This window comes from Drosophila eugracilis, unplaced genomic scaffold (genome assembly GCF_018153835.1).
Source record: "Drosophila eugracilis isolate 14026-0451.02 unplaced genomic scaffold, ASM1815383v1 contig_2154, whole genome shotgun sequence".
In the NCBI taxonomy this organism is placed as follows: domain Eukaryota; kingdom Metazoa; phylum Arthropoda; class Insecta; order Diptera; family Drosophilidae; genus Drosophila; species Drosophila eugracilis.
The window spans coordinates 12,485,161-12,757,267 of NW_024573038.1; the positions used below are offsets into that span (position 1 = coordinate 12,485,161).

The 272,107-nt window shown below is 38.8% G+C and overlaps 48 protein-coding genes, 1 long non-coding RNA gene and 1 pseudogene across 80 annotated transcripts; 30 read left to right on the forward strand and 20 right to left on the reverse strand.

Annotated features, from left to right (window-relative positions):
• The first annotated feature begins 1,433 nt into the window (after nt 1-1,433).
• On the forward strand, nt 1,434-4,240 carry LOC108104251 (nucleoporin nup211). The gene is made up of 3 exons (XM_017210200.1): nt 1,434-1,484; nt 1,786-3,202; nt 3,350-4,240. Exons 1-3 carry the CDS (start codon nt 1,434-1,436, stop codon nt 4,093-4,095), a joined length of 2,214 nt encoding a protein of 737 aa, XP_017065689.1. The 3' UTR covers nt 4,096-4,240.
• Nucleotides 4,241-4,317: 77 nt separating this feature from the next.
• On the forward strand, nt 4,318-5,934 carry LOC108104303 (angio-associated migratory cell protein). The gene is made up of 3 exons (XM_017210278.2): nt 4,318-5,255; nt 5,329-5,536; nt 5,661-5,934. Exons 1-3 carry the CDS (start codon nt 4,397-4,399, stop codon nt 5,872-5,874), a joined length of 1,281 nt encoding a protein of 426 aa, XP_017065767.1. The 5' UTR covers nt 4,318-4,396; the 3' UTR covers nt 5,875-5,934.
• A 668-nt stretch (nt 5,935-6,602) lies between these two features.
• On the forward strand, nt 6,603-13,313 carry LOC108104300 (Y+L amino acid transporter 2). 3 transcript variants are annotated; one of them, XM_017210276.2, is made up of 5 exons: nt 6,603-6,668; nt 9,160-9,794; nt 11,463-11,681; nt 11,744-12,339; nt 12,454-13,313. In XM_017210276.2, the coding sequence occupies exons 2-5, from the start codon at nt 9,497-9,499 to the stop codon at nt 12,838-12,840; spliced, it is 1,500 nt and encodes a 499-aa protein (XP_017065765.1). In that variant the 5' UTR covers nt 6,603-6,668; nt 9,160-9,496; the 3' UTR covers nt 12,841-13,313. The 3 variants fall into 3 exon arrangements, with proteins under 3 accessions (XP_017065765.1, XP_017065764.1, XP_017065763.1); XM_017210275.1 differs by having other exon boundaries at nt 6,651-6,715; XM_017210274.2 differs by lacking the exon at nt 6,603-6,668 and having other exon boundaries at nt 8,944-9,794.
• A 592-nt stretch (nt 13,314-13,905) lies between these two features.
• Nucleotides 13,906-19,688, forward strand: LOC108104283 (zinc transporter foi). The gene is made up of 4 exons (XM_017210253.2): nt 13,906-14,242; nt 16,343-16,610; nt 17,829-18,125; nt 18,184-19,688. Exons 1-4 carry the CDS (start codon nt 14,099-14,101, stop codon nt 19,170-19,172), a joined length of 1,698 nt encoding a protein of 565 aa, XP_017065742.1. The 5' UTR covers nt 13,906-14,098; the 3' UTR covers nt 19,173-19,688.
• Nucleotides 19,602-21,213, reverse strand: LOC108104284 (39S ribosomal protein L39, mitochondrial). Its single transcript, XM_017210254.2, has 5 exons — nt 21,081-21,213; nt 20,546-20,870; nt 20,389-20,489; nt 19,798-20,240; nt 19,602-19,739 (listed from the first exon to the last, which is right to left on the reverse strand). The coding sequence occupies exons 1-5, from the start codon at nt 21,151-21,153 to the stop codon at nt 19,680-19,682; spliced, it is 1,002 nt and encodes a 333-aa protein (XP_017065743.1). The 5' UTR covers nt 21,154-21,213; the 3' UTR covers nt 19,602-19,679.
• A 244-nt stretch (nt 21,214-21,457) lies between these two features.
• On the forward strand, nt 21,458-22,758 carry LOC108104285 (proteasome subunit beta type-7). The gene is made up of 3 exons (XM_017210255.2): nt 21,458-21,634; nt 21,704-21,883; nt 22,084-22,758. The coding sequence occupies exons 1-3, from the start codon at nt 21,573-21,575 to the stop codon at nt 22,658-22,660; spliced, it is 819 nt and encodes a 272-aa protein (XP_017065744.1). The 5' UTR covers nt 21,458-21,572; the 3' UTR covers nt 22,661-22,758.
• A 194-nt stretch (nt 22,759-22,952) lies between these two features.
• Nucleotides 22,953-35,427, reverse strand: LOC108104282 (reversion-inducing cysteine-rich protein with Kazal motifs). Of its 6 annotated transcripts, none has more exons than XM_017210252.2 (8): nt 35,203-35,427; nt 32,603-33,021; nt 29,245-29,300; nt 26,248-26,362; nt 25,979-26,184; nt 25,771-25,912; nt 24,144-25,709; nt 22,953-24,068 (listed from the first exon to the last, which is right to left on the reverse strand). In XM_017210252.2, the coding sequence occupies exons 2-8, from the start codon at nt 32,928-32,930 to the stop codon at nt 23,266-23,268; spliced, it is 3,216 nt and encodes a 1,071-aa protein (XP_017065741.1). In that variant the 5' UTR covers nt 32,931-33,021; nt 35,203-35,427; the 3' UTR covers nt 22,953-23,265. The 6 variants fall into 6 exon arrangements, with proteins under 6 accessions (XP_017065741.1, XP_017065738.1, XP_017065739.1 ...); XM_017210249.2 differs by having other exon boundaries at nt 32,603-33,151; XM_017210250.2 differs by having other exon boundaries at nt 32,603-33,161.
• Nucleotides 35,428-36,171: 744 nt separating this feature from the next.
• On the reverse strand, nt 36,172-110,532 carry LOC108104261 (synaptotagmin-5). Of its 2 annotated transcripts, none has more exons than XM_017210211.2 (8): nt 109,769-110,532; nt 90,325-90,519; nt 40,326-40,583; nt 39,778-40,267; nt 38,919-39,199; nt 38,711-38,860; nt 38,455-38,595; nt 36,172-38,247 (listed from the first exon to the last, which is right to left on the reverse strand). In XM_017210211.2, exons 2-8 carry the CDS (start codon nt 90,496-90,498, stop codon nt 38,101-38,103), a joined length of 1,641 nt encoding a protein of 546 aa, XP_017065700.1. In that variant the 5' UTR covers nt 90,499-90,519; nt 109,769-110,532; the 3' UTR covers nt 36,172-38,100. The 2 variants fall into 2 exon arrangements, with proteins under 2 accessions (XP_017065700.1, XP_017065699.1); XM_017210210.1 differs by lacking the exons at nt 90,325-90,519; nt 109,769-110,532 and adding exons at nt 40,658-41,051; nt 56,625-56,973.
• On the forward strand, nt 45,514-46,070 carry LOC108104273. Its single transcript, XM_017210224.2, has 2 exons — nt 45,514-45,783; nt 45,844-46,070. The coding sequence occupies exons 1-2, from the start codon at nt 45,603-45,605 to the stop codon at nt 45,933-45,935; spliced, it is 273 nt and encodes a 90-aa protein (XP_017065713.1). The 5' UTR covers nt 45,514-45,602; the 3' UTR covers nt 45,936-46,070.
• On the forward strand, nt 59,841-60,504 carry LOC108104250. Its single transcript, XM_017210199.1, has 3 exons — nt 59,841-59,897; nt 59,963-60,280; nt 60,340-60,504. The coding sequence occupies exons 1-3, from the start codon at nt 59,841-59,843 to the stop codon at nt 60,502-60,504; spliced, it is 540 nt and encodes a 179-aa protein (XP_017065688.1).
• LOC108104249 lies at nt 60,859-61,516 on the forward strand (annotated as a pseudogene).
• On the forward strand, nt 61,760-62,420 carry LOC108104248. Its single transcript, XM_017210197.1, has 2 exons — nt 61,760-62,196; nt 62,256-62,420. The coding sequence occupies exons 1-2, from the start codon at nt 61,879-61,881 to the stop codon at nt 62,418-62,420; spliced, it is 483 nt and encodes a 160-aa protein (XP_017065686.1). The 5' UTR covers nt 61,760-61,878.
• On the forward strand, nt 62,751-63,402 carry LOC108104247. The gene is made up of 3 exons (XM_017210196.1): nt 62,751-62,807; nt 62,861-63,178; nt 63,238-63,402. Exons 1-3 carry the CDS (start codon nt 62,751-62,753, stop codon nt 63,400-63,402), a joined length of 540 nt encoding a protein of 179 aa, XP_017065685.1.
• LOC108104271 lies at nt 63,693-64,360 on the forward strand. The gene is made up of 2 exons (XM_017210222.2): nt 63,693-64,135; nt 64,199-64,360. The coding sequence occupies exons 1-2, from the start codon at nt 63,818-63,820 to the stop codon at nt 64,286-64,288; spliced, it is 408 nt and encodes a 135-aa protein (XP_017065711.1). The 5' UTR covers nt 63,693-63,817; the 3' UTR covers nt 64,289-64,360.
• Nucleotides 65,777-67,382, forward strand: LOC108104245. The gene is made up of 4 exons (XM_017210195.1): nt 65,777-65,929; nt 65,988-66,110; nt 66,813-67,130; nt 67,190-67,382. Exons 1-4 carry the CDS (start codon nt 65,777-65,779, stop codon nt 67,352-67,354), a joined length of 759 nt encoding a protein of 252 aa, XP_017065684.1. The 3' UTR covers nt 67,355-67,382.
• LOC108104244 lies at nt 68,377-69,032 on the forward strand. The gene is made up of 3 exons (XM_017210194.1): nt 68,377-68,406; nt 68,488-68,805; nt 68,865-69,032. The coding sequence occupies exons 1-3, from the start codon at nt 68,377-68,379 to the stop codon at nt 69,030-69,032; spliced, it is 516 nt and encodes a 171-aa protein (XP_017065683.1).
• Nucleotides 69,442-70,753, forward strand: LOC108104270. The gene is made up of 3 exons (XM_017210221.1): nt 69,442-70,046; nt 70,110-70,670; nt 70,726-70,753. Exons 1-2 carry the CDS (start codon nt 69,729-69,731, stop codon nt 70,272-70,274), a joined length of 483 nt encoding a protein of 160 aa, XP_017065710.1. The 5' UTR covers nt 69,442-69,728; the 3' UTR covers nt 70,275-70,670; nt 70,726-70,753.
• On the forward strand, nt 71,933-72,835 carry LOC108104269. The gene has a single exon (XM_017210219.1). The coding sequence runs from the start codon at nt 72,131-72,133 to the stop codon at nt 72,653-72,655; it is 525 nt and encodes a 174-aa protein (XP_017065708.1). The 5' UTR covers nt 71,933-72,130; the 3' UTR covers nt 72,656-72,835.
• LOC108104243 lies at nt 73,955-74,616 on the forward strand. Its single transcript, XM_017210193.2, has 2 exons — nt 73,955-74,400; nt 74,464-74,616. Exons 1-2 carry the CDS (start codon nt 74,083-74,085, stop codon nt 74,614-74,616), a joined length of 471 nt encoding a protein of 156 aa, XP_017065682.1. The 5' UTR covers nt 73,955-74,082.
• LOC108104242 lies at nt 75,953-76,731 on the forward strand. Its single transcript, XM_017210192.1, has 3 exons — nt 75,953-76,009; nt 76,065-76,382; nt 76,442-76,731. Exons 1-3 carry the CDS (start codon nt 75,953-75,955, stop codon nt 76,616-76,618), a joined length of 552 nt encoding a protein of 183 aa, XP_017065681.1. The 3' UTR covers nt 76,619-76,731.
• LOC108104241 lies at nt 77,015-79,194 on the forward strand. Its single transcript, XM_017210191.2, has 3 exons — nt 77,015-77,071; nt 77,126-77,443; nt 77,510-79,194. The coding sequence occupies exons 1-3, from the start codon at nt 77,015-77,017 to the stop codon at nt 77,672-77,674; spliced, it is 540 nt and encodes a 179-aa protein (XP_017065680.1). The 3' UTR covers nt 77,675-79,194.
• LOC108104262 (homeobox protein lin-39) lies at nt 84,139-86,194 on the reverse strand. The gene has a single exon (XM_017210212.2). It carries the CDS (start codon nt 85,403-85,405, stop codon nt 84,329-84,331), a length of 1,077 nt encoding a protein of 358 aa, XP_017065701.1. The 5' UTR covers nt 85,406-86,194; the 3' UTR covers nt 84,139-84,328.
• Nucleotides 90,875-91,244, reverse strand: LOC108104274. The gene has a single exon (XM_017210225.2). It carries the CDS (start codon nt 91,143-91,145, stop codon nt 90,900-90,902), a length of 246 nt encoding a protein of 81 aa, XP_017065714.1. The 5' UTR covers nt 91,146-91,244; the 3' UTR covers nt 90,875-90,899.
• LOC108104266 lies at nt 91,342-92,031 on the reverse strand. Its single transcript, XM_017210216.2, has one exon. It carries the CDS (start codon nt 91,976-91,978, stop codon nt 91,403-91,405), a length of 576 nt encoding a protein of 191 aa, XP_017065705.1. The 5' UTR covers nt 91,979-92,031; the 3' UTR covers nt 91,342-91,402.
• On the reverse strand, nt 92,213-95,219 carry LOC108104268 (uncharacterized protein DDB_G0290685-like). 2 transcript variants are annotated; one of them, XM_017210218.2, is made up of 2 exons: nt 95,044-95,219; nt 92,213-92,491 (listed from the first exon to the last, which is right to left on the reverse strand). In XM_017210218.2, the coding sequence occupies exons 1-2, from the start codon at nt 95,188-95,190 to the stop codon at nt 92,282-92,284; spliced, it is 357 nt and encodes a 118-aa protein (XP_017065707.1). In that variant the 5' UTR covers nt 95,191-95,219; the 3' UTR covers nt 92,213-92,281. The 2 variants fall into 2 exon arrangements, with proteins under 2 accessions (XP_017065707.1, XP_017065706.1); XM_017210217.1 differs by lacking the exon at nt 92,213-92,491 and having other exon boundaries at nt 94,592-95,219.
• LOC108104275 lies at nt 97,540-97,938 on the reverse strand. Its single transcript, XM_017210226.2, has one exon. The coding sequence runs from the start codon at nt 97,909-97,911 to the stop codon at nt 97,762-97,764; it is 150 nt and encodes a 49-aa protein (XP_017065715.1). The 5' UTR covers nt 97,912-97,938; the 3' UTR covers nt 97,540-97,761.
• Nucleotides 98,307-98,844, reverse strand: LOC108104272 (acidic leucine-rich nuclear phosphoprotein 32 family member B). Its single transcript, XM_017210223.2, has 2 exons — nt 98,496-98,844; nt 98,307-98,425 (listed from the first exon to the last, which is right to left on the reverse strand). The coding sequence occupies exons 1-2, from the start codon at nt 98,781-98,783 to the stop codon at nt 98,399-98,401; spliced, it is 315 nt and encodes a 104-aa protein (XP_017065712.1). The 5' UTR covers nt 98,784-98,844; the 3' UTR covers nt 98,307-98,398.
• On the forward strand, nt 99,641-100,561 carry LOC108104263 (retrotransposon-like protein 1). Its single transcript, XM_017210213.2, has one exon. The coding sequence runs from the start codon at nt 99,693-99,695 to the stop codon at nt 100,401-100,403; it is 711 nt and encodes a 236-aa protein (XP_017065702.1). The 5' UTR covers nt 99,641-99,692; the 3' UTR covers nt 100,404-100,561.
• LOC108104264 lies at nt 105,213-105,927 on the reverse strand. The gene has a single exon (XM_017210214.1). It carries the CDS (start codon nt 105,881-105,883, stop codon nt 105,257-105,259), a length of 627 nt encoding a protein of 208 aa, XP_017065703.1. The 5' UTR covers nt 105,884-105,927; the 3' UTR covers nt 105,213-105,256.
• Nucleotides 110,533-111,263: 731 nt separating the features above from the next.
• On the reverse strand, nt 111,264-139,664 carry LOC108104276 (pericentrin). 12 transcript variants are annotated; one of them, XM_017210237.1, is made up of 14 exons: nt 139,631-139,664; nt 128,066-130,093; nt 127,121-128,002; nt 126,919-127,059; nt 126,534-126,749; nt 121,082-121,207; nt 119,651-120,814; nt 119,293-119,460; nt 118,249-118,272; nt 117,467-118,132; nt 114,935-115,642; nt 112,713-114,868; nt 112,537-112,647; nt 111,264-112,001 (listed from the first exon to the last, which is right to left on the reverse strand). In XM_017210237.1, the coding sequence occupies exons 2-14, from the start codon at nt 129,596-129,598 to the stop codon at nt 111,695-111,697; spliced, it is 8,202 nt and encodes a 2,733-aa protein (XP_017065726.1). In that variant the 5' UTR covers nt 129,599-130,093; nt 139,631-139,664; the 3' UTR covers nt 111,264-111,694. The 12 variants fall into 12 exon arrangements, with proteins under 12 accessions (XP_017065726.1, XP_017065717.1, XP_017065716.1 ...); XM_017210228.2 differs by lacking the exon at nt 139,631-139,664 and adding an exon at nt 135,109-135,615 and having other exon boundaries at nt 111,264-111,998; XM_017210227.2 differs by lacking the exon at nt 139,631-139,664 and adding an exon at nt 135,109-135,614.
• On the reverse strand, nt 122,103-123,610 carry LOC108104278 (putative odorant receptor 71a). 2 transcript variants are annotated; one of them, XM_017210241.1, is made up of 3 exons: nt 122,821-123,610; nt 122,450-122,716; nt 122,103-122,400 (listed from the first exon to the last, which is right to left on the reverse strand). In XM_017210241.1, the coding sequence occupies exons 1-3, from the start codon at nt 123,589-123,591 to the stop codon at nt 122,347-122,349; spliced, it is 1,092 nt and encodes a 363-aa protein (XP_017065730.1). In that variant the 5' UTR covers nt 123,592-123,610; the 3' UTR covers nt 122,103-122,346. The 2 variants fall into 2 exon arrangements, with proteins under 2 accessions (XP_017065730.1, XP_017065729.1); XM_017210240.1 differs by having other exon boundaries at nt 122,776-123,610.
• Nucleotides 136,102-139,670, reverse strand: LOC108104277 (bromodomain-containing protein DDB_G0280777). Its single transcript, XM_017210239.1, has 2 exons — nt 139,631-139,670; nt 136,102-138,663 (listed from the first exon to the last, which is right to left on the reverse strand). The coding sequence occupies exon 2, from the start codon at nt 138,588-138,590 to the stop codon at nt 136,656-136,658; it is 1,935 nt and encodes a 644-aa protein (XP_017065728.1). The 5' UTR covers nt 138,591-138,663; nt 139,631-139,670; the 3' UTR covers nt 136,102-136,655.
• An 811-nt stretch (nt 139,671-140,481) lies between these two features.
• LOC108104280 (glycine--tRNA ligase) lies at nt 140,482-142,959 on the forward strand. The gene has a single exon (XM_017210242.2). The coding sequence runs from the start codon at nt 140,547-140,549 to the stop codon at nt 142,833-142,835; it is 2,289 nt and encodes a 762-aa protein (XP_017065731.1). The 5' UTR covers nt 140,482-140,546; the 3' UTR covers nt 142,836-142,959.
• Nucleotides 142,960-143,639: 680 nt separating this feature from the next.
• Nucleotides 143,640-157,971, forward strand: LOC108104281 (CTP synthase). 3 transcript variants are annotated; one of them, XM_017210246.2, is made up of 5 exons: nt 150,492-150,652; nt 153,170-153,502; nt 155,446-155,616; nt 155,698-156,199; nt 156,268-157,971. In XM_017210246.2, exons 2-5 carry the CDS (start codon nt 153,349-153,351, stop codon nt 157,307-157,309), a joined length of 1,869 nt encoding a protein of 622 aa, XP_017065735.1. In that variant the 5' UTR covers nt 150,492-150,652; nt 153,170-153,348; the 3' UTR covers nt 157,310-157,971. The 3 variants fall into 3 exon arrangements, with proteins under 3 accessions (XP_017065732.1, XP_017065733.1, XP_017065735.1); XM_017210243.2 differs by lacking the exons at nt 150,492-150,652; nt 153,170-153,502 and adding an exon at nt 143,640-144,027; XM_017210244.2 differs by lacking the exons at nt 155,446-155,616; nt 155,698-156,199; nt 156,268-157,971 and adding exons at nt 153,958-154,107; nt 154,168-155,355 and having other exon boundaries at nt 150,487-150,652.
• Nucleotides 157,972-159,059: 1,088 nt separating this feature from the next.
• Nucleotides 159,060-161,488, forward strand: LOC108104253. The gene is made up of 7 exons (XM_017210202.2): nt 159,060-159,662; nt 159,720-159,877; nt 159,965-160,109; nt 160,172-160,579; nt 160,640-160,916; nt 160,979-161,085; nt 161,153-161,488. Exons 1-7 carry the CDS (start codon nt 159,125-159,127, stop codon nt 161,446-161,448), a joined length of 1,929 nt encoding a protein of 642 aa, XP_017065691.1. The 5' UTR covers nt 159,060-159,124; the 3' UTR covers nt 161,449-161,488.
• A 394-nt stretch (nt 161,489-161,882) lies between these two features.
• Nucleotides 161,883-173,469, forward strand: LOC108104287 (centrosomal protein of 135 kDa). 4 transcript variants are annotated; one of them, XM_041818159.1, is made up of 13 exons: nt 161,883-162,052; nt 162,118-162,192; nt 162,532-162,658; nt 162,718-162,881; nt 162,962-164,352; nt 164,412-164,622; nt 164,689-164,804; nt 171,685-171,810; nt 171,959-172,112; nt 172,168-172,292; nt 172,369-172,636; nt 172,829-173,014; nt 173,156-173,469. In XM_041818159.1, exons 1-13 carry the CDS (start codon nt 161,954-161,956, stop codon nt 173,315-173,317), a joined length of 3,204 nt encoding a protein of 1,067 aa, XP_041674093.1. In that variant the 5' UTR covers nt 161,883-161,953; the 3' UTR covers nt 173,318-173,469. The 4 variants fall into 4 exon arrangements, 3 of the variants coding, with proteins under 3 accessions (XP_041674093.1, XP_041674094.1, XP_017065747.2); XM_041818160.1 differs by having other exon boundaries at nt 172,186-172,292; nt 173,156-173,468; XM_017210258.2 differs by lacking the exons at nt 161,883-162,052; nt 162,118-162,192 and having other exon boundaries at nt 162,581-162,658; nt 162,718-162,870; nt 162,956-164,352; nt 172,186-172,292; nt 173,156-173,466.
• On the reverse strand, nt 164,984-171,158 carry LOC108104289. Of its 4 annotated transcripts, none has more exons than XM_017210261.2 (5): nt 170,732-171,158; nt 169,898-169,999; nt 167,852-168,289; nt 166,106-166,443; nt 164,984-166,044 (listed from the first exon to the last, which is right to left on the reverse strand). In XM_017210261.2, exons 3-5 carry the CDS (start codon nt 168,280-168,282, stop codon nt 165,305-165,307), a joined length of 1,509 nt encoding a protein of 502 aa, XP_017065750.1. In that variant the 5' UTR covers nt 168,283-168,289; nt 169,898-169,999; nt 170,732-171,158; the 3' UTR covers nt 164,984-165,304. The 4 variants fall into 4 exon arrangements, with proteins under 4 accessions (XP_017065750.1, XP_017065752.1, XP_017065751.1 ...); XM_017210263.2 differs by lacking the exon at nt 169,898-169,999 and having other exon boundaries at nt 164,984-165,117; nt 165,372-166,044; nt 170,732-171,153; XM_017210262.1 differs by having other exon boundaries at nt 170,898-170,922.
• LOC108104290 (E3 ubiquitin-protein ligase RNF185) lies at nt 166,567-167,437 on the forward strand. Its single transcript, XM_017210264.2, has one exon. The coding sequence runs from the start codon at nt 166,595-166,597 to the stop codon at nt 167,261-167,263; it is 669 nt and encodes a 222-aa protein (XP_017065753.1). The 5' UTR covers nt 166,567-166,594; the 3' UTR covers nt 167,264-167,437.
• LOC108104288 lies at nt 173,389-176,860 on the reverse strand. The gene is made up of 3 exons (XM_017210259.2): nt 176,699-176,860; nt 173,745-176,642; nt 173,389-173,665 (listed from the first exon to the last, which is right to left on the reverse strand). The coding sequence occupies exons 1-3, from the start codon at nt 176,718-176,720 to the stop codon at nt 173,478-173,480; spliced, it is 3,108 nt and encodes a 1,035-aa protein (XP_017065748.2). The 5' UTR covers nt 176,721-176,860; the 3' UTR covers nt 173,389-173,477.
• Nucleotides 176,861-176,938: 78 nt separating this feature from the next.
• On the reverse strand, nt 176,939-181,797 carry LOC108104286. Its single transcript, XM_017210256.2, has 6 exons — nt 181,555-181,797; nt 181,143-181,415; nt 180,713-181,078; nt 180,069-180,399; nt 178,940-179,753; nt 176,939-178,873 (listed from the first exon to the last, which is right to left on the reverse strand). Exons 2-6 carry the CDS (start codon nt 181,409-181,411, stop codon nt 177,255-177,257), a joined length of 3,399 nt encoding a protein of 1,132 aa, XP_017065745.1. The 5' UTR covers nt 181,412-181,415; nt 181,555-181,797; the 3' UTR covers nt 176,939-177,254.
• Nucleotides 181,798-182,856: 1,059 nt separating this feature from the next.
• On the reverse strand, nt 182,857-187,951 carry LOC108104296 (protein disulfide-isomerase). The gene is made up of 2 exons (XM_017210270.2): nt 187,652-187,951; nt 182,857-184,681 (listed from the first exon to the last, which is right to left on the reverse strand). The coding sequence occupies exons 1-2, from the start codon at nt 187,803-187,805 to the stop codon at nt 183,345-183,347; spliced, it is 1,491 nt and encodes a 496-aa protein (XP_017065759.1). The 5' UTR covers nt 187,806-187,951; the 3' UTR covers nt 182,857-183,344.
• A 1,103-nt stretch (nt 187,952-189,054) lies between these two features.
• LOC108104254 (pyroglutamyl-peptidase 1) lies at nt 189,055-189,883 on the reverse strand. The gene is made up of 2 exons (XM_017210203.2): nt 189,637-189,883; nt 189,055-189,582 (listed from the first exon to the last, which is right to left on the reverse strand). The coding sequence occupies exons 1-2, from the start codon at nt 189,847-189,849 to the stop codon at nt 189,124-189,126; spliced, it is 672 nt and encodes a 223-aa protein (XP_017065692.1). The 5' UTR covers nt 189,850-189,883; the 3' UTR covers nt 189,055-189,123.
• Nucleotides 189,884-190,303: 420 nt separating this feature from the next.
• LOC108104301 (peroxisomal biogenesis factor 3) lies at nt 190,304-192,286 on the forward strand. The gene is made up of 2 exons (XM_017210277.2): nt 190,304-190,480; nt 190,619-192,286. The coding sequence occupies exon 2, from the start codon at nt 190,745-190,747 to the stop codon at nt 191,897-191,899; it is 1,155 nt and encodes a 384-aa protein (XP_017065766.1). The 5' UTR covers nt 190,304-190,480; nt 190,619-190,744; the 3' UTR covers nt 191,900-192,286.
• A 505-nt stretch (nt 192,287-192,791) lies between these two features.
• LOC108104295 (glycoprotein 3-alpha-L-fucosyltransferase A) lies at nt 192,792-200,615 on the forward strand. Of its 2 annotated transcripts, none has more exons than XM_017210268.2 (5): nt 192,792-193,086; nt 197,294-197,477; nt 197,738-198,454; nt 198,536-198,719; nt 198,784-200,615. In XM_017210268.2, exons 2-5 carry the CDS (start codon nt 197,392-197,394, stop codon nt 199,306-199,308), a joined length of 1,512 nt encoding a protein of 503 aa, XP_017065757.1. In that variant the 5' UTR covers nt 192,792-193,086; nt 197,294-197,391; the 3' UTR covers nt 199,309-200,615. The 2 variants fall into 2 exon arrangements, with proteins under 2 accessions (XP_017065757.1, XP_017065756.1); XM_017210267.2 differs by lacking the exon at nt 192,792-193,086 and adding an exon at nt 196,475-196,723.
• LOC108104294 (probable DNA mismatch repair protein Msh6) lies at nt 200,387-204,853 on the reverse strand. The gene is made up of 5 exons (XM_017210266.2): nt 203,644-204,853; nt 203,256-203,585; nt 201,593-203,191; nt 201,047-201,532; nt 200,387-200,985 (listed from the first exon to the last, which is right to left on the reverse strand). Exons 1-5 carry the CDS (start codon nt 204,772-204,774, stop codon nt 200,839-200,841), a joined length of 3,693 nt encoding a protein of 1,230 aa, XP_017065755.1. The 5' UTR covers nt 204,775-204,853; the 3' UTR covers nt 200,387-200,838.
• A 139-nt stretch (nt 204,854-204,992) lies between these two features.
• On the forward strand, nt 204,993-206,885 carry LOC108104297 (U4/U6 small nuclear ribonucleoprotein Prp31). Its single transcript, XM_017210271.1, has 4 exons — nt 204,993-205,180; nt 205,241-205,692; nt 205,758-206,376; nt 206,443-206,885. Exons 1-4 carry the CDS (start codon nt 205,082-205,084, stop codon nt 206,776-206,778), a joined length of 1,506 nt encoding a protein of 501 aa, XP_017065760.1. The 5' UTR covers nt 204,993-205,081; the 3' UTR covers nt 206,779-206,885.
• On the reverse strand, nt 206,795-209,534 carry LOC108104298 (endoplasmic reticulum-Golgi intermediate compartment protein 3). Its single transcript, XM_017210272.2, has 5 exons — nt 209,327-209,534; nt 208,906-209,257; nt 208,261-208,598; nt 207,097-207,304; nt 206,795-207,033 (listed from the first exon to the last, which is right to left on the reverse strand). Exons 1-5 carry the CDS (start codon nt 209,412-209,414, stop codon nt 206,898-206,900), a joined length of 1,122 nt encoding a protein of 373 aa, XP_017065761.1. The 5' UTR covers nt 209,415-209,534; the 3' UTR covers nt 206,795-206,897.
• On the forward strand, nt 207,558-208,229 carry LOC108104299 (reactive oxygen species modulator 1). Its single transcript, XM_017210273.2, has 2 exons — nt 207,558-207,896; nt 208,019-208,229. Exons 1-2 carry the CDS (start codon nt 207,766-207,768, stop codon nt 208,125-208,127), a joined length of 240 nt encoding a protein of 79 aa, XP_017065762.1. The 5' UTR covers nt 207,558-207,765; the 3' UTR covers nt 208,128-208,229.
• Nucleotides 209,535-255,223: 45,689 nt separating the features above from the next.
• LOC108104252 (peroxiredoxin 1) lies at nt 255,224-256,541 on the forward strand. The gene has a single exon (XM_017210201.2). The coding sequence runs from the start codon at nt 255,887-255,889 to the stop codon at nt 256,475-256,477; it is 591 nt and encodes a 196-aa protein (XP_017065690.1). The 5' UTR covers nt 255,224-255,886; the 3' UTR covers nt 256,478-256,541.
• Nucleotides 256,542-267,719: 11,178 nt separating this feature from the next.
• LOC108104304 lies at nt 267,720-270,115 on the forward strand. Of its 2 annotated transcripts, XR_001772288.2 has the most exons (4): nt 267,720-268,340; nt 268,401-268,761; nt 268,866-269,431; nt 269,500-270,115. It is a non-coding gene; the product is annotated as an uncharacterized LOC108104304 (long non-coding RNA). The 2 variants fall into 2 exon arrangements; XR_001772287.2 differs by having other exon boundaries at nt 267,723-268,340; nt 268,866-270,115.
• Nucleotides 270,116-272,107: the final 1,992 nt, after the last annotated feature.

A 272,107-nucleotide genomic window follows, 5' to 3' on the forward strand; every position in this document is an offset into this window, starting at 1 on the left:
AAATCTAATTTCTTAAAAATACATTTCTATAAGTAAAATATTTACTTAAACACTATTGAATTATAAACTAATAAACTATAAAATAAGAAATTTATATTTTTAAGTATAAAATTCCTAAGCCACTTTAAAATCTATAACTATTACGTTAAATTTTTATGTTATTTTAATAGCACCGAACCAACAGTGATTTTTTTCCAACTGTACCGACCGTTGGAAACTCTTTTGACTTTTCTGTTTCCCTTTTACTGTTGGTGTGATTTGTTTTCGTTTAATCTTCTTCCACACGCACGTTCGGCAGCATCAGAATCTCTAGGGTCCGCCGCACCTCGCACTCCAAACTCACTCCACCTCACTCCACCTCACTCCAGTGATCGTCGAGAAAAGGGAGTCTTTGACTCGTTTTTAACGATCTCGCGGACCCCAAAACAAGAATCGTCCCTCGCCAATGGAGCTTATGTGCATTCCGCATATAAAATACACAGCCACTCACATGTGGATGCATTTACAGATACAGATACAGATACATATATTGAGCTCATATATAGTGTGTATGTAGATATACAAGAACGCTTTACGCCCCTCTGGAAATGCAGTTTAATGACCGTTCATGACCAAGTCAATCAGATGCGGGACTATTTACGCATAGCAAAATCATGAAAAAATAAAGATTCGACGACGAATATGGTAGACACCCTGGAATGGGGGATCCTTTGAATGATTTTCCTTATATATATACAGGGAGCGTAACAGGGGGTATTTAAATAACTATTATAATAAATAATAAAAGAAAGTTACAGATTCATGCTGGTTAATTTGATATGACTTTAATCATAAGCATGTTGTCTCCGAGGAATGTTTTCATACATAATAGATACAAATTATGAATTATTTATCAAGCAGATAAAGATCGTCATGTAGTATCACATTCTACAAACTAATATACATTTTCTAACTGTTTATATAAAAAAACACAAAATAAATATAGTAAAAATCTGACCAATTCCGAATAAAGAAAACCGAAAGAGTATCTTATCTACCCCATTTGGCATAAATCTTTTTTTCCTGTTAATGTTTACCTTAGGGCTTATCAATAAAAACCTCTACAATTACCAAGCAGGTAGGAGGATTGCTAGAATTGCTTCCCCTAATCATTTCCTTTTTTTTTCACCATGACTCCTTTTGAGGACCCTCCATATAAAATCATGGGAACGTACGTTATGCGTGCGCTCCTCACGCGCAGGACACGTACGGAAGAAACCGTGGGAAACCGTTGGAAACCGAAATGCACCTAAACAAAAATAAATGCACCAGACCCAAGAATAGGGTAACAATAGACAGGTCTCTGTCCCTCTGCACCCCGACCATTACGAATTGAATTAGAAAAGGTTGCCCAGGTAGAGTTGGGGGTAGAAGACTCTAATGGATCCCAAAGAATGAAAGCAATCAGATGTAAATCAAGCAGCCAAGTTAGCAGTCAAGTCATGGTAAATAGCCAACCCCGTCAGAAAAAAAAAGAAGAGAAGAGTGAAAAGTAATCATCCCCCCAGGCATTCACAAGATGTAACCAATAATGTATAGCAATTATTATTTTTTTCCCCTCAGTATGAATGCCTATGCCTGATATAAATTTCTAAAGAGCGAGTTGTTAAAGAAATAATTTTTAATTAAGAGTTTCAAAAGAAAATGCTGAGTTGTCTTCAAAAAACGATTACTTCCCACTATCATAATTAACTAGTAAACCATGTAGAACTCTCTCTACCAATAACAATCTTTCTTTTAATCCAGATTCGCTTGAAACTTTTTATCACATGTCTACTTATGATGACAACTTCAAATCGATCGTATGATATCAAAAAGATGCTGAAATCAACTGATAATGCCTTTAAAATTTTTCGCGACAATATAGAAAAATTCGAACTTTGTGTAAAGCTCAGAAGGATTTGCCACAAGATCTGGGACAAGCCGCAGGATTATCCCGATTTAGAGGAAGAAGCGAATGTGGAAAAAGTGTTAACAGAAGAGGATAAAGCTGAATACAGATTGGGCCATTGCGTGCCAGAAGGTCTTACGGCCCAAGGAGATGAAATGTTTTGGGAAGTTGCCGCCGAATGGCAGAAGGATATCGATGATAGATTCTTAATCCAGAATCTTTTCGTCATAATAGATACGGCCAACGAAGGACGAAACATTAAGTTGTCATTTGGAAGTTGGCAAGGTTGGTGCAATAGAACTCATGATCCGGACGAAACGACAGAATCTGCGGAAGAAGATGAAAATGAATCGAATTCACCATCAAAACTTGAACCTAAAGTTTCACCCAAAAGCTGTGATGCAAATGGGACATATGGCAAATGGATTTCTGGCGAGATTAACGGCACGCGAAAATTGGACAAAGATATCCAGAAATTTTCGGATTTTTTGCAAAAACTTAAAAAGGATATGCAGAAAATATGCTGTCCCTATGAGTCAATACGAAATCGTTTAGAAATCATAAACGATGGTATCGATTTCCTTCAGAAACTTTACGGCAATGAATCATTTACAAAACCCGAGTACACAGATATAAATTCAGATCTTTCCAGTCTCAAAACCAGATTAGAAGGCTTCCATAACAATTTAATTGGTTACAATGACTCAATGTTGAAGTGTTGCCCGAATATAACAGATGAGCTTGACGATTTTAAAAACTATTTTATGGATAATCTTAAAAATTTAAGCATGCAGAAAGCCAGTTTTGACCTTCAACCAATTATTGAAAAGAAAAAGATCCTCCAAGATATGTATTTAAGTCAAAAGAAGGAGTTTCATCTAATAGAAAGTTCTCTTGATAATCCGAGTGTTAAAGATACTTGTTGTGGCAACACCAAAGAACAAATTAAAAATATAAACAAAGTCTTAGAAGAGTTTGATAATTCGCTTAAAGAAATAACAAAACCTATAGAACCATTGAAGGAAAATCTGCAAGACACCAATAAAACGCTTTTCTTTGTGGAAAGTCAGCTTAACTCGGAAAAGGAATATCTGCAGATAATAAATTCCACCTACGGAACTGAGTGCCTACAAAAAGACAGTCTTATTAAGGATCTCCTAACTAAAGTTGTAAATTTAGAACAGCAAATTAATAATATAAATTTAATAAATTCCGTAAATTGGACTAATATTACACAATCTGAAAAGTTAGTAGACGAAATGATCAAAAATAGTTCGTCAGTAGTTACCAATATCACAGTTCTTACCACGAAAATTAAAAGCACTCTTGCGAGAACCAAAAAAGTTGATAAAGTTGATAATTCCTGTTCAGTTCAAATTTGTTTAAATGAATCAATAAATTTAAAAGCGATTTTTGAAGAAATAAATAAGGATAAAGACGAAGCAATCGCATTTTACGAGCTGCAAGAAAATATTACCAAAGAGCGCTTCAAGCAAATTCAAGATCAACAAAAAATCTTAACCGATAAGCAAAATGATGATAAAGCTAAAGAAATGGAAAATTCTTTACAACTACAGATAAATCAGTTAGAAAAAGATATAGACAACTTAACCGAAAATGGCATTAACTTATTTGAACGACAACTTCAATACACCCATTTAAAATTCGAAATAGAAATAGAAACTTTCGATAGAAAATTTAGGGAGCAACAAAAAAATATTAATCTCTTCCGAGAGAAAATGAAAAAAGAACAAGATCTTATCGAAGAGCGCCTTGCCAAATTGGAAGGTAAAACAATGGAATCACCAGAGGAATATGACGAAAAGCTAAGTAAACTTGAGGCTATTGCCATGGAGTTTCCCAAACAGATTGCCAGCTACGAAAAGGAACTTCTCGATCGCATCGATGCCCTGGAACAGCAAATAAAGGATCTGGACAAGGAGGTGGAAAATGCTGAGCACAGGGCAGACATTTGCGATGCTGAATGTGATTTTGGGGAACTGGATTCCGTGGACAATCTGATTGGAAGGGTTCAGAAGGTCAACGATAACTTAAAATTGAATTCCATGAGTAGACCAATCTCTAGGTCAAGGGTAGGGGAAAGAGAAACGGCTGTCATGCGTAGTGCAAAACGAAATCCTAGAAAAAGATATGTCAAAATTTGATATATTACACCGTAATGCAATAATCAAAAACCAAAAAACTCTATCCAAATAGTTGCAATTTTTAGGAAAAAAGTTAGTTCTTATCAGTTCAAAATAAAGTTTAAAAGACCCGCTTAAAACCTCTCTCTTTCCAACACTAAATGTCAGTTCAAAATCGCAAAATGTTATCGATAGTCTCAACAATCGATGCTTAAACTAAAACTAAACAGCTGAAAGAGCTGCCACACCGCCAAATTACTAGCACGTGTGACGCTGTTAGTTGTTATTTCAACTAAACTTTTGGACAAATAAAGGCGTAAAAATGCGCGACAACACACCGCCGCACCGGCCGGATTTTGATGATGGCGAAGATGAGCTTCAGGAGATTATTGACCTGGAAGAGCAACCGCTGGAGGATGATGATGACGATTTGGAAGAGGTGACTTTAGAGCAACTCGAAGCACGACTTGCAATGGCAGGCGGCGATGATGATGATGACGAGGAAGATTTAGAGGAGCTACGTGACCAAGAGAGAATACGCAACATTAAAGATGAAGCGGAGATCACCTTCCGGCAACACACGGCTCCCGTTTTCGCCTGCAGTCTGCATCCTACTTACAATTGGGCTGTAACTGGAAGCGAGGACGACCGAGCCATTGTTTGGGACACCACCACAGGCGAGGTACTTTACGAGATTACGGACCACAAGGACACTGTCACCGAAACACACTTCAGCCATGATGGTGTCTATTTAGCCACTGGTGACTTGGCCGGTGAACTGTTCGTTTTCAAAGTCAGCGAACAGCGCGAGGAGCGTCCGGTCCTCACCAAAGTCTGGGAGTACTCTATGAGCGACATGTCCTGGCTGTTTTGGCACCGGGCTGCCCACATCCTGCTGGCGGGAAGTGACAGCGGAGAGGTCTTTGTTTGGCGCATACCCAGCGGAGACTGCAAGATCCTACCAGGACAGTCGTCACGCTGTGAATCTGGAGAGCTTAGCGGCGATGGCAAAAAGCTATTCACGGTCTATTTGAATGGATCTGTAAAACTGTGGGATCTGAAGAGCTGCCAGGTGATCATGGAGGTCAACGAACAAAATCCTATGGGATTTGGCGAGATCACGCACGCCGTGGTGGCCTGCGAAAGGGAATCCCCCTTCTACGTCTGTGCTGAGGCCTCAGGTTTGTGGTTTTTAAACTTAACCCTTAATAACTTAAAAAATTAAAATTTATTTAAACGGAATGTTCCTTTTAGGCAAAATGCTATTCTGCACCAACAACGGACCTGTTAGCACCATTCAGTCGGAGCACGGCATCGAGTGTCTAGCCTTTGCTCCTCCTTCGGCCGACCTTAAACTCTTTGCCTGCGGATCATTGGACGGTAGAATATCCATCTGGGACTACTCCAAATCCGCCCTTCGTACGATATGTGAAAACCCAGTGCCAAATGATGGTGTCATAAGGTGAGCTCCATCTGCTAAACCGGTTATTTTTAAGCTGAATAAGTCCAGTCTAAGAATTTACAGTATTTTATAATTTAAGATATTTGTCTTACACAGTTTAATAATTGTTGTACAAATTTTCTAGGATTAAGTGGCTGAGCGACCACACAATTCTGGCAGCCACCTCACAAGGCAACCTAAATGCTTTTGACGCACGCACGGGATCTCTGAAATTCACACTGACGGGTCACTTCTATCACATCTACGAGTTCGTCTATAAGGCACAGGAAAATCTACTGTTAACTGTTTCCGAGGACAACATGGCCAAGATATTCAAGGTGCCGGCGCTGGGCGATTAGTTAGTATTGTAGAAATGTTGTACCGTGATGTATATGTAAATATTAAATACATATAATTAATTTTTGTTCATATCCAAAGCCAGGAGCAATGAACCCATGGGCGGTCCTGTTTCACTTGTCCTATATATACGGAAAAGTAGGGAGAGGCAAAAGCTGACTAAAGATAGAACAAACAAAGTAGAATACAGTTTGGGGTAATAAAATAGGACGGAAAATTGTTTGATTTTGTATAAAAAATTGAAATGGCAACGAAGAGTAGGGAGGAAGGAATCTTAATTTACACTAAATCTTCTCATTTTATTAAAATTTTATTAGTTAAAACTAGAAGAAAAGCGTAAAAGATTAAGTTTTCGAGTTTAGTAACGAACATATTCAATATTGAAATGTGTTTTACTAAGACCATCCTGCAGTGCTATTAATATTCGTAAAAGTGTATGTGAGAACTATGTAAGTGCATTCATAGTGCAGCTGCAGTGAACTCTCTTTAATCTCTAGCTCTCTTAGAAAGTGCAGAACATGCGTATTGGGAACATTTCGAAAGAGACAAACACTTGTTTATGTTTTTATTTGTTCGTTGTCGTTCACCCCCGACATCCACAGCAACACACACACAAAGGCAAACAATTGTCTCTAAAAACGAAAACAAATTTTCGGATTTACATATATTTTTTTTATCTTTTTGCTGTATTATTATATTAAAGCTTTTTTCGGAAGAGCGACCCGCCGATGCAAATCTCGGACTCAGTCTGTTTCGGGATATCAGTGCGAACGGGTTACGGTTCTCCCTCAAACGGGTAAAGAGTTGAATCGGGTTTAAAACGTAATCTCCCAGGGACTTCAAGTGCGTGCAAATATATCCAAAACACATAACTGATTGTGGTTTAAGTTATTCCAACTAAGAAATATAAAACACATAATTTCCGTGTCTAAAAATAACATATTACAAATTCATACGCAAATTTAAGTACATTTACATCACTCTATGAATGGTGATCATGAAAAGTCATGACTCGTGGCATGATTTGATGGAAGCGACACCAAAATATTAACGAAAATTGCATATGGAAGTAATCCATCATATTCCTTCCAAACGAATATATTATGTGTGACGCGGCAAACTTAAAAAATAACAAGAAGGAAAGGGTTAACTCTGAGTTCGAAGATTGGAATACCCTAGGGGAAAAGGCTATGATATCTTTGAGTCTGTTAGTAAAAAACTTTGATAGGATCATAAAAAACAAAGCAAACAATTAACTGTGTTTACTAAAGGATACGGCTAACTGATTTACCTGATCAAAAAAGGCTTTAAATACTCAAATATTTAATCTACAAATGAGATAAGAAATGATATAATCTTGATCAACTTCGAGGTTAAATTAAAGATCAACAATAGATATCCTTTTATTGTATTACAAACTCAGTCCTCTAACCATTATACCCCACGAAAATGGTATATAAGCTGATATCCCGCAGCTACGAGGCGACAATAAAAGTCACACGAAATCACAGTTAATCAACCGCAAACGGGGGCCCGAACTGATCCACCGAAACCACTGTAATTGTGACTATGGAGAGGCACCACCACACCGGCAGTACACCAGCGCCCTGTGTGTGTCTTTTACAATTAGATTACCGGAGGAGCTCCACGGATCCAAAATGATACGTTCCCGCGGGCTGAGCTACTAAACTGTATAGAGGCGCTACACTTGTTTTGTTTGTTATTTGTAGTTTTATTTTTTCTTTTTTTTTATGGCTATAGCGGGCGCGAGGGAGATATGAGATGAGGTAGCTAATCCATATAGTCAGTCGGGTACTAAAGGTTCACTATTCACAATTGAATTATCACAGTTTGAAATGTCAAATGCACGCGCCTGACGATGTCCCCCTGCCCCATGGAACTACTACATTTCATGATAATCCGCTCAAGTGTTTAACAAAAGTCGCTCGGTTCGGTGTACTATGCCGTACATTAATGAAGCACATGAAAAAACCGCCGAATCTATTGGAGTAATCGCTGTCAAATGAGCAACAAAAGAAGCCTTATATTATAGGTTGCTTTATGGATTGCCTAAGTGATCGTTTTACCTCAATCATAAATCCGTAAATCTCTGCGGTTAGCTCATAAATCATAAGCTCATAGGGCTGTAAACTTAAATGATATTTGATTCACTGATTAGCTGAAGTACGGATGTGACTTCTTATCACTTACATCCGCATATTCGAACTTTAAGTTGTACCGGAAATCAGCAAAGTCTACAGTAGGCATTGATTGTAGAGGATAGTACAGGGAAAATACAAAAAAAAAGAGTTTATTGTTGGAATGGAGAAAGAAGAATAGAAGGATAACTTAATTCGATACTATTTTAATGACATTTATTAGGAAGATTGTTTTGATTTCACTGTTTTTGAAAGCAGCAATGTTCCTTCAATAAAAATTGTTTTATACATTGTGACTTTTATAGATCCCCTAGTAACATTAATAGTTTGTGGCAAGAGTTTCACTTGCAATATTTGTCCCACATTGCCGCTAAATCAGCTGCAATTAACGATCTCTACAAATCACTGGGCTAATATCTTTTGGCATGCCATGTGCGAGTGTTTGAATAAACTGACAACAAAGTGGCTAGCTAGAGAGATTACGGCCAAAAGTCCTCAATACGTTTATGACCAACCTAAAGGTCAATGACTAAGACAACGAAAGAGAATTCAACTTAAGAGATAAACATTAAATGCCGGCAGTTTCTCTTCGCCCGATACACGTGCTTTATTTTTGGCACTCAAAACTTCTCAAACTTATTTTGGCTAGCGAAATGTTTGAGAGGTCTTGCATCATGCATTTGGCCAAACGGTTGGCGGATGTTTCCGTGGAAAGTATGAGCGCCTTTTACAGGTAACAGGTAAGACGTTTATGGTCTAAAAGAGCACGAGAGAGCAGCAGCTGCCTGCCTACCTACTACCTAAATAAAAAAGAAAACAAAAACAACAAGGCGGAATGCAAAGCCCAAGTTGAATCGGCAGCGTCGCCGGCAGAGCGACAGACACATTGCCCATAAAGGGGGGTAAAATTATATTCCAAACTTAGTTTGAACTCAGAGCGTGTGGCGAGCGGTACATTTATAAGTCCATCCGGTGTTTTTAGTTAACTTTTTATCGTTTTTAAAAAATAATAACCCCAAATAGCGAGACACGTATACTTTTGGGTTTTTTCGAATAACGATTCATTCAAAAACTCTACAAACCACGTGTATTACCATATAATACCTTATCGGTTTTGAATATATACAGCGCCCTCGACAAATGTGTGTGTTTGTGTACTGAAGAGCACTATAATAAGTGAAGCGCCGAACAAAACAGAACTGAAATCGGAAAACAACAGAAAAAACCATGTGGACTCAAACGAAGTGAACTGTATTCGAAGCTCCACGCTGGCATAAAGAGTGTGCTGATAAAAATAAAATAAGAAAAGATTAAAATTCGAGAAAAGTACAAGGAAACCCCGATAAATGCAATGGACTTGTGTACATAAAAAAACAGTCATAATAAATCGGAAAAGTTACCCTAAAAATATAAACCTCAAAGGGTTATAGCATCAACACATTTTAAAAATCATTTTTATCAAAAAATGGCGCGAGTTCAGGCTAGCGATTCTTTGATACCCCGCCAGGTGTTCGAAGTTCCCCCTGCGGAACCCAATAATTCAAATGCGGACAGCGGTAGTCAGGGTTCCGGGGTAAAGCTGAAGAAACAGATCGGTCTGCTCGATGGAGTTGCCATCATTGTCGGTGTCATCGTTGGATCCGGCATCTTCGTCAGTCCCAAGGGTGTACTTCAGTACTCCGGCTCCATCGGACAGTCCCTCATCGTTTGGGTACTCAGTGGAGTACTCAGCATGGTGGGAGCCCTATGCTATGCGGAATTGGGTGAGTAATATGCCATGGCAAGGGAATTTTTGGTTTGTTGCTTTCCCATTTGATAATGGGCCCACGCCCAGTCAAACAATGTTCTGCGGAGCTGGCAGTTATTGCTTCCAGCCGATGACAGCACTTCATGGGTCAGCATATGGTTAGCCATAAAGGTGGGGGAGTTGTTTACATAGGTGTAAGACAAGCACCTGTGGCAAGCACAGCAGAATTGATGAACTGGAGCAAGAGCACTTCTCACCGAGAATGCTTGAGTCAGGGAAACCGAAAAAAGAGGTTAGGGCTAGAGATTATCTTGAAATCTAGTACTAGTATTGCAAAGGGAAAAAATGATAAGTTTTTTGTTTTGAAATACTAAAACTTGACTTATAACTATAACTATAAGCAGTAATAACAGAAATATTCAGCTTATTTCCAAATAAAATCGGTTCAGTTCTAGAAGAAAAAAAAAACTAGAAAATCACTATGACCTCAGATTTAGTTCTCCCGCTGTGAGAATCTTTTGAGATTAGCTACTCCAACCAATTACCAGGGAGACACATAATGAGGTCGGTCCCATCAATTTGCCCTCTTCAAGTGGCACACAAACATAATCAGTTCCAGTTTTCAGTTTCCCAGCAAAATGATGAATGAGATTTGTTGGAGAGAGGGGAGGAGTGTCCCTAGAATGGGCCAAACAAAACATTCAATTATCATTCAATTAACGCTACTATCTCTGAGCAACATAATCAGTAGTTGGTTGTTCTTATTAAGCTTTGGATTATCTGTCTGTTAAAAAACTTGAATACATCAATTCAAGCTCATGTATTTACGATTTCGTTTCTTCTGTGAATATAGATTTGGGGTTGAATTGATATTTCAACCCCTTTTATTCAGAGAGTAAACATACATATACGAAAGCATATATTTACCTTCTCAAGATCTACAATCAAATAAGAGCTTTGAATTTTTTCTCTTTTAAATTTGAAAAGAAACCCCTAAAAGATCTACCAACTTTAAGAGAACCAAAAAGTCTGCTCGCCTTACCTCTTTTTTTACGTCAGCTTTTCGTTATCATTGAAAACACGTTTTCTTTAATAATAAACCTGGCAGACACTTATTACCATAAATTTATTGGCAGACACAAATTAACATAATTTCGAGGAGTTTACCTCAAAGAGTTAATTTTGAAAAGAATGACGTGGGGAACTAAGGCATATTTTAATGTATGTTTGATGATGTAATCTACACATAACTAAAATGATTCATATTTATTTATTTAATAAAATTAAACCATTTAAGTAAGTAGCATATTCATTACCCCTTTTCTAGAGGTGTGGTAAACTGATATGATAACTTGTTGACTTATTAAACATTTAACAAATGCTACTTAAACTGTCCAGAATAAGCTCTAATTGCTTAAGCAACCCTCGTTAGATAGGCAAATATCTTTTTAGCACTGGCACTACTATGCCAGGCTTATCAATTCATCCATGTTTAAGGAATATAAGGCCAGAGATTAAAGGGGTCTATAAATTTAGAATAAGGGTTAAACAAATATTTAAGCAAGTTCAGAATCTAGCTTACAGCATCCAAGTCAAAATAATATTGTACTTACCGAGATAATAATATTTGTAAAACTATTTCTGCAATGGTAAGCAATTTTCTAATCAATTTACTTTTTTGCAGGCACCATGATACCCAAATCAGGAGGAGATTACGCTTATATAGGAACTGCATTTGGCCCGCTGCCTGCATTTCTTTATCTGTGGGTGGCCCTGCTGATTCTGGTGCCCACGGGTAATGCGATCACGGCACTAACCTTTGCTCAATATTTGCTGAAACCTTTTTGGCCGTCCTGCGAAGCGCCCATCGAAGCGGTTCAGCTGCTGGCGGCTGCCATGATATGTAAGATCTGCGCTGATAGGCGGGTTTAATCTGTTGACTAATTGCTTGATTTTTAACCCTAGGTGTGCTGACGCTTATCAATTGCTATAATGTGAAGTGGGTGACACGTGTGACGGACATCTTTACGGGCACTAAGGTGGTTGCACTGCTGGTGATCGTCGGCGCCGGAGTCTGGTGGTTGTTTAATGGAAATACAGAGCACTGGGAAAAGCCGTTCTCTGGCGGTATTCAGGATGCCGGCTTTATTGCATTGGCCTTCTATAGTGGCCTGTTTTCATACTCTGGATGGAATTACCTGAACTTCGTAACTGAAGAGCTCAAGGATCCGTACCGAAATCTTCCCAAGGCCATTTGTATCTCCATGCCGGTGGTGACGATTATCTACATGATCACAAACATTGCATACTTTTCGGTGCTATCAACCGATGAGATTCTATCGTCAGATGCAGTTGCGGTCACCTTTGGCGATAAGATGCTGGGCTTTTTGTCCTGGATTATGCCTTTCGCAGTGGCCTGCTCTACATTTGGATCGTTAAATGGAGCAATATTCGCGTCCTCCAGACTTTTCTTCGTGGGTGCCAGAAATGGCCACCTGCCAGCTGCCATTTCGCTTATCAACGTTAATTGCCTGACACCTGTGCCTTCGCTGATATTCCTGGTGAGTTATAAGTAAATTATTCAAGAAACGACTTAATTAAGAACTGATCTGACTGATCTGTCTTAAAATTAAACGAACAAAAATGTAATAAATTTATTTTTTCCAATTTTCCAGGGACTAATCACCTTGCTGCTGCTGTACATCAAAGACATATACGTACTGATTAACTATGTCAGTTATGTGGAGGCATTGTTCACTTTGATCTCTGTATCCGGATTGCTGTGGATGCGGTATAAGCAACCCAAGACAGAGCGACCCATCAAAGTCAACTTGGCACTGCCCGTCATCTATCTGATCGTCTGCCTGTTCCTGGTGATCTCATCGTGCACGCAAACGCCGTTTGTTGTGGGAATAGGAACTATCGTTATACTGTCTGGTGTTCCTGTTTACTATCTTACCATTCACAATCCGGTCAAATGGCTGGCGGACACCTCGCAAGCCATTAATCTTTGGTGTTCCAAGTTCTTCCTATGTATGCCCAATCAAGAGAAGTTTGACTAGGATTGCATCTAAGATTTGGAGAGAGAGAGTGCCTTTTGTGGATGTATCGATCAACGAAACTATCGAAGGGGATATCTTGTAGTTAGCCTAAGTCTCAACTTACAAATAAGATAGGTTAGCAACGCGAAATTCGGCAACCTACGCACAACATTACAAAAGTGTTATTGTAAATAACTCAAATGCATTCTGGTGGGGCAGTCCCTGCTCAATTTATTATTATTGAATATTTGCTAATTTTATTATTATTGTATATTTCAAAACCCCCTCAAAAAAAATGAGTTCCTCGTCTATTGCAGAAAGTTAAGACATGCCAAACATGTCGATTATACAAAATGCGAACCAATTTTTACATATTATACAAGTAATTAGGAGCTTATTTAGTAAGTAATAATTATTATTGAAGCAACTTTTGCGAAATGTAAAAATCGAATTTGTTTTGTATAAGAAAGTTAAAAATAAACAATTTAAATTTATGAAGTGAGTTCTTTATTTATCGGTTTTTAGCTATTCTTAAATTTAGTTATTGCTTCTCGGAGTGCTGGAACACTTTTTAAAATGTAAATCATTTTGCAATAGATCAATGAAGATTTAAAAAAAGGTATAGAGGTTCTTTCATGATTGCTAAAATGAATTAACTTTTATGGCCTTGGAGTCTCTTTCTGGCAAAATGCTAGATAAACGCCTTTTAGGTATGCAACATAATCTGTAAAGTGTAGTAAATCTAAAGAATAAAAATCAAAATCAAAAGACATTTGAATATAACATTGATTCTTAATATTAATAAGCACAATTTTAAATTATAAGTTTAAAAGAATATAATAATATATAAGTTTACAAGTTTTTAGGTTTAACCTTAGTTATATTGTAACCAACCAACCAATTTTAACCATTTTAGGCGCTCAATTTTAATGGCCCGGCGAAAGCTTTTCCAAAGCTTAGCCCGCCGAATGTCAGTTAAGTTTGCAGCGAGTGCGCAGAGTGATGAGCAACCCGCGAGAGAGTCGGTGAAAGGAGAACCTGTCGCCGCTCGCCGAAAGTCACATATAAAAACGATGCGTGGGCGAAACTGTCATTTCAAAAGACCGTTGAACGGGATCGGTAGTTGGCCACAGCGTTACGGATCGCACGCGTCTCTATACAAAACTCGAGAAAATCCCGGTGAAGTACCGTGAAATGACGAGCGTCTGGTAGAGTGCAAGTTTGATAAAAAACAATAAAAAATAAACAAATTACCACTTGAGTGTTCAAACCATTTAATATGGCAAAAAAGCAGGTGCTAGTTTTAACCCTCCTGTGCCTGGGTTCGCTTTTTTTCGAAACCGTTCGGACTTCCACAGAATATAATCGCTACCTGGCCCAGATATTCCAAAAATACGGCAATGGCGGGACAATCAACTTTGAGGTAATAACCAATAAACCATCGAACTAGCCTTGTAAACACACACCAAAGTAATTTGAGCGCAGGTAAACATAGGTAAACAAATTCGGACTCGGACAAAGCTTTTGCGGTTAATGTTATGGCAAAAAATTAGTGAGTTTGTATCTTCTTTTTTTTTGGTACTTCATTTTTTTTAGGGCAGCTAACAACAAAAACAAAAGGCATTTAAAAGCTAAGAGACGGCGATTATATATATAAATTAGAGTTCATCAAATATTTGGTTATTGTGAAAGTGAAACAATACTGTTCTGGCCAAGTTGACAAACAACTGACAAGCAAAACACTTTCAAAAGTTATAAACGCGTCACTCTTAAAAGGTTGTAATCTTTATATACGCGGCGTACTTTTATAGCTCAGGGGGCCACGAGGAGGAGCACTCGTCGTCTCGTTTGATACAAAACGTAGACTTTATTGCGGGCATTATCATAAATTTAATCAAAATCCAGACAAACGAACAACACACAGTGTGATATTTAGTTCGAGTCTTGAACAGCATCAACACGTTTGTCGTCTTATGTCCCCTGCATCTTGCCACAACATCCTCCTTTATCCAAAAGACTGAGATTACGAGATTAGCTTGCCAGATAAGACATTTTGTTTCGCCTAATGAAGATGCCAGGCCGGCACAGCTGACGAAATATAATGCAAACCCCCTCTGTCATCCCATCTATAACTTTCGCAACGCGATCGTTATGCTTATGGACTCCAAAGTTATGGACAGACAGTAGCCAGTGCGATTCCATACAATCCGAGCCAATTGACATTACTCATGCGTATAGACTACGCAATACGATGTGTCCATTTAAATGGCACGTTACTAAAATGTTTTTACTTTTTACGCACTCGGCATACTAACATCAAAGGTACCAACCCCCCGGGGGCCCACCCACCTCAAATTCTATTATCATTCTAATATTCCAATTTCGATTACATAGTATACTTGGCATACAATCAAATTTTCGCTGAATGAAAGTAAAATTGGCATTTGGTGGTTTCACGAGCTCCATAATAAATAGTTTTTTTGTTTGTTTTTTTTTCTGCTTGTATGCCAGCGCGTGTGTTTGCTTAATGTTTGTTGATAAGCTAATTCTGGAATCCTGATCTTGGTTAAGGAATTCTTTGGAGCCACTCATCATTCAACTGACACACGCCCCAATCCCCGGCGACAGGTGACTGTCAAGACAATTAGATGGGTTTTCTACTCCCCCCCTGAGAGAGGTCTCTTCCCACTTTTACGACAGCAAAAATGCACCAGACAACAGGAATAACAATAAAGAAATGAATTCAAATGTAAATATAATTGCCTGGCACGTTGACAAGTAAATCAAGTAATTATCTGTGATAGATCTGAGCCAAAGTAAATACTTTGATAAATTAGCGTACAAAACAGCAAGTGCGAATCGAGGGCGGGAAAATTTGTAAACCATTATTGTGGAAAATGGGCAACAGGTTGGGGTTGGCTTTTAATGGAGATTTTGGGACGGTCATTAAATTGAAACAGCTGGCAGTTGTTTTGTTGCTATGTCTCCGGCATTTCCGAGATGAATTGCTTTTACCATATGGGCTTAGTAGTTCAAGGTTACCAATACAGCTTAAAAATATAAATAGTTTAGAGGAAAATCACGTTTTCCTAAAACGTTTCTGAATCACCAACCTCTTACGGACTTTGTACGAAGATTATTTAAAGTCAATTTAATATCACCCTGCAAATGCCATTTTATCTCATCAAAGGCTCTTATATTCACATTATAATCATTTGTACATTTAAATCTTTAAATACCTATTATCAAATATTTTCTTATCTATAAAAGAAAATAGTTTGTTTATACGAATTCAAACATAACAAATTTTCTTATCTTTAGACAGTCTGCTGGTTATTAACTAGAGCTAACGCCACATATCATGCAGTCATTTTATGATTTCCTAGAAATGAATAAATCTAGATAATTATTTTACGCTTGCTTTTTAAAAACTTCCTCTTGCTCTTCATAATAATAAGACTAAACATTATTTAAACTACATTTTATCACAGATTTAATACTATGTATAAACTACATTTTCCAGGGTCTTGAGCATTTGATGTTTAGCTTAAACTTGGGTCAAATCCAATTCGAACCCTCACATACGATTGATCAGCATCGACCTCAAGGATACTCCAACGAGACAACAAACAGCTCAAATATCACATATTACTTTGAGCCAACACGAGTTAATACCACCGATGAGGAAGCTTTGGAGGTGCAAATTTCAACACCCAGTAATCTTGGCCCTGAGGTTCCGGAATTCCTAGAAATTCATGACCCCAAGCACAGGCATCCACGAGAGAGCTCAGGTGAGTGCTATACGATATTTAATTTAAAAATGCTCTAGGTATATCTATATGGTCGTGGATTTAGCACTCCACTGATATGCGAAGTGTTTGCCAACCATCAGAGATGACTGATAATAGTTGAGGTGCACTTACTTAGACAACAAAGCCATAAACAGTAGGCTAGATTTTCTCACATTAAGTCAACGTCTCAAGAATCCACAAGAGCCGAGAAATTTCTTGGAAATACGTTGGATTAAAGCTGACTTAACTAGCAATTATCTACAAGCAAATGTGATAAAGCAACCACTACCTGTGACACAATACAAATTGAGTCAGGGAAAAAGTCGTCGCATCAGAATGGAAGTATAAATAGATAAATAGATGAAGCCGGGCCTCGACTCTTTCCATCAATTGGCCGATTTCCAAGTGCAAGGCGACCGACAACCGGCGACTGCGGTCTATCATCAATTCAATTATGCCAACCCATCCTCCCATCTCATTTGGTTGATAGGAAGTTCCGTCTGTGATCGCGGCCTTGTCGCATAAATTATAAGTTATCGCAGATGTATATATTTTTCTCCTTTTGGGCCGTAAATGTTGCCGTAAATCAGTAGGTAGGAAAGATCATTGTCAGAAGGCGACGAAAACAGGGCGATAACACGATAAACGAACGCATTATGGATGCGGAAATCCAAAACAAAACAACAATTGAAACAGATACAGATACAGAATGAGAAACAAACAGGCCTCAATAATTTCGTTTGTTATTTCTGTCGGCTGAGCTTTACAGTTAATTGAAGTGCACACAATCATTACACCGTTGTCCCATATAAAGTTAACACTAAACAGCCGACTCTGAATTAATGGCAAGTTCGCACATGCGAATTGGATAACAATCAACTCATGAGAAAGCAATGTGTCGGGATCAGAAAAATGTAACTGGTATTTTCATAGAAAACTGCTAACAACGCCTGAGAAGCAAACAAAACTTCTAAGGGAAAGAGGAAATACCTAATAACTCTCTTGATAAATATATATAATATAGTGATCAGTGATGATAATATGGTGATCAGAATGTTATGGAAGCCCTAAAATAAAGTTAATTTTGTTTAATTGTTAATTTTAACAATTGATTAACAATTTTAAAAAGCCTACTTGTGAAAGCCGTTACACCTACCTTTAAGTTAAGCAATAATTGCTAATAGCAATTATTATATATATACTTTTACGGATTTTCAGAGCCAGTTGCTGCTTGCTTATCGCCAAAGTCTTTATTATCCCTTCTCGTGGACCACAATGATCTTCACAAAAACAGCGCCTACCAAAAATTGCTGAAGAAGAATGGAGACAGTTCAACTGATGCTAATCACAATTCAGAGGAGGAGTACAACGAGTTCATTAACTCCGTACGAATTACCCCACGAGCTTTTATGAAACTGTGTCCAGCCCTTTTGGCTCAAATCGATAATGGAGTTTGCAAGCAACCAGCTCCTCGATCAGAAAACCTAAACGATAAGAACCAAAAGATTTGGTACGGTGAGTGTCTTAAATGATATATTTCTTTTAACAAGATAACTTACCTTTATTACTTCAGCTTGGATATATGCCAGCATCACCATGCTAATTCTCTCTGCTTGCGGATTGCTTGGAATTCTTTTGGTTCCTTTGATGAAAACCGCTGCGTATCAAGAAATCCTCAAGTTCCTGGTGTCCATTGCTGTGGGCACATTAGCCGGCGATGCCCTTATGCACTTGCTCCCGCATGCTCTTTTTAAGGAGGAGAAACATGAGGAGGAGGTGACTGGTATTAATCCATTGGAATCAGACCACAAACATAGCAATGAGGCTGCTCTGCTTTGTGGCTGCTCCTTCCTGGCTGCTCTTTTTATGTACATGCTGGAGAATCTGATTCCCTTGCTTAAAGGAGGTAAACCAGGACATGGACATAGCCACGGACATGGTCACAGTCACAGTCATAATCATATGGAGAAGCCAGCTCCACATGATGGTGCCGAATTGCCAGCACCTCGAGAACTTAACGTGATGCTGCAGGAGTCCAAATTGGATGAGAAAACTCCTGATCGGCCACTCACTCCAGTGGCCTTCATGGTAATCATCGGAGATGGGTTGCACAATCTCACCGATGGCCTGGCCATTGGGGCTGCCTTTGCCAGTGATCCGGTCACAGGTTTTGCCACCGCATTTGCAGTCCTCTGCCACGAGTTGCCCCACGAGCTTGGAGATTTTGCCCTGCTCCTCCAAACAGGTGTCTCCATGCGAAGAGCTGTTTACATGAATATTGTGAGTTCAGTTCTTAGCTTTGTAGGCATGTCCCTGGGTCTTTTCATTGCCGGAATCGGAGATGGTATGACCCAATGGATTTATGCAGCCACTGCAGGTTCATTCCTTTATATTGCCTTTGCCGATCTAGTGCCCACAATGAGCGTGGCCCACAATCCGGAGATGGCGAAAGATCCGAAAGGTATAATTATACAAATTTTCGGTATTCTTTTGGGTGGACTGATAATGTTAGTTATAGCTTTGAATGAGCACGATTTGGAAGGTCTGTTTAAGCGCTTTTAAAAGCAACTCTCAAAACAGAATTATTTCTTTTCTTTTTGTAGATAGTATTTTAAGCCTATGTTTCTTTGAAATCTCCGATTCTCTGCCTTCTTCAAGCATGCCTTAAATGTTAAAGATGAAATCGCTACCAAATGTTTCTTAGTTTTATAGAAATCTCTCAAATTTTGTAAAATAGATTAAAAGTGTTTTAAAGAACCAATTAAAATAAAACTGTTTCCTGTTCAAATAGGATATACTGAAAATTAAAAGGATTTATAATCTTCAAATCATTCCTTAAAAGTGGCCACAAGTGTTCCGTATGTAAAATTTAGCTCTTTTGAGCACTGAATTTATTTTAATTTGTGTAAGCTTTTCAGAATTTCATTCCATAATTAGTTTAAATATTAAGTAATAGAGTTGTTAGTATGTACTTTTTAAAGACGGTTATGCTTTTGTAACAAACTGGGGCGCTCTTTAATGATTTACCTTTTAACACTTATTGTATAGCTTTAAATATTAAAGAACGTTTTAAGATAATTGCAGTTGTTGTTGTTCCTCAAAGGGTTCATTGGGCAGGCGAGCGGGGCTCTAAAATATAATAAAATGTTGTCAGAGATTTCTGATTCTAAAAAAATGGAACACTTACAGGTTTTTTGGATCTTTCCTCCAGTACACCGTACGCCACATGGTTCAGCTGGAAGCCAGCAGGCAGTGCTACGCCTTGAATGCGATAAAAGGCACCTGATGGACCCTCTTCTGCAACTTTTTGAGCAGTCGAAATGGTACATTTACCTAGGAAGCTGGTAGAGCCGACCATTGGACCTCGTGAGATGTCAATGTGATCACCCAAGCGATAAAGGGTCACTTTTCCATGGCTTTGCTGCGCAATGCTGGGCAGCTGCTCGCTCTTGTACTTTGAATCCTTAAACATCTCCTGGGCTAGATCTTGCTGGATGTCAAGGCGCTCAATGCGCAGATCCTGAGCGGCTAACTTTACCATCTCCGCCGAAATGGCGCGCATCTCTTCCTTCGAAGGCTGCCAATCTTTGGTCTGCAGCACAATGTCGTGTACAAAGCTGCCCGATTTGACTGTAAAATATACAAGTATTTTAATAGGGTATGCAATTGGGAAAACATTCATTACTTAAATGTTAATTAATTAATAACTGTTGCATGACGCAATACACTTTTATATTCACAATAGTTTATTAACTAGATTGATAGATATTTTGCTTACTGTTGGGTCCTGGGAAACTATGAAGCTGTAGATTCGCCTCCGGTTTAAATGCCCGGTTTAAAGCGGCTCCCAACATAAAGCTACAAGTGCGCCAGAAAGCTCTGTAAGAACGGAATCTTATTAGAATAAAATCTATAAGTTTTTGTTGCATACCCACTTGTTCACTACGTGCGGCTCGGAGACATGGAAGTTAAGCAGTTGTAGGGTGCAGGAGTCCTGCAGGGGTCTGTGCATATCCCAGGGCACACTGCCATCGATTAGAGCCAGTGCCGAACGCTTGCAGTGTCCCTCACTCAGGTGCTGGGCACAATTGTATGGCGTGGAGATGTTGCTGTTCATAACCAGTGTGACATCTTCTGGGAGTCCCAGATACCGGACCTCGATCTTGTCAATGCGACCCACTGCATCCCGTTGACGGCGCTGCTCCTGGTTAAAAAGTTCGTTTCGCTTGGATATCGACGCTGAACTGGCACTGAAGCTGGCTGTAAGAAAAAAAAATGTGTCAAGTATAAAAGCATTTCTTTCAATAAATTAAAAGAAAATGTAATTTATAGCTATTTTTCCGCTGTGACACCGCCGAACATACCATCACTGACACGGGAGCTCTGCTAAACGTGAGCACCGACCGGCATTATGTAAACGGCTTTTTCGATATTTGGTCAATAAAAGGGATCATAATTTGTCTTACTTACCCTTAGTTCTATATTGTTGCAGTTGCCGAAGGGCGCACCAGCTTGTTTTATGTAATTTTGTGGCCGCAGACATGGTAATTTACCAAAATACTTTCCAGGGATGCGATTCACAATAACGAAGACACTATAATAGGGATGTGTCAAATATATTTACAATCGATATTCTTCAGTTTAACTTCAACCAATCGAAATTTTAGGGACTTCCAGATACACCTGTTGCATTAAAAAGGATCAAAAATCAAAACCTATAGATCAAAATATATGTATATTATTAGTTAACAATGAAAACAAATGATACAATTATTTAGTACTTTGTATCGTATACTATCGTGATAGTAGTGAATCATCGATGGTTGTTGTGTTAAGAAGTCGATACTATCGATGTTTCTTTCAGCTCTATCACGCCTTGAACAAATTTGTTTGTCATTCCGCTCAGCAAAAATAAAACTTAAGTTGTGCTTGTGAATATAATTGAAACAATAAGCACAGACAATGGATTTGGATAATGCTCGCGATCTGCCCCGTGCTGGTTTCAATTTCGACAACTGCAAGCGGTGAGAATCATGCGGGTTCTCCTAAAATTCTGAAGCGGCTTTTATTAACAAGTCATTATATGCTTTTAGCAATGCAAATCTTATGAAGGGAGGCTACAAGCCACCAACCACCACCAAAACGGGAACCACAATTGTTGGCATTATCTTCAAGGATGGCGTTATCCTGGGAGCCGATACGCGAGCCACCGAAGGACCCATCGTCTCAGACAAGAACTGCGCCAAGATTCATTACTTGGCCAAGAATATATAGTGAGTCCACAGACTATTTCCAAATAGGTGAAAGATCTCATTCCACAATAAAAGTGTTCTAATATGCCTTTCTACAAAAGGGATCTTTCACCTTATACACAGATACATTTTCTTACCTTAATGACTGAAATTCCAAATTATTGTTAAATAGATCTGTAGTTATATTAACAAGATTATCATTAAAAATGTTCTTCTTTTAGTTGCTGCGGAGCTGGAACTGCTGCGGATACAGAGATGACAACGGATCTAATCTCGTCCCAGCTGGAGCTGCATCGCTTGCAAACAGAGCGCGAAGTACAGGTGGTGGCCGCTAATGTTATGCTGAAGCAAATGCTCTTCCGCTACCAGGGTCACATCAGTGCCGCCTTGGTGCTCGGCGGAGTGGATAAGACCGGACCTCACATCTACTCTATTCACCCACATGGCAGCTCGGATAAACTGCCGTATGCTACCATGGGATCGGGTTCCTTAGCCGCTATGACCGTGTTCGAAAGTCGCTGGAAACCCGACATGACTGAGGAAGAGGGCAAGTTGTTGGTCCGCGATGCCATCGCCTCTGGAGTGTTCAATGATCTGGGTTCGGGATCTAACATCGATCTGTGTGTGATCCGCAAGGGCAGCGTGGAATATCTGCGCAACTATGAGTTGGCTAACAAGAAGGGAGAGCGCAAGTTGGACTACCGTTTCAAGAACGGAACCACATCCGTCCTGCACACCAATATTAAGGATCTGCTTGTTACCGAGCGTGTCCAGGTCGTGCCCATGGAGACTTCTTAAAGCGATTTCCTTTTCTACTTTTCGTACATTTAATATAATAGAGCTTTGGCTGGATCTACTTGGAGTGGTTCAATAAAGGAAGCCATGCTTCAACTCAAGTTTGTGTTTTATTCAGGGCATTTTATTAGACTAGCGATACTCCAAGACGGACGATGCTTTGGTCATTAACGAACACTAGCCAGGGACCGAATAAATTATATTACAAGATTTGGTTGGCTATCTAACAAATTAAGGAATTCAATCAAATGGTAACGACAAATTATAAAGTTTAAGTCCAAATAATCTCTTTTTGTGCTTTATCTTTAATTTAATATTTGAGTTTTATAATAATTTATAAAGCTTATAGAACACGTTTTGTGGATGAAATTAAAACATACATTTAAATTAAGTCCCTGGCATAAGCTAAAAAAATAATTATAAGAGGACATTTCTCGTTTGGGATCTGCCACTTAAAGCTTAACGATTAATTTAGCTAATATCACATGGTATAGAGGGTCAATTCCTAACAGTTGAAGGCACTTTCCATCTTCTTAGACTAACAGATTAATTGGCACCAAGAATTCACTTGATTGAGTCAGATCATACACACTCCTTCTAGGACTAACTTAAAATATGATTAATCTAACAGCTAACAGAAGTAGGGGGAGTATCCAAATGGTTTGGGAACCATAAGATATTGCTCCATTTGGCATGGGTTCTAGTAGGTGCGATACCGTCAAACAGGATAAAGCTAGATTCGTTGTGATCCTGGGTGACTGGGCATTAATTAGGGAGGATATTTTTTCGGCTTCCCGGGTACATGCCTCCAATTGAAGGCGCGATGGTCTCTTGATAGTACTGGAGGGCACCAAAGCCACAAAGATGCCAACTTCCATGGTGAGGAACCCGGTCAGCTGGCATTCGCTGACCTGCACCAGACTGGATTCTAGCTGTTGTAGAACCCCATGCAGAGTCAAAAGGGTGCTGCTCTGTGACCTCAGTCCATACATTGCGCGGTCGAACTGCTTTCTGGAGTAAATTATTCTGAATGCGCCTCCAGCACACAATGGGCAACAGGCTCCTGGTGGCACTATCAAACGACAGTGCTTGGATACGGGAGCTGGGCACTGCACAGTACGGCAACGTCTTCCCATATCGCTGGCTAGTAAACCCACTTCCCGACATCGACCAACATAATCCACCATCACGTATTCTGCTCTAGCTGCATAACTACTCTTGTAGGTCACTCCGTTGATTCCACAAACTGGTGATGGTGCAGCAAGCCGACTTGACTGGCAGGCAGACCAGTACGCTACTTGGCCTTGTGGATTGGTTCTTAGCAGAGCGCAGGCATTGGGATGAGTGCGTCCTTGAGTATCACATACCTCACCCTGATGGAAGGACGAACAATTCGAAGCCGTGGCGTTAACTGCAAAGAAAAAAATATAAGTTTTTAGGATATTGATTAACTTTTAATACTTCTGATTAATTCCCTGTAACTTACCACACACATATTGCAGACATGGCCTCTGCATACTGGCCAGGCACACCTTCCTTTGGTCCAGACACTGAGTTCCTATAGGACAACTTTTCGGAGGTGCTGCTTGACAGGCATTCCTGGCATTGCATGCACCGTACACATAATCTCCCTCTGGCAAATGACATTTTGCCACACAAGCTGAGGGATAAGTATTACCATTGGAGCCACAAACGGGAACATAATGAGCTGGGCAATTGCATGGGAGACTAGTGTATCCCGAATCCGCAAATCCTGGCAAGCGACACTGCTGTTTGGTGCAAGTTATCTCACCGGCAAAGCAACTGCAAAGGTTACACTCCAAGTAAAATGATGATCCATGCCTGTAACTCCGGGCTCCAGGAAGAATGCAATGGGCATGCATATAGCTCGGCAGAGGTTGACACTGCTCTAGGCGACCCTCTAATCCACACGAGCAGACTATATGTTCTGCTAGGGGAAGCTGACCCACTTCGATTTTCTTGTGGAGATTACTCTTTCCAAGTCGCACATACGAACCGAAGGGAACAAATAGCTTAGAATCCTGTCCCAAATTGCAACCCGGTATGCAGGAGTATCCTTGATTTCCTCCCCGCTGTAGGATGCACACTTCAGTGCCATTGCAAGGCTTCTTGGCACAGGGCGAGGTGATACCTTGGGCCTCTTCTGGACTGGCATCTCCTGGTTTCAGATAGCTCTCTAGGGAAATACATGGTAGTGGAGCATCATCATCTTTTTCTTTTAGTCTTGAACATATATCCTTTGGCCGCTGGTGTTGGAGCGTCCAATCCAGACACTCATCCAAAAGTTCATGACAATCCTCACTACAGATGCCATTGAAAAGACCTACTCGCGTACAGGGTTTCAGTTGGAGGGCGCACACTAAAGCCTGCCACTTTTCTGGAGCACACCGACTGGTATTTTTGATGAAGAGTTCCTGTCCCAGGACTCGGACGGTTCCCCGTTGTTGCAGGAGCCGCAAATCTTCGCGGGCAGCTGCATCATGTTCTGGCGTACAACTGCGAAAGAGTTCCGTGGGTCGATTGTTAAAGTTAGAGCAAAAACTAAGACCCTGGCAACCTAGTTCGCAGGGTGCATCTACACTTTCTATGCATCGTCGTAGTTCCCTTTCTCCAGGTTGGTCCATACACTCGCTTTCAAAACTCGATCGTGCATCCCACCAATTGCTGGTGAAGATCTGGTTGCACAGTCGTCGACACTTGTGGCTGCCTGCTTGATCGCAGCATTGTCTTTTAGCCGCATCCATACCCAGATGATTGGGTTCCCCCAAAGATCCTCCTTTCCCAGATATGCGCCCTTGGGCTAGTGATCCTCCAGGTCTTGCCGATCCTCCTCCTGGAACGTATAGTTTTCCGGTTACCGTGAGAAAGCACTGCCAGAATGGGACTTGTGGCAATGGAGAACCACAGCCTGCTGCCTCCAACCGAGAGAAGATCACTTCACTCCGCTCCATTAGGGTGGCATTTTGACGCAGAAGATTCCGGCAGGTGTGGCGACAATGCTCCTTGTTGCTGTACTCACAACATGGAATATCTGTGGGATTTTTTGGCAAATAAATCATCATGAAACCTCAGATTTAATTTTATCCACTTACATTGCTCGGCATTGGCCAGTGGAGTCATATCGGTGTGGTTGTTTATGCACTGAATCACATCTGCGTTGCGATCTCCACAGGCGCTATTAATATCCACATGGTCATGGTTGTCATTCACGGGCTCAAATACAGCTCGACAGGCCTATGAAAATAAATATTATATATTTTGGAATATATAGAGCTTAGAATTTCCATTAGGTTAACTCACCTCCAGGCACTCAGATGTTCTGGCCTGTCCACAGCACTGATCCGCTGCCTCCTGGCGCTCCAGGCAATCATAAAGCGTTTGCTCATCGCTTCGACGGCAATTTTGCACAGGTGAGCGATTCGAAGTGGCGCATACATTGCGGCAATGAGGCAGGACACCAAATTGGCAGCAACGTCTTCCCGACCAGTCCGCTCCACGGGTGACCGCTGATAATAAGAATAAAAAAATATTGTTCGAATTTTATGAATTTCATTTCCGCTTAGACATACCATCGAAAGTCTGGTTGACACAGGTCCAGAATTCCACTTGATGCAGTTGACAATATTTGCGCAGTTCCTCGCGATTATCGCCGCCAGCGCTAGTGGCAAACTCTACCAGAGATAACTGGAAAAATATGCATAAATTGCCATAAACAACAAGTTATTAATCGCAATCAAAATTAATCGACGGTCGAACGCTTAACCTGCTCCTGACCTGCAACCTGTTGGTTTTCTTGTGATCTGTGAGCAGTCTTACAGCTTTAACACTTAAATCAATATAAAAAATAAATAAAATGGTTGCTTATTTGTAGGGGGTTTTTGAAAAAAGAGTTTTTAATAAAATACTAAGGGTATATTCTTTAAACGTTTTTAAGAACTAGTGAGTGCAAGAGGTTATGATCAGGGTCGAGACAAAGTTCAGAGACCATGGAGATGCAGGTTGCAATTTTATCCTGCTCTTGTTGTTGTTCTTTTTGGTGTATTATGTTACATTTTTGAATGCGGTTCTCTTTCTGACACCGTCATAAATAACATTTACTACCCCCTCTTTCTATCGATAAAGAACAGGCTCAGGGAACTTCAATAACAAATTTTCAGGCTCATTCCACTGTGTGAGATGCACGTATCTGCCACAGTAATCTGAGTAAAGCGATGTCTATTCAAGATACTTCGTGTGCTTGTCCTCGGAACTTGTCTGGATCTTGAGCCTGGTGGCATTCTCATAAATACAAATTAACATAAACTGAGGTGTAGATGGTGTGGGTTTAAAGGGGGTTTACTCTCGGCGGAATATCTTAGATTGAGATCATATATATTAACATAATTTAAGGTGTTTATTCAAGAAAATTACTTATATTTATAAAATAAATATTCCAAATAAGTTTTATTTATTTTTAGAAATTTCTGCCAAGTACTTGTTCTATCTACCCATGTTAAAATTCTATAAAATCAACCACTTTTCCTAATGCGTGCATTTTAAGTTTGTTGATAGGACACTTTGCATGCCCTAATTACAGCCACTTATCCACTTAATCACATGTTTGTTTCAAATTGTATGGTACCTTTCATCGACTACGCCCCTGGCTGATACGCGCTTCTTTCATGTGTGTTCCTCGGGTTGTTTCCCCTCTTTGAACACCGGGCCTCGAGCATGTCTGTTGCAGTTTTGTTAATGAAGTGTCCGTGGCCATGTCACGCACTCCCACACACTTTGCTTAACTACATACATGGGATCCCACCGGAACCTCCTCTTCGAGGACAACCTACCCACCTGGGCAGAAAATCCCATCAGATACTGAGAGTGCCAAAGAATTGTATGTCTTGCAATTATCAGAACCTCGGGCCACAAAAGAGCATTTTGTCAATAATAAAGTGCGCGTAAATTTTCACTTATCTCGGGATGATCTCTAACTCTCCTCTCGGGTTCGACTTTTCACACATTCAAGAGGCCAAAGAAACAGAACAAATTGTGAGTGGGGAGAGTCGAATATCAAGGGGTCTCCTATTTCCCGACACCCACTTGTAAGATCTAGCTCTCTAATCTTTCGCTTGAGACAGAGTAAAAAGCAATTCAAAAGTGGACTTTGGGGTAACGCCCATGAGAACTGAACCGGTTATCCATTATCCTGTTTGTCAGTTTCAATTTGGCCAAAAGATTTAATGCCTTCATTTGCATTTCTAAATGAAAAGATTGGCAAAGCCCCAGCCCACTTTCAGCTGGGAAAACTAATTGGTTTTGGGTGGAAAATGGTTATGATTACAAAGTTAAATGATGTCAGTGATTTGATTGCCGGCATTGCCTCTAACTAAATCGAGGCTAGGAGCAGACTACCGTCAACTACACTCATACACACATACGACACTCACTCTCAAAGACAACAAATTGATTTTCAGCCAGCTTGGGTTTTATGAATGACTTTGAGTGGAAAACTGGTTGGTCTGGCTCTCTCAATTGGCACAGAAAAAAAACTATAAAGTATCTCTTCAATAGCTTATCCAAATGGCATATTTACATGATATAATTGATATTAGCTATATAGTTTTAAGATTTTATGACATCTCACTACATTGAAACCTTACATTTAGAGTATCAACCAGATCTTAATAGTGCTGATACATTTTGTTCTTATAATTTAGTCTTTAAATTTTCTTTTCTCTGTACTAGTCTGGATTTTTCGTCTGGGTTTGGTCTTTGAGTTGCAATTACCTGTTTGCCAGTTTATGCTAATTAAGAATGCAATTTGTGCGGATTTTTCAATCCTTTTTGGCACAAGGCTCTACTATAATCAACAATCGGCAGCCAGCGGATGTGGATATGGCATTCAAAGTTCTACCGAAATCGAACGACCATTAAAACCTGTCATAATAATTTTCAATGGTTTTTCACCATGTGACAGTACGACGGATCAACGTTTATTGAATTCTAAATTTATATTGCTTAGTATGCAGAACTCGCACACCATTCATATGGACGGAAAGAGGATTCATGGGCACATAAAAATACCAGGAAATGCACTGTGGCTTGATCGGTAGTTTTTCCACCTTATCGGCATGTTCAATCTGTATCTGATCTGCTGTCCGAGGTGTTCATACTTATGGCTAGTTGCTGGTTGCTAGTTGCCTCTAGCTGGCATTTAATATTTATGACAGACACACCATTTCCCTTCGAGTTGGTTTTGACTGTAGACGAGGCGCCTGCCACACCGCATTTGAATAAAATAGTTATGAGTTACAAAATTATACACAGGAGGAAAGTAAATTGACTACAAAATTGGGGTATATTAGATTTATCAGGAAGTTACACTTTGTACTTTGAAATTATTGTCTAGTATTATGAATGATAACCCAAAAACAAGCTTAAAACTAAACTCAAACGCACTCAAACATTTACCCTTGGCTGTACCATGCGTTGCATCCACTCAGCCATTCATACGCATTTTTGATATATGATCAATCCAACCCAGTAAGCCCCTTTTTTTCCCCCCCACCGACACCCCAAATACTTACATTTTCGCATGCTGTGCGACATGAGCCGAAGACCTGATTGCAACATGTGAAGATATCTGCAAGAGAGGCAAACAAACAAACAGAAAATAAGCATGTTGCAAGAGGAAAAAAACAAGAAGTTAAGTTGGCAAAGTGCAGCATATCAGGGTTTAATGGCTTGGCTCACGCATTTTGACACCACTCAGTAAATTAAAATTTAAATAAATGCCATGGGAAACAGCAAGATATCTGCCAGTGGATCGTTAAAGGAGCGGATTGCAGTCAGATTCCTGATTGTGGTCATGATCATGATCATGATCGTGATTGCCACATGTTGGTCTGCGAATCTGTTGCCAAAGTACACTTCCTCTGGCACAAATCACCCAGTGACTTAAGGCGGGGGTTTCACTTTTCGCACTAATTAGGTGGCTGGTAATGGAATGGTATCCTGCTTATCTACTAGTACCCCGGGTGACTGATTACTTATTAAGCACTTACCGCTGGTTTTTCCTTGGCTACTCCCCCAAATGTTTTTTCTCTGGCTGCGGTTCATTTGGAAGATTGCTCATTGGGTGTTGAACTTTTCTTGCGAAAAGAAATGGGGGAGCATGGTGAATGTGGGGCTTTGGAATTAGAGATGACGGGATGATATGATGGGTAATGATAAAATAGCTTTCAAGGGAAAAAATTTCATTTAAGATAGCTTTTAATTTCCAAAACAAGCTTACTGTTCGTTTATAAAAAGTTGTTAAACTCAACCACAACTCTGATATTAACTTTTTAAAAGATCTTTAAGTTACATTTGCTGTCAATCGTAACGACTTGTCTCACCTACCCATAATTGACATCATTCTGATTGCCTTGAAGATTGTACAACCAGATAGGCTGCTTATCCCAACCAGATGAATATGAATGAGTTGGTTCGAAGAGATCTGAAAGTCGTGACACGAATGCTTAAATATAATTTTCAGAGATCACTGACAACAATCCCTTTATAGTAGATACTTTTCCTGTGATCACGTCACACTTACGCATCACTAGCTAGAAGCGATTCCCATGTCTGACATCTGCGACACATGTCCCCGATCTCCGGAGTCGAAACTCCCGAATCCGGAGACTTGGACGTGTGACAGTTGGCCGGGCGTAAAAGGGCGGGTTCAAAGAGTTTTGCTGAGTGCGTGAAAAATTTCAGTTTTTGTCACTTGCGGCAGGAATTGGGGGGGCTACTGAACTTCAGAGAAGATCAAAAGCAGTGCCCATTAATTAAGTGTGCAATTGCCAAAGGAGGGCAAGCAACTTTGGGTGGGGTGGAGTGAAAACTGCTAAGATTTTCCCTCCATTTCTTGTTCCGAAACTTACGTATTTTTGGCTCAGCCATTTTCGTTTTCGGGCCAAGCAAGTCCGGACAGTTGAGTTTTCTTCTTTTTTTTTTTTTTAAATTTTTGTCGGGTTGAGTGACTAATTTTAGCGGAAATTTACTTTGAAGTCCACCAAAATAAATTTGGCCGCGGCCTATGAACATTGATTTGGGGAATCAAATGGGTAAATGCGAAACGGTGACAAATCGCTTGGAAAATGCCTTTTTGATTTGCCAGGCGTTGTCATTTACCCCCATTTTTATATTCTCTGATTCAGATTCAGTTTTTATTTGGCATTTTTATTTTTAAAACTGTTAATGTTTTCATTTGTGCTCGCTACTCTGGGTATAGTGTGTCGTTGAGTGCTATTTTTATTATACTATATACTCGTATCTTAGTTTCAGTTTTAGTTGCAAAGTTGCGCACTCTTCTGCTGCTGCTGCCGATGCTTCTTTTTTTACTGTGGCCAATGATCTAAGCTGCCTGTCAACGCACCACACAGAAAATAATTTGAAAAGTTTGTAGAACGCTAAAAAATAGAGTAAACTAGATTGCACGTTTAAGAATAATATTAAGCATCAAAGGTAAATCTTATGAGTTATTCTAAAAGACATCCTTATAGTTAATATTTCCGATTCAGATACTTTAAAGATTTTCTCTATGTGTTAAGTATTTTTTTCAGTTCCTATAGGAGCCATGGCATGGGCTGGCATCTATAAATAAAGAAATCCACTGAATAGCTGTCTCCGATTCGCTGCCGCATGTCAAGTGTCACAGCTGATTTGTCGCCAAGTTCTCCGGCATTCGCAGAGATGATTGCCATCAAAAGGAGTGGACACATCCGACCACCCCGTTTGATTAACGTGAGTGCAACCAAAATGATTGTTTAATAGCTTTTGTATGGCCACAGCGCGCGTATTTAAAAGGAAAATCAACGGTGGCCATTTGTATGCAAAACACTTCAAATGCCGCACAATTCAAAAATTCATTTTGGATGCACAACATCACGCAGCCGTGGAGTCGAAGAAGAATTTCCTTTTTGCAAAAAAGACAATCAGTTAAGCTTAAGGCGGCGACATATACGAGCAGGCCATAAAATTTCATTGGAAATCTAACACATTTATCATGCACTGACACCCCATCCCCAAGCCATAATTCACTCCGAGCTTCGAGTTAATAAAACAGCCAGTTCAGAAATGACGAAGAAGGGACCGGAATCAGAAATATATATCTTGGTTTCTTGAATATATGTATGTAGATATGCTGGCGCCAGCTTTGCAGCAATTTAAACTAATTTTTAACACAGTTTCAATTTAGATTCGAGCACAAACACGCATTCGTTCGGATACAGATAGTCGGCCGTTCATATCTGAAAAACAGTGGCATCATCATCAGCAGCACTTTCAATTAAAACATTTCGTTCGCGCTCAAAAGGAAATTATTGCTTTTGATTAAGTGAGTGGATGCGAGTGTGGTTCCATTTACATGCAAATCAAAGTGGGAGGGGCCGTAAAAAGTTTTTTTTTTTATTATATTTTTGTCGGATCCTCTATCGCAGCTGAACTGACCAGCCCTAAAAATACGGGTCGGTGTGAGGGGAATGAATGAATGAAAGTAACAACGTTTAACTAAAAGAGAAACCAGTTTTTAAAAATGTTAATAATATTAAAAAAAAAACACCGAATGCTATAAAATGTTTGCATTTTGTATATCGATTTATGCAAACTAGGATCTGATAGATGTATCTGGGAGTCATTTTAACCCGCTCAAAGACATTTTTACTTTAATAAAATGCAAAGTTAATTCGAACTATGAATCTGACTTACATATGTGGAATGTATTTAAGCACTGCAGAATTATTAACTTAAAAATCAACTTTTTAGTTTAAATAAATAAATTAAATAACCCCCTGATATCCCCTAGCCATTTGTCACTCGTGAGTTTGTCAAATCCAACTGATAAGCGGCTGCTTTTGAAGTGCCAGTAAAAAGTCACAAAGATCAAAAGTCTTATCAACTTACCATGTGATTCTCCGGATGATTTCACAGTTTCCACAGCCGTGATTTCTGAGCTATCGATTGCCTCACTGGTATCCGCATCCAGCCAATCATAGTCATCCGAATCCAGGCTAACTGAATGACTGCGACTATTTTTCTTAGTTCCACTGGACGACGGATGCCGATGATGATCCACAGAGGCATTACTTTTATTATTGCGTCGTCGCACCTGCCTCTCCCCAGAATGTAGATGATCGTTCTTGGTGCTCTGATTCTCCTCCAAATGGCGCACAGCACTCACCACGCCAAAGGGCAGCAGGAGCAACAGAATTTCCCAGCCACTCAGGCGCATTTTTATCGTTGTTTTTTGTCTGAACTTCTTGATTTATGCACTTTGTTTGTTTGTATTTTATTACGATTATGTCGAGTGCATTTTGTGCACACTGATAAGTAGTTGCAGGCAAAGGAAATGAGTGTGTCACAAGTCAAATGTCTCACTGGGTTCATCTACATGGCCAATTGGCATCCGTTCGATAAGCCACCGCTTACGCGTTTATACACTATATATACAAACTGATTTTTCCTCCACAGAAAAAAATTGATATTATTGTTCAGGAAATCATAGATTTTATGTAGGTTTTTATATTTCCGTTTACAAATTATTGAGACTAACATATTATATGATATTTTCATATTATTCTAATATTTTCATTAAATATTTGTTGATTTTAGATTTATTTTAGAAATGTAAAAATTCAAATATATTTCTTTTACTGCTTATGTTTATTGCAGAGTGGAACTGCGTTGCTCGTTACTACATAGTGATTGAAAAAACGCAGACAAAAAATGAAAAGCGATTAAATTTAATGGTCTGCGGCACAAGGGACTCTATTGATAGGCAGTTGAGCTATCTGTTGAAATAAACATGAATAAATGTAAGATTGTTTACTCAGTGGCGAGTGTGGAAGTATTTTGAAGACGCCTCCACCATCGCCATCGCCATACACCACTTGTCCCCACGATGTCACACAGTAATTAAGCCAATTGACCTCGCTTGGCCGGCAGTTTGGCAAAGCGCTCCAAACTCTTCACGGCCTGCTCCTCCTTTTTGTCCATAAAGGCAAAGTAGCGAAGGCAATGGCAAACGGCAAAGGCAATGGCAACGGCGATGGCGACAACATTTTATTAAAAGTGAAAAATATAAATAAATAATATCAAAAAGCGCCAGTGGTGGCGGCATACAAAGTGACACAAACGGTGGGGTTAGCACTAATGATGAGACTCGTTTCGGGTTGGGTACTTCAAGAGCCTTCTTTTCCACCCTTTTTACGTTTTTTTTTTTCACTTAGTGTCCTTGCAATTTGCACTCGAAAAAAGTATAACTAATTTTGGTTTTTAAGAGTATTTTTAATAGGGAAATAATGTTAATTTTCAAAAGAAATAAAAACCTAAAGCTAAAATAAATATATATTTAATTTTAAAAACTCCCCCAAAAATTATACAATTTATTTAAGTGCATCGGCGTGCTTGTGTCAAAGCGCATACCAAAGCAAGCAGGCGACAGAGAATAGGGGAGTGGTACTATAAGGGAGGCGGGAAAGTAAGTGGTGGGGAGTGGTGTGGGAGTGCGGTGGGAGGCAGCCGGGCTATCAGCGTTGGGTTGAGCGGTGACTGTGCTTTGATGTCTTTCTAATTGCATATTTTACAGCGCCAGGGAGTCGTCTCCGCACATTCACACAGCCATTGCAGCTATCCTGCAAAAGGATAGCACTTTCAGCGAGAGTGGAAAGTAGAGCTATTTGCTGTGATGTGGATGCTGGATGCCCCTATGTCCCTTTTGCCCCCTTGCCAACCCCTCAAAGACGCCGTCATCCAAAGTGGACCAGGACCTGGTTGGTTTGTCAACTTCAGCGTCAACGTCAGACGAATACGAGTACGAACACAAAGGCTGAGACAAAAGCGGCATGTTCAAAAACTAGACAAATATTAACTCATATGCAGCTTGAGGTTGAGCCGAGAAGAAGAAGCCTTTGTCTTTGGTAATACAGTCTTACTTCAATAAGTCAAGTGTACTTAAGGAAATGCTACCCATTTTGGGGCTTACAAAATATATAGGCAAAAACTTTATCAAACTTGTATCTTTTAATGATTAAAAATAATAAAATATTATTAGTTCTTTTATTGTTTTATAGTTTATTATTGGAAATGTAAAACAGGAAAACGGTAAGGTCAAAAGGTTAAGTTCTAAGGTAAGTTCTAAGCAGAGTTTAAAATATTGTGGAATAATAATAATCAAAGAATTCAGATTGGAAGGGTTAGCATTTAAATATTAAATATATATGACATCAAGTTCTTATTATATTAAGCAGAGCTAGCTAATCATCAAGAGTCTTCACTGTACGCGTGTGATTGTGGCTTCAACTCCGCTTTGATTGCAATGGGAGAACAATATGCATCAAACAGAAAATAGCGCCACTTTGCAAAAGGGATGCAAAAGGAGCCGCAAAAGGACCTCCACAAATACATTCATCCCAAAAGCTTCACACACCAATACACACACACACACACAAACACACATTGCAACCAAATGCATTCCATAATCACTTGTCGTTTGATTTGTTTACCGGGTTCACTGAGCTTTGTTGTTTGAGTTTCACACTTTGGTTTGGATTATGCTTAAATATTTATTAAATTGTATTTAAGCTGATTGTCATTTATTTTTTTTTTTTTTATTTATAGAGAAACACTTTTGATTTGTTTTATATTATTTTATTTGATTTATTTTGGTTCGCGATCAAAAGACTCGACGCGCGACATCTTTTACGTGCGCACGATCCGACGGTTGGAGACAGTGTGAGCGCAGATGAGAACGCACATTGTGTTATATGTTTGCGGCTCGGAAAAATGCACTGAGAAAAAAATTATTGGCATTCTAGATTAAAAACAAAAAATATACGAACAAAATCAAAAAAATATTTTAAAATATTTATTTAAGATTTTATTATTTATTATAAGCTGAAATTAAATCTATATTAAAAATTAATTTTAATAATTTCAGTTAAAAAAGTCAATTTTTAAAAATACCAAAGAAATGCCCGTCAAAAAATGAATTTATATTTTTCAGTTTGTTTTTATAATAATCATAAATATTTTAATTCATAAAACTGATATTTTCATAAAATTAAATAATTTGTAATATTTGAAATACTCTTAATAGTCCATACACATTTTTTATTTTTGAAAAATTGAAAAATAAACAAAACTATTTTAATACCAAATCAACGTCGTTGCTAATTTTAGTTGGGTCACAAACCAATAACCAACTCGCGTTGCCAACTGAAGGGAACTGCTTTCTTAATAAGCTAGTTGTGAACTGCTTTCTAAAGGTGCTAGCTGAGAACCGCTTTATATTATAAACTGTTTTGTCGTTCAGGCTATGTACTGCTTTTTACTATAAACTGCTTTGTCCTTAAAGCGCCAAATTCAAAAAGGTACCAAAGAAACACTTTAAGTTTAAGATTAAGCAAAGAAGTTTAATGAGAAATCTGTATAATAAATAATAATAATATTCCTTTACAAGAAAACTTAATCCCTTTGTTTTTAGTTATTTATTTATCGAATAATTTAAATTCACATACATTTAAGTTTACATATACATTTTCATTCATATGAATATAGGTTGTCTTGTAGTTTGTATGTGTATATAATTATATTTTAGGTGGTGTTATCCCTCAATTTTAGTTTTAGTTTTCAACAGCGACCCCTTTGTTTAGGCTACAATAATAAATAAACACTATTTGTAGGAAATATATTTGTATATGCAGTTTTTCTTTTTGTACATTTCGCTTTGCTTTTAAGTTTTCCTCGTGTCATTTTTTTTTCTTTTTTTGCATTCCGAGTGCATAGTTCATGTTCTTCGTACTATATAGTTGTAAAGTAACAATGTTCTGCTTAAATCGGAGGTATTTCAGCATTTATCTTGTTGTTCTGTTGTTTTGGTTTATTTACTTAATGTTGTCGTCAGCAATGTTGTTCTCGTGTTTCGTTTTTGGCAAAGGACAAATTGTGAAACAATTATGTAGAAAGGATTCGTTTAGAAAAACTTGTATAAGTATTGTGTATATGTATATATGTATATATATATATATATATATATATTTATATTTATATTCTGGCTCCTTAGAGTATGTATTTCCTTTGTCTAGTTAACACGTGCAGTGCTCTATGTATGTTTTCAAGTCTTTGTTTAAGTTTAAATTACACACACATTCAGTTTTGTTTTGTTTTTTTTTGTATTCTGCAATATTTACTGGGATTAAATAGCATATTTTACACACATTATTAGGTCTGACATCCCGTAGTGTTCATACGACAACACCAAAAATACACTCATAGATTTATGCGAAAGAAATCGATCAACCCCTGCCTGCATTAGCTTTAGCTTTCCCTTTCCATAAATGACTTATTATTCAGTTGCCACGGAATGCTCGTTGTAAGTACATATAAAATAGGTTAAAGTGCTCGAGAAATGCTCTTTGGTTGGTGTTCCTTGATAGACGTACTCGGCTGGAAGGAATATATTGTATTTAACTTAACAATTACCATAAGTTCTCTTCATTTCCCTCGTTCTTTTCTTATTTTTTTGGCTAACTTTTTTCTTGTATTTTCTACGGGCGAAAATGTCAAACAGTTGACGACATGACGAAAAAAACGCACACAAGATCGAATGGCAAAAGGACAACAGAACGACGATGGCAATTTGTCAACTGTCGCCGGCACAAAAGGGCGATTCCTTCTTCGAGTTCGGGCTTCCTGCATGATTGACGACCATTCACCTATACGAATTATTATTATTATTATTATTATTCCCCGTGTGCTGCTGCGGTGTATTCATAATTATTTAAGAAATGTACACTTGAATGCCTTCCCTTTTGGTTAAGGATTGGAAAAAAAGGAGGCGGCAGGCTCTTCAAGTGTCTGCTAAGAAGTCGATGGAAATGTCAACAAGTCTGGCTGACAGTTTTGGATGTGCGCTTACGGATTTCCTATTGTACTCGTATACCCTCCTCTACCGTTTTAACCAGATTTTATGTGTTGTTTTTTCTCAAGAGGTTGCACAAAATGCACAACAAACAAAGAACCGAACCGTTAAGCCAAATTACCCACAAATAAGATTTTCGTGGGACATTTTTCTCTTTTACCTTTCGAAGTTTCTGTCGTTGATTAGGAACTTTTGATTGAGCTTCTTGGAGGGCTAGTTAGCTGCAGCGCATATATATTGTACATTCATATATGTAATATATATGTATATAAATGAGATTTTGATTTCATAGAACATTATTAAGCTTTTGAAGGGCGGCGGAGGACCGCCCAAAAATGCAATTGGAAAATTCACACAGACACGGTTACGTTAGTAGTACACCTATAAAGACGCAATGTGGGAGCAATTGAATGTTTTGTTTTTTGTTTTGATTTTTGGTTTTTGGTTTTTTAAAAATCATAATTCATTATAGTGGAATGGCCTAGCGGATATAGTGCCACATAGCCGTGGGCTTTCGGGCATTGTTAATCATATCGTGCCAGTGCTGGCATCCAGTTCCACTTTCCTGTGGTCCCAATCCGCAGCATCCAATTTCCGTGGCCTCGCTACCAGCACCCACCACATAGATCTAGGAAGATAAAATATAAAGATATATATTTATAGAGAGAGAGAGAGAAATATAAATTGGCGGTGGGGGTTTTCAATTAAAACACGGCCGGGCATTAAACCGAGGCTATTGCCCGGAATTAGCAGCCGAGCTGTTAAAAACGGCGCAGGCCACCGGTTTATGGCCTAGTCCAGGATGAAAGCCAAAAGGCAAAAGGCCAAAGGTTACCTCGATGGCTGCATTGTGAAGATAATTTGATTGCAAATTAAACGTGAACGCCTCATTCCAAATGGGGTTAGTCGGATCGTCTGACTTAGTGATGCTCGTCTTCTTTTTCTTAATGCGTTTGCCATTTTGAATCAGGTAAATCTTTGAAAAATCAAAAGGGTTATGAGGGTTTATTAGGAACATTCTGCCAAAATATTTAGAAGTTTTAAAAAAGAAACTCAACCTTTTTTAAATAATTTTCCATTGCACTACTCACCTTGACATATGGTTCTTGAAGAGTGTCCAAATTCCTAGCCTTCATAATGACAACTGTTAATCGTTCAGCCTGCGGTAAATAGTTCAGGGAACAAAGTAGCTCTGGTCGATCTTCCTTGGGTTTCTTAGTACGCAGCAAGTCTCCCCAGATCTAAAAGTTGTTCTAAAAGTTACAATCTGTTTAGTTACATTCTAAGGACAATACTTACCTCCACTGACTTGGATAGATCCAGACCATCCACAGAGATGCGAACCTCTCCTATAATGTCGTTGTGCGAATAGCGATCATAGTCGAGTACCTGGAGGATGAGCTCCTTGCCTTGGAGCTGATCGCGAGAAACCGGGAACTTAAAGTGCTGGTCAAAGTAGGGATTCGATTCGCCACGATGGATGTGGGTCTGCCGCTTTCGGCTGTCCACTTCGGGTTGTAACATTAGTCGGACATAGGGATCCCGGAAGCCACCCTCTTCAATGGGACTGAGATTGTGAGCTAGAAATAAAAATTGTTACCTCAGTCAGGTTTACAGACGTTTTTATGTCTAATCATAAGTCTTAAATTGGATATTATTTCCTAAAAGGGAAACTACATAAATATCAACTGTCAAAATGGATCGCATTAATCTGAAGGTGCGCTGTATGGAACGAAGAGTTTTGGCCTTCAATATATCCCGCACTATGCCGATGTACAAACTGATGAAGGCCTACGCCGAGTATTATAAACTTAGCCTAAAGAACATATATTTCAGGGCTAATACTCTTCGAGTCGGTGACCATGACACTGCTGAATTTCTTGGTCTACGTAATGGCGATGTCTTACAAGTTAGATCTAACTACTATCAGTATCCCTCTAATGAAGAATAACCGAAGTGCTGCGGATTCGATGTTAATATTTCTGTTTCGTTTTTAATAGTTTGTTAGCTTGAACTAGTTTTTAAAGCTGTGTGATATCTCTTTTTACTACAATTATAATAAAATTTGTTGTGTTCAGTTGTTAAATTAATTTTCTAATTTTTATTTTGTATATATAGCAATACCCAATCCACCAATCCTTAGCACTCAAAGACTTACCTTCAATCAGATGCACCGTAAGATCAAAAAGGTGATAGTCATACTTAACGCGCAGATGCAAACGTCCGACGGCATGACTGGATTCCGGAGCTGTCAGGTAAACGGGTCCGTCTGGCAATCGGTAGAGATCCGGTTGAAGTGCACCCAATGGTGATGCGGGACCCATGGCGGGATCCACTCCGGGCTGCGAACGTGGCGGTATTAGCAGCGGCGAAAGGCAACGACCTCCAGCCACACCCTTTCCTGAACTGCTGCCTCCCATCCCTGAACCTCCAGCCAATGAGGCCAAGCTACTCTGCGAAGGACTAGGTGTCCTTAGATCGCCTGGATCTGCCGAGTGGGCGGGGCTGCCACAACGGGCGTCTAAAGAAATAGTTCGCATGGGACTGGGTGATCTGGCCAAATGATGTGGAAATGCCGGCTCACTTGGTAGCGAGCTACGTCCGTCCGGTCCAAAAGTTCTTATCTGTGGTGAGGAGCCGCGATGACCCTGAGAAGTAGATGGAAATTTAGAAATTTCTTGTAAATAAAAAAACCGAAATACTCACCGAATGCCTAGATGGGGCACTGTCCACGCTGCTCTGGCTAGAGATGGACGGCGTGCGCTGGAGACGCGGCGGAAAGGAGCGGCTCTGGTGGTGCAAGTGTAGAGGACTGTGGAACACTTCGGCGGGTCCGCGCAAGATGTCCGTTCCCGTAGCCGAAACTGTGCCCATATGGTGATGGTTGAGGCCCATGCCGCCATGCATTCCATGCAACTGACTGGCCGGTTGGATAGGCTGGCATTCCTTGGCAATGGCAACCTCCTGGGGGTATTAAAATTAAAAATTATATACATATTAATAGGTTTCATTAAACAGTAATCTCCAGATATAAGAACCTCCGAGTCCGTGGGCAAATCACAGCTATCGCTGACACTACCGGCCGAAACACTGCCAATTCCGCTAGTGGTCGATGTGACCGACGAGGCTGACGGCGGCGGCGTCATGGGTTGTGGTGGTGGAGTGGTAGAGCCCTCACCAGTCGGTAGGATATGCACCACCGTCGACCCATTTCCCCCGGCAGTCGAGGAACTACCACTCCCACTCGGTGATCCCTCATCGGCCGAATTCCGATCGAGTGTAACCCGACGTACCGCTCCCACGCGCTCCTTGGCCATTCGTGACCAGGACTCGATGCGCTTGTGGGCCAGCCAACAGGCTGCCGGACCCAGACCGCTCATCTCTTCCCAATTCACCAAGAGACTGTGGCTACGATAACTCTGCTTTACTTATCTAAGGAAAATAAGAAGGTTTTGTTGCCTGGATACCTTGACTTGATACTTGCGGGAAAAGAAACCGCTGCTTCACTTTTTCACTCTCTCACATTATACTCAAAGAAATCAGCCTCTTCCTTTACATAATATATAAGATATATAACAAATATTCATAAATATCTATTAATAATTTGAATATTTAAGAGATAAAACGTTATAAAAAAAACTAAAAATAGTTAATTTAATAACTATCTTTGCTTATTTGCACTTAATTTTCCCCAGTGCACCCACACATTCGGTCGCTGTTAATCCGCTTAGGCAAATACACTCACACGCCATTAGATTTGACCAACCACCGAAGAGGAAATGGTACAGGATGAGATCCCTGGCACGAGTGCGGTTTCAGGTTGGAAGCCCTGAACCGGCATTAATTATGCCCATGTAGGTCACATGCTGTAACATTTTTCCATACCCTCGCTATGTAAGCCATTCATAGCTTATAGTCGGTTAGTTTGTACTACATTCATGGCCTAATTAGCATAATAAATTTATATTCCTTAATATAAATGATATCTCTAAATGCCGTACATGTTAGTTGGCAGTAAAAGCTTTACTTTTTTAAAATAGTGTGTTGTAAAAGTAGTTAAAGAAACTTTAAGATATACTATTAAAATTTTCAAACTCCTCAAAACAGAGCAATCGAGATGCAAGAGCCCGGATGTCATTCTGACCTTCCCATTTCCGATAGCAATCCCCTCGCACATTCCCTCGAAACATAATTTTTGGTGAAAGGATAGTCAAAAGTTTAGCAATCTCTTCTCAGCCATCGCTTTTATTGGGAATCTGAATGGCAGGTGGCAAATGGGGATTCTTGGGGCCAAAACCATGGAAACTGCACTAACGAACAATGTGCGTCAGAGTGGTGGCAGCTCCGCTAATCAGACGCTTAACTAGTTTTGCCGCCATCACAATGTGGCCAAAAGCGGATAATGCCTAATTTTGCGAAAAGTAAGAGGGTATACAAAGGGTGAAAAGAAAATGCTTTGGGAAAAGCTTTACATTCAAAGATGAAAGATTAGGTGTTTTTTCAAGTAATCCTCTAAGACTTTTGGTTTACTTACAAGAAATAATGCGATGTTTAGAGAAGATGTTTAAGGAATCTTCTATTCAAGTTTTAGATAGTATTTAATGGGCTAGAATAGTTCTTACTATTAAACATCTTTAAATGTTTTTCACACCAGCCAATACCCAAAGACTAGTCCGTAATAGTGGCAGCTGGGGTGATGCTAATGAAAGTTTAACTACTTCCTGCTGGTCTGGCAAAACTTCTGGTTAATATTAGACAGCCCTTCTACAGGGCCATAAATATGCAGAGGAGGCTCCTTCTCGACATCATCGTCCGATATCATGAATATGCAGACGAGGCATTCTCCGGCAAACCTCACAATTCCCCGGCGGACGATTTGTCTTGCAGTCCGCATTTCTATTTCGCCTTTTTTGCATTCCATACCATTTTCCACTCCCAGAATTTTCACGTTTTTCGTTACGCAGCATGGCGAATGGTGAAATGCGAATTCATTGGCATTTGTACACGCCCAAGTGCCATGAAGTAGTTAAGGGAGGGGGGAAAATATAGGTAGGGAGAGATATACCATCCGTATATCGGAGGAACTCGAACCTGAAAGAAGTAGCAAAGAGACCGAGGGGTTGGTTGGCCGTCGGCCCAATACAAAAGTAAACAAAAAACTTATTTTTCAAGTATTAAATAAATTAAATGAAATTAAGCACGTGTAGCGAATGACATCAAAACATGGCAACAACCCAGGAGCAAGGGAGAGGGCATTCAGGGTGCGACAGAGATGGAAGCGAAATCAAGGACCAACCCTCAAATTAGTTTGGGATAATAAAAATGTGCTCGGTCAAAGAAAAATGTTGTCCAAGTCTCTTCTAACGCACACATTGACAAACAGATAGAGAGACAGACAATGTCCTTAATGTGCGTGTATGCGGTGTGTCCTAGATCTTGTAAAAGGATTTTTATTGATTTCGTAACATTACTCTGAGTTATTCATCACATTCATTACTTCGACTGTCGCCGATTTGGCTATTGATTTTTAAAGGGGAAGTAAGACAGCTGTTGGGAAATCACAACCGTAACATTTTCGGATGTTTACGAGTTTGTAGTGAAGAAGTTGGGAAGTACATACTTAAAGGTAAGCTACAATATTAAATTTGTATAAAGCAGGGGTGCTCAACGCCTATGCTCTGAGTGCTCATTTGTTTTTGTAAATGCTCGCTATATATGGGATTGCTCGGCCTTAAGCTTTGAGCGCTCGCAGAGCTATTCAATCAATCGTTTTCTTCTTTTCGCTTCATTCCGTCGCTAGCTGTTCTTTCTTTCTCGATCACTGCACTGGAATTCCTTCCTAATAACTTCTGTTTGCACTTTGGAGTTTATTTCGCAGTGAACTATTTTTTTCCTCTTTCCGCTTCATTCCGTAGCTAACTGTAACATAGTTTTTTTTTGTTTTTTCGTGGATTCATCTTCATTGTTTTTAACTTCTGTTTGCATTTTGTTGTTTATTTCGCAATGGATTACCGACGTGAGTTGTCAAATGAGTATGAACACAAATGTATGAAACATAAACGTGAACTAAAACTATACCAGTTACCTGTTAATGTATAATAATTATTATATAAAATTTCCTTTATATTTCTTTAGGTAAAACTTTCAATTACATATCCTATTATCAAAGAATTAAATTAAGTATTTGTTAAATCAATACTCCAGCTTAAAATTTGTCATAAGGACTCACACTACAGATAACTCCCTAAAAATAAGAGAGGATTTTCGTAGCATAAACACCTAATTTCATCCATAAACGACAACATAAACTAGTAATTTGTGTGTCAATTTCGGGGCTCTAAAGTGTGCTTACTAATCCTCCTTTGATCCCCTCGAGTGTGTCAACGAAGTGTGTTGCACATAGCCGTGAATTTAAGGGGGGAAGAACTGCGAAAACATCAACGATAATTCCATTGAAATGCAGCCAACCGCACCGTTGCTAATTGACACCTATGTAAACTGCAATCAAAGCGACAAGCAGCCAAGCCCACAGTTTTCACATTTCGCACCCCATATAAATAGAAAATGAGCGAAAAATCCTAGCAAAAATACCCAAAAAAAACATTATAAACTACAAACCCTAACTCAAAGGGAGCCGCACCTAAAGGACCAAAACGAAAAAAAAAGGTGCCGCATGTGGCAACTGCAACACATCATCAACGTATCAACGAGACCGTTATCGTATCCAACCCTCAGGATACTCGAGTAGATAAATATGAAATTGAAATTTTCCAGCTTGTTTGATATTGCTGAAGGATTGATTAATGGGATTTCCATGGCAAGAGCTCGTTCCTGTATTTTCCACATCTCTCTCTCTTTCTGTGCTAGAGCATTTCCACTTCGTTGTGCTAAACTACGTTGAACTTTTAACTTTTCTCCATCGCATTTCCTCTTCTGGCTGCTATTTTTTTCTCTCCTTCTCTTGTTGGACTTTTCTGCTCTTGACTGTCAGTTATGAGCTTGCACACTAAGTGCTAAAACATTGACTTCGAACGTAGAAGAAATATGTGTGTCTGTGTGTGTGTGTGTGTATGTGCAGGCATGTGAGCATGGCTCTATAAGTATGTATAAACACGATAATGCTCTCAGGCCAGCTCAGCTTAGACAACTCTGACATACTTCAAAGATGTTGCTTTAAACTAAATATTGCATCCATGAGATACTCATGGACTCATAACGAGGGCCATGGCTACATAGACGGGGTAGTAATAAGCCAATAGGGATAATGTTAGCTTTTAATATTTAAGGATTTCAAGTGTAGAATGTTTAGTATATGTATATTAGTTTGGCTGATTATCAGAAATATATAATTTTATTTTAAGTACAGCCCTATCTATAAAATATTACGGACTTTTATAAATATCGTAAAGTAGAAAACTCGTCAACTATTTGTTTAATTATTAATGTGCTTTAAAGGATTTTATTTATCCATAATCTGTTTTTAAATAATGCAAACATAACACATATGTATGTTTTCCTTTTCATTAAACCAAAGCTTAATGTGTAAATATTTACTAACTTTTAATACCAAGTAAGTCCTATTCAAAGCTTCCATAATTTTTTCCCATTAAACTCTTTTTTTTCGGTTGAAATTTATTCTATTGCGATTTACATGACGGGGGAAAAATTAATTTGAATCTGAGCGAACTTTTTCGATTAAAGTGTTTGCATTTTGGTGGGCGTGTGCATCGTAATCCTGCTGCATTCTAATTAGTTACTCAAAGTCATTACAAACTTGTTGCCGCCGGAAGCAAAGAGTTTGGAGTTTCGTTCCGTTCTGTGGATGTAGAAACTTTGGTGGCAAACTTTCGATTAGCAGGCGGCGATAGTTTTGCTCAATCTTGTATGCTCTCGATTTTCCTCATTTCTCATTTGGCAGCCATTTTCATTCGTCATCGGTACAAAATTTAAAAGTTTCCATTTATCCAGCTAATTCCTTTCGTAATGCCTGCCCGTCTGTTTGGTATCCTAAAGTTGACCGAACACGTCCTGCCCAGGAGCAAGTTACTCCATCAATCACTGTATCTGGCAAGGGGTATGGGTCAGAAGAAGAACGAAAGTCAGGGCAACGAAAAGGGCAAGAAAACCTGTGGAAAGAATCAGTTCTTTGGCGGCTGTTTTAAAAGTGGGTAAAATACTTGGTAAAGGTGTTTTATTACTAACATTTGATCATTTTTTTTTGCAGAGGCTGAGCCTTATAGAAGAGAGAACAAGAAGGAGAAGAGCAAACGCTGTCGGGATCCTTGCAAAGATGGGCCCTGTCGTCCCGAGAAATAGATTAATGTTACTACCCACAAACTGAAAGAACTAATCCTGCAATTTAACTTCTTTTAGTTAGCATTTCCATATGTTTGACATAGATAATTTTCGCTTTTTAAAAGAATAAAGAGTAAACTTGTTGGATGGGGAAAATGTGGTTTTATGAAGGAAAAGCTCTGAAAAATGATTTTTTGTTGAAATGTAACCTTTAAATTCATTTTAGTATCGTTTAAGTAAGTCTATCATATCCTCTTTTTTAAAATTTAAGATTTACTGACTAACTTTAAGATACCCACAACTTTTGAGTTTCCCATTAAACTTATCGCCGCGCTCCGTGCACACAAATTACACTTTGCACACACGCGAGTATGTACGGGGTTTTGCCCTATCTGCATTTGAAACCTTTTTCCGTGTGGTATGTGTCATAATCGCAAACAAAAGATACGTGAGGTTGCCAGGTGAAAAACGCTCAGCATCTGTTGACACCTGGGAAAGGTGTCTCTCCTCTCGCCTCCTGCGCGATTTCGTTGACCCCCTTTTTCAGGCTGTCAACGGCAGACGTCGCCTGTGGCCATACTGCATACATTTTAATCCTATTAGCACAATAGTTACTGTTATTCCATATTGCAGTAATTTTTCTAGATTGCTCTCCCTGCCACAGACATGCCAGTTGCAACAATAATAACAACAGCTCCAATGTCCTGTCACTCTACTCAGCCGCTGTCCTTGAGCTTGACCACCACCCACTTCTCCTCTTCTCCCCGTTTTTTTTTTCTTTTTGCAAACCAAGGTTAAGCCAAACCCACAAGCCAGAACTCTAGGAGAATGGAAAATGGGGGGAAATGGAAATTGTCATCGGCGTTGTTGTTTCAGTTTCTGTTTAAGCCGTTGCTACTGTTTTTCTTATTTTTTGTTCTCCTATTGTATGCACAAATATCCTGCGGTGTTGGCTGTGCTTTGGATGACTGGCCAGGACACTTAGGTGTGGTCCTGCAGTCTTCGAACTGCTCAGCGCTGAAAGCTATTCTGCGTGGTCCGTCCAGGTGCAAAAGGCTTCACCTGCTTAAATGTGCGCAAAAACGGGACAGAAGTGGCATCTGTTGGACACTGAATGGTGGTGACGAGATGGGCAAGGCTTTGGCTAGCAATGAAAAAGGTTTTCGCATTCTTGAGTAGAGATTTACGGGGGCTCATTTGAATTCCAAAGTGAGTGAAGCTGGAACAGGTTAAGTGCTTCCATAAAGTTGAAACAAGCCAGGAGGGGAAAGAAAAAATGCGTTTTCCTTGGAAATACAATTTTGAAAAAGCACGCAGGAAGATTTTTCCTTTCTTATCTAAGTGCTTATCAGGAAAAATATTTGCAATATGATAAAAGAAAATAAATTAGGTTTTCCTTGTTTTTAATAAATAAAAACCTACACTTTTTAGCAATATTTTAGAGATTTTTGTACTTATGCGCTAAGCTAAATTAAAAAGGTTGTTTATCTGATAGATTAACAAAAATTGATTGATGGATTTTTTCCCTAAAATATTTTCATATCAAGGAAAATGAGTGACTATATGTAATGAATTAGCAAACGAAATATTGCAGAAACACTCTGTTCAGGAACCATCGCTTAGTATCTAGTCTTGGCTCATATTGCCAACCTTATATTTCCATACCCATTAGACTTAAGATCCACCTTTCAATGGATACAATATGAATAAGTGCCACATATGGCAACATTGGCACATCTCCACATATATGGCAACTTTGAAATTTTCGTTAGTATCAATTAGGCAGCCAAACAACAATCAAAAACAATAAAAACTATACAGTCCACACAAAATCGCTCTACTCATTTAGGATCATACTCGTTAAAATAATATATAAAATTGTTTAAAAAGTAAAACCACAAAAATGTAATATATAAACATTTAGCAACTTCCAAAACCTAACAACTATTTGATATTCACTACTTTTGCCAGCCAACTCTTTCAGTTTAATAAACATATTTAAATGCTAATTTATTTAGTTTAAAAACTTTCACAAAACTGTTCCAGGTCTTTAGAGCAAACTTTGTAAACTGACATGTGTCGGTTAGTGAAAACTACTGGTAAACTCATTAAAGCCTCAGACCCAGGCCAACGCCAAGCTAATCTTTTGACCAAAAAAAAAACAGGAAAATTAACAATCAAATTAGGTATGCACGTTGACTTTATTGTTGTTTGAACAAAAGCCAAACAATTGGCCGGGATAACTTTTGACACACGTCGCCTAAGCTGTAATCTGAGCCGGGCCAGAAGGCGAGTAGGAGGAGTTAGGAGTAGACAATCCCAGAATCCGGAACAAGAATACAGCAGGAAGAAGCAACCAACGGCAGACAAATGAACGGCAAACATATACACACACAATAAGATTTCCGCTGCATAAGTCTTTTGTAATCTCATTTAAATAATTGCGGCCAACAACAGTGGAAAATGTGAGCCAGTCTAAGGACAAAAAGCAAATCCGCAAATCTCTGCTCCTAGCCGGACGGACAGCCAACAGCCATTTCAACGTGGCCGGAAATTAAAATGTAAAACAGCAGCTCATTATACGCTCACCTACACACAAACACATACTCACACTCACACAAATGTACAGATAGAGATAGAGAGAGGGCCATGGAAAATGGAAAAGAGACGGCTAGGACTCACTTACACGGCCAAACAACGGTAATTCATCTTGCACTTTTTGTGGCTTAAAGAAAATTGGGTTGCTCGGTTTTACTCCTTCCGTGCGTGCACTTTATGATCCTGCCACACAATTTGTACTGCCTGTTATTGCCCGACATTTATGAGGGTTATTCTGCGGATGGGAACTAACATGCCAACTTTGTACCCCGGCCTTGGATGCACTTTATTGCACACCCGCCCAAACCCCAATCCCCAACCCTCCCTCTTGGCATCAAACTAGACTTTATTGCGAGCAACTAAAAAGCGAACGGCACGATATTAATACGGGTATGATTTGAATCCGGTTGAATGACTCAGCTTGTTCTACGGGTATTGAATGTGTTAAGGTGGCAATATGGGTTAAGTTTATGTTTTTAATGGAAAATATAATAGTGGTGTAAAGTCGCTCAATATATATAAATATATATGAATCAATTTTCTTTGCAATTTCACAATCTTCAATTTCATATTTTAAGTTTCAAGATGCATGCTACAGCGCCGTTTTCACAGCCAAATAAAAACTTTCTCGCAGCTTACACGATTCGCCATTAAAAAGTTAAAGTTATGCATTACCAGGCGGAGTGGACATAAACCGATATACGAACTCATAAAAGCTAAACGGAAAATAAAATAGTTTAGCGATTTGCCGACGGGTTGCAACAAGTGCTGCAGCACAAGCATTGAAGAACAAACGGGAAGGATTTTCAACAGTTTGGCGCACATATTGTTAAGGAAAATCGCTGGGAAATGGCGCAGTTATTGTGTGGCGAGAGAAAAAAAATAAAAAAAAAACCAACCTCCAACCAAGACACTTGTCCTGGTCCTGGTCGAGGGGAAACTGCCGATGATAATCCGCTCATCAAACGTCAATATAGCTCTCATCGGTGCACGAGGAAGGGAATAGTCGATGCCCTGGATGCCGGATGCCTGTCTGTCAACTTGTTTACAAAGGCTAGATGCGAGAAGATGCGAGTCCTTGTGGGGATGCCCGGGACACCGAGAGACCCAGGACCATTTCATCATCATCTGTAGCCACCCGGAGGCAAGAAATTAATCACCAATACAATGGAAATTGTGCGCGGCTGCAGTGCATCGATTGCATTTAGCGGTGGCAGCTTTTCCCCGATACCCATCCTTCCTCCATCCATTTATCCTTAACCATTCTACTTGAATCTCTGGTAAATAACCCTGCGGCCACACGCAGTGGCTTACGAATGGTTTTGCCGGAATGTGTTTAATGCTATTTGCTCTATTCTCCTCTCCCAGCTAAGTTTTCTTTTTTTTTTGTGATGGTATTATTTCGTAAGAAGGAGTTGCATTTGAAGGATATTTTCCACAAACACGATTTCAGAATGATTAGTTCATTGAGAAATGGGTTTCCCACAAGGGAGCACCTTGATTGGCTTCCTGTTAAAGGATTTTTTAAGACAGGTTATTGGGGCACTAATGCTAAAATAATAATATAAAAGGTCCTTATGTAAAAATACTATGTACTATTTTTTATTAAATTAAAAGTTATTCTATAATTTAAACTTCCAATTTTCTTTGGCTCAAAATTTAAGTTAAAGTTTTTCTATGAAAAGGACATGGTATAAAGCTATTTTTCTTTAAACCAATTAAAGTAATTAAAAACGGACTTCCCCCACTGCTAGAAAAACAGCTACCAATTTTCTCAGTCCAGTTAGTTGTCAAAATCAGTTAGCAAACTCTCTCCATTGACAACTGCCGTGTGCTATTTTAACTATTCCGACAATGGCAACCTTTTCTGCGGTTTGAATCAAAACAAAATCAGACTCAATATTGCCATAAACAAATACAATGCAAGCCGGAAAATTTGGGGGAAATGTACATATTGTATACAAAGCAGTACGTATGTGGCAAATGTTTTTGCAAATCGCTGTGCGAAAAGGAGCCAGGAAGGGATCAAAGAGATTTTAGCCGCCTTTCGTCAATTCGGCCATTTAACCCTTCGCAAATCAAAAGGACTATTGTTTGGGGGCCCATCAGCATCAGTACTGCAAATTGCACTGCGATGCATTGACATGATCCGATTTGCCATTCATTCACTGAGATGGATGCTGATGGCAATGTAGATGGAAAATGCAGCTAGTTATTTGCCATCAATCTTGTTAGGGGCTAAGAAAAGATTTGCTAAAGAAACATTCGTCTGTGGCACAAATCAAGGACATTCAACGTCTTTTCCTAAGGACCTTCTAAAAGGACTTACTCTTCGAATAAGAGAAATTCCCCCGTGGCACAAACTTTTCCAAGCTGTGACGTCAATGGCCTCGGTGTCTCGGTTCAGCTGTTTATTTGTTGACTTTGCCCAAAAGAGTTTCAATTAGGCGCAACATTTTCTGTTCAAAAGTTTTAAATATAAACAAAGCCCATCTAAATTTCGGATGTGCTACTTTTTTTCATCTTTTTTTAAACCTTTCGTCGACGTTCTCCCATCGCAGCGATAATTTCATTTGGCTAAGCCAACTTAAATTTTGTTGGACAGTTGATTTTTGACAAGGGAATGACGTTGGGCAATTATCTTTGTGAGCAAATAAGTTTGTGTACATATTAAAGTTAGAGGTGAGTTAACTTTTGGAAATTACAATTTAAAATATGAAGGCTTAAATGTTAAGAAGACTTTAACAAATGGCTTAAAACAGGCCTGCCAACGCCTATGCTCCTAGTGCTCATTTGCTTTTGTAAATTCTTGCTCGGGCTTGCTCGTCCGTAAGCTTTCAGCGCTCGTAGCGCTATTTTTCGTTTTCCTCTTTCCGTCTCGATCATCGTTCATCCTTCCTGACAACTATTACTTCTATTATCACTTTAGAGTTTATTTCGCAGTGGACTATTTTTCGTTTTTCTCTTTTCGTCTTATTCCCTAACTAACTGTAATATTTTTTTTTATGTTTTTTTTCTGGATCATCTTCGAACACTTACACTGGAATTCATTCCTTATCACTTCTGTTTGCATTTTGTTGTTTATTTCGCAGTGGACCATCGATGTTAGTGTTAAAATGGGTGATAAATTGGTTAGCAAAATCAGAGTTTTTCTTTCTCTCAGTGTAGATCTGAAAACCAACACAAAAGCGTCTCCTAATATGTGAATGCTTTCTTGTACTTGTCTTAGTAAATGCTCTGCCGTATGACAAATTTTCGCACTCTGGTTTAAATTGTAGATAGTTTAGAGTCTAAACTTTAGATCATGAAATCGATACTAAACTACCATCATAAGTACATAGAAATTTCCAATTATAATTTTAAACTCAATTAAAACAAAAACTCTCTTCGTAAGGTGCTAAATACTGACTATAAATTGGCATATTCAAGAGAAATTTCGCAAACATTTTAAAGCAACCAAATTAGTTTTGGTTATAGCCACAAAACAAATTTGTTTTTAATTTGTTTTAATTCCAATAGTTGCAATGCCACCGAAACTATAAAATGCAATTCATTAAAAGTATCTTAAAAATGCCAAACTCAGTTTTTGGCAATTAGTTTTTGATATTTCACCCACACCTGATGGACATTTCAATTGTCAGTTTTGTGATGGACAAATTAATTATTGGCTGAAATTTGATTGCCATTTGCCAGGGCAACAAGGGCACAACTTTTAGCCCCCATCCCCGAATCCCCACCAAAACCCTCCTCATAAACCTCACCATTTATTTCCCCTGTGCAAAAAAGGTCCTGACAAATCGATGAGTTGCGTTGTGTGAGTGAGTGAACGTGTACGTGTGAGCCCAGAAACGTTATCAGGGCATCATTTTTGGCTTTCATCTCTCTGTCGCTGGGTTTTCCACCTTCCCTACCACCCAACCATCGCGTTTTCCCCTTGAATTTTCCTCGCTGTCAACTGGCTATAAAAAAAAAAAAAAGAAACGAAATATTTTGAAAACTTTGTGCTTGCATAAGCCAGAGTGCTTGATGTGTGCGGTTATATGGATTTAGCCCGGCGGCCATGGCTCGAACCTGGAATCAGGTTTCAATATCTCGAATGGCTGTGCAAATTGCCTGCGAAAATCTATTGCAAATTTTACGTGATTTCCCTCATTCACCCAACCATTTCCACAACACACAAAACACAAGGCCGTTTTATGGAAATCCGTTTTGTGGAAATATGAAAAATGCGAATGAAAAAAAAAAACTGCGTTGCTCTTTTATTGCATTCGAACTTTTGTGTTATTCTTTAATTTGATTCCGTTTCCTTTTTGTTAATGAAAGCAATGGTGGGTTTCCCAGCTCAGCAAAATGGAAATATTTTGTGAAAAAGTTGTTTGAAGGAAATTTAAAACATTCCTTTTGAGTTTGAGATTTCCTTGTGAAAAGCAGAGGAAAAGTTTTTATGCCTCTACTGAGGGACAAACTGTGAATATTTCTTTCTTTCTTCGATTGGCAGACCACTATTGATTTTGGCCAACTTAAATCCCAGCTCTACGTGATTCCATTTCCGATTCAGTGGGCGGCAAGGCAGCTTTCACTCCGCGCCATCATGCATCTTAATTGCATTTGCATATTGCACCGACCATAAGTGCATTAAGCCTGGCCAGAACTCCCAGCTGATGCTGCCACATATCCGCACTCACACATCCGCTGCTCCTCCTCGTCATGGCCATTGTTTATTGTTTATTTATTGCGCTTTTAATTAACTGCAGACTGTATCTGTGTCGCTCATTTTTTTTTTTTTTTGCTCTTTGCCCCATCCGCCTACTTTACCTTTCCACTGGCTGTGTGTTTGCCCTTTTTTATGGTTGACTTGAGGCCTGGTAAACAACGCATGCAAATTGGCACAGTGAGTTGGGAAAGTCTCTTCCTAGAAGGTAATTAAAATAGAGCTGAGATACTTAGCTTAAAGTGTTTTACAATAACTTAACTTGTTATTTTGCAAAAATAACAAAAATTTGATTCTCGGAAAAGTAGAACTATCTCTTATGTGTTTCATTTTCCAGAAAAATTGTTTCACAAAGGAAAAAAGAAAAAATCAAGTTATATAAAGAGAAACTGATATCTTTAAAAAGTAAATCGCATTACGACCTTTTCAAAATTCATTGGAAGTTGTGCGAACTTTTTTTTTTTTGCATCACTGTAAGCCATGAATAAGCGGATTATGACACTGAAAGCTAGGTATCACTTATAAAGTTTTTTCAGGAATTTTTTTTGCTTTTCCCATGTTTTTTTTGCACTCAACAGTAACTGTCCATATTTCCTATCTTCATTTATTTCATATTTCAGTTTGATTTTTCATAGCTGACGGCAATCAAATCAAAAGCAACCAACTAACCAAATGTCCAACGGAAATCAAGTAAACTAATTTAAGTGCACACACAAATGTAGAGAGAACAGATACGTGCAATCATTTGAATAAATCATGTTACAAGCCCACTTCTCCAGCTAACTGAATTCTATGCACTTTGGCTATTTTGGCATAAAATAATTATTTCACAAAAAATAATAAACTACTTGGTCTGTTAAGGGTAGAAGGAAAGGAATATTTTCAAATTACAATTTTTACAGAATTTTCTTCTGGCAAATAACACAAATTTTTTCTGTACAACTTTTGTTTTTAATATTAATATTTATTATTTATTATTATATTTTAGCTTATGCTATTTTAACCTCCATGAACTAAGCCATATCTATGTTTATTCTCAGTGCATTTATGACTAGTTCCAGCTTGTTGAGCTTTTGGACGGAAATGCATTGGCTAACCAAGAGGGAAATGGATACGAATGTATGGGGGTGAATATCCTAAGGGGTGGGCATAACGCAATCAACTCATACATATGCAATTTCCATGGATGAGCACTCCCTTCTCTAAAGACGCGTGGGTTTGGCGTGTATAGTATATCCCTGTGTTTGTGAGGATATTTTGTATCTGAGTAATTGCCAAGGCTGAAAGATATTTGGCTTAGATGCAACTCGCATGCCAAATTAAGATTTACGACTTGCATGCAAGCAGTCAACTGGAAAGATAGAAAGAAAAGTCGAAAGAACATAGAAAGTAGGAAAAACCCAAATGCAGCTGAAGATCCCACTTGAGCATCCCCATCTCAAAAATGTTCTTTCTTTTCCTTTTTATTTGGCTATATCCTCATCTGTTTTTTTGGCCCGTGACTCGTTGCAGCCATTTTCTTTCTTCTAATTGTGACAAATTGTGTGGCACATGCAACATGTTTTACGTGTGTATGTGAGTGAGTGTGCCAACGCGTGTCATAGGGCCTCTCACTCGTAAGCACTCCCTATCTCTATCCCTTGGGCTGCCATTTATTGTTATCCACAAAATGCTGACATATTTTTCTATTATACGCTGCCTCATTGATATAATTTATGGACTCCCTTCTAGGCAACCATATATATATGTATATATATTCGTATAAACATATATAGACTCCCAGAAGCCTTTCGTGTGCGTTTTTAATGGGCGATGAAGGGGGATAAGGATGCTGCTGAAGCACGTGAACAACAGCAGGGGCAACAATAACATTTAATAGGCGCATGGGAGCAGAGATGACTGCCTAAACATGCTCTGATTTGACTCCTCATTGGTACACCAAAAGAAAATTTAGCAAAAAGGGAAAACAAAATTCATCTTGAATATAGGAAAATGTCCAAAATTATACTTAAAATTGATTTTTATAGTATTAATAATATAGGAAAAGTATGTAAAGGAAAAGTATTCTTAAAATCAAAAGAAATTTAGTCAAGTTGAAACTTTTGCAGAATGTCTTTGTATTTCATTCATATTAATTTTAATATCATTTTTCAAACATTTTCATTCATCTCCTCCGTATAAAATATCTTTATAAACCATAAACATTTTATGAAAATTAAAAATTAAACTCTTTTAATGCTTAAAAGGAAAGCACATCTAAACGAAACACTTTTTCTTTAATACCTTTCAAGCGATGAAGTATTTATCTCCCTTTAATATTCATGTTCTTTTTGATAAAGATCCCCCATTTTAATATCAATATTTTGTGTAGTGTTGGGGCTTGCCATCATCTCTGGTTAATAGGGAAGTTCCCCTGCCACAAAACCAAGCTGATGCTCCATTAACGCTCCATGGCAGAGATGGAGCAAAAACCATCCAACGAATTTGTGCACTCGCCTGATTCGTTATCTATAAATAATTATATTAACTTTGCTTTTTGCTCTTGACTAGGCCTAAATACGAGAGGATAGACAAGAAGGACTCCCTAGAAGGACTTATCATCAAACAGCAGTGAGCTGCAGTTTAAGGCAGGGACTGTGGCTGGGCTTGGAAGTGGATTTTTGGGACCGCGCCTAAAATCCAGCAAGGAGCACAGGACGCATACAAAATTTTTGTGGCAATCCCCTCGAAGAACAGAAAAACAGAGGACGAGAAAGAGGCACTCAGAAAAATAAGGAACTAGGAAAAATAGAAGAAAATTCGTTGCTAATATTAAACAAGGGGGTGAACCGTCGGAAAATACACAGTTTACCCCTTCCGGAAACAAGCAATTCTTAACAATAAATTATTTTTTAAATATTTCGTTGGAGTTTAGAAAATTTCTTTTAAGTAAATTTTGATTTAAGTGCACAGCTTGCCATCAAGTTTTTTTTTCGGAGGGACAAAATTTCCAAGTTCTGTTTTTTTCCCCCGCTTTGACGTTGGGAATTTAATCGAAATTCCAAAGATATTCCAATTGCAATTTGGCCATCAGTTGGAAGGCCCACCTTGGACCATTCTAAGGGTACTGCTTCAATGAAAACTAAACTAATTAATGTACAATTAACTTTCCATAGCCGTGGGTTCAATTAATTTTCCAATTAGCCTAAAGCAAACAGTATGCAAGGACCTCATGAATATGTAGAAATATCACTAGGATTAAAGCCTTGCCTAGCTGCTGACACATTTGATTTGCTATGAAAATGAACTGGTAAATAATAGATGCGACGTGATAAGTTTTGGCTTAGTGAAAGTTTTCGAGAAAGTGAAAAGCCAGAGAGCGAAAGCAGCGAAGCAACAGTTCCAAAGGTTCCTTTACCTACTTGAATATATTTCTCTTCTATTTATTTTGTTTTTTTCTTCTTTTTTTTTGGCAACAAGCACAAAACAGAAGGGATTTAGAGATTGGTCGGCCTAAAGTTGGTTAACATTTTTCAGCACAAAACACTTGGCCATATTGCAGAGTCACACAGACACAAACACCGCCAAGTACAAAATATCAAAAACAACAACACGAAACTCAATTGAAAGTTGGCTCTTGGCGTCCATTAATTGGTATTCAACGATTTCAGTTGTTGCCTTTTGGCTCTTCTCTGAAAGACCGTTGCGAAAATCCCGTCCGCGAGATGTTCTTCACTTGGGAGCTGTACGCGTGCTACTGATTTTCCATTTTCACGCAGAGCCAACAAGTTGCAAAAAAAAGTAAGGGAACTTCATTCGAAAGCGCTTCGTCTTCGGCCTTGCCAACTGCCGACAGAAACACCAGGAGCAACCAGTGAGTGTTCTAGTGCCCCAAAATTGATGACAAGGCACTGGAAAAAATTATGGATACAAATTTAATTTAGAGAAAATATTAGAAATTTTAATAAACAGAAGACATTACTTAGAAAATTGTTTTAATAAAAACATGAACTGTAAGCAAACATTAACTTGTTAAATGAAAATCTCTGAAAAGTTAAAGTATACATTTTGGCAGCATTTTAAAGTGATTTTAAATCTCAAGAGTTCTCATTTCAATAATTTTCTTGATAATTGCCATGACTTTAAATGTTTTCTAGTCTAACATTATTAATAAACATTTTTCGTAGTGCTGCAGCAACAACAGTCCACTCATACAGAGACAATGAGAGCGAGAGAAAGTATCAATCGTGTAAAGCTCCTTTGGCATTGAATTCTTTCAATGCGAACTTCGAAAGCTTTTTCGCAACTTGTTGCCTTGTACGTTGCTCAATCAGCTGTTGCTCTCTCTCCCCCATCCCTACTCCCCCTACTTTCATTTCGATTTCAAGGATTTCTAGGGAGTGGTTGCCATATCCTACTAGGCAGACTATAGTTTTGGTTGACGAATATTGAAGTCTGGTTGATTCATATTTTTGTAATTTTCTAGACCATTGAACTTGGGACAAAGGACAACTTCGGGACCCAAGTGATTAGTTCGAAAAAGCTTGGGGCCAGCTTTTAATGGTGTGCGTGTGTATGCATGCTACTTCACCTTGAAAGCTAGGAGAAGTGAATTTAGAGAGCCAGAGATAAGAAATGTATATATCTCTATATCGGTGTGTGAATGTGTACGTGTGTGTGTGTGTGTCAGTGATTCAATTTGTTGAATACTTTTCGGCGTTTTTTCCGTCTTAATGACCGCCCATAACTGCGGCTCGAGTTACCCATAAGCGACCTTAATTGACGCACACAAGTGCGCCAGGATATTTTCTTTTTTCTTTGCTCTCTGCCATTGCACGGTATCACCTCGAACAACACTACCCGTCTACCATCCCGCACCACTTTCCACCCAACCACCTTATTTACCTGTTGTCATCTTTGCCCCTGAAAAAAAAGAAGCAAAAAAAAACACGAAGCTACGGCGAGAGCAAGACCAACAACGGCTGACATTGAGCAAGCTGCAAAGTAAGTTTACCCATGGCAATGGCATCGTGCTGCTTCTTCCTCTCCGGGTTTTCATACCCTTCTTTTGGGGTAAATTGATTTTTAAATGCAATACGCCGAAAGCATGATCCTTAGCAGTCGTAAAGATTTATAATCAAATTAAAGTTTTAAAAAATATAAAAATAAAAAATAAAGAAATTAAATTTAATAACATCATTTAGTGTGTATACCTAAAGTTGCCTTCTTAAACTTTGATATAGTATTAAATATTAAATTCGTAGGGTATTTCTTTTATCGTTCTGCTCAGCCCAAACTTTCCTCTAGTTTTGCATTGTGTTTGCAACAGACAAACAGACCGCATTGGATGGTATAGGGACACCCTGAAATGGCGCAGCTATATGTCTGTCCATAACCTAAATGTGTGCATATATTTATGTTTGTGTGTGTGTGTCGGTGTGCCTATGGATACTTTATGTGGACAGGAAACTTTTCAGGCAGACTACTTCAAGTTAAGCACGGCGGTACGGACAAAGGAAGAGAGACACTGGGCTCAGACGTGTACAGACAGAGGCTCAACGTAGGCTTCTCTTCAACGCAGGATATTCACACAGCCAGACAAGCCAGGGGCGTGGCAAAAAGAAGATTTTACTAAAGCGTGATGAGACGAAAATATGGAAGCGATTGCCAAAACTTTTCAAGATAAATATAAGTTGCTTCTATTACTAACAGCTGTACTCCAAAAATTTACTTTTGATCATTTTTTCTTGGAAAAAATAAAACTAAATATGAAAAGAAAGTAGTTATAAATGAGATAATACTTTTTGTAAAATGATTAGGTAAAAAATATATTATAATAAGAGTGTTTTATGATTTATAAATAAGAATTTAAAATACCAAAAATAAATATTTTAAAATATTGTTTGGCATGGAAGCGCACTATCCGAAACTGCGTATCTAATAATGCATGAAATGAGTTTTTAAGCGAACTGAAACACTGAAAATAATAGGCCTGCGTTTAGCAATCAATAAACCATATAATTTAAACATAAAAAATAAAATCAAAGTTAAAAATATTTGCAAAGAATTAAGTAATATGACCTTTAGCCAACTCTATGTTTTAACTGTTACTCAAAGAGGAAAAGGATGTTATGACTTTGTTTAAAAGTGTAAATCACTTCGAAGGAAGCCTTTGGGATCCAGTAAAGTATATATTCTTGTACAGGATAAATTGCTATGGTTTTTGGTTTCAGCCATTTCTGTCTGCCCTTTACTTATTTGGTTTCTAGGTACCACATAAGTTCTACCGTTACCGCCGGTTAGATTTAAGATGGTTTTTGACAATAAATTGAAATTTGATACAAATGCCAAGTACTTTGAAAATCGATTGAACATCCTCTTAATTGTGAAATAAACAAATCATTAAAATACAAATTACATTTAATTTGAAAAGATTTTGTCATTATAATAAAAATACGGGACGGTGACCTTTAGGCGCTGTCAAAATTATTATTAAGACATTAGCTTTATACCAATTAGAAGATATAATTAGTAGTATAATTGTAATAAAGCTGAAAATTTTTAAGATTCTAAAATGTATTGCCTAATGACTGTCAACTTTATTGCTAAAATGAAGTCCCTTTTCAAAAGCATTCAATATGCGGTTCAATTTAGTCATTTGTGTGCTCTTTGGGTTTTTATTGGCCGAATTCAGTGTACGAGCTCGTATGTAAGCCAAATATTTTAAGTTGTGGAATATATTTTAAAAGTTTTTGTTTAGGTGGCGGTTGTTTTCAAGATGACAAACTTTGAGTGCGAGAGCTATAATAAATCTTGGTTTGTATTCCATAATTGTCGCCTGAAGGCCATAAATCGAAACAAGGTTATACTTAATATGAACGGAACTATTTTGCATCCATCTTGTGATATACAAACTCATTTAAAAATTTATAAAAGGGAAAATGGTTTTAAGCCCTGGCTGTTTGACACCAAAATTGATGCCTGCCGTTTTATGAAAGGAAAATATAATTCTGCCGCAAAAATAGTCTATAGCCTCTTTCAATCTTTTACCAATATAAACCACACGTGTCCCTATGTGGTAAGCTATCCCCTTATTAATAGTACAATTGTTATTAATAATATTTAATATATTACTAGGGACCTCAGATTGTTGAAGGGTTTTACCTGAAGCCCGAACTACTCCTCCTGCCGTTTCCTTCTGGCCAATATATGTTGGCAATACGCTGGTTCTTTGAAAAGAAACTGCAGTTTGATACAAACGTTAGCTTTTTGTTTGTAGAAGATTTTGGGAAATCCAAATAAATATATATTTTGGATAATATTTTAATGCTAAATCAAGACATTATTAAAACAATAAAAGTATACAAATTATTCGTTATATCATTAAAAGTTACCGCTTTATGGGTTTTTTAATTTAAGCTAAAGCCAAGTATGTGTCGGGCCATTTAAAATTATAATGACATGAAAATTGTTTAGTTTTTAATATTTGTTGCCCAATGATTTTGTATATTTCACCCGTCTATTTCATTGTTAAAAATAAGTCTGCCCTCAAAAGCTTTTAATATGCGGTTCAATTTAGTCGTTTGTGCTGTCGTTGCCTTGTTTTTTACTGAAATCTGCGTAGGTTAATAAATTCATACTTTTCCGAATAATTTCTTAGATTTTTTTTAGGTGGCAGTCGTTTTCAAGATGACGAACTTTGAGTGTGCAAGCTATAATAAATCGTGGTTCGTGTTCCATAATTATCGTCTAAAAGCCATAAGTCGAGACAGGGTTATACTTAACATGAACGGAACAATTCTGCAACCAGCTTATCACATACAAACTTATTTTAAAATTTATAAAAGGGAAAATGGTTTTAAGCCCTGGCTGATTGACTCCAAAGTCGACGCTTGTCGTTTTATGAGAGGGAAATATGATCGTTTCGCCAAAATGGTCTACAGTCTCTTTGAACCCTTTACCAATATTAACCACACGTGTCCCTATGTGGTAAGCTATCTTCAGTTTAATATATAAATATTTAATAATAATGTTAAATATATTAATAGGGACCTCAGATTGTCCAAGGATTTTACCTGAAGCCCGAACTCTTACTTCTACCTTTTCCCACAGGCCAATATATGCTGGCCCTAAGATGGTATTTTGACAAGAAACTGCAGTTCGACACAAACGTCAGCTTTTTGTTTGTAGAGGATTTTAGAAAATCCAAATGAAAATTATTTTTTATATACTATACTATTAAAATGTCTTAATGCTAAATAAAGGAGTCATTAAGAAAATAAAAGTATAACAACTATTTGTTGTATTAATAAAACTTGTCGCTTAATGGGTTTTCAATTTAATCGGTGAGAGCTATAATGGACACTCATAATATTGCGGAAAATAAACGTGAAGATTATAGTTCATTTTCAAACTTTTAAGCATCAAGTACGTGTGGAAGCATTTATAATTATAATAACATAAAAATTAATTAGATTTTAATATTTGTTGCCTAATGATCTTTTTGTATTTTCCCGTCTATTTCATTTTTAATAATAAGTCTCCTCAAAAGCTTTTAACATGCGGATCAATGTAGTCGTGTTGGTTGTTGCTTTCGTTGGATTGTTTTTTACTGACATCTGCGTAGGTTTATAACAACTTACATTTTCGCATAATTTCTTACATTTTTTTTTTTAGATGGCAGTCATTTTTAAGATGACAAACTATGTGTGTGAAAGTTATAATAAATCGTGGTTCGTGTTCCATAATTGTCGCCTGAAGGCCATAAATCGAAACAAGGTTATACTTAATACGAACGGAACCATTTTGCATCCCGCTTATGATATACAAGTTCATGGTAAAGTTTATAAAAGAGAAAGTGGTTTTAAGCCCTGGCTGCTTGAGAGAAAAATAGACGCTTGTCGTTTTATGAGGGGAAACTATGATCATTTCGCAAAAATAGTCTACAGTCTTTTTCAACCGTTTACCAATATAAACCACACGTGTCCCTATGTGGTAAGTTATCCACAATTCATTATCTTTTTGATAAACAACATTTTCAAATATATTAACAGGGACTACAGATTGTCCAAGGATTTTACCTAAAGCCCGAACTCTTACTTCTACCTTTCCCTACAGGCCAATATATGCTGGCCCTAAGATGGTATTTTGACAAGAAACTGCAGTTTGACACAAACGTTACCTTTTTGTTTGTAGAAGATTTTGGGAAATCCAAATGAATATATTTTTTAGATAATATTTGAAAGGACGTAATGATAAATTAATGAGAATAAAAGTAAAAAAACTGTTCGTTGTATCATTAAAAGTATTCGCTTTATGGTTTTTTTCGTTATTTGAAAGCTAAAATCGATTTTTATAATTTCGTGGAAAAAACCGTGCAGTTTATATTTTCTCTTTTTCACTTTTAAACACTAAGTATGTGTCAGGCCATTAATCATTATAATGACCTGGAAATTGTTTAGCTTTTAATATTTGTTGCCTAATGATTTTTTATATTTTATACGTCTATTTCATTGTTAAAAATAAGTCTGCCTTCAAAGGCATTTAATATGCGGTTCAATGTAGTCGTGTGTGCTTTTGCTGGATTGTTCTTAGCTGAATTCAGCGTAGGTTCACAAAGCAACTTATATTTTCGAATAATTTCTTAGATTTATTTTAGTTGGCAGTTGTGTTTAAAATGACTAACTTTGTGTGTCAGAGCTACAATAAGTCGTGGTTCGTGTTCAATAATTGCCGTCTAAAAGCCATAAGTCGAGACAAGGTTATACTTAATATGAACGGAACAGTTCTGCATCCAGTGCATAATGTCCAAACTTATGCTAAAATCTTTAAAAGAGAAAATGGTTTTAAGCCCTGGCTGGTTGACATCAAAATCGACGCTTGCCGTTTTATGAGAGGACAATACCATCCTGTCGCCAAAATAGTCTACAGCCTCTTTCAACCGTTTACCAATATAAACCACACATGTCCCTATATGGTAAGCTATAATCACTTTAATATTTAAATAATTAATAATAATGTAAAATATATACCTAGGGGACACAGATTATTCAAGGATTTTACCCGAAGCCCGAACTGTTACTTGTACCATATCCGACTGGCCAATATATGTTGGCCTTAAGATGGTTCTTTAACAAGCAACTCCAGGCCGATACAAATGTCAGCTATTTGTTCGTAGAGGATTTTCCGAAACATCATTAAATGAAACGTATGGCCTATATATAATGTTTTAAATCTCTAACTATAAAACTTAAAAAAAATGTATTTGTTGTGCCACTAAAAGTTGTCGCTTTATGTTTTTTTTTTAATTTCCGTTCTATAAAAGCTGAATTAGGCATTTATAATTTTGTGGAAAAAAACCTTTAAACCAAGTATGTGTCAGACCATTTATATTAATAATGACAGGAAAATGATTTAGATTTTAATATTACTTCTCAAATGATTTTTTATATTTTTCCAGTCTATTTCATTTTTAAAAATACGTCTGCCTTCAGAGGCATTTAATATGCGGATCAATATAGTCGTTTGTGCTTTCTTTGGATTGTTTTTTACTGAAATTTGCGTAGGTTTATAACAGCAAACATTTTCAAATAATTTTTTAGATTTTTTTTTTTAGATGGCAGTCGTTTTTAAGATGACCAACTTTGTGTGTGAGAGCTACAATAAGTCGTGGTTCGAGTTTCATAATTGTCGTCTGAAAGCCATAAGTCGAGACAAGGTTATACTAAACATGAACGGCACAGTTCTGCACCCAGTTTATAGTGTACAAACTCATGGTAAAATTTATAAAAGAGAAAGTGGTTTCAAGCCCTGGCTGCTTGACACCAAAGTCGACGCTTGTCGTTTTATGAGACGAAGATATGATCCTTTCGCCAAAATAGTCTACAGTCTCTTTCAACCGTTTACCAATATAAACCACACGTGTCCTTTTGTGGTAAGCTATCATTCTTTCAATATTGAAATAATTAACAATAATGTTAAATATGTATTTTACAAGGGACCACAGATTCTTGAAGGATTTTACCTGAAGCCCGAACTGCTCCTTCTACCGTTTCCAACTGGCCAATATATGCTGGCAATTACATAGGTGGTTCTTCGACAAGAAACTGCAGTTTGATACAAACGTGAGCTTTTTGTTCGTAGAGGATTTTTCGAAACAGAAATGATAAACAAAAACATAACATTAAATACAACTTATAATCTAAAACTGATTAAAAGATTTAATGATGAAATATAAAAATATTAATGGCACTCCCCCATTAATATTAATATAATACCACTTCCAAAAGCATACAACATCCTTAGCCAACCAAATATCAAGAATGACGAAATGTCAATAAAAGCTAACGACGAGGGACCATCTGGCGAAAGAAGTAGAAGGACAGAGACTAATAAGGCAAAGAGAAGAAAATCAGAGAATGAAGTAGAAAACGACGAGCGAAGAAGCAAGAACACGAGAAACGAGCAGGAGTATTCGAGAAGATCTGACGAAGTGGAGACGTGCTCAAGCGCTATGATAACGGGATCTACATATAACAAATAATTCGTTTCCATAGCCAATATTTAATGGAGTAAAAAATATAATGCATCGAATATTTTTGTAGAATATATTGTAAATATTATATTTTTAATAGCTTAAATGCTAAATTAAGAATTTAAAAGAATTAAAATTGTTCACTTGATTGCTTTTCAAATTTGAGCTGTTTACTTGATCGTTAAAAGTAAGTCTGTTCTCAAAAACTTCCAGTATGCGGTTCGATTTAGTCGGTTGTGCGCTTTGCGGATTTTTGTTAACCGAGTTTAGTGTAAGTTAAACAAGCACTTTATAAAATTTTCATATTATTATAATTTATTGAAAATTATTTATAATGCTTAGATGGCGGTTATTTTCAAGCTAGCAGACGTGGTCTTTGAGAGCTACAATAAGACGTAATAATTGTCGCCTGGAGACCAAAGGTCGAGATAAGCTTATAATATCCATATTAATGATAAAATCCATTAAAGGAAAAATAGTTTTATGCCTTGGCTGATTGACACCAAAATAAATAAAAAAAAAATCATATGCCTGTTAATAATAAATTAGGGTTATAATGCTTAGCATGATGATTTACCAACAGATGGCTTTATTAAAATTATAGTTGACTATAGATTTATCTTAATTTTTAAATGCAAAATGTAGTCATTATTAACCCCCAATAACTACTTCTATTACCGATCAATAATTGCCAACTGAATGGCTTTTAAATTTTAGTTTACCATTAAATTGTTAATGTTGGGCTTCCCTTCAAAAGCTTCCAGTATGCGGTTCAATATAGTCATTTGTGCGGTCGTGGGTTTGCTTTTAACTGAATTTACTGTATGTTAACAAAAATTGTATATTTTCAAATTAATTTTCAGTTAATTTGTTTAGGTGGCGGTAGTTTTCAAGATGACAAACGTCGTGTGTGAAAGCTACAATAGTTCGTGGTTTGTGTTTCATAATTGTCGCCTGAAGGCCATAAGTCGAGACAAGGTTGTATTTAATATGAACGGAACAGTTCTACATCCAGTTTATAATATCCAAATTCATGGTAAAATGTATAAGAGGGAAAATGGTTTCAAGCCCTGGCTGCTTGACACTAAATTTGACGCTTGTCGTTTCATGAGACGACAGTATGATCCCTTTGCCAAATTAGTCTACAGTTTCTTTCAACCGTTTACCAATATAAACCACACGTGTCCTTTTGAGGTGAGCTATCTTCCTTCAATATTGAAATAATTAACAATAATGTTAAATATATTACAAGGGACCACAGATTCTTCAAGGATTTTACCTGAAGCCCGAACTCTTACTTCTTCCATTTCCAACTGGCCAATATATGCTGGCCATAAGATGGTATTTTGACAAGAAACTGCAGTTCGACACAAACGTAACCTTTTTGTTCGTAGAAGATTTATTAAAACAGAAATGATAAAGAAAAACATTACATTAAATACAAATTATAATCTAAAACTGATTTAAAGACTTAATGATGAAATATTAAAATATTGATGGTTAAAATAATACCACTTCCAAAAACAACGTAATACCTAGAACGACGAGATGTCAATAAAATCTAACTGAAGAGTGGCCAACTGGCGAAACAGGTAAAAAGAGGAGTGTGAAGAAATTAACGACGACGAGTGACCATCTGGTGAAAGATGAGGAAACCACGGAGAAAAAGTAAAACATTTTTTGAAACAATTAAATCGATTATATAAAAAATGAAGTAAAAATTAGAATCAGAAACTTATGTTTAAAAGTTTTTATGCTGAAATAGTCATAATATGAAAGTATAAACAAGTTTTTTATTCACCACTCTAAACTCAATATGCATATGATTTGCTCACATGGTTTTAGATTATCTTCTTCATTTTTAATTGCAAAATTACGCCATTATGTGGTTTAGCTTTTTGCCTTTTTAAATGTCAAGTTACCATTCGGTTATTCACATTGGGCTTCCCTTCAAAAGCTTCCAGTATGCGGTTCAATATAGTCATTTGTGCGGTCGTTGGATTGGTTTTAACTGAGTTTACTGTATGTTAACAAAACAATTTAAGTTTTCAAATACATTTTCAGTTCATTGGTTTAGGTGGCGGTCGTTTTCAAGATGACCAACTTTGAGTGTGCGAGCTATAATAAATCGTGGTTCGTTTTCCATAATTATCGTCTGAAAGCCTTAAGTCGAGACAAGGTTATACTTAACATGAACGGAACAATTCTGCAACCAGCTTATCGTATACAAGCTCATTTTAAAATTTATAAAAGGGAAAATGGTTTCAAGCCCTGGCTGCTTGACTCCAAAATCGACGCTTGTCGTTTTATGAGAAGAAAGTATGACCATTTCGTCAAAATAGTCTACAGTCTCTTTGAACCATTTAGCAATATTAACCACACCTGTCCTTATGTGGTAAGCTATTATCAATTTATTAGCCTTTGGCTTAACAACATTTTAAAATATTTTTATAGGGACCACAGATTGTTGAAGGGTTTTACCTGAAGCCCGAATTGTTACTTCTTCCGTTTCCAACTGGCCAGTATATGTTGGCCATAAGATGGTATTTTGACAAGAAACTGCAGTTCGACACAAACGTCAGCTTTTTGTTTGTAGAAGATTTTGGAAAATCCAGATGAACATATTTTTTAGATAATATTTTAAATGACTAAATGCTAAAACAGGAAATTATTAAAAATAAAAGTATAAAAATTATTCGCTGTATCATTAAAAGTTGCCGCTTTATGGGTTCTTTAATTTGAGCTCTGAGAGACTATAATGGGTACTCATAATTTCGTACATTTTAAATTGTTTTTCTAACCCTTAAACAACATCTATATGCCGGACTATTGATCAGTATAATGACCTGCCTGATTTTGCATATTTTACCCGTCTATTTCATTGCTAAAAATAAGTCTGCCCTGAAGAGCTTTTAATATGCGGCTTAAATTAGTCGATTGTGCTTTTGTTAGATTATTTTAGACTGTATTCTGAATTCTAAAACAACTTATATTTGTGAATAATTTCTTAAAATATTTTTTGATTTGTTTTTAAGATTACAAACTTTGTTTGTGTGAGCTATAATAAATCAGATGGGGAAATATAACACACTTTCTACTACTTGTAGTTACCGGGATCTCAGCGTTTCTATAAAAAGCTAAAACCGTCTTTTGAGCTTAGTGAGCGTAAGAGTGGGCGTGGTCGCATAATGTTACCTAACGATGCGCTGGCATTTCAAAATTCTAAATGCTTAATGCCAACTTTCTATCACTAACAGTTTCTGAGATTTCAGCGATTTTATTTTTTCGTGATTAGTGGGCGTTATGGTGGACATGGCAGGATGCTGCTTAAGGAACTCAAGAATATACATGCCCAATACCAACTTTGTATCTTATAGTTTCTGAGATTTCTGCGTTTATATGGACAGACAGAGAGACGGGTGGACATGGCTTAATGGACATCGCTATTGATTAAAAAGATTTCATTGAGCACTCTAAACACTATATGCATATGATTGCTCACTTTTAGATTATCTTCCTAATTTCTAAATGCAAAATTAAGTCATTATAAAAACTTTATAAGTATGGTCGTTTAATGACTTTTTAAGTTTCTGCATACCATTTGATTGTTCAAATGGGGCTTCCTTTCAAAAGCTTCCAGTATGCGGTTCAATATAGTCATTTGTGCGGTCGTTGGTTTGCTTTTAACTGAATTTACTGTATGCTAACAAAAATTTTACATTTTCAAATTAATTTTCAGTTAATTTGTTTAGGTGGCGGTAGTTTTCAAGATGACAAACGTCGTGTGTGAAAGCTACAATAGTTCGTGGTTTGTGTTTCATAATTGTCGCCTGAAGGCCATAAGTCGAGACAAGGTTGTATTTAATATGAACGGAACAGTTCTTCACCCAGTTAATAATGTGCAAGCTCACCTTAAAATTTATAAAAGGGAGAATGGTTTCAAGCCCTGGCTGATTGACTCCAAAATCGACGCTTGTCGTTTTATGAGAGGAAAATACAATCCTGTCGCCAAAATAGTCTACAGTCTCTTTCAACCGTTTACCAATATAAACCACACGTGTCCCTTTGTGGTAAGTCATCATCACTTTAATATTTAAATATTTAATAATAATGTTAAATATATCCCTAGGGACCTCAGGTTATTGAAGGATTGTACCCGAAGCCCGAACTCTTACTTCTTCCATTTCCAACTGGCCAATATATGCTGGCCATAAGATGGCTCTTTGACAAGAAACTGCAGTTCGATACAAACGTCAGCTTTTTGTTTGTAGAAGATTTATTGAAACAGAAATGGTAAAGAAAAACATTACATTAATGATGATGAAATGATGAAATAATGATGAAATATTAAAATATAGATAAGGGAGTGGTTAAAATAATACCACTTCCAAAAACATACAAAATCCCTGGACAACGTAATATCAAGAACGACGAGATGTCAATAAAATCTAACTAAAGAGTGACCAACTGGCGAAAGAAGTAAAAAGAGGAGTGTGAAGATTAAAGCGACGACGAGTTGCCATCTGACGAAAGAAGTAGAAAACGACGAGCGAAGAAAGAAGAACACGAGGAGGAGTATTCGAGAAGATCTGACGAAGTGGAGACGTGCTCAAGCGCTATGATAACGGGATCTACATATAACAAATAATTCGTTTCCATAGCCAATATTTAATGGAGTAAAACATATAATGCATCCATATTTTTGTAGAATATATTGTAAATATTATATGTTTAATAGCTTAAATGCTAAATTAAGAATTTAAAAGTATTAAAATTGTTCACTTGATTGCTTTTCAAATTTGAGCTGTTCACTTGATCGTTAAAAGTAAGTCTGTTCTCAAAAACTTCCAGTATGCGGTTCGATTTAGTCGGTTGTGCGCTTTTTGGCTTTTTATTAACTGAGTTTAGTGTAAGTTAAACAAGCACTTTACATATATTTGGAAGATTGTTTCATATTATATTAATATTACTGTAAATTACTTATATTGTTTAGATGGCGGTTAATTTCAAGATGACAAATGTCGTGTGTGAGAGTTACAATAGGTCGTGGTTTGTGTTCCATAATTGCCGCTTAAAGGCCATTAGTCGAGACAAGGTTATATTTAATGCGAACGCAACAGTTCTGCATCCAGCCAATAGTATCCAAATACATGGTAAAGTTTACAAAAGGGAAAATGGTTTTAAGCCTTGGCTGATTGACACTAAAATCGACGCTTGTCGTTTTATGAGAGGAAAATACAATCCTGTCGCCAAAATAGTCTACAGCCTTTTTCAAACGTTTAGCAATATAAACCACACGTGTCCTTATGTGGTAAGCTATTATCAGTATAATCTTAATTTGATTTACAATAATTTAAAACGTATGTATTTCTAGGGACCACAGATTGTCCAAGGATTTTACCTAAAGCCCGAACTGTTACTTCTACCGTTTCCAACTGGCCAATATATGCTGGCCTTAAGATGGTTTTTCGACCAGAAACTACAGTTTGATACAAACGTTAGTTTTCTGTTTGAAGAGGATTTTTCGAAATCCAAATGATAAGTTTATAAATCTGATTTCAAAAGTGTTTATGCTGAAATAGACAAGTCAATAATACTGGACGATCTTATCAATGAATGCTAACATCTCGGGATGTATGTATAATAACTTCAAAGTCAGTCACGTCCACTTTTGCTACATTCTTACTTTGTTATTCAAAATTGTTTAGGAAGTAAATATTAAATTAGGATAATACGGCCTAGCATGACGTATTGGCTACAGCTTTTTCTTAATTTTTAAATGCCAAATTTGGGCAACATTTCCGGCCATTAAATGCCCGCTCAATGTTAGTTTAATATTTGGATGTTCAAATTGGGCTTCCTTTCAAAAGCTTCCAGTATGCGGGTTAGCTTAGTCATCTGGGCAGTCGTTGGATTGGTTTTAACTGAATTCAGTGTATGTCAACAAAATATTTAAAATTGTCAAAAACATTATTAGATCATTTGTTTAGGTTGCAGTCGTTTTCAAGATGACAAACGTCGTGTGTGAGAGCTACAATAAGTCACGGTTCGTGTTTCATAATTGTCGCCTGAAAGCCATAAGTCGAGACAAGGTTATATTTAATATGAACTCAACAATTCTTTACCCAGTTAATAATGTACAAGCTCGTTTTAAAATTTATAAAAGGGAGAATGGTTTCAAGCCCTGGCTGATTGACGCCAAAATCGACGCTTGTCGTTTTATGAGAAGAAATTATGATCCTAGAGTCAAAATAGTCTACAGTCTCTTTGGACCATTTAGCAATATTAACGGAACGTGTCCTTTTGTGGTAAGATATAATCACTTCACTTAATTAAAATGATAATTTATAACTTGAAATGTTTCTTTAGGGACCTCAGATTATTGAAGGATTTTACCCGAAGCCTGAACTGTTACTTCTACCATTTCCGTCTGGCCTATATAAGCTGGCAATAAGGATGTTCTTTGACCAGAAATTGCAGTTTGATGTAAACGTCACTTTTCTTTTTGAAGAAGATTTTGGAAAATCATAATGAATATATTTTGTAGATACTATTTAAATGACTTCATGCTAAATTATGGCATCATTAAAACAATAAAAGTAAAAAAAAACTGTTTGTGGTACCTTTAAAAGTTGCCGCTTGATGGGTTTTTATGTCCGTTACTCGCAGAGTAAAGGGGTATATTCTATTCGTTGAAAAGTATGCAACAGGTAGAAGGAATCGTTTTTGACCCTATAAAGTACATGATCAGGATCAAAAGTCGAGTATATTAAACAATGCCATATAAGAGATACATTGTTGAGATTAAGCATGCAGATTCTCGGGGTTCCTGCGCAAGTTTATTTCAGCATTCTACCACGCCCACGCCCATAACGCCAAATAATCACGAAAAATTTAAATCGCTAAAATGTGCTGGACCATTGATCATTATAATGACCTGAAAATTGGTTAGTTTTTCTATATTTGTTGCGTAATGATTTTTTTTATATCACCCGTCTATTTAATTCTTTACAATAACTCTGCCCTGAAACCAGTTTATCAATTTACATATATACAAGCCACCATTGTTTTACTCATATTATTAAAATTCTAACAATATTTTATTGACCACTTTAAACTCAATATGCTCATTCGATTTTAGATTATCTTATTTATTTTTAAATCCAAAATTAAGTCATTATAAAATCTTTAAGCATGGTCGCTCATTTTAAATTTTAGTTTACCATTACATTGTTAATGTTGGGCTTCCCTTCAAAAGCTTCCAGTATGCGGTTCAATATAGTCATTTGTGCGGTCGTTGGATTGGTTTTAACTGAATTTACTGTATGTTAACAAAAACTGTACATTTTCAAATTAATTTTCAGTTAATTTGTTTAGGTGGCGGTAGTTTTCAAGATGACAAACGTCGTGTGTGAGAGCTACAATAGTTCTTGGTTTGTGTTTCATAATTGTCGCCTGAAGGCTGTGGGTCGAGACAAGGTTGTACTTAATATAAACGAAACAATTCTTTACCCAGTTAATAATGCACAAGCTCACCTTAAAATGTATAAAAGAGAAAATGGTTTCAAGCCCTGGCTGCTTGACACCACAGTCGACGCTTGTCGTTTTATGAGACGACAGTATAATCCCGTTGCCAAAATAGTCTACAGTCTCTTTCAACCGTTTACCAATATAAACCACACGTGTCCTTTTGTGGTAAGCTATCATTCTTTCAATATTGAAATAATTAACAATAATGTTAAATATGTATTTTACAAGGGACCACAGATTCTTGAAGGATTTTACCTGAAGCCCGAACTCTTACTTCTGCCATTTCCAACTGGCCAATATATGCTGGCACTAAGATGGTTCTTTGACAAGAAACTGCAGTTCGATACAAACGTGAGCTTTTTGTTCGTAGAGGATTTTTCGAAGGAGTAATAATAAATACACTTAAAGTCTGCACAAAAATTGAATAAATAAATTGATTAAATCGAATATTAAGTACAACTTAAAATCTGAAACTTATTTTAAAGATTTAATGATGAAATATTGTAATATTGATGTGGAGTGGTTATGACAATACCACTTCCAAAAACATACAAAATACCTAGGCAACGAAATACCAGAAACGACGAAATGTCAATAAAAGCTAACTAAGAGTGACCATCTTTCGAAAGAAGTGAAAAGAGGAGTGTGAAGATTAAAGCGACGAAGAGTGACCATCTGGTAGAAGAAGAGAAACCACGGCGATGATTAAAACGAAGACGAAAAGTTCAAAGAAGGAATTATAAGCAAAGGAAAAGATTAAGCAAAAAACGAGAAATTCAGCAAAAGAAGTAGAAAACGACGAGAGAAGCAACTTGACGAGATGGCACGGGAAGATCTGACGAAGTGCTTACGCGTTATGATTTAGGAATCTGAATATAAAAAATAAATCGCTTTTATAGGAAATTTTTAATGGAGTAAAAAATATTATAAGCAAAAATATATTGTACAGATTAATTTTTAATAGCTTAAATGTTAAATTAAGAATTTAAAAGTATTAAAATTTTACTTGATTGCTTTTCAAATTTCGGCTTTTTACTTTATCTTTGAAAGTTAGTTCTGTTCTCAAATACTTCCAGTATGCGGTTCGATTTAGTCAGTTGTGCGCTTTACGTCGAAGGTATGATCCTTTCACCAAAATAGTCTACAACTTCTTCAACCGGTCACCAATGTAAACCACTGCTTAAATATTTAAAAACTTAATAATAACTTTAAATATATTAATAGGGAATTCAGATTCTTGAGGGTTTTTACCTAAGGCCCAAATTGCTCCTTCTGCCGTTCCCATCTGCCCGAAATGCTGGCACTAAGATGGTTCTTCAACAAGCAACTCCAGGCCGATACAAACGTCAGCTATTTGTTTGTAGAGGATTTTCCGAAACAACATTAAATGAAACTTATTGTCTATAGATGATGTTTTAATTCTTTAACTGTAAAACCTAAAAAAAAATGTGTTTGTTGTGCCACTAAAAGTTGTCGCTTTATGTTTTTTTAATTTCAGGTCTATAAAAGCTAAAATGGGCAATTATAATTTTGTGGAAAAAACAGATTATATATTTTTTGTAACCTTTAAACCAAGCATGTGTCAGACCATTTATATTTATAATGACATGAAAATAATTTAGATTTTAATATTTGTTGACAAATGATTTTTTATATTTTTCCCGTCTATTTCATTGTTAAAAATAAGTCTGCCTTCAAAGGCATTTAATATGCGGATCAATATAGTCGTGTGTGCTTTCATTGGATTGTTTTTTAGTGAATTCTCGGTAGGTTTATAATAGCAAACATTTTCAAATAATTTTGTAGATTTTTTTTAGATGGCAGTCGTTTTCAAAATGACAAACGTCGTGTGTGAGAGCTACAATAGTTCTTGGTATGTTTTCCATAATTGTCGCCTGAAGGCTGTGGGTCGAGACAAGGTTGTACTTAATATAAACGAAACAATTCTTTACCCAGTTAATAATGCACAAGTTCACCTTAAAATGTATAAAAGAGAAAATGGTTTCAAGCCCTGGCTACTTGACACCAAAATCGACGCTTGTCGTTTTTTGAGACGAAGATATGATCCTTTCGCCAAAATAGTCTACAGTCTCTTTCAACCCTTTACCAATATGAACCACACGTGTCCCTATGTGGTAAGTCATCATCACTTTAATATTTAAATATTTAATAATAATGTTAAATATGTATTTTACAAGGGAACTCAGATTATTAAAGGATTTTACCTGAAGCCCGAACTGCTCCTTCTACCGTTTCCAACTGGCCAGTATATGCTGGCCATAAGATGGTTCTTTGACAAGAAACTGCAGGCCGATACAAACGTTAGCTTTTTGTTCGTAGAGGATTTTTAAAACACAATTGATACATGATATCGAACGGTCAATGCAAAATATGAAAGTAAAACATTTTAAATTGATTACATAAAAAACTAAACTAAACGAAAATTAATTAATAATATATACATATGTATGTACAATGTATTTCCATTTATCACAAAACTGGTTTAAAAAAAAGATAAGTTTATACTTTTTATAATATCTAATAAAGCGTGAAATGAGTTTTTAACCGAAACGAAACGATTAATATAATAAGCCTGCGTTTGATAAGCAACAAGCCATATAAAGTTTTTAAAAATAAAATAGAGGTCAAAAGTACTTCCAGAGAATAGGTAACTATTTTATTATTAGCTAATTATGCTAAAAATCATATTCCTAAATATTTAAGAAAGCCGTTTAATGTGTTGATATCAATTACTCCTAACATATTATAATATACATGTATGTACATCGTGAAAAGTATGTTATGGTTGTAGGAAAACGTTTCGGACCTCTTAAAGCACCCCTGCTCAGCGCCTATGCTCTGATTGCTGATTTGTTTTTGTAAATGCTCGAAGCATAGGGACTTGCTCGTCCATCAGCTTTGAGCGCTCGCAGCGATATTACACTAACAATTTTTCGTTTTCCTCTTTTCACCTCATTCCATCGCCAAACGCCATACAATTTGTTCTTGTTCTTCCTGGCACATCTTCGAACACTTGCACTGGAATTCATTCCTTATAACTTCTGTTTGGAATTTAGAGTATATTTCGCATTTGGCGGGATAGTAAAATGAGTAATGAAATGTTTCTCTCAGTGCACAGCTGCAAGTCAACACAAAAACGTCACTAAATTTGTGCACGTTTTCATGTATTTGTGTTAGTAAATGCTCTGCCGTAAGACGATTTTGAGCACTCCTTGCCTTAAAATAAATACATATGGTACATATTCTTGTTCACGATATCTGTATAGCCACGCACATTCTGATATGCCCGTCTTATAACGATTTAATTTATTTATATATTAATTACTTTTCTAGGAATCACTGATTTAGTACGTTCCTATGTCTCCGCTCTTTAGCTTTGAAATGCCAAGTTTTTTGTACGTACATATGTACATTTGTTTGATGTATTGTACATCATCATAATTGTGAAATAAACAAATCATTAAAATACAAATTACAGTTAATTGAAAAAGATTTTCTCATTTCCGATAAATAAAGGAATACGACCTTTGGGCACTTCTAATGTTTCAAAAAAACATTATTAATGCATTAACTGTGTACAAATTTTGGAGATTGCTTAATGATTTTTCACATTTGAACTGCCAATTTTATTGATAAAATTATGAATGCTTCTCAAAAGCATTCAATATGCGGATCAGTTCAGTCATTTGTGCTCTCGTTGGATTGCTTTTAGCCGAATTCAGTGTATGTAAGCCAAATATTTAAATTTTTGGAATACATTTTTAGAACATTTCTTTAGGTGGCGGTTGTTTTCAAGATGACAAACTTTGAGTGCGAGAGCTACAATAAGTCGTGGTTCATGTTCCATAATTGTCGCCTTAAAGCCATAAGTCGAGACAAGGTTAATCTAAATATGAACGGAACAGTTCTGCATCCAGTTTATAATATAGAAGTTCATGGTAAAGTGTATAAAAGGGCAAGTGGTTTCAAGCCCTGGCTGTTTGACACCAAAATCGACGCTTGCCGTTTTATGAGAGGAAAATACAATTCTGCCGCAAAAATAGTCTACAGCCTCTTTCAACCGTTTACCAATATTAACCACACATGTCCCTATGTGGTAAGCTATTATCAGTATAATGTTAAGTTGATTTACAATAATTGGCGATATATTTGTAGGGACCACAGATTATTGAAGGATTTTACCTGAAGCCCGAACTGTTACGTCTACCGTTTCCATCTGGCCAATATATGCTATCCTTAAGATGGTTTTTTGACCAGAAACTACAATTTGATACAAATGTTAGTTTTCTCTTTAAAGAGGATTTTCCGAAACAGATGGCTGTATTAATATAATAAAGTTAGCTATCGGTAGCTGAAAGTATATTAAGTTTAAAACTTTTTAACAGTATTGGGTATCTGACAGTCTACTATTCCTTTTTTCTCATTTTTCAATCTAAAATTAAGTTAAATTTAAAATTTAGTTTACTATTTTATTGTTAAAATTGGGTCTTCTAGTACAGTACAGTCTAGTAATTTGTGATTTTATTGTTCCGATAAGTGATTGGGTATGTGCTAGTCGACTATAGCTTTTTCCCAATTTTGAAATCATAAATTTAGTCATTATTAAAACTCAATTAATGTTTATGTTTCTACTTAATCGGCTGACCATTAATTGTTCGCTTAATGACTTTTAAATATGAGTTTACCATTTGAGGGCAAAAATTGAACTTCCTTTCAAAAGCTTCCAGTATGCAGTACAGTCTAGTATTTTGTGCTCTCGTTAGCTTATTTTTAACAGAGTTCAGTGTAGGTTAATGAAGTATTTAACTTTTGGACTAAATATTTAGATCCATTACTTAGGTGGCGGTTGTTTTCAAGATGACAAACGTCGTGTGTGAGAGCTATAATGAAACGTGGTTCATATTCCAAACCTGTCGCCTAAAGGCCGTGGGTCGTGACAAGGTTGTTTTTAATATGAGAGGAACGATTCTGCAACCAGCATCGCATATACAAACTCATATTAAGATCTTCAAACGAGAAAATGGTTATAAACCCTGGCTCATTGACATAAAGCTCGATACATGCCGTCATATGCGAACCAGCTATGATCCTGTAGCTAAAATAATCTTTGGCCTCTTTCAACAATTTAGCAATATTAACCATACTTGTCCCTATGTGGTAAGTTGTCTTCACTTCAATTATTCATTTGATTTACAATAATTGGGAATATATATTTTTTTTCAGGGACCACAGATTCTGCAAGGATTTTACTTGAAGCCCGAACTTCTGGGTCTTCCGTTTCCAGGTGGCCAATATCTGTTGGCCTTAAGGTGGTATTTCGATAAAAAATTGCAGTTTGACACCAACGTAACCTTTTTATTTGTTGAGGATTTTATTGTTCCCAAATGAATACTACAAAATATTACATTATTTTTAAAGGTATTTATTCGAATTGTATCTGTGTATAAAATGTAATATTTAACGGCTATTATAAACACATTTCCAATAAAGTAATTATTGTTCAATCACGCGTTACCTTTAAATGAACTAAATATTTTGGATTCACTGTACCATGGAATGAATAACAAAATAAGAGAAAAATTGCATAATTATACATTTGATTTTCTATTCCGATTAGTGGCTAGTAGATTCACTTTCTTTAACTTATTCAAAGCCCACATTTCCCCCCTTGCCCCCTTGCACATGGCAAAAAAAGTTCTTGGCCCAAAACATCAACAGAGAGCTTAGCTTGTTGCTGGCTGCACATTGGCCTCTGTATGTTTTCCCTCTCTATGCGCACTTTTCCCGCTTTTGCCATTTTCCTGGGGCTTTCGTTTCCCCTGCTTTTGGTTTTATTTTTTCCTTGGCCGTTTTTGTAATTCTTTTTTAGCAACAAGTTGCTTACATTTCGTAAGCCCGCCAGGCCACCTGTGACAGGGACTATAACCCATTTTTTTGGGTTTGGGGTGGAGGGAACGCGGGCAAAGTGGGTGGAATAGTGAGTCAGTGGCTTGCCATTCGGCAACTGGCGAAAACTGTCAATGTAGTCGTCGTCGACGCCTTTGCCCTGCAGATATGCTGGCATATTTATTTATGTCCTCTGCCAGTTCGCTGTTCTCGACTTGATTTCATTTCATCTCAGCCAGCTTTTTTTTTTCTTTTTATTTTCACTTGTTTTTGTTTTTTTGTTTTTTTTTTGGGTCTTTTAATAACAAAGCCATGGCTGTTGTTTTCTCGTCTTCGTTGTATTTTTGTCGTATATTTTGACTGAATTTAGGCTTTGGCAGATGTTTTTCTTCAAGGGTTTCACATTCATTCCCCATAAACGCCAGAATCAACTCTCTCCATCTCAGCCAAAGACATACCTTTAATCTTAAAGATTAGACAATAAAGAAAGGCGTTTTTTTTAGCACCTCTTTCTTAGCTTAGACAACTCATTTGCCATTTTCACTCCAAAAGTTCATTCACTTTTTAGGCCTATCATTTGCGGGTGTGTGAACTTTGTTCTTTGTTTTGATTTTATTCTAAGGGCAAAAGTTTTGTCTAGCATTTAAATTTCGAATGCCTTTAATGCTTTTTATTTTTTTTGTTTTCCTTTCACATATACAACATATACATAAATATCTTTCTGAATGCCATATGCCATTTGATTGTGTATGTTTTAAGCTTTTTATATAATTGAAATCCAGACACGTGCCACTCAATGCGTATGCTGGCAATAAATTCAGTTTCACTTGTAATCTATACGCACATAAACAGATCGTTATATATATTCTATATATATATTTCTGTATGTTGATTCCAGTCCATATGTAAATTCACTTGGCCATTGGGGTTCTTCCTTTGGGGCCAAAAGGGAAAGGACAATGTCCTCACAGTGTGTAGGCGCCTCCTGGCATATGCTACAATCATAATTACATCGTCCTGAGCAGATAGTCCTGTGTGTGTGTGTTTAGCTTTTTCTTCTTGCTTCGGTGTCTTTTAACACTGAGAAAAATTTTATTAAAAATTCATATAAATGTGTTTATGATAGAGTAAAGAGAAACCTCTTTTTCATTTCTTAATAACTCATTAAAAGTTGGCAAGAAAATCAATTTATATTATACAGCTTTAATAATAGTTAATAGTTAATAGTTTTCCTCTAAGTGTATTCTCTTTCAACGCCTCAGTTGCATAACGAAGCGACAAAACTCATTTTAAACAGGCGCCACTCAACGACTGTGGGGCGCCACAGAAATTGCTCCATCGTTCCGCTTCAGACCCCTGGTTGTTCCCAGGTCGCAATACCGGCCAAGTCAACGTGCTGATGATGAGCCCAGTACGATTACCAACAAGTTCATTAAATACAATGCACAGTATGCCCAAGGACGATGACGTGCTGGCTCCAGATATCCTTCGTGGTCCACCGATTAAGGGGGGGTGGTGGTAAACGTATGTCCTCCTTGATAGGAAACTGCTTAGCTGATAGGATGCGGGATAACTGCGGGATGCTTAGCCAAATTGAAATCTTTTTTGAAGGTATAATTATTGGAAACTGACATTCTTCGAAATAATTGAAAGAGTATTTAGGTAACTTAGTTAACAAAACAATAGGGAAACTTTAATGAAATTTTGAGAAGGAAAGCTAGTGACTTGTTTACCAAGAAATGGAATTTCTTCGTATTGGTTTCCTTTATTTGTAAGTCCCAGCACGGGCTATTGATTATTTTATAATGGCTTTAAAGGACTGACTTTGTGCTAATTAAACCGTTTAAGTAAGTTATTATTGGACGTTTAAATATAAGTCAAGTTACCTTTTTATTATGAACTCTTCAGCCACAAAGGAGCTCTTAGGAGAATCCCTAATTTATAATTTTCTTTATTAGATCATCAAAAGTTTCTTGGGGTTCCCAATGGTTACTTGACCAAGTCCAAGAGGAAAATCCAAAAACCGGAAAAGAAAATGTCGAAAATAACCGCTTTAAGTGCGGACAACTTTATGGCTTCACACATCCTGTGACCTAAAAAGCACTCCAAGGAGCAACAATGTTTAGAGGCCGCTTTAATGGGTCAATTAGCTGGTTCCACATATCGCGCTTAAGGCAGAAATTCCCGATTGCGTGACCCAGGAACATCGACATTCTAAGGGGCGAATTTGCCATAAATATGTGTGCCTAATCTAGGTCAAAATAACAAGGATACCGGAAGCCTATTTCGCTGAGACTAATTATTAAAAAAAAAAAAAATAGGCAAGAGCAATAATAAACTCAATTTAGTGGCAAAGTGAAAACTCATTTTGAAATCTTGTTTACCTTGGCTTGACCAGCAGAAAGAAACACCCAGACTATACACACAAATACATAAGCATATACGGTTAATTTATTTATTTTGGGTGCACGCTTTTATTTGCATAAGCTTAAAGGATTTCGTATTGCGAGCTTAGATTTACCTTAGTCTGCAGTTGTTTTATTACCCATCGCATGGCAACCCAATGGCCCCCAAAAGTTTAACCCTGAAAGTGAGAGTGCCCCCCCAAAAAGCTTGAAAGCTTCTTTAGAAGGAACTTAATGTCCCGCAAGCTTGCCTTAAAGAAATGTACTAAAATTTAGTCAGAAAAAGTCTACAAAAGCTTTTTAGTATTTTTAGTTTTAGATTTAGTATTTAGTATTTCCTTGTGGTGAATTGAAAAATTGAAAAATATTTAAATTAAACACCTGAGACCACAACCGTTGCACCACAGGGTAGGACTTTCTTTGCCTTGGCGACAGTCTGTCTAGACAAGAATTCTAGAGTTTTGAACACCTGACAAATTTCTTCTACTTTCAGGTAGGCGGGCAATTTTCAATGGAATTTCATTTGTTCTAGCCAGAAGCGTTTGCCCTAATGATCTTTTAACAGGCCCAAAGAACCTGAGGGAATTTCCCAGCCTTGATGCAGGCAGTGCAACGCATTCATTCATGAGACCAATTCAAGAAAAGAAAGATTCCACTTTAAACTGAAGAGGTTCTGCACTTGAGGCTGTATTCATTCATGAAGTGTCTGCCACGCGGGATATCGAAACAGCAAGGAATTTGTGAAATCAGCGGGTGATTTGTTAGTTGGCAAGACATCTGGTCAAGAAGAGCACGAAAAGTGGTACATACAGGGAAGAGGTGTATGCAAATTTGTTTACAGAAACTATTTTGGGAAAACGTTGGTAGATTTTAGCATTTTTTTTTAAATTAAAACTTGTACTTCTCCCTTTTCAATATTGTAGTTTTCTTTCAAGACGTCTGAAAAGTGTTTTATACCTCATCTTACTACCAATTAATTTTGTTCCCATGCAATTTCCTCTAATACACTCCCAATATCCACTCGACTAGTTTTAAATGCTATCTCTGATTTACTAAAAATCAATTCAATTTTCCTATGATAAAAATCAAAAGAGCCCACGCAACAGATTTTGGCACAACAATTTTCGCTACGCTCCTTGAATGAATTTGCGAAAAATAGAAGAAGATCCTGAAAGGAGTCAAGGAGTCCTACCTGCTGATGCAGCACTTGAAACTCAAGAGCCGAGCTCTTCAGCTCAAGTGGAAAGAGGCGCACACTTGAGCAAAGAACACCGAATGGACTCCAGTAGATAACGATCGTATCCTAAGATCAGGTAGAGTGAAGTTCCAACATTATATTTTTTCGGGAATTGCAAAGGGAATGGAATACAGAAATTCCGTTTAAAACCGCCGACTGGGCTATTTTGCCCATTGGCATTCCGATTTCCATTTTCGGACCGAAGCAGACCCAGAGGGGCGTAGGTGCAATTGCGTTTATTAGCACCGCACCCCTTGGGATCGGACAAAGGGATGAGTTAGTCCTCGTTTCGGTTCCAAGTTAGAGGGCCCATTGAGAAATTGTTAGCCGTTCTGAATGAGTCGGCTTTGGGCAGGTTTTTTGTTGCGCTTGATTCGTTTTGGGTTTGTCACTCATCTCGTTTTTTTTTACACAAATCGCTGCTATATCTAAGATGATAAGCATCAGTTGGCATTATTAATTTGTGCAATTTGAAGTGTCGTGGGAAATGCTTAAAAAACTCTCCCCACTCCTCTGTAAAATGCATTCTTGATTAATTGAAGTTTTTAATGAGTCGGCAAAAATAATTTGGTGTCATCATTTTGCGGTTCAATTTTGGTGGCAGACCACACATTTCGCCTAGGGACATCTTTTTTTTGCCTTGCGGAACCAATTTATTAAAAGGATCTCTTTAATGTTGCGGTAATGTCTTGAAGTATTCAAGCATAAAGAAAATATCTAACATTACTTCAGGTATTTTTGTACTTATCGCAAAGTTCTAAACAAGAAATTTCACTTTTTATAAACTAATATGTTATTTTCCACAAAATACAGACAAATATTTTTCAAATTCTCAACAAAATCCCAAGGAACCTACCCTTCCATAATACATATCTTCTTATCCTAACAACCATCATATAGGGCTGCTACTCACTAAGCTCCTCTAACAATCATCCTATGACAGATTTGCAAACGAGATTTCACCAGAAAACATTTCCTATCCCATAATTTGTCAGGCCTGTCGACTTATCGGCCATCCGAGCAACTCAATTTTTGCACATTTTATGCCAAAAAAAAAAACGGAATGAAGCCGTTGAGATGTGTGAAAAATTAAATCTGACAAATTTCCGGTTCGGTATTTACTGATTTCTCTATGAATGTACAAATTCTGTAGCTTATTTTCTGGTTGAAAGGATTAAGAACAGGAATCGAACTAATGAAAAATATTTAACAATTTCTTTAAGCTCTTGGGCATCAGTAAAATTATGGGCAGCAATATCCATGTCCCGCATGGTCGTAGTTTCCCTCCTTATCCATATATGTATATATATCCTAGAACATATATTAGGGCAGATTCATTAGCTCCTTTGAACCTCCTTTGAATCCCAAAACGTCGCCTATTCGGGTGCCAAGTTGAGGTTGAATTTTTCCATCTCCTGGCGAGTTCTTTTCACCAGCATGTCAATAACACTTGAATAGATCTCCGAGGGCACGGTATTCTTCGCTTCCTCAATCTCGTTAACTTTCCTGTCTCTGTAATATTTTAGCAGGTCTAAACAGAATTTGATAGATTCATCAGTGTGCAGCGTCACAGGCGGTAAACGCTTAAGTTCCTTGAACAAGTCAGCAAGACGATTGGTGGCCAGCATATAAAGCAGGTTTAGACCAATAAACTTGGACATATGCTTCGAAGATTCCAAGTAGCAATAATCAAAGTAATAAATATTCAAGTGGGCCATGTAACGCTCAAAAGCAGCATAGTCCTTGATGGTAATACTTCGCTCTACATTGGTTTCAAGCTTCTCTCGGAATTTAATTAGATGTTTCAGTAAATTTGTTGAATTGTTCGGCTCTTTCTCTCCTTCAAATTTGCAATTCGTTAGCTCCATTCTCAAACCATGCAGCATTTTGGAGCACTGGGCAGTATTTGGGGCAGGTTTCTTAAGCTCGTTAAGCACAGCGGTATAGCGATTTGACATGATGTTAAATCCAAGTTAAATTTACGGCAATCTCTAACTTTTTAGAGAAATTTGATTCGTTTTAAATGACAAAGTAATTTCTGACAGATATAGTGTCAGTCTGTTATTACAAAAATAGTCAATGGTTGCCACATCGGTTGTGCACTTATTTGGTATATTTCAGTTTTTTAAAGAGCTTATCGATAAATTGGAATGGGCCGTAAAAACATTTAAATAACTCATTAAAAAGTGAAAAAGATCCTCATAGAGAAATAAAAACGTTAACTAAAATCATCATTATCAGAAAATGCCTAACATAATATTTTAAAATTTTACTTTAAATAGCAGAATCCAATTATTTGGGTTGTTACATTTTTTTTGGCAATTTTATCGAAGAAATTGAGATCTTAAGCCGAAACAAATTGATAATTCATTTTGATATTTCATCGATTCTTTATAAATATACCACAAAACAGTATTTTTCATTTCGATTACAATTTATTTACTTTAACATACTTATGTTTATCAACAGACTTAAAATAACTGTACAATTTGTGTTATTATATCGTAGATCATTCTACGCTTCTACTTTCAATTCGTGAACATTAATTTGGCCAGATACTGGAGAAGGCTGAGGACTTCCATTGGAGTTGGTGGACAGATTAAATGTGGGACTTTCGGAGCCGCCCTTCTTCTGCTTGACACGTCGATTTTGGAACCAGATCTTCACCTGCTTCTCGGAGAGACGCAATCTATTGGCGATTTCGATGCGACGAAGGCGAGACAAGTAGGCATTGTGCGAGAATTCCCGCTCGAGCTCCAGCAATTGAGTGCTGGTGAAGGCAGTGCGAATCCTTTTGCTGGAGTCGGCATAATCGTTGATCAAAGGTGTGATTTCTGCAGGAGCTCCCGAAGATGGAACCTTAAGAGGTGAGCTGTTGGGCGAACAGGATGACTCGTGCTTGAACCGCTTTCCCTGGGGTTCATCAAAGTTATTAGTGTAATCCAAAGAGGCCGACGATGAGGCAGATGGTGAAGTGCAGAAGCTTCCAGGTTCGGGTAAAGGTAGTCCACCTACAACAGGAGTTCCATAGAGATTGTGCAGCGGCAATTGTTGGGAGTTAGGATTGGCCGACAGCGGTGGCGAAGGATAGCATCCATCGTAGTTACTGAATCCGTTGGATTTCCTTTTCGTAGCAAACAGCTGAGCATATGGATGATATAGGGAAGCAGGACTGGAGCTGACATGAGGATGTTGTTGCAATGCAGCTGCTGCTGCGGCTGCTGCTGCAGCTGCCTGTTGTTGCTGCTGTTGCTGTTGCTGCTGGATGCCCAGAGAGAAGAGATAGCTGCCCACATAGCTTGCGGGATAAGGCAACATCGGTAGCGAAGGTAACATGGCAGCTGCGGCCACTGCAGCGGCGGCCGATGGACTTCCTCCTGGTGATCCCAGTTTTTCCTTCTTCTGGCTCAAGTTGGGCTTATCGCTAAGCAGGGAATCCATCAAAAAAGAACGTGACATTTTTGGTTTTCTAAATGACTTCGAGATGAGCTGACTGAACACGATCGCTGACTGTGCGAGACTGTCTGGCTGCTGAGATTTCACCCTGGTCTTATATACCTCAAGAGCCTGTTCTGGGGGTTGGTTTTCCATGTACCCTCACCCCTGAGGGCCAATTCGAGGGTTGTTCGGCCATTTAGTCACCATTTAGCGGCAACTGTTGCCATTTACGCTCCGCCCTTGTTCGATCACTCACAATGCCGCAAATGGCAGGTAAACGATGCCTCACTGTATCTGTGTGAAAGGACAATGGCGAAACCCTCTGTGGCACGTTGCTTGTGTCAGTGGGCTTGGTTGTGTGCGGGCATAAGTCCTTGTGGAACGAATCTTTCTTTCCAATTCGTATTATCACTCGAGTTTAATTGAAAGTTGAAGAGAGTGCGTAAAAGCTTTTTAAACGAAACTGAATTAGTTCAGCCTAAGGTAGATCAAATTACTTGGTTTCATTTGGTAGTAATTAAGTTTAAGAGTATAAGTAATTTGAGACAGACAGGTAAATTCTATAGTAGATCCGGGTTGAGAGGAATTTTCAGTAGAAAGTTTTTTAAAGTTTTTAGAAAACAAGTTTATAAACCTATTTTGGTTCATGTACGAGAAACTTTCTAATTTGCTTGAGTAAAGTATTTTAGGTTAGGAAACAAATATTTATATATTTATATATAGGAATCAAGTATTAGTAGTGTTACTTGTATAGTACCTAAATAATACTTATAATACAATAAACTTTGTAAATATAAACTTATAGTTTCAGATCATACCTTTTTGGTAGCTAAAATATTTTGAATAAAACTATAAATCTTAAGTGCGTGGGTCAGAATCTTGTTCCTAAATACAGCTTCTAAATTATGATAAATATATATATTATATATCATAATATATAAACTATTTTAATTAAAAATGATTTTCATTTGAATTTTATTTCATTTAAATTTTGTAGTATTTGTAATAATCAGAGATTTCTCACTTTTATTCTACAGTAGCCGCAGTGATCTTCATCCGTTAAATCCTCTGCTGAATAGCCAACGACATTTATACCAAAATCTTGTTTGTAATTTATTGCATGAAAAGGATACCTCTTCAGTGACCCTCCACAATCGAATCGATTAATTTTACAAGCATTGAAAAATGCAAGCCCTCCAGCCGTTTAATGTCAATTTCATGGCAACTTATGACCCAAAGTGGTCGCTGCCGAAATCTTGAGTTTTTCACCAATTCCTCCTCCCTATCACGAATCCCTCCAATACATTGAGGAATATCTCTCGCCTTCGAGTCCTCGCCTTGGCGTAATTTTATTGATGTATTCTTCTGCTTGTGCAACTAACAAGGAACAATGCCAGGCAAGGATCATCCATTCAGGACGATACCATTCCATTCATGGTTGCAGTTCTTTTTGGTTCTTTGACAAATCCCAGACACGACGCACGTTGCGCCTTTGTTTGTGTGTATTTTTGGGCCAGGTCAGAGAACATTCTAAGCCACAGAGACAGAACGTCGCCGAAAATGTTGTTTTTGGGCTACATTACACAGAATTATGGCGGCAGTTTTATCATTTGTTAACTGACTTTAAGGATTTACCTATAATTGTCCTTTTCATGGCATTGTACAGAGGTGCGGCATTGTCGTCCTTCTGCCAGTTGATCGTATGTTAAGTGGCTATAAAACGGATCACAATTACTGACGTTAATTGTTAATTTTGAATCGACATTGACTTCGTAGGCGATCCGAAATGTTCGCCTGCTTTTTTGGCTTCTGCTTAATTGGCGGGCTGTGCAAAAAAAAAGAAAAAAAGAAGGGAATAAAAGGAGCAGGACCCTGGTCAATATCAGGAATCTAGTAGCATCTGCTGTTGTGTTAATATTTTTGCTAGAATTTCGAGACTTTGGGCGTTGCGTTGGTCTCGTGCGAGAGATTCTTTTGACCGCCTTTTTAACAATTGTCTTGACCCACTTGAGATTTTCTCTATTGACCACTTCCGTTTTTTGTCTGCGATTATTTCACGCTCGATTGAGTCGGGTTTCCCTTCTTTTTTTCTTCTACCGAATTGGATCGTGCTATTGACTTAGACTTTGTCTTTGGCTTATACAATAAAAGAAATCTTACGGATTTGGAAATATGGAAATTTCTGTGCTATCTCAAAGATAAGCATCAGTTGCATTCAAGCGAACAATTTCATTTTAATTGTGAACAAAAGTCGCCTAAACGCTGAACAAATAAAAGCATATCGAAATGTTCACTTCCCCTTAATTTCTGATATGGATACAACGCAAAACTAACTGAGCTGGGGGAGAAAACTTCAAAACTGGATTTAATTCATTAAAGGGGTGTTTTGAAAAAAAAAAGAAAAAAGAAAACAACCACCATCATGGAAACCCTTATAACTGGGCATTGGGTTAATCATTTATTGACATTAATTGGTTGTGACATTTGCATTTTGACTGATTGTTGTAGTTGCCATTGTTGCTACTTAGCCAAGGGTTTGTTTATCCAATCTCTCATTTGTATTTTTGTATATTTGTTTATTTAACAAATATGACTTCATTATATATCCCAAGCAGTTTTATATATTCTCATGCATGTGGCTCGGACAAATTATTATTTACCCCTGAATAATTTACGAATGAGCTTTGAGGTTGAGCTTGGGGCTTCTTTGCGTGTTACTGAGTCAAGAGGCCTCAGGGATTGCCAAGGGGAAACTTGATATGGATATGGGTATGGTGTTGTTTAATATCGGCAAATTGTTTATTAGAATATGCATTGTTTGATGAGAGAATAATATCTCATTTGGAAGATAAACTTAGATCTTGTGGCTTATAAAGTTTAGTTACTGGAAAAGTAATATGCCACCTATAAGCTATAGAATATAACCTTTTTTTGATAGTTATTCTTAACTATTCTCCAACTATAGAAAACAAATATCAAAGTATCGCACCGCCAAAATGTCAAAAAATATACGAGTAAAAAACCAAAACAAAGGGAAACTTTTTCATTCTACTTTTCGAGTATTATTTTCATGAATGAAAAGTCAGTGGCTGGACAATGGACAAAGGACACTAGACAAAGGACCCACACACGATCTGCACTTGCAGTGATCTGCAGTTTACTCTCGTACCTTTGTCCAAGAAAATAGAAGTCTTGGCAAGGTAAAAATTCAGGTAAGGCGAAATTCCTTTCTGCTCACTCTTAAAAAAAGAGAAGGACCAGGCCCGCCGTTTAAATGGAGGTTTATAGATTTTTTTTTTTTTTTTTCGTTTGTAACTGTGGTCAAGGACGCTGGACCAGGCTATTAATCAGGTCCCATTTTTATTGTGGTCAATGTTGTGGCTAGTTTGAAGGGCTTGTTTTGGGTTGGCCATTGTAAGTGAAGGAGTATGAGGATGAGAATCTCTAGTGGAAAATGGTAACATAGCCACCCCAAAACAAATCAACCAACGAGAAAAAAAAACACTTAAACACTTAACGTCTAATCAAATTATATAATAAATAGCAAACAAAACGAAACCAGAAACGCTTAGCACCCTTAAGACCACCACATACCCCCGGCTGTCAACGAGCCAAAGCCAGTTAGTTAATAAAAACAGCATTTGCAATCATAAAACGCTTCACTGCTCGATCCTCCCCTCTTCCCCTAGCACGCGTTGGGCTAGGTCACCATCAGAGCCAAAAACCATGGAAACAAGCTAGGATTCTGGTAACGGAACAACCCTCGATTTTCGTCCGATGGCCGAGGGTTATATCAAATGCATAATGAAACAGATTTTGATACGGCCTCAGAGACATCTCTTCCGGGCTTATTCATTTGATTTGCAGCCGCTCGCTGAAGATACAGATACATTTGTAACTTTGTGGTTGTCAGCGATCCTTTTGATTATCCACAGATTCAAGATGGCTGCCTAAGGCAAGTTGACTGTGATTAATAGATTTGCCAGACTGGGTTTTCTTTTAAAAAATGCAACTATTTATAGAAGAACTGAGTAATAACAAATATTTTACTACTAATATTAAGTAGACTAGGGAGTAGTACTAAAAATTAACCTACTTATGTTAAAATAGGTAGTAAAACATATATTATCCCAAAAGCTAAAACAATTTCAATTTCGAATAAGCGTTCCAGAAATGCAGCCTTCACTTTCGCGTATCATTTTCGTTTTTCAGAAATTACCTGATAATCTCTTTTTCCTGAGTAACCTCAACTTGAGAATATAGTTAATATTTGTGTTATACATTTAAAATAATTCTTGAAATAGTTTCCCTAGTTGGTCTCTATTAAAAAAATGTTAATTATTATACCCAAAATTACTTTCTGTAAATAATTTATCGCTTAAGGGGTCAAATATACATGACAATTATACATAGCAACGACATTAATAATATATTTTTTAAATGCATTTAATGCATTGACATCCTTTAATTATTTAAAACTAATCCACAAAGAAAAAATTGGCTTTTCTACGCATGTTTCCTCCCTTAACATTGGGAAAAACCAGTATTTTACGTCCATGTAAAATATGTGTAAAATACTCTAGACGCTGACATGAGAGCTACATTTTCTTGAAATAGTGGCGCCACTGTATGTAGATGTATGTAGATGTAGAAATAGAAGCTATTTTTTAGTTTTAATTTCTTCATAAATATTTCTATAAGTCGGACCATTGTTTAATGTATAAACATTAAATTTAAATGATTACTAAATAGACTTAAATTTTTTTAATTTAAATTTATATTTATAATATTTAGAAGTTAAAAAAAAACTAATTTGAAAAATAAGTTAATAATGTAAAATTAGTAGAACCTTTTATATACCACATTTGTAAAAAACACCACCCACTAAAGATACAACTTTAACCTTTGCCACTTCTATTGCCTTATCTTCCCACACAATTTAGTCCAACTTCTTGCTTCATTGCATTTAGGCCTGGTAGTGTCAGCTTTGCGTCTGCAACTCCACGGGTTGTCCTTCTCCGTCTTTTTCGCCGCAATCACATTAACGTTAACAGACTACGTCAGCCACCTACCTTCATCTGCAGCTTTCGCATTATGCGGGTCTCCTCCCAGCGGTCCAGTTCGTCCCACTCCTTGCCACGCTTACGCAGAAGGTAATAGCGGTACATGACGATTGTCACGGCCAGGATCAGGGCCAAGCCTGTTCCGGCTGCGGCTCCGAGAACCGCTGAACTAACCATAACCATCTTGCCGGTAAGTTTAAGTCACTGGAAATAAATATTGGATATGAATTAATTAAGAAGAGAGAAATTAGATAAATGATCCTAATATGTGTTTCGTTTTAAGTATCATGTAAACTTAGTTTAAAGAACTTTCATTTCAACTGCAGGTCATTCGCTTTTGGGGTGAGATATAAATGTTTCTTAACAAAAGTAAAATTTATTTATAGAATTTATAAAAGTAGATTCACGGCTGTTTAAGTTAACTTTGAATAAAAAAATATGTAAAAGTAGAAAAATATTTTTAACTATCTGAAAAGGCCATCACAAGCCCTTAAAAACATTAAAAAGAAATATTTTTAGATTAAATAAATTATTTGATATACAAATTTTTATTTAGTTAAATTAAATCACATATAATATTATTTTTAAATTGCAAATTTAAAAGTCTTTCTCTTTGGATATTTATTATTTCTCTGCCGGCAGCTATAGTTTTCCACACTCTCCGCACTTTCACACGAAGCAATGAGTTCGTCATCATTCTCATTTTCAAAGCTCTCGTTCTCCAGATCAAAACGATCTTCTCGGTTGCGGGATTTTCCAGATGATTCAGCACTACTAAATAAAGTAAACCATAAAACTATAATTGTTAAAAAACCAAAAGTTAAACGCATTTTGAAAGCTCAAAATAAAACTACTCAAATGCGTGGTTCGTGGCTAACTGTTTTAAGGTTTTAAGTTAAAAAAAAAACAAACTCATTTTCAAGTAGACCAGTTCTAACGCTTTTGACTTTTGTCTAGAGTTTAGAGTCACAGCTGTGTCAACTTAACTGCCATTGGAATTTCCCCATCTATTGAAATGAACTCATATTGTGGTTAAGAACACGTCATTTTATGATATGTTATGTCTAAGAGTATATATAGCTATAGACTAAAAATCGTTCATAAAGTTTGTATGAAGCATATAACCATTTCTGAGGATGGCAAATCTTGGATAGGGCTTAAAGTCCGGTTCATGTTCGGGATATCTGAGAAATTGCTTAGGTATGGTCTCAGTTGGTCTGTCCACAGTGGCTTCATCTTCGTCCTCGTCATCCTCTTCTACTACAAAGAACTCTCCATTTTCATCAGTTTGAATAATTGGTTCCTTGGTTTCCTCTCCAGTTGGTTCTTGGTTTTCCTCTCCAGTTGGTTCTTTGGTTTCCTCTCCAGTTGGTTCTTTGGTTTCCTCCAATGTTGGGTCCTTGGTTTCATCCAAAGTTGGGTCCTTGGTTTCCTCTCCAGTTGGGTCTTTGCTTAAATATGTTTCCCGAGTGGTTGGATTTGTGGAATAATATGTTTCATTGGCCAATTTTTCTAGTAAAAGTAAATCCTTCATCATTTTATCTATTTCTGTTTTATTAAACAATTTATGCTCTTTCGTGTGGCTTTTTTCTTTTAAAGGCTTCGTTGAGATCAAGGCTATGCCCAAGCAGCTGATCAGACTTAAAACACACAGTGTACGCATTTCTTCAACGTTCCAAACAATACTGGTTAGAACGACATTAGAAACAACTGTTTTAAACGTGTTTTTTGTCTGTTTTGAAAATGTTGTTTATTTATGTAGGAAAAGAGGAGAAGAATCAAAAGAAAACAAACATAAAATAAAAATAAAAAGAGTTATGAAAGAAGAATTAAAAACAGGACAAAGTTTTAAAAGGAAAAAATTTGCAAACAAAACAAGAAAAATAAAGTAAAAATATTGGATTTTAAAATTTTTTTATTAAGAGAAATTGAAGAAGAAAGAAAGGAAAGATGGAAGTTCTTTGACCTATTCAAAGTCAGGGTGGTGCCTGATCACAACGGGTCCATGACCTCCGAACCTGGGCCAGAAGCGGATGTGCTTCTCGACAGCAGCAGCGGTGGTAGACTCTTCCTTAGCGACATCATCACTGGACTCTCCAGCAGATTCTACAGCATCAGCAACTTCGGTAGTGGTCTCGTTGTCATCAGCGGTAGATTCCACGACATCAGATAGGGTCTCCTCCTCAACAGCTGGATGGGCAGCAACAAAGCCAATAGCCAAAAAGGCCAAAAGAGTGACAACAATTAGGGAACGCATTTTTGAACTTGTATCTAAGAAGTTATTACGAAAACTGCTTTCCAATCTCAAACAGTCGCCAGCTTTTTATAGGAAAAGTCAAGCGAATTTTTTTTTTGCCGATTCGTTGATTCTACCCCAAAAATCTTTATTTACGTTTTTTTTTTTTTTTCTTTTTTTGTATTTGAACAATTGTCTCAGTGGAAAGTTTTACAAGCGGATATATTTTGTGTTTTTTATTTTAGACGATTCTGGGAGAATTTCATTAGGTTGTTGTGGGTGCTGGTGTGTTTATAATCACAGGACCAATTCCTCCCCATTTCGGCCAATGGGGAAATCCATGCTCACTGCTACTGCTTGAAGATGGAAAAGCTGACACAATGGATAAGACCATTGCAGCCACTAGAGCAAAAATTACTAAAAAACGCATCTTAATCCTCTTAAAACTCTTCTCAGACTGCATCTATTTGCTATAAAGTTCGCTTTTTATATAAAAAGCTAAGCATTTTTGTTTATACAGAAAACTTTCCAAGCTGTGCAATCTGTAAATGTCATATTCAGAAATAAATATTGCAGTTTCATCTGCAAACATCTCTCGACTCATGACATTGTAACTGAGCGGTTACTAAGGAGTTATATATATAGGTGATGATGGGATATATAAGCAGCAGCTTGATGTATAAATAGATTTTTACTGAGAAACTTTAAAAAAAAACTGCCATGGAAATTGGTAATGAAAATCTGCAGCACGTACTTGTTAAGTTATACAGCTTCTATTGTAGAATTACTTAAAAAATGTTTTTGCTCGGAAGCAGCTGAATTTTGTATTCAAAAAAAAAACTGTTCGAGGCTTTTGAATTATAATAAAATATGAATAAATATCACACACTATGGTTAGGCCCCTTGATTAAGACTGAATCTGGGAAATTCAGAAATGTGCAGCATACTTTGGAGCGTTAACTTAAAAGGCTTTAGAATTAAGCTTGGACATGTTGAGGGTAGGTCTAGTTAAGTTGAAAAAGAATACAAATTTTAAACTTACTTTCCTCATAAATATTAAAAAAAATGTTTATGCTCGAAAAGAAAGAAAAACACGAAAAATATGAATAAATATCACACACTGTTGTAATATTTAGTTTGTCAAAAAAGTTTTGCGGTATTTTCGTTAGTTGGCGCTGAAAGCGCGAGTTCTTGTTCTTATTCGTCGCATCAGGTCATACTATAACTTTTTTGGAAAGCCCATTTCACGCGCTAACACGTGTTTGAGTGATTGTCTTTTCTTTTAAGTCGTTCATGAGTTATAGCGTCGCAATCATGGAGCAAAATAAAGAGAAAATACGGCATATTTTACAGTACTACTACGATAAAGGCAAAAATGCATCTCAAGCCGCCAATAAAATTTGTGCAGTTTATGGACCCGATACAGTTTCCATTTCCACCGCACAACGATGGTATCAACGTTTTCGTTCTGGTGTAGAGGTCGAAGATGCGCCATGCTCCAAGTTTTTTGCCAATAGGGAAGCGAGCTTCCATGAGAGGGGCATTATGAAGTTGGTCATCGAACAAAACAGCGCATATTTGACTTGAATCGCCTTATTGTAACCAATTTTATACCGCAAGACTTTTTTGACAACCCAATATATACACACTACCAATATATTGGTAGGCCCCTAGATGAAGCTTGAATCTGAGAAATTAAAAAATGTGCAGCATACTTTGAAGCGTTCTCTTAAATGGCTTTAAAATTAAACTTGGACAGGTTAAGGGTAGTCTAGTTAAGTTGAAAAAGAATACAAATTTTAAGCTTACTTTCCTCATGGAGAACTTTTTACTAAAAAAGTTTACTTAAATCTGACAATGAAGATTTGTCAAGGTTTTTTTTGTGATGGCACTGCTAAACTTTTTTGGGTAACAATAAGAGGGTAGAAGTTGTCTTGACAAAAGGAAAATATTATCTTTCTAAAAGCTAACTTTTAAATTCTTATTATTCTTCACATATAAAGAAAGCTCTGCTTTTCAATTAGTTAAAATATTTAAATATTTAATTTATTACCATTTTATTTTTATGAAACATATTTTTTAACATTAACTATGAAAGAGGCTGAAGCTTAGGCATCGATGAAAAGAGGCCTGGCTTGGATAACTGGCTTAAAGCCAAATGGAGGGGTCTGTTTCTTGGGTGGAGCATTCTCTTCCTGTTCGTCTGATGACTGGTTATTATCTTCGTTATCATCTCCATTTGATTCTGAGTTGGATTCTTCTCCATTGCTGTCCTGATTATCCTCATCGTTGGATTGTTCCTGATTTGCTTGATTTTCTTCATCAGCAGTTCCCTCTTCGGCATTATCTTCTTGGTTTTCCTGATTGCCAGACTCTTCCTGGTTTTCCTGATTACCAGACTCTTCCTGGTTTTCCTGATTACCAGACTCTTCCTGGCTTTCCTGATTACCAGAATCCTGATTATCAACATCTAATGGTGCTTCATCAGCCACATCACTGCTTCCTTCAGCATTGTTGTTGGACGATTCATCATTGGTATTTTCCTGGACAGCGGAAGAGTCTTCATCCTCAGCTGGACGGGCAGCCACAAGGCCAACAGCCAAAAAGGCAAACAGAGCTACGACAATAAAGAAACGCATTTTTGATGTTGTAGGCTCTCGTTGATGTTCTAAAACTGATATTAATTTTCACCCATCCATTGGTTTTTATACCCAAGCTCTGTTCAATTTTAGGCAGATTCGTTTGTTTTCATTTACGAATTTTATATTTGAACAATTGCTTATCGTATTATTTTGTTGTGACGCACTTTTTTCTTATGAAAACAAAGTATTCTAAGAATTATCTATCTTGTGTTTTCACCACAGTTGGGCGTTATGAATCATCAAAATATTATTGTTTTAAAAATTTAACAAAGCAAATACAAATGCATAAACATAAATAGCTTTTAACTTAGACTGTAAAATGTTCTTCAAATTTGTTTATGCTAGAAAGGTCAAAGGTATTTTTTTAATTTTACATTTTAATATTTTTTAATTTTGTCATTACTAATATGACATGCAGCTTCATTGTCAACGACAAGCCTAATATAACTTTTTTTTCAAAATACACGCTTTGCAAATATTTAATAAAATTTCAAAGAAGACACATTTTGTGTTTGATAAATATTAAATGCAAAATTAAACAGCTTGCAAAAATTACAATGCACTTTTTTCCTATATAAGGCAGAAACTTTTGAAAATTTAAAAAAATATATAAAAAAATAAAATCCAGTAAAGATGAACTACTTAATTTCACTCTTCCTAACCGCTGTTTTGGCCATATTCTTGTTGGCAGAGAATGCGTTTGGAATGCCAAGAGGAGAAGTCATTGTGATCGTCAACCCTCTAAATCTTACAAATCCTGGACCAAATTGTAATGATTATAATTATTGAATGAAGCTATTTTTCAATTCTTAAAACGTATTTCATAAAAACATAATCAGCAATTCTGTTTAAATGAACGTTTTTCTTTTTAATTCGGGATACAACATTTTTGCTGGAATTTTGTTTCTATGATAAGAAGCGCATTTATTGCCAGTTTTTAGTTTACATTTTTTCTGAACGAAAACGGATGACTATAAATAATGATAAAAATGAATCAAATTATCCCAAATTTCCCACAAAACTGCATTCGCAGCTAAAAATGTACAATTTTGACCCATTTTCGAAAAAAAAGAGATGATTATCAAAAGTGTGATATTTGGTTTCTCCTCATTTACCCCCAAAATGTAAAATTATTATTACCATAACTAAGCCGATAATGATCCAAATATAGGAAGTCATACCTCGCTGAGTTCGTCATTGGATTTCCTACAGAACTGTATCCCCACCTAAAAATGTACAATTTTTGCTATTTTTCGTAAATTTTGATGATGTTACCCCTTATCGAAAATGCGATTTTTGGTTTCTCCATAAATTCCCCCCAGAACGACTGTATTTTCCTCATAACTAAGCCATTAATGGTCCAAATACAAAATGTGATACCTCGTTGAGTTCGTAAATTTCCTACAAAACTGCATTCCCACCTAAAAATGTAAGATTTAAAGCAACTTTTTGAAAAAAAAGATGATGTTACCCCTTATTAAAAATGAGAAATTGGTTTTCTCGCTATTTTCCCTTTAATATGAAGTTATTATTTCTGTAACTAAGCCATTAATGATCCAAATATGGAAAAACATACCTCGCTGAGTTCGTAATTAAATTTCCTACAAAACTAGATCCCCACCTAAAAATGTAAAATTTGAGCCATTTTTCGCAAATTTTGATGATGTTATCCCTTATCGAAAATGCAAAATTTTGCCAAAAATATAATTTCTCAAAATCAGAAAACCAATGATGAGGGTCGCCAGTTCTGATCGATAGCTTCACAAAACAGTCATTCTTTTAGCTCTACACCTTCTTTTGACCAAGTTAGGGGTATAAACCCTATCAAATTTTGGTCATTTTCTGACAAAGTTCATAATCCTTATTTTTGATTCAAAATCATCAGAATTCTTCCCATAACAAAGCCAATAATAATCCGATTAGGGAATGTCATGCATCACTGAGCTCGTAATTCAAATTCCATTCGAACTGCAGTTATAAAGTTTATATACATATATATATATGAATTATCTTCATTAAGAATCTATAGGTTAAAAACTTATGACTAAATATTCTTAATAATTACTAACTAATTATTCACCGGTTAAAAATAATGAGTTTGCTAGCCCTACATAAATACTTACTAGTATGGGGTAGCACATGGAAGACTTGCGTTTTAAAAATATCAATAATTCCCACTTTTTTTCTAGTGTAAACTTAACAATTTCGTAAACCGCAAACCTTCTACTAAATATCTGAAACATTGACAATGACATTCGATTTGTCAAAGTCAAAATTATCGTTAGTTCAAAAAGCAAACGCTACATGGGCCACCCTGTATTTAAAATATATAAATATTCCCATAAATATTTCCATACGTCATTTATTTTATAAGTTTTAAAACCAATAACAAAAAATCCCACATAAACAAAGATATTTTTTGTTTACGTAAATTCATGTTCAGCATAAGCAGCCGCGTCAATATTGATTTAGTTTTTATAGTTTATTATTATTTAAATCCAAATTTGTATTTATTTATTTATTTTTTTTTTGTTAAGCATTTTTTTTTTGTCAAATTGAGACCAGAAATTAGGATGCAGTTGTTGTGGTGAAACAGTCTGGATTTTGTTGGTTGACAATGACAATAACCTCTCCATGCGGATCAGGAACTGGGTTGGCACTCACAAAGGCCAGGGCCGAAAGAGCTATCAGGACGAGAATCATCAAGTAGAAGTGCATCTTTATTGGGTTTTGTAATATTTTATATAAAGGTCTTTCTCCCAAGGCAGTGGCTTTTATAAGCAAATTTTGTTTGTTTTCAAATTTTCTATAACGAACTGCGCAGTGGCTGCACTTTACTTATTAAGCTAATATTTACTCGTTTATTATACTAGATAAATATTTAAACGAAGCAACTTTTTATTAAAAGGTCTTCTAAATATACTCTAGGAAGGGAAAATACTGCTTACTATTCCTCAAATATTTATTTAAATATAAATAAAATATAAAGAAAAGTTTGATCTTTCAGAAATGGAGGCCACATCTTTACAATTTTTCTGCAACAAGCAATATTTTTTTATTTTCTACACAAAAACATCTCATTTAAAAATATTATAAAACAAACACCAATTAAGTTCATGGTTATTTCCAGAATTTTATATATTTGTTAAAAAAAAATATAAAAACATTTGCTTTTTAGAGGGGGGTATCTCCGTTGAAGTCTATTTCAAAGTGTTAACAGCTGTTCAAATATCTAAAGGGCGGGGTAAAAACGTGTATATTAAATCAACAAATGAAAGTGTAAATTCCCATCAGATCTATACATCTTCCTGGTCTTTTGCCTCGCTCTTGTCACTTTCTTCTTCATCATCGTCCTGCGAATCATCCTGAGAATCCTTATCCAGGGACTTGGAATCATCTAGCTCGTCCTGGGACTCGGGTCCATTTGTATCCTCATCATCTTCCTCATCCTCATCTTCTAGGTTATCTTTTCCATCGGCAATCCTTTTATCCTCCTCAGAGTCCTCCAGGTCATCAATATCGACCTCATTGGCAGAAACTGTGGCCAAAACCACAAAACCAAAGAGTACAAGCAGCCAACAAGCACGCATTTTATATTCTCTAATTTAGTTTTTAACTAAGTTGAAGTTCACTCATAATTCAAGCTTTTATAGCAAAACGCTGATTGGCAGAAAACAAAATAAAAGCTTGCCATGGGTGACAAATTTTATGGCTCATTTTATATTTACCCAACGACAGCTGTTGCCTTGGTTTAAGGCCAACCAAAAAAACTAGGCGAAGTCGTGCGTAAACATTGGTCTGACGGAACTTAGAGATCAAAATACAGTAAGACTTAGCTAGTTTAGTTATTGAAAATTAAAATTGATAAACTTAAAAGTAACTAACAAGCTAAATATTACTATCTTGTTACTGATTCATAGCTTGGAAATGTAAAAATTTTTAAACAAAAATAATTAACAAAAATATTGATATTGCAATGAAAATAAAAACTAAGTTGAGTTGATAACTTATTACTTTTATGGTTTATAAAAAATATTTATTCGGTTATAAAAAATATATAAAAAATCTTTTGTAAAAGTAAAATATTAAAATTAATTATTTTTGGCAATGTTAACCTTAAAAAAATACTACATTTTGTCCCTTAAAGGTTCTAACTTTATTTTGTATAACCTGTCATCAACCTCGATTGTGAATCATAACTTTATTATACTCGTAAGGTTCTTTGTTCCGATTCCAAATTCTAGAATCTTTCTAATATTTACACACGTGTTCGCTCTCATTTTTGGAGGTTAACCAAAAACTTAGTGTATTTCCAGCAGAAAACCTAGAAAAATATCTTAGAGCACAGAACCTTGATGCTTGTTAGCTTAGTGTAATCATGTCACAGCCATTAATGATACGTTTGTAACATTCATCAAAGATATAAAAATAAAGACAATCGAATTGGAAATCATAGTCTCAGTTGCATTCAGCCAGTCTAGCTTAGTTTTTGGAACAACATGCGCTTCGTAGTTTTTGGCTTTGTGATCTTTGCCAGTGTCCTGGCCTACAGCAATGCAGCTCATAAAGGGCACATGGCTTGGCTGGAAGGACTCCTGGCTGAGGCTGGTCATAAGAATACAACGGTTAAATTTGGCAACAATACGGTTATCATTACGGGAGTATCCAATGCCAATGCTAACACTAACGAGGGAACCATTCGCCCAAATCCACCACAGAACCAGAACCAGAATAATGAAGGATATAACTCGTGGTATAACTATAGGTATCCCTACTACTACTACAACGGTTACTATCGCATGGTGCCCACTATCAATGGTCAGATCGTCGAGGGACCACAAATCAGTCTTGGGGAATCCAATGAGCTTTCTCAAGAGGTTTCCCATGAGACTGCCCATGATCTAAGTGACGAGGAATCTGGTGAGGATTATAGACATCTGGAGGATCAAACCCAAGAAGACGAAGAGGCTGAAGATGATATTTCAGAGGATCAGCTTGATGAGGAGGAAGAGGAGAATCTTGATGAGGAAGAAAATGAGCTTAATGAGGAAGAAGAAGATGAGGATTATTCTGAGGACGAGTCCGAAACAGAGGAGGCTGACGAAGAAGAGCCCGAAAACGAGATCGATCCCGAAGAAGATGCTGCTGACCAGGCCTTAGAAGCCTTTGAGAAAGAGCTGGCCGCTGAAGAAAAACTATTAGGTCATTAAGGTATCAAAAGTATCTAAAATCAGCATCTCAATCTTCACAGAAAAATATAGAAAAATTCAAAAATCATTTCATTAACCACCACAAGCTGTAACATCAATTTCATTTCATGTTTTTGGGATCAATCATTAATACAAAAAAAAAAGATTATACAAAAATATGTAATTTGATTTTCTTTAAAGCATACTTTTGAGATGCCACGTTTAATATTAAGTTCCAAAAATATTTTTCAGGAATTTTCCATTTAAATCCAAATTCAATTTAGCAAATGTAAAAACTTCAACTTAAATTTCTTATTTGCGTGTGGCCACTAGCAAAATCTAATGATGTTTATTTGAATGCACACACAATCTGTGTAAAATCTAGGGAAAAAGTGAAAGCAGTTCCTGGTGGCTGCCTTCTTCCCACCACATTCCATTTGAGTTGGCCCAAAGGACAAGGACAGCCATTGACGACTTGTGCGCATTTGTAAACAGTTCTTAGAGGTGGCTAAAAGGAAAGAAATGTTGCCAACGTTGTTGGAGTCAACAACAGAAATGTTGGCAGTCAGGTGCTTGTCGAACAAAAGCGAATTGCATTATAATGCGGCGCGTGTTTGTAATTTTTAATGCCGACAATGAGATTAGTTGGTTGGCGGTTGGACGTTAACGTTGGCGTTGGCTTAAACGCCATCCACATGCGCTTAACTCGATTGCCGTTGATGGTCGAGAGTGTTTCTGGCCATGTTGCCTGGCCGCTTCGCTCCATTTGCCTATGCCACATCGCCCAGCTCAATGCCAATCAATGTCACGCACATAGATACTAACACACACACACACACAGGAACATCTACAACGAACATTTCGAAGGGACATTCACGCACGCATTCCCCTGACAGGCGTCCGTAAGGACTTAATCATAATTTGATTCAAGTTCGACTTGGCCTCGTGCCACTGAAGGAAATTGTAGCATACATTTCAGCGCTCTAAAAATAGGCACCCTAAGATTTTTACTCCCCTTGCGGTAGCTTAGGAATTTAAGGCAAACCTGCCATAATTGGCATTCTTTTTCAATTATATGGTATACAGTTTGCTTAATTGAAGAATATTCATTGGCCTAAATGAGATTATGGGGGGTATAGCTTTAAATTCCAAATGAATAATTAGAGGTTATGTTTCCTGTAATGGAAATTTTGTTAATGAGATTTGAAAATACTTTTGAAAAGTTTAAATGTTAATTTAGCGTATGTAAGTATTTTAGAGAACTGTCTTATATTTATATTTATTTTAAGTACATTTAATTTCAATTAATTCCTTTTATTAATGATAATAATAAATCGCATTCCATTCAATAGACACGTCTAAATGAAAGGTCTCCCTCGATTGAATTTCAATTCAATAAAACAAAATACAAGAAAACGACGCTGAATATAATTGCATTAATTTAGCTGGGATAGTATTTAATTAAAATGGAAACCTTTTAGTGATCAAAGCTTAGGCCACCACAATATGAATCGGAGACAAAGGGATATAAGCCATGGGAAGCGGCCATTTCCTTTTGGCTGACTCAGTGACCCAACCTAGGAGACAATTGCTCCATTTCTATATAGCTTGGTCAACAGTCCGTGCATCCACACATGTCCACGTCCATTACACTTGAACCCATGACACCAAACCCTCCCGCATTTCATCCAACCCATAACCACATTTCATCCAACCCTTCGAATGGCATTCTTGCAGCCAGCCTGTACGTTTCGGGTTCAAAGTAATTCACTTTATGGCTGTGATTGCAATCGATTCCTTAGCCCCAGTTAATGTTTGCCCATATCCACTGACCCCGTTTGATTGTCGACGACCTTGTCCCGGCTGCTGCTGCTGCTGCGGCTGCCAATTAAAGTAATTCTCTTGTCGGTCCCACAATTTTAGCCAATTATCCAAAATTGAACGACCGAACATTGATTATTTTTGAATGGTACATTATGGTGCATTACCATTTCATTCTTTGAACGAAAGTTCACAAAATTGGCAAAGTTTGGCTTAAATGAAAATGGAAAATGATAAACATAAACTAATTTTTGGAAAATGTCATATTTGAGCGAAGAGAAGGTACTTTAATGCGAATTTAATGAGATTGCCAAACGCATGCCAGCAGCAAAATGAAGTTTCCCATGAATTCAATAACTCATAAGTCACAACATTGAATAAATTTCTTTTAACTTTCCAAGCCATGCATAACCATTAGAATAATTATACCAAAAATGGAACAAAAAAATTCATCAGTCAAGGAGGCACTTTTTCTGTGTCGTTCTAAGAATTTGTATGGTGACCTTTGCCAGGTCAAATTATTGCAATCGACGTACAAGGAGCACAATTGCTATAATTCTTGTTGACACAGTTGACATGTTTTGGTCAATTTGCCAAGCCATGGACCCCCTTGCACGGTAATTTGCATACAAAAAATTACGAAACTTTGTCTAGTCCCATGGGGAGTCATGGGCACCCTCTGGGTACGAATATAAATATATATTCCTATATATGTATATGGCATGTGTTGGCTTTAAATTAGTATTTGTTGATTTTGCGGTTTCAAGGTTTATGATGAGAAATAAAAAGTCAAAAAGGAAGGGACATCCTCTGTGTATTTACTTTTTGGTATATTAGTTTTAAAAAGCTGAGCTTTGTTAACAGGATATTTAGGTTAATAAATTCTATAAAATAAATATCTTTAATATTTCTTAAACTTTAATATTCTCCATCTAATTACTCTTTATTATATATTATATATTTCAATAATAAATCTTAAACACAAGTTAAGAGACTTCAACTATGTTTTGCAGATATACTAGACATTCCCTCCAATTCTTCATTCTTTTTATTATCATTCCTAAATTCTATATTTAAATCCCCTTTCCAGAACATTCCTGAACAAGAAAACATCCCAAGCTAACCAATTCCTTAAGGTTAACCCACAAAATCCCTCCCATAACTCTCACTTAGCTTTCCTCCCATCAAACAGACATCCCATAACTGCGTTCATCTCCTGGGCAATCATTTCCCACAACGTTGGACGCTAATTTCTGTTTGCTTATAGGCCACATTTTCCCGATCCCACTGGACAGCCAAGACTGGTCCACAAATAAAAAAAAAAAAAAAAACAGCCTGTGGGGCTGTTCATGTGGAAAAGGAAGTGTTTCCAATTGTTATGTCAATGATGGTGATGTCTGAGCTCTCTCATCAAGTTGCCTGAATGTCAGGACATCAGAAAAAACGGGAAAAGCCATGTATTTGATAGCAGGAAGCGAAGAGAGAGAGAGAGAGCAATAAACTATTTCGCTTAGTGTAGACATATGCTGTCATGTACAGGGGATTATTAGGGTATAGACCTCTCATATCTGATGTTTATTCATTACTTTCAGCTTATTAAGCCCACCATTGTGATTAGAATAAAGAAATAGCGCTTAAACAGGTTCAGTTGGGACAACTTTGGATTGGTAAAAGGCTTTACTTCTACTTCATTCATCTTAATGTTTTATTATTGACTTATTAGATCTACCTTAAGGACTTCTTTATTATGTTTAGAAGGAGTAGTACCAAAACCGAACTTAGTAAATAGACATAATGGCTTACAAATAACGCCATCTATGGGCTATTTAAGGGCTAGTTAGAACCTGTTCTTGACTAAAACAGCTTAAAATGAACAACCGTGACCAATTGAAGTCTTGTATTCATTTCCAGAAATAGAAAGAGCATTTGAAGTTTAGCTTTTGACATTAACATGTCTAATTGATGCAATTAAGCGAAACTGCACAAGAAAGTGAGTACTCTTAACATTCGACATGAACTTTCCATGGGCATTAATTCATTTGCATAGCCCAAAGCTCTTTGGTATGAAAGCGCGCGCTTCATCAAGAGGGGTGCTTTGTGGAGAGGGATGCCGGAGAGGGAGAGTGGTCCGTTGGCGCCATACCCTAAGTCCCGGCCAAAACCCTAAAAATAAACATGGAGCAAAAAGCACGTCACTACCAACCATCCCAACTCCCACTATTCCAGCAAGCATAGAAAGTCCCTCAATATGCTCCGGTTACATAGGCAAAAACCAAAAAAAAAAAAAAACAATTGGAATTTTTGTATACAAACAAAGTGAGAGCAAAAATAACAATAAAAAACCCTTTCGTTTTATGTATTTTAAACATCAGTCCCCACCGTTTAATGAATCAACAAGTGTGAAAAGGGTATTTTTTTTATATTTTTTTGGTCTGAAATCCATCTCCCGCGCGTATCGTAAATTTACATAAAAACCCATCAAATTTCTATTGGAAAATTGCACCTGAAGTGAGGGGGTGTGAGAGATCCTTGGTTCTAGGATCTGTTCAAACAATGCCTGTTGCTGAACGAAAAATTCGTTCTTTTGATTTTTATTTCGCCAGCTCTTCTTCTATCCTCGAATTAACATTTTGATTGGATATTTCAATATTGCGCCATATGGCAGGCTCTTAGCCGGTTGGTTTTGCCTCGTTTTTGGGGCTGGTCAGAACTGGTTGGCCATGGTTTTCGCACCTTTAATGCCCCACTGAGCTCTGTGTTTGCACACTACTCAACGCTCCAAAGAGCTTATATAATATAAACCGAGATAAGATAGCTGGTTGGATACTCGTTATGGTTAGGCGGCCGTAAAGTGGCCGTAAATTAACATTTAGCTTGCCCGCCAAGCCTAAAATCACGGAATCTGTTACATTTATTATGTTAATGTGTACCTATTAGATTAAATTGTGATTTTTTTAATAGCCTTTACAAATTCTTAAACATTTCACCCCCAAAAATCCCAATACTTGCTCAGTATGTACATTACTTTATTATTATGTTAACAAAGATCCTCCTTAGATCACCTGGGTGCTGAGCAAGGAATCGGCAGAATCCTGTTCAGGAACCACAGCAGCATTGACCGTGTTGGAATCATCACTGGAGTTATCACCAGAGGTAGATGTTGTAGTGGTGGTGGTGGAGGACGACGACGACGATGCAGCGGGTGTGATAGCGGGAATCACGGCGGGGCTCACAACGGGGCTCACGACGGGATTAAGAAAACGACGTCTAGCCAAGTAGGGAGTTCCATAGTCATAGTAGTCATTGTTCCAATAGTTAGGAGCGTTCCAACCTCCAGGGTACCAGCCACCAGATGAAGATCCATAATCGGGCCAGTAGCGGGGATAGTAGGGCAAGTAGTTGCCAGTGGAAACTTGTGGCAGGATGCTTGGAGTTTGAACATCGGCAGCAACATCGGCAGATGGAAGAATTCCGGCGGAATTCTTAACCAGAACCGATGGAACAATACCGGCATTCTTCACCAGAACGGAGGGAACAATGCCAGCAGTCTTGGCCAGCAAAGTTGGCTGCTGCACGGCCAAGTTAACATTTGCCGAGCGACCCAATCGTCCGCGAAGGGACAACTGGGCAGATGACATGGCCACCAAACTGACACAAACCAGAGCAACAAACAGACGCATATTTTCCAATCGAACGACCTCTTTCAACTGACATTTAGTGCCAAATGATCTCAGTTTTATAGAGGCAAATGTTTTTTTGGTTATAAATTAAATAAATATTAATTTTTCAATTTAATCACTTCAAATATTTATTTAAGAAAATTCTGAGAATCCGTGCAATTTATTTAACCATGTTTTGCGTATTTTTATGTTGATTTAGTTGGGTTTTCGGCTGTCGGGAATTCGAAAGGGGATTTTGTTGAATAGTTGTCATTAGCGGTTGGTTGGCCAACAGTTTTGCTTGTTTGGCGTTTCCATCTGTTCTATTGTCTAGCACAATTCGGCAATTAAAAAGTCTTTTATTTGGGTTTCTATTCCGGGTTTTACTTTTGACAGGAGTGGATTTAAGATGTTTCAGGGAAAAGTTTCACATTTTTTAACATTTGATTTGTGATTTTTTTGAAACTAAAATATGTTTATACAATTTTTTGGTTTCATAAGTTCAAATATAATCTTTATGAACATTTTTAAACAAGTATTTAAGCCAAGGATGCTCGAATTCGTCTTATAGCAGAGTATTTAAAGACACAAATAAAAGAAAAAATGCACATACATACATACATACATATTTAGTAACGCAGCTGTGCACTGAGAAAAAGAAAAACACTTTTTCTTCCTAACCAATTCATCACTCATTTTAACTCGCCAAATGCGAAAGAAACTCCAAAGTGCAAACAGAAGTTATAAGAAATGAATTCCAGTGCAAGAAAAAAAAAACAAAAAATATTACAGTTAGTTACGTATAGTTGGGGAAAGAGGAAAACAAAAAGTAGTCCACTGCAAAATAAACTCTAAAGTGTAAACAGAATTTATAAAGAAGGAATTTCAGTGCCAGTGTTCGGTGATGATCAAGGAAGAAACAAGAACAGTTAGCCACGGAATGAGGTGGAAAGAGGAAAACGAAAAATTGTAAGTGGAATATCGCCCGAAGCACTCAAAGCTTTTGCCCGAGCAAGTCTACATATGTACTCAGCGAGCATTTACAAAAACAAATGAGAAATCAGAGCATAGGCGTTGAGCAACCGTGATTTGAAACCTTTTTTAAAGGGCCCCAAAGTTTTTTATCGTTTCCTTCAAAGCAAATAGTTTATAATAGTAGTAACACAATAATGTAACGAATTTCAATCTCAGTCAGGTTTTTATTTTTATTTACAACCTTCATTGAAATGTTTACAAGTCACTATATGGTAAACACGACTGAAGTTGACAGCTTAAAAGTTTTGAAAGCTTGACCAGCAAAACAATGTAGACAATTTAAACATTTTTTGGGCATTTTTTGATTGATTTGATTGGTTTAGCACAGAAAAAAGATTAGAATTTTATAAAAATTTATAAAATTACATGCACTTGATCACTTTAAACTGTTCCACACATATTGCACTTTAGCTAGCATTATTTGGTTATTAACTAGTTTAAATCTGCAGCAAATGGATCCTCTAGGGTGTTTAAATGGTAACAATCCATTCGCTGCGAAATATCATCTGCTTTAATGACTACTAAAAGAGGCAGACATAAAATCACCACAAAAGTCGAAAAATCCATCTTGTTCGCAGTCAAAACTAAACCAAACTGCAGTTGCAAATCCCTCTTAAATACAAAAAGCTCTCATTAAATTATGACTGTTAAGAACTAAATAAATGGGAATTTTAAAAGCTTATCAGGCCAGCTGGTCATAAAATGGGTTGGTCGTTAACTGGTTGATTATAAATAATATATTAAATGAAAATTGTTGGCAAATCGGATTACGAATAGACGACTGTAGAGCATTTCCATACGCCCAGTTTTTCAAGGGAAAGTCCAATTAGACTAATTGAAGGTGCTGCAGAATGCAGCCCGAAAGAAGAGTGGCAAAGAGATAGTGAACACCGATTTCCAGCAGTTGGAAACGAAGTCAACAAAAACGCCTACAAGTAGAAAAGTACACTGTACAAACTTATATCTTAAGTTCGGTTTTGAACTTTAAAAGTTTCAACTTTTATGCTTGAAAATAAAATATTAAAAAGAATTAATAATAAAAGTTATATTACATTTTTAATATAATATTTAAGTTTATTTACAACCTTTTTACTATACTCTCACATAAACCAATTGTTTAATCATAACAACATTTTAGTAGAGTACTTGCAGCCTTAACCCTTCTCTTAAAATAAATCACAACTTTCCCCCAGAGCATCGCGCATACGCCATGTATGCCCGTCTTTGAAATGGATTAAACCCGGGACTTAACCAGGCAGCATAATTAAAAAACTTAAACCAAGTGCAGGAGGTAAAGAGAGATATGAGGGGAGTGGGAAATAACAATAATGAACTTGTGTGCCGGCAGGGAAGCATGAAGGATGAAATTTAAGCCCTGGACATGTCAGTGACAAGCTGTCTCGCCATCGACTGGCTGTCTTTGCTCCTTCTCCTGCTTCTGCTCCTGCTCCTTCTTTTCACAGCTCCTCTCTGCATTTTCTTCATTCTATTTTTTTTTTTTTGTACTTTCACCGCCTGGTGACAGTGAAGCCATCCAAGCATGCCACCCCCAAACGCTAGCACAGGCATCAGCAAAACTTTGTTGCCTTGGTCAAGAGTTTGGCCACCAAAGTTGGACACAAATTACCAACTTATAAATTCGAAAATTGCCACAGCAACTTTAACCAATTTGCAGATATCTCTTACCTGTTGGTCATATACAGAACTCAGTCACACACCCAGAATTTCAGCCATTGCTTGACGTCATTAGATAGACAGAAAAAAAACAGAAAAAAAGCATAACAACAATTAGGTCTACAATCCTGTAACGCCTACTAACTGGCCGGGGAACAAAAAAAAAACTGCAGAGGCGTAACGAATATGGAGCAGAATTGAACATTGAATACCCGTATATTGTCCTCAGATAAGGAAAAACTATCTTATCAATGAATAACAGATACATATGTGCGATAAAGTAGCGAAACGAAAAACAAACTTTCACTCTCAGGAAATCCAAAAAAAAAAGGAGAAACGTAACAAAAGACCCTAATCAAAAAATCCTTAAACTACTTTAGCCTTTGAACTGGCCAACCAACTTTTGTGGCACTTTCCACCCACCACCAGACAAACAATCACAGAATTTAATAAGCCAACCCCCCCGAAGACTATTGCCAAAAAAAATATCAAAAAAGAAAAGAAAGAGAAATATCAACTTGAATGGTAAATATTCAACAGGCAGACCGAGGCGAAGGCCTTTTCTTTGGCTGCTTTAGTGTTTAAATGGCCGGGATTAGGGGCTCGAAGACGCTTTAACTGCGAATTTCAAGGATTTTGTCTGATGCGATTACTTATCAAATTGGATTTCTTCAGCGCCGTTCTCATCCTTCCCTTTAATTTACTTCTTTTGAGTTGTTTGTCGATGGCTTAAAGTGACACAGACATCTTAGACTTGAAACACTTGCAATTGGTGGCATTAAAATTGAGATAATAATCGAAGAGAATTTATTGTAACTTTTTAATTGGTATTTTAAAGCAAAAGATTATATTAAATTTAAGGGAATTTTGAAGATGCTGTAAGATGTTTTAAGGTGTCAAATATTTTACTCTACAATAGGTTGTTTCAATTTTAAAAATAGTATACAAAAGTTATGATAAAACTTTTGTTAATTAAGAATTTTCCGATCCCTATTAATCATTTAGCTAATATTTTTCAGCGCACTTAGATTCTAGCTTAACCAAAAGATCTGAAGTCTTTGATATTTTCTAATTAATAAATATTAAGTCTAACTACTTGTTATATTTAAAAAAAATAATCTGACTGTCTTCTTAATTTGTTTCACTTATCTTTCCCACCACTAAAAAAAAGTACAAATTAATGATATATTTTCTTACCTTTTTCACTCTTGTTTCTTGCAACCCTTTTTTTCTACACAACAATTAATTGTTTTCAAATTGATTTTTATTGTTTGTTTTACACAAAATCTTGATAATTAATCATCTCCTTAGGCACAGGTCTCATTAATATTGAAAAGAAACTTTGAAAAACACTCCTGGCATATGCAAATTAAGCGAAATATGTAACACCGAAGGCGCAATAAAGCGAATTCACTGAGTTTCTTTTGAAAATATTTTTGATATTTATGCGAAAAGCAATCTATTCAAATGCCAGCCGACTGCTGAATCTCATTTTGTCCTGGAGACCGCACACCGTTCGAGTAGGGGAAAACAAAAACCGTACCCGGAATCCGTAAAACCGTATCGAAACCATTCGCAACCGCTATGGCAGAATGACAGGATAAGAGTGGCAGAGGAAATTAGAAGGACCGCTTGCCACAACGACAGGATAGCCAATGCTAGACGATGCGCCATTCAACGCTACCATATGTTAGCGATTTCTGCCTGTCCAACGCCGATTCTACGGTTGCTGCACGGAAAAGCTTTACCATTCCGGCCGCAAGTCTTCGGCTAAGTTCGGCTCTGGCCGAATGGAAAGCTCCGCGACTCCTTATCAGTGGGCGGTGTGTTGCTGCGGCTGATAACGAGATGGCCAGTAATTATCAAGGGTATGCCACGGGATGTGTTGACTATTTTAGATGGCTTAAAAGCTTTTTGGTAAAATCATGAAGATTTTAAAAACAATAACTAAAAAAATATAAAAAATTAATCTAGTTTATAAATTAACTTTGAAAAGTCCAATAAATATTCCATAGTTGAAAGATACATTTTTAAATATTTTATAATCATAAAATTTACTTAATAAAAATGTTAGAAATAGTAGAAATAATAACCATCATCTAAAATTCTAAAACCAAAAACATTATTTATGTAACAGCTAACTTACTCGATTTTATTTTTAGCCAAAGGAAAGTGTATTTTTAATTTCGCAGCTTACTTTTTTGCCTTGGCCTAAAGAGGGTTAAGGGAGGGTCGGCGCTGTGGACTCGGAATCCCTGCTGGACGTGCAAAAACATTGCAGCTTTTGCGTTCATTTGACGGAGAGCCGCCCTGAGGCGAGGCACTTTTGTTTATTTACTTTTCTTGGTATCTTCAACAAATTAGGGATAGGGAGAGGCTTTTTACTTCTTGTCTGTGATTACCTTAATACTCACCTTTTTTGCTAATAACATTGGCTCTGCTTCTTTTCATTCCGAAAGACATACCTAAGCCTGAGTGCTGTACTTTAAGTAATTCAAACTTTCCCCTTTTCCGGCATACAAAGTATACTACCAATTCATAAAGATGTTAACTTTTATTTGAATGATGTTATGAATTGAATTCTTAATTGTCCAGTGAATCCTCACCTATAAGGCACATTCCATATATAATATATTTATGTACACAAAACTTTCCAACAAAAACCAAAAATAATAAAGAAAAACAGAAAAAGTTTTCAATATGAAATCAATTTTGGTTTTAATCAACTTATCAGGAAACTTACACAGTCAAAACCCAAATAAAATAGAACTAAATTGAAATGACTCTGGGAACTGTTAGCCAATAGTCAGTCGAACCAATCAAAATACTGGGACATGGTTAAGGTTTTATGCTTATGGCTACATTTGGGCGGTAAATACAAATAACACTTACAGACGATTACATGCCTAAGTTTGGTGTGGTTGCGCGTACGCTTAAAGTAGGTTACAACAGCTTAAGACATATTGTTTTGTTTTATGGGAAATGGTACAGGTAATTAACACTAAAATGGATCGCGTGTCCTACATCCATGATGCTTGCATGCTACTACAGAGTGTCTTCGATATGGCTTCACTTAAAGTTAGAGCCTTCCATTGAGCTTTTGATGACTTTTATGTCTGTGTTTTAATGATGCCGCGCATGCGCTCTTTTCGGCTTTTGCATTGTTGGCCAATCTAATCTCGCCAGCGAAGGCAAATTGTTTTCACTATTATTATTGGCAATGGTACTTTGCAGCGATGATGTTGGCGCTTGGAGGGTAAAATCCGATGGCAGCATTATTGGTTGCACGGTGCTGTAGTTAACCATCGGCGGTGAGAGGGGCGCATAGCTAACGCGGCCCATGAGGTTGTTGTTATTGGTGGGTAGATTGGAGTTGGGCCCAGGCAATGGGGACTGAGGTGGCGCCACATTCAGGTTAAGTCCCGGACTTCTAAAAAGATAAATTAAATTAGTTTCTCAGTCATAAATAAATGTTTGCAAAGTGAATGTGCAAATTTTTAGATCAATTAAGGTGAACTTGAAAGTAGGATAGCAAAGTTAGAAACCACAAATTTTAATTTTAAAAACATTTAAATTAAATATTTGCAAAAAAGTTAGAGATTAGAAGTGAGTCTAAAATTTTGTAAAACCTAAAAATTAAAGTTTTGAAAGTGAATAAAAGTTAATAATTCCCCAAGATTAAGCACCGTCTTTAAACATAAGTAAACCAAACTACTTTAGTGCCTAAATCTATTCTGTACTAATTTTTTTTTTCTAATTTCTAAGTGATCCAATATCAAGTGCTCTTATGCAAAAACCCAGACCTTGTGGCCTCTATTTCTTGGCTGAATCACCCTGCCTTAGCTTAACTTTCATATTGACAGTCACTATGGGCATCTTAGAGCTTAGAAGGACGAAAGAATGAGGATTATGACAAGGCTTCTATGTACAGCAAGTTGATGCGGATAAAGCTAAATGACTCTCACCTTTGTTGGGTTATTGTGAAGACCGACTTGCTCACAATCCGCTTGCCCGTATGCCAAATGCGTCCGATGTATTTGATTCGCTGAATGGCAATGATAGCCAGGGCCACAGTCCTTAAAAGCAAATTATTTTCAATCAATATTTATTTTATATATAAAAATATATATAACAAACTTACTTGAACTTCTTTTTGATATCTCGCTGAGGAGGCATGGCTGCACCTCCTCGCAGCTTCTGCAGAGCCAACTGCTCACTGGCCTGGTAGCCCTCCAAAGTGAGCTTCAGATATCTCTTCTGGTAGACCAGCGCCTTGCGATGTGACTCCACTCGCAAATACCGACCGATCAGCTGTCGGCAGCGCTCCTCCAGCTCAGTGACATTGGTGTTTCCAGAGCCTCCCAACTCCTCGCACTTCTTCTGCAGGGCAATGCGTTCACCCACTAAAAACTGGACGGTCTCAGCCATTTGCCGGTTCTCCTGGGTATTCTCCGCCAGCAGTGTGTTGATCTCCTTCATCTTCTGAAGAAACTGTGCTGGGACATTGTCATCGGTGCTGTGAGCCAATCGATCATTGGCCTGTGCCAAGGCTTCAGCTAGTTTTGCTTCCCTCTGACCAGAGCGACTAACATCGAATCGCAGTTGGGTGACCTTCTGTTCCAGGCAATCTCTTGCTGATTCGGCTGTCAACAGCTTGGACTTTAGTTCATGGATCTCAGCCTGAAGTTTAACATTCTCCTGATGCTGGCGAGTCCGTGTATTGGCTCTTCTCGTTTCTGCCTCCTGGAGGGTAACTAGTCTGGCCTCCAAGCTCTCGATTTCGCTAGCTTGCAGGGTCAGACGCTCGTTAAAGTGTTCTAGTTCTGATTCAGCGGAATCCTTATCCCGAGATAGCTTCTCCATCTCCTGTTTAAGACGTTCGCAGTAGGCAACACGCTCCTGCAACTCCTTTTCGTATCGCAGACGTTCCCGTTCACTGCTTCGCTGGGCATCCGCTGATCTCTCCCTTTCCCTTTCATTCTGAGCAGCCAGGAGTTTAATCTCACTGCGCAGACGATCTCCAAGTTCGGTTTCAAAATCAGCTCGAGGGGATTTCCTGGGTGAGTCAACGGGTGACTTCAGCAGCAGAGAACTATTTCTTCGGCTTTCCGCACGCTGCAGGGAAGTCAACTGCGTTTGAAGACGTTCGCAGCGTTCTCGTTCCTGATCCAACTGCTTGTGGAGTTCGTCCTCTGCGTCGAGAGCAGTCTCCAGGCGTTTCCTCATAGCTTCTATGATGATCACATCCTGTTCTTGAATATCCTGTGAGTGCTGTTTTTCACCCATAAGTTCCTTACTCATGGTCTCACATTGCTCGCGTTCCACAGCCAATTGAGCCCGAAGAGCTTCCAATTGATTCAGCAGTTCCCGCTCGCCAGTGAAGTTTTCATCGTCGGTTCCATTGCCAGTTCCAGGCAGTGTCTCCTCCTCCGTTTGCACACCCTTCTGCTGCTTCTTATCCAGGTTGTTTTCCTCTTCGCTTTCAATGGCTTTAAGGATATTGGAGTCCAGCTGTGCAGAGTAGTTTAATTCCTTCTCCACCTGCTGAGCAATCTCATCCACCGAATACTGCTTCGAGCTGTTTTCACTGTTCTTCAAGCGTTCCAAATCACGTTCAAGTGTCAGAACCTGCAGCTCCAGATCTCCACAACGACGTAGAGCAGCTTGCAGCTGATCAGCCTTGATCTTGACCTCGCCGTTGAGGATTTCCAACTCCCGTTTGCGAGCAGCTGCTGCATTTTCGCATTGGTCATGGGCAGCACTAACGCAATTTAGTTCTTTGCGAAGATTCTCCCGATCGGCAGCCCCCTGGGCAGCCGTCTCCAGGACCTTAGATTCCAGTGACTCAATGCAACGCCTGTATTTAACTTCACTCTCCTCGTGGCTTTGAAGATTTTGAGCTTGACGACTCAGTTTCTCCTTCTCCTGCTCCAGTTGCTTCTGCAAATCCTGTAATATATTTTCCAATTCACTCTGTTGCCGCTGCTTTTCCGTTTGTAAATTGGAAAGCTTCAGTCGCAATTGCTGGACTTCTGGCGGAGTTATTGGCCTGGGCATTTCAGGTGTTTGCATCAGCAGACTGGGCGTCTTCAGTTTAGAATCCTCTGTAAGATTGGAGAAGTTGATTTGGCGTGGAACTAAACCAGGTGTAAGCCCATCGCTGCTCTGGGCAGTGATTCCAAGAGCCTGGAAGTAGTGAGGATGCTCGAATGTGTTGATTGGATAAGGGGCCATAAAACCGCTTAGGTCATCGGTACGCTTATGCGTTAAATTGGCCACCGCCTCCTTAGAGGTATCCTGTAACAAAATATAAAAATGTGAATAGGGATTCTAAAAGAACAACTTCAAGTGGTAAGTACTTACCATTGTCTGATGCAAGAAGCCGCCCGCACCATCGCTCATCTGCAAAGGAGCGTTAAGACTTTGCATGGCTGCTCGACGCTCCACATCCGGCTCGGGGAATTCTGTAATCGATCCGATATCGCTTAGGGTTCGGGCACTCAACTTGCCACCACTCCCACCTTCCTGTTTGCCTGCCGGCCCTGCCGGAAATGAGATTGGGCTGGCATCCTGATGCGAGGCCTGTAGTGCCTTCTCCTTGGCCTCCAATTGCTCGCGCAGATGATCTATCTCATCGTTCTTGTCCGCCAGCATAGTCTCCATTAGATCCGGCACTGCCAGCCGGTTGATCATCTCTGTGCGTATCTTATCCTTTAGTTTTCCGATCTCTGCTTCCTTCTGCTGCACTTCAGCCTCCAGTTTATCCACTAGACTGCGATCTGGTTGGGTTCGCACTGTTACTTCCGCTTCTAGACGCATTATCTCCTCCTTGCTGCGCTGCAATTGCTGTCGCAAAGTGGCCATCTGTTTGTCCCGTGCAGCCAATTGCTCGCTTAAATTCTGGACTTCACCCTGGAGTTCATGTACTCGGGTATTCAGATCGGAGGTGCCAACCCGATGAAGTTGCTCTGCCCGCTGGCGTTGCTCTTCGAGGCGATTTTGAAGTATGGATATCCGCTGGGTTTGCTCATCCATACGACCCTGCAGGGAGTCACGTTCATGCTGGAGTTCCTTTAAAAGAAGATAAGATAAGATGTTAGATAAATATCATAAACTTTTTAACTTATATTTAACTTTATATTATATATTCTACTTGATCAAGTGTTTAATTTTGTTTATCAGATTATATTTCCTGCTGTTTGTGGGTGAGTCAATGGCCGACCACTTGACCGCTGGCTTCATCTGCATTTAACCCTTTCCAACTTCAATTAAATCGAATATATGTATCGTATCTCTCTGCACTGTGGTTGTGGGTGGAAATTAAAACAATTAAAGTGCATTTTATATAAACAGAACTCTTAACAAGAGCTTTTATGACTAAATAATCAACTTTCCTTATCTATTCTAACAAAATTTTTTCTGTTTCTGAATGAAAGTCACTCTTGCTTATTTTATGAATCATGTCAAAAACCGCCGAAGTTTTTCGGTTTAGGAAAACCAAAGTAGAACAACTATTTCTGAATTTCATATTCTTAATTTGCATATAATTTAGTTTACTTATAGAAATCTTTTTTAAATATTTTTTATCCAGATTGCCATTGCATCTTGCTACTCCGAATTTCCCTCACTGTTCTGCGTATCTTTCCCTTAGTACTTGCATCTCTTTGCTGTTGTTTACTCGATTTGATCCATTTATATTCATGCGGGTATGAATGCAGCTTCCACACTAGATACTACAGCAATCTCCAGCCCCTTCTCAATCATTCGGTCTCCCCCCTTTTTTAACCAAACAACTCGACGGGATGCGTGCCACAGCATAAAGAAATTTATGGAGGCATTACCGCATATTAGTGTTTCAATTGTGGTTCAGTGCGAGAATGCATACTGTAAACAAGCTGCGAACTTTGCTTCCTTTTGTTGTTTTGGTTTTGGAATCTAATTCTGAGGAGACAATAGCTGCAGCGTACTTAGTGGGTGATGGAAAAGTGGCAGGTGCCAAAGGCGCCAAATGATTTGTTTTACATTCAATTTTCAAGAGGCGTTTAAAGAGGGCGGGGCACAACATATATGCAGCTATTTTTGAACTAGAACAAACTGGGCATATGGTGGAATAGGGAACAGGGAGCCAGCGATATATTTATGGGACAAAGTGTGCCAAATTCCCAAAAATATTTTGCCATATATCACAATATCTCAACCAGAACAATCGAGCACTGAAGAAAACATTGTGACAACCGGACGGCATAACAAATTAAATTATATTTATATTTATTTGTATTATGATTGGCCTTCAGGGGAATCAATTAAAATAAATAAACATTCGCTGTCGCACATCAATTGTTGCACTGAGAAGAAACCTTGATCGGATATCAAAAGCTTCATTTCAGAAACTCACTCGCAACGGTGTCTTTGGACCCTGAAACATTTTCGTAACTTCCGTAAAATACACGAAATATATTAGTTTTTAAAAAAAATATATATATATATAAATATATATATGGCGAATATTTAGTTTGCGATCCAAAAATATTTATATAAATGCAGACATTTCTCCCGATTGAACCGTTCACAGTGCCATTCTGAAGGCAACTGAGCGATGTTTTCGATCGAGAAAACTAAGAGGGTTTATCACACAAACATTCTTCTCGATTCTCTGTTGTATGAGTAGGGAAACTAAGAGAGAAAGCATCTATAAATGGAAACCAACCGTTGAATTTAAAATAAACGAACTAGCTAAGACACAAAGCATTACCGTTTCGAGTTCGAAGGGTGTATGAACACAATAGTTCGCACTTAAGCTAATACAGGAACCATAACCGTTCGAACTGGCTATAGGAATTAGTTTTATATTTTTAAGAAAAGTTAATTACATTTTATCTAAATAGATTTACTTACCACACAGGCCGAGCGCATTTGATGAGCCTGCATCTCCAGGTCCCGAATCCGCTTAATGGCCGCCTCCTCGACGCGAGTGTGTCGGTCCAGCTTCTCGGTTACCCGCTGGACACCTTCCACGGTGAGTGATGGATGCGAAGGTGAACCCACTGCCGTAGGTTCCTTACTGACATGGATTGAGACATCTTCGGTAACACTTAGGCTGGCCGAATTGGATGCTGCATTGGAGTTGTGTAGCGATTCTAGCACCTTGGTTTTCTGATCCAGCGTGGTTTCAATGTCTCGCAGTTTTTCCGCCACTTGACTTAAAACATCACCTTGTTCTCCAGATGGTCTACCCTGTTGTAGTTTCTCCTCCAGCAATCTGATTCTGGATTGATAACCCTCTCCAATGTCTGTCCTTAAGCTGTGCACCTCCTGCTGCAGTGCATCATTATCCCTGATCTGCAAGCTAACATATTCCTCCAATTGCTTGGACTTCTCAGCCAAGACTTGTTCGTTTAAAGCCTTGGTTTGGACCTGAGTTTCCAGTTCCGAGATGATCTCTCGCAGCACAAAGATCTTGTCAATCGATGCCTTCAGTTCCACCTCGAACTTATCCCTCTTGGCATTCGACTCACCGAGCTGATGACTTATCTCACGAAACTGGGCCTCCAGCTGTGCATACTGCATAAAAATATATAAAATGAATTAGTAATGTTAATGGAAATAAATCAATTTGTTGATAAATGTGATGAATAGTTGTTTGCGGGTGCGGTTTTTCAGATTAGTGACAAACTTACATGCTTTCGCTTCGCTAACTTCAACTAGGTTTTTTTTTTATGTGCACGCAGTGGGAGAAGGGAACAGGTGCAATAGATTTTAATTTTAGTTGCGTTTTGGATAATTGAGTGCATGCAAAGAGTTACAAATAGGTAATATTATAAAAACAAATAATATTTAGTGTAAATTTATTATTAATAGGTTTGTGTCTTAACTTAAAATTTAATACCGGTTAAGACAATTATGTAAAGGGGAGTGTAAAATGCTTTACGGGTCTATAAGAAAACCATTGATGTTAAAAACTTATAAATCATATTAAATAGCTTGAAATATCCCAAACCATAACCAAATAATTTTTAATTTTACATTTATAAGTCATTCTCTTCGCTTCTGCTAACACACCCATAGATCATTTTGAAACAAAAAGCATATATCAGGGCGACATTGAAATTTTGCTTTCTCAACCCCCCAAGAGATCTTCATATTGAGATAGCCTGGCTAAATGGAAACTGATTGAAAGACTCCGACTCGCACGATCTTAAGTGTCTATATCTTTGGAACTATAAATATGTCGGCACATACTTACAAAAGCACTGGTAAATACACAGAATATACCTATCAATGCTGCCCTTGACTCCGTTGAATAGCCCCCTAGAGGGATTTACAATTGAATTATGCCCAACAGGTGCCCCATGCCCCATGCGATTTGGTAAACTTTTCGAGAAAATTACTTCAATGGCTTCCAGAATCCAAGCATTTCTTTGTTAATATTTTGTAAATGTGCGGAATTGTGTCAGTTAATATAAAAGGAAGGTCACATGCTGGGTATACTTAATTAATTAGGTGCCTATAACCGAACTTATAAACAAAACTAAAGCTATGTAATAATAATAATAACCAAAAGATATAAATAATACAAATATGGAGATAGAGATATATGAAAAGACAGAGAGAAAAAAAAGACTGTGAACCCAGGCAAAAACGCAAAACGAAAGACAAACCAAGACCAAAATCAAGATCAAGATCCCAGAGATCATTAGATAAGAACCGTGGACAGGACTCACCTCCTCGGAGGCATTGGCATAGGAGCTGTGCTCCTTCTCTTTGTCACGCAACTGAGCCTTCAGCCGCTCGATCTCGCGCTGGAACTCATCACGTTCTTGTTCACGTTCGGCGGCCTGATCCTCCAGGAAACGCCTGGTATCCTTCAACTGCTTGTCAGCGGTATCGATCTGTGTTTGTGGTGTGTAGGTTATAGGTCAAAGGAGAGGATATCGAAAGGATGGTAGTATCATAAATAACCTGGCTTACAAACTACTCGAATTCATTGGGATCATGCGTTTAGCACTCAAAGTATAAAGGGTGGGGGTATAACTCAAAAGGGGGGAAGATGATCTTAGGATTGATTTTTCCATGACTCACCTGTGATTGCAGATCCTCGCGATCCTTTTTGCCACACTCAACCACTTTGTCGCCCTCACGGCAAAAGTCTTCGATCATCTGCAGCAAGGTAACAGTGGAGTTCCCGTGATCCCGAGAAGGTTGCTCTTTGACAGGCGAGGATGAAAGCAAATGACGCGCCCGCTCCTGAAGGGCTAGAAAACTGGCCGACGATTGATCCAATCCCTGATCCTGTAAGCTCTTCATGGGACCCAGGCCATATCCCTCATTATAGTCAGTGTGGTTAAGGGAATTTAGTTGAGAAAGCTGATCCCTTAGAGCCTGCAACTCTTGGCCCAATTCCGCATTACGATCTATGGTGTGACTTAGTTGCTGTTGCAAGTTCTGACGATCAGCCTCTGACTTAATCAGGCGATTCTTGAGCTGTACAAGTTGGAAGGATAGCTCAGAGGCATTTCCTGCATGCTCTTGCAGATCTGGAGGCAGCGAGGTATGTGTTTTACCCGTCTCCGGATTGCTATTCTTGCGCTGATTGGCCACGCCCATTTGTTGATCATTCAAGGAATTTGTACGCAGAAATTTGGAGAGGACTTGTTGATGTCCCGCAGCTGTGGTCTTCAGACCATCTTCTGCCTCGCAGCAGAGCTCATGTTCCTGTTTCTCCTGCTCATCCAAATGCTCATCGGACTCATCATGTGGTCGCTGCTTATGCAAATCCTCGGACAAATGCAACAGGTAGGAAGCTTCCGACTTTAAACGCTCCAAACAATCATTCAAATCGAAATCCTCACTTGGCTCTTCGTTACTCTTACTATCGATGAACTGCACCAAACTGGGATCCTCTACAACTTCCAACAGACTGTGTACATCTGGCACTCGGAGCATTTGTTTGGTGTTATTCAAGGAGCCACTGATCGTGACCTCCAGTTCATCACCCACATCTTGACTGCGACTATGGAGAAGCAGACGTTGTACTTCCTCAGAGAGTGTGGCATTGAGATCCTCCTCACAGTTGGCCACACACTTGGCCAGCCGGCTGAGCACACTGCGGAAACTTTTGGACAGCTCCCTTAATCCATCACGTTCAGAGATGACCTGCTCCAGGTCACGAGTGGCATCGAAGGTCAAATGACGCTTGTTCTTGCGATTCAGCTGCTTTTCGTATTCCAATTTCATGCGCGACATCTAAAAGGAAAGAAAGTAAAAGAATTTGGTTTTTAAAAGATATTTTACTACACAAAAACATAAATATAATATTTGTTTATTGTTTTAACAATATTTATATGTTATGTTTTTGTAAGGAAATGTAAATAGGTTATCCATTAATTTCCTGATCTCTGAGAAATACACAAATTCCTCGAATATATTCTCAATTTAATTACTTCCGCTTCATATAGTACACTGATTTCATGAGTTTTCTATATAGAAATCTATATTCATGAGAATACCCACCTCGTCGGCATGTTTAATATTCAGCTGAGTGATCTCCAGTTGACTTTTGGCCGTAAACTTCTCGCGCAGCAAGATCAGCTCCTTGGGCCAATGCTGATCGTCGACGGTATTTTCCGACAACAAATTCTGGAAAATGCAAATTGTTTACATGGATTAAAAACTTTTGTTTATGGACAATGTGTGAAAAGCTGTTGCAACAATCGGCTGCATATTGCATGTTCAAATCGGAGACAGATCAAGTTTTAAGAAAGAGAACTTTTCCCGCCTTTCACCAGAGCATAAATATTTATGGTTTCTGGTCAAAATATTTACATGATATAGATGGGAAATGATCTATGTGAGTTTTTTTTTCTGTATTTTTGATCTTTCTTGTGGATCATCCCAAGTCAAAGATACACTGAAGAGGAGTAGGGAGTCTTGAGGGTGCCAAAGACGGAAACAGAGCTAAATACATAAATCTTAATAAAAATCTTCCCCATCCAAAATGGGGAAGAAAACGAAGTGAAAAAGGGAGTGCATGGGAGTTTGGGTTTATTTTTGTGATGGGGCTACACACCCTCTGTCATGAATTATACATAAAATCGCATTAAATACAATTAAATATAGCTCAAAGATGACTATTTGAAAGCGATTCAATGGATGATTATTACCAAGTTGGCTTATCTCTGTGAGATTTCGCTGTACCTCTCTCGTTTGTTCTCTCTAAAAGGTCGCGATCCCGGCAGATTGTGAGTTTTCTTTGTTTGATTTCAATATTTTCCAATATTTACTTAAGGCTTTTACGTAGGCAAACAGTGCAGTTCAAATGTCTATCATCTTTTGAATGGCAAAATTTAAATAAAAGGCTTTGTGGCCTTCAACTTTTGGGTTTAGATACTTCTTTATGGTTTACCCTCTTTTCCTGAAGAACTTAAATTATTTCTTGAAATATATTTTGTGTTTTTTAAGTTTTAATATTAACTTCAAAACCCTGAAACACATTTCAGTACACTTTTGCTTGTTTGGAAATAAGACGTATTGCCAGAGTCAAGAGATTTTCCCGCAAATCTTTGTGTAAGTGAAAATTTGATTTTTATTTTCGTCACTTGCAGTTCTACATTTCATGTGCACACAACATATAATATATATAGGAGACTGTATTTCGTGCAATGCTACAATATATTTTTAGATCTTTGCATAACAAGACGCGGCAATAAATCTCCAAACGAGCTGCGAAATCTTTAGGCTAATCCAAAATAGAAAGCAGAGTAGAACTTCGTTCCTTCCTATTGGTTCATGTTGAGCAGCAAGGCCAGCAGGCTATAGGCTTGATTGATGGTCTGAAATGGAGATATTGAATAAACCGAATCTCTAAACAACCTTAACAACCTTTGTAAACAGAGGTAAACCGATATGAAAGAAACCTCCAGCTTTTAAGGACATGGGACGATTTAGGTAAACCATAAACATAAGGATTAAGCGACGCATCCGTGGATTCATATCCGGCCAATCAGAATTATACAAGGAATCGGTCAACATATTTGCAGAATTTATAACGTCATTACCATAAATGCTGGGCAACATGATTTGCATAATCATAGCCAATAAATATTGCATCATGGCAGCAAAACCTGGCAGATCCTGCAACACGGGACTCTAAATAGGGATTACCAAAGTTGTATTCTAAACCAAAATCAAAACATTTCCATACTGACCATCTGCATACTGTATATAGTGAAGCATATGATTAAGGAACTGACTAGAATTTGTGTAAAAGTACTCTTCGAAATGAAGGCCTCAATGCCCTGAGCCTGTCTCTTGAGTCTCTGATGCATATGCACCAGTTCCAGGAACTTCTCCCTTAGCTGTTCTTCGTCATGCTTAAGGCTACTCAAACGCTGACCCAACATTCGCAGACAAAGTGATAGATGCAACATCATATACCAATTAACTCCATCCATGGTAATGTTGCAGACACAGACAATCGGTATAGTTATGGCCTGATAAATAAATGGATACCAAAATAGAACCGGATGATTCCAATCGAATGGTGTCCACATCCAAAATGGCAACTGATTTGGTATATCAAACAAAGGTTGAATCACAATCCATGGTATAACACCGGCACTGCACATCACATAGAAGACAAAGACACGACTGTAACGTCGATGCTCGTACTGCCACATATCCAATTCCTGTTTGTTTCTCAAATCAAAAAGATCCAAGGTGCTCCATTCATTTAAGATTCCTTGTGCCACATGAGCATATTTCCAGTTATTAATTATCTTAGCCCACAAAGCTGTTGTGGTCAAGCCGATCAATAATACATCGGCGGTATGCTGTATATCCTTGCTTCTCATGGCCTCCATCCACAAAAGGATCGCAAAGAGTAAGGTGAAGGGGACGTGCAGAAGATATCCCTGCCAGTTATTCCAATTTGGTCGGGATACCGATCCTTTCTTGGGCCACAGACGCCAAAATTCCAAAATTCCCGTCAAGTATCGCACTGGTCGAATTCGATCGTAATCCATTGTAAAAGCCTTAACTCTGATTAATGTAATCCCTCTTTCTGAACGACTTTATATAGGCAGTTGTCCTAATTGATTTCCCTAATTGCTTAATTTAAGGGGCGGTCCTAGTTCCTCGACTTTTCAATTAAAATTCACTTAGCCAAAAGACAGTTGGCTAATTTTACATGGTGAATTTTAAAGGCTTTTTGGGAAAGGTGTCCTTGGGAAATCCTTACTAAGCTTGGTAAAATTTGCATTTTAAGTAGAGATGAGGTTTTGATAATTTGTTAACATCTAATAAGGCAAGGAATTTGTAATTATTAGGTATATAAATGGAACTCTGTATGAAAAATGAATTGGAAGGCAGAGGTAGGAAACTTCTCCGATTTGCCGGAGAAATTAGTTACAGATTTTCGCATTCTATTTATTAATCCTTTTAAAATGATTACTACAACAATATGTTAGAAAAAGTTTGAACACATTCATTAAAATTTAGAAGTCATCTAAGGAAAATTGATTAAAATGTCAAACAAATTAGCAATCACTGACTTTGTAACGTAGAACCTTTAAGTAAATCCCATAATTTAAGGCTAGAACTAGAAGTAAAAACCAATATTAAAACTCTCAGCAAGCGCTTTCTTCAGGCCTTTCCAGTTCCCCGGGAAGTTGACTAAATATAAACCAAAATAAAGAATCCACAAGAAACCGAAAATTTTGCGCCTTGAACAAAAATAAACTCCTCATGACTGGAAATGGGAATTCTTTGGTTTTAATTTCCTTATTTTTTTTTTTTTGGGAGAAAGGGCAACGACTTTTCAAGTCATTTTGGGAGAAAGACAAATCTTTGACAAAGTGCAGACTGTTTGTTTATTTAGTCTGTGTTTTTCCTTGGTTGTCTTTCTGAGTGATGGACTCTTGATCAAATTTAATTTGTTTATCCATTTCTCTTAGCTTACTTTTGAAGTTCCTTTCTTAGATCCGTTTTCCTTTTCTTTACTTTTAATGTTGATAAAAGTTTTAGCACTCCAAAAAGAACCGTTAAATTTAAATCCACAGTACACAACACAAATTTCCAATTAATGGACACAATAAAACCACTTAATTAAGTTGTTTGTATATAAAATTATTTTCCGCTTTTTGGCAATGATTTGCCTATTTTGCTTTTCACTAGAACCACTTTAAGATCGCAAAGATTTGTAGAATCTATAGCTAGGGATCTCTCTCTAGCTCTCACTATATGTTTTGTATATATTTTTTTGATCTGATGAATGAATTATCCCGATTAACGTAGACATACGCACGCTTTGAAGTAACGGAAAAGACTGAACGGCACCCAAAGCAGGCAGCCCGTTATAATGAAAACTGCCGGAGAGAGAGAGAGAGAGCGCCGAAGATCAGGAGAGATTGGTTTAAGCAGTGCGTGCACTGCTTGCGGGCCCTCTCTCTCTTTGTGCGTGTTGGAATTAATTCAATTTTATGAGCGTTAATTTTGAAAAGTTATGAAGACAGTTCGTACTCTTTAGGAACCCTTGTGGGGGTGTTTGTGCTCCACTTTTGCCCCTTTTCATTAATCTCTATTTGAGCCACACTTCCTGTTTCGACTTCATAAGATTGGTGTGAAGTAAAATCAAATATTATGCTGTCACAACAACAGGACTAGCACATGTTTTGAGAATTTGGCGCGCTCTTTTATAGCTTTTATTTATATATCTTTGCATTGTCATATAGACCATAGAATGTCTGCGAATTCTGCTGTTGGCAAACAGAACGATCGACGGAAAGATAGCCCCCATATGATACATATAAAAAACTATTTTCTGACAGCATAAGTGGGGCGGGAAATTTTTGAGTGAACAGTGGTAGGGTTTTGTACCAGAATGATATGAGTTTTTAGTATTTGAATAGTGCGGGAGGATACAGTAGATATTGGATAAGGGAGATATTATATATTACTAATAACCATAGTCCATCTTTTTCATTAATCAAAATCTTTAAATAAAGTTATCATACAGATAGATAGACCCAAGAATCTTAAAATTCATTCCCCAAAAATCCAATCTTCCCAATCGAAATAACCTTTAATCACTATCTACTGTCAGCACATTGGCATATCCAGCAGTCTTTGACCTTCGGTGGATTTATTTTGGTGTCGTACAAAAGAACAATCGAAAGTGTCTCCGCAAAGCGCCATCTAAAGGGGAGACCTTCTATATACAGTATATCCTATACATTGACTGACACGTGGCCACCATATTTGGAGACACTGAAGATTGATGCGGTTGCTGGAAGGGATTGAGGCATCTGTCAACGATTCGAAGGGATCATTGACTGCCGGATATAAATAGAGGCATGCCCAGGTATCAAAGAGCACACTGATTTAATGCTACATAATTTAAACTGAAAGTTGAAAGTTCTTTTGGCACACGTTCCTTGTGGCAGCATGATTTTCATGTTGCTCTTGTTTTTAAACCCTCTTCCTTTCAATTTGCAATTTGGCTGCTTGACAAATTTCGCACGTTTTTTTCATGTGAGCTGCGTGCAGCCGATTTAAAAATAAATTATGCTTAGAGAGAGATTTTAGCAAAGGAAGATAATTTAGAATTAGGAAAATCACTAAAGTGAATCACTCACACTATGTTTATGTTGGTTATTTAATTAATTCTTAAGTTTTTAAGATCTTAATTCCAATATAAATTGACTTTTATGGGACATAAATCTTTATTTTAATCATTTTTCAAAAATTCATAAATAATGATTACCAATTCTGAATGTATTCAAAGTGCAAAAACTGAAAATTTCATTACGCTGGTCGTTTAATTTTGGTCTAAACATGATATTAATAACATGGTTTTAATGATATTATTCTATAAAATATGCTTCGTATAAACTGAATAACAAAAAAACGTGCAATGATTAAAGAATGAAAACCATGCCACATGCCACGATGCGCCTGATCCACTCACCTGAATCTGCTGCTCCAACTCAGTGGCTATATCCTGTCGAGCCAATGCCAATTGCTCCTGTAATCGCCTTTCATATTCCTCGATGATCCTTTGAATCACTTGCGACTCATTATTAAAGTTCAACTCATCCTCATCGATGATAATCAGGGAGGTATTAACGGGTCCATCGACGAAACCCTTTTCCGGGCAGGTAACAGCGGTTGATTCGGTTTCAGGCTGGGTTAGTTTTTGCATTTGGGGGTTGATTGCAGGTAGTTACAAATTGTTTTAGTTCGTTTTATTGGGTTATAAAACAAGAAGAGAGAAACAAGAATGGACATGCAGTTAGCTAAGTTAGTCAAAACAAGCTTAGACGTGAAATGTTGTAGGGAATTTGAAAACTTACCTTATAGTCATCATCACCCTGACGGCGCTCATAGAACTTAAGGCGATCGCTTAGCTTGCGCACCTGATCCTCGTGAGCGCATTTCAGCTCCTTGATATGCGTTTGATAGAATACTTTCAGGTCGGATATGTCCACAGTATTCTATAAAAGAGTATTATACAGATTATAATGATACACAAAATAAATCACAAAAAGAACTCACATCTTTCTCAGCCTGACCAGCAGTTTCCCCCAGGGAATCCAATCCACAAGGAGTCATCTGTCTGTGACTGGGACTCAGAAGCAACTCAGCTCGCTTTCGCTTGCGCGGAGAAGGTTCCTTGGAAGGTATAGCACCAGCTGCTTCTTCTGGCAGCTGATCCATTTCCGAGCACTCCGAAGAGCTATCCCCAGCCTGGTGCTGTGACTTGTGCGAGAACACATCATCCGAGAACTGCTTCTCTAGGTCAGCGCACTTGTGCTCAAAGTACTTGCGCAGTTCCTCCATTTGCTTGGCATGAGCTGCCTGTTGGATCTGTTCGCTACTCTGCTTCTCACTCTCCCACTGATCGCGGGCAATCTTTAGCTCCTGGGCGCCCAGATCCCGACACAAGGCAATCTGTTGGTTCAAATAGTCATCGAACTTGCGCTGAACCATCAAGAAGACACGTTGCTCCGCCGGCAGCAGATAGGTATGGAACTGCTCAATCTGCTTGCTGAATGCCGGTGTCCATTCAGGATTAATTGCTTCTTCGTTAGATGGAAATTGAGGCAACTGTCGTTCCTTGGAGCTGCGAGATCCGCGTTCTTCGTTGTCTGTGAGGAAATGACGATCCAAATCATCATCGCTTTCGCTGATCAAATCCATAGAGATCTCTGAGAGACGCTGACCGGGATTGCATTCCGCTTCTGGCCAGACAACACTAGAACGTTTCACTGCCTCGATTGTCTCCTGAAGTTGACGTCGCAAGTTGTGAACTTCGCCGCCCAGACGATCTGAATCCTCCTGCAGCTTCTCACGGACTGTCATCGATTGTTGCAGGGAATCGGTAAGTTTGGCTATCAGCTCATCCCTTCGGGACATCTCCACATAAATGTCTAAGGTCTGTGGGATAAAATATATTAATTAATAACTAAATAAATATAAATGAATGACTTATATACTTACAGGTCCGCCAAGTTCATCCTGAAGAGTACGATACTCCGTGGAGTTGGTCATCAGCGAACTGGAATCCCTTGCAGAAGCTGGACCCCCGCTGGATTCTCTTCTTGCCGACTCAAGTTGCAGATTTAGCGATGCCAGGCAGTTATCCTTGGTCTCCAGTTGGGTGTGCAGCTCCTGTACCTTGGCCTCCAGTTGCTTGAGCATATTTAAGCTCACCAAACTGGAACTACTGCCTGTAGCTTTACTAACTCCTGGCTGTAGCAGAGTTTTCGATTCATCTAGAGACAGCGATGCTGGATCCTGTTCTTCTTCGATAGTTGTACTCATGGATAGCAGTCTTTCGCTTTCTTCGGTAATATCCTCAAGAACATCCTTAGAAAACTCTGTAATCGGTACTCTCTCCATTTGTTTGAGTTCCAAATTGTTAGAGCTAATGGTTGCTTGCGTTTGTTCCGCTTCTGTTGGCGAAAGTTTGGGGGCATTATCAGTAATCAGTTGCGTATTCATGGCCATCAATCGGAGCTTCATCAGTTGCAGGGAACTCTCCTCTTCATCATCATCATCGTCATTATCATCATCCATTTCCAGAATGGTTAGTTCTAATGGTTTTAGTGCCTCTGGCTGTAAACTTAAAGTGGTCAATGCTTTGACTGCTTTACGTTCTATGATCTGAGGTTCTTGCAGCGGAGGTAGCTTTAGGATTTTCACGGTAGACGTGGGCCTAATAGGCTCCTCTGCCTCATTCTCCGGATCTTCATCATCTAAATCCGTGATTAGATCATGTTTCTGTGAAGTATTTACTGTTTCCTCAGGTTCATAAGTGACTTCGATTGATTCATTTGTGGCCACAATCTCTTCCATTGAATGATCCTGTTCTTCGCTTTTTTGGCTTTCGTCTACATGAGTTTCCTGAGGAGCACTGGCACTAATAACCTCACTAGCTTCGGTATGGTCTTCCCGTTCCAAAACTGGCTCCTCAACCAATTCGGAAACATCATCCGTAGTGCTTTGGTTACTTAAACTCTGATCTACAGACTCCTCATCCTCGTGCAGCGAATGCACCACAGGTTTTCTCTGCTCCAAAGGTAAACTAATGTCAAAGTCATCATCGTTAGAGGAGACACTGGCCTCCACTTTGGAGGCATCTGGAAGATTTGAACCCTCCTCCTCGCTTTCATCTTCATCAGCGACCAGAAAGTGTTGGGCCAACTGGCCACCGGATAACTGGGCATCATCGATACGAAACTCTTCCGCATCCTCATCATCTTCCGGATTGCTGCTTAAACTTTTGGCACTTGATTGCTGCTCCTTTGGCCGGGCAAAGGCAGCTGCCTCCGATAGGGATTCCAGTGGGGAATTCAGCTGCTCCTCCACTTCACTAATCTCGATTGCCTCTTCGATCTCCTCCTCAATACTACTACTAGTTGTGGTTGTTGTCGTTGCGGTTGTTGCCACAACATCGGCACTACTCGTCGTCGTCGTTGCCGCCGTCGTAGTGGTTGTTGATGTATGTTGCTCAGCCATGTCAATGGTCATGGAACTGGTGGGTTGTTCAATACTAAACGACGTCACCGACTGATCTTCCTCCGTGAGACTGAGATTATTCTGTCGCCTCAATAGTTCGGCGGTATCCGTGGAGGTAACCGCATATGGTGTACTACTCGATGTGACCTCTGTCCAACTGCTTCGCGAGATTATGTAAGTGCGTGTGGAGTCATTGTCGGAGTCGGAATCATTAGCAGGTTCCTTATCGGCAACACCACTGGCCACATGTTCCAAATTCTCAGGGGACGACCCTTCCGCACTCAACAAAGTCGGCTTCTCAAATGTAAAATTTAGCGTGGGTAAGAATTCAACTTCCACACAAGTTGCTAAAGCTCCAGCGGCGCGAGATGTTGCTGCTGGTGTTGATGTTGCTGCTGTGGATGTTGCTGCTGTTGCCACTGATGTTGCTGGCAACTCTTCGATAGCCGCTGCTTCGATTGCCTTGTAGCTGACACTGGCACTGGGCGGCCGGAGCAATGATGTGATCTGTAATGTAAATAAAGTAATATTAATGACCATCGATTTTATGTTTCTTCGAAATATATTGCTAACATATTTCTTTGATGAGCAAGAACTTAAGATGTTGGAAAATATTTTGCTTAAGAGGCAACTAAAATTGATGTTTCTTAGAAAGATATTATGAAATTGTGATCTTTAAATAGTCAAATAATGTGTAGTTAATGCTTAAAAATTACTATTTTAGAAACTCTTAAAAATATTCAATTTTAGAGTTGAGAGATGAAAAATGCATTTTTAACTATATTTCCAATACAATTTACTGTGGAAAACTTAAAGATTTTTAAAACAAACATTAATGAAAAATATAATTTATTACCTAAAAAATGTTACCAAATAAGAAAGACACTTATCCGCTGACATTTTGCCACCCTAAAAAAACTGAGAACATTCGGATTTGTTTGAACAACAAATGAAAACAAGAGCAAGTCTTCATTTTTTCTATCTGGCTGGCCCACTTGTTGTTGTGCCACCAGGCCACTTGCCACTTGTGTTTTTGAGGCAACACGCGTCTGCCGACATAAATTTCTTTTCTAGATTTTGATTCGATTTAATGATGTCACCCAGTTGTCACCAACCAAGACGCATTGTGTGGATTCTTTTCGTGGGTCTGCGCAAATCTATGTGGCCCACTAAACTTGAGTAAAAAGTTATTAAAAAACAACTTTATTACGTAAACAAATGTGATTGGAAAACTAGAAAAGATATCTGTTTGCAACATCAAATTTCAAATTGACCTGTATCTCAAGTATGGCTATCTTTTTGGAGAAGGCAAAAAGGGAGCAAGAAGGGAGCTGCCCACATTCATTCCTTGATGGATTGCAGCTGGTGACTCGGTCGTTGGTTTTCCCTTTAAATTATAATTAGAAGCATTTGAGGCATCTTTATGTTTGGTAATAAAGTTCACTTCGCGGAGGAGTTGCATATGTTTAAGTTATTTATTTTTGGACTTGCCCACATTAATTAAGAAAGACGTCTCTGTCCACTCGAGTGATCTATGGCTATGAAGGTGTTCGAAACGTGCGCCACACATGCATCCGTTCCCAAATCGAGTGGGGGAAATATTTTGGTATTTTCCAATTACATTTCCCACAGCTGGAGATCTAATTAGATCGCATGCATTCTTTTTCTACATATATAGACATGTGCCAAGGCAATGCATTTGACGGTTGAATAATAAACTTTTTATGAAATTATTGTGGGGAACGTAGGGTAGAAGTGGGTTAAATGCAATACGGATTATATTTTATGATATTCAGAATAATAATGTTCTTAGGATCGAGCATTAAAATCATTATTCAGCATTCATTAGCTTTACAAAGTTTACAATACATTTTCCTAGTACCACCTGAAAAAGACTTCCACTTCTGCAAAAGACAAAACTTGCCACATTGCACATACGCCATGTGGCTCAGGCCGTATAGCTTGACAAACTTTTTTTTTAGAATATTAGCAAAAAATATTTGTAAAAAAGTTTTGCAATTCTCAGTCACATGGTAATTTGAACGTCCTTGAACTTGTCAGGCCAAAGACAAACCAAAGCAGGAAGTCCCAGCCCAGCGATAAGGATATCGGGATAACAAGTTTGCCACAATAACCATGACAACCAATTTTCTTCAAGTATGCGTGCCACTACTCGTTGCACGACGACGTACAAGCAAAAACGAAAGTTTTTCCCACCTTCTTGCTAAAATTTCAATTTGTTGCTATAGTTTGGTCCTCTTTTTTTTTGGGGGGCCGTTGTTTGGGTGTGACACACATTTTCAGGTGGATCGTCTGAGGTTTTTGCACTTCGCCGACTAATAACAACAATGCCACTCCCCTCGAAAAAGTAGGGGGAAAATAAGGCGAAAGGTATGCAGGACCTAGCCCAACGTCTCTGTTAATGGCGCTGCTGCCTTTCCTTTGATTTTCCACCAGATATTGTCGATAAACCTTCAATAATGGCACGCATATTGGCGAAAATGATTAAATTAATAGCTTTGCCAGGCGAAAAATTGACAGTGAAATATGTCGGATGAAAATAAACTGGGATTAGGGAAAAGGATTTTCTTTTGCGATGTTATTTTAAAAGGTTATATCATTTTACGGGTTAGATTTGGTTTTTATTTCTGAGAGTATTTAAAATCAAGACTCTTTTTTAACTTGAAAATATTAAGCATTCTGTAACTTTAACTTTCTAACTTATACAAATATTGTTTTGTAACCTAAAACTAGACCAATAATGATGAATGAAAATCTATTTATATTTCTAACTGAAAATTTTCTAACTGATTTTTATACCCGTTACTCGTAGAGTAAAAGGGTATACTAGATTCGTTGAAAAGTATGTAACAGATAGAAGGAAGCTTTTGCGACCCTATAAAGTGTATATATTCTTGATCAGGATCAATAGCGAAGTCGATTGAGCCATGTCCGTCTGTCCGTCCGTCCGTCCGTCCGTCCGTCCGTCCGTCCGTCCGTCCGTCCGTCCGTCCGTCCGTCCGTCCGTCCGTCCGTATGAACGCTGAGATCTCAGGAACTATAGCAGATACAAAGTTGAGATTAAGCTTGAAGATTCTTGAGGTCCCGGGACAGCGCAAGTTTATTACAGCATCCTGCCACGCCCACTCAAACGCCCACAAATCGCCAAAAACTAAAATTGCTGAAATCTCAGGAACTATTGCAGTTAGAAAGTTGAAATTCAAAAAGTATAATCTTTAAATGGCAGCGCATCTTATAGTGGTACTACTATCCGGCCACACGCACCCATACCCCCACAAGGCTCAAAAGACGGTTTTCGGATTTTCTAGAAAAGCTGATATCTCGGTAACTATAAGAGATAGAAAGTTCGGATTAAGCATGTAGGCTTCTATTATGCTCCCAATGCGAATTGTTTTTTTTCGATCAAGCCACGCCCACTCTAACGCCCACAAAACCTGAACAACCAAAAATGCAAAAATCTCAAAAACTATTAGAGCTACATAATTTTGTTTAGGATCACGTATTTAGGAGATGCCTTTGCAACTTTCCACGAAGTTGCATCCGGCCACGCCTACTCTGACGCCCACAAACCGCGTCAAACTGTGGCGTCTATAATATTATTATGAATGCCTTCGTTTGACCTTGTGTAACTTATTTCTGTTAATACCTATCGATTTACCAAAGATTTTTCAAATCGGAACATTATTTCGCTATTTATAAAGAAATTAAGTTATAAGGCCTCACATGGGCAGTGACGTCACTATAAGCATACTCAACATACTTCCTCTGACAATAGGTGGCGCCTTGTGAATTTCCACTAGAAAAATAATATTTTAAAATTTTGTAAAACAGTAACGGGTATCTTATGGTCGCGGCACTCGACTATAGCGTTTCCTCTTGTTTGTAATATTTTCTAAAATGAACAATGCTTATACCAACAACTTAATATATAGTCAGTCTTAAAATAATAAAGTTTTAAGAACTTTGATCCCTTCCGGAATTTACTTTTAGAAAATGTATAACTAATATTATTGCCATAAAACGAAACTATTATTCGAAACCAAATGGTCATAAAACATAAGGTAATCGATATCTGTACTAGATCATCTTTCTACATCCCCTTGCACTACAATAACTATCACTAATTATCACACTTTTCCGACTGATATTAACACACTTCGGGTGTCGAGCGATGCAAATGTCACTGGGAGATGTTAAAGATCACGTTGCCCTGCAAATAACTCACATGCAATTTTCCCATTTCGCTGCTCGTCTCGCATTCGATTCAATTCAGCGATGAAGTTATCTCAATTAAATGCAATTTACAGTCACTTTAAAAAGTCCATAACCATATATCGACAATGCCCATTTATGCATTACAATCTTATTTCCATATATAAGCAAAATAGCTCGTAGATTTAAGTTAAACAAATTTATAGGCTTTAGCAATGCACTTTTATCTTTTTTTTTTTTTTTTTTTTGTTAGAGCTATAAATGTGCGGTAAACCGTAAGACGAGCGACGCGACCGCCTGCAGTGCAAGTTCTTTTATAAATAAAACGCCCGAAGAGACATTCAATTGAAATCAGTCACTCAATCCGAGGAAAATCAAAAGAAAAGCGTTGGAAAAAAGAGCAGCGCCCCCGGAGAGCCTCAAACGTTGAGAGCGGCACGACTGCCGCGCAAATTTGCAACGCGGTTCCAAGCGGTTCCGTGCACCGAATGTGTTCGCGCTCCCATTTTTTATTTATAAACAAAATTTATATATGTGGAACATAAACGCTGGCAAACGTTTGATTGTATGTGGGCAGCATTTTGTTGCCAGAATGTTGATGCGGCAAGGCGGCATGTTGATAAGGCAGGCAGGCAATATACAGCTTGATAACGCTAAAGGGTTATCTGCCAAGTACTTTTTTAGAATTTTACAGAAATAGCTGGGATAGAACTTTGAAAATATTCTTTAAACTAGTAAACCAGTTTGATCAGTTATATAACATTAAATTATTGTAAGCCCATATCCCATACCATATAATTAATACCATATAAAACGATTAATTAACCAAAATGTAATGAAAAACTAAAAATTAATCCCTAACGTGAGTGATTATATTCTTGAAGAAATATATTCTTAAGGTTCTAATATTTAAGGGTCATAAAATATTCAACTTTTAGTAAGTAAAAACACTTCCAAACTATAGAATAAACGAATAGATTTAAAACATAAACCCTTCTGTGGTCTTTACTCCTATAGTCTCCACTGTAGTTTGTTTAATATATTCCGAAGGGCCTTGTGGTCGGTCGTCTAATCGAAAGTTCAAAGGCGCATTCAATTTCGATTTCGTTTGTAAACACACTTGAAGAACCACCCATTCTGTTTGTGGATTGTAAGTTTTGAAAAATAAATTTCATTCTTTTTGTGGAATCTATCTATGAGTATTCAAAAAGCGAAAATGATGGATGTGCTGGGCAATCCAAATGGGTTAAAACTTTAATGGTTTTCCCACCAGGCTTGCTTTGGCTTACCCAATCGTATAGAGTGTAGAGATTCATGATGACTGCACTTGAACCAAATAATTTATGGCCTATTCCCTGGCTTCTTTAGCCGCCTTTGTTGACACTTGCGCCTGTCAGTTGGCCATAAATGCTATAGATGCGGGCCAACTGCGATCCATTCTGATGTTGATGTTTGCCGTTGAGTTTTGGATGTTTCTTAAATTTTGTTTTGCTTTACACAAAAAACAGACCCACACACAAATACCGAATAATTTTGTAGGTTATGTTGGATACTTTACGTAAAATTTGAAAACTTTTTGAATTTTTAAGTTCTACACTGAGACAACACAATAAGGGGAAACTAGCTACTAAAAAGCGTGACTTTTAATCCAACATTATACGATCTTTTAGTACTCCCCAAAGGAGAAAAATTAACACTGAATTTCGGTATTAAAAAATAAAGAAACCAAAAAACAATAGTGCAACCGATCTGAAACAGTTGCACGTAGCGAACGCGATGCAACTGAGAACCAAAACCATTGCGAAGAGTCTTTTATTTTTGGGTCTCGTTGGACAGATAAACCCTCTCTTTTTTTCACTCCACTCCCAAATACTGTAACGCTCAGTGAAGCACAACACAAGATTGTTTAAAAATAATCAATCGTAAACAAAATTGGTTGCAGTGCCATCGAAATAGGGAGATTCAGAGGCAGAGAAAATGAGAATTCATTGCGTTCTGTTCTCAAATCACAAGAGAAACAAAGAGAAATCTGAGAAATGGAAAGCAAGGGGAAGTAATTAAGTTTTATCTTCCGTTCTAGAAATAGTTTTCAAACATAGATTTGGGATCAAGAAATTATATTTGATAAGGAATAGTTTAAGGAAGTGTGAAAGTATTTATGGGACACATAAAACTCGATTATCTCAAATATTCCAAATTGGCATTAAAGTGAATATTTATGATGCCTTCAAAAAGTCTTCTGCTGGATTACTTAGCTTTTTTTTGCTATAAAAACAAATGAATTTCCATTTTAATATCAAATATTTATTTACATCTATATTTGTTATTGCTTGTCAATAGTTAGTCTTAAAGAACTCCTGAATATATAAATATATTCATACAAAAATATCATTCGAGTAGTGTATATATATTATTTTATACACTTTTTAACAATTGCTAGTCATATCTTTTTTGTGTAAATATTGTTAATTCTATAAAATGATTTTATATTTTCTAGGCATCCTGTTCGTAAGGCGATTTCTATTCCCCTTGGGGATAATATTGTCCTGGTTTTTATCGTTTTTGTATTTTAGAAAAAATCCAATACAAATTGTAATTGTTAATAGAAGTCAGTTTTTAATTTGGCAGATTATCTGAGCATTTTTTTAGTGATAAATTATTATTCAGTTAGTCCTTGGTCCTTAATAATTTGGGTAACGAACTTAAAATTCGAAAGGCGTCCAACATTTTGTGCTGCTTTTGCTTTGTAGTTACACTTTTTTTTTTGCTACAAAATTAGTTTAGTTAATCACATAGATAGGGAGAAAGTTATATAAATCCCATAGAACCTTATAGGTCAATTGGGATTGCCGCCCTCCTTTTGTTTGAACTTTGTGGAGTATTTGTAGAAATCGGACATCTCGAAGGGTTTGGTCACTTCTTTGTAAGGCTGGAAAGTGGCCTGTTGCACAACGGTCATGTTCTTTGGCGACTCGATGCGTATTTCCGGTGATAAACTAGCCGTGGCCACGGTTAGTGGCGGTGAGACCAGCGCTGTTTGTAATGCATTGCCATGACCAAGTCCGCTTGCAATTCCATTTCCACTTTGATTCAGATTCAGATTCTGGTTCTGGTTCTGGTTTAGACCCTGATTGGCAGGTGGAGGTCGCGGCGGCGGCGTTGGCTGTTGCATTTGACTTGGCTTAGGTGGTAAGTTCCTTAGCGCTGGTATGTCCAAAGGTTCCAGTGGATACGATACCGAAATCCCCAACGTTTGTTCCATTGCATTGAGATACGATGTGGATTGACTCAGCAAAGCTTTCGAGCTAGTATTCACCGCATAACTGGCACTTGGATAATTCTGTGTTGGACGCTGATTGGACATGGAATAGTGACGACCCGCCACTGACATGGATTGCGAAGAGAGCTTGGCGCGAGGTTTACTAGACACCATGGCAGCAGCACCTGGATTACTACTACCATTACTACTACCAGCTGGACTGTGCGGTTGTGAATCTATTTGCCTTATAACAGCTGGGCCATCTAGTGATGACTCCAGCCACTGCTTGGGCTTGGGTTTCTTTTCAATGGTCGTGGAGGAGGACGACAAAGAGATCTCATCGTGTGGTTGATAGCGATTGGGTGGCAAAGGCACTGCCAACATATCGCTGGAATGCGATTTTACTTCTATGATGCCCAATTGAGGTGGCGTTAATGGTGCTATATGTGACTGAGAACGCCAACGATATTGCTGCTGATGTTGGGCAGCTTCCATATCCACGGAAACATAACTAGGTGCCAGGGATATAGCATCGAGTTGTCGTTGATGATGCAAGGGATTACGCTGCTGCTGCTGTTGCTGGTGCTCGTAGCTAAGATTACTTGGCGAGGCAAGCGGGGAAACATATTTCTTGATATTCTGACTTGATTTAATGAAACCACCCTCATTGTAACTTTGATGGGTAGGCGATAAGTAATATTTATCGCACTGAACAATAATTGGTTGCTGCTGGGGAGCCACTTGCGGTGGTTGCCTTAAAGTGGCCACATTGGATGAATTTGCCGAGTACATGGATATAACATCCGGCTGTGATCTCTGGTAGTTCATGTTCATCAGATGAGCTTGCTGCTGATGCTGCTGGCGCATATATTGCATTTGACTGGGCGTGGGTGTTGGTCTCTTTTTCAGGGCACTCTTCACCAGTGGCGGCTGTTGTTGAGCCTGCTGCTGGGCCACGCCTATGACCAGCATATCACCAGCTCCCGCCGATGAAGAAGGCTGGTAATTGTCATATTCTGAACTACGATTTGATAGCGTTTCCGACTGACGGTTATTATTGTTGTTGGTCATGTGGCTTTCTCGACTTTCACGACTCGTTGTACTTTGTTTCCTTCTTAAAATTGATTTATCTTCCCTGGCTAAAGCATGGAGCTGCTGTTCGTGCTTATACTGTTGTGCCAATTGGACAAAAAATTCATTGACTGTCATCTGTTCATAGTTGCCATTGATAATGGCAGTCTCTTGTTTCTGGATTTGCTGCAGCAGCCAGCTCTTTTCGCTTAAACGCTGTTCCAAAGCCTGTTTCCTGGCCTCCAAATTCTCCTTCCTAACCTTTGGGTCATCCTCGTTTTTGTTATTGTTGTTACTACTGCTGCTGTGATTATTGTTTATATTATTTGTGTTGTTATTGTTGTTGTTGTTAAGATTGTTCGTGGAGTTGCTTGTAGTTGCCGCCTGTTCCTCATCTTTAAGACTGGCCATATTTCTGCTCTTTGGCGCTTTCAATTGCATCGCCAGTGGTTACTTGGGTTCGTCGGCTTCGTTGGTGGGTTGTTTGGTGCGGGTTTTTATATTTCGGGGGATCCTAGAAAAGACAAGCAGTCTTTGATCAGTTGCCTTTCAAGCTGATTTTACTTTAAGTGTAATTTATTAACCTTTTATAGAGTATTCAACTAGCTCTGGTATAGTTATTTTTAACTAAGCTATATAATTAATGGAAGGAAAGATTCCAAAAAGTAACACATTACAATGTTTTTAAAGTTTTTATGACAATCGAATGTTTTGCAATCTGGTATTCATTTTTGTTTACCATAGAAATTTACAGATGAATCTTAATTTGAACATAAATTGCGTACTTGTTATCACGATGTCATATATAATAACAGATGCTATCGCAGAGCTGATGAATACCCCAAAACATTTTCAGTTAAGAGTTAGCTTTTCGTATTAGAGACGTGCACTAGTTAATTAGGTTTCTTATGATTTTTGTTGTATGTACAGACTTAGTTTTTGTTTGTTTCCGATCTCCACCCGTTTCATCACGCACCACAACCACTGTAAACCTTGAAGCGAACCTTCTCCCAAAGAAATGGCCAGAACGAACATTAACCCAAACATAGAGAAGCTCGATGAGGTGTTATTTGTTTGTTGTGTTTTTTATGACATTTTTTTTTTTGTACAGTCTTTAGCATGGCCTTCATTGCCGGCGATGACTTAATATCAAACGTGCAAAAGTCGTTGAATTAAGTGCGCCTACAGTGGATGCTCGTTGAGAGGAACCAAACTGGTTTTTCTCCGCATTTTCATCAAATTCCACACTGTGGGGGTTGGTTTCTAATTAAAGAACCTCCACTGTGCATGTTTAATGCTATAAATGGTGCACACGCATACACGTACAAAGAAAACAAACTACGCTTATGACTAACATAAATAATTTGTATTGCATATTTTAAACAAATCGATTGGGTCCCGGACATAAGAAAACAAACAACAACAACAAAAAAACAGGTCAAGAACGGAAAACGGTTAAACAAAAACAACTTTTAACTCACCAAACGAAGTACCTTGTTGTTGCTGCTGCTACTGCTGGTGATGCTTTGGTATGTGTGTGTGTCGTCGTAAAAACAAACAAGAACCGTTATGTGTGGTAGCGTCTGTGAATGAGTTAATTTTTAATTGTTTTCGCTATTAGGATTTCGGCAAATTTCAGCAGAAACGTTAGTTGTAGCCACTCAGGTGAGTGAATTTTGAGGAAGAGAGGAGCACACCTTTCCGTTTTATCGCTCGAAATGCGGTCGCATAGGCGTCGCTGTTGCTGCAACGCCGCGTCCTCTCCACGAAAACAACAAAACTATTTTCCACCTTAACTGCTTGTTTTTCAATTTGTATGTAGCGCCTTTGAGCAATTGGATTGTGCAGCACTTGAGCTCAGCTTAACTAAATCAAAAATTGAGCAAATTATACGAAAAATCTCGCAAGAAAACAGACTGCAATGCTGCGCCTACATAATTAAAACAAAAAACTAAAGTTATCGATAGCGCGAAAGATAATTGGACAAATAACGCCCCCTGATATCGGCATTTACTGCCCTCCGCGGTCTGTTCACAATACTGACTTACTGACAGTTACAGCCGAAGTGATCACTGTGCTGCATCAAATAGTTATATTTGGTAAATTACGAAAACCTAACGTAATTTCCAAATGCAAAGAAATTTGTTTAATGTATTCTTACATATTAAAACCTATATATATGTGGTCACTTCCTAATCTACTTCTCAAGTCACAATATTTTGGTCATCACTAGTAAACAGTGTTGAACACCGCCAGCAAATGCAGTGTTGCACGCCGGCCGACAACTAAGCTAAAAACCGAAATTGCACCCGCAAGTGAAGGTATTTCAGCAGCTAACAGTTGCAGGGTTTATTACATAAATTCGTCTTTTTCGGCTAAAAAAATAAACGCGTCTTTATGTCATTGCAGTTTTTAAAAGCGCTACCCCATCTGCGCCGCGCCACCTACGCCGTGACTCAGATTGCGAGAACAACGTGGAGTGAGCACATTGCCACGAAAGTATTTTTTGGCACCACCACCACAAAGAGTACCCCCGCCGCACCACCAGCACCCACTCAGCCACAACCTTCATCAACACCCACCACTTGGGGCACTAAGAAACAGAATAGAAAGGTAAAACTAAGATCCGCAGCTGCCGAGTTCATCATGTCGAATCCAGAGATTGAAGCCCAACTGGCTCCCTTAAGGGAACGAGTTCAGGAGCAGGGAAATTTAGTTCGCGATCTTAAGGCCAAGGGAGCCCCCGAATTGGATGTGAAGAAGGCAGTGGCTGAGCTGAAGGCCCGCAAGAAGTTGCTGGAGGACAAGGAGCTTGCTCTGACCCCCAGCGTCGTTAGCTTCGATCGCGCTAAAATGGAGGATCTTCTTAAGCGTCGCTTCTTCTACGACCAGAGTTTTGCCATTTATGGCGGTATCACCGGTCAATACGATTTTGGACCTATGGGCTGTGCCCTTAAGTCCAACATCCTGGCTCTGTGGCGTCAGTACTTCGCCCTGGAAGAACAAATGTTAGAAGTGGACTGCTCTATACTTACTCCAGAACCTGTGCTGAAAGCCTCCGGTCATGTGGAGAGGTTCGCTGATCTGATGGTCAAAGATGTCAAGACGGGCGAGTGCTTCCGTTTGGATCATCTAATCAAGCAGGCTCTGGAGAAGCTGTCTAAGGCCAAGGAGGCCACTCCTGCCCTTCAGGCCGAATGCGAGGATATCATCATCAAGCTGGATGGTCTAAACAAACAGGAATTGGCTGATGTGCTGGCTAAGTACAATATCAAATCTCCATTAACCGGTAATGATTTAACGGAACCTATTGAATTTAACCTGATGTTCGCCACTCAAATTGGACCCACTGGCTTGGTCAAGGGTTTCCTGAGGCCAGAAACTGCCCAGGGCATCTTTGTTAACTTCAAGCGACTACTGGAATTTAATCAGGGCAAGCTTCCGTTCGCCGTGGCTCAAATTGGCAACTCATTCCGCAATGAAATCTCACCCAGATCGGGCTTGATTCGTGTGCGAGAGTTTACAATGGCGGAGATTGAACACTTCTGCGATCCCGTGCTCAAGGATCATCCCAAATTTGGAAATATCAAATCGGAGAAGATGACCCTATACTCGGCGTGCAACCAGATGGATGGCAAGTCCGCTTCCCAGGTGGAAATTGGCGAGGCTGTGGCCACTAAACTGGTGGCTAACGAGACTCTCGGTTATTATATGGCCCGCATTCAGCAGTTCCTCCTAGCCATTGGCATAAAACCTGAGTGCTTACGTTTCCGTCAGCACATGTCCAATGAAATGGCTCACTATGCCTGCGATTGTTGGGATGCCGAGATACTTACTTCGTATGGATGGGTGGAGTGCGTGGGCTGCGCCGATCGCAGTGCCTACGATTTGGGACAACATACGGCAGCTACTGGAGTCCGATTGGTGGCCGAGAAGCGGCTGCCGGCTCCCAAAACTGTTGAGGTCAGTGAAATTGTTCCCAACAAGCAGGCTTTGGGCAAGACCTTCAAGAAGGAAGCCAAGAATATTACTGATGCGTTAGCCAAGCTATCGCTGGAAGAGATTACCAAAGTGGAGCAACAACTGGCTGGCGATGGTCAATACAAACTTACCACCGCAGATGGCCAAAGCCACGAGCTCGGCAAGGACACCATAAGCGTGAAGCACTCGTCTAAAACGGTCCATGTGGAGGAGTTTATCCCAAGTGTGGTGGAACCGTCATTTGGTATTGGTCGCATCATGTACTCCCTTCTGGAGCACAGTTTCCAGTGCCGTGACGGCGACGAGCAGAGATGCTACTTCACCTTGCCTCCGCTGGTGGCGCCCATCAAGTGCTCCATCCTCCCTCTGTCCAACAACACAGACTTCCAGCCTTATACTCAGAAACTTTCTTCGGCCCTGACCAAGGCGGAACTTTCGCATAAGGTTGACGACTCCAGCGGCTCCATTGGTAGGCGGTATGCCCGAACGGATGAGATTGCAATTCCCTATGGCATCACCGTGGACTTTGACACTCTGAAGGAACCGCATACGGTGACTCTGCGGGATCGTAATTCCATGAAGCAGGTGCGTGTCGGTCTCGAGGAGGTTGTGGGCGTGGTCAAGGACTTATCAACGGCGAGAACCACCTGGGAGAAGGTCACCGAGCAGTATCCTCTGTTTGAGCAGCAGGAGGCCAGCAAGTAACCGGATGATCAACGAGTTTCTCACGCATGACATGCATTTACAGAGTTACAAAGTTTTCTATTTCTTTTATATCTACGCTTAAAATTGAATAAACATGCAACATTTAATGCTTTGCACGCCGGAATTATTGTTTATAAAATTATTAAAAAGTTTGGGGAATTCTTGAATGGGATTATTGATTAAGCCGAGATCTGGAAAACTATAGGAATTAATGGGCTTTAAAAAGAATGCAAGTTTGTTTTAACAAAATAACAGACAGTTTTGAATTAGATAAATAATTAAATGTTATTGGATTAGCTTATTTTTTCACAATTTTATGTGGTAATAATTTTTTGTTTTTTGATCCTTAAGGTCTTTTTATTTTTAGTTTAGAAAACTAAGTTCGGTAGGGATATCAGTTAGCACTTAAAAGATTTAAAACTAATATTCTCTTTAAAATATTCAACAATTTGAAAACGAATTTCAAGACTTTAAAATATATAAATTTGATCAAAGCTCTGAAAAGTATAATTTTTTATAACTGAATTGTCCAAATGGACATTAATACCACAAACTTAAAATAATCTTTCATCTGCAATAGGATTATATAGAATTAATGGAAAATATTGTAGTAACTAAATAAAGGATTGTCAATAGAAATATTTGCATATATGTACATATATATAAAAATTAAAAGTGAATTCTCACAAAGTCTTGTTGGTCTTATTTTCAATGTGATCTTGATTATTTCTATTTTTAATATATTATAAAAATCAAATTTATTTAAAATGGTGTTTTCCAACACCTGATGAATCCTGGCATTTTTGGCAGAATGTGATGTGGTCATACCGCCGGCGCCCCGCAGAAAGTACCAAAGCAACTAATCTGTCGTTTTAAGAATACCACGTGCTGTAAAAGCAAAATAAACGGCGCAATTATTGTGGCTCCAATAACGGTTGATTGAGTACATATCGCGTTCATATCCGGGATATACAATAATCTAGCCGTTTCCGTGGTTCATCATATTGGAGCCTCAAGATGGAAAATATGAAATACATCCTGGTCACTGGCGGCGTCATCAGCGGCGTGGGAAAAGGTGTAATAGCCTCCTCGTTCGGAACCCTCCTTAAATCCTGTGGCCTGAGTGTGACATCGATAAAGATCGACCCCTATATCAATATAGATGCTGGAACCTTTTCACCTTATGAGCATGGTGAGTTCTCAAGTTCATTTGTATTATAGACGGAGTATATAATATGTATGCTCACGACATTAGGGAAATGCCTGTATTTATTTTGGCAAATTTTCAATATTTCGTGCAAGCTGTATAAGAATAAGTGATTGTGTGTGTGTGACGTTTCAGTGTATCGTTTAGTTCTTGCAAGTATGTGCAATTATTGTTGTAAGTTGCAAGATGTGGATTTTGTTGTTGCCAAAGGTCACACGACTTGTTGTAACCACATGGCGCGAACGAGAGAGTAAAGTGTCAGTGTTACCATGCGGTGCTATATACATTCTCCCGCCAAAAGAACCTAAACAAAAACAAAATATAAATAACACATCATAGGATAAACTATAAATAATAATAAATGCAGAAAACAACAAAGAGCACACTTTCACTTTGATAAGTAAACAAAACAAGTTAAAACTTCATATAAGAATGGTGTTACTGGTGTCTGGTGGTTTAAGTAAGCATCGATACTCTGTTTATTTTTCCGGTTCTTCAAAACTCTTAAACCAAATTCAAACCAAGTATGCATGGAATTTTGGTTTAATTTTGGATAAAAGTTTTTTTAGGTATCGGAAAATTAGGTTTTTACTTTAATATTTTGTTAAAATGTTCGTAAATATTTATTTTACTTATCGAAGTAAAATTCAGTTATTTAGTGTATCCTATCATCTAATATTTTTCTTGAAGTGTTTGAATGAATGCTATAGTGGCGTGTTAACTTTTTTGCAATGAGAGTGCGAAAGAGATGACTAGATATACCTGCCTGTCAGCTGTTTTCTTGCCCACTCTTTCTCTCTCTCTTTGCCTTTCTCTCTCTTAACACAAACAACAAGTAAACGCACGTGTTTTTAAACAATTATGGTTTGTTTATCAACAAATCAACTAGAGAGCGGAGCCATCAAGAAGGGAAATGACGAATGTACATGTGAAATGAAAAATTCTCCAAGTGACTTGCTGAAAACGTGGAGACTGTGTTTTGGAAGCACATTTTCGATGCGAGTTATAAAAAGGGGGATTCACCTGTTGTGTACGGAACTTAAAGAACATATCGATTTATAGTTTGTCGATTAGGTGTACATTGTACAAACTTTGTTTTTGTGCATTGAAAAGCTTATATTCTTAACTTCACTCTTTGTTCCTCTTTGGGGCTTTCTTTTTGTAGCTTGACGTTGAAAATTCACGTTTTTTTTGCTTCTCTTTGTATTACATTTACTTTGCTTTGCCCGGTGTTTTTTATTTTTGGGAAAGAATATTAAAACGGTTTACCGGCGAGTTTTCAACCACTTAGAAATGATCCGGTGGGATTAGCGAATTTCCCGCGACTGGCTCGACGATTTCGTGTCATTAAAAGTCAGCTGCTTATCTTTCGCTGCCAATATGCACTTGCTTGCATGTGTGCACATATACGTATATAATAAAACTGTTTACGTGAACCACAGCAGAACTACAGACACTGGCGATCCGAACTATACTGAACTCAAATATGATTCGAAGCACGTATCATTTTCATGAACTCTCATTTTTATTTTTTGTCTCAGAATATTGTTTATTTGTGCCTTCGTCTTCCCGATCAGTTTTCTCACTCGTTCGTTCTCATTCACTCTCTGCCCACTATGTCTCCCAACAAAAGGAACAATCCCGACCAAAATGACAATAACAACGATAAATGAATAAACGGTAGCAGCGATACTCACACAAATTTATTTATGCAATGTGCCAATGCAATTATCCAGCTTGTTTGTGAGGTGCCCGGGTCGTACGTATGTGTATTTGATATCTGACACACCGATGACCTGCACAAATTTTAGGGCTGGTCTACACGGGTGTAATGCGTGTGTATCTTAAGTAACGGAAGAAAATAAACGAATTCTCAAACTTTGATGGGTAAGGGTTAGCTTGGGTTTTGCAGAGATATCGTTATAGCTGAATGTGTCCAAGGATGCACTGACTGTTTTAAAGTGTATACGTGACTGGATAGATCTCAACGCAAGGTTTTAATCAGGGGTGCCAACTTTTACTTTTCAACAGTAGAAACGCACATCTTGTGACTGTGAATTTTGCTCACCTTATCAATTATGATTCACTTTAGGTAGTGTAACAGGCCCTTGCGACTTCGATGAGTTGAAATAGTCCACCTCCCTCTGGCAAACCCTCCCATCACCACCTTCATCACCCCCCTTCATAAGGGATTACTGTCTGCCGCCTGTCATTTGCATTTTTGCGCCCAGCTTCACTTTTTGGGGGTCGAATTGCACCAAATGCAATTCTCCTCATTTGTTTGTGTTGGTGTGTTGCTGCTGTTTCTGCTCGCTGCCAACGTTAACGCCAGCGTCGACTGCGACTGCGGCACATGCGTGTGCTTCATTTGTTTTGCGTTAATTTCGGTAGTGTGAGTGTGAGTGGGTGCTTGCGAGTGTGTGTGTATGAGGGGGTGATGGCGGGGGTAATATGCGGAGTGGGAAATGGCAAGGGTCGCCATATTGGCCGCTGCGGCGTTCCATCTTTTGAGGGTGTCTTCTTCTAGCTGTAGAGTGCTTTTGTTGCTTTGTTGTTGCCCGGGCTTTTTGCATGTACTTTGCGCTCCGTCATGCTCACCGCTCCCTCCCTTTACCATCGCCCTCCGCTCCATCGGTCACATTAGCGTTTTTAGCCATAAAAGAGCCAAGTTCCTCTCCGCACTTCTCCAATTCCTCCTCCTAGTCCTCCTCTTTTCGCTCTTCTGTCTGCCCATTTGGTTGTGTGGCCGTCATCGGCGCGTCAACATCGTTAGCAGCTGTTGCTCTTTGCCTGTGCGCCATTAACTGCCGCCCCTCCCCGCCCCCCTTGCACACCGGGCCACTCCCCCCCTCCGCTTTATTCCATCTCCTTTTTGGCCTGCATTTGCTTTGTTGCTGGATTTCTGCTTGCGCATTCGTTACGCTCACGTTCGCGACGACAATAATGCTTGGGCCTCTGCTGCTGCTGTTGCCTAGTTGTTGTTTTTGGTTTTGCTGCCACCTCTGACTGCTCCTCTTCCTCTTTTTTATAACTCACGCTTCTGCTCTGCCTTGTGCGTATGCTGCCACATACAGTAGTAGCCCGCTAGGATTGATAATTTATAAAGTGTAATATAGGTGTATGTACGAAATGGAAAGCGTGAGTTATAACATTTGTTTGAGCCTTGTTGTATTTCTTTTTTTCTTCTGGATTTCCTACCACATACAGTAGTTATCTAGTAAGAAGGTCAAGCCAAAACTGGCACACGTTATCGATTTCATTCCAAAAGTGTGAAATATATCATTCATTTGCTTGACCCTCTTTATTCTTTCTTCTCATTTGGATGTGCTGCCAAATACGATTACAACTCGCAATAAAAGACGCAAAGAATTAAAATTGCCAAAAATTCCCATACCATCCATATTTCTGTTAACAATTTTTTGTATTATAAAATATATATTGAATAATAATTAAGTGTAATGCTCTTTTAATAGCATTTATTAAGTAGAATAAGAATATCGAATCTCCACTGTATTCATATACATATGGCCAGCGTGTGCGAGCTTTGTACGTGTGTGTGTGTATTGGTGTGCAAAAATTAAATGGAAAATACCATTTCGCTGTGGCGGCTCTCCAACTCTCCAGCTCGCCAGCAGGATGTGACCGTTGCTACGCGTTTCTGGCGTCTGAGGTTGAGTGGCTGCCTCCCACCGACTCGCCCCCTCATTTGTTGCCACACGCACACGCTTACATACACACACAGATAATACAGTTTGCTGATGGGCCCGCACGTGTCGGTGTGTGCGTGTGTGTTCTATGGCTTCATAAGCTTCAATCTTCTTCGTCGTCTGGTCAAAAGTTTGCCCACTTCCCATAACTTTAAGCATAGCTTATGGATCGCTTTAAGTAATTACATTGGGCAGAAGTTTCGGAATACAGTAGCAGTTTGCCAAATTAGCTTTCCCATCTGTTTTAGGAATCTTAGCTGTGCCTTAGCTTAAGACTCTTAAGTGAAATATATAGGCAAAAGTGTAGTTGACTGGACAGTCAACTGGTACTGGTATCCTAGTATTTTATTCCATCAAAATACCAAGCGGATTTATATTGTCCTTCGTTTTGGTTGACAAAAGTTTGGAATTAATATGTTATAAAAACCTTTTCCATTTCATTGATATTATTAATAATATATTTTTGGTTGAAGCAGACTTATTTTCTTTCTTTTAACCGGGTAAAGAAATTGCATCCCCAGTTAAGATGAAGATAAGATACGATTATATAAGATAAGGTAGGCGTTATTGGGGATCATTATTTAATTGTAAGAAATATTCAATTCGCAAATTCTTAACGGCTGCACAATCGCACTTGCCCCTTATAATATAGCGTTATATTACATTTTCGCTGCTTTCCACCTCCGTTTTTCCACCCAAACGCCACCCACCTCACACTTACGGTGTCTGAGCGACAGGCGCCAGAAGAAGAGGAAGAGTGATGAGAGGAGGGGATAGAAGAAGAGTAGAGAAGAGGAAGTGGGAAGAGGAGAACGAAGTGAGAAGAGGAAGAGCGGTGGCCGTGGAGCCACAGCCAAATTCACATCGATTCGCTTTGCCCGGCGTTTGTTGCACCGCCCCCGTTGCTTCTGCTGCTGCCGCTGGTGCGCTGCTGCCTCCTGTCGCGTGATTTTAACGAGCCTCCTCTCTCCCGCAACCGCCCCCTCTTGTCCCTTCCTCTCTTCATGGTTTATGCTTTTCGCTCGCTAGCTCGCTCGCTTCCGCGCGTTGATTGTTGTTGGCTGTGTGAGCGCATGCAAGTAGGCAGGAAGAGAGAAGGAAGGAAAGAGGAGCTGGAGGAGAGCAGGCCACCGGCTCCACCTCACACAGACAGCACGGCTGGCTCTCTCTCGCATGTGTTTGTGTGGCTATGCGGCTATGGGTGTGCTATGAGTGTATTGGTGTGCGTGTGCTGGATAGCCGGCAATAATATGCCCAAAAGCAGCAAAAGCAAAAGCAACAACAAAGGGGAGCCAGCAGCGAGCAGAGCGAAGCAAATGGCGGCGGCCGTTTTTAGCGTTTGTGCGCGCTTCTCCACCCCCCTTCCTATCCATTGCACACATATACATTATATATGTATGTATGTATGTGTCGCGCCGGCAAAAGCAAAAGCAAAAGCTTGTGGCGTGGCTTTGGCTCTCGCCTGAAACTGAACTTAACTGCCAGCCTGCTGACTGCTCTGCTCTGCTCTCCCCCTCCTCCCCCTTGCTCCATACCAACCCCCCTGGCTTCGTCCCTCCATTTGGATAGCCTGCGCCTCCTCGCTGGCGTTTTTTGCGTTTCAGTGTGCGCTTCTCATGCCCTCACTTCTGAGGGTATTATGATTTGGATATGAGGTTAGGACATTCCAAATAAATTTGATAGAAAGTAAAGCGGATGTAATTATTATTAATTAACTAAAAGATTTATGAACTTATTCTTAAAGTTTTCTAATTTTAAAAAAACATGCATATAGAAAGATGCACTATGAAATTACTTATATTTGGCATTATCTCTTCTGTTCCGGCACTTTTACGGAGCTATATACTGTGCACTAGTTCTAATTCTTAATTAGATCTCATAAAAATGGTTCCGTTCGTACAATAACACGAAAAGATAAGAGTAATTTCCCACTACCCTCAAACAGTTTTATTTCTCTGCTGCACAATATCAAAGTCTGATATATATTAACTTTCATTTTCTAGCTTGTATTTGACAACGGTTGCATCGGGTACAAGCACCTTCATAAAATGATCTTAATTTGTTTAAGCTAAGTCAGGGATAAAAACTGTGATGATCAGGTTGTCTCTTTTGTGTGGGTTGGTAAAAAGTTGCATTTTAGATTGACTTCCAAATTAAACCGAAATTTCATTCAAGTGTATCAAATTTTCGTTCTCTCCTGGCCTTTAGCTTCCTTTAGTACTTTTTTTGTGTTTTTTTTTTATACATATTATTTTGCCTGCCTGCTGCTGCTGGTGGCTGTTGGCTGTTTGGCTGGCGTCGTTTCAGCTGCCGCCGCTAGTTGGCACGTTTTGTTGGCTGGCTGGTGGCTCTGGCTCTGGCTGGCTGGCTGGCTGACTGGCTGGCTCGCTTGGCTTTTGGGGGGCTTGTGGACCTGGCCGGGGATTGGGATTTGGAGTGGGAATGGGTATGGGAATGGGACTACTACAACTGCGACTGCGACTGGGCCTGGGTCTGAACACGGCCTGCTGGCTCATGGCTCATGGCTTTCGGCCTGATGGCGGATGGCTGCAGCCTGTCGCAGTGGCAAACAGCCGAAAGGGGCTGTGGGGGTATGGGGGAGAGGACAGAGCGGTCTGTGTGCGGCAGCGGTGGCGGCGCGTCAACGGCAGCAACAACAAGAACGCCGCCGCGACAGCAGCAGCGGCGCTTCGCACTTTGCTCTGCTGAATTTTCAATTTCAGTTGTAAGCTGACTGCAATCAGCAGTGGTTCGCATTTTGGTTCGGGAATTCGCAATTCCGCAATTCGGTTTTCTCGGTATTCGCGCTCGTGAAAACGCTCTCGGGACATAACGGAATATACGGGCCGGTGCGGCTGTGTCCGAGCGCACAAAAAACTTTTCGATTATTATAAACTTTGGCGGTAACACACACTCACATATACTAACACACGGCGACCACCCACTGATTCACCACCTAACCACCCACATGTACCGTTAGTTGCGACTCCTGGCGCGCTAATTTTTGCATATGTATGTGAGCGAGTGAAACACGCACATGTGTGTGTGTTTTATTGATTTTATAAAGCAACTATATAGTTTATTCCCTACCCCCTCTTTTTTTTTGAGCCCATCGGCACTCTTCCTTTGCTCTTCATTCCTGGGCTAATTTCAATGACAGTTGAAGCGAGAGGGGGCAGTGATATAAATTTATGTTTTGGTTGGGTGGAAGGGAGATAAAACATAGTTTGAAATGAAGGAGAGTATAAAAGTAGATTTACTGTTTAAAGAAAGGAAAGGAGATGGAGTATTTAAGGATGAAGCTGGGGAAAGAACTGAAATGCAAATCGAAAGCAAATGCGATGAAGTTTAAAGCGAACAAAGTGCGATAGAGACAAAGCGTTAAAGGTGCGTTAGAGGATGGAGTCAGAACACTTAACCCTTTAAAGACCAAGTCTTACGAATTTAAAAATATATTTGTCCTAAGATGGGTAACTATAAAAGATATTGATAGAATTTTGATTCCTTAAGCAATAATAATTGCAAGATAATTTCTCATCTTTCTTATCATTTTTCAAAATCTATTTAAAATTAAAAAATTATTAGTATAAAGCTGTTTTTCTTAACATTTTTTTCCATAAGCCTGAATAGCCATTTCAGGTATTAAGTTTACCAAATCTAAATAATTTTAAAGCTTCTGTATAAAACACAATTATTGCGTTTTTTACTTCACGGGTTAAGCGATAAGCGAGAAGGGAGTATCCAACCGATTTCCAGTGTTCACCATTCCAACTCGATCTATCAATACATTGCCTTTATGCAAGATCTGACCTATAAATAGTTGGTGAAGCTGAAGAGACCAACTCTTATCTGGTTTCGCTCACTACTGCCTGATAAGCAGCGGGAAATCCAAGTTGAGGAAATGATTTCCAAATCCCCACAGTGTTAGTCCACTTAGCTGCCAATTTCCTAGCAAAACAGCTTCCAGTTCAAAATGAATATGTGTGTGTGTTTGGGTGGATGAGAGGCCTCATAACTTTCCACGGCGGGTCGAAACTTGTGAAATTCTTGGCTACCAGCAGAGGAGCAGTAGTTACCCAGCTCCCAATCACCTCGACAGCAGCTGGGCCAGCATTTCAGCCCGCTTTTCCATCCCTCTTGGCCCTGCCCTCACCTAACAACAACAGCCGCAACAACAACAACAACAACAGCAACGAAACACACTGTCGCCGGCAGTTTTTGCCCATAAAAACGGCAACGGCAACGACGAAAACGAAAATTTAACGACTGCGCAACGTGACGCATTATTTGTCTGGCTTGGCTTGGCTTGGTCTTCTGGTCTCTTGTCTGCTATGCCTGCCGCCTGCTGCCTGCAGCAAAGCTATAGCTGCCGCCAGAAATTGCTTTTGCTCGCTGGAATACATACATACGTACATATGTATGTATGTTTGTATGTCTGCGTGTGATTGCGGCCTGTGCCTCTGCATCCGCTCCCCTTACACCGCCTCCTTTTGCCCCTGCCCCTCTCCCTCCCACAATCTAAAGTCTCCATACTCCACGCTGCCGTTTTTAGTATTTCGCACTCTGTGCACGGCAAACATTTTTGCATGACTGACTGAATGCCGCCGCCTGCGCCTGACTCACACACACATCCACATCAATGCACTGGGGCCAGACGATGCATTCGCAAAAAATGAGTATAGGTTAGGCGAAAATGTTTATTACTCGGGAAACTCTAGATTTTTTGGTCTTAAAAGTTTTAAATGTTGGGATTAATTTTCTTATGAGATGACTAGCTGATTTTATTATTATTAACCTCGTAATAGTATTTGTATTTAAAATATAATATCACAAACGAATTAAATTTGATTTCGGATTGAAAATTTTTGCCAAGTGTATCTACCGCAATGAGTTGGGGAAGGGGTACGGGGACAGTCAGAGGCAGCGGAACCGGGAGCGTTAGCGGGATGGGAAGCGGGAGTATTGAGCAGGCAGGCTCGTGGAGTAACCGTTGGCTGGTCTTGGTCTCTCGGTCGTCGCTCGTCTGTCTCTGTTTCTCCCTCTCTATATCTCCCACTTTGTTGCTGGCTTGGCCTGGCGTGTTTATAATTTGATTTCGCTGCTTCTTTCCTGCCTCGTCTTCTTCATCTAGCTGGTTGAAAGCAGAAGGGGGAGCGAGGAAGATGGACTGAACGGACGATGGGGAGCAGAGCAGAGCAAAGCGAGCAGCGCAGAGCGGCATTTCCTGTCGCCCAGCTCGTTTTTGGGCCTAGGCCTAACGAAGGAATCTTAATGAAGTTATTGTGTTAACAGTTTGAGGGGCATTGGCTGGGGCTGCTCATTGATGGTCACGGATCGCAGCTAACTTGTGGGTGGAAAAGGGATGGCTATAGTGAGTGACCAAAAAGCCTAATGCTCTTTATTTCAACCGTTTCTCTCAGTGAATTTGGTTAGTAGTGTGCGTGTGTGTGCTTGCCGTTTGAGCATGCATTTGGCATTCACCGTTAGCCGGCGGACAAGTGAAACAGCAGGAGCTACCCATTAAACAAAGTGCACGCGTGAAACAAAGACAAAATAACGAATAAAAAAAAACTCCACTCACACGTTCGAGCGCGCTAAGATGGCGCCAAAAAAGTCCACCATTGTGCTCAATGTGGAGCAGTTTATTCACGACATTGAGGAGCGTCCGGCCATCTGGAACCGCAACTTCCACTGCAACAAGGCCTTCCTCGAGCAGATGTGGGACGAGTTGAGCGGGGCGCATAAGCTGCCGAGTAAGTAGAGCATACGGCAAAAAAGGAGTTCCCTCAGTGTTGTCGACTTAAAGTTAAACTGTAACTATTTTACAGAGCCAAAAAGTAAAAAGTTGAATCGAATTTTCAGTGTCAAAAAACGGTTTTTCAACGAGATAAATTTTAATACAATTTTTTTTTATATTAAAAAGTTTAGTTTTGGAAGCCATTTCCGTATCCTTAGCTTATACATATTTTAAAAACTGTAAGCATTAGGCAGTTTCGTTTTGATATTTAAAATTGTACACCCATAACATACTATGGAATAACTTACGGCAAAATAACAGTTAAGATCCAGCGTAAAGTAGCTAAACGAAATATTAAGTTTCCGGTTCTAATCAGATTTGGCGAATAACTAGCAAAGTTGGCAGCACTGACAATGTCTCCAAACATGAAACAAAGAAGATTCTCTATCGTTATCCCACTCTCTCTCCCAGAGATCGTGCTCAAGGCCAAGTGGAAGGGGCTGCGAGACAATTTTCGAGTGGAGTACAAAAGGATACCTCGAGCGGATAACGGTGATTTTATGGTAGATCCAGCAACCTTTGAGTCCAAATGGCTGCACTATTATGCATTGTTGTTTCTAAGTGAGTTTATAGGAGTTATTTAATAAAGGATTGTATTTAATAAAGTTTTTAATCTATCAGCTGATCACATGCGTCACCGTTTGCCAAAGAACGAGCAGGATCAGTCATTCTACTTTAACCAGCAGAGCGAGGATTGCGAAAAGACAGTGGTGGAACCGGATTTAACCAACGGTTTGATACGTCGCCTTCAAGACAGCGACGAGGATTACGACGAGGAGGATTTGGAGGCGGAGGCGGACGGAGAGGCTAGCGAGGCCACCATGGAGGAGGCAATGCCCACACCGCCGGCTGCTCATCAAATGAACCAAGTGAGCACCACACCACTGGCCACAGGAGCTTTGAGAGCACAAGAGGAGGCACATCAGCACGCTTTGATCAAGGCAGGATTACTTCGAGCCCAGTTGATGGAACTAGAAAAGGAGGCCGAGGATTTAAGCAAAAAACCACCGCCATCGCAACAACAACAACAGCACTCTCCAGCGGCTCCGTTACTTCAGATGCTGGTGGAACCACCAGCTGCTCACTGTTCTCCACCTCCAGTGGTGACTACCACATCCGCACAAGTACAACAACCAGGATCAGCAGCTGTATTGGCGCCGGCAACCACTACATCCGCATCATCTGTATCCTCCAATGGAGCACCAATGTGTGGCAAGAGATCTGTGTCACCCCCGCCATTGTACAACAAAGCACACCATCCGCTGGCCACCCTGGCAGCAGCTCACCATGCGGCCAAAGAAAGAAATGAAGACTTCGGAGCCTCCTCCGCTGTGGGAGGAAATGGAGATCATTTAAGCTTCACTCAACACTCCTATGCCAATGGACTGATACCCGCCCTTAAGTTGAAGCGACCGCGGCTCTCTGAGGATAGTAACTTCAATGGATCCTCGACAATGGATGCTCCACTAGTGCCAGAGGACGATGACTACCACTACTTGCTAAGCCTGCATCCGTACATGAAGCAATTGACTGCAGCGCAGAAGCTTCGCATACGCACCAAGATACAAAAACTCATATTTAAGGAGCTCTACAAGGAGGATCTCGAGGAGTCCAAGTAGTGGAACAGCTCAGAAAGCCTAGATTAAGCCCAAGACTGTACATACGCCCTGTAGACTAGACTATAAGCATTATACTTAGTTTGTGTCCATGCCATGCTACTTGATTGATTTCTAGTTGAGCGTCACTCCAAGGAAAGCTGGGAGTGCGCCATTTACGCCTAAGCACAAATACATTGAAATAAAAATGTAATATTAAAAACAGTTTTCTATTAATTTCCACCAGGGGGGAAGAAAGCCTAAATTCTTGAATCTCTTAAAAATTGTTTTATTTTATTCTTAGGTGAAGTTTACGTTTTGGACGATGGCGCTGAGGTCGATCTGGATTTAGGAAACTATGAACGATTTCTCGATGTCACTCTGCATCGGGACAACAACATAACCACGGGCAAGATCTACAAGTTGGTCATTGAAAAGGAACGAACTGGAGAGTACTTGGGAAAAACCGTTCAAGGTGGGTAATTAATGATAAGATCCATCTTGTACGTAATATAAATATTCGAATAGCCATTAATTTTAACTATTTTCCTCACAGTTGTCCCACATATCACGGATGCCATCCAGGAGTGGGTGGAGCGCGTGGCCAAGACGCCTGTCCAAGGATCCACGAAGCCACAGGTGTGCGTTGTAGAATTGGGTGGAACCATTGGCGATATTGAGGGCATGCCTTTCGTGGAAGCCTTCCGTCAGTTTCAGTTTCGCGTTAAGAGAGAGAACTTCTGTTTGGCCCATGTGTCGTTGGTTCCATTGCCCAAGGCCACTGGAGAACCAAAGACGAAGCCCACTCAGAGTTCGGTAAGAGAACTTAGAGGATGTGGTCTGAGTCCCGATTTGATTGTCTGCCGTTCGGAGAAACCCATTGGACTAGAGGTCAAGGAGAAGATCAGTAATTTCTGTCATGTGGGCCCGGATCAGGTTATATGCATCCACGATTTGAACTCAATTTACCATGTTCCGCTGCTGATGGAGCAGAATGGAGTTATTGAATATCTCAATGAGCGACTGCAACTTAATATTAACATGAGCAAGAGGACCAAGTAAGTTAATATTACTATGAAAATCTGGAATATATATTTACTAACCACTTTCGTTTTGCTTATTTCAGATGTCTACAGCAGTGGCGTGACTTGGCCCGCCGCACAGAGACTGTTCGTCGCGAAGTTTGCATCGCAGTTGTTGGCAAGTACACAAAGTTCGCGGATTCCTACGCCTCCGTGGTGAAAGCCCTGCAACATGCCGCCCTGGCTGTAAATCGTAAACTGGAACTGGTCTTTATCGAATCGTGCCAGCTAGAGGAGGAGACTATGAAGACGGAGCCGAGCAAGTACCACAAGGAGTGGCAGAAGCTGTGCGAAAGCGATGGTATCCTAGTGCCCGGCGGATTTGGTTCCCGTGGCATGGAAGGCAAAATTCGGGCATGTCAATGGGCGCGATTGAATAAAAAGCCATTGCTTGGCATCTGTTTGGGTCTACAAGCTGCTGTGATTGAATTTGCCCGAAACGTATTGGGTCTTAAAGATGCCAACACTACTGAAATCGACCCGAATACAGCCAACGCTTTGGTCATCGATATGCCCGAGCATCATACTGGTCAATTGGGTGGCACTATGCGTTTGGGAAAACGAACTACGGTGTTCGCCGATGGCCCGAGTGTCATACGTCAGCTGTATGGCAGTCCAAAAACCGTGGAGGAACGTCATCGGCATCGTTATGAAGTTAATCCGAAATATGTTCCCCGACTGGAAGAGCACGGCATGCGTTTTGTAGGCACCGACGAAGACAAGACCAGGATGGAAATCATAGAACTCAGTGATCATCCTTATTTCGTAGCCACTCAATATCATCCGGAATACTTGTCGCGACCATTAAAGCCCTCGCCTCCTTTCCTTGGCTTGATCCTGGCCTCCGTGGATCGGTTGCCCCAATATATTCAGCGTGGTTGCCGACTGTCGCCCAGGCAGCTATCCGATGCCTCTTCGGATGAGGAAGAGAATGTTGTGGGGTTGGCTAGTGCAACAAGTTCCTTGAGGTCCTTAAAGATTAGCGCAACACCTAAAAATGGAGTTTCTAATGGCTGCAATGGTAGCACCAGCACTTCCGACGGCGAAGGAGCCTGTGGAGGCGTTGATCTTACCAATGGCCATTGAATGAATTAATGAACGAATCCTTACCCCTTGGACGTGTTTATGATAAGTTTTGATCCTGTTATCGCACTTTGCAAAAGATTGTACTGACAGGAGCATAAATGAATGTGCGGTGATGTCGGTTTAAACATTTTTTATGTTTTTTTGAAGTGACATAAAGTAATCCTTATGTATGATGAAGATTCTCTTGCTTTAGGATTTTCTTTGTCCTATTTAAAACTGCTTCCAAAAGTTATAGTTTCCAAAGTGGAAACATCTTTAAAATGAAAAGCTGTAATACTATTTATTTTCATGTGTTTTAAAATAAAACACAATTTTTATTTCAAAAGTTGAAATAATTTATTTTTAAGTTATGGTTTAAGGTTATAGGAAAGATTTTTTAGTTTGTTATTAATTGGAAATGTTTTGGACTTTATTTCAGAAATAACTATAAGGTTACTTTATGTCCTTGCGATTTGTCAATTATTTAAAATAGTTTATTATCGACATACTTTTGTGTGAATAGCCTCGCGTGTGTCTTCTGATAAATATGAAAATAGTTTGTAATCTCCACTAATTACAGCAAAGAGTTAGCTTATGACTTGCTTAAATTCTGATGGTTAAGTTCTTATTGTCTGTAATCTAAACTATATTTAAAGGACACAAAAAAAAAAAAAAATAACGCTATTACCTTAATCATATATATTTTTAGATAAACAATGAAATAATTAAAAATATTTGTGTTTTAATTTTAATTTTGTTGGCGGTTGGCACAGTGTTGGAAAAATGTCGGGGGAAAGTGTTTCTCTTTTGGTTGTATTTGTAAAGGAAATTGATTTACTTTGGCGCGCAGTTTTCAAACTTAAATTGAAATGATAATCATTTCTTTATAAAAAACTTTAACTTTTATCAAATATTTTCTAACCTGAATTCCAAAAATCATTATTTTATTCATTTTTGATTTTTTGGATCTAATAATTTACTAATATAGTTATCTAGTCTCTCGGCGGTCACAATGTTTGATTTACCGAAATTGTTTTTGCATTGACAAGTTCCTTGAAACTAAAATTTTGTTATCTTAGTCGAAATACAATTGTTTTATAAATAAACTAAAGCTTTTTGTCACCACGAAAAGTGTCAACTAAATTTTGGAAACTTGATGGCGTCCAAGCAAGTGTTTTCTATTTTTAATGACAGGCACATCAATTCGAAAGTGTTATTAACTTTTTGTTAACTTAACTTTTCTTATCATTCCACTTTTAGTAAATTTATTGATTTATTTTTTAAGTTCTTTTCAAGATGTTACTTACAAAAGTTACTTAAAAAGTTTAATTTTTTTAAAATGATAAATATTATATACACTGTAAAAAATGTATACCGCAAATTTACAAAGGGTTTTCGTAATTATTTTTTTTTGTTCCCTCATTGACAATAAAATTTCAAAAAGAGATGCAGAGAGTGAGCTTTTAGTGTAATTTTCTGCTTGTTGACGCAATTAGTAGGCAGAGAATTAATCAAACGCTGGTACTCGAGAATAATAATGGACGCTAACTCGTACGGATTCAGATTCAGAGTCGGATGCGGATTCAGATTGAGATTTAGATACCGGCTGGCGTTGTCAGACATCGGCCCGTGTCCACAACAAAAATAGACAGGGCATACATTTGGGCTTGCGTCTGCTGCGATGAGAAGCCGATGGCTGTTGGCCAATTGAATTGAGGCAGATCGCAGATCTCCGACCAAGAACAATGCGCATTCTTCATTGTACGTTCAATTGAGTAACGTGGTCTAGCTAATTTCGCACTCGAAATAACTGAAAAACCCCTAATAAAAATCATCATGAATCATTCGGGGGTCCACAAAAAGAAGCCAAGGATTCGGAATCGTCAGAGGAACAAGATTAACCAGGTGCATCAAGAGCAACAGGAATCGCTGGATGGCAATGCTATCCCGGTGAAGACAGCTACCAAAAGAGATGACTGTCAAGTGGAAAACCAGCTTACAAGTGCCCGTACTCAGGCTAAAAGTCCTCCAAAAAGTGGAAAGTCACAGGTGGAAAATTCAAGCAAGAAAGATCAGGCGGAAAACCCACAAGAGAATGAAACCATCAGGCTAATACAGCAATTGTTACGTAGAAAATTATTGGCCAAAAATAATTCTAGCCCAACTAGTGAAGTGAAATCAGTTAATGAACAACCTAAAATAGTTACCCAACCAAAGGAAATCAAAGCTGAAGAAAAGAAACCAAAGATTTCCAGTGCTTCAGAAGCTCCTAAAATTTCTGCAGAATCTAAGACATCAGGAAAACCTTCAAGGGATACGAAGGCAGATGAAATGGAAGATCTGCTTAAATGTCTGGGAAGCAAATTGCAAATGGGTTGGTAATGTTTATATATTACTAAAATTATATTAATAATTTAATCACACCGAAAAGGAGCTGGAGAATCCCCAGCAGCGGCGCTTATCAGCAATCTTGGAAAGCTTTTCAGCCAAGCGCCGCCAAGCGATGTAGAGTCATCCGATGAAGAAGCAGAGGAGTATGTGGAGTACATCTATAAGCCAAGGCAATACTTTATGGCCTCTTTGTGTAATGTAGGTATATTGCAATTCCTGAATTAGATCTCCGTTCTCAGGGTCAATGATTTACTTTTGATCCTAATGAATTTCACTAATCTACAGTTCTGTAAGTCGGATCTGTGTGGCCAAAATCGGATACCATGTTCCCGTTGCGGCCTGAGCTATTACTGCAGCGGTGGCCACATGAAAGACGACCAGGAGCACCGGCAGCTGTGCTACGCTCTGCGACAAACGGTTGACCGAAATGGTAAGCGCTTGTCAGCGAAACATAAATCACACTAATTGCTAATTATCGGTGGGTGGATGCAGGTCACGAGATGTTCTACAAGTGCGGCGACTTCAGTGGCGAGCAGTTCCGTTCCTTTCGGATCGTGTGCATTCGCCAGGTGGAGAAGGAGATAAATCGACAGCTCTCCGCCACGGAACAGGAATTGCTTCTCTTTCCGATGATCTGTGGCGAGTCCAAGTGCCGGGAGCATCGCTTCAAGCGTTTGTCCATATGTGGAGGATGTGGCGAGGTGGCATTCTGTAAAGATAAACCGGAGCATCGCAGCAAGGAGCATGCCAAGTGGTGTGGCGCCTATCAACTTTTCAAGGCTTTTATCATGTTTCAGGCGAAATTCGGAAGACTTGAGCCCTCACTGCCCAATAAGGTTCTTAGAGAGCTGCCCATGGCTTGCTCCAACACCAAGCAGATGATGAAGAAACTTAATTTCAGTAAGTATTTATTCTATAAAAAAAATAATTTAAAATGTTTATATTTTACGTTTCTTATAGATGTTACTAATGAGTGCGAGTACGCAGCGCTGACCCAGGTATCCACAGGCCCATTGACGGCCTGGTTTGCCCTGAAGCTCTGCGAGCGTGTAAGGAACTGCGAGGAGTTGACTCTTCATTTGATTGGAGCAGAGATTGAATTCGAGGTGGATATATTACAAAAGTGGGAGCTCTTCCTGCTTCACATAATGCCAAATGTGAAGACCCTAAATGTGGTCTTCATTGGTCCGGAACTTAATCCCAATAATATATCTTTCGAACAGCTAAAGAAAATCAAGTGAGTTGGAATATTTTTATTTCATATAAATTAACAAAATTAAAACTAATAATTATTTTTAGGTGCTGCCGTTTGTGTAGGAAAACCCAGAGAACTGTGAATTATCATTTTGAGAATGGATTGTATCATGATTACTGCAAAGAACAGCATTTTCTTCAGCCGAATTTGGGTAAGATTTCAGATTTTATGAAATTTATATTTAACATATTAAATGACTTACTTACACCCTTCAATAGTTTGCTTTTTCAACTCTGGCCTTTATCGATCAACTGGATTTGCACTGGAGGATACTTGGCCAGATACCATTCAGGCTGCACTGAACCTCAAGTGCCCCATTGTGGTGACCTCTTATACGAAGTACGAGGCTCCTCTAGACATGGTGCACTTCATCAATCAATCGAATCGCCATTTAAATGTCGTTTTGCCACCGACCACAAATCCATTTTCTTCCGAGAAGCCAGAACGCAATTTCATATCAGACAATGAAGCCCCTTTTATGTTTAAGAACTTTTATTGTTTCGTTGTGGAGTAATTGGTCGACCAATAAAAGAGTGGTTGGGTTTTAAATTTAATAATAATTTTAAGTTTTTTGATTTCGATAAAAGTGAGTAAATATGTTTTGAAAAATCAGACATGTAGAAGCACGTAAAACATTGTGTAAAATGCGTAAGATAAGATGTAAGCAACAAGGTATATTGTTACGTTGCATTACGTTATACCGTTATAAAGTTAACATATATCATGATTTTTAAAGACACTTACAGCTTATTTGAAAGACTGCGTATAACTATTTAAAAATACATCATACTAATGATAACGCTAACTACAAAAAAATATATAAACTAATAAAATTACAATTTGATTTAAATTTTAGTTTTAGCCAAGACTTCAACCATTTCAAATTGTATTTATAGAAAAAAGGGTATTTTTAAGCGATAGCATCACGGTCACACTGTTTCCATTTGTTTGACTCTTGGCGCATTACAATTTTTTTATTGCGTGTTAGAAAGTTTTAAAGGGAATATTAGTGCTCTTCCATGAATATTAACGATGGTGACTTTAAGGATCTACGATGCAAACTGGACATCATGGGTTTTACCCAGACACTGCCAGTTTTGGCCATTCCACTGGTTCAGGTAATGTAAATCTTTGGCTTTATTTAGATTTTTTACCATAACATTTTGTTTTTTTCATATTGCAGGCCATTTTTGGTGACCTGATCAAGACCACAGAATGTCTGAGGGATACGAAAAAGAAGGTGGCCGAGTTGCTGGAGGTGGGTGCACAATTAGGGGTTTAATTTTAACACACTGTATATTCTCTTGCCAATGAAGGGTACTTCAATTTTGACCAGTACCTAGCAATGACATTCTAATAGACCTCATAAAGGTTGTCTATATGATCATAATATTAAAAATTTGATCACTTATCATATTATTTCTATGTGAAATTTCCATATAAAGAAATCAAGAATATTAGTTGATTCGATCATATATTTGTTAATAACTGGAAGGATATATTCCGATCGGCTTGTTAAAAGTTCACTTCCTATATCATTTGTTGTGCTTTAATTGGTTGCTAAGCAATCCTTTCGTTGTGGCTTTCGTTTTGACAGGAAAAGACCTGTTGGGAGCTGGGTGTCGAACCATACAAGTGCGATAATTCTCGCCTGCTAGCCGAGTGTAATGAACTCCATCTGCAGTTTCTAGGGGACAGGGAGGACTACGAGCTGCGCCTGTGCGGTAAGTCCAAATCGATTCTAATTTGATATTTAACTTAGTTAACTTAATAAACTTTTTAGAGTCCGAGCGAAAAATCCGAAATCTGGAAACGGACAAGCAGCACTTACAGAGTCACAATGATGGATTACAAAACCAGCTGGACGCTTTGCTCACGAAGCAGATGGTTTCATCCACAATGGTCAAAAAAGTCTCAAGCGGAACTAGCCGTCAAAGTAGGTCAAAAGTGCATACTAGAGCTTACAGCTTACATTTCACTATCTTTTCAATTCATTTTTATTTCCTATTCTATCTTTTTAGCCAAAGAAACCCTTTATAACTACAGTGCGCTCCGGCAATGTACTGCCAGCTGTACTTGGCAGCAGCACTTCAGTTCTTAAATGCACCAAATGCAATGCTGGAGTATTCCAAAAGACCACCACAACTACCAAGGATGGTGTAACTGTCACGCAAACAAGTGGCCAAGAGGAGCTTGATAAATTGCAGAACGATCTGACGACAGCCGGAGAACAGCTGGAGTTTTATAAGCGTAAAGTGGAAGCCAGGAATCGGGAGATTTGTCGTCTTAATGATATGTTAGCAGGAGGTCGCCCGCCGGCAGCCTTGGCCAAGGATTGCTGCTACAAGGAGGTGGGCACCCTCTCCCAAGACATCGATCTATTACAGCGCGAAAAGAGCGATTTGATGTTGCAGGTTCGGGATTTCCAGGACAAAATGCACGATGCCATGCAGCGGGCTCTGGACTGTGAAGAAGACAAAAGGAAACTTCAAACTCAACTGGAAGAGCTAAAGGAAGCTGCTTTGCAGGTAGAACAGCAAGCAAATGCGGAGATTGATGCCAAGGAGTTAGAGCTTAGACATCTGCAATTGGAACTTAGGAAGAAGGGCAAAGATTACAGACTTGCCGGTGGTTTTGCATCCAACCAAAGTGATAAGCACAATCTTAATGAACGCTTGAATGTTTTAACCCGTCGCGAAGAGGAACTGGAGTCTACAAATGAAAAGCACAAGAAAAAATTACAGAAAATGCAGGCCAAGATCTTAGAACTGCAAAAGGAGCTCAAGGATCAGAACCAACATACCACCGTCACCCTGGATGAAGAGAAGATACGCCTATCATCAGAGAGAGACTTCTTTCAGAAGGAGTATTTGCGTCTGTTGGGCAAAACAGGTTCTGAATCGGAAATCGCCTTCTTGCAGGCACAAATCAAATCCAAGGATGAGGAATTAAAGGCACTGCGATCTGAATTGTTCCCTGGTGGGAAGCTCCAGTTTTCCCCGCAGAAGAGCGTTCAGTATGAGACACTGCCACCGGCAACAGCTTCCTCGAGTACCTCCACTGCCATTAGCAACCGAAGTGACTGCGTCCAAGCCGCCATTACAAGGGTCGAGCGTGAACGGGACTGTGCCAGGTCCGAGCTGGAACGTGTACGCTGCGAGCGTGATACCTTGAGGGAGAAGCAACTGTGCACCGTTCAACTTCATGCCGAAGAGCTTCAGGGTCTTCGTGTGCGTAACGAAGAACTTAACGATCGCCTGCGGCAAATGGAGCGAGATAATCGGGATCTTAACTCAGCTCGTGTGCCAACGGAAACGAATTTGGTACTGCTCAAGGAAGATTTGGTTCAGATGAGGCAGCGTCTGTCCTCAATGCAAGCTGAAATCGATCAGCTGAAGACGGAAAATGGTCAAATAACGTAAGTAAGATTGAGATATTGGTTCTAGCTATCTTATTTTTATATAATTTTATGGACAGCATGCTAAACGATCAAAATGAACGCATCATTGCGGATTATCAGACTAAACTTTTGATGGCTGAACGCCAACGACAGTCTGCGGATGTGAGAGCAAGCACCTTGGACTCCAGTAGAGAATCCAATCGCAACGAGGTTACCCAACTTCGCACGGATATCGGAGCTTTGCGGCAGACCTATATATCATTGGAACATGAGAAGGATACATTACTGGTAGCTGTTCGACTGAATCTATTTTTCTACATTTTTTTTGTAATACTTATTAAACTAATTCCTTAGCACCAATTGGATAGCAAAACAGAGCGGGTTTATAAACTTGAATACGAGCTTAAGGATTGCAAGGAAAAGCGCAACGCATTGGAGCACAGTGTCAAGGACCTGGAGGATCAAGTGCGGTGAGTTTGGAATTGGTATTATAGGCTAATTGAAGCTTTTAAGCTTCTTGATCGGGTGTAAGCCTTAATCGATTTTCTCAGTATTATGAAGTTAAAATTTCCATTTAACGTAACTTACCACTTCGTTGCCCTATAAAAACGAATCAATTTATTATTTAATTTTAAAATTTTCTTAAATATTTCATTTTTCACAATGTTTTATTTGCCTTATCGGGAGTTCTCTTAAATACAACTCGTACATAAGTCGATGTAATACATTCATGGCACAATCTCTTCCTATAGAACACGTTAACCGAATATTTCTAAAAACCACCTAAAAGAGAACAAAATGGTTAATTGAATAACAAGTGATCGTATCGATCGAATAACACTCAGCATGCAACACAAAAACACAAAGAAATAGGTGAGAATATATAAAGTTAGGTAGGTGATTAGGCATGCGGAAGAGGAATAGGAGTCTTCACAACCAGACAGAGAATAGCTTGAAGATTTGGGGGATTTTAGGTGGCCCCACCAAAGTGCAGATCATTGAGGAACTTTGAGTTGATTCGCTCGTTGGTTAAATACCTCGCCAGACTGACACTCGGAGCGCTGCAGTTGCTCATGCCGCGTTGATCCGCCGTCTCCGAGGGCGTATAACCCGGTCGGCATACACACTTCGCCCTGCTGGCATGAGCCAAAATTGTGGTGCCATTTGTAGTTTGCGATTTCAGTGGTTCCAACCATTGACCCGCACCACAAGGTCCTCGGCTATACAATTTGTGGCACTGCCCATTGATCTCCACCATTCCGGGTGTGGATTCACATATATTCTGCTCCTTATCCGTTCCCTCTCCGGAGCACTGTTGATCCAGGTTGGTGAGGACACCGGAACAACCACACATTCCATTGTAGGAGATGCCATCGATGGATGGCCTGGCGGTGAAGTCAAAGATCACCACTTGATGCAGGGCACAGGGGCCTTGAGATCCAATCCTGTAGCAGGAATCCTCCGCTGGGAAGTACAGACGATTCTTGCCGCAGAAGTTGCGCACACAACTGGTCCCGTTGACCAGGAATTCGTTGGAGCCACAAGGACCCCTGGTGTAAAGCCTATAGCAGAGGCCATCGCTCCAGGGTACATAGCCCTCTTTGCACTGGCACTGTGCTCGAGGCAAAAGCTGAAGAGTGCTGTCAGTTGTCTCCTGGACATCGTCGGGTATGCGAAAGATGTGTCCCGGTGGACAGGGACCGGGAGTATCTAGAAAACAGGCGATCATTATACTAGAGAAAGATATACAGTTTCAATAACCCAATCCTACCCAGCTCGTAGCACATTTGGTGCGGAGCATGATAGTGCGGCAAGTGCCGCTGGCAGTCGCATCGACCGCCGGGCAAGAAGATGTGACCCGGCGTCGAGCAGGGTCCTTTGGTATAGTGTTCATAGCAGGACTCCTCTGCCGGATAATAAAACGAAGACAATTCACCCTCATCCTCGCAACGGCACTCGGCCAAACCGTCCTCATTGCGAACTAAGAGTTTGCCACGACTGCAAGGACCCTTGGCGTGCTTCGCATAGCACTTGTTGTCCTTCGGCCAGAAGATCATGTCCTCCGGACAATGTAGTGGCCTCTTGCAGGTTCCCCAACGGTTGCCAGATCTGAAAAAGGATTACTCATGAAATATTTTACAATCCTAAACAATCTTCAAAAGCAAGTTGCAAGTCTTGGTTATGATCAAGATGAGAAACCTAAATTAGAAGAAAAGTAGGCTATGTCAAAATTGCCTGGAGTAGACACAAAACAGAAACTATGTCGGACGAGTTTTTCTCAAAAGGAATAGGTCAACTCGGGACAGTAATGCCAACAGAATCAGCAGCAGAATCAGCTGGAGTTAACACCCCTCATTCTTCAATGGGCGATAATCGTGACATTTCGGATCTTAAACCGGAAACGGGAACAGAAACTGGGTCCAGCTCCAAGAGTAAGGACATAGATGCCTCTATAGATGGCTCACTATACGATTGCAACATTTGCCTGGATACAGCTCAAAATGCAGTGGTCAGCATGTGTGGTCATTTGTTTTGCTGGCCATGTCTGCATCGGTGGCTGATTACTCGGCCCAATCCAAAACTGTGTCCCGTTTGTAAATCTTCCGTGGATAGGGATAAAGTCATTCCAGTGTACGGACGAAATAATACACGTCAAGAGGATCCAAGGGATATAACACCACCGCGTCCCACTGGACATCGCACAGAACCGGATGCGGATGTGCATCCTATCTTTCGACTTCATCGTGGCTTTCACATGACCTTTGGAATCGGAGCTCCCTTTGGTTTCATATCATCAACTCTGAACTTGGGTGAGCCCAGAAATGTTGTTCCTAATCGCAACATAGCTCAGTTCCAGAACGAAGAAACCATGTCGAAGTTCTTTCTCTATATGGCTTTTGTGTTTATTGGCTGGCTACTTTTTACTTAGCAAGTTCTTAACTAAACAATATAATCAAAATCATTCTCCAAATGAAGTGGTAAAATTAATCAGAAGATGGTTACATTTCAAATTACGTTCAGTGGAGTTTTGATAATTTAGAGAATTAACTTTTGAAAGATACTCATTAATGTAATCAAACTAATAAATGTGAAGCTAAATCGATACCATTTACTCTGTGTGGTATTCATCTTTTTAGGCAAACTCTTTCACAATGTAATATAAAATCTATAAAAATACTTTTTATAAGTGCAGAAAGAATCAAACTGCATTCAACAGTTTATAAAAAATCAAGATTGTGAAAGTAAAACCAGATCTAGAATAAGTTATGTCAGCAGGCATGAGTACGTAGGTGTATGTTCTTGAGAAGTTTTCAATTGACTTTCGTTATTATTATAAAAACCAGATTTTGCTTTCATTATTGGATAAGTGCACTAGAACTTTCTCTAAAAGTATGAGAAATGTTAAAACCCGTATTTCGCAGTTGAAATCAAAAGTTGTTTTTAACTTTACTACCCATAAACTTTTAAGAAGTGAAAATGAGAACAAAACAGGGTCAAAAACCAAACTTAAACTCACCTCTTGATCTGATCCGGCATGGGTTGAAAGTACTCCTCGGCTTGGCAGGGTCCCCGTTCGTATAGCTTATAGCAGACATTATTGGTCAGCGGACTAAGTGCAGTTCCTGGTGGACAACGGCACTCAGCTGCTGGAAGATCTTTCCGTTTGGCGCTCACAGCTGTGGGACTAAGTTCCATAGTTTCTGGACATGGATAGCCAAGGGTAAAGATCTTAAAGCACTTCTTCAGAGGGGCCCAGTATAAAAGTTGCCAGCCACCTGACATGGTGGCGCATGGATTTTTAGCGGGATCACTCCATGGAGGTGGCACAATGCCAGCTGCCACCTGCTGTGAATTTTGGCCAGTGGTCAGTAGTAGAAGCAGGGAGGTGAGAATGGAGCTGCCCGCCTGCAGAGCAGCCCAGCAGATGAGCACTTTGCGACGTCTCATATTGGGTCTGAAATCAAAAATGATTGATTACAGTGAAGATTCCTTGAATATTTAGCTATTAAAATGAGAAATTGATCTTAGTTTTTGTTTAACAATAAACTAGAGATAAAATTGGTTGTATCTTTAGAACATTTTTAGCTTCTTTTAGTTAATATTTATATTTATATTCCAATAATCAAAGAGAAATCAAAAGCTGCTTTGTGTAAACCTAACAAATTGTTAACAAGAAAAGATAATATTGTTTGTACTTTGTGGGCTCATTATTAACCGATTTGTATAATCAATTAGATATGGCACTTTTCAGGGTCATTTAATTCGTTTTGTTTACTTTTCAAATGAAGCATTGGCGGCGTTGTGTATTAACAGATAAAACATTCCCAAACTTGGTCATTAAATTAAATTAATTTCGAGGTAGAGAAGATGGAAAATAATTATGATTTCGTGGGTGGAAGCTCTCATTAAACCAGATGATGGATGACTTTTCCATTATCGCGGCTGCTGTTAAAAAATCAATTCACCAGCTGCAGCGGAGGGCTTTAGAGCGGGTCCAATTCGAATTAGCCAACCCTTTGGGGCAACTGATTATCATGTTGGCCGGATAGCACCGCAAAAAAAAAACGGCCAAAAACCCGAAAACCAAACCAAAACACTGAAAACCAGTAAACGGTTCGCGCGCGGTTAACCATGACCCAAATACCCATTTATCTTGACTTCTTTTCGCCTCAGCCGCCGACCGGTGGTCAGAAATCTTCTGCTCTTTCAGCTGCTGGTCATAATCAAAGGCGGGGTTATGCAACCGGCAGCAGCAGCAGCAGCAGCATGGAGATGATGAAACATGTGGCAGCAACACGATGGCAACAGCCAGCGAAGCGATCACACGCTGCCGCTGGACACGAAAGGTGCCACACTCTTGGGCGGTATAAGTTGCGTGATTTGTGGCTTGGACCGTACTTAGACCGCTCTGCTAACCGCCGCTGCTGCTGCAACTGGTTTTTTTTTTTGTACTGCGGCTTACATCAAGCCGGTCGTCGGGGTCTACGTCAGCGTTTGATTCTGGCTTTTAGGGGATTCTCCGGCCCATTTACTTCATTTTCTTCACACGATTTTGCACCTTTCGTAAGCTCTTTCTGTGTTAACACACAAAACTGGATTTAATTTGATCACTTTTATATAAATCAATTAAGCCGCTCTGGTTGGTTTTTACCTTTTACATTCGTTGCTCTAGTTTATATCTTTGACTGGCTTATGAGGTTGTTGAGTTGATTTCTTCAGCTAAAACCCTTTTTCTTGGGATTTTAATAATTACACTTGAACTGGGGTTTAAATTTAATTTTACTATTCTGATTTTCTTGGTATTCTTTAGATTTATAGGCACAACCTCCCTACAAAGTTGGTTTTGTTTTCATGTTTTAATGGGAACTTTCTTAGCTTTCCTGGAACTGTCATGCTCCATTTACTTTTTCAATTCACGTAAGCGTTTGCCCACTTTTTGTTGGCTCATAAACTTGATTTATTTCGTTAGGTGTTATAAACCTAATTAATTTAATAAATGAGTTCAAAATTGCATGTGAAACCCTTATCAATTATAAACCTAAATGTCGGTAAAAATTTGTACCTTTTCTTTTTTTTCACACTTTTTAGTTTTTTTTCACGTTTTTGCCTTACTTTAGGTTTTTATTGCTTTATTTTTATTCCGGTTTTGCTTCTATTGTTGGGCCTATTGGTTAAATTCAAATTATATTTTATTGTGATATTTCATTTATTGTGAGTTTACAGCCGCTCATTTTGTTGCTGTCTCCACTTTTTATTACGAATTTTTGTGTTGATTTACAATCTTCATTCAGGTTATTAAACTTTAAAGGCTTAAAGTCATAGGCTAGGCTATAAATGCTATTGAAAAACGTTTATTGGAGAGTAAAGAGGTATAAGTTGTAAAGTATCTATATCTATTACGTTATTATGAAGACCTAAACAAGTTTGGTGATTCCGTTGATTTAATAAAAACCAGTGCAGATCCATTTTATTGATAAATTATTAGCTATACTTTATAATTTCCTTGTTTAAGAGTTGCCTGCTATTAACTAAGCTTGATAATTGCAAGCAATTTAATAACTTTTCCAATTTCAAAATCAAAATCTGTAATTAAACAAATTCTTTGGGTTTGAGTTATAAATTTGTCCGATATGATGTGAAATATATAGCCATTTGTGGTAAGAATCAGGAAGAAGTATACATTGCATCCATCTTCCTATTCTTAGGTTGGGTTTTTTTATGATATTTTTAATATTAAACCATCACTCATCACTAAAACAGGTAAAAACCCTGACTGTATCTTCTAACAATGGGTCTACCCAGAACTAAATTCGAGCAAATTTTCTTGGTTTTTTCTTTCACATTGTATTTATTCTGGCTTTCTTGGGATTATCCCGCCCCTCATTTGCGATCGCACCTTTTGCAAGTTGGTTGTTATAATGACCAAAAACAGGTTGTCTGTGTCGAGAGGGCTCAATTTGTTTTGATTTGGTTTCAGCAATCACGCACAATAACAAAAACACAGATATTCGCAACACTTTTAAATTGAGACGATTCCCTAGGACAGAACCGACAAGACTGACCGCCAACAAATATCAACGAAGCCAAGCGATCGCGGCGAACCGTTCGCTTGGGCAGGTAACAAACGTCTGAGCCATGTCTCTGAGCCATGCTCTTGCCTGGCTGACATCCGCTCTTTCCAAAGGTGAGACACAGAGCCCAGTTTTGTGTAAATGTGTTAACCAAATGTGTTTGGCCAAAAAGGTAACAACGAAATGTCAGTGGTTGTCTGAGTATCAGTCTACTCAGCCACTCTCTTAGCCATCTTAGCTCTGCGTCAGCGGCAGTGACGGGTATTTGAACTTTGTTTAGCCTTAATGACTGACTGACGGACAACGATGGATACGGCTATGGCGATGGCGATGGCGACGCCAACGGCGACTTTGACTGCCTCTGTTGACTGCCGTGTGTTCTTGAGCTTCTGGCCAAGTGCGGATGTATGTGGCTACGTGCCTGGCATCGGTAGTTAATGCTAGATACTCCCATCCACTTATGCACTGCAATTCATCTTGATCTTGATTTCAAATTGTTTTAATCTTGAATTATGAATATTTAAGATAGATATGATCTTGAACATAATTTTATATAATTTAATTTAATTTAATTTTTAACTTAGTTTTATATTTAATAGCTTCTTCTTTTTTTTCTAGAAATTCTTGTTTGCCTTTAGACAACTTTTTCTTCAGTGTCTCTGTCAACTGACCCCCTCTTTATGGCCATCGTAAGAGGGTCAGGTTCTAGCAGGCAGTGGCATTGATTGCTCTACGCCTTAGCATTGATTCCAATTGATTTCCCTTCATTCCCTTCCAGAAAACTGGCCAACAGGAACCGGCAACGCGATTCAGAACTGACAGAGACCTCGACGGAAAGTAAAACGCTGCGGCAGCAGATTGTGGCACTCAAAGCCAGCCGCGATGAGGCAATTGCAGAGAATCGGTAAGCAAAAAAGTCATTAGCGTGTTGAAGATATCATAGAACTGCTTCCGCGCTGGGGCAAATCTTTTTTTCCCCCCTGATCATTAGCGATTTTTTCTCTATTTATTATAATTTACCAATGTACTCATATCATTTTGTTGCCCCACAGCCGGATGATGGACAAATTGAGTGATGCCCAAGTAGAGGCCAGGACGTTGCAGAACAAGCTGGCCGACTCTGAAAAGCAGGTGATTAATATGAAACAGCAGCTGCATAAGTACGTCCAGGAGGTAAAGAAGGCTGAGGATCTGCTAACACAGAAGGTAAGTTTATTTCTAAGATTAGATGTTAAGTCCAAGTACTGGAGTCGGCATACAGGTGTCCTCTAAATTAAAGGAAAAGGAGCGTGACGAAATGCTGGATCACTATCAGTGTCTAACCCAAGACCAAGCAACGCTAGAGGGGAATAACCAAAGTCTGGAGTGCGAGGCCATCGAGTTCAGGTGAGATTAGATTAAATCAAATTTAGCTTAGTAACAGTATTTAATTTTGTCCAATTTATTATTGTTCTTAACGCAGGCGGCAGATCTGTGAACTGGAGTGCGAGGTGCGCAGCCTGAGGGATGATCTACAGTGTCGCCAGTGTGCACTTGATGACATGGAAGTCCAATTGACTGCCGCCAGAGCCTCGATGAGATGTCTGGAACGGGAACTGGAAAGTGCCCGTGATGATATCCGTGTCCAGAAAGTGGATCTTGAGGCTCGTAAGGAGCTGTGTGATAAACTGGATGTGGAAAAGGGCAAGCTCAATGCGGAGCTGAATGAGGTCAACGAAATGCGTAAAAAGGTGAGCTTTAGCTCTGATCCTGATCAGTATCAGTATCTCTATCCTAGCTAGATCTATCTCTTCGCTGTAGTCTACTTCGCTTTCTAACAATACACTAACTAACTAGCCGTTAAAAATACGAAAGTGCTTGTGAGTAGCTTGAATCTATTGTGTCTATTTACTTGATAATACAAATTTAATATTATTTTCCAGCTTGAAAAACAATGCGAAAAACTACGCGAAGAGTTGCAGCAGAGCTTGGCTCTGAATCAGGTCACCACCGAAACCACTGATCTGATGTTGGGAAGATTGCACAACGATCAGCAGCGTCAGGATGACGATGATATTAGGGCCAAAAACGAAATGGACCGACTGCAACGTCAGCTCGAACAAACTTTGGTAAGCATTGCTTATGAAGGGTAACCAGCTTTTGTTTTCATGGGAAAACCAATTACTAATTGAGTCAAAGTTACACAATAATTTGTATTAAAGTACGACCACTATGAGTAACACTAAACCTTTTTTATTCTCCTCAAACAGAGCCTATTGCAGGAGGAGCGTGCTCGCTGTAGGCACCAGGAGAACTTGGCCAATGAATACGAACAACAGGCTCGTGATCTGCGTCGGAATCTCACCGAGCATCGTTATAATCAAGCTAGAACACGTGAAGTCAGTCCTCGAGTGCCATCAACGACGCTGTAATTATGTATTTAAAGAAAACCATTTACTTGTTTTAGTGTGTTAACTCAAATTTAATGTTCGGCTGGGAGATCTCGAAATTGTAAAAATATATTAAAGATTGTAAAAACGAAATAAAAAATTTGTTGTAACGCCCGGCGCGAATCTCTCAGGTCAATGACTCCTAACAAATGAAGCCACCTTTTTTTTGGCACATTTCGGCCAGGGTGATATAAGTCTGGTACATACAGGGACAAGCATTGAACGGAGGCATCCGATTATGATCGGCCAGGGGCTGTGCCTCATCACAACTATCGAAGTCATCATAACAGGTGGACTCGATGCAAGTGTTATTCCCGGAGCTACTAGATCCTGGAAAGAGAATATGTATTAATTATATATAATATATAACTTTTTGAATGAAATTTTAAAAATATTATTAAATACTTACTACTAGTATTATCGGTCGCCTCTTCGTTGTCCACCATATGATATTTGACGGCTCGATCCCAATCGATAAGACTCTGACAATTTTCCTTTACATGTTGCTCCTCGGTTAGTTCCCCACAATCGTCTTCGAAAGTAACTGTTCGTGTGCGCTTTTCACAGACGGTCTTCAAAACTGGAACGTCTTCATCTTCAATAGGGTGATAATGTCTTGGGGAAGAAATGCACGACCTTGATGAACGCTGATTGTAAGTCCGGTGATGATTATTCGCCAGCTCCTTTTCATATCGGTCGCATTCAGGCCGAGTCTCTACATATCTTGACGAAATTTTATCAACACAACTTCCGTAGTCTGTAGGGAAATCCATACTACAGTCATCACTGTCATCCTCGAAATGACCATCCTTACTATGTTTGTGATTTCTCCGCCGAGTATTGTAAGATTCCTGACTAACAGATCGTTGATTATGATCATATTGCCCGGAATCCGGGTAAAATTGGGAACAAAATGAATGATCTTTAACGGGATAGTTTCTACTTGGCGATGTCTTACTATCGTATGTTTTCATAGATCTAGTTGGACTATGAGATTGGCTTTGTGACCTAGGACTGTGCTGGCTAACTTGGGTGCTTTGAAGGTCTCGTGGAATACGCTGTGTGTAGGAAACATCCTTTGGCGGTCTATACGATGGCTGTTTGGGATAATATTGATCACAATCTAAAGCTTCGTGTTCACTCTTTTCATAGACATGGCCATAACCGGATCTGTGACTTGCATCATTATCCTGTTGCTCGAATTTCTTAAGAGAAGGCGCCTTCATTTGTTGCATATTCCTTGAAGATTGGAAGCTAGGAGAATTTGGTGAGTTATAACGAGGTTTTTCACTAGCCGGGGAAACATTATCGTAATGTTCATTTTTAATTATAGTTTCTGCACTGGATACATGGGATGAAAATATCGAAGGAGAATTTATTATTCGGGTTGGAGTTGGTAAAGGTGAATCCACACGTTCTCTGTAATGTTCCTGCCCCAGGCAAACTTGAGCAGCCTTTTCTATCATAGGTCGCGTATCCGTTTGAGTAGGTCTCTCTTCCCGACAAAGATTCTCCGTCTGTGTGTTCCTGGCTTCCCTTAGGACCTGCCTAACTGAGGAAGCCTTTTGATATTGCGGATCCTTCGTTCTTACTTGCCTATCGCCATTTGGAATCGTTTTCGCAAAGTCCTGTTCCTTGGAGTACTCTCGCTTGATTTCCTGCTTTACCAACTTACTACCTTTATCCATTGATCTCAAGGATTGCGGGGAATGCATGCGACTTGCCGTTGGATTGGTATAGTTCCAAGAAGCCAAAGGTCTGAAATCGTCGCAATATCTTCTATTTTCTCGCTGCTTAAGATGAAAGCTGTAATCCCCGTCTTCACTTATACAATTGTCATCGTCTGGACTTTTCTCTTCATAACATTGATGAGGACTACTTATCGGTTTGTAATGAAGAGCGTTTTCATAGTAGAGACATTCATCAGTAAGTCCTTGAGCCTCAAGATTATTATCGCAAAAGCAATGATCTTCGTCAGAAATTTCATCTGAGTTGCACATTGGCAGATCCTTAATCCTGTCTGAATCAGAGCAAGGAGCTGAATCAACAGGTTTTATAGTAGGTTTTCCATCTATTTCCCTCTTAATATCCTTTTCACATGGCATCCTTGTGTATGTCGGATTTGACCCCAGAGGCCCTTCAAGATCACTAATACAATTCTCCTTCTTATATAGATTCAAATAATCTTCGTACATGCGGGTCTTCTTTTCATCCGCTTGCTCTTCGCTACAAAGCATGGATGGATCTGCCTCATTTTTTATATCTTTTGATGAAACAAAATCACTTGCTATCAAATTTTCAGTTTTTATTTTAGTTTTGTGACGATCCACTAAAGACGTCTGCTCTTTTTTGACTTTTGGTAACTTTACAGGAATCTTTTCAGGCTTAATGGGTGTAGTTTCCTCCTTTGCCTTACATTCCAATTTTTTATTTGATTTCTCATTCCTAGCTAGATTTTTCTTATCGCAAAATCTGGATCGATTCGAGCTCTCCTTTTGACACTTTGGTGATAAACCACGCTCAGTCATATTGGAACACCGATGCCGACAAATATCATCGGTATTTAGATCGGTCACCATTCTTCTGTTTGTTTGACGCGGACAAATACTATAGGGAAAATCAAATGGCGTACCCTGAATAGGTGATATATCTCCGTCGATGCCACTGCAAGGGTTGAACTGTTGACAACATCCTGCCATGTTGCAATTGCAGGAGCCATTACAGGCGCAATAACAATTTCCACAGTTATTTTGGTACATATTAGGATAGTTCTGATAGCAGGTTCTAAAGCAATAACAACATCCTCCACTGGCTCTTTTGTCGACTTCTAAGGTTTTCATTTCCAGTTCTGGTGAATTCTTGACTGCAATAGTACGACATTTCGGCCCTTTGTGTTTCTGAGCAGAAATAGGACATCTGTTGGAGTCCGGGGGACTGATTTTAGTTTGATTTGCTTTTAAGCTCTGCCCCCAGGTCATGTCCTTTGCCTTTGTCATCTCCGTACTTTCTAATCTGGGCCTAGTGTCCTTGCGTTTGAGTATGTGATTGCGATAGTGTTTCATTTTATCTATCTCATGTTCGATTTTCCGATATAAGACATCTACCTGTGCGCGGGTTCGCTGAATTTTCTCAAAGTCCAGTGAGGAGGAAGAGTCCGCTGCTTCCGTCTTTTTGGTTGTAGGACCAGAAACTCCAACCGCTTGACGGCGGTAGAGTTCCTTAACCTTTTTCGTTTTGTCCTTGATGTAGATCCGTTGGCATCCCACGATCGAGACGCGATCCTGTCGTTCCAGTACAATGCTGCGACCTGTTAGATGTTTATTTTATGAATTTTTCGACAACTTTTCAATGGTTTGCCTATACCTTTCCTTTTTTTATTCTCCATAAGCTTTTAGGCGATTGAACATCAATAAATTTATAGAAAATATATTTTCTGTGCTTTCAACAGTAGCTTCCTTTGATGTTTATGGCTGTGCTTTCCGATTAAAACCAAAACTTGTTCTTATTTATAAGCCATCTAATCCTATCTCTTTCTTAATAACGAAGGATCAACAATTTTGACCACCCTTAAGACAAATAAAACAATTGATTCTTAGATTATTATATTACGCACAATATACACTAATAATTTCATTTTATTTATGAAAATTGACATGGATAATGCCGGGGGGGTTTGGTACGGGTTGACTTTAGTGGGATTTTTGTGTATTGCAAATAAAAGTGTAAACATAAAAATTATAACGTTCAACAACTCCTAATTAACTACAATAAACCTAAGTATTACAGTGTTTCAACAGTTTTACAGGCATATCTTCAGAAGAACAAAATAAAAAAAAATATAAATACTTTTACAGGCCAAGATCAATGGGATTGGATCGGCAACTGGAACTGCAACTGGATTTGGTGGGGTGTTCCTAAACTAATCCTTCGATGTGGCATATGGCTCTGAACCGCTGGCACTAAAAGAACTACTGGACAGGGGCGTGCTGACATCGCGGCTCTCGCCGTTGAGCAAGTAAACTGGCACATGGCTGGTCACCAGTTCGATATTGTGCGACGGCGAGAGCAACGCAGTACTATCTTCGTCCTCAGCCGCTCGAATGGGTGCAGCAATCTCCAATTCGTTGCCAACTTCCGGCACCAAGTCCTGGTCGAACTCATAGGCAGGTTCTGGTATTGGTTCGGCAACTTCCGTTTCCGCTTTTTCATCTGGAGCTGGCTCTGGTTGTATAGAAGAGGTTTCTAGTCTAGGATCTGCTTCGAATTCCAAAGGAAAAGCTATAAGCAACAGCTTCTTTTTCTTATTCTTAACGTGCGTCCAAAGAGCACGTTTTATTCGACGCCTTCGCTTAGTCCTCTTACGTTTCAGTGTTTCCCCGTTTTCCTCATCAAAGTGCTGCTGATTATGTGATTCCTCTGTATCGTCCCCTTCCAGATGTTGCCCCCTTAACAGCTGTTGATCTACCTCTGACTGATCTGGATCGTCTCTTACATTTGTCACTTTCCCCGTTCGGTGTTCATCCTCTACTTGGAGTTGACATTTCTCTGCCTGGCGTTCAATCTCAAACTGCAGTTGGGTTTCCTGTTTCTTGTGTTGATTTGTATCTTCCTCTGTCTCGTTTTCATCTTCATTCCTAAGCCCCTCCTGTTGTCGTTGATGTATCTTCAGTTGATGTTGCTCTAGTAGTAGCTGCTCTTCTAGAAATTGTTGATGCTCTAAATCATGCTCTCGTTCTTGTTCACTGAGTCGTTTTTGCTGCTGATTTTTGTATTCTACGCAACCATTACTGATTTCTAGTTCTTCTTGCACCCTTTTTGGCGGTAGATTTTCACAAGGCTGCTCAGTATCCTTTTGGTGAGAATTTTCCTGCACCTCCGTTTCTATCTCATCTTGGCCATTTAGCGCTTCATTCGCTTCTGACCTTTCCATGCTCTTGAGATTGAAACGTTTCAGTCTTATTTTTGGCGATTTTTTCGGCGCAGATTTCCTTATGATGTTTAGGTCCTGCTCCAATTGTTGTACTTCATTTCTCCGCTTCACGTTCAAGGCGCGTAGCTGCCGACATCGCTTTGTAGCCTTCTTGAGGAGAGTTTCCTGATCAACATCCTTCTTTACCTGCTTGACCTTTCTAGCCTTTTTCTTTTGGTTCTTCAATCTACGTTTGCGGATATTCTCACGTTGCAGGGTTAACAGGTGGTTATAGTAGCTTACTTCATCGCCAGAAGCCTTTGAGAAACAGCGACGACTGAAATCCCAATCGGAATTGGAATTTTGGTGGTCAGTGGATGTACTTTGTATCTGGCAGGGACTGCTTGAACTGTGCGTTGATGCTGGCGGTGTGGGCAAAGCCACTCTCTGCCCTCGAGGTGTGTTTCGCATCCGGGTGGGGGTGGCCGAGATCTTTGTGGGCGTGCCACTTGAGGCGTTGCTGGTGGTGGGCGTTAGCTGGCTAGAAGCGACATTTACAACTTCATTCCTTGATGCCTTGATTTTGGCATCGAGTTTGGCGAACATTTTCGCACTGGCCTTCTGGTGCTCTAAAAAAAATAATAATATTTATATATGTATATGTATGCACGAAATTATGTATATTTAGATCTTACCCGCTTTCCAGCGTTGAGACCCTGCGCCATTCGATGAGGCCTTTGGCATGTATTGTTTGATCGATGGCTTCTTTAATGAGCTGGCCTTGACGTTTGAGGCAGTGGCACCCAGATGTCGAGGACTAAAGGTTACCTGTTTCTTTAGCAGGGAAGATTCGCTGCAGTTGCTGTTCTGACTAGAAGATTGACGGCAGTGATACAATGGTGTTCGTTGTCCGCTGGCAACGCTCGCACTGCTGCTTCGCGGAAAGAAGTTATGACTGTGGGCGCTAGGGTACTGGTCCTCTATCTCCAGATCTGGCTCCTCGTCCTCCAACGTTTGCACACACTGATCGACAAGATGCGGCGCTGTGGTCGACACCAAATGCAGGCTATCCCGGCGGCAACTGTAGCTATTTACAATCCGCGGCACTGTGTAGGTGGCGGGTGGAAGTACTGCCCTTTCGTAAGTCCTCAGGTTGCTGGGATAGATGCGAGTAACAGGCACGGAGTCGTCCTCGCCGAGAATCGTAGTCGAGGTCTGATTCGCCGAATCGTTTGAGTTGGAGTTTGAGATAATACCATCAACATTGGCAGGCACATTGAAGTTCACCGAAAACATTTCCACATCGTCGTCAGAGTCGCGAAGCTCTACGATTTCAATGTTGTTGTCAATACCGCTGAATAGAGCATTGGCCCGCTTGCACGGCTCCAACTGGCGGGCATTTTGACAGAGATTCTGAAGAAAAACGGGCGGATGATTGTTCAGTGATGATGACGGCGTACCAGATATATCCCACATTGGGCAGCTGTCCTCATCGTCAGAGCTGAGTACCTGTTATTGCGAAAGTTTAACAAAATATGTTAGTAATTGAATCAAAAGCAATGATTATGAGAAATAGTATTCTGAGACACTCAGTTGAGGTTGAAGTCATTTTGGGATAGCGGGATGGAGCCAGACACTGCCTGTCACGCGACTAACTGCGTCGGCAATGGCTTTTGTCCCATCTGCTCGTCCGAATCAGACCTTTTACTAAGACATCATAGTTAAACCAGTAATGCCAACACGGTAGAGAAGCACTCACCGTGTTGCCATTCTAGGATATAAATTTTATGCTATTATTTATATAAAATAAATCACCAAACTAACCACTTCGTTTGACTGCGGCGGACGATTATCCACCTTGCTAACCACATGCAAGCTGGCACAGCTGCTTTTGCGTAGATGATTTAAGATAGTGCGCGTTGCCGTTTTTGGATCGGTAAACTTGGGCAAATAGTGGGCATAGACACTTCCAAATGCAAGGGATTTCGAGGGTCTCATAAATTTTTCGGCAAAATCCACTATTCGCTCTTTGACCGACTCGTCCGACTCCAGGCGCTGCCAGTAGTAAAATATGAGTATGTATTCTATGTAGAGTTTATCTGGCAGTTCTGCTTGCATCATAAGGCTTGGCATCGACCAGTGTGGAAAGAGGCGGCTGTAAAAAATTGGAAAGTTTATTATTTGATTGGCAGTTAAGAAAAATAAACATAGAGCTTTGGAATCTGAAATAGAATTATCATAAATATCTAATATATAAGCGTCTAACATAAAAAAAGAACGTACTGAATTAAACTAATGGCGTGGCAGTTTTAAAACTGAATGTCATAAATAAACGCAAAAGTGATCTAGCCGAAAACAAGTTTAAGCCATTTTTTGTGGTATAGAAGAATCATTTTAAGCGGAGATGACATACAAGTTTAAATTAACCAAGTAAATAGTATCCATATGTTGCTGTTATACTACCGTACCTGTAAAGCATTGACAAAATGCTGGCTCTGTTGAAGAGTTTAGGAGCAGCGAGGAGAGTGCGCAGCACGTGCTCCCGGTGAACGCCGGCGCCACCTTCTCCGTACTCCACGTAGAGCTTTAAGCAGCTGTTAATTCGATTGATGATGGTTTCCTCACTTTCCACCGGCTCCTGGGCGGAACACAGTTCGCATGATATGTAGAAGCCGACAATGTGGCACATACGCTGCCTGTATCCTTCATCCTGTTGCAGTGCCCGTCCTTGAACCATGGTATGGATGACATCAGTTAGTCCGGTTAAAATTCGCGCCAGTTTTCTGCATTTCAGAGGTAAATACTGGGCCCGCTCGAACTCTTCTCTAATGGCACTGTAAGATTAATTGGGGTGGGTATTATTCTGGAGTACCTGCCTCTATCTATATATGTACTCACCCTTCATATTGCATGAGCAACCGGGCCATGCGCTTATCGAAGCTATCATCATTCAGCGACGCAATGGCATCATGAATCTTACGCCGTGTCTCATTCAAATGGCCAAATTCCGGCTCCGTCTGCGAATCCGGTGTGTTGCTATCCAGCTCTTTTTCTTGATCCGGCGATACAGACTCCATATCATCTGCATTGGCTAAAGTGCTGACCTTGTCGAATTCGTCCAGCATGCTACCGCTGTTCCGCTTCCGGTTCCTGACCAAACAACTCATGGTGCTAGCAAAATAAATCGCCAAAATCAATGCAAGAATGCAAATTAATGAAATCGTACAGTGCCGAAATAACTCGTTATTGCAGTGAAAGTCGGAGCGCCCCCGCCGTCCCCGAAGAAAAGACCAAAAAATGAAAGACATACCAAAAAAAGTGTATTTCTGCCAATGAGATCGCTTTATACGGGCAATTTCGATGTGCCGCGGTAAGTCACTAACGCAGTGCACACCTGAGCGGCTCCAAACATATTACTTTTGTAATATGTGCACTGTTTATATATATTTTTTGTATGTCGAGCAGGAGCAGTACCGATTAAGAGCTTCGTCGGATGAATGTTGCGTTTATGCGGCGCGAAAATGCCGTTAATCGCACATCGTGAAATTTCACAATTCATTACGTATTGCAGGATTCCCTGCTCTATATCTTAATTTCTTATTAAGCCGATAACTGATTATCTGTAACTTGTGGTTTCTTTCTATGTATTTTTGAGGTGTATAGCTAAGAAAATATTCCACATAATCGAATACATCTCTTAGTGAGATTACCTCAATGCGTGATTAAGGACTACGTGGGAACGAAGCGAGCATCGTCGTTTTTGGCAGTGTTGGAGAATGTTGTCCTGTCGCCGATAAACTGTGTTTCTAGAATGCTCATAAACAATTTCACGATATACACAAATCATGATTTTAACATAAGTAAATAATTTATATATCATTTGATAATTGTGTACATAATATAAATATTTATTCTATAGTTTTTTAGTTTTTAACAACTATGAGTTTACAAATTTCTTGGTTTTTCAAATATATAATTTATAGTAAAAAATTAATAAAATATGTAATTTATAATATTTTTATATATAAATAAATTTATTGTTTCCAAAATACCACTGGTAATAATAGCTAATAAAATCAACAATTTATTTGAAATAACATTAAATTTATATAATTTGATATATGTTTTATAATCCGTATAAACAGGAAATTTGAAATTCGAGAACAGTATATTAATTTAGGTGTTACCCAGCACTACTAAAATTTTAGTCCTCGATATTCTGCTATCGATATAATAAATTACTATCGAAACCAAGAAAATAAACAATTAAGTTATTTTTAAATTTAAATATCTTTAGTTACCGAAAATATTTATTTTATATATCTTCATTCATGTTTTTCAAAACTAATCAGTATTAAAGATACCAGAGATTAAATTTCGATAGCGATAAAAAAGTGGAAATCGTATTTTAAACTGAACAAACCAAAAAATGAGATTTAGATAATTGGATATTATTTACGGATGTTCCAAAAGACATATCAAAATACGAGTTTAACTTTAATAAAGGCAGGCTCGATTATGTTTTATTAAAAATTATTTAATCTGTTTCTACCGTAAGTTAAACCTAGTGCTGTTTATCTCACCAGACCCTCTAGTAACAATAATCAAGTCATCGTTTTAATGTTGTTACCAACTTTATTTGTTACGTTCTTAATCAGTTCTTTCAATGTTTCTAAAAATTCCAAAATAGAAAACTTAAAGAATTACATATTAAAATTTATCGTTTTCGTTCATTCTTCATTAAAACTGAATTTTAAGTTTATGCAAACGGCGGACGTATCATCGCGCAGAGAGCGTTCTAAATCTGCGTTGCATGTGTTCTACATACAACGGAAGTATGCGAATAAAAACCGTGGGCGGGCAAAATGCTTTAATGGCAACGTTGGCAACCAGCTGACCCCATCCCAACGACTGACAAAAACTCAGCCGCCAGATGGGGAAACTCTGGTCGCCCACATACGCCGAACGTTAGAAGTAAACTACAGAATGTACGTTGCTAGTTGTGGCTTTTTGTTGTTTGTTACACGGATGTTGCTGTTCATAGTTGTTGGATTTTCGTGTTTGTGGAGATGTGAGTGGGTGGTGTGGTAATTGTTGGATTTACAACTCGTCCTTCTTGGGCGCCTCCTCCTCCTCCTCGGTTTCCTCAACGGGCTCGGCATCTGCCACCTCACCGTTGGCATCGAGGAACTTGACGAAATCGTCCAAAGTCCTGTCCAGGTTGAAGTCGATGACCTTGTTGTCCTCCTTACGGAAGTACTTGATTGTAGGGAAGGAAGAGATCTTTATGCTCTCCAGCTCGTTAGCGGTGGAGTCCATCTTGGCAATAACGATGTCCTCGTTGTCCTTGTACTTTTCGGCCAGCTGGTCATAGATTGGGGCCAGCTGCTTGCAGTGTCCACACCATGGGGCGTAGAACTCAACCAGCACGCTCTTGCTCTTGTCCAGGGCAACGCTCTCGAAGTTGCTGGAGACCAGCACCTTGACGGGGTTCTTGTCCCAATCATCGGGCAGATCCTGGGACAGCAGGTGCTGCTTCAGCTTGCCGTCCAGGAACTTCTTCAGGAAGGCTTCGATGGTCTCGGCAGACAGATCGTTAGATTCGGGCTTGTACTTGGCCATATCCTCCTCCAGCTTGATCAGACGGATGGTTGGAACTTCCTCCTTGTTCATGCCGAAGAACTCAAAGATACGGGTGTGGTCCTCCTCGTCAGACGAGATGGTCACGAACAGGATGTCATCGCGGTACTGCTTGGCGATCTCCTTCAAGGGGTCAACGTACTTCTCGATGTGTCCGGCCTCCTTGGAGACGAAGAACAGCAGGTGCGACTTGATGGAGCCACCGAAGATCTTGGAAGCACTCTCATGGTTGAAGTCAACGATCAGGGGCAGAGACTGCACCTGGGCGAACTTCTTCAGGTTCTCCTCGCTCAGCTCACCCTCGAACACGGATTTCTTGTCATCGAAAGGCTTGAACAGGACCACACCGTTGTCCTTAGCCTCGTACTTGGCAATCACGTCGGCATTGCTGCTCACACCGAAAACGAAGGAGTCCAGGGCGTTGGCGGCCTTGGTGAAGGTCTTAGCCTCCTCCGACTCAAGATCCTTGAAGAATCCAATGATGGCGATTTCGTTGTCCTTCAAGAACTGTTCGGCATCAGCGACGCTGGTCAGATCCTTGGCTGGTGGTCCAGTCTTCTTGGTCACCCAGGCAATGATGTCAGCAGCCTGGCGCCCACCGCTGTACTCCACGGGAGCACCGCTACGGAAGAACTTCAGAGTGGGGTAGCCGCGCACGGCGTACTGCTCGGCCAGCTCACCCTCAACGGTGGCATCGACCTTAGCCAGCTTGATGGGCGACTCCTTCTCAGCCAGCTGCTGGGCAGCCTTGGCGTATTCGGGAGCCAGGGCCTTGCAGTGTCCGCACCATGGGGCGTCTATAAAGATTAAAAAATATAACAAAAAATAAGTTATTTTTCATTGATCTTAGGAGAACTTATAAACTCGTTTTGAACAAGACCCATTAAGGTGAAAAACTGCTATAAACGCATACGTGTTCCTATTTGGTTTCTATATTTAAACCAGGGTGGTGAATAACAACTGGCTAACTAGAGGTATAATTGCTCCACGATTGATCGAAAGGCATTTTGTTAAGTTCATCATGGTGTGACCTACACGTATGGTTTATTATTACAAATTATTTATAGATAGTATCTACGATCTGTGTTTAATTGTTGTTAATTAAATTGCGGAGCATGTAACAATTGTTTTGTATTAAACTGTAAAGGCAAATCGTTTTTTGATCTTTTCCAGAATCTAAGATTTAAGATTCTTAGCCGTATTCACAGTTTAAATTTTCATGAAACAGGTTTTATAAAAACTTGAAACATAAATGTGCAAAGAAGTGAGTCATAAAAAATGCTAACATTTTGAACAAGAAAAAATGGGTTAATAGCTTATTTTAGTTTATTTTATAGTTTCTCCAAAGGAATAGTAATCTCATTTTAAATGGGATCTTTCACTTGATTAACTAAGTAGCTGACCTTATTTGTAATATATTCCGTTGACCAAGAAATTAACTTAAGAATCAACTAGAAAACTTCTATAAAACTATAATTTAAATATGACTATTTCTATCTATGAGTATTTGATTCAATTATGTTATCAAATATATTTAATATCTGTCTGGGCTATGTGAACCATGAAAATTGTACTATATGCTCATTGAAGTTCTGCCTATTAATTAAATTAAAGGCTTGACTAACTCGAATAAAAACTATCAATAATTACTAATAATTTGTTGACCCTAATTCAAAATATATAACGGATTTCGAACTTAATCACTTTGTATATGATAATTTAGGGGGAAGCACAATAAAAATGTGTAAGCTAAATAAACATAATAATCTCATTGGCATAATGCAACATTTCAAAGCTTTCAACAGCTTATATATTCCCTTAAACCCTTTGTTTACATTAACTGCTTTGAATCGCAATTAAATGGCGCGCACTGCTAGCACACCAGCCAAGGGTGAAATTCTAAATTTGGAGCGACAATTATATGCGCAAGATTTGCCACGGATATGGAGCAGGGTCCATTGGAGCTCGCTATAACCACCAGCAGATGTTGCCATTATGCAAATTCCACGTGTCGTATTCTCATTGTCCAAGTGCAGCTCCTCGGGGCCACGACTGCAATTTGGTACGCATCCACGCATACGAAATTGAATAAGTGCCGGGCAGATGACATAATGCCCGGCTTGTCAACGTCCACGACTTCGATTCCATCTTATACGTAGTACTATGCCGTCTTATCGCCGGCTTCCTACCATTTAGCTGTATTGCTGTGGCTGACGTGGCCCTGGCATTGGTTCCGCTTCCACGGACATCTTTACAGTCTCTATAGGAGATAAGACCTCTGCCTTGGATGAGCAGACAATTATCGACTTGGCTGACGTTGTCACCTCTACAAAACACCTCTCCAAAGCACCGACAAAATGTGCAAATCTTAATTAAACAAATAAAGAGAAAACGCTGGCATAAACAAACCAAAAAGTCCGCCATATTGTTGGCCCCCAAAGATGCCAAGCTAGCATATCTGGCGGTTTAAGGCTGAAAATATGGGGGAAGTTTTTGTATAACCGATTCACGTTTATCTCTCAAGTGTTTGCTAGATAACAATGGGTTTTCGATTTCTTGTTGGGCTGTCATTGCGAGAATAAAAAAACCTCATTGTGGCAACAGTGGAACTACCTGTTGATGAATTTTCTGCGGATTTATTTTAGAAAGCCAAATTGCCTTTAAATGAAAACTAATTACTTTTTTTTTCAGACGTTCAGATTAATATCTCCGTTCAATAAAGTGTATAATATTCACAAATGTAGTTTTCTAACAATATAACTTTATAAAACCCCCTTTTGTTCGAAGTTAAGCACCAAACCTTATCCATTTTTTCCCGCTAAATAATATGTTTCTTGCGCTTAGCATCACCGGCGAGGCAACACCGTTAGGCACGCGCAGAGAAAAAAAGAGTTGAATGAACTTTCCAATGCGTGGCTGTTGCGCCGCCGTGGAAAAGGGACCGAAACCAGATTTCAAAAAAGAATTAGAACCAAAAATTCGAAAAGAAAGCAAATGGTGATTCAAAAGTGGTTTGGTTTGGTTTGGCTAACCTAGATTCGTGGGAGAAAGATAGAAGAGTTGCCCGACGAGTTTTTGTTGCCTTTTGTTTCCATTAGAAGAGATTCTCATTTGAAGATTAATAAAGCGGATGTGTGATATGTGTGGCCACGCCCCAAAGTTAGAACAAAAGCTAGAATAGCCGATAGCATTGAAGCATATGGAGAAAACAATGATAGTTGCGCACAAGTTTTTGTTTCCTTTGGCATTTAGAATTTGAAATTTAAAAAAAATTATAGCAGGTTTATAGCAGCAACAATAACAAGAAGTGACGCAGTACTGCTCTCTCGCTTGCACTCCCAGGTGAGAAAAAGAGATAGCAAATACGTGCGAGAGAGCAGTCTTCCCCTCCTCACCCACTACCTATCACACTCTTCCTACATACAAGATGACGCGAGAGAGATAAAAACGGTTAAACAAACGATAATTTGCTGGAAAATCAACCAAACATATTTTCCGAACTACAGAGTGGAACTAATTATCCGATTGAATGACCAATAGCCAAGAATTTGCATTAAAATAAGTTTTTCCAAATTTCCAGTCAACAACAAATGCCACGCAGACAGATTTTCTCTGACGACTGGAAAGACCACGTAGCCCCTAACCCGCATGATTCAGCAAGCGCGAGCGAGAAAGAAATAGCGGCCGGCGCATTTTGCACAACTCTACTCGATTTTCGCCAATTTTTCTAAGTATTTTTCTGCACTATTTTCACAATTAGTACTTACAGAACTCGACCAGCACAAATTCGTTATCGGCAATCAGTTGTTTGAAGTTGGCCACCGTCGCCACTAGAACGCCTTCCTCAACTTTGACCTCCGCCTCGGCGGAAGCGGCCACGTAGGACGCCGCTAAGAAAAGGGCACAGAGCAGGAATTTCATCTCGTCGTCGTTTTCTTTTTTCTATTAACTCAATTTATTTGCCCTGTTTGGGTGCAGCACACTCGCCAACCAATGGATTTTAACTGCGCTGAACTTGCCCGGTTGCAAGTAAAAAATCCAAATGGATCCCAGTCTCCAATGAATCGGGGATATATATAAGATTTTATATATACTAGAGCTGGTAGCTTAGTCGATAATATCGATAGGCTCGGTAGTCGAAAAATGAGTGGCCGCATTTTTAAAAACAATTCCGTTTGCCTTTTCAGCCGCAATTGCGCTAGTTAAAATATTCTAATACGATAATGTTAAGTATCAAAGGCAAAAGGTGGCGCCTTTGCTACTGTTGGGAAATATTTATCTTAACATTTAGATTAACATATGTTATAAGTATTAGAGCTCCTTTATGTTGCTTAGTTTTCTCGCAATGGCGCTAGTCAAAATGTTAGAAGCATCTTCTAATGACTGTTAAATAAAGAGCAGCGGCTCTGCTCATTAACATAACATTAACATTTCCATTGACTAAACACTAGCGCTGGAAGTAAATGGATACCAATACATGTTACTCAATTTTTAAAATTACGATCCAATTGGAATTTTGGACGGCAGCGTATTTATGTGGTCAACATTTTATTTCTTTGATTTGCCGCAATAGCGCTAGTTGCGATCAAAATATTAAGTTGGATCTTTATATTTCCCTCTTCATGCTGGGAAATTTAAAGGTAACATCTGGCAATGTTGAGTATTGGCGGTAATTTTAAAAAAAATATGAAAAAAAAAAATTACTTTAATTTGTATTGCCGGTTTTGCGTATTCTAGCGATCTTTAAAAAGTTATTTTCACGTCACACTAACAATTGAGCACACAAGGCATTTAGTTTTTGACAAGAAGTAGAATTTGTTAATCTGTATTCTGTTCATTGTATATTTAGAATTGATGCTTAAGTAATAAGAAATATATTCAATTTTACATTATATTTAATTCTTGCATCTAAGTTTTATAAAACAATTACGTATATTTTAAGGAGTAACTAAACCCTTTGGCTTGATTTAAATAAATTAAACTTTGTTATTATTTAACAAAAGTTTAAAATTTTTTAATTTCCAATCAATCAAGAACATAAATTCACATTAATGTCATTAACCTTTACATGACAGTACTCGCGTTGGGTAAATATAAAAAATTGTTTAAATGTTTTCCTGTTCTTTTGTAATATGATGCGAGAATATATGTATTTAAATACAAATAAAGCTTATTTAAACAACTTGTAAACATTTATTAAACATATACACAATTAAATAGATGAATGAAATGACTGAATTCATAAGTCAAAAGCAACCACCTGTTGAATGCATTGTTCAATTATTCTGAGAACGATCTCGGCAGTTTTTTCACTGCTGAATGGTTTATCTACAGGCGGTACATGTACAAACAAACTTCGCTTTTTGTCTATATCTAGGGATTTTAGATAGATATAGCCGCAGAGAAAATCACCCACATTCTTGGATGCCTTCGTAGCACTATGCGGCTTGAGATTATCATTATGAGGGGGCTCTATGGGAGCCACACAATCGGAGCATTTATCATTTACGGCCTCCACAATCTTATCCACATCGAGTTCGGTCCGTAAGACATTCGCATGTACATTGTTGGAGAGTTCACAGCTCCCGTTGGGCAATCTTTGATCACAATTATCTGCCCTTCGAAATTTGTGATTGTATGCCAGTTTTTCAACTGCGCAACATTTTGTAATACCCGAAACACCAACATGTATGACCAGCTGGAGGGATAAATATTGATATCATTGTGGTCTCCATCTATTTATGGCTCTTACATATGGCTTTCGTTTCCATATCTCCAACACAGCCCCATCTACAGCTTCGTATTCTACTGGAACCAAACGCTTTTCGAGATCGTAATCTATGCCATCGTGGGTTATGGATTCTGGAAGCAGTTTAACTGCCTCCCAACTAGCATTGACTGATTCGTGGCCACGGAATACTCCAAATCCGGAGACCACAATTAGCTTTCGATCCGATGACGCCATAACAAACGTTTAAACTAAAACACCCACCCTAACAAACTACCTTATATATACCATATGTTTGTAGTCTTCTTCTTCGCTGATTGAATCTACCGTTTCCACTAGACTGTTTCCTGTGGTATTTAAAATTAGAAAACTACAGTCATTTTTTATCTTTAAAATTCTGCTTCGATTCTTAAAAATACCGAATAGGAATTTAGAATTATTTTTATTTATAAGGCTTATTTAAGTTTAAACTATTGATTTGCTTATTACTTGAAATTCTCTTAAATTTTTATTAATTGAATTTAATGAAGTATAATTTCTTATTTATAAGTGATGAGAAACACTGGTATGTAATGGGTATAGGTTACCCAGAACCTCAAAATGTAATCAGTTACAAAGGAGTGGGAGTAAAAATACCGAACAATGGTATTTTTCCTTAGCCGGTATTTTTAAGACTTGTACTTTTGGGATTTTTCGTGAAACAAAACAGACGACGAAGTATGCGGCTCCAAACAGAAAAATAAAAATAACAGACAACAAATAACGATAAAACCATCATACATTCCAAAGATCGGTGCAAATGCAAACCCTCGACCCATAATCGAACCGAAAAGGCAGCGAACCAGATCCGCGAATAGGAAATATATAGGTGAGCATGGTATTAGGTGGTAATCTAATCGGAGCGGATAAGTTGAGGGCGCTCCTCTGCTGGCAGCGACGCTGGCAGACTGCCACCCTACGCACACAGGTGAACTTTGCACATTAACTATTCATTAACCTCGAACAGGTCGCCGGTGGAGCGGGAAAAGTGAGAAATAGGAAAAAAGCGGAATAGCAGTTGGCCCATTTCACACAGGAAGCGGAGTCTAGTGTCGTCCATCCCGCAAAAGAGAATTCACTTTCAATCGTTAATATGCTGTCGCGTCTGCAAGACTTCTTGTCACGCCACCGGCGGAAGTTCATAGTGACCGGCGTTCTGGTGGGCGGTACCATATATGCTGCTCGTTACGCCCAGCGACGTTTAGTTGAGTTCCAAGAGAAACAGGCCCGGGAGTTCTTTGAAAGAACGCGAAGAATGACCCATTTCGAGTCCACGGAAAAGACCTGCAACCAGGTGATCCTCGGAATGGGGGAGGAGATGTGTCAGGCGGTCCTTAGGGAATGCAGCACGGATGAACTGCTCGAGCAGCTGCGACAGAATCCCAAGAATAAGTTGGAACTCTGGGAGGACATGAAGATTGTGGCATTCACAAGGCTGGCCACCTACGTCTACGCCTCCTCCATGTTGGTGATTGCTCTTCGAGTGCAGTTAAACCTCCTAGGTGGCTATATCTACAGAGACATCATGGCGGAGCAAAAACAAATCACAGACGAACTAAAGCAGCAATATCTTTCCCTGATCCGACACTTTATCACTGAGTCGGGCATCCGAGACCTAGTTCGATATATACGCACTCAGGTCATCGCAGTCATCAAGACAATGCCGTTGTCCCAGCAGTTGTCTCTCAACGATTTGGAGCAGCTCTTTTGGTCCCTGCAAATGGCCATTAATGCGGACACCCGTCGAGATCCCAACTCGCGAATGAGCAAGTACCTGTTGCCCAGTCAGAATCCCAGCCATTCACCGCTGCTGCAGAAAATGTTCAACGAGACGCTGGATCTGCTCGAAAGCGAGGATGCCATTGGAGTGTGCTCACACAATGTGAGTCGGGGATTTGTGCTGGCTTGTGATGCCATTGCAGAATCAATGGGTGAGACTCTACAGCATATGCCGCAATCTGAAGTAAAGACACAACAGGAACAGAACCTTAAGTTCAACCAGGCAGGAGGCTCAGGGGGCAGCAGTTCTAAGAGCCAAAATGTGGAGAATAACAACTTGCTGAACATCAACAGAGTGCTAATGGCACTGGCCAAGCTCATTCCAATTATCAGTGGCCTCACCTCAAGGGGTTTCGACAGCACTTCGCGACCTCAAAACCTGCCCACCCAGCTTCTCACCTTCTACGTGGTCGCTGAGAAGACAAAAACGCTGGGGGCCAACGTCTATGAAAGCTTCAGCTCCGCTTAGGAGATCGACAAAACTTGGATTATGCATCTGTGCATAGGCTAGGCTAAGACAATTGAAACATTTTAGTTTATACATCTGTATATTTTTAATACTGTCATAATTCTCGGAAGCGTTGTTTGTATGTCTGCTTGAACCCAACCCGTATTAAGTTTAGCTGCTAAGAATATTTAATCAAAAGCGTAAGGTATGTTTAAGCAGATTCCCCAATTGAGTCCACGGGGAATCCATTGAGACAGGGATACACAAAGCGAGTAACGTGAAGGCCTTTTAAAATAACTGGAAAGTTTAATATGTGCTTAGGGAATTAAAAAAAAAAGGAGATCAAGTTTTTATAGGACAGACCTGAGGTTTATTTGGTATCGAAAATAAATGGAAACGTAAATTTTATGTGCAGAATTGTATAATCTTTATTAAGGGTTCAATCCACAAGTCATTTTGGTTCAAACCTTTTTTGAATTAATAATTTAATTTTAATTTTAAATGGATTGTTAAGTAATTGGCAACTAAATAAATTATGCATTCCTCTTCTAAGATGGCTAAACATATTTTTAAACTTTTTAATATTTTGATTAATAAATTTGTTAGAATTAAACATTAAATTTATAAGTTTTCACAATGAAAGTAAATTTTTATAGCATATTTAGCAGAGACTCGAACCAATACTAACAGTTGTCCCTGCTATCAGTGAAAAGGGGGTGGCAAAAAACCGCCCTGTGATAAGACAGCTGTGTGACTTTTGTTTGTTTGCCATTTCTCTTGTTCTTGCCGCTCTCTTTGCATCTCTCTTTCGCTCACTCTCAGCAAGCACTTGCGCTGCGCAGCAACCACCCCCTTTGGGTGCCCAGCTGTCTGGTAAAAGGAGCACATTTACATTTCCATTTTGGGCGCAGTTGCAAAAGTTACGTGAAAAGGCTAAGGACAACAGTTACTTTTTTATATCTTCCTGATATATTGCTTCTATGTATTTGGTTGTGTGTGTGTGTGCGGAAAAATAATTAAATTTACAGCAAATTAAAACTGTTTTAAAGGCACAACCCAAGCAAAGTTGTAACTTTTTTGCAAATATGACAAAGACTGCGAAAAGTGCACAAATTAGCATAGCCAGTAAAAGAAGAAAAGTCTAAGGATCCAGCACAAACAAACAAGCCAACAAACAACAACAACAACAACAACAGCGGCTCAATTGTGTAAGTGCACTTGCAAAATGTTTATTGACCAGTTGAGAGGGCTAAAAGCCCACTTAACCCATCGACTTTTGAGTAGCGGGTCACAAAAATGTTATTGATTAAGACAAAAAAAATATAAAAACCGAATATGAAAATCAAAGAGACATACGAATACATGTGTGGGAGAAAGACAGGCATAACGGTATATTGGTAACGGGACACAGACAGTGCGTGCGTAAAGTGGAATGGGATGGGTTGAAAAAGAGGGAGGTGGACAAAAAGGGCAACGGGAATGGGGAATACCACTACCATGTATGGGCTAAAAATATGAACACTTTATTATTAGAAAGGCCACAAACTAACAAACTAACTTACTAGTTGCGAAGACACAATCAACAACTTCTCCAAAAAGGTCCTTCAAAGGGGAACTCAACACATAACAATAAAGAACTCTTGGGCTTTTGGGAACCAAAGCTGTTATACCCTTAAGAAACGTATTCTATTCAGCACATATATTTCCTGAATACCAAATGGAAGAATTCTATTTTATTGCGACAAAGAAAGGTTTACCAAGCTCTATTTATTAAAGTGAAACAGTTATTTCAGAAGTTACTAAGAAATCATAGTCAAAAGTCATAAAATGGTCAGTGTCGCCAAAGCATACAGAATAAATTAATACAATTTTGAGAATGAAGCGGCATATTCCGATTTTTTAACTGTATTTTGCAAATGCGTCATTTGTTGATCATTTTGTTAAATTAACGAAATTGATTTAAAGCGTAAACGATATCCGATAGATCACAACCAATAACGACTTTCTATTTTAATTTTGATTAAATTTGTTTTAATCAGAGTAATAAAATGATTTATTGAAAGTTTATAAAACAAATAGGGAAATAGTCGACCTCAACAAAGTAAAAATTTAAGTACCCTTCTAGAAAGTGTATAAACTTATAGTCAAGAAAGTCAAGTGCGGCAGCGTGAAGACAACAATGAAATGACATTTTCCCCAGCCGAAGACCATGTAGGATATTCAAGAAAAACAATGCATGCAAGTCAGGCAAGGCAGCCCCTACACCCACCGTCCTTTCCCCTCTTAGTGCTTGAGCCCCTATATTGCATAGTATATGTATATAGGCATATTGACATACTAAAGACGTAGATCAAGTGCCATGACAAGAGGCCACAGCACCTAACTAAATATAAACACATAAATTAAGGAAGCGAAAGCAGGACACAATTCCAGAGGAAGTAAAAGTGCGTCATGGAATATTCAGGGAAACCAATTACAAAGGATACTATAGAAAATGACTAGGATTTAGGTGGATGTGATAATTAAATACAGAGAAATTTTTATTTGTAAGGGTTTTAGTCTAGAGCAACTTAAACGTCTTTATTAGCCCAAGTTGTATAAATTCGATTTCTGTTATTGTAAAATACTTTACTTTTTAACATGAAATGAGATTTATATTATCGCAAAATATTCTTAGAAAATGTGCATTGGGATTTTTTTCATTTTCTTGAATTTTATATTCCTTATCATTGTGAAAAGGGAAAGTACGTCATGTTTACGGAGTCAAAGCTTTGTATATATGTATTTTTCCTATAAAACTAATTGATAAGTTTTATAGCTAATTATTAATAAAGAAATATTAAACATCGAATCGTTCAGGAAATCACTTTAGTTGTACGGGAACATTTCGTGCAGGAACACAAAAAACCGAATAAACCAAAAAGTAAATGTGCTGAAATATCAAAACTTATGGAGATTTTATAATCAATATAAACTTATTCAGAATCATGTACCATATTTACATTTCAAATGAATCCAGCTGATTTAGCATATAATATTTGTTGCTAACAGCTTTTTATATTATATAGACGAATAGATAACTGAGCACAAGATTTAGTTTAACGGCAACTTTTTAAGCAAAAACACAAAGCAAACCGTATCGGTTATGAAAATATAACTATACTCGAAGAGATTTCTCAAAGAACTGGCTAGCCGTGTTATAATCAATATAGTGAATTGAAAGGTGAATAAAAAAACTCGTATCATGTCCTAGTTGGACTTCTGAAAGGGATAATGGAAGTGTTTTAGCCTTTGCATGTGGTTTTGTTTGGCCAAGCCACTTTTCCTGTCTCTCTTCCCATCCCTATATCCATTCCATCAGAGTCCTACTTTTGCAACATGAATGAACGACTGTAACTACATTTTTTATGCAAGCCGAGGGATCCGTTCTGGTTATCCTTACTCCTAGCTGCTTTCTCTTTTCTCCTTTCTACCGCTGTTTGCTTGTCAAAAACGTCAAAAATGCGATAGTGAAGACCCCAATGAAGAACAGAGCGGCCTGCAGGGTACACTGTAAAAAATAAGCTTTACTTACTGGATATTAAAATATATAATAAAATCATCAGTCATGTTAAACTCATTCGAAAACTATAAATATTAGATATTTTTTGAGAAATATGTTCGTTAGTTTTTCTCAGTGTAGAATAGAATAGTTGCGAAATGGAGCGGGCAACTTAAGTGTACCCCAGCCACAACTTTGCGCCACCTTATTTGCATGGCTACCAAAGTAGTGCGGCGAACCCCAGAGTAGACCTCAGACCCCTAAGTGATGTTGCAACCGCAGGCGGGATGACTCACACAGACACAGTGGAATAGTGCCATAAATGACATGTGATAGATGGATGGACACTTGGTGAGGGCTTTGGGGGATTAGCCAGGAATGTGGCCCAAATGAGGCTGCACCCGCCTGCTGTCGTCTCCTGTAATTAGGCTCTCCTCGGGGCAGGTTCATAAAAGCTGTTGATAGTAGCCAGCTTTGAGTTTATCCGTCGCCTGGAGAACCAGTATGTGGTATCCTACCCCCTACACCTATATTTTTCAACCACTTCACTCGATTCTCTGGACTCTCAGTTCTTTTTATTACGTATACGCCCCGCTGGTTGATGCGGAACAGCTCTTGAGGCGAGAATGCCATCTGGCTCAATATTTGTTCTACGCAAATATAAATTGCCCGGTTTCAAAAATATTCATTGACCGAACGTAAGAGACTCTCGTCGCACCCACGTGTTGGTAAATATATATTTATATGGATATATTGACAGAGTTGGAACAATTATTTTATGCCCTGCCGCTCGAATTGGAACTAATATCATCCAATTCCTGCGTTCAACCATGACTAATGGGGGGAAACTAAAAAATTATGTCGATCATCATTATATTTATAGCTGTTTAGTGTAAAACAAAGTTAGAGTTAGTGTGTTGTACTGTTACAGCCAAAAAATAAATAAATTTTGAAAACTTGCTGATTCGGAGCAATATTAATGAAGTATCCCTTAACAAATATATTTCATTTAAAATTATTTAATATTTGTTTTTAAGTGGTTCAATTTAATCAATTTAATATTTTGACATAACAGTTCCGTTTTTCGCATTTAATTGATAAATTTCTTTCTGCTTAAAACAAACTCTCGAATATTAGATTAAAAGGCCCAGCAGTGAGTAAAGTGACGCCCCTCAGATCGTTGAAAAAGAAACATTTTTAATATCAAGCGCAGTTCTCACAGAGAGTTCGAGCGATCAGCACGATTCGAGACAGTATTGGATCAACATTCAGAGTCGAAACGTCCCAAAAAATGATTAACACGGGTAATTAGTACTGGAATTTTTGAGGCTTTGTCAGAATTAGCCTAAACGTGCGGTACTGTCTGTTTTTTCTTATACAGCTGAATAGATTTATATAAACATATATCGCATACGCAGTGTGTTTTAGTGTTCTATGAAATACTTTCTATATTGGTTTTCTCAACGATCTGACCCGATCGTGTTATCTGTTTGCTTAGTGTGCGTGCCCAGCTGACCCTCTGCCGTCGGTTCTTCTTGTGGTAGGAGGTGTGAAAGTGTACTTTTAAGAATTTTAATGGAAAAGAAATATTTTTTGAACTTATAATCTGACAATCTGTAAAACATTTACCATTCCAAGGGCTTTAAAAATTCTTTCAGAAAACAAATATGAACTTTTGTAGATATACATATATAAGTATCTATATACATACTCGTATGTATTTAAAATCAATTTAATTGTAAACAAAAACCGTTGAAAAAAGGCAGCCACAGCCGCTTCTAGATGAGATGACCAGCGAAAGAAAAGCAAATATTTGGATTTATAATTTACTAACCAAAAGATGGTTACACATCTATCATATCTATCTCACACAGCACAATGACAAACGCCAGCTGAAGACGACGCAATCGGTTCATTGGCCCCCGAAACCCGTAGTCTAGAGCCCCAACGCTGAGGAGTGGGATTGGTCAACATGCGGCGTCCAAAAATATCCCTCAAGAAGTACTTCTATTTCACCCTGATCTGTGCCCTCCTCCTCATATTCGGTTTCAGTCTCAAGTGAGTAAGATAACGTGTCGGTACAAATATATAGCACCGATCAAATATTGATCATTGGCTGGCGAAGTACTGAAGTCTCATATTCACGTTCTAGAGATGTTAATATGATAGCTTAGTTTAAACTAGTTTGAACATCTTAATTTTATAAGTTGTTAAAAATGTAAAAATTGTGATTCATACTTTATCATTTCTGCATTTTATAACATTATGCAATACTTAGAAATCTATCAGCTGATTCATTTCCTTTAAAAATCTCTTAGAGAGCGCGAAATATGGAAGACGCTGAGTCCTCGATCATCACAGATCACCACGCAGCAACTGCATCATCAACATTTGCATCAACTGCAGTCCATGGACGAGGATCATTTATTGGCCACCAGTTCTACTGCGGCGCCAGTTGTTGCCACTTTGCTACCCGAAGTGGCGGATAATCTCATCGAGGAGCCTGAGCAGTCAGCTCTAGAGGAGGAGGAGATCGAATCAGAGCGCCTGCAAGAGCCGCCGGCGGAAAAAGCTTGGTTCTTCAAGAACGGAGAGTACTATCCAAAACCGGCCAGAACCTACAGCAATCGCAAGGCCAGGAAGCGTCATGCTCCCAGATTGCTGCCCCATCAGGATCCCTATTCCGATCGGATTGTTAACCAGCTTATGTATGTGCCGCACAACTATGAGGAGATCAAATCCAGTGGAAGACTGAAGACCATCCTCTTGTACAATGGACTTGGTCCCTGGAACGTGAAGAAGGGCCGCGATGTCTTCCTGAAAGCCAAGTGTCCTGTGGACACCTGTGAACTGACTGCCAATCGAGATCTGGCCAACTCGGCTGACATGATTCTCTACAAGGATCACTATATTCCCACGGGCATTCGAAGGCCCAACAATTCTAAGCAGGTCTCTATGCTCTACTATCTGGAGTGTCCTTATCATACGCAGAATGTCAAGGTGCCCGATGCCATCAATTGGACAGCCACCTACAGGTGAGTCTGCTGCTATATATATAATTATAAGCAATTCTTAAAGTTTATAACATGTTATTAAAATGGACGTTACTTTTACAGACGAGATAGTACCATTGTTGCCCCCTATGAAAAATGGCAATACTACGATACGAAGGTGCAGCAGCAGGAGCAGGATATAAACTACTCCGTCAACAAGACCAAGAAAGTGGCTTGGTTTGTGTCCAACTGTGGAGCAAGGAATGGCCGGCTCCAGTACGCCCATGAACTGCAAAAGCACATAGAGGTAAAGATGATTCTTCACTGGAAATGTAAATGTAAATTCTCATCCAATAATTTCCTCCATCCAGGTTGACATCTACGGTGCTTGTGGCAACTTCAAGTGTTCCAGGAGTACAGCGGATAAGTGCTTTGAGATCCTGGACAACGACTATAAGTTTTATCTGGCATTCGAGAATTCCAACTGCAAGGACTACATCACGGAAAAGTTCTTCGTAAATGCGTTGAACAGAAGGGTTTTACCCATTGTGATGGGAGCCCGTCCCGAGGATTACGAGGTTAGTGCCCCTCGAAGGTCGTACATCCATGTGGACGAATTCGCTTCGCCCAAAGAACTGGCGGAATATCTGCACATCCTAGACCATGACGACGAGCTGTACAACTCGTATTTCAAGTGGAAGGGCACCGGGGAGTTCATCAACACGTACTACTGGTGTCGAGTGTGTGCCACCCTTCATAACGAGGAGCAGCTGAGGAAACCCCGGTGGTACACCGATCTCAATGATTGGTGGCGGGGACCTGGTGTCTGCACAACAAGATCATGGCGGAACTTCAAGGCGCGCAAGGATGTAATCAGCGACTCCAGCGATGACTGAGTTCAAGTCCTTGAAGCGATCCAGATCGTGGGCATGGGCAATCCTTAGATCAGAAGTCATCATCAGGCATCAGTGAGTGACTAGTTTCTGAATTGTTGTTTCGTAGGTATCACCATCTCTACTTTCACTACTATCACTATCCACAGGATGGGTCCATTTTGTTTCGAGAAATGGGCAATGTTGCTATATATTGGTTATTAAAATGATTTACCTATTATTTATACAAAATTCTCCCAAGATCTCCAAAGAATAGTCCTAGTGATTATAAACTTTTTAGATGATTTTCAATGGAATCTCCATAGTCGTACTCTTAGTCGCAACAAAAACTTTCTGGAATCAAAAATATCGACCCATCCTTCGCTAATCCATGTGTAAAGAGTCACTTCGTTTTTGTCGGAGTTTTACGTAAATGTTTTTTGTAGTTAGTTAGTAAGTCTAAAACCTAAATCTCGGAGTTGGCGTCGACCGGGAAAATCGAATCAAACCGTGGAGGCACGAGGTGAGGAGCGTTTAATTACTAGCCCATAGACTAAAAAAAGAACCCCGTGCCGATCATTGTAACATATACAATACCAGATGCATAAGAGAACGTAGACACCTAGCCTAGTTATATATATATATATATATACTGATATACAAATGATATGTATACATAGTTCGGTAATTTATATAGTTGTTTAAACTAAAAGCAAGTCCAAAGTAGACCATAATAAGATAAAGACAGAGGCAAGCAAGTTAAAGTAGTTCGACATTATAAAGCTTAACTGCAATGAAGAAGATGAGGCATCGGCTATATAGCTTAGATCTTTTGTAAGTGTTTTTGTAAGCAACCAGCAACTGATGGCTCGACCTGAAATATCTATGTTGCCTGTTAATCGAGCACATTTTCTTTCTTTTAAACCATTTGATATTCAGTTTTAGATTTAAACTAGCCCGGCTTTTAGTTGAGATGTTAGCAGTAGAGAGCTACTTGTAAAGGTTTCCCAGCCTGTTGACTAACTAACTTACTCTATCTATAACCGATTCGCACAAGCTAACATAAATATCTGATCTAATACAAAAACAATCAGCATTCCTATTTTTCACAAAGAATATCATATGTCGTATTATTTGAATTCTAACAGCGCATATGTGTGGTTTTTACAATATTTCTTAGCAATATTTGTATTTATTGTGAAACATATAATTTATAAGTATTGAATAATATCATCTGTGTGTGTATTTTGATTGTGAACTTGTTTTAATTTTAATTTTTACTGTGATACAAAAAATAATAATTATAATAAACAAGAATTAAACAGTGGCAACTAACGACAAGCAACTTCATATATAATGGTGTTAGGGATACCAAATAATCTACAGAAACTCAACGGCAAATGTTTTAATTTAAACTTAAGATGGATCATTCTTGCTTAAAAAGCAACGTATACTTGACAATACAGTAGAGCTGCCTTATAACAAACAATAAGTACATGCAAAAAAAAGTTGGAATGCCCTTTAAATATCTTATAGCCTCAAACTAACTAAGCCCTAAACCTGGCACATTTTTAGTTGCTTTAGTAAATCTTTTAGAGTGTTAAGTTTCTCTTTCTTGGAATCTTCACTTCCTGCTGTGGCAGCTACGATCTTTGCCGTAATCTTGCGCTGCAGAGCAATGGCTTCAACTTTCTTAGAAAGCTGCAATGTAAAAAATATTTTTTAAGCTAATTTCCATTAGAAAAATATAATAATAACACACCTCATAGGCCCGCTTGATAATTCCTTGAGGCATTCCGGCTAGTTTGGCAGCATTGAAACCATACGATTTCGGACAGGCACCTGCTGTGTATTTGTATAGGAACGTGACCGTTTCTTGGGTGGGATCCTCATTGTCCTCGTTCTCCACCATGCAAGCCATGTGACCCAGAGTTATCCTCTTGTCATCGTGAAAGAAATCAATCAAATTGTGGTAGTGAGTGGAGAACAAAGTGCGACACTTGAGATTGGCCAGGAAGTTAACCACAGAGGCAGCAATGGCTGTACCATCATAGGTGGCGGTTCCCCTACCCAATTCATCGAGCAGCACAAGCGAATGACATGTGGCATGTTTGAGAATAAGTGAGGTTTCGTTAAGCTCCACGAGGAAAGTACTGTGCCCAGCTAGAATGTCATCTTGAGCTCCTAGTCGTGTGAAAATTCGGTCAACCAAAGAGAGGCGGCAGCTAGCAGCTGGAATGTGAGCACCCTGTAAAATAATTTAAATAGTGACATAAAAAATAAATTAGAAATATTTTCAATAACTTACAATTTGCGCCATGATAACCAACAGTCCCAGTTCTCTCATCAGCGTACTTTTACCGCCCATATTTGGACCAGTGAGTAAAGACAACGGGGCCTCCGATTTTGTGCCCAATTCCAACCCATTGGGAATGTAGGTGGAGGCATTTGCGCAAGGATGATAGCCCTCTTCCAGTTGGATAAACGGTTGCTCTACTCCAGAGACCAGCTCTGGAACGCAGATGACCATCTGTTGACCGGCGTACTCCGCCAGGGAGCACAGGACATCGAGTTTGGCCACACAATCGATGCATTGCTTCCACTGTTCGTAATGATTAGAGAACCTCTCGAAGAGGCGACGCGCCAAATCCTTGAGAACCATGTTCCTGGTATCTTCAGCATGCTGCATATCCTTGAGCAGAGCTCGGCTTTCAGCGGTGGTATAACGACGACATGGCTTCTTGCCCTTAGTTTGTCCCTCCAATGTATAGGACTTATTGGCTTTGCTAGCATGACTTTCTGGCACATCTAATTGGTAACGTTTTTTGTCGCTTCCAAAGTAGGATAAACGACAACCAAAGTGGCGCTCCTGCTCTACAAGATATACCTTTAGCCGACCCTCGATTTCACTTATGGCATCCATAGCTGAATCGTACTCAGCATCCATTCCAGCTTGAGGTGCAATCACACCGGTTTTGGCAGCTGCTTCGTGATCAAAAGCCGTAGCGAAATAGTTTAGCTCCTTACTAAGATCAGGAAACGATCCTCCAGACTCTGGCAGCTGAGTAAGCCTCTTCAACAAAGCTGTTTCACACTGATGAAACATCGTAGGAAGTTTCGTAAGTGCGTTAAAGCCCTTAAGAACCGACATGAATCCCAGTAGTTTTTGCCTGTTGTATATCTTTTCCTCAAAGAGAATAGCCCGGGAATCAGGGTGATCTTTTTGCTTGTTACCAAATAAGTGAATCTGCGCCAGATTTCGCTCAAAGTCCGGCATGGGTGCAAGCAAAGCACGAACCTCCTGCAGCTCGGCTGACATCCTAATCAGCTCTCCAATTGCATCTTGTCGCTCCTTAATAACCTCCACATCGCAGCTGGGGGCACAAAGCCAGTGATGCAAAAGGCGTTTCCCAAACTTTGTGCAACAATGATCCAATGTGGAAAGCAATGTGTGCTCCTCGCCAATAATCCTCAGGTTCGATAAAGTAGTGGCATCTAGTACCATGTGGGAACGTCTTAAAGCTGAGGCCGCAGCCGGCTTGGCATCTGGCACTTGATCTGGTGGCACATATAATTGATAACGTGCCATCGGCATCACCTTGGGCTCCAGTTTGCACTTGTGGATGAAAAAGATGCACTCTCCGAGAGCTTTTAAGGCAAGCTTGTAATTATCATTGGGTGTGAGGCCCAAGTGATCCAAATCTGACTGCATGGTGCGCAGTACCAATGGCCAGTTGTCATCTGAACCGTTTCCTGCATAGTAGCGCTCTGCCAAAAGTTTAAGGGTTTTTTCTGCACTGCAAGCCTGGGATCCATTACTGGGAACCAGCTCCTTGAGAATTCCACCCAGTACCGTGCGCACAATTTGCTGGGATCGCTGACTCAAAGCGGATTTCTCATTGAGAAGCTGAGGATTGTAAGAAGATTAGTTGTTTGCCAAGTCATGGATACACTGAATAATGATAGCTTACCAGCACGGGCATATGATGTGAAAGGAGGGTGAGCAGACGGGAGCAGTTCTTATCATCCTCGAACTCTCCCATATGGAAGTCCCCTATAGAGGTATCTATAAAGCACACACCAAAGCGGCTCCAAGTGCCCTCGTCCTTCTCAACTAAAGCCAACATATAGTTTGGCTTATGATTTGGTCCGATCTTGCACTGTGAGCCAAAGACCTGGGTGCCACGATTTGTAATCTGACAGATCTCGCGAGCCACCACTTTATCAAACTTGGTAGATTTGATTCGCTTGCAACGTTCGGTCATCATGTCCGGAGTTTCCGTTTGCTCCACGCGTGCAATCTGAAGAATTTTCACGTTTACATTTACTAATAAATTAAACAAACTGTTTATAACTTACCTTAAAGCCCCTGTCTACAAGGATGGTGGACATTTTGTCAAAGGATATTTCCGGAAAACCGGAGTGAGCAAACTCTCCGCGCATGTAGGTGAAGCCAAGCTCGGTCACACCTACATCAGCATCCATGTGATACAACTCATAGAACTTTCCCACCTTAAAGAACAAAACGCAGTCGAAGTTGTCAGACTTAAGAACCCACCACTGGCGAACTCCTGGCGATAGCCCATTGAGGAACTTCTCTGGAACATGCAGGGTGCTCTTATCGTAGGCTGGATGATCTGGACGCCTTCCCGCCTTGTCCTTGATCTTGTCAGGCTGCAGGAAATCTAGTTTTTGGTGTGGCCAAACAACAGGCTCATCTAGAGTGGATGTGGTGGTCACTATATCGTCGTAGGAAGCGTCCTTTTTGGCATTGCTTTGCAGATTCTTCAGTTTCTCTTGGAAAGTGGAACCCTCGGCAAGTTGGGTAGATGTTTCCAACTTGACCTTCTTGCTCAAAGGTTCATTATTGTTGTTATTTAGGATTTTGGACTTTTTGCGTGATTTTTTGGGTGATGGAGAGTCTATGGACATGTCGTTTTCGCTGGGCGATACCTCCTCGTCCCCGCTGCTGGCGCTATCGTCGCTGACTTCATTACCATCCGGCTCGTAGTCAGAGGCGCAATCGGAGAAGTCTTCCTCCGATTTGGTTTCATCCATTTCCGACTCGCTTTCCGATTCTGGCTGAACAATGCGCTTTCGCTTGCGCTGTCCATTGGGCGCCTCATCGTCGGAAACGGGCAACTTTCGCTTTGCCACCGGTGTGGAGTCCTTTGGTTTGGAATTTTTAGGATTCTCTAACTTTGTGTCTTTCTTCTTGAGCTTATCTTTTCCTTTGGAGTCTGGGCTTGTCTTTGCGGTTGGTGAAGTGGACAACTTCTTCTTGGCAGACGGTTCCTTCGATTTAGAATTCTTTGAATCATCTAGTTTTGGTTGCTTCATTCTAGGACTTTCTTTCTCTGCGGATTCGAGATCTTTATTTACGCTCGGTGTCAGTTTCTTTTTGTCGACAGCGGGCGATTTGGAAAAATATTTAAACAATGTGTTTGTGGGCGTTCCCCCAGCACTCGTGTTCAACTTCTTGGACATCATTCTCGAAAATGAATCTTGGCCAAATTGCGCAAAAATCAGATTGAAGACGCCGAGATTATGCGCCAAAATCCAATAATAAGTGTGCCCGCACTCGAAGCAGCACCTAGACTTTAACCTAACAGTAACAGATGCACTTTGAAACTGGATGACACATACCAGAAATACCTGTATTCAGTATTCAGTATTTTTTTTTATTAACTTGGATGGTATTACTAAGCGGTCCAGAAACGGTCACTCAATAACAGCACGCAGAAAATAAAACAAATTTCACAAGTTTTATTAAGTAAATTTTAAAATAAACTAGAACATGTCTCTGGCAGACGAGCTACTTGCTGACCTCGAGGAGGACAATGATAATGAGTTGGAGGAGGAAGATGCGGAGATGGCAAGTGCCGAGGATGAAAGCGTAAGACACCAAAACAAGTTCCAAATCCTACTGAACTAAACGATTCTTCTTATTTTTCAGTTTCTGGCGGAAAAGTTAGCGAAACCGGCTCCCAATTTGATGGACGTGGATGTCACTGTGCAATCAGTGCGTGAACTATGTAAGCTTCGCGATTCGGAGCGCTTGAAGAATACACTAGAACAGATCGAGCACTATGCCAGTCGCCAGAGAACCGCAGCCGAAATGCTGGGTTCCGTGGAATCCGATCCCGAGTACTGTCTCATCGTGGACGCGAATGCCATAGCTGTGGACATCGACAACGAGATCTCCATTGTGCATAAGTTCACAAAAGAAAAGTACCAAAAGCGATTTCCCGAACTGGATTCTCTGATCGTAGGCGAGATTGAGTATCTGCTGGCGGTCAAGGAGCTTGGAAATGATCTGGACCAGGTCAAAAACAATGAGAAGTTGCAGGCCATCCTCACACAGGCCACTATTATGATAGTGTCCGTCACGGCCTCAACAACTCAGGGGTGAGTTTATTTAATTTTTTACCAATAAAACCAATAACAAAATTAAACCCCATTTCCTTTGATAGCACTATGTTAACGCCAGCGGAGAAGGCCAAGATTGACGAGGCCTGTGAGATGGCCATTGAACTGAATAACTTCAAGTCCAAGATTTATGAATACGTGGAAAGCCGTATGACGTTCATAGCTCCCAATCTGTCCATGATTGTGGGAGCGTCCACAGCTGCAAAACTATTGGGAATTGCGGGTGGTCTTTCTAAATTATCTAAAATGCCTGCTTGCAATGTTCAGGTTTTGGGATCACAGAAGAAAACGCTCTCAGGTTTCTCACAAACTCAGATGCTGCCACATACTGGGTACGTCTACTACTCACAGATTGTCCAGGATACTGCTCCAGATCTGCGACGCAAGGCAGCTCGATTGGTGGCAGCCAAATCAGTGCTGGCTGCTCGTGTTGACGCCTGCCATGAAAGTGTTCATGGGGAGATTGGCCTTCGCTTTAAGGAGGATGTGGAGAAGAAGCTGGACAAGCTGCAGGAGCCACCACCGGTGAAGTTTATCAAACCGCTGCCCAAACCCATCGAGGGAAGCAAGAAGAAGCGAGGAGGTAAACGTGTGCGCAAGATGAAAGAGCGGTATGCGCTCACCGAGTTCCGCAAACAGGCAAACCGCATGAATTTTGGAGATGTAAGTGGCGGTTTTTATATCCAACTGCTTATCAGCTCATTGCTAATCTTCTCTTATTCTTTTCAGATCGAAGAGGATGCCTACCAAGGAGATTTGGGTTACTCCCGCGGCACCATCGGCAAGACTGGCACCGGGCGCATCCGATTGCCCCAGGTGGATGAGAAGACCAAGGTGCGCATCAGCAAGACGCTGCACAAGAATTTACAGAAGCAGCAGGTGTACGGCGGAAACACCACAGTCAAGCGGCAAATCTCTGGAACAGCGTCCAGTGTGGCCTTTACGCCGCTGCAGGGTCTGGAGATTGTGAATCCCCAGGCGGCGGAACGTTCCCAGACAGAAGCCAATGCCAAATACTTTTCCAACACCTCTGGATTCTTGTCTGTCGGACAGCGGACCACTTAAAGGATTAGCTTTTCCATTTTCTATAAAATTAAGCACTTTTATTTGGAGATTTGTCGAATGTATAATGAGTTAGGTGTAGTAAAGGAGCATGAAAGCTGCACAAGAGATTCAAATTGTTGTTAGCTGAGCTTGCCCACTTCCAGTTTGCGTTGAATGGCCTCCCAGGAGTTGTTTAACAGCACGGCTAGAATGCCGGCCACCGTGAAGACGCCGCCAATGATGGAACAGCAATTCGTGGCAAAGTGTCCAAAGGAGCTGTGGGAAAAGAATAAGACTAATAAATATTGTAGTTCAAGATTTGTATTCTGCTTTACTGACTTGCGCTTCTCTGCATATTTCACCATCAGCGGCGAGAGTTCGTAGCTAAAGAATATGCCCGGCATTCCTCGTTCGCGATCTGAAAGATCTTTTCGGTACCTCGTGACTGAGAATTGATTTGTGTATATGGGCTTGTCGCTACTGCTTCCCCGCATATATAACGTAGGTACAATTTTTAAATAATAATTGAACATTTCACTTTTTGTTTCTGCGAAAAAGTATTAAGAAAGTTTGAAGATAGTTTAAAATATATTTCATTATCATCTTTAACCTTAAAGTTAAAAATGTAAATGAGCAGGATTTAGTTTTAATTTTATAAAATTGATGAGAATTTGAAAATTTTCAAATGTTTATTTTAAAACGCCCGCCTGCATGCTGGAGCCCTCTGACGGGTTAACCTTAAATCATCGAAGCTAACTCAAAAACAACGTGGCAACCCTTTGCATCATTTGACAGCTCACGCACACTCTCGCATATTCACACGCTAACGATTGCTCGACGAGTCGACGAGCCGAAATAAATAGAAATATTTTGAATATTTCTTAAAATAAACGGACCTTTGGACACTAATTGCAATATTCATAAGTGAATCAGAGGAGCGCAGCTTGCTACTCAGCGGGATCAAGTTATATATAGCGGGAGAACGGGAGAAACCAAGGACTTTGCAGCATGCCACTACCCACGAGCTCATTTTCCCAGCAGGGACCATCATGCTTTGATAAGATGAAGACGGGCTTTATCATCGGATTCTGTGTGGGAATGGCCAGTGGAGCCGTCTTCGGTGGATTCTCGGCACTGAGGTTTGTTGTACTTTGCACCCTAAAGGCCCACTTACCACTCCTCCAATGGAGTGACGCAAGTAGATGCCGGGAATTATGTAATTACACCGGCTAACTAATGAACCATGTATAATTATTCACAGATACGGACTACGTGGTCGAGAGCTGATCAACAATGTGGGCAAGACCATGGTCCAGGGTGGCGGAACCTTTGGCACCTTCATGGCCATCGGTACAGGGATTCGCTGCTGATCCTACTGGCATTTGACTAGAGTTACTAAACAAAAAACCTTAAGCCCTACTCCAATCTTGTTTAAATTACGCTAAGTTATTGCAATAGAAATGTTAAAGAGATATCTAGATGTGTTTGTATGTTACTACTCACCCATGACGTCCACTCGCAGTCCGTCCAAAGGATGCGTCTTGGCGAACTCGATTTTCTCCCCAAATGACAAGTGATTGATAGTATGCGATAGCTTCACATTGCTGAACTGAAAGTCATGGATATGGAACTGTCGGATGGAGAAGCTCTTGCCGGGTGCAAAGTGAAAGCTGCCGGCCATGCGATTCACCTCAAGATGGCCCTGGATGCGACAGCCCTCCTTGAAAGCGTCCTCGTCGCTGCGTTTGTATTTACCCTTGCATTGCTCGATTTTGTCCACAGCCACGTTCCATTTGCGCAATCTGTAGGCGTCTAGCACATCTTCGCACGTGTTGCAGCAACTAAATTGGACGGTTTTTATCATTAAAATTGTGATTTTAGAGCGGCATTAATGAATCTGAGTGCTAACGAACCAATGAAGTAGTAAGTAATTCATTTTTCTTGCGAGATACATATTGATCTTCATCATTTAAAGGCTTTAAAGTTACTATGAAACCATGTTGCTTAAGAATTGATCTTTTTGTGTTAGAATAATGTTTTGAGAACCACTTTTTAGAAAGATATTTGTATAAATATTTAAGCTTCACTTTCTCCGAAACAAGTAGGGTTAAGTGGATTATTCATATTCCTTTCGGATCTAAAGCTTACTGTGTGGCATTGTGCTCCGCTCCGTAGCAACTGCCGCATGTGACGTTCTTATTGGGCGGCGACACAGCTACGATTTCCTTGATGGGCGTCTCCTTGAGAGGTTCCCCCTTAAGATCCAGCCTGTGCTTAAAGACATCATGGTCTACCCTTAAATGTGTATCCCCCGACGAGTCCATCGCATCCAAAGAGATATAATTACAGGCCAGATTATGTAGGGTCACGTCCAGATTTATTCTCAACTTGTGGCCCCGTGTGGTGTCCACGAAGAGTTCTTCATTTAGGGTTGGTTGCATGTAGCTAAGGAACTCTAGGAATATCAGTAAGCTTATGATGCTGGTACTGATAATTGTAACTGAAAACCAAAGGAATGCCGGTTCTTTGGGTTTCTTATCGCCATAATCAAATTTACACCTGCACCCACCTGCGGCTCCGCCCACTGTGCGAACACTGAAATCATCTAAGGTGCGCGGATAGGCGTCCAGGCGACGCAGTACATCGGCAAATTTCATCTTAAATACAAAAGAAAACCACAAAACACACTTATCGGAGACGTAAACAATAAAAATTACATATTTTTCACCGCCGCAGGTGACGTGTTGCAATTGACGTTGCCAGAAAGCTGCAATGGTTGAGCAAAACAGATGTTTTACCATGGACAATAATCGTTATCGAATTATCTACATGGCCGATATATACCCTATTTTACTTCTTACATTTATAACCGTTAAGCTTGATAACTTGGTAATTTGGAATTTAAAAAAAGATTTTGCAATTATATAGCCTTTGCATAGTTCTTTTCCAACTCTAAAAAAATATTCTGCAATTCGTAGTTTTTTTTCATATATATGAGCTTTCAGTAATAGTTAATTAGAAGCAATGAACGACGATGTAAAAAAACTGCCAAAAACTGACGTGTAAGTAATAAAGAATTGCCAAAGCTTGTTAACACGTCAGTGATAAATTTGGAAAATTTAAGTTATATATGTATTGCGATTAAAGCATTAAAGTCCTTTCTTAACTTTATTAATTTTTATCTAATATGAACAACCTTAAATCCTTCCTCATTTAGAAAACTCCGTTGATTTTGTGACTTGTAAACTAGAAGTTAATATTTTCAAAAAGACAATACTTTCATTTCAAATTCTAACTTCAAGGTAAAGCAAACTTTGTAATTAGGAGATTTTTTTTGGTTTTACCCTTCATTAGCCGTTGCTATTCCCCATTGATTAAGCATACGTCGCGTTGGCTCCACGATAATTAAGGCCTCCGTCTGTCCGCTCTTTCCAATGATTCCAATGGCCACGAATAATGTTTAATAGTGTTGTCATGTCTTGGGGCTGTGGTTGCGCATACATTAGGCCACGCCAGGACAACCCACTGTCGGCGCCACCCTTAACCCACTGCTGCCATTGCTGCCGCTGTTGCTGCTGTTGTGGTCCAGGAGACCGCGTCTAATTTTATAATACATGTTAAACAGATGAAAGGTTAATTGAAAGGAACCACAAGTTTCGACAGCCCACGCCGCCAATGCTTAGCTTTTAGGGGTTGTGACCTGCCCAATCCCCCCATTTTAAGGACAAGAATAATAGGAGTCCGTGGTTTATCCCCCGGGATTTTGGTTAGAGTTAAAAGTTTTCGCTTAAATATAAATCACCAAATGGGTTGTCGCTTGACTGATTGAAGCCGAAATACCCCGAATCTGAAGTTTCATGAACCCAAAAATCCAAAATCCATGCACGGTCACAAATAATTGTATGTAGGTGGGTGTAGAGAAACATACCGCGACTTTGTGTAATTACCAATTAAGCTCAAGTCCCCGAAGCTTTCTCATTTTCTTTGGCACTCTCTCTCTCTCTTTATAGTTTCCTTTGTCTTTCATCTGCCGACCTGACCTTTTCTCTTAGCAATTACGCTGGACAAGAAATCTGGAAAATCAGGTAAGGCAGCAGATGACAAAGATTAGCTAGAGGTAATTTTACACTTTTTTTTACTTTCTAAATTGAAGTAAATGGATTGGGAAGGGTATGAAATGGAGCTTAATAGCTTGGTTTTTGGGTTCAATAAAAATCAGAAAAATTAATTTATAACAATTTTTAATAAGTTTATTAAATAATAACATAGATACTAGGCAATAATCAACATATTTTTAAATAATTTTAGGAAATTTTCACAGGAATATGAAGTACTCCTTTGGATTTCCAGACACTGGACAAGTTCATAGCCCTTTTCCTTATATAAATTTTTGCCCAACTTATGGCCATAGGGCATTCAAGTTTTTGCCATGGCCATTTCCCCTGGACCCCCCGCCCAGCTAACCGCCCCCTCTTATCTCTCGCTAATTTGCATTTCTAACCATTTCGCTCTAGCCAATTCGCGTCATTTCTTATTTGAAACAATGAGCCCAACAGCAGCCCAGAACAAATACCGTAGAAGGAGTCATTGTGCTCCGGCTTTGCAGGCAATAAAAGACTCCGGAGACAAAAGAAACTGGGCTAAAAAGAGACAGGGAGCTAGAAAGAGAGAGAGAGAGAGAGAGAGAGAGAAAGCGACAGAGAGCGTGTCAAGAAACTTAGACCCGGACGGAGAATGAGAAAGAAAGCCAGAAAAGAAGTTGGCGTAAAGCAGCTTAAACAATCAGGACTGCCTAATGGATATTGACACTTTAATGCCCTGGCCACCGACTCAGGCACTGATTCTGATTTCGAATTTTCACTGACAGAAAAATATGATAACCTATCAATTTATGTTTTCTCTATAAATTATAGTATGTATATATATACTAACACATTAACCTACATTCACCTATGTCCAGGCAAAATTTTACCATAACTCATATTTATCTTTCTAGGAGATCATTGTTTAAACTTGGCTATAACTCAACTAATATCTATTGGTAAACATAAATACGAATATTAAAAGCTATCATTTTGAACATAAATTTTGATATATAAATCATATTAATATCGTAATAAAACTAAGTTATTGAAATTTATGAAATGAAAATAAAACCAAAAATTATAATAATTCATGATAAAGAGAACTTTATCTTCTTTAAATTTTTAAAAATGTATTTAAATAGACAAAATTTTTGAGAAAAATTTAGAAAAATTCAAAAAGAAACAAAAGCTGTTTTTACATTTCAGAAAATTCCCGGAACATAAAAATTAACTTAAATTTATTATGATTTTGATTTGATTTGTTTTATAAACCCTTCCTATAGACCCAAAGTTGTTTGCCAAATTTACTCTAATAATTTTCTTCCTGTGTAACTTTCAAATTGTTAATGGAGTGGGCAATCCCCTTGAGAAAGGCTGGATCCATCCGTGCAGATGTCCTGCTCTAATTCGGTTCGGTTTTCAGCTTGCCGTGGCACATAGTACATATTTCTACCTTTTTTTTACCCGCCTGAGCCGCATTCTTTGCTTTAAACAAAATTGCAGTGCCGAAATTAATTATAGACCAGCCGCACCCGGGCCATATTTAATTAAACGTGGACATTTTAAACTTGGAACAACCGAACCGCCGTACAGCCGAACACCACTGAACCGCCCAAGAACGTGGAACCAAAAGGCGTAATTAATTAGTGGAGACGTGCCAAATAATTGCGGCAGAAGTAACTTTTTTCTTTCTATTTTTTTTTTTATTTTTCAGGCGACTCCTTTATTATTTCGATGGTCAAAGAATGTTTCAATTACGTGTATTGCTGATGGGTAAATGGGGTTGCTTTTTGCAGCAGGGAGAAAGTTTTTGGCCAGGTGGAAATTAATTAAATTAGCAGGCGTCATTTTGGAAAAGTGTCGCGCAAGGACTTGAAATATTTTGTACCTTTACCTTCCGCCCCTTCCTGTCACTCTCTCCTCCAAGCCCACAACACAAAATTGGCGTTTACTATTTTCCCGCCCCTTTTGCAAATTTGCCTAAAAATTGTGCTCGTGAAAATTCGCATACATAACCTCCGCATCCGTTGGCTAAAACCGAAAACGTCATTTCCGACAAATTAGTCCAGTCAACTGTGCCACGATATATTGTGTGTGGGCAGCAATTCTGCGTCTGTATGTGTGTGCGTGTGTGTGTGATTGTGTGTGCTTGTGTGTTGCATTCAACGATTTCAAATCGCTGGCCACGTTTTAAGCATATTTCCTGGTTTAGAAACTGCCAAATCCTTTTTGTCCGCCCCATTTACCGACAAAAGTTTCGAAAGCATTTCGATATTTACCACTCTTTCCCACCCCTTCTCTGGTAATAACTTGGTTACATAATCGTTTATGAACATCCATAATGATTTCTTCTGCTCGTTACTTTTAATTGTCGCGCCTATTAATTGCATTTGCAATGTGTTATAATTAGGAATGCATTATGGACAATACGGCCTCTTCCTATCTCTCTCAATCAATATCTTAAATGGGAATCCGTAGGGGGGAACAAAATTTAAAATGTAAATGCCAAATGATTCGGATGATTGCCTATACAATTTTAAGTATTTAATTAATTGGTTTACATTTTATTTGTGAAAGGGATGAAAAGATTTCTTGTTAAAGCTTATTTTTTTAAAATTAAATTGATGGTAAAATAAGAGTATTTTGGATTTTTAGGAGATGGAATGGTGTAGATGTAAAATGTAAAATAAAATTTTATAATTTACATATAAATGTAAATTAAAATAAATGCGAATTTTTAGATGGTAAAGAAATGTATATTATTCGAAATAAAGTGTGATTTTTAGCTATTTGAAAGCAATAATAATAATTATTATTAAGAATTAAAGCAAAAAAAAAAGGTTCATAAGAAATTTCAAGCATTTTCTAGAATATTAATTTTAAAAAATTAACTAAAAGTTCTATAAGAGAGTTAGCTTTTTGGATTTATTTTCAAAAAACTAAAAAATATATGACTTCAACGAAAACAAAAAATAATATTCATTTAAAACTAAATAAAGTGTATAAATAATAACACCTTTTGATATTTAGTAATTTTTAACAAATTGTACTTTTTAATTCAACAAAATATTTATATTATATAATTAAAACGTTTGATTTATTTCATTGTAATGCCGAATACCAATAAGTTCAATACATGTCATCAATATTTTCACAGCTCAGCGTTATTTTCATATTTTTAATTTATTTGCTTTGAATGTAACGATTTTTATGAATTAATTGAAACGCATTTATTGGTGCGAAAATAAAAAATTGTGTAACTTTTGCATATTGCCAGTGGTTTTTAAGTCCATCTGGAAATCGGGTTTTGTTCAATTTCTTTATAAACTGCAATCGCATTTTTCTGTTTTTGCACTTTAACCATTTTTGTGGGTTGGACCGCGACAATGGGCTCTTTATGCAGACGCTTTCGGGGTGAGAAATAGATGAATGGGCGACACAACCTTTAACCCCTTTTGTGTGTGGGCGTCCATTTTTCGCCCATTTTTTTGTTTATTTTGCTGGATGAAAATTTTGTACCATTTTTTTGTGCATACTCGCTCGGGTCACGTCAACAGAAAAGTGCATACTTTTGTTGTCGGCTGGCCCTGCTGCCGACCAGCAACATGAAAAATTATTTACATAAATATCCGCGCTGTCAATTGTGTGTTGTGGCATGTAAAGTGACAGTAGCAGCGCAAAATGGCGTCTCTGCCGCAGTTGGCGTCGTACGTGACTGCACACTTTTTTCGCCACTCGCTCGCCCGCCTCATACGAAATGTGGGCGGGGCTATCAAATGCAAATGCATTGTGCATGTCGGTGTACTGAGAAAAAAAAACTCAATGGGCTTAAAATTTGTCATGTGAAAAAATGTGGTGCCTACTTTTAGGCACATTTAAAAGACATTGCAAAACGTCCCTTGGGGATTTATCTAATTATCTTTATTATTATTTTAAATTTTCTTTCTGAAATATGGAAAAGCTTTATAAATACTTCTAAAAAGTTGTCTATATTATTATTTAAAAATATTTTCCATTAAAATTTCTCCCCGTGTCTCTTTGAATAATGGGCGGACGATACGAAGGGAGAATGCGGTGTGTCAGTGGCGGTCAGACGTCAACGTTATGGCTGCCAAAGTTTTCAATTTTCCACTTAATTGCTTTCAATTAAGCAAAGAGTCCTCTTTAGTCCCCCACACGAACTCAACTCAACTCAACTCAACTCGACTCGACTCGATTCCCTTGATTCTTCGACTGAAGCCCCAAAACACCCCCCCCTGCCTGCCTATATGTTTGTGTATTATGTGTGTGTGTGCGCCTCTCGTTATGTCCGTTCAATTAAATTACACACTAAAGCGCTACGCTGCAGCCTGCAAGTCCTGAAAGCCCTGCCCTGGTCGTCATCAGACCAGTCAGTCCATCCAGTTCGTGTCACAACCTCTGGAAAGGACCTCGCCGCATTGTTATCATTGTCAAGAAGCTGCAGCAACGGCCTCTGCTGCGATAGCTGGCAAAACCCTTTTTCAAAACGGGATACAGTGGGTCGAAATTGGGGATTTATTAAAAACAAAAATACATAATTAATAATATAATAAAATTTATTAATGTGAAACAATCCCAGTATTTGCATTTGGATTATGAATACTTTCAAGAGACTTAAGTTCGATTTCTTATCGTTGAGTTTCTCTGCAAGTGTTAAGTTTTTTAAGACCTGATTATACCTCTTTTTTTACCGATTTGGGTGGTCTATTTGCATGTTAAAACTCTTCCAATTAGTCGCCTTTTGATCGAGTTACAAATTGTAGAATAAACATTAAAGTAAAACCAATCCACACCATGATGGATAGTTTTCCTTTAACAATACCTTAGTTTGTTGACCTGCCCCAGTCCACTGTGCACCCGCACAGCTCGGCTTCTGTGAGTTTGTTGTTTGTTTGTTTGTTTGTTTGTTTGTTGCTGGCCGGGGATGCGTTGCTGCTGCGTGTTTTTGACAGTAAGCGGGGTTTGTGGGCGCCTTGATTGTTGCACTTGCTGCTGAGCGCGGGGCCAAAGGTCATTGGAGAGCAAGCGAGATACTAGATGGGAGAGGCAAACACAAATGAACAAATAAACAAACAGAGCCAGATTTAACCCGCTCCAAAAAGAGCGAACGACGACGAGGTCCCGGCTTCTTTGAGCCGACCCTCTACCATTACACAATATGCAAAAGAGCGTGTAATGCGACTGTCTGCATTCCCCAAATGCCCAGACCTCGGGTTTTTCTCTAAGTGTACAGCAGCGGTCAAGGAAATTATGTTTTGTTTTTATGGGAATTATTGTTAATTAAGAATCTAACCTACGTTTAACTAAGGAATAAACTGAAAATATATTATTACTCAACTTTGTTTTTGAGACTAGATTTTTGCTTTAAGTAACTTTTAAGCTATAAAATATGGTATTTTAATATTAATTTTAAATGTTTAAAAAATCAAATTTCATGTATTAGGTTTTATATAGCTTTTCTTAATCATTTTTTTATATTTCTTTTTATTTTTGATAAATTTAAGTTTTTTACTATTAAAAGTTATAAAAACTGGGCCCTAGTTTTTAACTAAACGGCAGAAACTCAGAAAAACTAACCACTGGCGTAGCCACATAACCAAGACATAACTTATCTAGTCAGTAGCCTTAAAAATATTACTTTTTGTTAGTGTTTTTTTGTAAGCCCCACTATTATTTTGACCACATATGTCTGTGAGATGTACTTAACAACAAGTGCTGCCTGCGGTTGGCTAATACTGGGGAAAGTCTCATACTTTGCAGCCCACAACTGACCAGGCACCACCACCCGCAATCCCCCAAAAACCACCCAAAAAACCTCCCCGAATTACATCCACAATCAGTCACACACAAACATACACAGGTGGAGATTTCGGCGCCTTTGCAAAGGGGCAAAAGGATATTTTAATTACATTTACGCAAAATTGCAAAATTGAATAAAGCCATGGTCAGGTGGGTGAAAGTGTGCGTGTGTATGTTTGTGGGTGGGTTGGTGATTGTGGTGAATGAGTGTATGAAGGCCGAATCCTTTAAGCTGCAATGTAAACAAGTGAAAAGCATTACTAAGACAGCAGGAAATCTGTTTAAGGTTATTAAACAACCATGACGGCCCCTGGATGCATTTCATTTGGCCTTCCCACTCCCTCCCTTTCCATCTCTACCCTCATTGTAATTACACTTTGGTCTGGGAATCTCTGCAAATTGCTCATTTACTGCGAAGTGGATCACAGAGGTTGCAGGAAGACTGGAATCTGGTCAAGTGTGGATAAGTCCCGAACAATGAGAGGCCGCCTCACAGAGATTGATTTGAGGGGAATTCGAAAGTAACACTCAGGTCTCAGGTCTCAGGTTGCACTGCAGAAGCTTACATATTCCCTTTAAAAACAGAGAGAGAGAGTGAGATGAAAGTTGGTAATGAGACTGGGTCAAATGCAACGGATTAAGTGGAATTACAAAAGGGTTACTTAGTTAAGTTACTAAATAATTTCAAATTAAAACGAATATTAATTCCAGATTGGAAGGGGTAAAGCTTTAAGGTAGACGAAACACAAATATAGGGTGGCCCATGTAGCGGTTGCTTTTTGAACTATCGATAATTTTGACTTTGAATGAATTTTGAATGTCTATCTCAGATATTTAATAGAAGGTTTCGGTTTACGAAATAGTTAAGTTTACGCTCGAAGAAAATTGGAAAAATATTGATATTTTTATAGTGATCCCAAAACGCAAATCTTCCGTGGGCCACCCTATATAAACTTTATTTTTATGGTTAATAAATATATATAAAAAATAGCTTTTATATTTGCCTGAAATCTACTTTAACTAGCTATCTTTATCGGCCAACTAGTGAAACTATAAATCCGTTGGCAAATTTGATTTTAGCCCATTCCATTTGGCCGCGTAGGTAGGACACATTTCAGCACTTACCGGTGGTTAGAGGGGGGTCCTTTTGGCCAAGACCAACTTCCCACTCCAGGGCCACCTACATGCGGCACAGCAGTTGGCCAGGTCCACCGAAACCAATATGATGCGAAATAGAAACCCAACCCATACAAACTGAAAAAAAAGCTTAACAAAGTTCAGATTTTCTAAGAAATCTTTAAAAATATATTTTAAAAAAGTTTTTTACTTTTAATAAGAGCTTTAATATAATTGATTTATCTTATTTTTATCTTATTTTGAGTTAATCCTTTCTCTAGTAAATCAAAGAAATTACTTCTTATTCGGCTTAGTGTAGAAAAAGTAAACCTTACTAAGGCCTTAAGCCAAATCGAACACGTTTCATATGACTGCGGCGCTAAAGATTACATTTTAATCTCTCTCTGCATTGCCTTCTCGCTCTGTCGTTGGCCTCCCCTCTCTCTCTCTCTCTTTCAATTTCATCGTTCTTGGCATGGCAACTAATCAATGCCCCGTACTTGATTTTAACTTGCTTGTAATTGGGCAGCGATAGAGAGATTCGACCAAGCGACGACAGCCAGGCGATAAATGTCCAAAAAATTCTAGCCGCGTACCATTTGCCCCGTCTCTTTTGCCCCCACAGCGTCCTTTTCTGTTTGTGTGTGTGTGTGTGTGTTGTATGGCGGTGTGAAATTACCGTTTAATGAAAAAAGGCTCCAACAGCTTTCCCCTGAAACGAAATAGAAAAAAAAGCGCGCACACAAAAAGATACATCCACTGCTATTTGTGACCAGGTGCGTAGTCGGAAAACTTCAACGGGTGCCAGGTGGTGCACATAAAACAAATAACGGTCTTTTGAATAACTTTAAATATATATTTTTTTAACACAAAAAGTCTTTTAGTTACTTTAACTCAATGCAAAAGTGTTGATTTTTGAGAGAAAAATTTGATTTTATTACTTTTAGAGTCTAGTAACGAGCGAAAATGTTTGTAAAAATCCTTTTAATTTTTCAAACCAAAACTGATATATTTTTAATTTCTTTCTTATTCTAAATTTATAGGAAAACTGTAAATATATATTAAACAAAATAAATTTTGACTTCTTAAATATCAAAATGTAAGCACCCGCCGAAAAGTATGCTATGCTTTTTTTTTACAAAGTTATTAAAACTGGAATATTTGATAAATTTGTGTATTATGGGATAATAAGCCATATAAGGTCGAATTTATTCAGCTGATCCTTGGCACAGAAAGTTGAATTTCAATATTTATAAAGTTTATTATGCGCACTTCTCAATAACATGGTTTTGTGCTCTGAAGTCTGAAAGTTATTGAATGAAAATGTATTACTTTTTCCTCTGTGTAATACTCACAATCTGCGATAGCTGAATCTGCCTCATGGTCCGATAAAGTAATGCAACATTCTTGAGGGGGCCGATATCCCAACGCCCCTGGCCATGATTTTAACCATAGCTGGACTCGCAGTCGGAATCAGAATTCGCATGAGAATCCGAATCAGATTCAGAATCGGTGAGCGCGCGTAGGTAGTTAGATATTTTCTGCTGAAATGCGGGAAATTGCCACCGTTGCCTCACTCACAAATACACACACACACACACACACAGACGCACAAAGCACGCAGCACGTGACAAGGTGAAATAAAATGAGAAGCCATCAGCGAATGGCCACGGATGCCCGAGGTTCGATTTCTCGGCTCCTCGATTCGACTAGCAGTTACAGTCAGATACGAATGGAACCACGGAAGATACATGACGATACAACATCTTATTAGTTTTTAGTGCGGCAATGTCGGTTGCTAGATGGTTTTAACATCCAACTGCAGTAGCCGTGGCGAAATTTGCATACCAGTCAGGCCAATATTCAGCCGGCCAGCATTGACATCTTATTGCATTCCTCAGTGCCATGGGGTTTATTGGTTTGGCCGGAACTGCACTTTGGTTACGGATATTATATGGATTTTCTTAAAATGAAATACGTTGAGTTAAAGGATTTTTGCATATTTATAATCCCTGTTAAGATAGATTTTCTGTAGGGCTGTTAAGTTCTAAAAATGCTTTAAAAATATTACCTACAAAATCCATTTTTAGGTTTTCATTTAACTTTTTTAGCAAATTTTATATAAAAGTTTGTTAACTTACATGAATAACAAATAAACAAGCCATAAAACAAGTTTAAAATAAATAATACAAATAATTTCCATATTAAAAATGAACACAAACTCTACCATAAAACCATAAAATTATTGACTTAAACGTCATGATTTTTATTACAGAAACCTAGTTTACTTTTAATACTATTCCAATACTCATTTTATTACTGATACTGATTTTTATTACCTTCTTGGCTATTTGGTAGTCTCTGAATAGTTAAGGGTTATATAATCTTGTGTAATAAAACCAATGAGTATGAATTTTTCAACGCGGAAAAGACTGAATATTGGGCGAAATAAATTGGTTTTTGGAAACCTTCTGATTGTCTTGCAACCTTGATTACTCAGACCTTTTAACCGGCTACTGCCGCACTCAATGACAGTTAACCCATTGCAATTGCATTGCCGACACCGACAAGTCAAAAAGAAAACCCTATTAACCTTTTGCAACTCCCGATGTTAACTAGAAACGGCGGGGGGTCACTGATATTGGGTTGGGTACCCTGGACACTTCCTCATATCATCCTGCTGCTGCTGCTGTTGTTGCTGTTGTTGTTGCTGCTGCGATTGGTGTTGCTTTTATTGCAGCTGCCTTCGACTGAAACTCCGGTCGCACTTTGCACAATTTACGTGCACATAAATTACCATTAATTAAATATTTCTGCGCTAATGCCAGCCGAGCGGCCTCCCTTTTACCCGGTAATCACGGCGACTTTTGGTCATTCCAGGGACTGGGAAGTGGACTTCTTTAAACCGACAAGTGACACAGACACCGAGAACTGAGGATGCACTTGGAAAAATAAGACTCTTTAATAACCTAGGAAAGGTATGTAAAAATCTAAAAACGTTAATTTGTGTTAATATTTAAATTTAAACTTAATTAGTTTGTTTGTTCTCAAACTTAAAATTGCTTATAATAAGAATATTACTTAATATATGTATAAATCAATCTCAACTTAATTTTTCCCCACTGTAGAACCTTCAACCAATACGGCTAAGGACGTTCATTAGGCTTAATGTAGCGGAGCAGTCGTATAAAGAGGGTTACTCCTGTCCCCCTCCCTTTTTGCATATGACAAACGCGCAGGCGCGTGGCCCCAACGAGATTTCAAGCTGGCTGGCTGGTTGGCTACCTTGGCTCCTTGGGGCCTTTTAAATTTATGGAATTATGAATAATATTTTAAGAGGGCCCCGAGGGCGGCCACTGGGCAAAACTGAAACTGAAACTCGAACCCGCGGCGGACACTCCGATTGTCCGGCTAAACTTGATGTTTGGGTTAGTTCTGTTGGCTGATTGCCCGCGACGGTGACGAATCGATTGATGTCTCGCTTTGAGTTATCACGTCGCTTGTCTTCGGCAGCTTTTAACAAGGCTTTATCCCTTAAGTGCACAGTGAGAAAAAAGGTGTTGATTAAAGTTAGAAGAAGTATTTATTTATTTTAAATGGAAAACAAAGGATTGTTTATGGATTAAGTGTTGGTTTTTATAGACTTAACATAGAAACTTAACTTAAATAACTTAAAATGTCTTTCATCCTTATAGCGTTCATATTCTTTGTCTTTGTCTAAAATTTAATTTATTTCAAGTTCATTTATTTCTTCATAACTTTCTCTCAGTGCACCCATATATATATACCTTCATAGATGCCATATCTGTTCTTGTCGTGCGCTGCATTTTTGATGAAAATCACTTATAATCCCATCAACATTCCCCATCTCGCTCACCAATTGAAAGTTAATGTCTTGTCTTGTTCAATGGTGGGAGTTCGTTGGGCCACCAAAAGGGCAGCTGGGGGGAGGGGGGGTGAATGTTATGAGTTTTGGGGCGGCCCAAAACTTGGACTTGTGTTTGTGTTGGCTCCGTCGTTCGTTGCTTTTTATTGATGATGTCTTTGTTTATTTGTTGTTCCCATGTTGTCGCATTGTTTGTTGTCATTGCTGCTGCCGATGTTGTTCTTGTTGGACGCGCTTCAGCAATTTGTTGTTAAATATATATCAAGAAACAACAACAACAACAAAGTAAGCAAAGCCAAAGCAAACACATCAAACGCCAATGCCAAGGCAGCAAGCGACAGCAGCATCGGCAGCGAGCACTAAATAATTACCGAACAACATCCGGTGCTCCGTTACGTAGGACATCAAGGGGATCCCCCCCTCTCACTGATATTCTCGCTCCCGCTCGTCGAGAGAGTTGACAAAGTGCTTCACTTAATATCGCATGACGCCTTCCAATGATGGCATCGCCCAGTGAAAGATCTTGAATGATTCTTCTTTCGGTATTATAAACACATTTACTTAAAAGAAATGGAGGAGGAGAAAGGGAGCGGGATCTTCTAGACAAAGGGATTAGGGGAATGTTTAGTGGTAGCAGATGGAAAAGACAAATTTCCATTGAGGCTTAAATAAACTGGAAATTTAAACCAATTTGGTTATATGATCAGTTGGAATTATGTATATTGATTGGGTAGTAATTAGGTAGTTTGTGTCTAAAAAGTTTTTGGGTATTGAAGAAGTTCTCCAATTTATGATCCAAAGGAAGCTTTACCAAGATTACGAAATATTTCTTGGTGCTTAACTTACAATTTTAAAGAAAATTTCTGTATTTTAATACCTTTCTTTCCCAACAAACTTAGTGTTGATAAGAAAACTTACAAAAATAATCTAAGACTTATAAAAAATACCGTAAAAATCTACTTTATACCAAAACTAAATACCAAATCACCTACCAAATTCACAATAATATAAATCTCTTCTCCGGATTGTATTGTAAACATTTATCTATGACATAAATCACTGTGTCGTGCATTTGTCATAATCTTGAGATCGTAAGGCAGTACGCTTTGTAATTGCCTTCACTAATATACGACTAATCGCCATATAATTCACGCGATTTGGCAGCTGCCACGCCTCCTCCAAAATAGAAATCTCGAAATGCTAAGCGCGAATTCCTTTTGACAAAATCCACGCCATATATACGCCCGTCGTGTGTTTTTTTTTTTTGGTTTTTTTATTTTGTTGCCTCCTTGTCGGTTATGGTATTTGTTTTTTTGTTGACATTTTGCCATATGATTTCCATAAGCTGCCACCAGCCGCACAAATGTTATGGACAAGTATTGGACCCACTCGCACATGTTGCTGCTTATTTTAAGATGCGATATACGACCATATACCATAGCATCCCATACAAATACAACAAATCCCCGACACCGCAACGCACTTAGTTACCAACTGAGGAGGAGGCAGAGGTAGAGGCAGCAGCAGCGACGTCAGCTTGCAGTGACAATTGTCAATGAAGTTTCCGTAATAAATTTTCGTCTTTGGGCTGTCTGTGGGACCCTGCCCTCCTTCTTCTATCCCTCCTCGCATTTTCCCCTGATTTTCCCGTTTTTCCCCTACAGCAACACTCCCCTTTTGGAGCCAGCAACTAACTCGACACGTTTGTCGGTTTCATTCGTATCTGTGCGGTTAGAGATGGCAGATATATATTCAAAAATCAGGATATATTCTTTATAATATCTTAATTTGGGAATATATATTTTATTTCTATAAAATAACCATTTTTATATAATTTTTTAGAGCTTTTTTCATGTAAAATATTTCTGAAAATGGTAAAATCTTCTTAGCTAGATTAAAAAAGAAAGAATTTAGCCAAAAATGGCTAACTTGCCATCAGTGTAATATATGTTTTTGGGTTGCATGCAACATGGACCGGCGAGAAGTGGAGTCCACGGCTCGTTTGCCACGCCACGAGGATTTGGTGTCGCAGCTTTTTATGAGGATCAGCTGCAGTTGCGGCCATATAAAACAAACATAAGATGGGTGAAATCTATGGCCAAAGCAACGGCCGAACTACCAATACCCTCTATACTATATAAGGGCGTTTTTAGGAGGGGAATCCCTAGATTGCTTTGGTGCTTGGAATCTGCTCTGAGTTCTTTACGATGCTGTAAATCATGTGACAGATATGTGCGAACTAGTTTCAGGTGTCGGGTTAAGAGGGTGCTTAAGTACTTTCGGATATTGTAATCGGTATTAAAGTTTCCCGATTTACATATATCTAAAAATATGTATGAGATGAGCTTCTTTTCCGGGTTGCTGATCTTTTATTTTCAATGTTTTAGGGTTAAGATTTGTATATTAAAGTTAACGAATGTTAGGACTAAGAATATCTCTATATATCATATAGCTATAGCTTATAATGATTCATAGCTACTCCATTTTATAGTTATTATTATTAAAATATTTTAAAAGTTAAAAATAGATTTAAATACATTTGGTTATGATCAAATATTTTCATAGTTTATGTTGAAAGCTTAACCATAATTTTTTATAAACCCAACTCTATTAATTTAAATAGTCTTTAAATATCGATACAACCATTAAGTTAAATCTACGAATGGCAAGTAAATTGGGTAGTAAAACTGTGATATAATCATGAGCTTACAAGACATTCACTGAAGTGATCGTACCCCCTCGAAAACAGGGGATATAAAATAAACATTCGACTCGTTTCGCTTGGCGACTGAATGATGGCAGAAGTTGGTCTTTTAATATGCAAAATTCACAGCATTAATTACACTTGCTGCGAGTCGTTCGCAATGTCTTTGAAGCAGCTAACAACATGGCTGCCTCCTGCTAAATCCGACACCATATCGGTGGATATGGAAAAGTCCAGGCAGCGTTTCCCACTCAATTACCTTGACGCTGCGCCCGCTGGTGGCATAAATCATTTACCATAAAAACGTCGCCTTGTCTATACTTTTCCTTTTCATATGCCAAAAATAAGCAAGAGCGCTTACGAAACAGTCTTAGTCGAATAATGGTTCCGTGGGGGAGGAGGGATTTTTCTTTACTCCTCCGAGAGGAACCAAGACCCATTCAATAATATCCAGCACAGATACTACTATACCCCTCCACACCCCCCGCCAATGAATGTAGCATGTTTTCAATGTCTATTTTTGGGCGTCGCACGTTTGTGTTTTACTCTTTTTTTGGGATAAATGTCTAAAGCGGAGAGTCTTGCTGGTTTTGGGCCCCTCGTCTCCGATTGTGTGGCATTCATAAATATTCCCAGGCGAGCGTTGAAAAGTTGCCTCGACCAAAGTTGGCCACAAATTGTTTTCCATGACTGTTTTGCCAGTCTGTCTGGTTGTCTGGCTTGTCTGCCTGTGTGTGTGTGTGTGTATGTCTGGTGTCGCCCCCTGGCGGTGATTTTGCGCAACTCGGTGCACGGTCCATAATTCAATCAATTAATATCATTATTATTATTGACTGGCCATTGTTTGCCCGGCCCTGACTCTTGGGTAATTAATTACAATAATTAGAATTTAACAAGCCATGTTTTTGGGTGGCTTTCCCATTTCCACCCACCTTCCATTTTCAAACAGCTGTCAACCATCATCGTAGGGAATTCCTCTCCGATTTCATTTCATTTCCCTTCGAGTTTTTTAAGTGAAACCATTTGCAGAGGTCACAAATTTGTTCAGTGAGGCAGGCATTCAATTTGTTTATTTTTTTTCTTTCTATTTGTTTGTTTTTTTGGGGGGGTGATTATGTTTCTCTGGGGGGAAATCAAGCGTTGAGTAAGTATGTAGTTGTCTGTGAATTTATGGTGGGAAATGCCTATGCGACTAGTTGCTCTGTTTATATTTGTATATTTGAGACAAATCAAATGCTTAAGAGATCGAAAAAATGTGTTTATAATAAGTCAGCTAATGGGCAGAAAACCACGAAAAAGGGGTCCGGCAATATCATTTTCATGGGGGAATTCTTTTCGATTTTTTGTTTAAATAAGACGGCTGGATATCATAGCTCGTGGGAAGCTTAGGGTGAGAAAACCAATTGGAATTTGAGCCAGGAAATTGGAAATGATTACAGTTGTCTTCATGGATTAGGGACTGCATAAATACCTTTAATCAATTGTTTTATCAAATTAAGTTAGAAGTTTTTTAGGATTCTATTTTGAGGTTGTTATTGCAGTTTGTAGAGCAGATGTGCTCTACGCCTATGCTTTAAGTCCTCATTTGTTTTTCTAAATGCTTACCCATTAGCTTTTAGCTCTTGTCCCGCTATTCCACTAACAATTTTTCGTTTTCCTCTTTCCGCCTCATTTCGTCACCAAGTACACTACATTTTGTTGTTGTTTCTTTTTTGATCATCCTCGAACACTTGCGCTTGAATTTATTTCATCCTCTTTGGAGTTTATTTCGCAATGGCCCGTTTGTAAAATGAGTGATGAATTGATAAGCAAAACAAGAAAGTTTTTTTCTCTCAGTGCACATCTGCAAACCAACACAAAAATGTCACTAAATAAGTGCACGTTTTCTTGTATTCGTGTTAGTAATTGCTCTGCCGTAAGACGAGTTTTGAGCATCCCTGGTGTAGAGTTACAGTTATTTGTCATATTTTATGAAACCCTGGCTTGGTTAATCAAGATATTATTAAAAATGACTGGTTTTATGTTCTTATTTAGCTCGTTGTGGTTCTTACGAGATAAAATTAAACATATCTTAACCTACATAAAGATTTTTCTGGAAAAGAACGAAGTTTACGAAAATTTATAAGAGGCTTCTGAACATGTCTTAAGCGGTAAGTTTCCTTCCCTCTTTGTTATGCCATTCAAATTACCGAAAATTGAGTTCTTAAAATGAAATTCTGTTTAAGTATTTACCCGGAAGATCTTAAAAACATCATTTATTGATACTTAACACAAATAGTTACAAATGGAAAGTTGATACCTCAGAGATCTTAAACTTTCTCTCAAGCTAATGAAACGCTTCCTGAGAATACCAACCCTATAATACCTTAAACATCTGCTTAAATGATACATTTACTGTTTCGTTTAACCAATTAAAGCTTCGTTGGAATAACCCATAATCCTGCTGTAAAGGATCTCATTAAGATAGGTATCTTTCATCAAAAAAACCATTAACGAAACCAACAGATTTTAGAACCCTCTAACCCCAAGATCGATACGTGTTTCGATGCGATAGGATTGGGTTAGGTTAGGATCGTTTAATGATATATCCTCTTGAGTGAGTGAAAGATGGAAGGAGGACGCTAAACTTCATTTCCACTTTGGGTTCACTTTTACCCAATCGATCGACCGTTTGCCCAGAAGCTATAAACTGTTTTGAGTAGGGACAATCGAGGCAACAGCTGGCAGCGTGGTCTTAATGACTTGAGATCGGTTGGCGTAGCGAACCCGTTACGCCCTGGCCAAAGATCCTCAATGGCAACACCGTCCAGGGGCGTATTAATTTATGTATAACTTATAAACTTGAGGGCCATTAACATGTCCCATTGCTGCTGGCGACTTCCGCACCAAAACGTCAAACTCGGGCGACACCTTCTTTAGATGAGAAAGAGAGAACTTGGCCCTGATGTTAGGATATATTCCTCCGATACCCCCTCATTTGGTTGGTTTTTATATTTTTTATTTCCATGCCATATGTTTGGGTGAAAACGACAAGACTTTTGCAGTGGCTCTCTCTCTTTCTCGTAAAAACTTAAAAAACAGGCCGCGCTAAAAGCAAAATTCGATTCTTTGCCATTTCCATTTGCACTGAGTAACAAACAACCGTTGCAAGATGGAACTGGCAATGGATATGGCTTTAGCTTTAGCTTTGGAAACGGGTATGGGATTGGGATTGGGAATGGGAATGGGAATGGGAATGGGAATAAGACCATGGGCCCAATCCAGAGACCCTGACTTTAAGACGGGAACAGAGCCGAAGACCATGACCAAAGACCAAAGATCCAAATGGCCCGAGTCGTTGCATGTTTCTTACTTGATTTTCTGCTATAAATTAAAGGACTTTAATGACACTTTGGACGACGACGATCGCCAGGCGAATTGTTCGAGCTGAGGCTGCGTCTCGAGCTGAGCCTGTATGCGATGCAAAGTCATTCTCCATGGGTGCGAAAATGCCACGCAATGTCCAATAACAAAAACGGATGCACTGAGCTTTAAAATTCGAAACAAAAAGTGCAACTAATACATCTATTTTTGTAATATTTCCAAAGATGAAGTGCATGTATACCCTTGATGATATAGAGGTAACAGCTGGTAGTTTAAGATTTAATATCTTAACTGATTTCTCAATCTATTTCTATTAATTCCGAGAACATAGAACATTTCTCCAAGTGCCTTAACACCAAACAGCCCTCGGCCATTGTATGACCAATAGAATGTGGATTTCAGACGCAGACTGCAGACTGAAACTGAGGCTCTGGGCTTGGAACGCGGCCTTCCTCGATTCGAGTGCAGGAAATTCATTAAGTGTATTTATTGCTTCGATTAAGATGGACACTTCTCACCTGCAAAAGAGGTCCGAGGGAACTTGGGTCCCAAGATCTGGTCCGGCTGGAGTTGAAGTTGGTTTGGCCTTCGATTCCGATTCCGATCCCGATCCGATCCGTTTCGGTACGAGTATGTACGGTCGTCAGGTTCGTCGTTCTCCATTCGGTTTGGATTGTACATAAATTTCAGGTCTCTCACAATGTTTACACAATGTCGCCGTCGTTTTTGTTAAGATTGGCACCGCCGTTGGCCGTTTGGCTGTTGGCCCACTCCCTTGGGCTGAAAATATGCAGATGAAATCACCCAAAAACATTATGCGTTGATAATTAAGCCAAGGAATCTCAATTCTTAGTGTCAGGCTTGTCTTGTCGCCTTTTAAGTATTTGAGATGTGCAAAAGAGTCGGCAACAGGCCTTTAAGAAAGAGATGGCTAACAAGTTAGCAAGAAGGCAACAAGCCAACAAGACGATGGAAGGAAGACAAAATCCAATTCACTCATTTCAATTTTATTGTTATTCGACTCTTTTAATGGCCTGGCTACAGTGGGAATTGGTTAAGGTGGAGGAATTTATTACAGTTACTGTTTACAGGATTAGTAGTCGGGTAAACGAATCTCTCTGGACGATACAGTAGCCGAGTACCACAGATCCAACGGGAAATGGGGATAAGATAATGTCCACAACGAATCAACGAAGCCTTCGATTTTCCCCATTGCCACTAATAATCTTAAAGATCTAGCTGGCTTAAGTAAGTGCATCTGATTGAGTAAACTGAATAAGAAAAACCAGTTAAGTTTTGAGAAAGTCTAACAATATGAATGTTATATTTGTAAGAGAGTGGAACTAAAAGTGGCATTAAATATGTTGATTGCTGTTTAATTAATTATTTAACTAATGAAAAGATTAAGATCTTAAATTTAACATTGATAGACTGATTTCACCTCCTGGGATTTTTCATTAAACGAAAACATTTTTCCTTTGATGTTTGAGAATCTGACTGATACTACTTTAGTTTCGATAACAAGTGCTCTCCATAGGATATATTTTACCCTTTTAGCGGGAGTTGGACTTCGTAGTGACCCTCCCACCTGGACCGTTGAAGGAGCTACCATTTAATGTCCATGTTGTTGGTTTTATGAGTCAGCAGCAATGCCTGAAGTCTGAGCTCGAGAACGGCTGAGACTGCAGTAAATTTAAACTTGCAATTGTTTTAATTGCCCGGGCCCGTCGTGTTCGCATATTTATGGCATAACGGAAATGAGTTAATAACAAAGTACGAGAGCCAAACAGGCAAACAACAGAATGAAATCACTGTCCTCCCCGGACGGCAAGATGGGAGTTGGAAGCTGTATAGGGGGTGGGCAGGAGAGATTTAATACCTGACAGGGATAAACGTTTCTGTCCAACAGCGATTCCCTTCTCTTTGGCTTGGATTGAGGTGGGGTTTTCGGTGTTGTCATTTAAATGAAATTACTGTCAGATTTTACAGAAATAAAATTTCGAAATTACATCAGTTTTATGTACTCCTATTACCCTCATCCATCTGCGATGATTCTTCTCTCTTCTTAGATATTTCCGTATGGCAAAAATACACTTCTGGTACTACGTCGGTCATCGCGCTCGTAAAATTTATGACCATACACACTGGACAACATAATTCGGTGTGGATATTTCAAAGAGCTTTCGGCTCTCGGGCGGATTAAGAACGCGTGTTGTCCGTAAAGGGGGCGTGAAAGGGGATAAGGTGTCTCGCATAAATGATATGTGTGTGTGTGTGTGTGTTTGTGTTTTTACAGCAGCATATAAACCCCTTTGAAGTGGTGGGCAAGGACGAAAGGGGAGGTTATACTATATTGGTTTTCAATTGTGGTTGGGAATATTGTACTTTCAGCCCTTACGGGAGTTAAATAAATCAGAAATAATACGATATTAATGGGGAAGTAATTTATGTTTGGGGAAAGGAATTTTTGATATGCTAAGTTGCATATCTGTTTTATATATCTTTTTGTTTTTAATTTTAAGCTTACTTTGTGGCACATTGAAAATATCAAGAAAAAATGTGTCACCCATCAAACCAAAACCCAAGGCGGTCAAGTATTAAAATGTATTTTTCCCAGATTTCCATCTACGTTCAGCTTCTTTTTCCACATAACCCATCACGGGACACTCAGATCATCAAAGCGTTGGCCAGAAAACCATTAAGTGCTCGCCAGGATTGCAGCCACTGAACGCCCACGAAAGCAATCGATTCACGTGCCATATTGAGTTGTTACGATGGCCTGCCGATTTTTTTCGATTCCAACATTCGGACATTAAACAAATCCATTGACCGGTAACCCAGGAACAGCAACAGAAACGAGAACGGAAACCGAAACAGAAACACACGCAAATCTTGATTGAATCAACTTAATTTAGATCAGAGCCCGGTGATTCGTGTGTGTGTGTGTGGTCGTAAAAAGCGCGACATATTGGGATTGGTAACTCGGACTTATCACACGTTTGTTGTCCGTGGGTTATCCTGCCACATCGGTAGGTGCCTGTAAACTTTTATGACACGTGGTGGAGTTGCTGCAACAAATAACAGCAAACAGCAAACAACAAACAACAAACAACCGGCAACATCGACAACGGGAACAACAAGACTTGTTTAATAATAATAAAAACAAATGAAAAGAGCACGTAGTTGGTGGCAGCAGCAGTACCACCACCACCACCACAACAAAGGTGGCCATGGCTATGGCTATTGCTTCAGGGTTCAGGGGTCAGTGGGTGGCAAAGAGTGGCAAAGTGGTGCGACAGAAAGTGTGGTGGCGAGTGGATTGCGGCTCCTATGTGATAGGAATGCCATTTTGCATGTAGCACGGTGTGACAAAGCAGCAACCAATTACCAAATACGAAAAATGACAACTTGCAACAAAAGCTAACAAAAAAAAAAAGGAAATAGAAACCTACAACGAAATCTGAAACACTGAGAAAAAACAGTAAAGGTCATGAAATATTATATCGCAGACTAGACTGAGAACATGATTTTTTAACATTTAAAGGTCAAAATGACAATAATTTTTAAATTAAATGATTCTTAACTAATTTGTGATTAAACTTATTGAATGACAAACGATTTTTTCAGTGTAACCCCTTGTAGAGCGGGTAAATTGGGAGTGAGTAGGTGTTGCTGGGGCAGCTGCAGCAGCAACCAGCAAAACTTCCACTAACCGCAGCTCAAAACATTATCCTGTGCCACCAATTTGACTTGATAGTTGGCCCAGCCTTCTCTTACCGCACACCGCCCCCTTTTTGTACTGCCAATACCAAATACCCCGCCTTGGTACTAACCCCCTCCGGCAATTGACACGTTAGCTTGGTAGCTTTGGCAGCAGCCGGCACAACAACTGAATATCCACTTTGTCCAGGAGCAGCCCCACTGTCCCGCTTCGATTTAGTTGGGCTTTGGTTTGGTTTGTTTGTTTTATGACCATGTTGCACCTACGGACCGAACCTGGAATCAGGAATCTCAGACTGCATGGATATGGCTGCGTGATCAGATGGTGATGGTCTGGCATGGAAAAGGGATACTTGGGATTGCCTTTCTTTCAAGATTTCATTGCTTTTTGCTTACAGCTTTGTCATGAAACACCTTTTAAAAGTACATAATTTGTATTATTACTGAACTTTTGCAGTTTCTATCTTCCAATTTTGCCCAATCCTGCTATCAATTAACTTTGTTTTCATGTTACCCCTAACCATAGTAGATATAAAAAATCATTTTGGAATATTCAACGCTGTGGGTTCAATTAAAAAGCCTCAAATAAATGGATTGATTGTTCCGATCACCGCAGATTCCTTTTCTGTCACGCTGACATCTCTTCCCCGAAACCAAAAAACCAAAAAAAAAAAAAACCCCACTCAAATTTGTTTGGCCCAGCCGCAGCCGTCGCTACGTGATTCCATCAAACATAAAAAGAGAGAAAATTTACCAAAATAAACAAGCGACAAGAGTAAAAGCCAAAGACAAAATAAAAAGAAAAAACCGAAAAGAATTTTCAAATCGAATGCAAAAATTGTGCAAACTCGTGAATACAAAATGCTTTTGTAGAGAGAACACACTGGGAGACAAAAACTAAAGATGAAACTAAAAATTTTATTATTGGGAGGGATTTTTAGAAGAGGGTTGAGTGTTAGAGTGTTATCTGCCGAAAGTCGAAATGAAATCACAGACATCGAGATGGAATGGTTGCAAACTGGAGATGGGTACTGGTCTCGCCTCTATTTCTGGTTTTTTGGTCTGTCGACCAATTTCTGGTCGGTGGCAAACTGAATTATATTTTGAGTGGTAGCCAGCCAGCCACTCCCCCCCTTTTGAAAAATCTTTCCACTTCTCTTACCATTTCTTTTGCCATTTCTGTCTCTCCTGACTCCCAACTGTTTTTATGTGTTTTGATGTTGTCAAGCAATTAAAAATTTTGTTCCAATGCCTTTAAAAGACATTTTTGTTTTGTATTTCCTAGGTTTTACTTGCGACATTTATGCGAATTTCATTTGCAGTGACGAGAGAATATGGCCAAAATGGGGGAATGGCAATGGGAATTTGAATGTGTGTGGCATTTATGGATTTTTTGTTTCACCAAAAAAGAAAAAAATTGAAAAAGGAAAAACAGGAATAGATTCAGGAAGAGGAGAAAGCCCAGACAACGTACATAAGTGATACGCATTGGGAGTAAATAATTGAAAAGACCGGCTGGAAAATGTGATTTCAATGCAACTCCAAGGACTGCAGCAGCAGTTGGATGACAAAGGAACAAATCACAGATAACTGAAAGCAATTTGCCTAGAACTTCTTTAAACTGAGGATTACCTGAATGCCTTACAAATTGCTGCTCTCAGATAATAGGATAAATGCTGAGTTTTATTTGAAGTCTTGGAATGGAAATCGAGAGAAATCAAATATGGTTTAGATTTCATCTTCTGTTTTTGTCCTAAATTGACATTATTGCAGCAATTTAAATGTTGAATGACAGAATATAAACTGATGACCCAATGAATGGCTTACAAATTGCTATCAAACAATTAGAATGTTTGGTTTATTTAAGGATTCTGATAACGGTTTAAATCAGGGTTGCTCAACGCCTATGCTCTAAGCACTCAATTGTTTTTGTAAGTGTTCGCTGCATAGGGAATTTCTTGTCCGCAAGCTTTGAGCTCTCACCGTGCTATTTCACCACTAATTTTGCGTTTCCTTCTTTCCACCTCAGTTCATAACTAACTGTAATATATTTTGTTTTTGTTTCTTCCTCGATCATCCTCGAACACTCGCACTGGAATTTATTCTTTGTAACTTCGGTTCCCTCTTTGCAGTTAATTTCGCAGTGTAATAGGCAAACCGTTTTTCATTCTCTCAGTGTTTGCTCTTGTTCCTTTTTCTATCATCCTTGAACACCTTAGGAACTTATTTCGCAGAGGTCCATCGAGGGGAGTGTTGAAATGAATGATAAATTAGTTAGTACTAAAAAGTTTTTTCCTTTCTCTCAGTGCACAGCTGCAAACCTACACAAAAGGATTACTAAATAGGTGCACGCTTTCTTGTATTTGTGTTAGTAAAACCTCTGCCGTAAGACGAATTTCAGCAACCCTGATTTGCAGATTCTGGTGTATTCAGAATGCAGCTTGCTCTTTAGAAATAAAACGGTGAATTATAGTAAATAATTTACCTTGACTTATCACATATTTTGTTTATCTTAGGTGAAAGAAGAGTAACAAAAATGGGGATTACCCCTCTTCAAAGGTTAGTTTTAATTGCATCTTAATGAAGCCAACTTTAATAGAGCCTGAAGAAGCTATCCAGCTGGTAATTGCAATTTATATAAAAGTCTCCAATCGAACACACTTAATTCCTCCCATGCCATATACCCTTTATATTAGCCATTAAAAAGTCTGATCATTAGAACGCCTTGATCGTCGTCATTGGCAATTAATGTGGGGGAATGGCATACAATTTAATGTCCGCAAATCGCTTAAAAACTGCAAAAGAAACATCAACAATAACCATATAAACAAGCGGCACTATATCCCCAAATAGATACGCACAATTTCGAGGCAATTCAATATTTAGCGATCACTGCCGGGCGGCTACCTACAAGATCATTTATGGAAATATGGCCCCCCCATGGACATGGGCTTCAACGGTGTTGATGCCGGGCGATGCGAAACCCAGGCATTATGATGCCGCTGGCAAAGTCGTTATACTTTTTACGAGTCGCGTAGTCGTCTTGCCATGGAAAATCGCATTAGTTAATCCGACAGATATATATGCAAAAAAAAAAGAACATAAGAAAAGGAAAGGAGAACTCCAAATGGAGTACACGAAAAAGTAGTTCCTGAACGGGAAGAAAAGAGGTAATAAAGGGTTACAAAAATAACCTTTTTTTGATCAGAAATAAATGTAGAAATGATAAGCCTTGTAGTATTTAGTTTCCTAGATCATTTCCCCATTTAAATACAAAATATTTTTCAATAGGTTTTTAAAGACCGACAACTTTTTTCTCCCAGTGTATTAGCTCTTCATATGCGAGTATGATAATTTCATTGGAGTTTTTCCTGGGCCTCTCGACTGTGCTTATTTAACTATTACCACTTCCTTTGCCGGCAATGGTCGATGGTTTCAGCTGATTTATTGTTTGTCATACGCTTTGAAATTGCGCTTTAAATTTTGCACCGCTTCTTGCAGCTCGCAAGTTGCAAGTTGGAAGTTGCAACAATTACATGGCCATGGCCATGAGGCCACTGCCATTGTTATCTTTCTGTTTTTTTTTCATTTTTTTTTTGCATGGTTAGTGTGGATGGCAGTAGGGTTTCATTTCGTTTCGTTGAAAACCCCTTTGGAAACCCCGCGCTATTGACTATTTTTTTTTTTCGCGCTTAAGTTGTCGTCGTCGTTATATTCCTTCCTGTCTGTCAGTCGCTGAATTCCTGAGCCGGTCCCCAGCTCCATCTCTCTTGTCGTTTCGTCGTTCTGTGATTTATAAAAGCACGGACGACGACGACGACGACTTCACGGAGCTGGAATGGAATGATTCTTCGACGCTGGGCCACCGAAAGAATTTGCAGCTCCGCAGAGAGAGAAAGAGACAGAGATAGAGATGGGGCTACCAGCTGTGAAAGAGATGGCAAGAAACATGAAGAAGCTTTTAACGAACTCTTTTCATTTGTACTTTGGGTACGTAGTATGATGACATGGTTTTTTTTTCTTCATTTTTTTTTTATTTTTCTTACCCGCTTTCTGCTTCTTTGAATGCCCTGCCAAAGGGGTATAAAAACCAGGTAATTGAGCTTGGGAAAGGAACTAGGAAGGCTGGACTGCATTTTTTATAACATTTAAATGAGTTTTTCTTTGGGTTCCTAAGGATTCATTGGGAGTTCTTGATCATTTTGGTTTGCTAATAATTTCCTGCTTTGTTGGGAGTTAAGGATTATGATATTTGATATATTAAGAAATATTCCAAAATATTTTTATCCATTTTAGAGTATTTAACTTCCCATTTGATTCCCAAAAAACACTTCCCTTATCGCTTGCTTTGCTTTTGGTTATGCATATGTATCGTCTCTTAGGATCGTTCGATTCGGTATTTCTTTGGCCGTTTCCCTTGATTTCTTTCAGGTTGGTTGTATTAAAATTTTGCTTAACAGAAATTTGTGTATGTGGAGGTTTGGGGTCTGGGTCTCCAGATGACTACGACTGCTCCTTGACGAAAGGTTCCTGGGCCCCCAAGTTCCCAGTTTTTAGCTCACAGCTCCCAGTTCGCAGTTCCCAGCTCCCAGTTTCAAGTTGTCGGTTTGTCTGGCGGCATCGACAACGACATATCGACATTGGACTGGGTGCATCGGTGAGTTGAAGAAGTGATGACAACAACGACGTATGAGCACCCGGGTTTGTGCCGCATTTAAATTTCAAATTGGTTCGTTAACATGAAGTTAACATATCTGCTAATTGCTGATTGCCAAAGTCGCTCGCTGCCAGAGACCCAGAGCAAAAGAGGAAGCTCCATTGCTAACCGAACCCGAACCCAAACCCGAACCCAAGCTTCAAAGATTCAAAGAGGGGAGCAGATGCCCAGATATCCAGATACTCGTATTCGGTTAGCAGCTACCAATGTAGTCCGGGCCAGTATCTTGATGCCTCTGTGCAGGCAACGGCAGCAGCATCCACAACAGTAACAAGTTGCTGGGATTTTGGTAAGGTAATCGAACTAAGGGATACCTGGTGTTTAGGTTTGGAGAGGGAAATTAGCACTAGTAACTAATTGGATATCTCAGAGAAAACTCCTTTCAGAAGGTATAAGAATTATAATCCTATTAATTTGTAGTTTAATTATCTAACTTTTAGGAATCCAAAGCTAAGCTTACCTAGAAAGTTGTACTATACTGTTGGCAAAGATATGTCCAAAGTTCAGCTTTTTTCCTTTGATTTTTAAGTAATGAAAATCATTAGAATATTTCTATATTTTATAAGTTTGTGAGCTTAAGAAATCCATTAGTTACCTCCTTAAATATTTGTTAATAATTTTAAGTTAATTTATTCAAACATACTCCCAAGTAATCCTAAACTAATGGGTATAAGAAAAACAGAAAAACAACAAAAAAAGCCACTAGGAGTAGCAACAGCAACAGCAACAACAAGTGTGGCAGGTATATTGCAACGGCAGACGGCTGCAACGGCGTTCTCCTCGAAATAAGCGTATCTAATAGATACTTGCACACGCAGTGGAAACTGCAGAAGTAGCAACGCCATCACCATAACATCCCATCCCCATCCCATCCCATCCCATCCTATGCCAACCCATCCCCAGAAGCTTTTTCCTCTTTTGCCTTTCTTATGGAAATTTGATGTTGTTGGAAAGTTAAGTTCATTAAGTGTTAGTATTTGAACCTCTGGCAGACAGCCTTGCCATCGATACCAATCTCAGGAGCCTCTCCTTGCACCATGCCCCATTTTGGCTGCAACTCTCCTGATGATGAGCAAATTCAAGTGTTTTTGACCAGCCGGTGGGCTTGGCCCGATCCGTTTTGTTGGCCTCCACACTTGCACACACACACACACACACACTAGTTTTGGTATTTGGGTATTTGGGGGCATTTGGGAACACACGCACGCATCTCAGACACCTTTGATAAGCAACCAATTGAGGAGCACACGCCCATGGGTGGGTTTTTAACTGGGGAAAGGGAGTTGGGGCTGTGGCACTTGGAAAAGTGTATTGGAAATTAACTGACACAACTTGGGATCCTAGAAGGGGGCTTGGGCATATCGAATATAGTCAAGGAATGGTAGCTAGACAGAAGCCTCCTGGTGGCATTTCTATCCTGTCTGTCTGACAACTTTCGGAAAATCCCCAAAAAGTGGCTTCTTCTCTGTACAAACATGTTTTTGCATAATTTTCAGAATGGACTTTTGATGGAAGATGTTTAATTTCGTTGTTACTAACTATTTACCTTAGCTTTGTCTTGAGTATGAAAATAATTTATAGGTATTTAATGTCAGGATAAAGTTATACGGTAGAAGTTGTTGATCTATGTTAGTCTTTGGTATGTGTTTAAGTTTTATAGTTACAAAGATTAATGATTTGGGAACTACCCTTCACTTTTTTCATATTATTTTTGCAATCTTTAAAGAAAACTGTTAGCTTTCATTAGGTAGGTCATAAAACTAAAGTTTTTTCAATAAATTAAACAAAAGCTAAACCAAAATTTTAACTTTAAAAATGGCATTGTTTGTTATTGCATTTTTTTTAACAATTTACTAAAGTGTATAATTAAAAACTTCATATACAATTAAGCTTGAGTTGTTAAAATACTTTTATGGCTTAAATACATGTAAAATTGCACAATTTTTCAATACAACTTTTTCCCAATTTAAATAAATTGCTTTTAAAAAATGTAAAAAAAAAATCAAAACAAATATTGAATAATTTCGACAGCTTCTGCTTAAATTAGGGAGCTTCGAATTTCATGGGAATGTGACTCCTCAATGTCAGCACACACATCGATTCGCTTCCTGATTTCGTCAGAAGAAGAACCCCAGTTTGACGCAAAAACCATCTGTCAGTCGCCGCACATCCTCCCACGATTCCAAAACATATTCCCAATCGGCCATCCGACACTTCTCCACTAAACCAAGGCCAACGAATAATTCGCAAAAAAAAGCCTTACAATAACAAATGGCAACAATAACAACAACAAACAAACAAAAACAACAACGAAAATTATGAAATATGCAAAGCAATAAACAATTTAAAATCAAATAAAAAGACAACTTCATATATGCAACCCGAATCCGAAAATCGAAATCGATTGCAGCTTAAACTTAGCCGGGACAGCACCCAAAAAAAAAAAGAGCAGGCAAAAACCAGAACAAAAATAAATAAAAATAAATATACTGACAAAAAAAAATGCTAAAAAAATATCAATATTTTATGCTTTAAGCATTTGTTTGCTTAGAACGACCCCCGAAAAGCCGAAATCCACCAGACCAACTGGAAAGGCGATCGAAGCCTGGAGTTGTAGTGGCCGGGGATTCAGAGTTGGACCACATGGCACAGTCAGAGTTGGAGTCGGAGTTCCTCTGGCCAACTCTGAAGTCCCGCCACCATCTTTGTCGGCCCCCTCTATGTGGTGCCTACTACTGTTGCGGCTGCCGGTTCGTTGTTGTCTAAATTTATGATTATTGCCCTGCCAACCATCTTACGAGCAACGGCAAAAAAAAAAACATAACAGCGACGGACTCAATTCGCCTTGGCTAAGCCGAAAAAAGAAGTATCAGAAGGAAAATGAGGTTATCGAACAGCCGCATACCCTTCGAATTTAAGTGTCCTATCAGCAGAAAATTATACAAACAATCTATGCGACTCATATTTATGGGTATTTTTGTTTACTCTTTTTTGGTTATTCTTTGTGTAATATTTTCGCTATTTTATTGTATCTTTGAGATTATAATAGAACAAGCTTAATGGAAGATTTGTTTTATAAGAATTAATAATTATCAAGAATAAACATTTTTGAACATTTTTAAATTAATAAAAAAAAGAATATTAAATATTATTACGGTTTCCCAGAAAGAGTTGTTAAAGTGACCAAATATTTGAGTATTAAGTTTTAACATAAAGTTTTAGTATTTTTCAAATTTACATAGAAGGGTGCAAAATATCTATGGGGTATATTAGTTAATAGATTTAAATGATAAAAATTTGTTAATTTTAAAAATGTTTTATATTGATGAGGAATATCATGGTGATTAAACTTAATGTTATGCCAAAAGTAATTTAGTACTGCTAAAAAGGAACCTTTAAATTTAGGGTAAATGCCCAAAAAGGCCTAAGACTCTCTTATAGGGTATAAAAAATGCAACGAATATGTGTGGAGACGGGGGTGGTCGGACAGCGGGTCCAAGTGAAGTGATTCTGCAGTTATAAAAATTGGATTTTGCGCGCAACTTAATCACATTTTCGCCTCCAACTCGGGAGACTATCAAACTTGTGCTTTTTTTACCCTCCTCAACCTTCTTGCAATCTCCTTTCCACCTCCTCAGCGATTTCAGCTATTTTATTGCCGTCGACTCATTGTGACGATTTTTTGCCAAGTGTATGTGAGTGTGTGTGTGTGTCTGAGTGAGGTTCGCTTAGAGATTCCTCTTTTGCGGTGTCTCCTTGTGCGCTGGGCGAAAATTTACGATTATATCGAAATCTGATGGTTTATATGCCAGACTCTCGGTGGCCGAAAAACACAAAAAAAAAAAAAAGATAGAAGTGGAAAAACAAAAAGCATATACACACACCCATAGAGCGACTGACTACTTTGTATGTCCCCAACTAGAGAGAGACTGGAAGATTTACGGAAAAAATTAATTTACGATTCCAGTGAAAATCAAATTACGTAGTCGCCGTGTTGTGTCTTCACTGAGCCGGCAACAAAGTTTTATTTAAATTCGAGTTCCGTAATTAATTTCCAAATACTGGCGACTCGTAATCAAGAAGACCTAGTCGCAAAGTTGATTAAGGCCCAAAAGATAAAACCCGTTTAATTTTGTTTAATGCCCTGCAATGATTAACCAATAACGATAATGAATGGGTTGTGTTTGGGTTGGGGATTCTATGAAAGTAGGGAAATAAGTTTACTAAATGCAATTGCATTTAATTTGAAGGCTGGGTAAGTTACTTTTATGAGCTTCACAGAGTAATTCCCCCCCAGTAAAAATAAGGCAATTGGTATTGATAAGCGACTTAAGGGTTAGATAATAAAATTAAATGAAGATAGGTGGACCGTTTTCTTGGAGGGGTTTACTGTGTGAACTGCGTAATGAGTTTGAAAAGTCAGTCATAAAAGAATGCGTAAGCCCAAGATCAACTGAAACGGGGGAGTACTTGTATTCTCAGCTCAGCTTGTGTGGGAAGTTCTTGACGAAATGTCTTAGACATTTTCTGAGTAATGTAAATTATCTCTAACATTTATGCATGAATTTTCCTTCCTATGACAAGGTTTATATTCTTAGATTCCAGTTATGAATAAAGTAGTTCAGGTTTCGAAATGGTGGTAGAAATGAATGAAGTAACTTAGCCTTAACAGTTGACATAAAATGATAAGATCCATTCCCTCGATCATTTACAAACCATAAAACCATACTTACTCACATGCAATAACAATATGCTAATGCTGGAAGATAAAAAGGCGATAAAAACGTGCTGAGCATATAATAAGCAATGTTTTCAAAGGGCTTAAAGTCAGGTTGCAAAAAAAAAGTGGAATAAATAAATATAATGCAACTTTAAGCCAGTGAGTATGAATACATATTAGTAACAAGTAACTGAGATCTCAGGAGATATAAAATTGAAATAATAAAACCAAGAACCAAAATAGGGTGACTCATTGACCGCCTGCTGTTTAAGCGTTTCGTCTTAAGCATTTCAGGCAAGGTTTGGGGTCATTAAGCAGGAATTTTCCCCATAAACAGGATCGCTAAGCGTTACACCTAATTATGTAAGACGATGCCCGCACACCCGCACACACACACACAATAAACGATAAACAAATGCCGTAAAGAGCGGAATAAAATAAAATATTAACCATCTAATCCAATAAAAAAGAGTTGTAAATGTGCCAAGTGAATGGCAATAACAAGAAAACCCAAACAAGCCACAAAAACCGAATGCGTCCTCATCATCATCATCATCAGCATAGCCAATCCGATGCATTGCGACCAATCCCATACCATATAATATATACTACATACTTACAATCCAATGAAGAGCTTGACTTTCAATGTTCGCCTCCTTTCTGTTCTGCTCGATTCTCTAATAAAACGTCTCGAAGGTTTTATTTAACGGATAGTTACAGCTGCTATATATATTTACTTAGATGGCTGAACTGCAATCGTGAGAATTGCCCAGATGAGTGTTCTAACGGTTTATGCTAAGCATGGTCACACCATCAACCCATCCACGTCCCAACGAAAGTCAAAAGGAGCCAATTAGCATGCACTAAAAGTGCAAAATGCATTCTGCAAGACGGGGCATTACATTTCATTACATGCATTCGTCGAACGACGGGGCACGCATTGTAAAACATAAACGAGATTGGGGGGAGTGCTTGGAACGGGTTGAGACGAACAAAATAAATAGAAATAGAAAATAAAATAGAAGGGAACATGGGTTAAACAGTACCCACTATCCACCATCCAGTATACCTACCTAGTTCCCAAAGTCTGGCTGACCATTTAAATGAAGCTACGATTACGGCTAGTCAAGTTTTCGGGCCATGTAATTGAAATGTGCGACTGGGCCGGTCTGAAAAGAGAGTGCAACTATAAAATTAGTTTTCATGGCGTTAAGAACAGCGTTTCCAAGTAACGAAGAAGGGCCAAGAATTCAATTTAATGCATTCACGTCTCTCTCTTTCGCCTTGGCTTAGCTCAGGGTTCTTGAATTTTATGGTCTCCAGGCGAGCGCATAAAAAGGTTATCGGCATTTAAAAGGGCAACTATAAAAAAAAGCCAACCCAAGCTATTAAATAGCATTATTTACACTCTGTTTTTTTTTTTTCAATTTTTTTTTCAATTTTTTCTTCAATTTTTTTTCTATTTTCTCCATTGCGCATGGGAGAGTGCCGAAAGTGCGTGCAGTGTCCGGGTAATTGGAACAATTTCGCTTCTTGGACAATGATAAGCGCATTACTACTCTTCTTTACATTGGAGACAAAGAGTCAAGTGCATAACGCCGCCACCCCCTTGTTCTCAAAACGGGGCCCTGGGACTAGACCTTGCTTGCGTGCCAGCGGAAGGCTCCCGGGCACGATCACAAATATAATAAAAATATAAGCACACTCATATTTTCATAATTGGCCAAACTGCTCCGCTGGGCAATTATCATAATTGCATAATTTTCGTTCTAAACAAGCCCGAAAAGAGCAGACATAAAATAAACAACACACATGACAGCCAATGGCTGAGTTACCTGCACTGCGAGAAGTCTAAAAAAAACTAAGATTTTATCATTCGATTGGCCAAGGAAATTATAGTTATTTTATTATATATGGTAAACAAGGTAGTGGGAATAAGTTATATCTTTTGTTAAATTTATCAGAAAATGTTAGCTATTATCTCAATTAGGTGTAATTGTAGATTATCCCTTATTTTTAACTATAAACTAAGTACGCCTAAGTACCTAAGTACAAAAAGTAAGCCTCTCAAACTTAACATAGATATTATAGAAATACTGATCATAAGATATATTAAGCTATTAACCTTATCCTTTAACATTTTACATTGAATTAATACCCCTTAGAATCCTTATTAACCCATTGGTACCCCTTTTTTCTCTCACTGCCTGGAAACTTAGCTAAATTTATATGTTTACTGTTGGATTTATGTCTCTCAGACGCCGGCGCAGCAGCCCCCAGCTCAGGTTCGGCCAAAGATTCAGATTCAGGTTCGGTATAGGGTTTTTCAGCTGGAGTTTGGATTTTGTATTGGGTTTGGGTTTGGGAGCTGGGCCTGAGGTTCGGGTTACCGCCTGTCCAGGAAACAATTATCCACATGCTTGTTTGGACGAACGATTGGGGGAGCGTTCTCTCTCTCTGTACGGAAGCGATGTTTCCAGGGGCGTCGCGATTTGGTAGAAGCGAGGGGCCATTATGAGTTAGCCCGAGGGATACCTTTTTTAGCGGATTGATGTAGGGAAAAAGGGGATCTGCTATAGGAAAAAGTCCGGTTGGTTAGCTGCGCATGCGCGTTTAATTTGCTGCGGCCGCCTGTTTTCGGTTTCATTTTTCTTTTTTTTTTTTGGGACAGCGAAAATGAGCGAGAGGCGGTTGATTCAAATTAGCCACGTCTCCTCGGAGGAGAAATATCAGGGGCAGTGGCAGGCAGGCAGGCAGCAAGACAATGGAATGAGCAGGCGGTGCCCGGAGGCGTGTACCAGGCCGAAAAGACTCGGGGAGTTCGAAGTTGGCCAACCAACAGACCGGTCAAAACTAACCAGCCAACCAAAGAGCCAGGCCACGACTCCATCTCCATCAACCAAGTCCAGCTCCAAACAGCCTTTATGTGCATATGCGTTTCACTCGCTGATTATAGGGTCGAAATTGCCGGGTTCAACAAGATTATTAATGTGCGCCAGCTTGTTTATACAGATACACATATGCAGATACCCATACAGCGGGGGACAAAATAATAATACATAATTGAGTTTTTATAAATTTGAAAAAATGTTTTACAAAAGTTTTTTTAGGTTATACTGTCAATAAAAAATAATATCTTATTATTAAGAAATTTCGAAAATGTATATAAATATTTTAAAAAAAATTTTACCAAAAAGTTCATTAGAGACCGTTATTGTTATCGATAACATTCATAAACTAATTAAAAAAAAAAAAAAAAAAATTTTATTTTTAAATTTTAATTACCTTCTCATCAAGTTAAGCCTAATCAGTTGCCCTCCACTGTACATGCGTGCCTGAGTCGTTACCTTTGTTCTTGTTTCGCATTCGGAAATAAATTGGGGAATGGCTGCTGCAGCCCTAAAATAATTTACCTCTTAACCGTTGTTTGTTTAACCCAAAAAGCAAATTAAATGCGAATGACAAACGAAGGGGGGTGACGGGGGGTTGAAATGTATTGGATTGGATTGAACTGGACAAGGTAACACCGATGGAGACACCAACAAATCAACGACACCCACACCGAAGAGTGCGAAAATAATGTTATAAATACTTGTGATCCCCAAGCTCCCAGATCTGTGAAAGAAAGACTCTTTTGCGTAGGTTGGTCACTACTCACGGTAACGGTTTGGACTTAAGGCCCAAACAAAAAGAAAACCAGGCCCAAAAAAATGTTGGTTCTGTTTTTTTTACGTTTTTTGTTTTTGGTTTTTTTTTTTTAGATACATATGTTCATATGCTGACATATCCGCAATGTGGCAGCATAATATAAATTGACATTGACAGTTGACATTTGTGGTACATAAATGTTAGCCCAGGCCCGTTCATATATCATGATGACCATCAGCTCTCAGCTCTTAGCTCCCCAGCATCTCAGAAACAACAGCAGGCGGCGTCTTACTTATAGACTCGGCCAGGTTTCTTAGCTTTCTTTCTGTTATTTTGTTTTTTCTTTTCTTTCCGTATTTTTTGTTTTGTTTTTGTTTTTTTGTAAGTTTTCAAGTTAATTTGTTGTTGATAGGTTGACATTTTCAATTGGGGCAAACAAGGCGTTCGCTGCATGTGGTGGAAAAATGTTTGTGTTCAGTCAAGAGAGATGAAATGAGATGAGGCGGAATGGTATGGACTGGGCAATAGGTTGACCGCAATTCAGTTTGAGTGAAGGAATTGTGGCCAAAATAATTATACACTAATGAGGCCCGGCAACTTGCCTGCCCCACTCTTATAGTATATTTGAAAATTAAATTGTAAGCTTCAGTTTTGTTTTCACAAATAATAATTAAATGAATGTCTCAGTGTGTGTGTGTGTGTTTTTATTGATAGAGTGGAGTGTCTGAGACACTCAAGTGACGTTGAGCCGTCCTACTGGTGGGTAGATGTCGGTCAATGGTCATATATCCGATGGAACATATGTGAGTTTAAAACCTTGATAACATCTTATGAAAGTCAAGGTTTTTTTTTTGTGTTTTTTATGAAAATATTTTGGTGACTGGCTGAATGGGATGGGAAAACAATGACATTACTATTTAAAGGGGTTTAAAAAAGAATGAGAGTAGTTATGAAAAGGAAGAGTTTACAAAAAAAGAAGTTAGAAAAGTGTTTTAAGTACTATATTTTATAATAAAATGAACAATTAAGATATTACAAAGAAGGTATTAAAGAAAAATGTGATAGTTTTTGATAAGACAAGCTTCTAAGTTTATAGATTTTAAAGTCTAGGCCTTTAAATAACAGTTTAGATAAGAGTAATTCATATATTTTTTAGTCTCTTATTCCATTTTAAAAAATCAAACAAATTAAATAGTTTAAAACAATAAAAAAACAAGTTTAATATCCACGATTAAAATGCATATATGACTTCCTTCCATCACCTAAAAAATTCTTAAACAATTTCCCAGGCATTTTGCACTTAAAATTTCAAAAATGTTACCTTTTTGAAAGACCGATTTTTGTTTTTTTTCGAGCACGTCAGGCCATAAAGAATGCAAGTTTAGTGCTTCCTCTCAATTGAATCGAACCGAGTGAGAACGATCCCAATCAAAAATCAAATCAGTGCTCGCCCCTTTCCACTTGCCAAGAGTTTCCGAGACCCAGTCTTTGATCCGATCTAATTAGTATGCCCGCTCATGCCTGCATATAGGCAGGCACTATATTGTGTATATATATGAACCGATGATGGTGTTGCGTCTGGAATCGCTTAGCCAGGATGACGTTGGTTTTGAGCAGGAAACCCAAAAGAGTCAAGCAGTCTGCTCCTGGGGAGACACTCTGTCTAAGCCAGGCAAATATGGTAATTACCCTTTGGGATTAATGATTCTTGCCTTTATTTTGGGATCCCTTATCTCCGCATGTAGCCCATTATTTTAACTCCCTTGCCCTGATCCTTTGACCCGCAGTCTCCATTAGGTCTTTTATCCACCGCTGGCTGAATGTAACCCAAAAATCAAATGGCTTACAAAGCACAAGGAAACCCAATTTGATAACATTTTTAGATAAGAATCAATCGCTACGCTAATGGTATATACCTGCATATAGAGAAATTATATAACTTTGATATAAAAAAAGAGAAAAGAGAAGGAAGATAGATTCATAGCCTTACCTACTAACTTTTTCTCTCTATGCATAAACTGCAAAGACTAAAACTTGAAATTTATTCAAATTAGGCTTGTAAGGGTTAAGGTTATGGTAGAGTAGTTCACAGTGTGCGACACCTTGCGGCATCAACAACACTCATGTTGCACTCAACGCAACAACGCACATGGCAACAACAATGGTTAGCAGTAACAACAACAACAACAAGTACCCATCGGTAACAACAATGGGACACACTAATGCCATATAACCCATTCCAACTGACCGGTCAAAGAGTTGCAGAGGTGTTCCTGCGCCCCTCCCCCCAAACAACCAACCCAAACCCGAAATTGGAATTCTGTCCCCTGGTTATTGTTATTTGGTTGCTTCTTCTTTTGTTATTTGTTTTGTTGTTGTTGTTGTTGTTGCTTTTTGTTTTTGTTATTTTTTTTTTTGTGAACTTGTTTCGTATCGTAAATTCAATAATTTTGACATTTTATTGCATTTTTATTACGTTTTGTGACATCATTAAACGTTTTTATGAGTTTTCTTTGTCGCTATTTGCTGCCCTCGAACTTTTTTTCTGTTCTTATTATTTTTTGTTCATTTTGATTGTGTTTTTTCTTTTCGAGATGCTCTTCAGGCGAAAGAGTTGAGTGGGTTTAGTTGGGGATCTGATGGATGCATTTGTTACCGATAGGATTTAATGGAGATTAGAAGTCAAATATTTTTATGGCACTTCATTTGGGACGAAGTAATTAACGATCTGAGTGATTGATTTGTCAATGAAGCTGTTGAAGTTAATCTCTCTCTCTGCCCGAGATGCTGATTACTGCCGTATTTTGTATTTTTACAGCGGATATGCAAATTAAGTGGCGTTTTTTTACTGTCAATTAGACACGAAAAAAGACATTAATCATGACTTGGCTGGCACCTTAAAATATTCCATTAAACTGCAGTTTACCCAAATTATTAATGAATAAGTGAAAGTCAAACTGTAATTTTCAAAGATTTTAATAACTTAATTTATGGTTATTTTTAGAGCTTATTTATAAAAATAAACCAAAATTTGTGTTTTTATAACATTTTTTATAAATATTTTGTTTATATAATTTTTTAATATTTTTTGAAAGTAATTTTAGTAGATACTTGCATCTTTTTTATTAAAAGGAAAGTAGTCTTAATAAAAGTGTATTAAAATGAAAGTAGTAGTGATAGTATCTCCTAGATAAGATAGAGTATTCCCACTTCCCTGTCATGCTTAACCCTTTTTTGGGATCACATTTCTTTCAGAGGTCATCATTCTTGCACTGGTCGTTTGATGTCAATAATAAAAGTCGTCGTTGTTCCTAAAGGAAAGCCAGCTTGAGGGGTCAGATGTTAGGGGAACTTGCATATTAAATGCCTGTCTTCCGCGACCTTTTCGGACCTGGCCCTTACAGCTAACAGCCATGAAATTAGACGCACACACACACATGTGACCAGCGAAAGGGTTCAAGCAAATGATGGGGGAGGAGGTCAAACCTGATGGGCCTATTGAAAAGTAAAATTCGAAATTTAATTACCTGGGGCGCAGGTTCAACTTGAACTTCCCTAACAAACAGCTGACAGTTTGGGAAACACCCGCCCCCGCGCGCAGTTTAAGCCAGAAATGAGTTGGTTGGGTTTTTCGAGTTAATGTGGCTAATGGTCGTTGGCGGCGATGCTCTTCGATTTTCTCATGTGTAAAATTGCTATAAGCTGGCCCATCCGTGCACTCTGTTGTTTTGTTAATTTGTTTAATTGTCTTGCATTTTTGTGTGTTGTTTTTTTTTTATATTTTTTTTTTTGGTACTCTGTCGAGTCATGTGAACGAACATCTTGTGCGGTTCAATGAGGTGAACGCAATGAACCCTAAAAACGCTTGCACATCCGTCTCACTGAGGCAACAACCATTGTTGCGTTTTGTTTCGTTTCATTTTGGAGTTATTCAAAATAGTCTCCTGTGGGTTCCATTGTCCAAAAGTAAGAAACTTGGGATCTGAAATGAAAGAAACAGAAACACATCAGGTGTACCGCCGAAAAGCGCTAATGAAACTCCGCAAGAAAAGAGAGACAGAAAAACTTTTCTTTTTCTTGGGGAAATATTTCAACGATTCCAAATCGATCGTGAGCATTCTCTCCGCTGGAGACGAAGATCCATCTTTTGTGCGGAGCTGTGAAAAATACCAAACAACAAGCGGCTTAAATGGCGCTCTTTTGGGGGCCTTCCCGAATAATAATAATAATAATAATCACAAAGGCGGGGGTACAAAGGGTTCTCCACCATACCCCTCCCCTTACCAACAACCCACCTTGCCTTTTAAATTTAAACAAAAAGAAAAAAAAGATAAAAAGAAACTACAATACCATGAATAAGTAACATGTGTATACACTTGTACAATGCTCGCGGGATTCCGATATGGTAATTCATGGCTTTCAAACGTTTTTCGGTGATTCAAAGTCTTCAATGGCCGTTTGATTGAAGGAGTGAATATTTTTTTGATTTTTATTGAACGGTTGGTTGGTGTCTAAATTTGGGCAACGATCATGGGAGTCTAGATTTATTGCATTTGATTTGGAAGGTTGAACGGATTTTGAGGGCTATCATTAGGGCAGCTGCATTTGTAAGGTAAAGGGAAAGTATGTTGTGGATTATATACTGATTTTTAAATATAAGTTATATATTTTAATAAAGATTTAATTTAAAAAATAAAATCAGGAAAAAAGAAAACATAAATTTTACCCATTTTCTAATAAGTTTTGCTGATAGTTTACTTATTAAATAAGTTTTACTTTCATTTCAAGTAATCATTTATATTCAAAAATAACAACTTAGTAATAACAGACAAAGGTTTATCCCTAATTCATCATCTTTATTCCTCTTTTTTATTTTACCACCAAGTACTTAATAAAAACTTTCCCCCCCAACAAAATTAACACATTTCTTGTCACCGGGGTTTCAATTGCTAATGATTAAGTACGACATGAAATAGCCAAACCACGACATAAAAACCATATTAATCCTGTAGATAGTCCTCATAAATTTCAGTCTAGTGCTGGACCACCTACCCCTAAACTCAACACCCCCTACATCAGCAATACGACCTCCTACGACTGGTCAAAAAATTCTAATTAATACGACACCTTTTATTCGAGCAGATACTCTCATTAATTGTCAAGCTTTTTATCATTTGTCAGTGAAATTGGACAAATTAATAAATTTCCATGGCCAAATGTGGACAGTTGAGTGAAAAATTAGACAGTTAAATGTAAGCCAACCCCTAGATAAACACGGTAGGTAGGTACGGTGGTACCCCCATAGCTATGCTAATTATGTGAGATATAAAACTGAACTAGATGCAAGGGCATACTTTAATAAAAACGTTATAATAATTCACTTTCCGTAGGAATTTATTGACCTGCCTATGTCAGACAAACACACACTGGGAAAGAGAGGGCCATACTATGGCAGATAGAGAACAAGATAGTCGGTTAACCTGAAAGGCTGCACATGCTCAATGGGCGACATGTGACGATCCATCCTATAGCATATCCTCTATAAAGTATAGTGGGGGTTACTTTCGCATACCGACCACAACGAATGTAACACGCAACCAGATGGAACACTGACATGGGGTTAAAAGTGCGAAAGGGATCGCTAATATTCCGATACAGTGAGAGAGAGAGAGAGAGAAGGGTATAGTAGGTATAAATTTAATTTAGTCGGCCGGACGGTCGGCTGTTTGCGCCTAACAATTAAAAGGCAAACTTCAACTAGAAACAATTTTCAAGATGAATACAAGCAGATAAGACTCCACCACAAAGGGGCACTGGAGGGTTAAGACGAGGGTCGCTGCTTTTGGCATTTACGCATGGCATGCAGTTGACGCCCAGCTCTCGGCTTTTGGGCACCGTTGTTTCGTATGCGCCGGCGTCTTTCCCTTTGCTACTCTCCCTCTCTTCTTCTACGATCTACTGAGGTGCTGTGAGAGTATACGAGACTAGCTAGATTGGTCTAGGAAAGTAGCTAACATAAGTAGGTAGCGGTAAAATAGCTATAATTGTTGTTTTGTCCTTTAAATAGCTAAAAAAGGCAATACAGTGTAAGATTACATATTAAAACTATTTAGTTTCTCAATTTAACAGTTATTAAAATTGGATTTTTTTTAGAATTTAGGTTTGATTTGGTATTCCTAACATCATCGGCTAACAATTCTGATTTCGATCTGATCTCTTATATATTTATTTAAATTTGTAAAACTGTTAACTTTATAGAAAAAACATAATGAAAGAGTTTAAAAACTAAATCGTATTTATCTCTGAATATAGCTAGTAATCCATAGTTTTCATATTTACCCCTCAAACCTATAAATAACCATTTTTATTGTTAGCTAACCTGCTAAGCTGCCAGCACTGACACGCTCGACTGCAGTGACACAGCAAATGCGTGTCCCTACTCGAATACCTGACGCAAAAAGCGAAAAATGTTAATAAAAATCATTTAGACAAAGGAAACTGAAATAAAAAAAAAAAGAAAGAAGAAGTAGAAGAGGGGGTGGGTAAACTGACTGAGCAGTGTTGCAGTTCAAATTGTGTGTGAGACCATTTCTCAGCTCGTTTCTTAAGCGTTTCAAATTTACGGAAAAAAGTCAAGAAGAATGTTGAAGCCATGGAATATTAATTTGGGGCAGGTAGAGATATGCAAATGAATTTGTTTGAACGTTAATGAGTTGAAAAACGCCTCCTGTCTTTGTTTTTTATTTTTTTTTTTATTCCCTTTGCCCGTTTTCAGTTTCTGCCGCTCTGTCGGTTCGCTACTGAACTTCAGTTTGCTTCACTTCAATATTAATTAAAGAAAAAGATTTTTGGTTCCTCGTTCCTCGCTATAGTCTCCTATATATCTGTATCTTTGTATTTTGTATTTTTCTGCTACTCATTCTCTAGTGGCTGCTGCCGTCGTCAGCATTTTATTTCCTTTAATTAATCATATGCAATTTGGAGTCTGAGATCTCTCGAACTGCTTGGCTCCCCGTCCGCGCGGGCCGTTGATCCACTTAATTATTTAGCAATTTATTCTCACAATTGTTAACAATTTTTTTTTTCTACTTTGTTGTTTTTTTTTTGTTGTTACTCCGTCTGCACGTTTTGCGTAGTTTGGTAGCCATTCGTTGGTGTTTTCGTTGCTTTGTTGGTTTTTCCACAGTTTTGTGCCATTCAACTAATGAAATTAGGAGTCCGGTCCAGCGAAACTCTATGCTGATAAGGCGAAAACTATTAAGGTTTTTTACCCCATGCGTTTTAGTTTTTTTTCGGCGGGTAATTAAAGCGTAATTAATGGTTTTGCTTCCGATTCGATATGGGGCGGCAGCCTGCTTTCCGCCTCCTTGGGCGGCATCTGTATTCGGTTTTTTCGTATCTGTGTGTGGTGTGCGATTAATCAAGATCAATTAAAAAGAGTTCAAACTATTGAACTATCCGCGTATAACAAGACGGTCCATGGGAAACGGAATAATACGAAAGTTAAAGGCTTTTTTTTCTCAATCCATTATGATTGTTTTGGGAGGGCGTTTGGCTGGGCGTGTGATTGGAATTTACTGCGGCGGAGTTAAGTGGCATTTTCAATGCCTCGTTAAAGGGGGTGATATGAATTAAAAGTTTATTTATAGGTGGATGGAGGAGATTGAGTTGTAATTTATAAATATTAAAGTTTATGGTTTTGATTTAAGAAATCTTAAGGATGTTTATATTTTCTGTTTAAAACGTAAAGTGGATATAAGCTTTAGGGTTAACAGTTCTAATCAATATTGAGCCTAAAAAATGATAAGCTGCTTACGAAAATGCAGCTTCTTAAGAAGGCGCTTGTAGTCTTACTTTAGGAGACAAAAATACTTACATTCGAAATATAAATAGGTAAATTTAACATATAAATATAATTTCTAATTGACTATTTTCTTAAGATTTATGAATTTCAATAACATTTCATTAACTTTTTGTGTGCCTGCTATAATATTGGTTCTATAGAATGGCCCACGAAAGATTTGCGTTATAAAACTGAAAGAAAGTTTTTAATATTTCTCCATGTTCTTCGAGCGTAAACTTAACCATTTTGTAAATAGCCAACCTTCTACTGAAATATTGACAATAACATTCCAAATGTCAAAGTCAGAATTATCGATATTTCAAAAAGCAACCGCTAAATGGGCCACCCTGTAAATTTACCGGAAATGCTTTTAATTCTTAACCTTTTCTTTGTTCTAAAACTTAAGTTTAATCATTTAAAAGCAAATACTATCACTTGTTTGTTTTTATCCTTTTTTTTTATAGTCCACCTGTTAAAAACAAAACAAATAAATCTCACGTTTTCAGCTCAGATATTCCACTTAAATATGTTCATTTGTGTTTTTTTCTCTAGTTTAACATTTTTTTGTACCCTGAATAAGCCAGATATCGGGCATAATCATTTGTCCAGACTTAGCCATAAACAGAAAAGAACAAATATATATCACATTTAACTTATTAAATACGATTTTAAGCCAGAAAATAACACCTCCCCTGCAGTGTGAATAATTGCCAAATCAGCATTCTATTTAATTTGCTTAAACTTGGTTATCTTTAAACACGGAATCGTGTCATGAAAATGTCAAAACCCAAAAAGAGCAATAATTTAAACAAGAGTTTTAAACTGAACAGCCATTGAATTTTTGCTTATTCAAGATAACAAACCGGCCATAAACAAATTCTCCAAAATATTCACATTAATTTCGGAAACAAAAAACAAAAAACATAACAATAAAAACACTAACAAAATCAAAATATATAAATATATAAATATAGAGAGGCTTAAAACCGAAAATCAATCAATTTGCGTATTTTATTGTCCCATCATGTTTTCATGTTTTTTTCGGCTGCTTCGCTGGCATTTTCAATTGCCATTTAATTAATTAATCGACTTTAAAATTGTCATTTCAAATGTTTATCACTTATTAAAAATCTATGCCCAGTCGAAAACACAAAAGGCCAAGCGACAGGCGCATAAATTTCCCAAAAGCCGAATCATATAAATTTCTATAGATATTTGGCAAATAAATTCAGTTAAACACCAGCATACGGGATCAGCCTGGTTAGTTTGACTTGGCCCAAAAACAACGTGGTCCACAGTTCCAGTTTAGATCGCTTGACAGTGATAAGCTGGGGGCGCTGCTGATGGCGTTGGCCACACGCATTAATTTCGCTTTTGGCTTTCATTAACAAAACTACAGCGAAACATGAAGACAGGCCGGCAAAAAAATTCAACAAGAAAAACAAAAAAAAAAGATACAGAAATATATGGAAAAAAAAAATAATACAAACCTTAAGAAAGAAAAATGTTTTTTGTGATTGCGTTGGCCGCTGACCGGGGGTTTGGTTTTGGTTGATTTTTTCTTCATCTGGGAGGCAACTCGCTAAAAACTCGGACACGCCACATTCGCATTCAAGCTGGTGTTGGGGATGGAAATGGTTATGGATTTTGCAGATCGTGACACGAAGATATAGGAGATAAGTTTTACCAAATTTGAAGGAAAATGTTGGATATTTTTGTTAGATTTTTGAAAAGTTATTGAAAGCCAAAAAACAGCCAAATTCTGGGCAAATAGTTTGATCAAAAAAGTAAGCTTAAGATTTTTTTACTTAAACAAAACAGGTTAAAAAATATATATTAACACCTTAAAATAAATATTTAGAAAATATTTTTAAGAAAATGTTAACTATTTATAAATAAATTGAATCAAATAAGAGTGGAAATATTTTAGTTTTATTATAAAAATTAAATCAACATCATGGAAGTTTTTTTTAAGAATTTAAATATCAGAAAATCATAATTTTAATGCACATTTCTAAATACCCTTTAGGGACATTTTTAAAAACCTAATTTTAATAACTTTCTTTCTTAAATATTAATAAATTTTCCCAACATTTATATTAATTACTTGCCAATTGTCGACCCTCACGTTTTCATCTCGAATCGTGTAGAAACCTGGGCTGGTTCGCCCGCTGTTACTGTTGGTTTGTCTTATGAGTTGTCTGACGCACGATGACGTTTAAATTTCAAATGATTGATTCCCCGCTGGCAAAAACTTTGATTAAAGCCGCACAACGGCAGCACCATGTTCCCTACTCCAATACTACCAAAATGGACACGCCCAGTTGAGTTTTCCCGCAGATCTTCAGGAAACGAGGAGATATAGGGGCTTTGACTGGTATAGTTGGCCAACTATACAGACAGATGGAGAGACAGGCCTATTTGCGTGCTTAAATATTTTAATTAAAGAAAAGACCAAGACAGCAAGCCATGTTAGTTGGTTAAGTCAAAATATTTTGGATGCCCCTCCCCCCACTGCTACCCGGCTGTGGCTCCTCCCCTTTTTTAGCTTGTTTTAATTGCAGTTTACATGTCTATTAACAGACATCCATTCATGTTGACTGGCAACTATTTTCCCCGCATTTTCGTGTTTTTTTTTTTTGTATTTTTTTCTCCTATTTTTCTTCCAACTGCTGGTTTTAATTGCAACTGTCATCAGGTGGCCAGCGGTAATTGACGTGCTGCTAAATCGCCTCCAAATATTTCATTGGCATTAAAACATATGCTAAAAAAAAAAAACAAGGAACAAGCTGGACAGACCGCACTGAATGAGCTGTCAAGTAACTCGACCCGTATGACTGGCTTATGTAGATGCAAAAAAAAGAGAAGAAAAATCCGACGCCTTCAATCGATCAAAGCCAATAAACCGCACAAAAATGCTCAAATTTCCACGTGTTGGCTGAAAGGTGTCATATGCGAAATTAACACAACAATCATTTCACACGCCCATTTATCCAACCAACCAACCAACCAACCAGCCAGCCAGTCAGCAGGTGGAAGTTACATATAGGCAGTATGTAGAAGCCCCCTCAACATTCACATAATTGAATTGAATTCAATTTAATCGATTGCGTTTCGGTTTATGTTGGCCAAAAGGACCCTCTAATTGGGGCTGATCGTGTTACGATTGTCGGTTAGATATGAGCTGGAAATTCGAGTGGCAAATGAACAGAAATTTAAACGAATTTCGAACGGCAATGATTATCGAAATATGAATCAACGGAAAATGATTTATTCTATCATGTAGTTGTGGGAAATGTGTTTGAAATTGAATTATAAGGGGGGGAGGTTTACCCTTATGAATTTGTTTAGATTTTCTTGTTTTTGGTAACAAATCATAACACCTAGTAAGCCTAACAAAATAACTCTGAGCTTTATCATTCCTTAACATATCTGAGAACCGAACATAACTTACAACTACTACTAACTAAAAAATAAACTAAAATAATAGAACAAAAACCCGTCAAGATGCGTATGCTGAATATTAATCAAGTGGCTCCGGATTTTTCGACCGAAGCAGTGATATCTGGTGGCTTCCGTAGCTGTTCCCTATCGGATTTACGTGGCAGATATGTCCTTTTAATTTTCTATCCGGCTGACTTTTCCTATGTCTGCCCAACCGAATTGCAGGCGTTTAGTGACAGAGCACCGGAATTTCGTAACATTGGCTGTGAAGTGTTGGCCTGTTCCACGGATAGTCATTATGTACACTGCGCCTGGATGAATACACCACGTAAGAGTGGTGGTCTTGGGGAGTTGGATATACCATTGCTGGCTGACAAGAACATGAAGATAGCCAGGGACTATGGAGTACTAGATGAGGCCACAGGACTGGCTTTACGGGCCTTGTTCATTATCGATCGTGAGGGTCGTATACGTCAAATCACCGTTAATGATGTGGGCGTGGGTCGCAGTGTGGATGAGGCATTGCGTCTGGTTCAGGCCTTTCAGTTTAGTGATGAATTCGGTGAGGTTTGCCCGGCCAATTGGCGTCCGGGTTCCAAGGCCATGAAGGCTGATGCAACCGGAAAGGAGGAGTACTTTAAGTACGCATCTTAAACTAACAATGAAAACTTGTCCAGCAGATTGCAAGCAGTCATTATAATATATTGAACATGAAAAACTTTTGTGTTTTTATTTCTTTTTTTTTATAATATTTAATGATAGGTAATAGTTTTATATATAACTTTGAATATTTTTAAACCTTTCCCAAACACTTTGCCATATTCAAGAATCTGTTTTATATCAGCAAAAGAAAATCAATTTAAGCTGAAATTCTTAACAGCTACCACCACTACCGCCATTAATTTAATATAAACATTCCACCCAAAATATAATCGGCAATCAGCGAAAGGGTAACTTCAATTTTTATTATAGGGTATGGGCATGCCAAAAATAACCAAAAAAAACGAAGTCAAAGAGAAGAAGCGACAGAAATTATATCTGAAATGAATACTTATTATTATCGCACGAAAGACTTGCCGCCGTTTGTCATCAAGGTCTTGCTTAATGGATGTGGTTAAATTTTTTTTCAACTTGTATAAAATATTTTCGCAGCTTTGGTTGCCTTTTTTTTTTGATATTTTTCTTATGGGCTACCGCAGAGTCTGGTTGTGAGAGGAAGCACAGTCGGCGAAGTGCGATCGAGATCGCTTCTCTTTTGGTTTTCTTTTTGCACTGAAAGAAAATTGGTTATTTTATTACAAATTTAGTAAAATAAGAGTCTTATTTAGTCATATTTAAGGGCTCGAAAAACCTTTAAGAAAGCTTATTTAGTTTCCAAGTTTTGTGTTTTTTAAAAAACCAAAATTCCAAATTGAAAAAAAAGTATCTACTTCCCTTGTTAAGTTAAGATACATTTTCTTTTAGTGTTATCTTAACTGTGTGTGGAGTTTTTTTTTCCCCCAACTTGCCACCAGCTTGTTGTCGCCTTAGTCATTGGCGGCTGCTGTTGTGGTCGCCGGACAACCTCAATTGGGGCCACCGACTGCGCCCTCCTCGCAGCAGTCACTTCACAACTTTGCGCGCTTATCTTAATTGTTGCTCGCATATTAATTTCGTACCTGCTGTGCTGACAACAACCTGAAAGCCCCTTCCTACTCCTGCTCCTTCTTCTTCATCTCTCCTTACCAAAAGTTGGGGCAGTTACTTCCAGTCCAGTCGAAGAGCCCCCCATCATCATCCTGGTTAGTAGTGGAATGGTGGTGGTGACTCCAATCAATGCTCTCTCTCCATTCGGGAACGATGTCGCCTGTCGGTTGTCTTACTTTATTGTTGACAAATTAATAGATTGTGCTGTCCATATTAACACGTTTACGTGTTGCGCTTCCTTCCGGCCACAAAATGGGGCATTAAAAATGCATGGGCATTCGGTGTTGCCACAGTCCCATTGTCCGGCCATTGCTCTGATTAGTATTGAAATGTGTTCCGATTCGAATGCATTTTAATGCCCATCGTCATTTCACGTCATTTCATTTCGTTTTACAGTCAAAATTCCGTAAGTGGAACTGGGTTAACGGAGTGTAAATTTGATGTGTAAAGTACATACTCCTTATCCTTATATATTACATATATATATATAATACCAACTGTATGTTTAAGATGATTTTTTAATGATTTTAATTAGACCCGTGATAAGAGCCAGTTTCGAAGTCCGCCGGAAGCGATTTACGTGCCAGTCGAGAGTCCCCAACTACGGATCAGATAAGCTCGATCCACACGCTTGTATATCTGGCCAATGATTGATTACGCTGGCCAGTCTCCAAGCCGATAAACGAGTTGATTAGCAACTGCGACCACATCTCGATCTCGATCTCAATCTCGATCTCCATCTGAATCAGCGATCTTAAGGCCTAAGAACCGGAGACGTGATGCTCTTCTCCTCAGAGCTCCAACGAACGTAATTGCCGCAGATGCGGTTCTTTCAACGCTGGCGCCTCAGAACGTAGCGACGTGCTCTTTCTCACTTGGCTAAAACCCCTTATTCTGGCCAAGACATGGCCATGCGATATAGCCGACCCGAAAAGGGGAGACATGCCTCTGGGTTAATCAACTCAATGGAATAGCGGACTCGACAATGTGCGTACATCGACTAGGAAGTTGCACTGATAATGGAGACTACGGAAAATGTTGCATGATTGCATAGTGATTTGTGAATGGCCCTAGTTGAAGTAATTGGTTGGTTCCATCTAAAAAATAAGCACCTATGTATATGGTAGAGACAATTTATAAGCATTTTCACGTTGTTAGGACATTTTCAATATCATTTTCTTAGAAAATCTATTAGTTCATAAAAGTTATTTTAACTTATACAATATAAATATGTGTTAAGTCTGGCTTTATACTCTCGTTTATATTTTTGGTGTTGTTGTTCGGGTTAATGTTTGTGTTGTTGAAGAAAAAAAATTAAAGCACAAAACTATTTCCGTTTAGCTTGCTCCTGGCGACTTGCTTACTAACTGTTCTTTTCTTCGCTTCCTCTCAGCTACGCATTTCGTCTCCATCACTATTGTCATCCCATTCACTCTCACTTACTAAACAACTCAAGGGACCATGTACAGTAATAGAAAGCTTTGTCACACTTACTCTTCCCACCTCTTTAACATTATCTGCTCGTACTCTCACTAGCATAACATAAGAAAGTAACAAACTGTAAACCAACTAGAAACGGGACATTCAAATAGAAACGAGAGAAACAACGGCTGTTACATTCAAATAAAAACATCGTGTTACGAAATATATATTTATGTTTAATATTAAAAAGATATATTTAAATAATTCAATTTTAATTTAGCTAGAAAAATTATTAAAAATAATTTCACAAAAAATACTATTAGGAAAACACACCAAAATCGTGTTAGAAGAAGAAAATTTGGTCATTAAGAAAATGAATTAAAAAATCAGCAGTTAATGTCAGAAAATATCCGAAAATAAACTTAACATCAAGCGATTGAAAATTACCAAAGCCAAGCCATAACAGGTGTGAACTTTATAGTTTTCCCCATGAGCTAAATAAAATAAATAACCAAGATCCGCTGCTCAACTTATTTATTAGCCAGATGTTATTGGTCTTAACAATGGTTGTTGTTATAGAAAATACTAGAGAAAGCCATGACTAATATAAATTGGGAACCAGGAAACGAATGCCACAACCGAAATCATTCAACAGGGCATCATCTTGTGGCATTTCGACTCCCAGGAACTGTCCGAGCCATCAGCATAATCATCGGGCGGTGTGGGATACGAACGAACCAAGCCGTTGATCCCCCGCAAACATTGCATTGCAACACATCTGAAATCATCCGGCGATGATATGTGGATAATGGCTTTCTGGGCACCATCAACAACAGTTTATCTTGCCCTAACCTTCAACCTTTTTGTGGCGGCAATCAACAAGTTGAGACTCTCGTACTTCCATCACCCCTTTTACCCTTCACTCAGCTGTTCAACACCTTGGCTAAAAAACGAAACGCAAAAAAAAAAATGCAGCTGGAGTTTGTTGCAGTTGGGGCCCAAGTCTTGGGGCTTTTTGGCCAACTAGAGACGGGCCGCCAAGAGTGTAGACAACTTAAATCAAAGTGCTAATTTTAAAATAACAACCCTGTAGACAGCCTAAACACACAGGCCAGCGAAACAGCCCGAGTTCCCTCCGCTTTTCGTTCCAAACCGAAACTCATATTGGAAAAACGTTTACGCGAAACTGCTTAACTAGCTGCCAACAACAACAACAACAGCACTAACTGCAACAGCAACAACAACAACCAACAACAACTAAAATAAAAACAACAACAACAACAATGGCAAAAGCAACCAAGAGAAGGGGCCAACAACAATTGAAGAGACAAGATGAACGGCACGAAACAGGATGTTGGAACGTGGGGCAGAAATTTGCAAAAGAAGTTTGGTAAGGGGTTTATAGCAGGGGGTTCGGAGAGGAAAACAGCACTTAAAAAAATGGTTTATTAAATTAATAAGCTCTTTGATTATTAAAAGTAATCTGTGGTTATCAGAAGTACCAGGAAAAGTTTTTAAACTAAAATGAAATCTATAATGCAAAAAAGTATCTTTAATTTTTTAGAAAGATTTTCTTGTTTTTGTTTCAGCTTCTTTTATGTTTCGAAATGGATAAACTTAAGAAAGTTAAAAGTTATTATATTTGACACAGTTTTTAAGATCTATTTTTATTTCTTATATTTTTTTAAAATTTTTATTTTTCCAAAAAAGGTCTTTAAATTTGGTATTTTCTGTTTTTTTTTTGGTCGGAAACCTTTAGTTTCAAGGCAACATTTTGTATTGTTTTGATTTTTTAGTCCCAATTATTTTCTAAAAAAAAAACCTTTTTTAATCTAACCAACTAACAATAGTAATATATGCAAGTGTACTTCCCATCTCCATGGCCCCGGCCTGATGTTGATGTTGAGTTATCGCGGGTATATTAATTTTAGCTGCCGTTGATGGTTCGAGGGCTTCCAAAAAAAGAAGCCCAAGTAGGGGCCAGGAATATACTTGTATAAAAGAAATCTTCGCACATTCACAGCTTCCTTTAAGGAGCCCAGCTCATTCTAATTGACGAAAATCAGAGAACTAAAAAAAAAAAACAGAATACAAACAGACAGACAGACAGAGAGATGGACGGACGGACGGGATGGATGGATGGATATGGCCAGGCGAAGATCTCGTTTTCGTTCTCTCGAAGCACGTAATTGTTTGCACATATTTCTGAAACACCAAGTTGGAGCCAATCTGGAATCGTTTGGCTCCTCGGTATGCGCTTCGTCTTTCTTAGAAAATTGCCGTCTCTTCCAGTTGGGACAGCGAATTGAAATGAAATGATGATCATGGACCGCATAACCTGGGGAGCCTGCTCACGTTTTTCCCTTTATTTTTTTTCGGTGATTTTCACATTGAAATATTTCTCATTGGGCTACGGTGCGAAAAATGCCACAGACGGCGGGAAAAAAAAAACGAAAGGGATGGGGTCTGCCTGTTTGATATACATATATATATAAGCTATATAAATATATATATAAACAATAAAAGGAATATTTGTTTGTCTTGCTGGAAAGAAAAAAAGGGACGAGAGAATTGGCTGACTTGATTTATTATTGGGTAACAATTCATATGCCTTTATTGATATTTTTCAATTCCTGAACGTCCCAGCGCGTGTGAGACACAATAAATTTTGAAATAAATTGGATTTCTCAGTTTTAATCAGCCCAAACAGCAAGAAAAAAAAAAAGAAATATATAAAAATAAATATCAACCAAAGGGCAGGCCAGGCCCACTCTTGATGATGACTCGAGTCCAGTCTTGGGGTCCGAGTTCCCTGCCTGGCTACGAGGATGGGATAAGGGATCCTCAGACGCCACAAGTGGAGCGCTGACAGTCGGCGAGATCGGTTTGGAGATCGTGTTGGAGCAGCCCAAAAAGGGTGGAGGACGATGCCGCCTAGGTATGCGCTGGGGGCCACATAAACGATGTGCAAAAATAACCGCAAGGCGGTTGGGGTGAATACTTCTTGGAAACGAACTAGGGGATACCCATTCTTAGTCATAATTAAGAGAGGTTAATTGCTAAAGTTATATATGTTTTTAATGAGAGTTGGGACTATTTTTATATATTTTATTTTTAAAGGGAATTGAAGTTAGTTATAGTGTTGAAAGATTTTAACTTGTTAAGAGGATAACTTTGGTCAGATAACTTGAAATAACTTAATTAGCTATTATAATGAAGTCTCTGGAATATCTTGATCAGTAAAATGATCAAGCAAATACCAAAAATCGATTCTACAAGCTTTTTATTTTAAATAACTTTAAGCCTTATAACTTGTAAAGTCGAGAAAAGGTTCCCCAAAACCATAAACTAAATTATAAAAACCATAAAACTGACCTTTAAGGTGTTCTACATTTCATACCTCATATTAAGTATATTGTTTAATTAAAGCATTCAGAACTTTAGCTATCCTGAGGCTAACTTTGCCACGTTTAAATGTTGCCATACCATGAGACCATAAAGTTCTTTTTTAACTTCTTTGGCTGATGTTACCAACTCGCTGTCTGTCTAATTATACCCCATTTAACCCATTTGCCATTGCTTATTAAAAGTGCGTTGCTTTGCGTTCCTCGCGTTCGTCATTGCCAGCTCCAGCCTCTCCATCCATCCTATCCTGACTGCATTTTTATACTATGCCATCCTTGACTTGACCAACGTCCGTGGGCTTTTTGGGTGCCAAGCCAGCACGAGAGAAGAAGTGAAAAAATATGCTGCCAATGTTGCAATTTATTTATTTATTTTTCCTCGACTTTTTGTTATTGCTGCTGTTGCTGCTGCTGTTGTTGTTGTCTCGTCGAGCACAAAAATGTACATACAAGCCAACACATGGACGTAGGTTCCTCCAGCGGTACACAGGGGTAGGGAGATTGAGTGGCATGAGGCAGGGGCAGGGGCAGGGGCAACGTGTGCACATTGTTTATTTCACACACTTATTGGGCCGCGGGCGCTACTGTGCAATCCTCCTGATCCCCTCCTGGTTTAGCTCCAGTTCTTGAGTCCTCCACTTTTTCAGCTCTCCAGTTAGCATTCCCAGCTCAGCCCGGCGCGGTTCGCTTCACTGCGCTCCCAGCTCTTAGGTTATGCACTGGAAGAAATGATTAGGAAATTAAAAAAAAGATGATGTATGGGAAAAAGTTAATTTAAAATGATTTTCGTAAGCTTTTTTCTTTTTGGGATAAACTTTAAAGTTTAGTTAAGTTTAATAATATTTTTAAAAACTTTTCTTCAAGTGCATCCCTGCTAAACCCTCATCCCGATCCCTGAGCGAGATCCCAGATCCGAGGGCTGGGGCCAGCAATTGGCTTGTCTTGTCTTGTCGTACGTTTTCCAGCTAAGATTGGCGACGCCATGTAGTTAACGCGTTCGCACTTTTTTTCTGCTTCCTCAGCTCTTTGTTGCAGTAGTTGTTGTTTTTGTTGTTGTTGTTGGTGTGGCAAGTTAGCCCATGGAGAGGAGTCCTCGACTCGTGTCCAGTCCATTGAGTTTTCATGCCACGCAACTGCAACGAAATTGGCTAAAAATGACACTCGTTTTCAATGGCCAAGTGGGGCGAGCGGGTTTATAGGTAAAAAAAAAAGAAATCCAAAAGAGGTTTATGCATATAGTGTACGGGTTAGTATGCGGCAGAGAGGTGGGCATGGGCATGATTTCTGATTGGCCATAAACACACAAAAGTATTGAGTTTTATCAGGCTGCGGGCTATATGGTGCTCTATACGATGGCTGGCTGGCTCATCGCATCCCTGCGAGATCTTGGGACATAAACTTGTACCTCATATACGTTAGTACGTACGTAGTGCATATGGGGATAGTCGGATAGCCAGTTAACAACAAGCAACATCAGCAATTGGCAATTACTTTGATAACCGGGCCCTGGCTTTTTGTGTGTGCTGAAAAGTTGATTTGCTTTTTCTTCTCCTTCGAAGAGCCTTTTGGCTCGAAGGCTTCAAGGTTTGACAAAGCAATTGATGAGACTGCAGCAGGTACGAAAATTACACCCTGATATCTAAGGGGAAGAGTGGATTATAGACACCAGTTGGTAACTGAAAATATGAGTAGGCTAAAGGTTTATCAGTGCCATAAATAAAGAAAGGCCTCGATAATGTAAATGTAATCTTTGCTAATCCTGGCAATCTTAATTGGTACAAGGTGATTGGATTTGGTCTCTCAACTCGGTTATAGCTCTTCATAACTTCAGGCATAAAATAAATACATTTCACAGAACTGAAAATTAACTTTCAAAGATAAGAGCAAGGTCTTTGTGGAGTATCTGTGAAGGTTATTACTATGGTTTATTAAATTAATGGTATCATAGGTGGAAAATGAAGTTAAAGAATGAATACTCTAAGAAGTTAAATGTTAATAAATTGATTATTTGGTTGTTTACTAATCAGATAATGTTTATTTCATTAAAATAACCTTTTAATTTAATAATAAAACTCACATTTAGATAAATTTTTAGAGATAACAAACGAAGTACGCGGCTGGAACAGGAAAATGAAAGAAAAAGGGCTTCCTTTCAGAAGCCAGACTCTTGGACTCCGCCTACTGATTGCTAATCTGCAAACACAACAAATTCGAAAAGTCAAGAACAATTAACTTCCTCATTACCCTCTTATAATACCCGCATTTCTGCTGTACCGTGAGGGACATATCAATCCGGCAGAACGCTCCCACTTATAATTACTCCGCTTGATATACCTATCTGATCGTATTTCACTCAGGGCTCTGTCTGCCTCAACCCTCTCTGGCACTCTTCCTTGACGAACGCGAAAAACATGACAGTTTTTCCCATTGGCTGGTAAAGGGAGTCGTTGGAATACCCATCGCATATCATGCCAACACCATCGATTTATGATGGTCACCCCTACTACTTCGGGTTCCTTCTGGATGGTATTCTAAGGTAGTTAGCCGTTTTGGTGGCAGGGATTAAGATTAAGACCCAGTGCTACATCAAATGGGTGTGAAAAACGCAAATTACAAAGAATTTCCTTAGGGTTACTACACTGGGTGAGGGCGGGGCTGTAGGTGAAGTATTACCCGGCAGCTAACAACAACAACAACAACAGGAAACTGGCCACATAGCTGCCGTCGAGTTTTGGATGGACAGACAGTCGACGACGACTACGACGACGACGACTAACTAACTAAGGGCGTGTCAGGTAAAGTCCTCATCCCAAGCCTCACCATCACCATCACCCTTTACCCGGTCGTGTAACTTTGAAATATGTTGAGCGTGGTGCGATAACTGGCCAAGTAACTAACTTGGCCAACTTGGCTAACTGGTAACTGGCAAACTGGCCGCTGCATATGCATATTTTATGCCATTTAAGCGGCATTTATGCAGCTTCGCGTGTTGACAAAAGTTGTTGGCTGCTCGTAACTCAATCTCAATATTTCAGAGCCCCAACCAGCCAGCCCAGCCAGCTCAGCCAGCCCAGCCAGCCAGCGTTACATTAAAACGTGACTTTGACAGTAGCAGTTGAGGCCTCTGACAACGGCAGCAACAGCAGCAGCAGCTATGCCCAACAGCAACATCCAACATCCAGCAGCAACAGCAACATCAACGCTGCAGTACGTGCCCCAAACACCAGGAAGAGTCATCGTCATCGGTGCTGTGTGACATTCGTTAAGCAAAATATGTGTCATCCTCCAGCTAGAAGCCTAAAAACGGGAATGGGCACTCCGATTGGCTATGGATGGGATATTAGTCGATGGCACATTTTCCCAAGGGTATCAAAGGTATATCCTGCTTAGGTTTCCATCACAATAGCTAGTGTTTCCCCAGGATCAACAGCTGAATTGACTGAAAACACAAGTACGTGGGTTTCGGAATCCTAAAATCTAGGTACATAAAATATGGTATTAAGGTTGGTAAACCTGGCGCTCCATTAAAAAAAGAACATTAAAAAAGCATAAGTTTTTTTGTATAAGTAAGAGAAATGCTCACTTTTGAAGTAATTGTTTAAAAAAATAAATAATTTCTTTCAGATACTTTCCGATTGAGTAAACAATTGAATAATTACGAGGTGTGTTCAAAAAGTAAGGTGACTCTTCAAATTTCGCGAATTTCAAATTTTTCGATTATCGATTTTTTTGTTTTGTTATATTGGTACACTCTTCCCTAACATCTGTACCAAGTTTCAATGGAACATCCTCTTTTGTTTGGTTGTGAGAGGCGTAAAGTTACAAGTTATTTTGCGAGCTCGGCGATTTTTTGCTATCGAAAAATATGGATCAAAGGATTTGGATTTTTTGGCCAAAAACAACACCACAATAATGCCTCAGCCACCATATTCACCGGATTTGGCCCCATGTGACTTTTTCTTGTTCCCAAAACTGAAGATAATCGAAAAATTTGAAAAATTTGAAATTTGAAAAGTCACCTTACTTTTTGAACACACCTCGTATAACTTCTAAAACGTTTCGATAATCGAAAAATTTGAAATTCGCGAAATTCGAAGAGTCACCTTACTTTTTGAACACACCTCGTATGTGAAACCTCATTAATTTTCAACAAGAACTTAGCAATTACCAGCTTCTGTTTCACTGTATTATATGCAATATTTATTGCTTAAAAAATAAATGAAATTGCTTAAACAAATATTTGAATTTTAATTACGTGGTTAAAGTTTATTTTCAGCAAACGCCATAAACTTTATTGACAGGCCAACCATTATCTGATGATGAAAGGCCTGAGCTTGTTGGTTTTAGAGTACAAGGCGAAAGATTTTTTTTATTACGCCACTAAAAGTCGTCTCTTTAATGGCAATCTAAATAAACTGAATTAGGAGGTGTGGCTTTTGAAAGTGTCTGCTGAATAATTAGACTTTAACGTAACTACAAGGATTTTAGAAAGTATTGATATTATGTTTAGCACAGAAAACCGAGAATTAAACTAAAGTACAGGGTAGCTAGAGGTTTAAAGTCTTTACAAGAAATTCTTTCACATCTTTTTTGTTTTTTTTTTGGGGAGGAACGGGTACTTGGAGAGACTCCTGATCTATTGGTTTTTGCGTGGCAAACGTTTACAAGCTAAACATATTTTCGTGGTCCACGTCGTCGACTGGTTGCCATGGCTGATTGCATGCATATTAGCCAAGAACTAAGAGCCAAGAACCAACAACCAAGTGGGCCAAGTTGAGGGGAAGACGCCAAAAAGTTGATCTGCGTTCTGAGGCATCAGTGGTACATTGTAGACTTTCTGCCGTCGCCCCCCCCTGGCTTCCACTCTCTGTACTCCTCACGAGCTGTTGCATATTTTTGCTACCCTTTTGTTTTGTGGCAAAAGCAAAGCAGCCAACAAGACACGATTTTTAAAACGAAATCCATGTTCTTGAGCCGCACTACGACCAGATCGCACTTTATATTCTTCTTTTCTGTTTTTTTAGTTTGTGGCATCTCCTCTCCTCTATGAGAAGTTTGAGGGTCTCTGGGAAGCGTTATTTATAAAACATGTTCGAAATGCAAAGCATGCGACACGACGAAGCTTTCATGCCCTATACACAAGTGCCGCATACTTCGCATCGCTCACAGATTATTCAGATTTTTTTCTTTGGATTTTCCTGTTGTCGCCGATGATGTCTTTCAGCTCCAATGGTGGTAAATCATATTGCAATTGGTGGGGACAACAGGAGTAGATTGATCATCCAGATGAGAGCGCTTTTAATGAGTACGCTTTCTCAGTGCCAGAAAAGTAAATAAATAATGAAAGGCAAACAGCTGCTCATGGCAGGCCATTAAAAATACTTACTCATTACGATTTTCTGAGATATTTAATATTTATTCATAAGGTGACAGGCGGTCACACAAAAATGTGTAACAAACTGTAAAATAACTTATCTCTTCAGACTTAGTTGTAAGCACAATGTATTGCTCTCCTTTACTTTTGCCTAAAGATCATGCTAACGAAAACTATGTGTGTCCTGTTCGCACGGAAGGCAAATGTCACCAATACATTTACAAATTAAGCTATGGATAGAATAAGATAAAGGAATGAAGAGTACTTCGTATTTGGCCCCAAAAGAGAACAGGACGTTTATGACGACGCCTACATTTAAAATTGTAGTTTAATTTGAATAATATTCTAATATAAATTTAAAACTAAAATATTAAATAAGTTTAATAAGTTTAACAACACGATTATTTTTTAATAATCTCCCAACTCCCAAATCTAAGTGATCACATTTACATAGTACCCCTTCCCCACTTAAAACTAATGGGTATCAAGAAACGAAACGCTGACGTCGCCGTTGCTGCCGACGCTGTCTTGTTAATTTTTGAGCTATTTATTTTGATGTTTTCGGTTTTACGCTATCATCAAGTCGCCCAAACGCAATGCCAAAGTTCTTTAGTAGCTGCAAAAACTGTATGTAAGTATGTATAAATTCTAAAAAATTATGATATTATTTTATACTATATCCAAATTACAGAAAAACACCACAATTTCTTCATTGCACTTAATTGATTGATCATTTCTCTATCACTTACAATGTCACACTCGCTCATTGTCACTTTGTCACACTCGATCATTGGCAGTGATCTTTATGTGTAAACACTTCAGTTGTGATCGAGTCAAGATCATTTCATTTAGAGATCTTTATGTTGATCTGTATTCTTTTTAGGAGATCGCTTATCTTCCCATTTGTATTCGAGTGATCTACAATTGCTCTTGATCTAGTATTTAGCCACGCGACTGATCACATCTGGTTTCTGATCTTCTGGCAATGATATGTCAAACCTGCTGATGGTTCAATCATTAATCTTGTGAAGTACTTTGGATAGATTTTCAGGGTAAATGGAAGTCTTTTAAGATCAAATTATATGAGAAAAAGTGTATATAACATTAAGATTACATAACTTCTATACCTTAGAATGTTTATTTATTGCCTTTACAGAAATCCTTGAGATACTCACAGCTTGTAACAATCCTCTCAAAGCACTCCAAACTTGGCGATCAACCCAATCGGAAACCCGGCAAAAGGGCAATTCTGACTAAGCCGCTAGTGAACTAGCCCATTGAGCTTACCATTTTTGCATACGGTGGCATTTTCAATGGTCTCATAACCCAGGGCCAGACAATGAAACCTTCTCATCCCCCCCACCCCCTTGTGGATCCACTGTACCTACCACCCACCCCCCCTTTGGAATCTGCTGTCAATGTGCGTAACAATTAAATCGTGTGGCTTCCTCTTCTGTCTGCAGACAATTTGCAAATGATCGGTCGCCGTGGGTACGGTGGCTTTAGCTTGGCCCACAGGATGCCAGTGCTGGGATGGGATTGGATTGGATTGCGTGGCCCATGCACCTAACTTCATCACGATCCGCGACACGAAAATAGTTGCACTCCTCCCAAAGACGGCAAAGGCGGCGGCAGCGGCGGTGGCGGCGCTCAATGCGAAGAAGGAGCCTTCTTTTCTTGGAGTCGGAAGCGTCACATCACGAAGTCGACGCCAACGCCACTGTAAGTAGAAGTGCACTGAGAGAAATAAAGGGAGTTTTACTATGACTATGACTATGGCTAACTTTTAGATCCTTCTACTTTTATAAAGTAAAGAAATAATAAGTTACTTATCAGATTTAGTCTTTAGAACCTTAAATAAGGATATTTCCAGTGTAATAATGGCAACGAGCAATAGCAATAGGCCATAGCAACTGGCAACTGGCTAGTCGCCTCGACTCAAGACGACTGGAATCGACTTCCAACTGCCACCAGGTTGGCTGCCCCGGCGATTTCGATTTCGAGTTCTCGTGGTGCTTTGCATATTTAGCAAACACATTGCCATGGCTCGTAGCGAAAACGGTTTCATTGTTGCCGCCAACGACATGAAAGCCTGCGCTCCTTTCTGGCTTTTGGTGGCGAAAACAACACACACACACACACACAGCCATAGCCACTCTTGGCCAGCCATCTCCGCCCGCAGCAGACACTCAACACACAGATGCCGATATAATAACAATCGACAAAGAGAGATGGAGGGGGACGATGGATCTATATAGTATAAGCACTATAGTCAGCACTACGGATATATGGTGGACCTGAAACCGGAGGAGGCCCCGAACGAGGGCTAAGAAGAACCCAACTGAATGCTGGCCAACAACGAGACCAACCGACAAGAAAATAAGTTGAATAAAATTATTGTGAACACGTCTCGTTGATTTATTGTGAAATCGCGCATGAGTAATGATCGCATATTTGGGTATGCTTGTTGTTTTATCCGAAGAGAAGGTCGCTCTCCTTGCCTCTATCCCACTTTAGTTGGCTCCCTCGGTTTGGGCCACAGTATAATTTCTGCTGTCTGTTGGTTGCTTTTTTTTTTTGTTTTTTCTTACTCCTACCACTTGAATTTTTGTTGTTGTGTTGGCCGTTTTTTTTTTCCAGCCTGGTTATTGCTCATTTTCGTATCGATACGTAAGCCGGTGATTCTGTTTACATTTTACCGGGCTTGTGCTCTCTATTGTTGCTCTAAATGGCATCGAATGAGTTGAACATTTTGGTGTGTTTTCACGTTGTCGTTTGTGGGGACCTCCAAAAACAGTGCCACATTCGATTCCGAGACCGAAGCCAAAGCCATGGGATCGGGATTATAGCTGGGAGTCTGGAGCTGCTCTTGGTTTTTAAACAATAAAACATGATGATGGCCAAACCTGTGGCTGGCGGGGGGTTCCTTTCTGGTTATCTAATCGGCCTTTATAATTGGTGGGTAACCGGCAAAGGAGAGAGAGAGAGAGAGTCCCACGTAGAGATTCAGCCCGATCATTGTGTAACAATTAAGGTAAGGAATCAACACTGATCAACAATCTATGGCATGGGGAGATCGTAATTGTTCTTTAACTTTTACCAATCTTTTGTTCAGCACTGTTTCTATGGTCGAAATGCATTTGTGGGTATTTCGAATTAGACAAAATATCGCTGGAATTAAGGCATGAAATCTAATTTGAAATCAAGATATTGTTTAGTAATTAAGGGAATACCTAAGAACTGTAACTGGGTTTAATGACCTGGAAAAGGTTCTTATAGTTAGTTCTATTCAGATTCTAGCAATATTAACTGTTTATCCCTTAATCAAATCTCTTCCCAAAACCTATATAAGCTACCTTTGCAATGGCTTTTCCTTTCTATTAATCGAATAATCTTTTCCAACCCACCTGAGCCATACAAATTGAAACTTTGCTTTCCAGCCAAGAATTCTTCTTGACTTTCTCTCAATTTTTTCACATATCAATAACCATTATCTATCTCACATGTTTAACCGAAACAATTTTTTCTCGCCAGACTGCAGTTTGAAAGCCACCGAATAAAAGTTAACTGAAAGAAAAGAAGAAGAAGAAGGCCAAGAAGATGCAGACGGCAGACGCAGTCTCGGAAAATGTATCTTACAGTACGCATGAGGCAAGGCAGTTGCGGACCAAAAATTGATGATCGCGTGCCAAATGTGCATGTTTATAAACATATTTCTTGTCCCCCCCGTCTGCTGAACTCGCCCCCTTTTTGGTAAGACCCCCGAACCCAATAAGTTTGGCTCTTGGCTGGCTAGCTGGCTGGCTGGCTGTCCCATTTGGATGATCTTGCATTTGATCAGTCGCTTTGTTGATTGCTTGAAACTTGTGTCCATGCAATAAAACACTCAAAATGCCAACTTTATTTTGGGTCAAAGCCGGCCAAACACGCAACGTTGCCTGAGAGTTTCCTCGAGTTTGCTCGGATGCGATAAACTTTTGCCTTGTTTCACTACCAGATCCCTCTCCCGCCCGAAAGAAAAATCCCCACACTTTTACGAGCATTAAAAAAAATTGTCTGCGGGCAGGCAAAGGCAAAAGATTGTGAACGAATTTTGCGTGCGTTTGACCTTTTTCAACGAAATGAAATATGAAATTCACACAAAAATAAAGAGCAAAGGGGAGACCGAACACAGCAGAAGCCTGTAGAAAATGGGTTATATAATAATAATATATAAAAATTCCAAAATTTCCAGGCGATTCAAAACGACTACCAACTGTGCATTTGGCGGAACTTTGCGCCGCATGCGTCGCATATCTTTGACACAATCCGTGGCGCCCACCCGTTGGGAATTCGAGGGCAACCTTTTCACTTCTTCCCCCCCAAAAAACGATCTCGAATTAAATTAATTCATAATGA

What these genes read in the sequence shown, in the direction of transcription:
- LOC108104248 (XM_017210197.1), top strand. Translation starts at nt 61,879, where the DNA reads ATGGCAGTCATTTTTAAGATGACAAACTATGTGTGTGAAAGTTATAAT. An exon ending in ACCACACGTGTCCCTATGTG is followed by an intron (nt 62,197 to 62,255) that starts GTAAGTTATCCA and finishes ATATATTAACAG; the next exon opens with GGACTACAGATTGTCCAAGG.
- LOC108104272 (XM_017210223.2), bottom strand. Translation starts at nt 98,783, where the DNA reads ATGCGTGCTTGTTGGCTGCTTGTACTCTTTGGTTTTGTGGTTTTGGCC. An exon ending in AGGCAAAAGACCAGGAAGAT is followed by an intron (nt 98,426 to 98,495) that starts GTATAGATCTGA and finishes CCCGCCCTTTAG; the next exon opens with ATATTTGAACAGCTGTTAAC.
- LOC108104294 (XM_017210266.2), bottom strand. Translation starts at nt 204,774, where the DNA reads ATGATGTCCAAGAAGTTGAACACGAGTGCTGGGGGAACGCCCACAAAC. An exon ending in TTGTAGACAGGGGCTTTAAG is followed by an intron (nt 203,586 to 203,643) that starts GTAAGTTATAAA and finishes AAAATTCTTCAG; the next exon opens with ATTGCACGCGTGGAGCAAAC. An exon ending in TTATCAAGCGGGCCTATGAG is followed by an intron (nt 200,986 to 201,046) that starts GTGTGTTATTAT and finishes TTTACATTGCAG; the next exon opens with CTTTCTAAGAAAGTTGAAGC.
- LOC108104263 (XM_017210213.2), top strand. Translation starts at nt 99,693, where the DNA reads ATGCGCTTCGTAGTTTTTGGCTTTGTGATCTTTGCCAGTGTCCTGGCC.
- LOC108104284 (XM_017210254.2), bottom strand. Translation starts at nt 21,153, where the DNA reads ATGTCTGCGGCCACAAAATTACATAAAACAAGCTGGTGCGCCCTTCGG. An exon ending in GAGCCGCACGTAGTGAACAA is followed by an intron (nt 20,490 to 20,545) that starts GTGGGTATGCAA and finishes CCGTTCTTACAG; the next exon opens with AGCTTTCTGGCGCACTTGTA. An exon ending in TAGTTTCCCAGGACCCAACA is followed by an intron (nt 20,241 to 20,388) that starts GTAAGCAAAATA and finishes TATATTTTACAG; the next exon opens with TCAAATCGGGCAGCTTTGTA.
- LOC108104243 (XM_017210193.2), top strand. Translation starts at nt 74,083, where the DNA reads ATGGCAGTCGTTTTCAAAATGACAAACGTCGTGTGTGAGAGCTACAAT. An exon ending in ACCACACGTGTCCCTATGTG is followed by an intron (nt 74,401 to 74,463) that starts GTAAGTCATCAT and finishes GTATTTTACAAG; the next exon opens with GGAACTCAGATTATTAAAGG.
- LOC108104287 (XM_041818159.1), top strand. Translation starts at nt 161,954, where the DNA reads ATGAATATTAACGATGGTGACTTTAAGGATCTACGATGCAAACTGGAC. An exon ending in TGGCCATTCCACTGGTTCAG is followed by an intron (nt 162,053 to 162,117) that starts GTAATGTAAATC and finishes TTCATATTGCAG; the next exon opens with GCCATTTTTGGTGACCTGAT. An exon ending in CTACGAGCTGCGCCTGTGCG is followed by an intron (nt 162,659 to 162,717) that starts GTAAGTCCAAAT and finishes TAAACTTTTTAG; the next exon opens with AGTCCGAGCGAAAAATCCGA.
- LOC108104280 (XM_017210242.2), top strand. Translation starts at nt 140,547, where the DNA reads ATGTCATTGCAGTTTTTAAAAGCGCTACCCCATCTGCGCCGCGCCACC.
- LOC108104278 (XM_017210240.1), bottom strand. Translation starts at nt 123,591, where the DNA reads ATGGATTACGATCGAATTCGACCAGTGCGATACTTGACGGGAATTTTG. An exon ending in CTATATACAGTATGCAGATG is followed by an intron (nt 122,717 to 122,775) that starts GTCAGTATGGAA and finishes ATCCCTATTTAG; the next exon opens with AGTCCCGTGTTGCAGGATCT. An exon ending in GTTTACCTCTGTTTACAAAG is followed by an intron (nt 122,401 to 122,449) that starts GTTGTTAAGGTT and finishes TCTCCATTTCAG; the next exon opens with ACCATCAATCAAGCCTATAG.
- LOC108104245 (XM_017210195.1), top strand. Translation starts at nt 65,777, where the DNA reads ATGTATAAGAGGGAAAATGGTTTCAAGCCCTGGCTGCTTGACACTAAA. An exon ending in ACCACACGTGTCCTTTTGAG is followed by an intron (nt 65,930 to 65,987) that starts GTGAGCTATCTT and finishes ATATATTACAAG; the next exon opens with GGACCACAGATTCTTCAAGG. An exon ending in AACTGCAGTTCGACACAAAC is followed by an intron (nt 66,111 to 66,812) that starts GTAACCTTTTTG and finishes TCATTGGTTTAG; the next exon opens with GTGGCGGTCGTTTTCAAGAT.
- LOC108104250 (XM_017210199.1), top strand. Translation starts at nt 59,841, where the DNA reads ATGCGGTTCAATTTAGTCATTTGTGTGCTCTTTGGGTTTTTATTGGCC. An exon ending in TTTTATTGGCCGAATTCAGT is followed by an intron (nt 59,898 to 59,962) that starts GTACGAGCTCGT and finishes GTTTTTGTTTAG; the next exon opens with GTGGCGGTTGTTTTCAAGAT. An exon ending in ACCACACGTGTCCCTATGTG is followed by an intron (nt 60,281 to 60,339) that starts GTAAGCTATCCC and finishes ATATATTACTAG; the next exon opens with GGACCTCAGATTGTTGAAGG.
- LOC108104262 (XM_017210212.2), bottom strand. Translation starts at nt 85,405, where the DNA reads ATGGAAAACCAACCCCCAGAACAGGCTCTTGAGGTATATAAGACCAGG.
- LOC108104275 (XM_017210226.2), bottom strand. Translation starts at nt 97,911, where the DNA reads ATGCACTTCTACTTGATGATTCTCGTCCTGATAGCTCTTTCGGCCCTG.
- LOC108104241 (XM_017210191.2), top strand. Translation starts at nt 77,015, where the DNA reads ATGCAGTACAGTCTAGTATTTTGTGCTCTCGTTAGCTTATTTTTAACA. An exon ending in TATTTTTAACAGAGTTCAGT is followed by an intron (nt 77,072 to 77,125) that starts GTAGGTTAATGA and finishes TCCATTACTTAG; the next exon opens with GTGGCGGTTGTTTTCAAGAT. An exon ending in ACCATACTTGTCCCTATGTG is followed by an intron (nt 77,444 to 77,509) that starts GTAAGTTGTCTT and finishes ATTTTTTTTCAG; the next exon opens with GGACCACAGATTCTGCAAGG.
- LOC108104273 (XM_017210224.2), top strand. Translation starts at nt 45,603, where the DNA reads ATGCCTGCCCGTCTGTTTGGTATCCTAAAGTTGACCGAACACGTCCTG. An exon ending in CTTTGGCGGCTGTTTTAAAA is followed by an intron (nt 45,784 to 45,843) that starts GTGGGTAAAATA and finishes TTTTTTTTGCAG; the next exon opens with AGGCTGAGCCTTATAGAAGA.
- LOC108104281 (XM_017210243.2), top strand. Translation starts at nt 143,853, where the DNA reads ATGGAAAATATGAAATACATCCTGGTCACTGGCGGCGTCATCAGCGGC. An exon ending in CTTGGGAAAAACCGTTCAAG is followed by an intron (nt 155,617 to 155,697) that starts GTGGGTAATTAA and finishes TTTTCCTCACAG; the next exon opens with TTGTCCCACATATCACGGAT. An exon ending in AACATGAGCAAGAGGACCAA is followed by an intron (nt 156,200 to 156,267) that starts GTAAGTTAATAT and finishes TGCTTATTTCAG; the next exon opens with ATGTCTACAGCAGTGGCGTG.
- LOC108104300 (XM_017210276.2), top strand. Translation starts at nt 9,497, where the DNA reads ATGGCGCGAGTTCAGGCTAGCGATTCTTTGATACCCCGCCAGGTGTTC. An exon ending in GCTGGCGGCTGCCATGATAT is followed by an intron (nt 11,682 to 11,743) that starts GTAAGATCTGCG and finishes TTTTAACCCTAG; the next exon opens with GTGTGCTGACGCTTATCAAT. An exon ending in TGCCTTCGCTGATATTCCTG is followed by an intron (nt 12,340 to 12,453) that starts GTGAGTTATAAG and finishes CCAATTTTCCAG; the next exon opens with GGACTAATCACCTTGCTGCT.
- LOC108104303 (XM_017210278.2), top strand. Translation starts at nt 4,397, where the DNA reads ATGCGCGACAACACACCGCCGCACCGGCCGGATTTTGATGATGGCGAA. An exon ending in CGTCTGTGCTGAGGCCTCAG is followed by an intron (nt 5,256 to 5,328) that starts GTTTGTGGTTTT and finishes TGTTCCTTTTAG; the next exon opens with GCAAAATGCTATTCTGCACC. An exon ending in CCAAATGATGGTGTCATAAG is followed by an intron (nt 5,537 to 5,660) that starts GTGAGCTCCATC and finishes CAAATTTTCTAG; the next exon opens with GATTAAGTGGCTGAGCGACC.
- LOC108104268 (XM_017210217.1), bottom strand. Translation starts at nt 95,190, where the DNA reads ATGCGTTTCTTTATTGTCGTAGCTCTGTTTGCCTTTTTGGCTGTTGGC.
- LOC108104276 (XM_017210227.2), bottom strand. Translation starts at nt 135,135, where the DNA reads ATGAATCTCTACACTCTATACGATTGG. An exon ending in ATGCCAATGCCTCCGAGGAG is followed by an intron (nt 118,273 to 119,292) that starts GTGAGTCCTGTC and finishes AAAAAAACCTAG; the next exon opens with TTGAAGTTAGCGAAGCGAAA. An exon ending in AAATGCGCTCGGCCTGTGTG is followed by an intron (nt 115,643 to 117,466) that starts GTAAGTAAATCT and finishes CTTCTTTTAAAG; the next exon opens with GAACTCCAGCATGAACGTGA.
- LOC108104283 (XM_017210253.2), top strand. Translation starts at nt 14,099, where the DNA reads ATGGCAAAAAAGCAGGTGCTAGTTTTAACCCTCCTGTGCCTGGGTTCG. An exon ending in GCGGGACAATCAACTTTGAG is followed by an intron (nt 14,243 to 16,342) that starts GTAATAACCAAT and finishes TACATTTTCCAG; the next exon opens with GGTCTTGAGCATTTGATGTT. An exon ending in GCATCCACGAGAGAGCTCAG is followed by an intron (nt 16,611 to 17,828) that starts GTGAGTGCTATA and finishes ACGGATTTTCAG; the next exon opens with AGCCAGTTGCTGCTTGCTTA.
- LOC108104298 (XM_017210272.2), bottom strand. Translation starts at nt 209,414, where the DNA reads ATGAAATTTGCCGATGTACTGCGTCGCCTGGACGCCTATCCGCGCACC. An exon ending in ACTGCGAGTGGACGTCATGG is followed by an intron (nt 207,305 to 208,260) that starts GTGAGTAGTAAC and finishes ACTTTTTCGCAG; the next exon opens with AAACAAAAAGTGAAATGTTC. An exon ending in AAATATGCAGAGAAGCGCAA is followed by an intron (nt 207,034 to 207,096) that starts GTCAGTAAAGCA and finishes CTTTTCCCACAG; the next exon opens with CTCCTTTGGACACTTTGCCA.
- LOC108104252 (XM_017210201.2), top strand. Translation starts at nt 255,887, where the DNA reads ATGCGTATGCTGAATATTAATCAAGTGGCTCCGGATTTTTCGACCGAA.
- LOC108104288 (XM_017210259.2), bottom strand. Translation starts at nt 176,720, where the DNA reads ATGGAGAATAAAAAAAGGAAAG. An exon ending in GGAGAATAAAAAAAGGAAAG is followed by an intron (nt 176,643 to 176,698) that starts GTATAGGCAAAC and finishes AACATCTAACAG; the next exon opens with GTCGCAGCATTGTACTGGAA. An exon ending in GGCGACCGATAATACTAGTA is followed by an intron (nt 173,666 to 173,744) that starts GTAAGTATTTAA and finishes TTCTCTTTCCAG; the next exon opens with GATCTAGTAGCTCCGGGAAT.
- LOC108104269 (XM_017210219.1), top strand. Translation starts at nt 72,131, where the DNA reads ATGACAAACGTCGTGTGTGAGAGCTACAATAGTTCTTGGTTTGTGTTT.
- LOC108104289 (XM_017210261.2), bottom strand. Translation starts at nt 168,282, where the DNA reads ATGAGACGTCGCAAAGTGCTCATCTGCTGGGCTGCTCTGCAGGCGGGC. An exon ending in ATGCCGGATCAGATCAAGAG is followed by an intron (nt 166,444 to 167,851) that starts GTGAGTTTAAGT and finishes ATCCTTTTTCAG; the next exon opens with ATCTGGCAACCGTTGGGGAA. An exon ending in CCAAATGTGCTACGAGCTGG is followed by an intron (nt 166,045 to 166,105) that starts GTAGGATTGGGT and finishes CCTGTTTTCTAG; the next exon opens with ATACTCCCGGTCCCTGTCCA.
- LOC108104274 (XM_017210225.2), bottom strand. Translation starts at nt 91,145, where the DNA reads ATGCGTTTAACTTTTGGTTTTTTAACAATTATAGTTTTATGGTTTACT.
- LOC108104271 (XM_017210222.2), top strand. Translation starts at nt 63,818, where the DNA reads ATGGCAGTCGTTTTTAAGATGACCAACTTTGTGTGTGAGAGCTACAAT. An exon ending in ACCACACGTGTCCTTTTGTG is followed by an intron (nt 64,136 to 64,198) that starts GTAAGCTATCAT and finishes GTATTTTACAAG; the next exon opens with GGACCACAGATTCTTGAAGG.
- LOC108104286 (XM_017210256.2), bottom strand. Translation starts at nt 181,411, where the DNA reads ATGAGTTGTTTGGTCAGGAACCGGAAGCGGAACAGCGGTAGCATGCTG. An exon ending in TTGCTCATGCAATATGAAGG is followed by an intron (nt 181,079 to 181,142) that starts GTGAGTACATAT and finishes TTAATCTTACAG; the next exon opens with TGCCATTAGAGAAGAGTTCG. An exon ending in GTCTCAACGCTGGAAAGCGG is followed by an intron (nt 178,874 to 178,939) that starts GTAAGATCTAAA and finishes TATTTTTTTTAG; the next exon opens with AGCACCAGAAGGCCAGTGCG.
- LOC108104244 (XM_017210194.1), top strand. Translation starts at nt 68,377, where the DNA reads ATGCGGTTCAATATAGTCATTTGTGCGGTC. An exon ending in ATATAGTCATTTGTGCGGTC is followed by an intron (nt 68,407 to 68,487) that starts GTTGGTTTGCTT and finishes TAATTTGTTTAG; the next exon opens with GTGGCGGTAGTTTTCAAGAT. An exon ending in ACCACACGTGTCCCTTTGTG is followed by an intron (nt 68,806 to 68,864) that starts GTAAGTCATCAT and finishes ATATATCCCTAG; the next exon opens with GGACCTCAGGTTATTGAAGG.
- LOC108104247 (XM_017210196.1), top strand. Translation starts at nt 62,751, where the DNA reads ATGCGGTTCAATGTAGTCGTGTGTGCTTTTGCTGGATTGTTCTTAGCT. An exon ending in TGTTCTTAGCTGAATTCAGC is followed by an intron (nt 62,808 to 62,860) that starts GTAGGTTCACAA and finishes GATTTATTTTAG; the next exon opens with TTGGCAGTTGTGTTTAAAAT. An exon ending in ACCACACATGTCCCTATATG is followed by an intron (nt 63,179 to 63,237) that starts GTAAGCTATAAT and finishes ATATATACCTAG; the next exon opens with GGGACACAGATTATTCAAGG.
- LOC108104297 (XM_017210271.1), top strand. Translation starts at nt 205,082, where the DNA reads ATGTCTCTGGCAGACGAGCTACTTGCTGACCTCGAGGAGGACAATGAT. An exon ending in CAAGTGCCGAGGATGAAAGC is followed by an intron (nt 205,181 to 205,240) that starts GTAAGACACCAA and finishes CTTATTTTTCAG; the next exon opens with TTTCTGGCGGAAAAGTTAGC. An exon ending in ACGGCCTCAACAACTCAGGG is followed by an intron (nt 205,693 to 205,757) that starts GTGAGTTTATTT and finishes TTCCTTTGATAG; the next exon opens with CACTATGTTAACGCCAGCGG.
- LOC108104296 (XM_017210270.2), bottom strand. Translation starts at nt 187,805, where the DNA reads ATGAAATTCCTGCTCTGTGCCCTTTTCTTAGCGGCGTCCTACGTGGCC. An exon ending in ATTTGTGCTGGTCGAGTTCT is followed by an intron (nt 184,682 to 187,651) that starts GTAAGTACTAAT and finishes TAATCTTTATAG; the next exon opens with ACGCCCCATGGTGCGGACAC.
- LOC108104301 (XM_017210277.2), top strand. Translation starts at nt 190,745, where the DNA reads ATGCTGTCGCGTCTGCAAGACTTCTTGTCACGCCACCGGCGGAAGTTC.
- LOC108104299 (XM_017210273.2), top strand. Translation starts at nt 207,766, where the DNA reads ATGCCACTACCCACGAGCTCATTTTCCCAGCAGGGACCATCATGCTTT. An exon ending in GGTGGATTCTCGGCACTGAG is followed by an intron (nt 207,897 to 208,018) that starts GTTTGTTGTACT and finishes AATTATTCACAG; the next exon opens with ATACGGACTACGTGGTCGAG.
- LOC108104264 (XM_017210214.1), bottom strand. Translation starts at nt 105,883, where the DNA reads ATGCGTCTGTTTGTTGCTCTGGTTTGTGTCAGTTTGGTGGCCATGTCA.
- LOC108104282 (XM_017210252.2), bottom strand. Translation starts at nt 32,930, where the DNA reads ATGCGCCTGAGTGGCTGGGAAATTCTGTTGCTCCTGCTGCCCTTTGGC. An exon ending in ATCATCCGGAGAATCACATG is followed by an intron (nt 29,301 to 32,602) that starts GTAAGTTGATAA and finishes CCTCTCTTGCAG; the next exon opens with ATATCTTCACATGTTGCAAT. An exon ending in ATGTCTGCAATATGTGTGTG is followed by an intron (nt 24,069 to 24,143) that starts GTAAGTTACAGG and finishes TTTTCTTTGCAG; the next exon opens with TTAACGCCACGGCTTCGAAT.
- LOC108104251 (XM_017210200.1), top strand. Translation starts at nt 1,434, where the DNA reads ATGAAAGCAATCAGATGTAAATCAAGCAGCCAAGTTAGCAGTCAAGTC. An exon ending in AAGTTAGCAGTCAAGTCATG is followed by an intron (nt 1,485 to 1,785) that starts GTAAATAGCCAA and finishes CTTTTAATCCAG; the next exon opens with ATTCGCTTGAAACTTTTTAT. An exon ending in AGACGAAATGATCAAAAATA is followed by an intron (nt 3,203 to 3,349) that starts GTTCGTCAGTAG and finishes CGATTTTTGAAG; the next exon opens with AAATAAATAAGGATAAAGAC.
- LOC108104253 (XM_017210202.2), top strand. Translation starts at nt 159,125, where the DNA reads ATGAATCATTCGGGGGTCCACAAAAAGAAGCCAAGGATTCGGAATCGT. An exon ending in GGGAAGCAAATTGCAAATGG is followed by an intron (nt 159,663 to 159,719) that starts GTTGGTAATGTT and finishes CACACCGAAAAG; the next exon opens with GAGCTGGAGAATCCCCAGCA. An exon ending in TTTTCTTCAGCCGAATTTGG is followed by an intron (nt 161,086 to 161,152) that starts GTAAGATTTCAG and finishes ACCCTTCAATAG; the next exon opens with TTTGCTTTTTCAACTCTGGC.
- LOC108104266 (XM_017210216.2), bottom strand. Translation starts at nt 91,978, where the DNA reads ATGCGTACACTGTGTGTTTTAAGTCTGATCAGCTGCTTGGGCATAGCC.
- LOC108104285 (XM_017210255.2), top strand. Translation starts at nt 21,573, where the DNA reads ATGGATTTGGATAATGCTCGCGATCTGCCCCGTGCTGGTTTCAATTTC. An exon ending in AATTTCGACAACTGCAAGCG is followed by an intron (nt 21,635 to 21,703) that starts GTGAGAATCATG and finishes ATATGCTTTTAG; the next exon opens with CAATGCAAATCTTATGAAGG. An exon ending in TACTTGGCCAAGAATATATA is followed by an intron (nt 21,884 to 22,083) that starts GTGAGTCCACAG and finishes TTCTTCTTTTAG; the next exon opens with TTGCTGCGGAGCTGGAACTG.
- LOC108104261 (XM_017210210.1), bottom strand. Translation starts at nt 40,999, where the DNA reads ATGAGCGGTCTGGGTCCGGCAGCCTGTTGGCTGGCCCACAAGCGCATC. An exon ending in TACGGTGCATCTGATTGAAG is followed by an intron (nt 39,200 to 39,777) that starts GTAAGTCTTTGA and finishes TTTTATTTCTAG; the next exon opens with CTCACAATCTCAGTCCCATT. An exon ending in ATCTATCCAAGTCAGTGGAG is followed by an intron (nt 38,861 to 38,918) that starts GTAAGTATTGTC and finishes AACAACTTTTAG; the next exon opens with ATCTGGGGAGACTTGCTGCG.
- LOC108104242 (XM_017210192.1), top strand. Translation starts at nt 75,953, where the DNA reads ATGCGGATCAGTTCAGTCATTTGTGCTCTCGTTGGATTGCTTTTAGCC. An exon ending in TGCTTTTAGCCGAATTCAGT is followed by an intron (nt 76,010 to 76,064) that starts GTATGTAAGCCA and finishes ACATTTCTTTAG; the next exon opens with GTGGCGGTTGTTTTCAAGAT. An exon ending in ACCACACATGTCCCTATGTG is followed by an intron (nt 76,383 to 76,441) that starts GTAAGCTATTAT and finishes ATATATTTGTAG; the next exon opens with GGACCACAGATTATTGAAGG.
- LOC108104270 (XM_017210221.1), top strand. Translation starts at nt 69,729, where the DNA reads ATGGCGGTTAATTTCAAGATGACAAATGTCGTGTGTGAGAGTTACAAT. An exon ending in ACCACACGTGTCCTTATGTG is followed by an intron (nt 70,047 to 70,109) that starts GTAAGCTATTAT and finishes ATGTATTTCTAG; the next exon opens with GGACCACAGATTGTCCAAGG.
- LOC108104295 (XM_017210268.2), top strand. Translation starts at nt 197,392, where the DNA reads ATGCGGCGTCCAAAAATATCCCTCAAGAAGTACTTCTATTTCACCCTG. An exon ending in ATATTCGGTTTCAGTCTCAA is followed by an intron (nt 197,478 to 197,737) that starts GTGAGTAAGATA and finishes AAAATCTCTTAG; the next exon opens with AGAGCGCGAAATATGGAAGA. An exon ending in AATTGGACAGCCACCTACAG is followed by an intron (nt 198,455 to 198,535) that starts GTGAGTCTGCTG and finishes TTACTTTTACAG; the next exon opens with ACGAGATAGTACCATTGTTG.
- LOC108104277 (XM_017210239.1), bottom strand. Translation starts at nt 138,590, where the DNA reads ATGCAATTGAAAGCGCCAAAGAGCAGAAATATGGCCAGTCTTAAAGAT.
- LOC108104254 (XM_017210203.2), bottom strand. Translation starts at nt 189,849, where the DNA reads ATGGCGTCATCGGATCGAAAGCTAATTGTGGTCTCCGGATTTGGAGTA. An exon ending in TATGGAAACGAAAGCCATAT is followed by an intron (nt 189,583 to 189,636) that starts GTAAGAGCCATA and finishes TTATCCCTCCAG; the next exon opens with CTGGTCATACATGTTGGTGT.
- LOC108104290 (XM_017210264.2), top strand. Translation starts at nt 166,595, where the DNA reads ATGTCGGACGAGTTTTTCTCAAAAGGAATAGGTCAACTCGGGACAGTA.